At 49.4% G+C, this 273,908-nt stretch overlaps 5 protein-coding genes, 1 long non-coding RNA gene and 1 other non-coding gene across 29 annotated transcripts; 4 read left to right on the forward strand and 3 right to left on the reverse strand.

Annotated features, from left to right (window-relative positions):
* Nucleotides 1–3,082: 3,082 nt before the first annotated feature.
* Nucleotides 3,083–61,678, reverse strand: TMCO3 (transmembrane and coiled-coil domains 3). Of its 14 annotated transcripts, XM_063618555.1 has the most exons (14): nt 60,617–61,678; nt 58,570–58,669; nt 56,449–56,972; nt 53,386–53,565; nt 50,377–50,568; nt 48,648–48,776; nt 46,961–47,053; nt 40,794–40,980; nt 29,261–29,378; nt 17,521–17,716; nt 12,282–12,432; nt 5,833–5,912; nt 4,796–4,945; nt 3,083–3,881 (listed from the first exon to the last, which is right to left on the reverse strand). In XM_063618555.1, the coding sequence occupies exons 3-14, from the start codon at nt 56,890–56,892 to the stop codon at nt 3,768–3,770; spliced, it is 2,034 nt and encodes a 677-aa protein (XP_063474625.1). In that variant the 5' UTR covers nt 56,893–56,972; nt 58,570–58,669; nt 60,617–61,678; the 3' UTR covers nt 3,083–3,767. The 14 variants fall into 14 exon arrangements, with proteins under 14 accessions (XP_063474625.1, XP_055101072.1, XP_055101074.1 ...); XM_055245097.2 differs by lacking the exon at nt 58,570–58,669 and having other exon boundaries at nt 61,232–61,664; XM_055245099.2 differs by lacking the exon at nt 58,570–58,669 and having other exon boundaries at nt 60,617–61,631.
* Nucleotides 60,778–98,957, forward strand: DCUN1D2 (defective in cullin neddylation 1 domain containing 2). Of its 7 annotated transcripts, none has more exons than XM_063618590.1 (7): nt 60,778–60,796; nt 69,112–69,328; nt 72,459–72,627; nt 78,864–78,994; nt 92,999–93,081; nt 94,722–94,818; nt 96,019–98,957. In XM_063618590.1, exons 2-7 carry the CDS (start codon nt 69,154–69,156, stop codon nt 96,096–96,098), a joined length of 735 nt encoding a protein of 244 aa, XP_063474660.1. In that variant the 5' UTR covers nt 60,778–60,796; nt 69,112–69,153; the 3' UTR covers nt 96,099–98,957. The 7 variants fall into 7 exon arrangements, 4 of the variants coding, with proteins under 4 accessions (XP_063474660.1, XP_063474659.1, XP_055101090.1 ...); XM_063618589.1 differs by lacking the exon at nt 60,778–60,796 and adding an exon at nt 61,591–61,651; XM_055245115.2 differs by lacking the exon at nt 60,778–60,796 and adding an exon at nt 61,662–61,878 and having other exon boundaries at nt 68,972–69,328.
* LOC129464284 (U1 spliceosomal RNA) lies at nt 73,697–73,860 on the forward strand. The gene has a single exon (XR_008651523.1). It is a non-coding gene; the product is annotated as a U1 spliceosomal RNA (small nuclear RNA).
* Nucleotides 98,958–100,674: 1,717 nt separating the features above from the next.
* On the forward strand, nt 100,675–152,573 carry ADPRHL1 (ADP-ribosylhydrolase like 1). Of its 2 annotated transcripts, XM_063618531.1 has the most exons (8): nt 100,675–101,539; nt 108,586–108,750; nt 116,543–116,668; nt 121,282–121,422; nt 125,033–125,160; nt 126,322–126,454; nt 127,697–127,850; nt 144,153–152,573. In XM_063618531.1, exons 1-8 carry the CDS (start codon nt 101,326–101,328, stop codon nt 148,834–148,836), a joined length of 5,745 nt encoding a protein of 1,914 aa, XP_063474601.1. In that variant the 5' UTR covers nt 100,675–101,325; the 3' UTR covers nt 148,837–152,573. The 2 variants fall into 2 exon arrangements, with proteins under 2 accessions (XP_063474601.1, XP_063474602.1); XM_063618532.1 differs by lacking the exons at nt 100,675–101,539; nt 144,153–152,573 and adding an exon at nt 104,527–104,671 and having other exon boundaries at nt 127,697–128,745.
* Nucleotides 152,574–181,033: 28,460 nt separating this feature from the next.
* On the forward strand, nt 181,034–219,463 carry GRTP1 (growth hormone regulated TBC protein 1). 2 transcript variants are annotated; one of them, XM_055245110.2, is made up of 8 exons: nt 181,050–181,160; nt 181,270–181,418; nt 190,009–190,167; nt 194,381–194,505; nt 198,697–198,793; nt 217,540–217,712; nt 217,785–217,970; nt 219,078–219,463. In XM_055245110.2, exons 1-8 carry the CDS (start codon nt 181,129–181,131, stop codon nt 219,165–219,167), a joined length of 1,011 nt encoding a protein of 336 aa, XP_055101085.1. In that variant the 5' UTR covers nt 181,050–181,128; the 3' UTR covers nt 219,168–219,463. The 2 variants fall into 2 exon arrangements, with proteins under 2 accessions (XP_063474661.1, XP_055101085.1); XM_063618591.1 differs by lacking the exons at nt 217,540–217,712; nt 217,785–217,970 and having other exon boundaries at nt 181,034–181,160.
* Nucleotides 219,464–220,328: 865 nt separating this feature from the next.
* LAMP1 (lysosomal associated membrane protein 1) lies at nt 220,329–245,418 on the reverse strand. Of its 2 annotated transcripts, XM_055245109.2 has the most exons (10): nt 244,995–245,345; nt 235,619–235,740; nt 232,070–232,289; nt 231,070–231,228; nt 223,998–224,185; nt 223,183–223,308; nt 222,157–222,223; nt 221,904–222,074; nt 221,208–221,351; nt 220,329–220,841 (listed from the first exon to the last, which is right to left on the reverse strand). In XM_055245109.2, exons 1-9 carry the CDS (start codon nt 245,053–245,055, stop codon nt 221,212–221,214), a joined length of 1,254 nt encoding a protein of 417 aa, XP_055101084.1. In that variant the 5' UTR covers nt 245,056–245,345; the 3' UTR covers nt 220,329–220,841; nt 221,208–221,211. The 2 variants fall into 2 exon arrangements, with proteins under 2 accessions (XP_055101084.1, XP_063474651.1); XM_063618581.1 differs by lacking the exon at nt 231,070–231,228 and having other exon boundaries at nt 220,329–221,351; nt 244,995–245,418.
* Nucleotides 245,419–248,259: 2,841 nt separating this feature from the next.
* On the reverse strand, nt 248,260–252,344 carry LOC129463935 (uncharacterized). Its single transcript, XR_008651352.2, has 3 exons — nt 251,721–252,344; nt 249,777–250,511; nt 248,260–248,498 (listed from the first exon to the last, which is right to left on the reverse strand). It is a non-coding gene; the product is annotated as an uncharacterized lncRNA (long non-coding RNA).
* Nucleotides 252,345–273,908: the final 21,564 nt, after the last annotated feature.

Raw genomic sequence — 273,908 nt, forward strand, 5'->3', positions numbered from 1 at the left:
AAGGAGAAGCAGACACATCCTTATTCACAAGGCAGCAGGAGGGAGAAGCGAGAGCACTAGAACAAACTGCCCCTTTCAAAACTGTCAGACCTTGTGAGAACTCACTATCATGAGAACAGCCTGGGGGACATCTGCCCCCATGATCCAATCACCTCCTTCCATCAACCCCTGATGATTACAGTTCAAAATGAGATTTGGGTGGGGACACAGCCAAACCATATCATCAGGGAAATATGGGGCGGGGAAGCCAGGAGAGGAGAAGGCAGCAGGGAGGAACAGGGAGACGTATGTGGCCCACCAGGAACTCAGGGATGCGGCTCCAGGCCATGGCCATGTCCTTGCAGTGCACTGCAGGGCACCAAGGGTGGGCACTGCCCAGTCCTGTGGGGATGAGCACGTGGTTACAGGAATGGGCTGAACTGAAGGAATTATAAAGAAAACCAAAATGGATTTCAAAATTTTTTCTTTAAAATATCTCCATGCAGTTTTTATAAGTTCCCATGACATTAATAAAAGTATTGTAAATTTCATTCACTCAAAAAATACATAAGAACTGCCTATTATGTATTATGCACCAGTGTTAGGATTTTTTATCCAAATATTTTTCCCAGTTTTGTTTGGCTTTCAAATTTGTTGATGATGCTTTCTGATATGCTGAAATTTTATATTTTCATATGAAATAGAATTTTTAAATAGTACAATTTCTTTCATTGCTCAGTATCCCAAGAACTTTTAAGTATCCTGTTTATAAATATTCAATTGACCCATGTTTATGGTCTAGCCTCGTAGTCCTGCCGTGTGGGCCCGTGGGTCTCCCCGCAAGCTCTTACTTTCCCAGGGCCTGTCCGAGTTGAGCTGGGTGTTGGATGAGTTGAGCTGGGTGTTGTCCAAGTTGAGCTGGGTGTTGTTCGGTGATACAGGTCTGCATGGGCAGATGGGAGGCAGCTTTTGAGCATCGGGGAAAGGACACAGAAGCAGAAATATCAAAGAAGAAATAAAACTGGCCTTGCAGACACAGAGGCCTCGCTGGTTGAGAATGGCTGGTTTTGGGGGGAGTGCAAAGGCCGTGTAAGCTCATGGCTGGAGCTCGAGACAGGAGACTGGACCACCCAGGTCCGTGCTCCGGGGACACGTGGCCCAGGCACTCCCTATTGTCAGCTGTTGTTCAGGTTGTTATCGAGGCCGCCAACACCCCCTCCAGCCTCAAGCATCCAGGTTGGAAGCTCAGTTCCATAAGCCTGGTCTCAGATGTTGATCTGGTAGGATTTCACCCTAACCTGATGACAATTTTCAAATTTAAGATGAAGATGTCATGACCAGGCTGTTTAGCCTCCAGCAAACACGTCCCCACAAGACTCACCATGAGCCCGTCCTCCCACTTCTTTCTAGTGACATGCTACACACTGGGGAAATGCTGAGAGCAGGGTGGGGGCAATGTGGCTACTAGGTGCTTGTGTCGATCGGAGACCCCCGTCTGGATAACAGGGGCAGACATGATGGGGATAGGATGGGGAGGGTGCGGCTTTCTGGAAGGTCTGGATGAAAGAGGAGTCATGAGGTCAAGAGAGGATTCTGCTGGGTCAGCATGGGACAAACGGGCAGGTCACAGATGAGGAAGTCACTAGCAGAGAGGTGGGGGTGAAAACGGGAGTGACGGGTTCACAGAGCCAGGTCCTGTGGCTGGAGTGGGGCAGGTGGGCCCAGCTGGGGCTTTCAGGACACCATTCCTGGGCAGTTAGGGTCTTGCCTGAGTGCTCAGTTAGGCAGAGACCCTAGCATGCTTTCTCTTGTCATTCAGGGCACTTCTTATTTCATCTTGCAGACAGAGGCTAATTTCGTGTTTTGGGGGGAATTTGATGTTACTCTCTCATCAAGTAGGTTTCCTTCAGTTTAACAAAATTAAAAAGCCCCAGGTGGTCACAGGTGTTGGAGACAAAAAAAAAGTCACCCTGTTGCAGAGACTCCACCGTATCCTGAATGCCTGGATGGGGAGAAGGCGAGTACACGGGAAGATGGAGTGTCACAGGCGTGGCAAAGCGGCACAGGGACACAGCAATGGGCAAGTCAGCCTCAGGCAGACAGGCCACACCCAGGTGCTTCACATGCACCTGGCAACATCTCATATATCACAACGAGTGGAGGAGAAAACAGCACTAGACCATTTGGGATCATTTAGAAATGAAAAACCAATGCTATTTTCTAAAAATAAACATGTTTGTATTATTTCTCCGTTAATCTGCTTCAGACTAGATACAACTTACTTCAAAATGTTTTCATTTATACTACTGCAATCCATAATTTATGTGTGCAATACATAATTACACCTGCCATTTTTACCTTCTCTATCTCAAGTATTTTGGTCAAATTGTTAGGCTCTTAAAGCTGACACTTACAGGAAAACCCTGGCTTAAAGTACTTGCTATGTTGTACACAATAAATATGTTGAATTTTATCTGTCAATTAAAAAAATTCATGCAGCTGAAAAAGCCTAATATGGTACCTGCTACAGTTCAAATGCTTCTGTCCCCTCGATGCGCAGTGCAAGCGTTGGGAGGTGAGGCCTGCAGGGAAGTGTTTAGGTCAGGAGGAATCTGCCCTCGTGAATCAGTGCTGCCACACAAAGGGGCCTGGGGAGTGGTTGGCTCTCCTGCTCTTCCACCACGTCAGCACCCAGCCTTCCTCCCTCTGGAGGACCCAGCATTCCAGGCGCCATCCTGGAAGCAGAGAGCAGGACTGACCTGCCAGCACCTCCATCTTGTTGTCCCCAGCCTCCAGAATTTCGAGAGATAAGTTTGTGTTCTTTGTAAATGACCCAGTTTCAGGCATTCTATTATAGCAGCACAAAACAGATGAGCACAATGTCCCTTAGGGAAGTCCTTGTGAGGCTCAGATCCTCACCTGTGCAGTTTTCTAAAATGGGGCACATAATCACCAAATAGACGTTTAAATATCAAAAGTTAGAACTTATCAATTAACACTGCATTAATTTGCTGTCTTGGAGAATAGCATGCTAATATAGAAATCATCTTAGTAAAAAAAAATTGGCTGAAATTTTGTGTAAAGATAAACTCAATACAAAAAATTAATAAAAACAGATTTTAATAAATTTCAATTATACCCTGATCATAAATTATCTTTATTAAAGAATACATATTCTTGTGATCTAAAACCAAATATTTTAAGTGATATATCTAATAGAAATTGACATGAAATTATTTCATTTAAAAGTTACAATAAAAGGCAAATAGACATCCATATTTGCCTCACTTTAGAAAACATAGGCTTTAAGAATCAAAAGTAAGCTTCCAAGCTCATGGCCAGGATTACAACTTCATATTACAGAAATGTTTAATAACAAATATTTGACCAACAGATTATAATTCTGAAGTTGTACATTGTTAAAAGCCTTTTAATTTTGCTTCTTTACGAAAAAGACTATGAACTGATGAACTCACAATAGAAAATTAATAATAATTTCAGGGAAAAAAAAAAGGCACGTCCAGGCACCACATTCAAGGCAATTGGTAAAACGCAGTGTCCTGGGTCTACTGCACATAATCAATGGACTGCAAATAAACTACTCTGGAAAATTCTAAAATAGGACAAGAATATTCTGTAAAAGCCGGGATAACACGACTGCACTGACGCTTTGCTAGAGAGCTGTTCTGTTGCCAAGGTGCGAGCTTCCCAGAAGGAGCAGCTGCCGGCCATCTAAGCGCTCACTCCCCACAGACGCCTCCCTTCCACGGTCCATCACCTCCGTGCCGTCAGAGGCTGGACCGTCTCTCTGGTCTGGGCACACACCTCGTGATTGCAGCTCTCCACAGCACCGGGGCGAGCAAGAGGCTGAGTGTGGTCACACTCAGTATAAGGAGATACACCTGCAACAGCAAAGTGCAGAGCGAGTCACAGAGACTGTCAGGACTAGCACCTGCAACAGGAAAGCACAGGGCTGGTCTCACTGAGCTGGGAGGCACACAGCAAAGCTAGAGTCCTGAGGCTGAGCGCAGTCACGCCAAGTGCTGGGAGGGACACCTGCACATCATAAATTCACTACTATCTCTTTAAAGCACATCGAAGTACAGCCAGAAGTTGAGGACATTGGGATGTAGGAGGGACTGTGATTTCAAGATCAATGATGCATGGTTAGTCCTGATGGGCCACAGGGTAACAGCTTTAGCCTGTGTTTTCCTGAAGGCCAACCCCAGGCCACAACAGTAACAAGCCAGCCTGCCCCACAGCTTCCCTGACCCTGGGGATGCGGCCTTGGGTCAGGCCCCAGGTGGAGCTTCCTGTAAGCAATTCTACTTTTCAGCAATTACTTCCACTGCACTCAACACCTGGACTTCTACCCTCCTCACACTTACAAAATGCAAGGAGACAAGCCCGTGAGTCCAAATGCCCAGGGCCATCTCAGTGTCCACAGGAGCCTCCACCCAGCTCTCAGGGCACACCTGGCATTACTGGTATTGCATGTTTCTGGGGTGCTACTTATGTGCACACTGGCAGTTCAGCTTTAAAAAGTTAGTTTTCTTTCAGAAGAAATATCTGACATTTAATTAGAATTGTTGTAAAAGGTTAATGCAACAGTTCAAGCAGTACTAACTGCAACTTTCCTCTGAAAACGCCACGTGCTGGATGAGCAGAGAGCAGCCAGGCCTCTGCATGCCCACCTGGAGGAGGACCCTGCCCCCAGGCCTCGCTGTGCTGCCGAGCCGCCTTCGCCACACCCGACTCAAACCCAGAGTGCAGCCCGTGCTGCCCGAGAAGCGCTCCGTCGGGGGAAGCCACTCACCTCCCGAGAGATGACGCCCGCTCTTCGTGCCCGGCTCCCCAGGACAAAGGAAAACTCGCTGACCTGGGCAAGCCCGGCGGAGACAATCCACTTGATGTACTGGCTGCTCCTCGGCAGAATGAGAGACAGGACCAGCGCCGCCAGGAGAAACTGCAAGAGCGGTTCATCACGTCACTGCTGAAGATCGGACCCGCACAGAGTTAAACACACACGAAACAGAGAACCCAGACGAGCCACAGGGACACTGCGATGGTCCCTGAATAACATGTCAAGTAGGGAAACGCACAGAAGCACTCCAAATACCCGAAGGCACCAAATACACACAAAACCTCTTAAATAATCCACACAGAACAAAAAGGCAAAATTAAGCCTTTAGGTTCATTAGCAGAAAATAATAAGCCTTGCCCACACCCCCCGGCCCCCGCCCCAACCAAACTAGATTAATAGCATTAAGCATGGGGTACTCAAGGTGGAAATTTCTTTTTAATACAGGGAGATGCGTGTCTCTGGGCTGAGCAGCTAAGAGCTGGTGGAGTGGTCCAACGATCATCACAGCTTCTGGCTCCTTAAAATGGAAACGACCTCAGTCACTGTCTATGAGCCAGAAAGCCACTGGTTGCTGACTAGGTCATCACACCTTCAATTAAATGTGAACACAGGCAGCTCGATCACTGGCAGTCACGGGGGACAGACGGAAAGTGCCTACACCATTTTCCGGTCTTTAAAAAGCACGTCTGCATCTGTCAGAGGAGGATGGGCTGGACTGCGGCCAAGGCCCATCCTGAGGGTCCCAAAACGTTGTTCCTCCCTTTAAACACCCTCAATTCTGAAACAATTGATCACATGGACAAACCCAGACCACCCAGCCTAATCTACATCTGCCTCCCCGGGGTCCAGTGGCCCAGTGGGCCTCCTCCGAGATGAGGGGCAGGGCCGGCTCTGCAGGCCCAATGTGGGCCCCACTGGAAACCAGGGCCACAGGGAGGGCTGTGCTGAGCCTGCAAACTGTGAGGGGCGTGGACCCTTCCAGTCCATACCTTCATCACCACCACCGACAAGGTGAGGAACACCAGCACCGTGAGCTCGTACGCCACAAACGTGGGGAACACGTGGAGCCCTGTTGGGAACAGGACAGACATGTTACGACCACAGGACAGCCTCTCCCAGTGCACACCATTTCTCACAACTTCAGTGTGTCACTTGCTTCAATACAGGAATTAGAATCCTAAATCCTCCCAAGTGCACATGTGAAAGCAACAGCAAATGCTAAAAAGCCGTCCCTTTCCTGAGCGAACCGGGGAAAACCCTGCCCCAGGGTGACCTGTCTGATATGGTGGGATCCCAGCTCCACTCCCTGCAACGGGCCTCAACTGCAGAGAACACAGCAAAACACACAGAGGCGGCACTCGGCCTGGTGCTCCTTCAGGAAATATTCCAGCTAAGGTGCAGATGATCCCAGAGGCCACAGCCCCACAGTGCCCAGGAGTGCCCAGGAGTGCCAGGCTCACAGGACGCCTGTGGTCAATGTTCCTTTCCTTTTATTTGGCTCACACATTTTGAAAAACAACCGGAAACGTCGTATCTACATATTTCTTCTCTCTGTTCTCAGGGCTCTCGGAAACCATGTGTGGCTGCCCACTGGGCTGCTCAGTCCTGCTGTCCTGCCGAGTGACGCAGAGGGGCCGGTGGTGCTGGGGCTGGGGCTGGGCCTGAACTTGGGCTCAGCTCTCCAGCCACACCCTGGGGCCGCCCAGCGATGCATGTTGGCCCTTGGAGGAAGCCCGGCAGCCCAGAGGCCTCCTCTCGATCAGAAGGACCCAGACCCCAGGGTTAGGTGCACGGAACAGGCCCATGACCTTTCTGCCGTTCACAAAAACACAAATGTGAACACTGGCCTTTTTTCTCTTGCTGCCACCTGGGGTTCTCTTGCGCTTGAAGGCTGCCTTCTCCGGCCGCCCAGTCTTCTAGCCATGGCCCCTCCTCCTGGGTCTGGGTCTCAGAGCTGCCCCCTCCATGCCCACTCTCAGTGCTTCCCATGGCCCCTCTTACCCTGGCCACCAGCCTGGCCCCACTGTGTCCCCCTCATCAGCCCCAGCCCCACGGTGGCCTGGGGTCCACCTCCCTCTCTCCCCAGCTGTCAGCCGAGCCCCGGCCCCAGTCCTGCTTCCCCCCAGGATGTCTGTGCCTCTGCCCTGCTGCAACGCCCGGTCCAGGCTGCCTTTGGCCACATTGGTGTCTAGGAAGTCACTACCGTCACGGCCCTACGTCCACGCCGGCACAACTGAGACAAGCTCACAACAGTGTATGGCACAGGGGACGCTCCCACCCCTCCCCAAAGGGGGCCCCACTTCGCAGCCACACAGGTACCCAGGGCTCCCCACCTTGGGCGTACCGGGCTGCGTTTTCTCCCCGCTGCTGCCCGGTGGAAAGTCTCCCCTTCATCTCCAGCCCCACTGGCTTCCTTCCTGCTCAGGAATGTCCTGTTCCAGAGATTCCAGGCTTCCTTCCCACCTCCTACCTCTGGACTTTTCCACGAGCCTCTCTTCCTCCCCAGCATGCCCTGAGCCTCCACCTCTGCACCTGGTGCACCCCTCACCCCGGCCAGTCGCTGATGCCCCGGAGGCTCCTGTGCTCTCAGCTGAGCTGGGCAGCTGTGTCCCTGCATCTGCTCCCCACCCCACCCTGGGCTACAAGCTCCTTCAAGGCAGGGCTGCCCTGGGGACACGGCTCACTCCACCCCTGCCTGAGCTCAGAGCTCCTGGCCCGGGGGGCGGAGAGGGGTTGGGGGGAGTGAGCCAATAATTATGGAGCTGAATGCATTCCAGTCAGTCCCCAAAACAGCAATGAAAGTGAGAGACGGGAAACCTCCCTTCACTTTCTTTAATGAGCTATGCTGACTTTTCTATGTCGGGTCATTTATTCTCAAAACAAACATCAAATCTATACCTGGTGTAGCATTGAGAAACTGTGGGCTCTGGGCTCAAGTCTTGGGTTCCCGGAGCCCACCGGCCCTACAGCACCCAGGAGCACCACACTCACTAACTGTGGACCCAGGTCGATGTTTCAATCTCTGTGTGCCTCAGTTTCCTCATCTGTGAATGTGGATTTGGAGGCTGAGTAAATGAAATATGCCATGTGAGGTGTGTGCCCAGCCCACGGCTGTGCTAAGGACGCTGCCCGCACAGACACCAGGCCATGGCGTGAAGGTGAGCGAGGCTGGCGGGGGTGCACACCTGCGTCCATCAGGGAGGGACGCCCAATGGCAAGGCAGCTCCCGGCGCTGTCCCAGAGCCAGCGGTGCCTGCTTCTGAATGCGGGGAACATGAGGAGAAGAGGATGAAATCCTTGCTGAAAATTTCACAAGACACACCCAATGACTGACATTGTCGATAAAGCTGGAAGTGACTAGGAATTAGGGAGCTGGGCAGGCATCTTCCACAAAGGCCAAGATGGAAAACACTTTGTGCTTTATGGGCCACTGAGCCACAACCACCTGCTGTGGACTGAGCTGTGTCCTGTAAACTCCTACGTCAGGCTCCAGCCCCAGTGTGGCTGTATCTGGAGATACGGTCTGTGGGAGCTACTTAAGGCAAAATGAGGCCATAAGCGTGAGAACCTAATCTCTCCACGCAGGCCGTGGCAGCTGAGCCACGGATGACACAGCCAGGAGGCACCATCTGTGGAGCAGGCACGGCCCTCGCCAGACACCTGGATCTTGGGACTTCCAGCCCCCACAACTGTGAGAGATAATCATCTACTGTTTGAGTGCCCAGTCTGGAGGATTTTGTTGATGGCCCAAGCTAATAAGTAGCCCAATAGCGGCTGCTGATAAAGAGTAAATGAGCAAGCGTGGCTGTTTCCATAGAGCTGCATTTATAAAGGCAGGTGGTGAGCAGGCCTTGGGCCGCAGTTGGTTAACCCCTCGTCTAGTGGGAAGAGCACCTGCTCCAAAACCTGGGCCGGAGCCACACTGCCATGTGCCATCCACGAGACCCTGACCTTGCTCCATGGTGCCTTCTGGGCCATCCTTGGGCACAGCAGCCCTTCCTCGCTCGGGGCCTAAAGATTGCCCTGCCCCTTTCACACCCTTCAGATGCAGCCTCGACTCAGAAGCACAGCCTGGGCCTCACCCAGCGGGCATGAGCCTCGGGGCTGGAACCTGAGAGTGACGCCTGCCGGTCTGCAGGTGGCTGTGGCTGTGGCTGACCTGCAGTGGAGTCTCTGCAGCTGCACCAGGCAGGCAGCCCAGACACATCTGCTGGAGCTGGGAGCTCCACCCAGGTTTCTGCCACCCTGAAGTGGACATCGGGTCCCACGCACAGAGGCAAAGGTGCCGTCTGAAGCAGGCAGATGCCATCTATGTGCCGCCTGGACTCCAGAACAAAAATAAGGTCCTGGCTGAGTTAGTGAAAAAAGTGAGCTATAAACAAGTTCTCGGATGGCAGAAAAATTAACTTGAATTCCCTGATATACTTAGTACAAAAAACTAGAGCAAAAACATGCAGAATGATGTGAATAGAAAGGGTTCTCAACATAAAAGAACTCTAGTTTGAAGATAATTAAGGCAAGCATGTCTGTGTAAATAACATATTCATGAAATTTTAGATTTTTAACAAGAGCAGCTCTCAGGCACACACGTGCAACAAGACACCGGGTCACACGCCACGGCCAGGGCAGCCTGGGGCTGGAGCAACGTGGGAAAAATCAGGTTGGGCCTGATCCATTTTATTAGTCCTCGTCTAAAAGAAGTGAAAGGAAGATCAGGAAATCAGTTTATTTAGCTTGCTGAGGAGGCATCACCAGGAGCGAGGTTGAGGGCACAGGGGGAGGAAGTGGGGGTCATGAACAGAGGGAAGGCGGGGGGCAGGGGGAGGAGGTGGGGGTCACACACGGAGGGCAGGGGGCGCAGAGCAAGGGGATCAAATGGCAGCCGAGAGGCTCTCCTGGGACACACTGACTCGTGAGGCTGCACTGGGGTCAGGAGGTCACGGAGCCCCTGCTGAATGGTCCTATTTCACCTGAGACAAGGGGCGCAAGCCTCCCAACTCTGTGCTGCTTTCAGGACTGCCTCGGCTATTTATGGCCTTTGAAGTTCGACATAAAATTCAGAATCAGCTTTTGAATTTTCCGTTTTGTTGAGGTTGTGCTGAGTCTGTGGCCCCTGTAAAGGACAGGGCATCTCAGACCCCGTGCTGAGTGGACAGCTGCCAGGGATGTGTCCCGACACCACACCCCTTGTGATTCCACCCTTTCAAATCACTATTCCAGGCTGCTCCACAGACCCCGACAAAGGGAGATTTCCAGAATGGCCCATCTCACTACGCTCAATTTAAACTTTTCGTGTCAAAATTAGTGTTTCCTCCAAATGTGCCACTGATGTGTTAGTTTCTGTGGCTGACCCTGAGCTCCCACGACTTGCCCTGTGTGGGCACCGATGCCCGTGATGAGGAGGTGATGAGAATAACACGCGTTCTCCCCTGAAGGTGATCTGGCCGCTTTCAAAGCCCACTGACAGCACACATCTCGGCGGTAATAAAGCATGGCAGTGATCAGCAATCGTGTGCGTGGCACCCACACATCTCGGTGGCATCCACACATCTCAGAGGCAATAAAGCATGGCAGTGATCAGCAATCGTGTGCGTATCACCCACACATCTCGGCGGTAATAAAGCATGGCAGTGATCAGCAATCGTGTGCGTGGCACAATCTTCCTCCTGCAGAATAGCCCGAGCAGCCAAAGCAACTCCAAGAAAAGAAACAAAGCCGGAGGCACCGGAGTCCACCTGACTCCAAACTCTAGCACAGGCTACAGCAACCAGAACAGCATGGCACTGGCACAGAAACACGCAGGCCATTGGGACAGGTAGAGGACCCAGAAATCAGGCCGCACACCCACAGCCATCAGCTCTTCCACAAGGCCTACGATAACAAGCACCAGGGAAAGGATTCCCCACTCAGCAAACTGTGCTGGGATCACTGGCCAGCCACATGCAGAAAACTGAAACCGGATCCCCTCCTGACACCACATACAAAAATCAAGTCAAGGTGTAATAAAAACTTAAATGTAAAGCCGAACACTGTAAAATCCCTGTAAGAAAACCTCTGAACATCGGCCTTGGCAAAGGTTTCATGAAGACTGCAAACGCAATCGCAACAACAACAGACAAGTGAGACCAACTAAACCAAGGAGCTTCCGCCCAGCAAAGAAGCTCTCAGCAGGGCAGACAGCCTATGAATGCGAGAAAATACTTGCAAACTATGGATCTGACAAAGGTCTTATATCTATTATCTATCAGGAACTTAAACAAATCTGCAAGCAAAAAGCAGCCCCATTAGGAAATGGGGAAGGACAGGAACAGACCGTCTGAGAAGACATTCACACGGCCAACACGACACGTATATGGAAACAACGCCCAGCATCACTGGTCATTAGAGAAACGCAAATCAAAACCACAACGAGACACCATCTCACACCAGTCAGAATGGCGATTCTAAAAAGTCCACAGGCAACAGACGCTGGTGAGGTTGTGGCGAAACGGCAGCGCTTAGACACCATTGGTAGGACAGTAAATTAGTTTAGCCGCGATAGAAAGTCTGGAGATTTCTCAAATAACTGAAAACAGAATTACCACTGGACCCGGCAATCCCACTGCTGAGTCTGCACCCAAAGGAAGATACGTCCTTCTGCATAAAGACACATGTGCTCACACTCTGCATAAAGACACACGCGCTCACACATTCATCACACCATTCACAGCGAACACACGTCCTTCTGCATAAAGACACGCGCACTCACACATTCATCACCACGCCATTCACAGCAGCAAAGACACGGAATCAGCACAGACTGTGAATTCCAAGGATCCCACTGCCCATCAACTGTGGACCAGATAAAGAAAATGCGGCACATATACATCAGGGAATGTTACGCAACCATAACAGAATGAAATCACGTCCTTTGCAGCAACACGGATGCAGGTGGAGGCCGTTCTCCTCAGGGAATTAACACAAGAACAGAGCACCAGATACCGCATGTTCTCACAAGTGGGAGCTCAACACCAAATACACGTGGACACAAAGACGGGAGCAAGAGACACTGGGGCCTGTGCGAGGTGGAGGCTGGGAGGAGGAGGGTGAGGATTAAAACACGACCGAGGGTCCTATGCTCATTACCTGGGTGACAAAATCATCCGTACACCAAAGCCCTGTGACACTCACTACCCGTATCACAAACCCACACACATACCCCGAGCCTAAAGGAAAAGCTGGACAGAAGAAACAGTATAATAAAATAAGATTTCTCTGCCCTCTATAAAGCAGACAACAGTTTCTGGCTACTAGCAATCCAAATTGAAATATGCTGAATACACTTAATTTTTAAGATAACCATTTTTGCTATATAAAATATATATGCACATAAACATATTACAGAACCACTCTGCATGTGTTTAACCAACACAACGATAATGTAAAGAAGGAAGATTACCTATGGAGGTGAAGAAAACGATGGCCAGGAAGTCGCGGATGGGTTCGATGGAGGTGGCGATCTCCTCGGTGACCACGGGGCCCTGAGAGGAGACGAGCGCTCCGGCCAGGAAACAGCCCAGCTCCATGGAGACGTCCAGCAGCTCCGTGACCTGAGAGAGGCAGGATGGAGCTTTACATGAGACCCCAGAGTGCACCAGGGTCACTCCCATCCCAAGGCCGCCCCGAGACCCAGCAGAACCACCACGACAAAACACAGAAGCTGCGCAAACGGAGCGTGTGTGTGTCTGGTCCTGGGGCCTCTGCTGGGTCTGAGAGGTGACATGTGGAGGCTGCTATTAGTTGGATTAACCTTACTGGGAGAAAAAAATTATTTAAAAATATTTGAAACAAATATCCATATAGATTGTGCTGAAATTTTTGAATGAGAATATTTTCCAATTGTTTTAAATATTTGTGATACGTTTTCTTTACCTTGAATCAGAATAGCCTGGTAGTAGTGTTAGAAACGCATTCCCATTACTAGCCTCAAAGCAGAGAGAAAGCGACAGGACGACAAGCAACGGCCCCAGGAGGGCACGAAGCCAGAGAGAAGCATCGGCATGTCCGCAGAGGCTCCTCTGATAACCCAGATTCACGGCCACATCAGAGTGCCGGCTGGACAGCCACGACACAGGAGCCTCAGGGCAGCTCTGTGAAACGCAGGCTTACGGCAGCCTTCCAGATGAGGCACGGCTGACACCGGCCAACCTGAAAGATGATTTTTATCTTGAGAAAACAAAACTGTAGACGATAGCAGCATCAGATGAAAAGAAACTCGTAAAGAACTAAGATTGATAATGGCAACAAAAACATGACATCCTGAGGGTTCAACCCAAAAGAAGGCCTGCACCTGACACTGCAGGACACTGAGACCCACGAAAGACAAAAGACTGAGATGACAGTGCCAAAGGCTCAGCACAGCGCAGCGGCGGATGCTCCCTCCCCTGGCCCTACAGACGCACATGAACGCCAAGAGACGTGTGTGTGTGTGTGAAACTGACCAGCTGAATCTAAAAACTCGAGTGGAATTTGGAAAGAGCATGAATAGAGCCAAGACGACCTTAGCACAGAACAAAGCTGGGCCCAAACATGGAGATGAAGCTGCGGTGCAGCCGAGGGCAGGCGGGCAGAGTCAGAGGAGCATGTGCACACACACACATGCACATGTGCCACAGGTACACATACCACACACAAAGCAGACACACACGAACACATACCACATGCATGCCACACAAAGCACACACATATGCATGCACACATGCCACACATACACCACACACATAAAGTACACACGCACGTACACATGCCACACGAAAGCACACACATGAATGCACACACAAACGCATACACGCACATGTAACATGCCACACACAAGGCACACACACGCATGCACATGTACACACATCACATAAAGCGTACCACACACATGTACACATGCCACAAAGCACAGACACACGTACACCACAAAGCATACATGCACACACCACAAAGCACACACATGCACACACACAGGTACACATGCCATGCACAAAGCACACACACATGCACACACAGCTACTTGGTTTTTGACAGAGTGATGCTATAGAAGCGGGGAAGGAGGTCTTTTCAACACATGGCATTCAGAAACGCACGTGAATGAATGAATCCTCATCCACTCCCTCACTTCCAACACAACAGAAGCTCACCTCTGGGTGGACTGAAGATCTAACGAGAAAAGCACAGCAGAACGCTCACTGACAAGAGTAAAGGGCATCTTCACGACCCAGGGGCAGGCGGATCTTTCACACACAATAGAGAAGATAGCCACGAAGAAAACAACTCAGAAGTGGATGACGCTGAAATTAAGAACTTCTGTTCATCAAAAGACACTGTTAAGAGAGTGAACAGGCGAGTCACAAACTGCGAGACATTGGCAAAAACATATCTGACGTGCTGGCATGGAATGTTTTTCAGCCATAAAAAGGGGTGAAGTGCTGGTGCGCACGGTGACGCAGCCAGACCTGGAGGGCGTGACGCTAAGTGGAAGCCAGACACGGAAGCCGCCACGTGACATGGCAGGAAGCAGTGGCCCACGGGGCCAGGAAGTGGCTCCGTGGCCTCGAGGAGGTAGGGAGAGAACTGAGAGCTATGGGGATTCCTTTGGGGAGGTGGATATAATTGGATAGTGGTGATGGTGGCAAAACATGTTGAATGCTGACTTTCAGATGATTAAAACGGCGAATTTTATGTGAATTTCATCTCAGTAAATAAATTTTAAAAAAGGACAAAAAAATCTGCCGGCATATAAAAAATAATTCCTACAAATGAGAAGAGAACCCTCACCCTACAGAAGAATGACCTGGAGGCTTTAATAGGAACACCGCCAGGACAACACCCAGGTGCCACCGAGCTTCTGAAAGGGCTCAAGGGACCGGCCATCGGGAAGTGGACGCTGGAGCCCCCATCAGAGCCCTGAGATGCTCCACACCTGGAGCAAGTGCAAGGGGGCTGTGGAGCATGGCGCGCTCGTGGCATGGCAGCAAGACAGGCTGGCATGGCGATTTTGGGGAAACCCACGTCATGACTAAGGCTGAGCTCCTGTTTACTGTGATCCCTGCAACCCTACCTACACAGGTGCTGTACTAGGCTCATCAGCAGTGAAGCACCTTCCAGAAACATGAGAATGGGCAGCAGCTCTAAATGGAAACGAATCCCAAGACTGAATGGGGGAAAGAATACATTGTGGCATCGGGTGCAGATGTGCAGAAGGCCCAGCACCCCAAGCGGCTGGCAGCAGGTGCAAGGTGAGGGCTGCCCAGAGAGCGGGAAAACCTGAGAGCCAGGCAGAGTCACCGTAACGGAAGAAGCCACTGGGAGGGCGACACGGACGTTGTCCAGATAAGACAATTTCGCTGGAAGTTATTTTCAAAGACAAAAATACTCTGGAATGGATAAAGCAATGTAAGAATTCAAATAAGTCACACTCTTAAAATAGTTAAAATCACTACAACCAGAAGCAAATCATAATTTTCTCCCAAGTTTACAAAACACTAGCAGGCAATTAAATTATATATAAGAAATAATTTGTGTTAATTTACTTTTTTAAAATGGAAACTCTTTTTTTTTTGAGACGGAGTCTTGCTTTATCACCTCTGCCTCCACCTCCCTGGTTCAAGTGATTCTTTTGCCTCAGCCTCCCAAGTATCTGGGACTGCAGGCAGGCGCCACCATGCCCAGGTAATTTTTGTACTGTTGGTAGAGACGGGGTTTCACCATGTTGGCCAAGCTGGTCTCGAACTCCTGACCTCAGAAGATCTACCCACCTTGGCCTCCCAAAGTGCTGCGATTACAGGCGTGAGCCACCGCGCCCGGCCGGAAACTTTTTATTTTGAGATAATTATATATTAACCTGCAGTTTTAAGAAATAATACAAAGTCCTCATTACCCTTTAGTTTCCCCAATGGTAACATCTTGCCAAATTACAGCACAAGACCCCACTCAGGTGCCGATACGGACACAGTGAAGACAGCGAGTGCCATCCCCAGCCCCTCCCCAGACCCCCTCTCAGGTGCCGATACGGACACAGCGAAGACAGCGAGTGGCATCCCCAGCCCCTCCCCAGACCCCCTCTCAGGTGCCGATACGGACACAGCAAAGACAGCAAATGCCATCCCCAGCCCCTCCCCAGACTGCCCCTCCTCAACTCCTAGGAACCACGAGCCTTTCCTCAACTTCAGAATCTTCTCACCTCATAAATGTGACATAAAAGAACCACACAGTACGCAGCCTTTGGGGGCTGCCTGCCCACTCTGCGCAGTTCTCGGAGGTGTGTGCCAGTGGTTTTACTGCTGGGTGGCGTTCCGTGGTATGGACAAAGCTCGGTTTGTTGAACATTTATTTACCCACTGAAGTACCTTTGGACTGTTTATGGCTAATACGAATAAAGCTGCTATAAACACCTGTGTACAGGCTACTGTGTGAACATGGCTTCGTTTCTCTGGGAGAAACAGCAGGAAGAGCACCTGCCGGGCTGAACGGTAAGGGTGCACAGGTGCACTGTTGGGACAACGGTGACGGTGCCCAGGCGCGCTGTCAGGACAACTGAGACTCTCTATGGGGGTCCAGGAGCATTTCCCGCCACTTTCACGTAAAGACTGTCATCTCAGTAAGGAGAAGCCCACTTTCCAAAATGAACTTTATTTTTTTAACCTTTCACATGGCAGAAGTTATACAGTTAATTAGCACGTGAGCAACACAGAGTTAAAAACTGTTTTTCCAAACTTAATTTTGTATTTCAGGTGCAAAGCTATTTGAAAATTTAAGACAGAGTAGCATGGTTTGATATTAGTGTTTATGGCGCTTTTTATGATCACAGTTTTTTTTTTTTTTTTTGATTTGGGGTCTTGCTCTGTCGCCCAGGCTGGAGTGCAGTGGCACGATCTTGGCTCACTGCAAGCTCCGCCTCCCAGGTTCACGCCATTCTCCTGCCTCAGCCTTCTGAGTAGCTGGGACTACAGGCGCCTGCCACCACGCCCGGCTAATTTTTTTTGTACTTTTAGTAGAGACGGGGTTTCATCATGTTAGCCAGGATGGTCTCGATCTCCTGACCTTGTGATCCGCCTGCCTCAGCCTCCCCAAGTGCTGGGACGACGGGCGTGAGCCGCCGCACCAATATGGGGTCTTGCTCTGTCACCCCGGCTGGAGTGCAGTGGTGGGACCGCAGGTCCCTGCAGCCTTGACCTCCTTGGCTCAAGCCGCCCTCCCAGCTCAGTGTCTCCAGCAGCTGGTCTATACGTGAGCGCGACCACGCCCTGGCTAATTTTTCTGTTTTTTGTAGCAGAGGGGTTCTCACTCTGTTGTCCTGGCTATTCTCAAACTTCTGAGCTCAAGTGATTCTCCTGCCTCGGCTTCCCCAAATGCTAGGATTACAGGTGTGAGCCACTACACCCGACCCACAGATTTGTTTTTAATGAAATACTCACAAACAGTATTTTTGCAAAGTGCTTAGGAGTATGAGTCACACTAGTTAAACGGGTTTAGCTCACTGTATTATATATTGATGGGTAGTATAAGAAAGTGTGTATAAGATAAAAAACACTAGTAAATGTTTCAAATATTTTAACCATTATTAAAATGAAAAGGTAAAGAATGGATCACAAGAGTTCAGTGAAAGAGATTATATATCAGATTACATAAATAACACATAGTTTGAGAATTACCGTTAACATTAAGAAGATAAAGGCAGATATTCCCAAGATCAGGATTTCTTTGTTCCCCTTGCTTTCCATGTGAAGCTTCCGATAATACGGTCCAATGAGATACTTCTTTATAACAAGACATAAAAGAAAAACCGCCGCTAGCGAAAAAAGAATCTGACCAATCAAAACCAGGATTCGGAGAACTTCCATGACAATGCTAGGAAAGAAAAAAGAGACACGTGATTTCACTTCCAAAACACACTTCTCTAAAACTCAATAAAATAATCTTTCACTTTTTTCTTTAACATGCTACAAAATAAATTACCTGAATCATACACATCTTTATTTTCAAATACAAAAACACCTATGAATCATACTCATCTCAGAAATTAAGTTGTGTTGAGCCAAAGGTAGAAGCTGGATTGATTTGCAGTCAATACTTTGGGGTGAATGCGTATTCTAGGATGTGAAAATTCTCGACTGATGGCGTTCCTATCTCAGCTGATGCCTGATGATAAAATTCCTCGCCAGGCCTCAGCCGCACATCAAAGTGTCCGTCAGGCAGCGGTTGCTCTCCGTGCCCCACTGCAGTCACCTGATGGACGAACTCCAGCGACCATCAGCAAGGCACTCCCGAGGCAGCCAGCTCTGAAGTCTGTGTCTGTGATTCAGACACAGAGAAAGTGATTCTTTGCTATGTTCTGTTTAGAATATACTACCCAGATCTCAGAATAGATCACCATCTCAGTCAACAGACTTCCACTATCTGCGGTCTTTACAAATATACCTATATTTGACCTTAGCCTTCCACCACTCAGGCCACAATTCTGGTGAAAGTTTCCTTGGTGGAAGAAACCTATGATTTCCAAGGGCATCAGCCTCTGCAGTCTGGCTTAAAGCACAAGTGCTGGAAAAGCAAATCTCAAACTGCCACGATTCCTTGGGGGAATCAGAGCAGCGCTGGGCTTGAAGCAGAGAGGGATGGAATGAAGGGATCAACAGCGGCCACAGAAGCAAATGTGAGGGAGCATCATTCAGAACTCGCTGCAGGGCCCACATCTGCGACTTGGAGGAAGGCCCCTTTCTGCAGCCCTGGCAGGAACGGAGACAGACTCACAGCCAAGCAGGCCAAGCCTGCCGCACTCCTGACAGCTTTGCCACACTGCCAGGCCCACGTTTGGCCCTGGGCCCAGCACCGTGGTCCCTGCCTGGGCTGCCACCCCTTCCCCCACAGCTCCAGTGGCCTCCTCTTGATCCATCTGCTCTCCACACAGAGGCCCAGACAGCTCATCAGGACCCTCAATCAGCTCCCAGACGCTGGGATGGAACCCAGGCTTCTCTGCCCTGCCATGCCCTTCCACTGCCCCAGCCCACCCACACAGGCCACAGAGCCCTTTGCCTGGGAGGTCCCTACCCTAGACTCTTCTCCCAACAGGCTTAGCTGCGTTCCTCAAATTCCAGCCACATCTCCAAAGGTAGAGCCTGTGCCAGTCTGGGGGTTCACTACTGCTCACCAGCTCATCTCCCTGTTTGAATCATTCGCAGGGCGGTTCCCCGCTGCAGACGTCTGGTCTCATTTGTTCATCATTCATTCCTTCCCTCTCCAAAACACAACAGCAGCTCCCCACGTGGGGAATGTCCTCTGCTGAGCTCACCCTTGCATCCTGAGCCCCTAGAGCACTGTGTGCAGAGCACTGCGTGCCACCTATTACGGCAGCCCAGTAAGAACTGTACGATCCCCACTGCTACGTCACAGATGAGAACAGGGACAGAGACCAGGTGATCTGCTCCAGGCCACACACCCAGCGCAGAGAGCTGGGGACGACCCAGGTATCTGACTCCAGCGCCAAGCCCCTAACGGCTACACAAGCTCTCCACAGCCACCATCCCAGGGTTTGGATTTAGGTCTAATTCTCAGAAGACTCCCACAGTGTCCATCAAATGCACGGTGATGAGGGCTCAGAAAGTTGCCAATCAGAAGCCACAGTGCGCTCAACTCTGACCTCTTTGAAACATGATCACCGTCACAAGTTTCTCAGAATTCTGGCTCGCCGCCATGCCACCTGCAGGTCCATGTGTGTGCTGCTCTTGATCTGCACATATGGGGTGCACCATGTCCACAGCTGTTCTGGCTGTCTCAGCGTATTTGGACAAGCTTCCCATCAGCACATGTCTGACCCGCTGACAGGTGAGGAAGGGCTCCCTGGCGGGACGCACCATAATTTGCTCAGCCAGATGCAAGGGCTGTCCCGGTTCTCACACTGACTCCACGGTCATCCTGGTTCTTGGGCGCTGCGGTGACCAGGGAGCCTGTGAGTCTACTGATGGTGGCAGCGGGTACTCACTAAGGGAGCCAGGCGCCTCCCACTATGATAGGCACTGTCTGGTGGGCTGCCAGGAGGTTGCTCCAATTCCCATCCCAACAATGATGCCCAAGGCACCCCACTTCCCAACCCGGGCACCACCCAGCTTCTAACGGTGCCCAGTCTGATGGGCGGGCGGTGCCATCACCCTTCTTTGGTGTGAGGATGGGTGCTTCCTACTTTACTCAAGTCTAATAGCTGCTTTGCTGCTGACCTGTTTTCAAACTGAGTTATTCATATTTTTCTTATTAAGGTACAGGAGACCTTTATAAGATAAGAAACATAAGCCTCTGTCTTTAATATGGGCATAAACATCTGTTTTTCTTTATTACAGCCTTCTGTGTTCTGTTCTTTACCTGTGAAATATTTTGAGGGAAAGAGTTCTTTCCTCTAGGAATAATTAAGGTTAATTCTGAATAAAGCCTAATAAGAAAGCAGATCTATTATGTTGCAACTAATTTTATTTTTTTGATATTTTAAATATAAATTTTCCCTGGTTATTAAAATTGAAAGGGAGGTTTTCCTAAATTACAGAAAAGTATATATAGTAGAAAAAACTTACTACAAATCTACTAGTCTACTAGTAGAAAATCATTAACACCTTGTTATGTATATATATATATACTTCTAGTCTCTATTCATGTTCTTCTATGTCTAATTAAAATAATATCGTATATATTTTTAACAGCTATCATATATAATTCACTTACCATACAACTTACCCATTTAAAGTATATAATTCAATGGTTTCCAGCATATTCACAAAATTACACAACTATTACCACAATCCATGTTAGAATACTTTCATCACCCCAAAAAGAAACCCTGTACCCATTAGCACTTCCTCCCCATCTCCCCCAAACTCCCCAGGCCCTGGCAACCAGTAATTCATTCTGTCTGGACTGGCCTAGTCTGGACGTTGGTATGAATGGAATCACACAGCGTGTGGCCTTTTTGTCCGGTTCTTTCAGAAGCATCATGTTTCATCTGTGCTATAGGATGAATCATGTTCATTCTGTATTATGGCTGAATAATATTCCTTTGCTTGGATATAGTATGTTTTGTATACCTACCTGTTATCTAATTGACATTTGAGTTCTTAGTACTTTTTAACTGTACGAATAATGCTGCTTGAACATTCATGTACAAGTTTTTCATTGTGGTGAAATTCTCATACCATCAAATGTACCATGTTAACCATTTCTGAGTGTGTAACTCTGTGGTATCACTGGATTCGCACTGTTGTACTCCCATCATCACTGTGTATCAGTCTGTATGTGGAGGTGTGTTTTGTTTCTTGTGGGTGAGTACCGAGGAGTGAACAGCTGGGTCAGATGGGAGCTCTGTGTTAGCATCATGAGGAACGTGGTCTACAATTCTGATTCTGGTTCTGTTTCTTTTTTTTTTTTTTTTGAGATAGAGTCTTGCTCTGTCGCCCAAGCTGGAGTGCAGTGGTGCGATCTCAGTTCACTGCAACCTCTGCCTCCTGGGTTCAAGTGATTCTCCAGCCTCAGCCTCCCGAGTAGCTGGGAATACAGGCGTGTGCCACCACACCTGGCTAACTTTTCGTATTTTTAGTAGAGATGGGGTTTCACTGAGTTAGCCAGGGTGAATCTCAATCTCCCGACTTCATGATCCGCCCCCCTCGGCCTCCCAAAGTGCTGGGATTACAGGCATGAGCCACCGTGCCCGGCCTAATTCTGTTTCTTAAGTTTAACAGCATAACAGAGTATTTTTCCGAGTCATTAACTCTTTGTAAACATGAAGTGTCATGACTGAATTACAACAATCTCGGTGGGATCAATACCTGTACTGCATTAATTTTTTGAATTGGAAAAAGGAAAAAAAAAAAGCTTTAAAAGTGTTCTGATTAAGACAATGTCTTATGCCAAAATTTTAGACCTGCGTGTAACTGGAAAGAAAGTGGCAGTGAGATCAACGTGGTATTTGAGCTTTACAAATGCCCCGCAGTCTCTGCCAGGGCTCTGCCTGTTTAGCATGGAGAGTCCGCCCTCTGTTGAGAATAACTGGTTGTGCGTGGAAAACGCTCAGACCTCTTAACTAGAAGTCAAGTCATCTCCAGCTAGCATGACAACCCTTCCTTCTGTTGTCCAAATTATGCTGTTCAACTTACGTTGAACATTGTAGCCAGAAGGAATAAGAACTGATTCCGATTTGGGGGTTGGGACTAAAAGCGTTATTTTTCTGATATTTAAAGGCATCTGGATCAAAGGAAAATGGCAGTCATAAGGACCCTCTTAGCGAATGAACTCTAACCACTGCTTCCACCAGCGGCTGCACTAAGTGCCCTGCCTGGTTTCCTTTCAGTCTTCCCACGGTCCACCAGGTAGGCACCGTTCCCACGTTCTCCCCAATTCACAGCAAGCTGCCAGGGCTTGCACGGCCAGAGCATGGCCAAGCTGGGGCTCTAGCCTGGGCTGAACCTCTGGTAAACCCAGGTAAACAGCCGTTCATTCCTTCCATTTTCCTGCCTGCCTGGCTGAGCTACCGACAGCCGGGAAGACTTAACATAAGATCTGGCAAAAGGCAAATACTAAAAAATTCCTCCACTCCACCGTCTGCCATGAGGAAGCGCTTGTCAGCCGTTCGGGCGAGGCGGGGCTGGGGGCCTGGCAGGAAGCAGAACCCCCTGGCCAGGCCTCACACCACCCTTCCCAGGGAAGCCACTGGTTTAAAGCCTCCTAATAAACACACGAACCACCCAGGATACAACAGAAAGTCGCTCGTCATATTAAGAATCGGGAAAATCACAACTGGAAGGAGAAAAGACAAGCACCAGACTTCACATCCAGACGAATGGATACTGGAGTTATCTGATGAGGGCGCTAAAGCAGCCATGATTACAACGCTTCAAAAGGCCACAAACACTCTCTGTAAACAGATAAAAAACAGAAAATCTCAGCAAAGAAATAAAGGCTACATAAAAGAAGCAAGTGGAAATTATACAACTAAAAAAATACAGTCATAATAAAAATCTCTGGGGATGGGCTAAGTGGCAGAGTGGAGACGAGAGAGGGCAGAACCAGTGACCCCGAGGACAGACAGAATTCATCCGCCTGAACAGAGAGAAACAGACCGGGGACGGTCAAGGCCTCAGAGGCCCGCAGGACCCTAACGAAAGAGCAGATTTCTAGGTTGCTGCAATTGCAGAAGGAGAGAACAAGTGGACTGCAACAGGGTGTGAGGAAATAATGGCTGAAAACTTCCTGTTAGCCAAGAGACATAAACCCACAGACGCGAGAAGCCGAGTGAATTCAAACAGAACAAACCCAGAGAAGTCTGCTCCGGGATGCACGGTAATACAATTTCTGAAAACTAAAGACAGAGAAAAAACCTTGAAAGCTGCCAGAGAGAAACCCCTCATTCCTTCAAGAGAAGCACAAGTCTAAACGGCAGCAGGTTTCATAGCTGGAACACAGAAGCCGGGAGCAGGGACAGGCGCTTCCCAGGCACTGGATGAGGAGAGCTACCACCTGGAAATCCACATCCCGCGAGATGCCCTCAGAGTGACGTGGAGACAAAGGCCATTCCCGGATGAAGAAAAACATAGAGAATTTGTGGCCAGCAGATTAACTATGAAAGAATGACTGAAGAAAGTTCTCTACACAGAGAGGAAATGATTACAGAAGATAGATTGGAACATCAGAAGGAAAAGAAGACCACCAGAATGGGTAAAAACAGGTGGGAGGAGAATAGATTATCCTTTTCCTCCTGAGTTTTCAAAATCATTATTTGATGTCTGCAGTAAAAATTACAAAACCATCTGCTGTGGTATTCAATAAAAGTAGGGAAAAGACAACAATTACACAGTCATGTGTCACTTCACAATGGGGACACGTTCTGAGAAGCATCATGAGGCAATTTTCATCATGTGCAGACATCCCAGAGTGCACTTACACGAACCCAGACCCACCCAGGCTGCCTGGTCCAGCCTCCTGCTCCTGGACCACACACCTGCACAGCACGTGACTGTACTGAATACTGCAGCCAACTGTAACACAATGATAAGTATGTGCATATCTCAACACAGAAAATACACACTAAAAGTATAGCATCAAAGGTAAAAATGGCACACCCGTACAGGGCGCTTGCAGGACTGGAAGTTGCTCTGAGTGAGTCAGGGAGTGAGGGTGAGTGAATGTGAGAGCTTCGGACACTACTGAGCACCACTGCAGACGCCACAGACGCTGTACACTCAGGCTACACTGAACTGAGACACTGTCTCACTGTGTTGTCCAGGCTGGACAGACGCTGTACACTCAGGCTACACTGAACTGAGACAGTGTCTCACTGTGTTGTCCAGGCTGGACAGACGCTGTACACTCAGGCTACACTGAACTGAGACAGTGTCTCACTGTGTTGTCCAGGCTGGTGAGTGGCAGTATGATCACAGCTCACTGCAGCCTTTATCTCCCAGGCTCAAGCAATCCTACAGCCTTTGCCTCCAGAGTAGCTGGGACTACGGGTGTGTGCCACCACACCTGGCTAATTTTTTTTTTTTTTGGTAGAGACAAGGTCTTGCTATGTTGCCCAGGCTGGTCTTGAACTCCTAAGCTCAAGCGATCCTCCCACCTTGGCCTCCCAAAGGCTAGGATTACAGGTGTGAGCCACCACACCTGGCCAACTATGCTGAGTTTATTAAAAATGTTTTTCTTTCTTCAGTGTTAACCTTAACTTACTGTAACTTTTTAACTTTATACACTTTAAGGTTTTTAAAAACTTTTTGACTCTTTTGTAATGACACTTAGAAACTGTACAGCTGTACAAAAAATATTTTTTCTTTTTATTTATTCTATAAGTTTTTTCTATTTTAATTTTTTTTTAACTTTTTAAACTTTTTTGTTAAAAACTAAGACACAAACACACATTAGCCTAAACCCGCCACAGGGTCAGCACCATCAGTGTTGCTGTCTTCCACATCCACATCTTGTCCCACTGCGAGGTCTTCAGGTGGAAGGTGGAATAACAGCCACAGAGCTCTCGTCTCCTATGATAATGGCTTGTTCTAGAACAGCTCCTGAAGAACCTGCCTGAGGCTGTTTTCACAGTTAACTCTTTTCTTTATAAGTAGGAGTACACTCTAATGATAAAAAGTATAGTAAATACATAAACCAGTAACAGTGATTTATTATTGTTATCAAGTATTCTGTACCATACCTAATTGGGTGTGTGAGACTTTTATATGATTGGCAGTGCAGCAGGTTTGTTCGTGCCAGCATCACCACAAGCACGGGGGCATTACGCTGCCCTGCGATGTTACGATGGCTGCAACGTCACTAGGCAACAGGAATTGTTCAGGTCTATAGAATCCCACCTGACCACTGCTGTACAGGTGGCCCATCACTGGCTAAAATGTCATTATGCAGTGAGTGACTATTTAACATGTCGGCAGGGGGAGGGAGCTAAGTGGAAATAAGGCTTCTACGTTTCACATGAAGTGGTAAAACGTGGATTCCAGCAAACAGCAGTAAGTTACATGTGTCCACTGTAATACCCAGAGCAACCAAGAAAACCACACAGAGCAACACACTCAAAACATTATAAATGAGTCTAAACAGAATCCCTGAAAACATGCCACACAGAGCAACACACTGAAAACATTATAAATGAGCCTAAACGGAATCCCTGAAAACACGCGGGCAACCCAGAGAGATGTAAGAGAAAAAGAGTAACAAGACAAAAAAACAAATAAAATGCAGACTTAAGTTGCAACATATCAATATTTACCTGATATGTAAATGGTCTAAACACACCAATTAAAATACAGAGACTGGCTGAGTGGATTAAAAAAAATCATCCAACAATATGTTCTCTACAAGAAACGCATTTCAAATACAAGGGCATAAGTAAGTTGAAAGGAAAAGTGTGAAAAGGATACACCATTGCAGACACTGACCATGAAATATTAATATTATATTAATATCAGATAAAGTGAATTACAAGGCAAGGAAAATTACTAGAAACAAAATATGGCCAGGCACAGTGGCTCACGCCTGTAATCCCAGCACTTTGGGAGGCCGAGGCGGGAAGATCACTTGAGGCCAGGAGTTCGAGACTGGCCCGGCCAACATGGCGAAACCTGGTCTCTACTAAAAAATACAAAAATTAGCCAGGTGTGGTGGCACACGCCTGTAATCCCAGCTACTCAGGAGGCTGAGGCACGAGAATCACTAGAACCCAGGAGGCAGGAGCCGAGATCATGCCACTGCATTCCAGCCTGGGCAGCAGAGCAAGACTATGTCTTGAAAAACAACAAAAAAAGAAATATTACATAATGGTAACAAGATCAATTCACCAGGAAGACAAAATGATCCTAAATGTGTATGTACCAAACAAAAGAGCTCCAAAATACATACAGCAAAAGCTGATAGAACTCAAGGGAGAAACAGACAAATATCCAATTCTAAGGGGGGACTTTAACACCATCTCCCTCAACAACTAATATAACCACAGCAAGAACACGGAATAGTGCAATTAACTGACATATATAAAAAAACTCCACTCAACAATAACAGAATGCACTTTTTTTTCCTCCCAAGTGACTTTGGAGCATTTACCACAGACAGTATCACTGGCCATAAAACAAACCTCAACAAATGTAAAAGAATTGAAATCATACAAAATGTTCTCAGGCCACAGTGGACTCAAACTACAAATCAGTAACAGAAAGACATCAGGAAAAACTCCAGATGTTTGGAAATTAAGCAACACTTCTAAACAATCCATGAGTCAAAGAAGTATCAAAGGAAATTTTTAAAACTCATTAAACAAAATGATAATAAAAATACAACATATCAAAATATGAGATGTGGCTAAAATAGTGCTGAGAGGGAAATTTATAGCAGTAAATGCTTACAGTAGAAAAGATGAGAAGTTTAAAATCAACAATCTAAGTTAATACCATAAGAACCTAGAAAAAGAAAAGTAAAATAAACCTAAAGAGAGAAGGAAGGTGAGGGTAGAAACTAATGATATTGAAAACAACAACAAAATAAAGAAAATCAATAAAACAAGGAACGAATTCTTTGTAAAGATTAATACAATTGCCAAATCCCTAGACAAAGACAATGCAAGTTATCAATATAAGCAATGAAACAGGGGATATCACTACAGACCCTGTGGACATCAGAAGAATCATAAAGGAATACGACACAAAAACTCTGTATATATAAATCTGACAACTGAGACAGAATGGAACAATTCCTCAAAAAGCTAAGCTACCACAACTCAGCAACATGAAGTAGATATTCTGAATATCTATTGTGACTATTAGGCAAATTAAATTTGTAAGAAAACTCCCCAAAAGGAAATCTCATGACCCAGAGGGTTTTACTGCAGAATTCTACCAAATATTAAGGAAGAACTGACATCAATTTTATACAATGTTTTCCAGAAAATAAAAAGAAAGGAACACTTCCCAAAACATTTTGTGAACCTAGTATGACTCATTACCAAAACCCAGAGTATCAAAAAAAAAAAAGAGAGAGAGAACTACACATCAATATCTCTCATGAACTTAGACCCCCAAATCCTCAATAAATTAGCAAATTGAAGGCAGCAATGTATAAAAACAATTATATACCTAAACCAACAGGGAATTATCCCAGGTATGCAAGGCTGGTTCAACTTTCAAAAACCAATGTTATCCATCATGTCAACTAGCTAAAAAAGAAGGCCGGGCGCGGTGGCTCACGCCTGTAATCCCAGCACTTTGGGAGGCCGAGGCGGGCGGATCACAAGGTCAGGAGATCGAGACCATCTTGGCTAACACGGTGAAACCCTCGTCTCTACCAAAAATACAAAACATTGGCTGGGCGTGGCGGCAGGCACCTGTGGTCCCAGCTACTCCGGAGGCTGAGGCAGGAGAATGGCGTGAAGCCAGGAGGCGGAGCTTACAGTGAGCCGAGATCGTGCTGCTGCACTCCAGGCTGGGTGACAGAGCGAGACTCCGTCTCAAACAACAACAACAACAAAGAAAAATTAGATAATTGTATCAATTGGTTTAGGAAAAGCAATTGACAGAATCCACCACCCATTCATCATAAAAACTCTCAGCAAACTAGGAATAGATGGGAATTGCCTCAGCTTGACAGAGTGTCTACAATAAACCTATGGCTAACATCATACCTAACGGTGAGAGACTGAATGCTTCCCTCTGAGGTCAAGAGCAAGGCAAAGATGTCCTCTTACACAATCTTTTTCAACAAAGTACTGGACATTCCAGCCAGTGCAATAAGGCAAGAAGAAACCCAAAAGCATACAGGTTGGAAAGGAAGAAATAAAGCACATGAGACAGGTCCTAGCACCTCAATCTGGTTCCAAAAGAAGTTTCAAAAAGGTCCCCTAATTTTTGATCAGTTGTACTTATTGCTGTAAGAAGTGTAATAAAGGTAGCCTCTGGAGATTAGATCTAAAGCACAATATTTACACACATAAAGTATAGTATATTGGCTTAAAACAAACTCAAGCTTACAGTCCTATCCCACTTTAAGTTTCATAGGGCACCCTAGACTTTGCAACTGTCCTTATTTTCTGGCTGATATTCTTGGAATGTATTTGTACATGCGGCACAACCTACAACTTTCTGGATAAATTAATTCTTCCCATTTGGCTTCTCTCTCCATACGAACCCAAGCAGGTGCAGTTTACGTTTGGTAATACGATGTTGGGAGAATGAAAAGAAGGATCAGGGAAGTGGTAATGATGATGACAGTGACAATGACAACCACACAACGATCGCTCTCATACACGCACACACACCACACGTGCATGCAGATATACATGCAGACACACATGCATGCAGACACATGCAAACATACAGATATATCCCACATATGCACACGTGGATACCCCCCAGACATACCACAGAACACAGACACACACCACACATGCCCCCCCACCACAGGCACGCCACACATACATGTAGATACACATGAATACATGCACACACATACCACGTAAGCACACAGATGTACCCTACCTACACACACACACACACACACAGATACTCCCTCCCCATGCACACATACACATGCATACAGACACTCCCCTCCCTCCACATCACTATGTTCTGGGCATTGTTCTAAGTATGTTTCTATCTGAACTCATTCATTCCTCCTGACTACTCCATCGGTGGGTACTACCACCCCTACTTGATGGAAGACAGGACTGAGGAACCGTGAGGATCAGTCACCTCCCCGTGGTGAGGAGCTATGCACAGAGCCAGGGCGTGAGCAAGGCAGTACTCCTCCAGGGACTGTGCACGGACGCCTGAGCCATCTGAGCTCAGAACATCCTTTGGAAAAGGTATTAAGTAGTATTTTTATGCACAAGTGATTGTAAACTAGAAAAACAAATTGTGTACACAAAGCATTTACCTAGAAGATGCACTGGCGCCCGCCTGTATGAGAGTTGGCATGACGGCCATGAAGAGCCCGAGCTGCACGTCCTGCGTCACCAGCATGCCGAGGAGCACAGTGCTGTAGTCAATGTCGCCTGTGGGGGGAAAGGCATTGAAGACAGGTCTACAGCAACTCAAAAGTATCCAAAGTCAAAATATTGCCATTTTACACACTTCCAAAATAACTCAAATTATTTTGGCACTTTACTTTTTTTTTTTTTTTTTTGAGACGGAGTTTTGCTCTGTCGCTCGGGCTGAAGTGCAGTGGCACGATCTCAGCTCACTGCAACCTCCGCCTCCTGGGTTCAAGTGATTCTCCTGCCTCAGCCTCCTGAGTAGCTGGGATTATAGGCGCCTGTCATCATGCCTGGCTAATTTTTGTATCTTTAGTAGAGATGGGGTTTCACCATGTTGGTCAGGCTGGTCTCAAACTTCTGACCTCGTGATCCGCCGCCTGCCTTGGCCTCCCAAAGTGCTGGGATTACAGGCATGGGGCACTACTCCCGGCCGGCACTTTATATTTTTAAGAATAGACTTTAAAACCTCTTTGAGAACAAACACTGAAGCATTTTAAGATTAAAAATGTTGCAGAGTAAATCATCAGAACACCTTTACTTCTACTACTTACTTGTTATTTATGTAATTATTGAAAAACCTCATGACAAAAAAGATGACATGGCAAACAAGACGACAGGCTTGAATAATCACACCAATTTCACTGTGTCCCAGAAACACACAGAGAAGCCTTCGCTTCTCACCTTCACAGCTTCCCTGAGCTACTCCAGGTAGGCCTGACTCAGGCCCCTCTGGTCACGTGGTGTGTTCCACGTGTGCAGACCCATCCAAGCCACTGCACAGAATGAGCCTTCTCTGTGTGACCAACACAGACTTGGTGTCCAAATGGTGCAGACCCACCCAAGCCACCACACGGAATGAGCCTTCGCTGTGAGACCAAGGTGGCCCGGTAGACAAACACTGGCTCACGAGGGCAGGACAGTAGCAGCCATGACTAGCTGAAGAGACCAAGTAACAACTCTGGAAAGAAGAAAGGAAAACGAGACATTTTTCACGAATTCAGTAACTTGCACAAGCCTCCAAAGGTCTCCATTTTCAACGTACAGTTCCGGCTATGAACTCTGTAAATATGCTTCTAAAAATTACATTGTCATTCCCCCAACCCCACCCCAAACGAGATGTTTTTTCTTAAAAAAAAAAAAAAAAAAAAAAAGTGGCTGGGCACAGTGGCTCACACCTGTAATCCCAGCACTTTGGGAGGCTGAGGCGGGTGGATCACCTGAGGTCAGGAGTTCGAGACCAGCCTGACCAACATGGTGAAACCGCATCTGTTCTAAAAATACAAAAAATTAGCTGGGCATGGTGGCGGGCACCTGCAGCTACTTGGGAGGCTGAGGCAGGAGAATCGCTTGAACCTGGGAGGCAGAGGTTACAGTGAGCCGAGATCGCGCCACTGCACTCCAGCCTGGGGGACAAGAGCGAGACTCCGTCTCAAAAAAAAAAAAAAAAAAAAAAAGCTACTGCTATTAACAGATTTCAAAAGACCAATCTGATAGAAAAGGCTTATTTTAAAAAACCAGCAGAACCACACAAAATCCCTTGATGCCAGCAAAAATCTCTTTCTGGATAGAGCTTCAGGTAATCGTTTTAGAAGGCTTGATTTACTTATTGTACAAAATTAAATTTCTGGTGAACAAAATATCTTGGCTTAGAATTTTAAAACAGTCTGAACAGATGATGACGTTAAGCTGCTGTGGCTACAGCTTTGTGCCTTTTAGGGTTACACGATTCAGGAGATGATAAAAATTGCCTCCCAACTAATATTGTCCATGCGGAGGCTTCACAGATCAGCGATTTTCACCCTAAGGCTCGCATGGGCTTGTGGTCACCGCACCTCTCTTTATCTCGCAGCCTTCGCAGGACGGGAGGGAGGCTGCGAGATGAGTCTGTGGGATGCGATGGAGCCGGGGCCACCCCACATCTTCCGCAGATAACACGTTCACACCTGCGCCCCTTCTATTTAAAAGAAACAAAATCTCTCACTACATCTCACTTTTTAGAGACAGCCTTTGATGATATTACTGCCGGCATTTTGTAAATGTTTTAAATATTTTGTTCTCTTCCTTTGCACCAATCATAATGAACTGGCTGAAATCAACAGACACTCAACTGTCGCCCGCTAGACCATGGGCACCACAGACCAGAGACCAGGTCTTCACCAAGGTCCCTGGTGCAGGACCCCGAGTCCACACCCACAGGGCCTGCGCAGGAAACATCTGCTTGCGAGGGACTTCACGGGGCTGCAGGAGGAAGACAAGTGCTCGGAGTAGTGACGGACACAAAACTTCAGCAGTGCAACCAGACAAGATGAAAATATTACTACACTGAAATATGACAACTTCTCTAATTTCTCAACACTTTCACTATTGTCATCTTTCTGAAATTTGCACTACCTTCTTGTGCTTATCACTACTATAAGCATTTGGATTTCTTCCGTTTTCCATTCCTTTTATTAAACAGTGAAAATATACAGAGAACAAGGAGTATATCAAATGCCCACATACCCACTAAGGAATTTTGCTATATTTTAAACCTGTAACATATTTGCTTCAGATTTTTAAATAAATAAAGTCCTAAGGGTGCCGACAAGGAGGTCTGTAAACCCCTTGATACTGGGCCCCTCTTCCCTCCACCCACAGTTCCCACTTGACCTTATTCTGAAAGTTCATCATCCCCTTGAATGCATTTCTACTTAATGTAACACCTATAGATTTGGAAGCAACACTGAGTTTATTATTTTGTAATATTAAACTTCACAGAAACAACAATTCCGCGACTTGCTGTTTTTGACCACCACTATATCTAAAAATTATCCATGTTGATGCAAAAAGCTCTGATTCATTTTTAAAACTGTTGTAGAACAGACCACAATTTATCCATTCATCTCTTGGTGGACGTTCAGGAATTCCATTTATTCACTAGTACAAAAATGGCTGCATGAAATCCCAGCACTCTGGGAGGCCAAGGCGGGCGGATCATGAGGTCAGGAGATCGAGACCATCCTGGCTAACACGGTGAAACATCATCTCTACTAAAAATACAAAACAAAATTAGCTGGGCGTGGTGGCGGGTGCCTGTAGTCCCAGCTACCTGGGAGGCTGAGGCGGGAGAATGGTGTGAACCCAGGAGGTGGAACTTGCAGTGAGCCGAGATTGCACTGCTGCACTCCAGCCTGGGTGACAGAGCGAGACTCCGTCTCAACAACAACAACAACAACAACAAAGGCTGCACAAATATTCCAGCACATTGTCAGGGAAACCTCCTTTCCCCTCGCTTGCATTTTCACAAGAAGGGAAAATGTTTCCTCACCACTCCTGGCCTCTCGCCTGGTCCCACATACATTACTCCCAGAGAGACAAGGGCGCTCTTCCTGGGAACGGATAGAGCCCGTCTTCCTTTGTAAACCAGCCAGCCCACGGCACCTGGTCTCAAGGTTCTCCTGCAGACCTGAGTTTCACAGGGCAGGCCCTGCCCACAGAGGCCTCTGGAGGCCAACGCTGCATGTGGCTGGATGGTGAGTCTTGCTCCGAGGTTAAGAATGAAGCCTAAGAAGCTCATCACTGCCAGGCATGCAAACCACACCTTCTTCACAATCCAGCTGCCATTCTGACCTCCAGGTGCCTGCCTCCTCTGTTCCTCTTTCTATGGGTTTTCAGCACAGGCAAGGCAGAGTGGAGTTATACATTTACTGGACTCCTTTGAGGGTAGGGTCCCTACCTACCAAGATTTCAAGGGGCTAGAAATCTTGAAAAATAGAAAAGGAGCAGAATTTGGACCAAAATCCATGTAAGAAGAGTGACTGAGGCTGCTGGTGTGGCCAGAGTTGATACCTCTAAGCTCTGGTGAGACAGTCTTAAGTTTGGGCTATATACGAATTTCTTTTTCTTTTCTTTCTTTTTTTTTTTTTTTTTTTTTTTTTGAGATGGTGTCTCACTCTGTGGCACAAGCTGGAGTGCAGTGGTGTGAACTCGGCTCACTGGAAGCTCCACCTCCAGGGTTCAAGCAATTCTTGTGCCTCAGCCTCCGAGTAGCTGGGGATTATAGGCGTGTGCCACCATGCCCAGCTAATTTTTGTATTTTCAGTAGAGACGGGGTTTTGCCATGTTGGCTAGGATGGTCTTGAACTCCTGACCTCATGTGATCCACCTGCCTTGGCCTCCCAAAGTGCCGAGATTATAGGCATGAGCCATCATGCCTGGACATACACAGGAATTTCTAATAAAATTTCAAGCATATGCAAAAGTAGAAAGAAAAACACAGTGCATCTCAAGGAACAAATAATTCAGTTTCCATGATCAGGTAGACTAACCTTGTTTCAAACACTAACCTCCACTCTACCCTCCTGAGGGAAACCCCAGTCATCCTCTTAACCACACTTTTCAGTATGCATCTCTAAGACACAAGGCTGGTATCCAAATTGGAAAGGATGAATTTAATGATCCTGTAGGCAAATGAGATTATCTCACATGTAGAAAATCCTAAAGATTTCACACACAAAAATCTATTAGAATAAACCAGTTCACAAAGTTGCAGGGCACAAAATAAACACACACAAGTCAGCTGCATTTCTTTTTTTTTGGGGGGGGGCGGGGGACGGAGTCTTGCTCTGTCAACCAGGCTGGAGTGCAGTGGCTCGATCTCGGCTCACTGCAAACTCCGCCTCCCAGGTTCACGCCATTCTCCTGCCTCAGCCTTTTGAGTAGCTGGGACTACAGGCGCCCGCCACCATGCTCGGCTAATTTTTTGTATTTTTAGTAGAGAAGGGGTTTCACCGTGTTAGCCAGGATGGTCTTGATCTCCTGACCTCGTGATCCGCCCACCTCGGCCTCCCAAAGTGCTGGGATTACAGGCGTGAGCCACCGTGCCCAGCCGGCTGCATTTCTTATATACTAACAACGAACAATCTGAAAAGGAGATTAAGAAAACAATTCCATTTACAACAGATCAAAAAGAATCAAATACTTAGGACAAAGTGAACCAAGGAGGCAAAACACTTATACACTGAAAACTTAAAAGCATGGCTAAAAGAAATGAAAGACACACTTAAATAGAAAAATATCTTGTATTCATGGACTGGAAGACTTAATATTGTTCAGATGTCAACACTACCAAAATTACAACTACAAATCCAATGCAATTCCTATCAGAATCCCAACGATGTTTTCTGAAGAAATAGAAAACACTGTCCTAAAATGTATATGGAATTTCAGGTGACCCCAAACAGCCAAAATAATCTTGAACAAAGTTGAAGGATTCACACTTCCTGGTCTCAAAACTTACTAAAAACTACAGTAATAAAACAGCAGCATTTGGAAATTATAGACTGCATTTCCACTTTTTAGTGGTCACCTTTTTTTTTTTTTTGAGACGGAGTCTGGCTCTGTTGCCAGACCGGAGTGCAGTGGTGCGATCTCAGCTCACTGCAACCTCTGTCTCCCGGGTTCAAGTGATTCTCCTGCCTCAGCCTCCCAAGTAGTTGGGACTACAGGCACGTGCCACCACAGCCAGCTAATTTTTGTATTTTTAGTAGAGATGGGGTTTCACCATGTTGGCCAGGCTGGTCTCGATCTCTTGACCTTGTGATCCGCCTACCTTGGCCTCCCAAAGTGCTAGGATTACCAGCGTGAGTCACTGTGCCCAGCCAGTTACCTTGTTTTTAAAAACAATTATTATAAAATACTTTGGATCAAGAAAAAAGGTACAAAGCATGTCATGAACAACCAGAGCCATCACTCAGCTTCTGAAAGAAATGTCACAAGCAGCTGACTGCCCTGCGTCCCTCTCTGATGGCATGCCTTCCCCATCTCTGGCACAGTCACCCAGCCACATTTGTCATTCTCAAACACTTCTTCTTGCTTTTGGTGTAAAAGTTTGCATGTATGTAAAGTTCAGACTTTAAACACACAAACATGTTGTATTCCACATCTTTATCTTTCCCTCCATGCTATGGAAGTAATTCACATTTGCTTCTGCAGCATTCCAATGTATGAATACGTCTTAACTGTCCAGCATGTTTCTGAATATTCAGTTGATTAATTTTTTGCTATTAAAAAAATGCTGTTTTGAATTATAATAATTTGCAAGAATTTTCTAGGATATGTACGTAGAAATGGAATTTTCTGATTGCAAAATTGTTCTCCAAAGTGGCTGAACCAATTTACATTCCCATGGAGAATGCTTAGATCTTGCAACGGTAGATCCGGTTAAAAATGTCTGCCAGGGCCAGGGGTGGTGGCTCATGCCTGCAATCCCAGTGCTTTGGGAGGCCGAGGCAGGAGGATTGCTCGAGGCCAAGGTTCAAAACCAGCCTGGGTAACATAGCAAGACCCCCATCTCTACAAAAAAACTCAAAACTTAGCCAGGCATGGTGGCACACGCCTGTCATCCCAGCTACTCACAATGCTGAGACGGGAGGATTGCTGGAGCCAGGAGGTTGGGGCTGCAGTGAGCCAAGATCGAGCCACTGCACTCCAGCCTGGGTGACAGCAAGACTAGGTCTAAAACAAAGCTTGGCAGCAAGCTCGTGTGGATGGCGTCGATCTCAGTCCCATCAGCCTGCACCCCCGAATACTAGCGAGGCTCATGTCTTCCTGTTTGTTCATCATTTAGATTTCTTCTCCCGTAAGTTACTTGCTCAGATATTCTGTCTATTTTCCCATTAGGTTACTTTTTGGTTTGGATTTACAGACGTTCTTGATACATTCTGAATATTAATCCTTTGCTCTAAACAAACAAACAATAAATAACTATAGGAAATGTCTTCCTCGGCCGGGCGCAGTGGCTCACGCTTGTAATCCCAGCACTTTGGGAGGCCGAGGCGGGCGGATCACAAGGTCAGGAGATCGAGACCATCTTGGCTAACACGGTGAAACCCTCGTCTCTACTAAAAATACAAAAAATTGGCTGGGCGTGGTGGCAGGCACCTGTAGTCCCAGCTACTCAGAGAGGCTGAGGCAGGAGAATGGCGTGAACCTGGGAGGCGGAGCTTGAAGTGAGCCGAGATTGCGCCACTGCACTCCAGCCTGGGCGACAGAGCGAGACTCCGTCACAAAAAAAAAAAAAAAAAAAAAAGGAAATGTCTTCCTCTGGCCTGTGGCTTATTTAAAAAAAATGCCTTTCAATAAAAGTTACAGTTGTTCCCATAGTGAGGTTAGTATGAAAAAGAAAGTTACAAAGTCAAATGTGTCATATGTATCAGTATTTTCTCTTTTGAATTCTGCATTTTATATTTTAAGGAATTCTACCCTAAGGTTATAAGGATATTTTCTATTTCCTTCTCGCAGTTCTAAAGTCAAGCTAATTTCATTTTCTTCCGTTTGGATAGCTAATTCCCACTCCTGGTGACTCGATCTCCCCGGCTTCTCTGCAGTGTCTGGGCTGTGGGCCCCGCTCCCCAGCTCCATCTCAGCCTGCAGTGCTGCTATCCACTGTGACACCCTCAGTCCTGAGAGCTGGCGGGGGACTCCTCACCTCAAATTAATGTTGGCTATTCTTGGCCTTTTGGTACCCACTGAATTTTAGGATCAGTTTCTTCAGTTTCATGAAAAATCCTGCCAGATTTTTTTTATTGGAACAGCTATGAGTTTATAAATTTGGGGAGAAATGACATCTTTATGAATGGAGTCTTTTTATGAACTCCATGAGCCTAAATTCACTCCATTTGTGACTTTATCCTCAAAGGTCACAGCTCTCTTTTGATAAGTTTATTCCTGAAGCTTTTTCTTCAAATTACAATTTCTAACTGTGCTGTGGGTATGTTACCCATTTAACATGTCTCATTGTAAATGTCCTTTCAGTCTCCGAGTCCTTGAGTCTAACTACCTCGCAAACACGCAACCCTCCTATCTTCTTACTATCTACAAACTCAAACACCTCCTTTTCTAACAGTCATACTGACTAAATGTATCACCTTCTAGCCCCCTCTATCTCCCTGCCCTCCTTTTCTAACAGTCATAACTGACTAAATGTATCACCTTCTACCCCCTCTATCTCCCTGCCCTCCTTTTCTAACAGTCATAACTGACTAAATGTATCACCTTCTACCCCCTCTATCTCCCTGCCCTCCTTTTCTAACAGTCATAACTGACTAAATGTATCACCTTCTAGCCCCCTCTGTCTCCCTGCTGCTTCCACATCCAGCTCTGCCTCTGCAGGGCCTGGGTCCGAGCCCTGTGGGGACTGCGGGGTGGGCGGTGCTCTGGGGTCTTTGCACATCAGAAATGCCTGCATTTCACCCCCTACTCTTGGATGGTACTTTCACTGGGCACACATAACTTGTCTCCCCAGGGTGTGGGTTACCTATCCACTATCTTGCACCATCTGACGTTGCCGAGGAGACATGTCCTATCAGCCCATTTATTTGCTGTTCCTTTTTAAACCACCTGTCTTTTCTGCCAAGTGTTCAGATGTTCCCTTCTACTTCACACTCTGCTGCAGAACATGACATGCCTGGGTGGACTTATTTCCCCTTATCCCATCAGTGTTGGAGATGGGCTCCTGTCTTGAGTTCTGAAAACCTACCAGGTCCTCTTTCCAATCCCAGCACCTGGGGCTCCAAGTCTATATATACTGACCCTCTCCATCTACACTCCAGCCCCCTTCCAATCCCAGCACCTGGGGCTCCAAATCTATATATACTGACCCTCTCCATCTACACTCCGGCCCCCTTCCAGTCCCAGCACCTGGGGCTCCAAATCTATATATACTGACCCTCTCCATCTACACTCCGGCCCCCTTCCAGTCCCAGCACCTGGGGCTCCAAATCTATATATACTGACCCTCTCCATCTACACTCCGGCCCCCTTCCAATCCCAGCACCTGGGGCTCCAAATCTATATATACTGACCCTCTCCATCTACACTCCGGCCCCCTTCCAATCCCAGCACCTGGGGCTCCAAATCTATATATACTGACCCTCTCCATCTACACTCCGGCCCCCTTCCAATCCCAGCACCTGGGGCTCCAAATCTATATATACTGACCCTCTCCATCTACACTCCGGCCCCCTTCCAGTCCCAGCACCTGGGGCTCCAAATCTATATATACTGACCCTCTCCATCTACACTCCAGCCCCCTTCCAATCCCAGCACTTGGGGCTCCAAATCTATATATACTGACCCTCTCCATCTACACTCTGCCCCCCTTCCAATCCCAGCACCTGGGGCTCCAAATCTATATATACTGACCCTCTCCATCTACACTCCAGCCCCCTTCCAGTCCCAGCACCTGGGGCTCCAAATCTATATATACTGACCCTCTCCATCTACACTCCGGCCCCCTTCCAGTCCCAGCACCTGGGGCTCCAAATCTATATATACTGACCCTCTCCATCTACACTCCGGCCCCCTTCCAGTCCCAGCACCTGGGGCTCCAAATCTATATATACTGACCCTCTCCATCTACACTCCGGCCCCCTTCCAATCCCAGCACCTGGGGCTCCAAATCTATATATACTGACCCTCTCCATCTACACTCTGCCCCCCTTCCAATCCCAGCACCTGGGGCTCCAAATCTATATATACTGACCCTCTCCATCTACACTCCAGCCCCCTTCCAGTCCCAGCACCTGGGGCTCCAAATCTATATATACTGACCCTCTCCATCTACACTCCGGCCCCCTTCCAGTCCCAGCACCTGGGGCTCCAAATCTATATATACTGACCCTCTCCATCTACACTCCACCCCTCTCCATCTACACTCCACCCCTCTCCATCTACACTCTGGCTCCTGGGGCTCCAAATCTATATATACTGACCCTCTCCATCTACACTCCACCCCTCTCCATCTACACTCCACCCCTCTCCATCTACACTCTGGCTCCTGGGGCTCCAAATCTATATATACTGACCCTCTCCATCTACACTCCGGCCCCCTTCCAATCCCAGCACTTGGGGCTCCAAATCTATATATACTGACCCTCTCCATCTACACTCCACCCCTCTCCATCTACACTCTGGCTCCTGGGGCTCCGAGTCTATATATACTGACCCTCTCCATCTACACTCCGGCCCCCTTCCAATCCCAGCACTTGGGGCTCCAAATCTATATATACTGACCCTCTCCATCTACACTCCACCCCTCTCCATCTACACTCCACCCCTCTCCCTCTCCAGTCCCAGCCCCAGTGACTCCGAGTGTATATATACTGCGCACTGATTTTGAAGTCTTTGTTAAGCTTCTCTGTCCATAAGGGCAGTTCACACTGTGACTGTTGAGTCTGTCAGCTCTTTCCCAGCCACGGATTTCTTCACAGGTGTGGATGTTCCCGTGTGCGGGCCACTAAACCAGGAACTGTTTTCGTGCATCGTTCCTGGTCCCCACTTGGTCTTTTTTCATTTCACTCAGCCCCCGACCCTCCATCCCTGTCCGGTCTCACAATGGGGCTGACCCTAGGACCAGCCCACAGGGATGCTGGGACCAGCACGGAGGAGGCCCATGGCCGGGGCCACCCATCCAGCTTCTAGCAGGGAGGCTGCATCCGTGTCCTACTGGCACCTCAGGCCCAGCAGAAGGCCGCAGATTTTTTAAAAGTTTTCCTTGCCTCCTTTCACAGAGTGATGCTTCCCAACTGCCTGTCACACAGTGAGGGCACGTGTGGGTCCCACATGCTCCAGCACCCTGCTTGGCCGCCCATGGCCAGCTCTGCTCAGCCTCTCGGTTGCTGGCACAGAGCCTGTCGGTTTACAGGAGAGGTCAGACACACCTCTTTGGTTTTCTCTTTCCGTATTTTCTCTTCCATGCCTGTGTGTTCTGTGCAGGGTGAACGTCAGACTAAAGTGACTGACATTTTGACCCCGTATTTTACTTCTACAAAATAAGAGCAAAACAGTGACAGCTTACCCAGCGGGTAGGAAGGCTATCAGAAACAGCAACCTGCCAAGCCTCCCCGCGTAGGACACGGTCCTACCTAGGCTCTGAGCAAGTCAGCTTCCACTAAACAGTCACAGCGTAGAAGCGCCAATGTTTCATACATACGACGAAACTAAGGCCAAAGCCAAAGAGTCGGGAACACCTTCAGTTACCAAAGCACCTTGATTTCACGGAAGAAAGTATCAAAAGTGTATCAATTCCCAGTGCCTGCTAGAATTAAAGCAGCAAAACATACACAACTTCCTAAAATCCACCAATTCCACAGGTCATTTTCCAATGCTGACTGGTTTTTCAAAATCTTGGTCCAATTTCTCTCCGGCCCTCAATCGATCCTAACAGGCATTTTTCTTAATCAAGTGGAGAAGTGGAGGTTTGGAGGAGCTGAGTTCACAGGGACACCGTTTCCTTACGGAATGTAAGCCCTGGTATCCACCATAGTTAGGAAAGTCCTAAGAGGGGAAGTAAGACTTTGCAGTTTTTTCCTCACAGGCCCTCAGCTGTGAATCCAAAAGTCACCTACACGCGAGCATGAATTAGACACGCACTCAGAACATGCCGTCACCTACCTTCTTTGTCACCCCGAGCACTACCCATGAGGAACCTGGACACGAGGGGTGTGCTCGACAAGGACAGACACGTGGAAATGAAGACGCTCTGCGTGGGTTTGATCCGCAAGAGATGCCCCCACAGCAAGCCAAATGCAATCATTAACAGTGTCATGTAACAGGGCCCTTGTAAGGAAATCTTCCACACCTTAAAGAGAACACAGTGATTCACATGCTTTTTAGTGACAACAGGCAATGACCACACCACAGACTTCATGCATTTCTGCATCCAGGAAAGGAGGCAGAACTGAGCTTTTGTGAAGCAACGCTGGGGTCATCATCTGAACACGGTGAACACTCACACAAGGCTTCCTCTGTGCCAGGCACTGCCACAGGGCTGCACACACACAATACACACACACACTGTCTCCCCACGTGTGTAAATAAAACCGAATCCTCAGAACAACTTGAGCTCAAGATGACAATTTCCCCCACTTTTAGATGAAAACACCGAGGCACACACAGCTTAAGGGACTCGCCCAAGGTCACGTGGCCAGTAAATGTCGGAGCCAGGAAGTGAACCTAGGCAGTGTGGCTCGGCAATCAAGGCGGCTCTATAGGTGCCTCGGGGTGCACTCGGCACCGTGTTAAACCAGACGGGAAAGGGGAAGAAAGCACACTTCAATCCTAAAATAATAAAAACTACCAACTTATATAAACATAAATATGATACATCAACCAAAGAAATTAACCTGGAACTCCTCCTATTCCACTTGAAGTACTCATTCATATTTTTTTTCTCCTCACTGCATGGTCCCAATCAAAATAAGCATCAATTCCCTAATTCCAGGCCCTCTATGGAAAGCGAAAGTTGGGGTGGGGGGGCGCCTAGAAGGAAGGGATGCAGGGGCTGTGTGGCTAAACACAGGCGTCATGGAGCAGCCGGGCACATGCGGCTCCAGGGGGGCCCACCCGCCAAGCCCGCCAACCCCAATGTACACAGGCAGCTCCAGGGGGGCCCACCCGCCCCAACGTACACAGGCAGCTCCAGGGGCGCCCACCCGCCAAGCCCGCCAACCCCAACGTACACAGGCAGCTCCAGCGGGGCCCACCCGCCAAGCCCGCCAGCCCCAATGTACCTTGGGTGCTTCAGAGCATGTGAGCTTTTCCCTTCCCACCTAGTTCTTAGTGAAAAATAACACTTCTTGCAAAATTATAACTTTTTTTTGAGAATCAGGGAAATGAGCAGACATGCCCCAGCTTCCCACAGTTGTGACCAGCTGGCCTGCTTGTCCACCATGGAGCTTCCAGACCCCAAAGGGGAACCACGGTGCCTTCCAACCCCACGAGGCCCCGGGCTCACTTCGTCTGAACACTGAGAGGCCACTTGACAGGAGGCCGGCAGATGCCACCAGACAGCTCTGGGCCGCAGAGACTCAGGTAAGTCTCTATTCTGCTCGGCCCCCTCTCTCCTTCCACAAGGTGAGGAAGGGTCGGTCCCACAAAGGCTCTTCTGAATTTCTTTTCTCTACTTCCTATGCTTGGCAATCGTGATGGTTATCACAGAGTGCATCTCACACCCTTCCTCTTCTGAATATCACAGCCGAAGAGCAATGGAAGCACCCGTGCCGTCCACGCTGGCTGCAGCCTGAGGAGGCCACAGGCTTGGGGGTTACTCCTGCGAGCAGTGTTAGCCAGCTCTAATTCTGGGTCTTCCTAACCCTCAAGGGACACATGGAGTTGAGGCTGATGTGCCGCTAACTCGCTGTGCGCCCTGGGTGGGTAGCAATCTCTCTAGCTTTAGTTTCTATACAGAACAGGCGAGACTCTTGTTATCTCTGAGGTCATTACCAGGGTGAACCTTGTCTGACCTTATTATCTTGTGTTACCCCACATTCCAGCCAGGACGGCCCTGGGAGCAAGGTGTCGAGACACCACAGTGGGAAATGGCTCCAGGAAAGGCCACAGGGGCACAGGTGAGAGTAAGAAGCTTCCTGTTCAACATGGGACCTGTGCATGCATCAGAAACCCCACCTGCAGGCGCACCCAGGTCAGAATCAGTGGGATAGCAAGCCCACCAGATGGCCGCATGTGGGCTGGAGGTCAGGAGGCACTGACGGGCGGGCCCCTTGGCACCCCCGGCGCCAAGACATATTCTCCTAAAATCCCAAAATACAAGCCACAGGGTAGGGGCACATCTACGTTACACCTGCCTCACCCAGCAGCCCCTGAAGGGCCCAGAACGCCAGAAGTGCTCAACAGGTATTTGTAGTTAGAACAGAGAAGATACAAGACAGAAGCCAACAAAACTCCCAACCCCAATGACTCGAGAAACGATCTAGAGAGAGGCAGAAACTGACAGACTCTTAAGAGATCAAGTTTAAGGAACAGTTGGAGTCAGGCTAGAGGAGCGAGCAGCTACAAGGGCGAGAACAGAGCGGGCAGCTTTCCTCAGCACTACGCACGGCGCGGTTTCGGGGCTTCAGTCTTCTGAGTAGTTTCTAATCATATCTTTAGAAGTCCTAAGAGGGGCCCTTCCGGCAAGTATTAACATTTCAAAAACCCAAGGAAATTCTTTTCCCACCCGCAAGTGTGGTGTGCAAGCTAACCCACGTGGCAGGAGGCTCATCCGTTCAGGAAAGTGACTCCGGCTATCTCAGGCTATTCTAAAGCTTGGCCAGATACTTACACCTGAGTAATAAAAAGGGGAAAATAAACACATTGCTTAATAATGTCGTTTTCTGGGTGGATACAGATCTGCAATCTGAGTCCATGGACCTAGAAAAACAGTGGGATGCCGTCTCCATGAACCAGGGTGGGGCCAGACTCCAAGGGCTCCCGCCAGGGACAGCAGCACAGGCTCAGCAACAGGTGAGAGGAGTTGGGACTGGGAGACCCTCGTCAGCGCCAAGACACCCGCACATCCCAGACACAGAAGGAACCCTGCCCAGCCCCACTCAATCAGGTGTCAGCAAGGAGTTTCACAGACGTCTCCTGAGTCCCAATCCAGTGTCCTTCCATGCATCTGACTCTGTCACCACGCAGGGCAGCTGAGCACAGCTTACCAACAGAGAACGCCAGCCTCTTGCCGAGCCCCCGAGTCTACACCACCAAGCAGGCACTTCAGAACCAGGTGCAAACCCTCGGAAGCACGATTAGATGACAGCAGGCCTGGTGAAGCACGTGCTCACGCTGCTCACAATTATCTCAACGTTACGTTATACAACATTATTTTTTATTTAACTGTGAATACTATAGTGGAGAAAAATACAAACTATGAAAATGCAGAGCCAGAAGACACTGGAGTCTTCTAGATTCCTCACTGTATAGGAGAGGAAACACAGGTCCAGGCAGCTAAGTGCCTTGTTGAAGCTCTGCTGCACAGCCAGAACTTCATTCCCTCCCACCTCCCCTAGGGGTTTGCCCTAAATTGCCCTTTGCTGTAAACTTCTCTAAATTACACACACACATACACACACACACACGCCCATGCTGCACCATGGAATGGAGGCCTCGTGTTTTTACAGAGCCTCGTGGGACACTGGTGAGACAGGGCACTGGACAGCCACACCCCCTTACCCCCATGACAGGCTCCTCCACAGGCTTTGCAGCCACGCGGCTGATACCCCCTTACCCTCCCCACCCATAACAGGCTCCTCCACAGGGTTAACAGCAAGGATGACACCGCTTTTCCTTAGGACCCAGGAGAGTGGTGAATTCTCTTTAATCATTGAGCTTAGAAATTAACAATTTACAAGAAATAAAAAAAGATGCAAAGTACCTGGAGAACACCCTAAAGTTAATTCAGAACACCTTATGAGGATGCGTGTCTTCAGGAGTGTTCACAGGAAAGGGAGAGCAATGAGAAGATGGACAAATGGAGCTTTCAGTGGAAAAACAGGAGGGTAAAGAAAAAAAGTTCTAGGTAAGAGGATGAAATGAGGAAGCAAATGGGAAGAGTACAAAGAAAAACATGCCAGCGAGATCAGAGTTGACTTCTGAAAGTAAACACAAGCCTTTAAAAGAAAAGTATTTTTCCTTGTAATGACAAAGTACTGACTGTTTATTATAGAAAATTTGGAAAATATGGAGAAGAAACCAGAAGTCATCATGGTTACCCGGCACGTTTCTTTCCCGTTTTTCCCCCATGTATTGGTGCTTTTTTTACACTGCCGCGGTCATGTCACGTGCTCCTTTTCCCCCCAAGTTTAGCTTTCTAACCGATATTTTGCTTTGCTGCTGATGCTCCTGTAACTTTACAATGGCTACCTAACACTCCATCAGTAGTCACGCCACAGTTCAACTGACTGTTAGACACTCAGGACTGGTTCCACTGTTTCTTAAAAATTTACAAAGAGGAGGTGAAACCTTTTGTGGATAAATTTTTTAAAAAACGTATGTTTGATTCTTTCCTTTGGAGAGAGACCTAGAAGAACTACCGGGTCAAGGCATATGTACATTTTAAGGCTTTTAGGTCAAATTGCTAGACAGCTCTCCAAAAAGAGTGTACAAATCCAAAGAGCTGGAGAAAATCTCCACAATCTAGACATCCGACAAAGGACTAATATCCAGAGTCTACAAAGAACTCAAAAAAGTCAGCAAGAGAAAAACAAACGATCCCATCCAAAAGTGGGCTAAGGACATGAACAGACAATTCTCTAAAGAAGATATACAAATGGCCAACAAACATAAAAAAATGCTGAACATCACTAATGATCAGGGAAATGCAAATCAAAACCACCATGCGATACCACCTTACTCCTCCAAGAATGGCCATAACCAAAAAATGAAAAGAATAGATGTTGGCAGGGATGTGGGGAACAGAGAACACTTCTGCACTGCTGGTGGGAATGTAAACTAGTACAACCACTAAGGAAAACAGTGTGGACGTTCCTCAGAGAACTGAAAGTAGCTCTACCATTTGATCCAGCAGTTCCACTCTAGGGGAAAATAAGTCATTATACGAAAAAGATACTTGCATGCACATGTTTAGAGCAGCACGATTTTCAATTGCAAAAATACGGAACCAGCCCAAATGCCCATCAATAGAAAATGTGGTATTACATATACCATGGAATACTACTCAGCCATAAAAAGGAACAAAAAAGGGGTATTTTTAGCAACCTGGATGGAATTGGAGACCAGTATTCTAAGTGCAGTAACTCAGGAATGGAAAATCAAACATCGTATGATCTCACTCCTAAGCGGGAGCTGAGCTATGAGGATACAAACGCGTAAGAATGACACGCTGGACTTTGGGGACTTAGGGCAAAGGGTGGGGGGTGGCAAGGGATAAAAGACTACACATTGGGTACAGTGTACACTGCTCTGGTGACGGGTGCACCAAAATCTCACAAATCACCACTAAAGAACTTACTCATGTAACCAAACACCACCTGTCCCAAAAACCTATTGAAATAAAAAAATTTAAAATTAAAAAAAGAAAGAATACTACATGAGAGGGCTGAGTGATCAGGCAAACCAGACACTGTGAATTAAGTCACTTTCTTTAAAATGACCAAGTTTTTCGTGGAAAAAAAACCCAAAAATACAAAAAGGGTGTAGGGTTGTGATTCTCATGAATCTGGTTCAAGAATGCCTGTTACATCTGACAGTCACTTAAAAACTTTCGCTAAGTCGATACTAGTTTTCCAGCTAGCACTGCAGGCAAAGTGGTATCTGATCTTAATTCACAGGGTGTTTTTGTTACCAACAGTGTTCATTTTTTCTCTCCCCACCCTGGCTTTTAATCAGCTACTTTCCTCTTTTGTGCTGTGTCTAGAAAAACAGTGTCTTTTAATTAACTCACTTCCAATTCACAAGGTTTTTTCTAGGGTAACACACTGAATATGCAACCTCTATGACATCTGACCCTCTAACAGTTTTGCACCTTCTTGGAGGGAACCATCTGTTAAAGTTCACACACATTACTTTCCAGACCCTTCCTGAAGTTAGCCATGTGAAGGCTAATTCCAATTCTTCATTGAATTTCTACGCTTTCAAACCTGATGTTTTTTATCTTTCTGAATTTGTTCCAAAACCAACATCAAACCAAAATATCATATTCTATTCTAAAAACATTTAATTTGATAGTGAATTCATCAACAAGTGTTAAAAGTGTATGAACCAAAACCACACGATGTGAATGAAGTTCCTTAGAGGCAGTAATAGGTTGATGAGGTCCTTACCTTTCTTAGCTTTTCTGGAGAAAATTCTAAGCCAACAAGAAAAAGAGTAAAAAACACCCCAAATTCTCCTAATGTCTCCACTTGCACAATAGACTGAAAAACACACAAAAAAAAACCATATAATTTTACATGTTTAACATATTAAGTATACTTAACAATCATGCCCTAGTATGCCCAGTGGAAGTATCCAAAACACACACACACACACACACACACACATACACAGAGTAATCACACAGTATACTTCTATTAACCACTTCTCACTTTTGTCTAGTATGTGCTTTGATTTTTATCTTGGTCTATTTATAATTACATTATTTTCCATGGTTTAGCTGATTTATTAAGAATTACAATTTTTACAGCATCCAGTTGTATATGTTACTTTATTTCTTGGTTTAGGAGCACCTTTGCTATTAAGAAAAAGAAGGAAAGAAATTTGTATTTGCTTTTATTTGCAAAGGGCAAGAAGTGATTTTTCACCTCTGGTGTTTTATACTTGAATCACGTGAAAAAGACCTACTCCAAAAACTAAATTGAAACAGCCGTTCTTCCCAGAGGCCATTCTGCCAAGGCGAGCCCTGTCCTGGGAGCCCCCACACGTGGGCTTGCAGCTCCCCTGCCGGCCAGCTGCTCCCCAGGCCCAGGGTGCTGGGCACGCTCCTCTTCACCAGCTGGGGCTCGAGCTCCTCAGACCCCTCCTGCCACCCTGCGATCTGGAGAAAGCCCTGGGGCTCCTGGGCCTGGTCCCAGGCTCAACCAGCAGCAGAGGGAAAGAGGCTTGGAGGGAGCAGGCTGCACTCCTCCCCATCCCACCCCCTGGCACGCCTCCCTCCAGTGGGACTCATGGCACCCACTCTGGCACCTGCTCTCCACGCTGCTCGCACTGTGAGTGTTGTGGGGAGACAGGTGGAAGCTCGGGAACCTTTCCTCCCTGTGAGAAGTGCCATCAGTGTGACGGGGCCCAGCAAATAACCCCACTGCCCACTGCCTCGACTGGGGCTAATCAGCTTTTCCATGTGTTGCAAATGGGATGCTTAAAAACAATTAATGGGCCAGGCAGGGTGGCTCATGCCTGTAATCTCAGTACTTTGGGAGGCCGAGGCAGGCGGATTACGAGGTCAGGAGTTCAAGACCAGTCTGACTAACATAGTGAAACCCCGTCTCTACTAAAAATACAAAAAATTAGCCAGGTGTGGTGGTGTGCACCTATAATCCCAGCTGCTCAGGAGGCTGAGGCAGGAGAATCATGTGAACCCGGGAGGCAGAGGTTGCAGTGAGCCAAGATTGCACCATTGCACTCCAGCCTGGGTGACAGTGCGAGACTCTATCTCAAAAAAAAAAAAAACAAAAAAAAACAAAAAACAGTTAATGCAACACTTTGGTTGTATTCAGCACATGAAAGGCAGTCTGAATAACCTGGTCCAGCATGTTACTGGAAATGGAGTCATTAAAACTAATGGAAACAAGCAGGGGTGTTGTCTCCAGTAACATCACCCCTTCACTAACAGGCACAGCAACTTCCTGAGGGTTCAGAGACTTCCCATGACATCTGAAAGGACATCTTCTTTGAAATGGTTTATACGAAGCTGGTATCTTCATTAATCACATTCAATACTTTTTAGTCTTCATGAATTCTCTTTTTATATTCTGTTAAACAGATACCAAAACAATCAAATTTTGTTCTTACCTTAATACTATTTAGTCCTGAAGGTCCCAGAAGTACACCACAAATAATATAACCAAACATTGTAGGCAATCCTATGGCTGTACATAGCCAGCCACAAGGCAAGGACAGCATTCCTATGGTAACAATGTCCTGAGGAATAAAATAAGTAAGAAACAGAAGTGTAAGATAATAGTGGTAAGAAGAGGGCTGGCTGGCTGAGGCGAACAGGATGTAGTTCCCTGATTTCATTTGATGGGAATGAGGGGCAAAGACAAAACCACCGATTTTCCTCATGTTGAGGGTCCCAGAGAAGCTGAAAACATGAAGAGTGTATTCTGGGAATAGATGGAGTTAGTTTTTCATGGCCTAAAGATTACAGTCACCCCTCAGTATCCTTGGGGCAGTGGTTCCAGGATCCTCCCCTGCCCCCCGGACCAGAATCCTCGGATGCTCAAGTCTCTGATACAAAACGGGACGGTATGTGCATGTAACCTAGCACATCTTCCTGTATACTTTAAAGCACCTCTAGATTACTTATGATACCTACACAATGGAAATTGTTGTTATATTTTATTTGTATTTTTATTGTATTGTTATTCTTGGGTCTTTTTTCTGGATATTTTAATCCACAGTTGTTTGAATCTGAGGATGCAGAGCACGTGGACACAGAGGGCTGACTGTATAGCAAAATTTTTGTTTTGCTTAAGCCCCATTAGAGTGTTCTAAGAATTCTGAGTCCTAGAATTCCACTGAGTTTTCTAATCTGGGAAACTCTCAGTGCTGGTGTCCAAACTGTAATTCACATGGCTTCGCCGTAACGGGTGCAGGCAGGAATCTATAGTGGGTGCTGGCACTGCTGTGCTTGCAGCCCTGAAGGTCAGCGAGGAGCAGGATACTTACAGTCTCAAAATCTCTCCCTGGAAATTGCTTATTCATTACAAAGGGAGAAAGAATAGCTTTACAGAGACGTCCACCCCTTCTTGGACGGCACTGACAGTGTCATTCGGCAGCCCCAGTCCTCCCGGGACCCATTCCATCGTGACCACATCTCTCTCTGGCTGGGTCCTCTTCCTCTCGCCTGAGACAACCCCGTCTTTGAGCCTAGATTCTCTGGCTTGGTTTCTGCTCCTGTATAAACCTCCAGTCTCTGCTGGAGACCTGACAGTGTATCAGATCTTGCCAAGCTTCCCTGAGGGGCTGCACCTGTCACGGCCATGCCACTCCCTCCTGAGTGACCACCCGAACCATGATGCTCTCAGCTTCAAGTACCTCCCTGCATAGCCTTTGTCTAGACTGAGTTCCTGGGAGGAAACAGGTCTAAATCCAGTTCCATCTGGAACGCCAGGCACTGCTGGATGGGTTCTCGTGCTCTGCACCCCAGGGCTAAATGAAGTCATATATGACTCCTTAGCCAAGACCTCTCTGCCTTTTCAGGATTTTTAATTTTAGTGAAAACGGTTTTTAGATGACTAAAGCTTTAATCCCATCACCATAACTCCTAATTTCAAAGTCTTCCAAATTCTCCAAAACAAAATTAACTTTCATTTTAAATATTAAAGTATCTTATTCCTTTAGAAAAAAAGATTAGAAATTAAGGGAAGATGCCTCGAATCACAGAAAATGTATGGAATTCTAGTAAAATCTCTGTTAGAAGGAAGGCTGTGCCTTATTTGGAAGATAAAGCTCGGTCATACTGACACCATGAACCAGGAAATGGGGGAAGGCAGGCATCCCCACCACGACTCACTACCTTTATAAAGTGGTGATCTGCACGTGGGATGGTTGAGTCTCTGGGCTTTGTCAAAATATACTGGTTGTTCTGGGAGTCAATCAGCATGCTAAGGCCCAGGTCGTCCTCCACGTCTCGTTTTGTTATATTTTGCTTAGAATTGGCCTCCTCTTCCTCCACCCTCAGAACTGCCTCAAAATTGACCCCCTTGACCTGCAAGAATAATAATATTATGCAATTAAAATCCATTAAATGCTTTCAATTTTTAGAGAATGAATGCTAAACAGAAGAATGTTAAAAATGTATCAATCAATGTTCATTCGCAGTGAATCAGGACTTCTTTTTCAATTAAAGAATTTAAGAATGGATAGGTTTAGGGTTTCTGCTGCTTTCCAAGATCTACTTTACCATTCTTTCAAGAAATTCATAGCCCTTAAAATACGAGTTCTCCTTTAATTCCATAATTAGTAGATTTTAAAACACCTTGTTTCCTCTGCTCTATTTTTATTCTCTCTGCTTTCTTCTCTAATCTTATTCTGATTTGTTTTTATTACCCAACCTTTTCATGAGTCCTCATCAAGACCCACAGTCCATTTTCACCATCAGTCCCACTTTTTTTCTTAGAATCTTAAACACACTACAACAAATGAGCAGCCTGAATTCCTGCTTCAGAGATGAAGATCATTTTCTATAAGAAGTTCACTGTTCCCCTGTTACAGGTGTTCAAACCAGAGTGACTCCATCTTGAATATGAGCAGGGTAAAACGAGGATGAAACCTACTGGGCTGCATTTCCGGGAAAGGCATTCTTAGTCACAGTGAGAGGTGACAGCGTGCTGGCAGTCCTCACAGCCCTCGCTCGCTCTCGGCACCTCCTCTGCCTGGGCTCCCACTTAGGGGGCACTTGAGGAGCCCTTCAGCCACCACTGCACTGTGGGAGCCCCTTTCTGGGCTGGCCAAGGCGGGAGCCGCTCCCTCGGCTTGCGGGGAGGTGTGGAGGGAGAGGTGCCAGCGGAAACCGGGGCTGCGAGCGGTGCTTGGGGCTAGCTGGAGTTCCGGGTGGGTGTGGGCTTGGCGGGCCCTGCACTTGGAGCAGCCGACCGGCCCTGCTGGCCCTGGGCAATGAGGGACTTAGCACCCGGGCCAGAGGCTGCGGAGGGTGTACTGGGTCTCCCAGCAGTGCCCACCCACCGGCACTGTGCTCGATTTCTCACCGGGCCTTAGCTGCCTTCCCGCAGGGCAGGGCTCGGGACCTGCAGCCCGCCATGCCTGAGCCTCCCACCCCCTCCATGGGCTCCTGTGCGGCCCAAGCCTCCCCGACGAGCGCCGCCCCCTGCTCCACGGCACCCAGTCCCATCGACCACCCAAGGGCTGAGGAGTGCGAGCGCACGGCACGGGACGGCAGGCAGCTCCACCTGCAGCCCCGGTGTGGGATACACTGGGTGAAGCCAGCTGGGCTCCTGAGTCTGGTGGAGACGTGGAGAACCTTTATGTCTAGCTCAGGGATTGTAAACGCACCAATCAGCGCCCTGTGCCTAGCTCGAGGTTTGTGAGTGCACCAATCGACACTCTGTATCTAGCTGCTCTGGTGGGGCCTTGGAGGACCTTTGTGTGGACACTCTGTATCTAACTGATCTGATGGGGACATGGAGAACCTTTATGTCTAGCTCAGGGTTGGTAAACGCACCAATCAGCGCCCTGTCAGAACAGACCACTCGGCTCTACCAATCAGCAGGGCGTGGGTAGGGCCAGATAAGATAATAAAAGCAGGCTGCCCGAGCCAGCGGTGGCAACCCACTGGGGTCCCCTTCCACACTGTGGAAGCTTTGTTCTTTCGCTGTTTGCAATAAATCTTGCTACTGCTCACTCTTTGGGTCCACACTGCTTTTATGAGCTGTAACACTCACCGCGAAGGTCTGCAGCTTCACTCCTGAAGCCAGCGAGACCACGAGCCCACCGGGAGGAACGAACAACTCCAGACGTGCCGCCTTAAGAGCCGTAACACTCACTGCGAAGGTCTACAGCTTCACTCCTGAGCCAGCCAGACCACGAACTCATCAGAAGGAAGAAACTCCGAACACATCCGAACATCAGAAGGAACAAACTCCGGACACGCTGCCTTTAGAACTGTAACACTCACCACGAGGGTCCGTGGCTTCATTCTTGAAGTCAGTGAGACCAAGAACCCACCAATTCCGGACACAACACGATGAGACAGGAGGTTGGCAAGACTGGTATCACAAGATACAGGCCACAAAGACCCCACTGACAAAACAGGATGCAGTAAAGAAGCTGGCCAAAACCCACCAAAACCAAGATGGCAATGAGAGTGGCCTCTGGTTGTCCTCACTGCTCACTATATACTAATTATAATCCATTAGCATGTGAAATGACACTCCCACCAGCACCACGACAGCTTACAGCCATGGCAACATCTGGAAGTTACCGTGTGTGGTCTAAAATGGGAGGAACCCTCTGTTCTAGTAAACCGCCACCCCTTTCCCAGAAAATTCATGAGTAACCCACCCCTTGCTTAGCATGTCATCCAGAAATAATCATAAAAATAGCCCTCAGGGCTGCTCTGCCTATGGAGTTGCCATTGTTTTGTTTCTTTACTTTCTTAATAAACTTGCTTTCAATTCATGGACTCGCCCTGATCCAAGAACTCTCTCTTGGGGTCTGGATTGGGACCTGTCTCTGGTAACACCCCAGTAGATCAGCATTAAACCCAACTGTCCAGGCTGTCCTGAGACTAGAGTCCCAATGTCCCAATCCATCTGGCCTCTGGAAAATGCAGACAAGTTGCTGAGGAGGGGAACTGACTGTCGGTGTTCAAAATATAAAAGGAAAATAAAGGACAGTTAGCTTACTTCTACAAGACCAAATTATTTTCTCTATGACAGAGCAGCGTTTTAGTTTGTCTTCATTTTCAATCTACACTAAAAACATACACGTGAACAATTTCAACAACACGTCTTCCGATCAGTGAGCGGCTCAGGAGGTGAAGAAGCAGCTGTTCTGGAACGCTTACCGATTTATTGTCGTCAAAAGCATGTTCCTCTATCTCTTCCTCCAGACGATCCGCTGCCTTTCTTACATCTTCAAGAATCTCGTCGAGCATGGATAAACTTTGGTTTTGATGTTGCATATTTTTAAGGGCTTCAACTTGATGTTTTTCTGCTGCTAGAAGTTCCATATATTCTGTTTCTTCCTATTCATTTGTAAGAAAAGAAGAGTGAGATATATTAAGAAATAAGCTAAGACATGACTTTCTTAATCAATCCTCCTGCTTTCTTTGTCAAATGTCCCTGTTCATATGTCAATAACTTAATTCTGGTCAGCCAGGGAAGTCACGTGTCCTAGTTATTCAAACATAACTGAGTTTAGCCAAATGTTTAGGGAAAGTATTTTGTGTATGTACATCAACACATGTAAGAAACATTTGTTACACAAAAGTAAATGTAATATCTGTAGGTCATCCACTAACACAAAACTCATTTACTCAACAGTGACTGTGCTCCAGGCCTATCATGTATGTGCATGCAGCGGTACTTTAAAACCAGATGTGAGACCTGAATGTGGAGCTACTATCTAAATTCATGCACAGTCAAATTCAAGTTACAAGGGAAAGCTGTTCCAAAACACATGTAGAAACCAACCGCATTAATCATTTGAAGAACTGATGGGTGATGCTGGCAATATAATTTAGTAATGTATTTTACACAATTATATTTCACCAATAATCTTACTTTTAAACATTTATTCTTAGGTAAAGGGGTGGGACATAGGCCAGAGCAGAGAGAACCAGAGCCTAGAAGAACATCGTTGCCTCAATTACCAGGTAGTCACAAGACATCATCTGATGCCACTGACAAAGAGCTGCAGGTCTCACACACAGCTGAGGTCTCACACAGCTGAGGTCTCACACAGCTGCGGATCTCACACATAGCTGCAGGTCTCACACATAGCTGCAGGTCTCACACAGCTGCGGATCTCACACATAGCTGCAGGTCTCACACAGCTGCAGGTCTACCATACAGCTGCAGGTGTCCCACAGCTGCAAGTGTAACACACAGCTGCAGGTCTTGGACAGCTGAGGTCTCACACAGGCACAGGTCTCACACAGCTGCAGGTCTCACACAGCTGCAGGTCTCACACAGCTGCAGGTCTCGCACAGCTGCAGGTCTCGCACAGCTGCAGGTCTCGCACAGCTGCAGGTCTCACAGCTGCAGGTCTCACAGCTGCAGGTCTCACACAGCTGCAGGTCTACCACACAGCTGCAGGTCTCACACAGCTGCAGGTCTCACACAGCTGCAGGTCTCACACAGCTGCACATCCCACACAGCTGCAGGTCCCACACAGCTGTAGGTCTCACACAGCTGCAGGTCTCACACAGCTGTAGGTCTCACAGCTGCAGGCCCCACACAGCTGCAGGTCTCACACAGCTGCAGGTCTCACACAGCTGCAGGTCCCACACAGCTGCAGGTCTCACACAGCTGCAGGTCTCACACAGCTGCAGGTCTACCACACAGCTGCAGGTGTCCCACAGCTGCAAGTGTAACACACAGCTGCAGGTCTCGGACAGCTGAGATCTCACACAGGCATAGGTCTCACATAGCTGCAGGTCTCACACACAGCTGCAGGTCTCACACACAGCTGTAGGTCTCACATAGCTGCAGGTCTCACACAGCTGCAGGTCTCACACAGCTGCAGGTCTCACACAGCTGTAGGTCTCACACAGCTGCAGGTCTCACACAGCTGCAGGTCTCACACACAGCTGCAGGTCTCACAGCTGCAGGTCACACACAGCTGCAGGTCTCACACAGCTGCAGGTCTCGCACACAGCTGATCTCACATAGCTGCAGGTTTGATGCACAGCTGCAAGTCTAGCACACCAAAGCAGACCTGACACACAGCTACAGGTGTAGCACACAGCTGGGGCCTATCACAGAGCTGCAGGTTTGTCTGACACACAACTGCAGACTTGACACACAGCTGCAGGTCTATCACACAGCTGCAGGTCTGACACACAGCTGCAGGTCAAGCACGTGACTGGAGGGCTAGTATAGCTGCAGGTCACCGGCACCTGGCGTATCTCAGCATAGGAGATAATAACTAGCATATGTTAAAATACTGTTGATATGTTATGAAGTGTGCATACCAGGAGCCAATGTTACTCAAACTCCTATTTTTTCTCTATAATAAAACCACCACAAATCTGGACCCTACCAATATATCTTCACATCTCTACTGTACACAGGGTCACAGTAGTTCATGCACATATCACACAGGCAAGACAAATGAATCCGTGTTATTGAGAACCTTGATTGATACATTTGCCTGATGATCATATTTCTCTCCCCCAAAATATATTTTGGTAAAGAAAGTTTAATGTCTGTATTTTCTCTAACGTTTATGCTGTGTAATAATATCACAGGTTTTTCTATGAAGATGACATGATACTTTATATACTTAAAGGGCTTGGCATGATGCTTGGTATAGAAGAGGTACTCAAGAAATAGCTCTTAGATACTCAAGATAGCTTTAAAAAATGTAAATAGCTAATACAACAGCTGATACAGTAATTTCAGAAACTTCTCATCATTTTAAAAGCATACTTGGTCAAAGTCCTTAATTTAAATGTATATATTAGTTTAAAACTAATTTTAATATTTTTATTTTCGATATATGACACTGAAGAAAAGTCAAACTTCACACTAAAAGGAATTCCTGTCAGAAACTCAGCAAATATTGATTTAAGCTATATTTATCTTTGCATCAGTTTACTAGTACAACTTGAATAACTTTTTGAATTACCAGGGGATTTCTCTATAGAGAAAAGTATGAGACTGGCTCCTTCTAGAAGTAAGAACTACACTATTATGCAAAAGGAAATGATTCTCCCTCACATGAGAGATTTTTCTAGATGTGATTTCCTATGAAAGACAACACCTGAGCGACATCAGCAGCATTCACACCTTCCCTTCCTGTCTGCTCCCCAGCTCCCAGTGGGCTCTCTCTAGGATGAGGGTGTGGGCACACACTCTCCCTCTCTCTCTTCACCTCTCTCTCCCTCTCCCTCTCTAGCACTGACCTTTATTGCAGCCTCTCTCAGGGCCTCCAGGCGCTGCCGGCTGCTCTCCTTCATGTTCACGACATCTTTGTAATCCCCCTGCAGGGCTCTCTGCAGTCCGTAGACGGCTTGGAAAACGGAATTTTCACTTTCATTCAGCTCTTTCTGGAAAATTTCAAATGTGTGCACCTGAAACAGTTTCTCTTCATCCGACAGGCCCACGTCTTTCTCCACTGCTCCAATTGCATTTTTCAGTTTGTTCAGAACCGCATTCTTCTGGCGGAGAAGCCCTGAGAGCTTCCTGCAGCTGTCCCGGACCCAGTGCCGGCTCTGAGTGGCGGCCACCCCTCGCCCGCGGTGCAGTTTGATCACACGCTGCGCCACCTCCTCGTGCTCCACAGCCTGCACCGCCCAGGGAAGGACAGGAAACAGCACCCAGAAGAAGCTTCTTCCCAACACCTTCATGATCCGGGTTTGGAAGGCAGGGCACAGCAATCCACAGGTCTCTGCCCCACTGAGCTTGCATGTCAGATACACATTTTCAGCTGAAAAAGAGTTATTGTCACATGTAGTTAAACAATGATTCATTTACTATTGATCAGAGTATTAAATAATCAGATCCGGAAAACTGACACCTTTCTGAAGAAAATATCATTTTTCCTAGATAAATATCAACATCTAAACTATTTATTGCACTGAGATTAAAATCAAATACTGAATGTTGATGTACCTTGTATGGTGCCTTGTGAAGGGCTGAGATGATTAAAGGTCAGCTACATCTTTATAGAAAGGATTAAAGGTCATTTTTGGGGGAGAACACAGCCTCATATCTCTATCAACTCTACCATGTGCAAAAGACAGAAACCAAGTCTATTTAAGAGAGTCCATGTTGGTGGGGCACAGTGGCTCATGCCTATAATCCCAGCACTCTGGGAGGCCAAGGCAGGCAGATCACCTGAGGTCAGGAGTTCAAGACCAGCCTGGTTAACACGGTGAAACCCCGTTTCTACTAAAAATATGGGCCTGGTGGCGCACGCCTGTAATCCCAGCTACTCAGGAGGCTGAGGTAGGAGAATCGCTAGAACCCAGGAGGCAGACGTTGTAGTGAGCCCAGATCACACCATTGCACTCCAGCTTGTGCAAAAAGAGCAAAACTCCATCTCAAAAAAACAAAAAAACAGAAAGTCCATGTTATCAAAGCCCAGAAAATACCATCAACTTCCCCTCACAGGTCAGTGGGTTGCTTGGGGACACCACACTCAATGTCACTCTAGAAACAAAATCTTCTGAGCTACTGTTAGCTCTGTGGGCTTCTTAAGCTCATTTGAAATTTTGTCACATTTCCAAAGTCAGTCTACAGTCAAGTGCTACCAAGATGTCAAGAATTAAATATATATATATGTCACAATACCTAGATCTCTAGAACTTTTTGTTATCATCCTAATTCAGTCTCCTTCTCTTCCTTTCTTTAGGAAGACCTAAAACAATACATACTAATTTATCCTGGCAAGGTACAACACAGACAGGAACCTGCTTTCTGAACATTACTGCTGGGGGAATGAGAACGGTTTCAGTGCAGCTGTAGCCGTGGCGTCCAGGTGGTGACGAGCAGGGGCAGGGGAGGGCGCCCAGATGGGAGCACTGTTTAGAAAGCAGGTGGAGACAGTGGCCAGCAAAGGTCACTAAGGCAGAACAAGCTGAGAGGAGGGAAACCGAGACTGTGGAAGGAAGGAGTAATAAACGTAGAGTCAGTGGAATTTGGCCACTAGGAGATCACCAGTCACAAGTAGCTATCCTAAAAAAGGCAACAAAACCAACACCTACCACTTACGCAGATTTACAGTTTAAACGAAGCAACAACAAAATATTAACCTAACCATTCTTCATAGCAGCATCCAGTGGACTGTTACTCAGGAATTCCTACTCAACCGTCACATATTACAGATTCCCCGACCTGGAAACCTGGTTACTAAAAGATGTATCTATATAGCTATACGTTCATTTCACCGCTAACCCAAATTCTAATTGGTTTAATCCAGTTTCCCAGGCAAAGTAGGTTAGATGCAGCAAAAGTAAGGGTGGCATTTCTGGAGGCAGCATTCTGCCCAAACCATGAAATGGCAGCCACAGAAAGAGACAAACCTTATGCAAAACAAACAGGAGAACTCAAAAAGCCTGGAGGCCAGATGACTCAGTGAGGGCTCAGCGACTGTCTGCACTCCAGCAGGTCCTGAAGACAGTACTGTGTTAGACAACAGGCATCACTGATCAGCATCACAAGCAAAAGTCACCAAGAAAAGACTATATTCTGGTTAGAAAGTGTTCCATTTCAAAACACTCTTGGAGACTGACTCCTAAAAGGAGAAGCACACTCCACGGAGAATTCACTTACCTAGAACAGGTAACTTCCTAACAAGGTAGGATAAATGATAATGTGCTGTTCCAATCACTCAATTTTATGTTAGTTTCAATACGACTTTAAGTACACGTGTACAACTTTAAGTACACATTTACCACGTTAAAAACAAACAATGAGGCAATCATTTAGTCATGCCTAGCCATATAGCTGAGCTGTTATTTTAATGACTCACTCAATTGCTAAGCTTCTCTCAGTCGGTCCAATGGAGCTAAATAAATCAACAGCTACTTCAGAAGTGAACTTTCAGTATTTTCCAGAACCAAGACAGAAATTTGAGATGCTTTGCTTACACTTCCCAGTTCCCCCAAAAGATCCCAAAAAGTGATTCTTCGATGGATTTTATGCTTCAGAAAAATAAGTTTCAACACAGCTCATGTGTGAATGACACCTCTATGTTCATTTCTGGTTCCTTCCTCAATCCGGTTCCTAAAATTAGTTGTCCCTCTAAGGGAGGTATTAATTTTTATGGGAAATCTTTGAGGATGTTAGTTGTAGTTATACTAAAATTTCCCACTGAAACATACTCATAACATGAAACTGAAATTATTTATGGACCCTTAAAATACAAATCACCCTTTATTCAAACTCATTTCATTTTACCTTCAAACTTGCCTCCAAAATCCTATGGACTACTAAATTGTAGCGTGTTTTTTGAGCAAATTAGTAAACATCTTTAGCTGTTCTAATTATTAAAAAGACACTTTGGATTCCTGCAACGTGTTTTTTTTGTTGTTTGAGAGGAGTTTTGCTCTTGTCACCCAGGCTGGAGTGCAGTGTTGTGATCTCAGCTCACTGCAACCTTTGCCTCCCGGGTTCAAGCGATTCTCCTGCCTCAGCCTCCCAAGTAGCTCGAATTACAGGCACTCGCCACCACACCCAGCTAATTTTTGTATTTTTAGTAGAGACGGTGTTTCGCCATGTTGGCCAGGCTGGTCTCAAACTCCTGACCTCAGGTGATCCACCCGCCTCAGCCTCCCGAAGTGCTGGGATTACTTTTTTAATAATGAATTCTTAGAATTTCTGTATCTTGAGTTATTGAGACACATAACAATGCGGATGTATCTCAAGGCTGAGTGAAAAAAATCTCAATTTTATTAAGACACACAGGTGTAGATTCACACTCACTAGTGCATGTATAGTTGGTGCAATCTCAACAGGTCAGGGGATTTGATCACAGAAAACTTCCTGCATATACTGTGGTTTTGCAAGGTGCTACCATTGAAGAAAACAGGGCAAAGGCACTCTGTAGGATTTCTCTGTATTACTTCTTACAACTTCATGTGAATCTACAACCATCTCAAAATAAGAAGGTTTTCAAATTCTACCTAAGGCCAGGTGCGGTGGTTCATGCCACTGCTGTTACGACACAATTATCTGTGTTCCCAGCGCTCTGGGAGGCTGAGGTGGGCGAACTGCTTGAGGCCAGGAGTTGGAGATCAGCCTGGGCAACATAGCAAGACCCTGTCTCTATTAAAAATGAAATAATAAGCCGGGCGTGGTGCCCCCTGTGGCCCCAGCTCCTGGGGAGGCTGAGGCGGGAGAATCGCTTCAGCCTTGACCAGCCACTGCACTGCAGCCTGGGCGACAGCAAAACTCTGTCTCAACAACAACAAAAAATCTTTAGAATATTTAAGTCAAGCCTGTAGCAGAAAAAAAACCACAAATATTTCACATGTAATCCAATCATTAAGACACTCCTTCTGAAAAAGCCCGTAAATAAGATAAATTTGGAAGACAGAATAATCAGAAAAACAGGCAGTGAACAGTGACCCGATACGCAGCCGTCTTGCTTCCCCCGCGCGGGCGTCCACACCCTGGGTCATGGACACCGTGAGGAGCCGTTCGGAGCCACAGGAGGGGCGCCAGGGACAGGGCTGCATCTCCGCGGCCGGCCCTGGAGGCCCTGAGTCCACCCGGGCGGCCAGGGTGGGAACGCAGGTTCCATTCCAGGTTAGAACGTGGGCCTCAGCGAAGAGCACCTAGGCAAGGCCTGGAGGGGCAGGACCCCACCCGACCCCGGGAGACAACACCTGCAAGAGAAGGGGAGCCACGGGGAGAGAGAGAGGGGAGGGGAGCCCCAGGGAGGGAGAGAGAGGAGGGGAGCCCCAGGGAGAGAGAGAGAGGAGGGGAGCCCCAGGGAGGGAGAGAGGGGAGGGGAGCCCCAGGGAGGGAGAGAGGGGAGGGGAGCCCCAGGGAGGGAGAGGGGGGAGGGGAGCCCCAGGGAGGGGAGCCCCAGGGAGGGAGAGGGGGGAGGGGAGCCCCAGGGAGGGAGAGGGGGGAGGGGAGCCCCAGGGAGGGAGAGAGGGGAGGGGAGCCCCAGGGAGGGAGGGAAGGAAGGAAGGGGACCCCGGGAAAGAGCCCCGGATGGACAGGCCCGGCGCTCACCGGGACGCAGGGGGCCCGCCCGTCTGGCCCGAGCATCACCGTTCCGCGGCCTGGACCGGGCTCTGCGGCGCCAGGAGCCGAGGGGCGGAGGGGACGCCGTCTCCCGCCTCGGAGCGCAGCGCCCGAGGGCTTCCCTGCATCCCTTCCCAGGCGGGACCAGGACCGGGAGGCCGGGAGGGAGCGGCCGCCGCTCTGCCCAGCACCGCCCCCGCTCGGCGCCGCCGACCCGGACTCCCGTCCAGCCGCAGTCGCGGCCCCTTTAAGAGGCGGGGCATGGGCGGGTCCTGTCGGGCGTGGGCGGCGGAGAGCACGTCGGGAGGTGGAGTTCCGTGCACCGACCCGCCGCCCACCTCCTTCGAAGAGCACCTCCCGGCCGGCGTGGGGCCTGGGAGCTGCAGGCTGGCGTCGGACTCCGCAGGGGTGAGCCAAGGCCGTCGCAGAGGGCGGGACGCGCAGGGGCGGTGGGGCGCGATCTCCCGTGGGCCCCCGGGCGGCGCTGAGCATGCCGGGAGTGGGAGTCCCCGCGGCCGTCTCCCGCCAGTGCCCCGGAGCCCAGGGCCGCGGCCGTCCGAGGACGAGGGCGGAGCGGCCGCCGCGCCTGCGCAGAAGGCCGGGGCCGGCTAGACGCGGGCGGCGCGGGGGAGATGGTAGGTGGCCCGGCGTCGCCTCTGCCCGTCGGGGTCGGGGTCGGGCGCCAAGGTCGGCGCAGGCGGCGCCCTGGATGGGGGAGGCCGAGCCCAGCGAGCTGCGCGGGGCGTTCCGCGTGGATCCGAGGGAGGAGGCGCCGCGGGCCCGCGAGCCGGAGAGGTGGCGTCGGAGGCGCGGGACTGCGGGGAGCGCGGGTTTGACCCAGAGCCGCGAGGGACGACAGGGAGTGAGCGGAGGGCGGGGGCCGAGAGGAGCTGTAGGGGCCTTGGGGCAGGGGCCCGGGGCTTCCCAGGGCGGCTCCGAAACGGGCAGTCGAGGCAGGCGAGGGCTCGGCTGCTCCTGCGGGCGTCTGTGCAGATGCTGAGGCTGTTGACCAAAACAGCGCAAGGAAAGAATCCGCGAGAAGCTCAGATTCGCGGGGGAGGCCCTGCCGCCGGGAGGGGAAGGAGAGGCGCAGCGGGGCTGTAGCGTGGCTCTAGCTGTGCATCTGTGGAGCTGGCAGAGTTCTGCAGCCCAGGAGGGAGGCTGCTGGAGGTGCCCGTCAGTTACTTTGAAATGTGGTGGAAATGGTGATGGATGGGATTTATTCAGTCCACATCGGTTCAGAGGCCAGCAAGGTGCTGCTGGGTGTGACTGGTGCTGGGCCAGGCATGATTTTGGCGTTGAGGGAGTTGATGCCCCAGCAGGAGAGACAGGCACCAGATGCACAACTGTTTAATCACAGTTGGGACAAGGGCTAAGGCACGGGTTCCAGGAACCTGTAGGATGCGGGTGTGGGAGTGGTGTCAGATGCTGAGGGTGTGAGTTGAACTGTGGAGAATTTCTCTGGAAATTAGTCAGAGAAAAAGTGAGGTGCCGGGGCAGCCAGCCGTGTGCGGCTCCGCAGAAGAAACAGAATGCACAGACCCTTAGTGGCAGGCGATGGTGACGTATAGGAGCTGAAAGATTGTCCTGGCTAAGGCACAGAGAGCCACCGGAGAAGGGACACGGTAACGTGTAGAGGGGAGTGGAGGGTGAGGACAAGCTTCAGGATGGGAGAAGAGCCACAAAGGAGACTGAGAAGGGCCGGTAGCAGAAACCAGGAGACTAGAATGTGTCGAAACCAAGAGGGTGGAGTTTAAAGGAAGAGGGAGCCATCAGCAGTGCTGAACAAAAGAGCAGCTGAAAAGATCCCACTGACGGCAGCAGCCGAGCTTTTGTGACCCTTAGGGGACACTGCGGAGGCCGGGCTGGAGCGAGGTAGCCTGAGTTAGGATGCACACCTGGGCAGGTAGAGCTAGCTCGCTTCAGCTTTTAGGAGGACAGGGGCAGAGTGGACAGGAACTTAGTTTGGGGAAAACTTGAACATGTTCAGGATGCTGGAGAGGAGCGTTCCGCTGCTGCCGAGGTTGGAGATCCAAGAGCAGGGATGAATTTAATTCCCCCTCCCTGTAGCGTGCTGTATACCGAAACAGAGTCAAAGTGATCCATAAGCTTATGTAGTTTATTTGATCAACATGATTGTCCTGCCAGACCCGTGTAAGTTGACCCTAAGGACATTTTAAGAGTAATTTATTTCCATTTTACATATGGGTATCCTTGGTGCCAGATTATATGAGTCGTTTTTCGCAAGGTCACAATTAAAGTGTTTGAGACTTTTTTATAGTTTAGAGATTTTATTTGCTGTTTCCACTGGATTGTCCAGATTTTTATTTCAAGAATTATGTACATTTTAACAATAAAATAATGAAACCTAGAAAATGCCTCCCCCCTGCCCCACGTACACACTTTAAAAGCTGGCCTTAATAATTTAATTTGCATGACGTGGTAAACCTCAGTGAAGGCTGTGAGCTTGAAGGACGGCCCTAGTTCCAGTGTATCCACCTTGATTAGATTGACCTGGGTTCGTCCTGTCTGGGTGCACTCAAAGCTTCTTGCCAACGTCTGGGCCTTTGTTAATTTGACCTGGGTTCACTCCTGTCTGGCTGCACTCAAAGCTTCTTGCCAACGTCTGGGCCTTTGTTAATTTGACCTAGGTGTAGTCCTGCCTAGAGGGACTCGGGGCTTCTTTCTCTCCCCTGTAGTTTTTTAGTTGATGAGCCTTTTGTTTCCTAAGAAGTTTTATGCCAGTTCCCTTTTTCACAAGAGGTAACTTGGGTCTCTTAGTCACTTTTGGACATGAAGCACCTAGTCTTTAGACTTAGGTATCGATCATTGCTTTAATCACTGTTATTTTATGGAGAAACCTGTAAGGGGTGACATCAAATGACTGCAGCTTTGTTGACTGGCCAGAGGCCTGTTAATGGACTCAGCCTAGACTCCAGAACGTCTCTTGCTCATTCAGAACCAGTGCCTTGGCACCACCGTGTGGTTCAGGGTTTGCTGGAGTATCTTGTGACATCAGACAATTTGAGTAGATTGCAGGGGGATCTTTGTGTTTCTCGATACCAACTTCTGTCCACTCTGTAGCTAACAGTAGTGATTCAAAGCCACTTTGAATGGCCTGGATCCATGTGCTCCTGCATCTGTTCTTCTAGAGCTCCAAGAAATTAGGCTGCTGGTGTAACGGTGTTGTCACATATTAGGGGAGGCTTCAAGGGGTTATCAGCAGGAGCTCAAGATCAGACACCATCATATCTTCCAGATTTCCACATACCAGATTTCCTGGTGGTGGAGTCATCAGTTGTATAATGCTGGTTAAATAATTCAGTCGCTGAAGAGTACATTCTGCTGATTAGTCTTGGAAGGTCTGAGGGTACAATGTTGAATTTTTTTAGGTGAAATTCACATAACATAAAATTAACAATTTTAAAGTACAATTCAGTGGTGTTTAGTACGTTCACGAATTTGTGGAACCACCACCTCTATCTAGTCCTAAAACACTTTTGTCACCCCGAACTCTGTACCCATTAGCAGTCACTCCTAACTCCTCCCTTGCCCCAGCCCCTGGCTACCACTCACCTTTCTCTCTATATAGATGTGCCCATTCTGGATATTTCATATAAGTGGAATCGTACACTGTGTGGCTGGACTCGTGCACTGTGCGGCTGGACTCGTGCACTGTGGCTGGACTCGTGCACTGTGGCTGGAGTCGTACACTGTGGCTGGAGTCGTACGCTGTGTGGCTGGAGTCGTAGACTGTGGCTGGAGTCGTACGCTGTGGCTGGAGTGCGCTGTGTGGCTGGAAACGTACACTGTGGCTGGAAACGTACGCTGTGGCTGGAGTCGTGCGCTGTGTGGCTGGAGTCGTGCGCTGTGTGGCTGGAGTCATGCGGTGTGGCTGGAGTCGTGCGCTGTGGCTGGAGTCGTGCGCTGTGCGGGTGGACTCGTGCACTGCGGCTGGAGTCGTGCGCTGTGTGGCTGGAGTCGTGCGCTGTGTGGCTGGAGTCATACGGTGTGGCTGGAGTCGTGCGCTGTGGCTGGAGTCGTGCGCTGTGTGGCTGGAGTCGTGCGCTGTGCGGGTGGACTCGTGCGCTGTGGCTGGAGTCGTGCGCTGTGGGTGGAGTCGTGCGCTGTGGCTGGAGTCGTGCGCTGTGGCTGGAGTCGTGCGCTGTGGCTTGAGTCGTACGCTGTGTGGCTGGAGTCGTGCGCTGTGCGGGTGGACTCGTGCACTGCGGCTGGAGTCGTGCGCTGTGCGGGTGGACTCGTGCACTGTGGCTGGAGTCGTGCGCTGTGGGTGGAGTCGTGCGCTGTGGGTGGAGTCGTGCGCTGTGCGGGTGGACTCGCGCGCTGTGGCTGGAGTCGTGCGCTGTGGCTGGAGTCGTGCGCTGTGGGTGGAGTCGTGCGCTGTGAGGGTGGAGTCGTGCGCTGTGGGTGGAGTCGTGCGCTGTGGGTGGAGTCGTGCGCTGTGAGGGTGGACTCGTGCACTGTGTGGCTTCGTGTGCCTGGTTTCTTTTACTCAGTGTCAAAAGTTCCTCCATGTGGCATGTATCAATACTTCATTCCTTTTTATGGCCGAATTATGTTCCGTTATAGGGATATACTAAATGTTGTTGTGTAACCATGGCAGAATTTTTAAATCTAGCAATGATGACCACTTCCATAATAAGGGTGTCATGGCTGTTCCTAGTGGTGGACCATTTTGGGGGCTGCACTTCTGTCTTTATCCTAAGGTTTTTGAGGTAATTCTTGACTTTGCTCACCCTCCCTTGGGAAGCCTGTCAACTTCATAAAAAGACTCTAGCTGTATCTTTCGTCAGCTTACTGTCAGAGACTATGGGATCTGCCTTAATTTAGCTAAATTTGATCTTACCAGAGAATACAACCTTGAATTTTTTGTTTAGTTCTTTTCAAAAGCTCAGTTTCAGGAAATAATGTAGTGAATATGTATTCCATTTATTCCTCTAGAATCTAGATCCGGGTCGGTAAACTACAGCCCACAGGCTAGCTGTCTGTTTTTGTAAATTGGGTTTTATTGGAACACAGCCTACGGCTGTCTGCTTTTCCAACAGACCCACGGGCCTGAGATGGCAGAGATGGCTGCTGTCTGAAACTTTAAGAGAGAAAGTTGGCTGAGTGAAGGCTTCTGATCTTCTTCATCTGTTCTTAATCTGAGTTCTACCTTCCCCTTATGAGGACTTTGCAGATGGGCTTAAGCCATCTGTGAAACCCCTGAAATTTTATGCAAAGCTGCCTGCACATGTGAGGTCCATATATGTTTTCCTGGAGGGCGGACCTGTGACTCATCAGATTCCAAAAGGGATCTAAGACTCCCAAATGCTCAACACTCATTGTTCTGAGTAGCCAAAATGTTAATTGCCTAGCCTCACCTGAATTAGCAGTTCTCTAAGTGTTTAGTCTCAGGAGTTCGATGTGGTTTTTGGGTTTGTTTTTTGTTTTCTAACTTTTAGGTTCAGGGGTACATGTGCAGGTTTGTTATAAAGGTCAACTGTGTGTCACGGGAGTTGGTGTACAGATTATGTCATCAGCCAGCTACTAAGCACAACAGCCGGTGGGTAGTTTTGGGATCCTCTCCCTCCTGCCACCCTCGAGCAGGCCCTCGTGTCTGTTGTTCCTTCTTTGTGTCCACGCCTGCTCAGCGTCCAGCTCCCACTTACAAGTGAGAACATGTGGCATTTGGTTTTCTGTTCCTGCGCCAGTTCACTTAGGAAAGTGGTCTCCAGCTCTATCCATGTTGCTGCAAAGGACATAATCTCGGTCCTTTTTATGGCTATGTAGTATGCCATGGTATATATGTACCACATTTCCTATGTGTTTTTAAGAATGATTGGAACCCCAGTCATTCTTAAATGAGAGCTCTTGTTTATGTGGGTAATAGTCATCAATATTTACCATATTAGAAATTAAAATAGTATTAAAATATTTCTATATTTAATTAGCAATAATAAACCCATTACATTTTTGCAAATATCTTAATGTCTCAGATCTCAGATTCATTCCTGTGATACCACAAGTCTTGCAGCCCACGGATGCCTCTGCTGTGCACTCTGTGAGAATGAGATTGAGCAAGGCCAGTGACGGCTTAGGACGCTCGGGAAGGTAGTTCTGTGGAACTCCTGAAAGGCCTCAGGACCCAGGGTCCCAGATGCACACGGGAGAGTGTGTTTCTGGACGGCGTTATCTTAATGCCCCTGCAGAATCGTCCTCTGGTATTTTGGCATCAGCATGCTTTTTGATTGCCTGTCTCAAAAAAAAAAAAAAACTTCTGGAAGCTGGCTCTGCTGTACGTGGTTGGCATTTTGGTGAGGAATCGGTATGTGTGAGGGGACATTGAACTTTGTGAGGAGCCGCGGGAGATGTTTCCCTCAGGTTTTAGGCCAGAAGGGTCTGTACCACTTCTGAGCTGCTGGTAAGGTTTTAGATCTTATGAAAACAGATTTTCCTAACTAATCATGTTTTCTTTGCTGTGGCACGGGGGAAGCTTGGAGCCTGATTTCCAACTCTTACATGTGACAGGCACGTCCTTGTACTAATGGCACCCCTTCCTCATTCACACCTTGTTATCCTTCTATATACTTTTGTTAAGTTATATTATAATTCATTCCATGTGTTTTTATAAGTTGTCTCATCTTTATTTGAACAAGATTGAGTATAAATCCTTTTGAGTAAAAAATTTCCTGCTTATATTATTGTGTAAAGCATTTTTGTAAAACGTTAGCATCCAGTGGATTCCAGGGTCTGTTTGGATTTAGAGAAGTTGGTGAATCACTTTCTTTTCCAGTGTTGCTTTCATCAGGTTACTTTATTTATTTATTTATTTATTTATTTATTTCTTGAGATTGAGTCTCACCCTGTCGCCCAGGCTAGAGTGCAGTGGCACGATCTCAACTCACTGCAGTCTCCACCTCAGGTTCAAGTGATTCTCCTGCCTCAGCCTCCCAAGTAGCTGGGACTATAGGTGCGTGCCACCATGCCCAGCTAATTTTTGTATTTTTAGTAGAGATGGGGTTTCTCCGTGTTGGCCAGGATGGTCTTGAACTCCTGACCTCAAGTGATCCGTCTCAGCCTCCCAAAGTGCTGGGATTACATCATCAAGTTACTTTAGATAAGTGGAAACTCAGCCCTCCTATATCTGGAAGTGTCAAGATGTTACTTTGTTTCATTATATACTATATATAGTACAGCTACTTGGCAGTTTTGTTATTTATTGCCTGCCCGGAGCCTCTGTCCTATTTTTTCATTTTATTTCTGTCTAGTATACAGAGGCATTCTTGTTATTAGTATTACTGTTTCCATTTAATCATAACAGGCTTTTTTGTGCCTGCTTGTTAAACTTTCATAGATTACTTTTAACACTATTCTTAGTTATTTGTGTACATTTTCATCAATGTGATTCTGTGATTTAAACTGGGAAAAAAAATCTCCAAACCGCACAGCCTCTTTCCATTCATTAAAGCCTGAACTTTATTGAAACCAAAGAAGACTCTGCAGCTGCGGCCCCCGTGATACCATGAGGTCCTTGCCCTGTGTCCTCAGAGGCTACATGTGCATTACAGAGTTACTAAGAGTTTTAGAAAAATGATAGTCACACTTCATGCAGAGTGAACTGGGTAGAGATCAGAATGTATTTTGTATAAAATGTTAATTCTCATAATTTTTGAAGCTTAGACTGCCTGTTTATTACAGTATAGATGCTGTTGTTTCCATTTTCAGAAGACTGTGCGGTCTTTTTAACTGATGAAGAGCAAGGCTTTGTCTCTAATTCTGCCCAGTTAAAGTGCAGGCGTTAGGCTAGAGCTGGGACAAACCTGGAGCGGCTTCATTGGCTTTCCTACTTCTTTTGCATCCCAAAGCATAAGCTTAAATCGTCTCAGAAGGACAAGGTCCGCCAGTTTATGGCATGCACTCAGGCTGGCGAGAGAACTGCTATCTACTGCTTAACGCAGAATGAGTGGAGACTAGACGAGGCCACGGACAGCTTCTTCCAAAATCCAGACTCGTTCCACAGGGAGTCCATGCGGAACGCTGTGGACAAGAAGAAGCTGGAGCGGCTGTACGGCAGGTACAAAGGTAAGAGGAGACGGCAGCAAAACCGGACGGATGTCGGCCTCCGCGAGCGGCCTGCGCGCTGCACTTCCAGGGTTCTGGTGCCGGGGCAGGTCTCCGGGCTGGGGCTGCCGTTGCTTGTCCTCCCCACGCTCAGCGCTCAGCTGCAGAATCCACTTTCTTCTGTTTAAATGGGGTTGGGACTGTGATTGGTGGGGGTGGGGAGGGTGAGAAGAGGGGAGTCAGCGATGGAGCAGGGCCAGGCCTGTGCCCGCTTGTTCTGTGCGGTGAGTCTGACGCTGCACGGCCTGTCAGGGAAAAGCTGCTGCTGGGAGCCTTGGTGTCTTGGCGTGACTGTGTCTGTTAATACAGTATTTTTTTCAAGCACTTCTATTTAGGCTGAAATATTGATGATGAGAAGGTTAAGAACAACATCAAATCATGAAGATGATCCCGAAGGGAGGGGTAAACCTTAGTGTTTTCCTTGCCCGGGCAGTGGCGTGTCAGCCCTGAAATAGCTTCAGTGGTTAGAGAGGCTTTGGGAAAAGCTCTCAGCAAAGAAACTTTTTGTTGCAGATTGTGATTTTTATTGACATTAGTGCTTGGATCGGAGCTTCTTGTCAAAATGCTTCTTGTCAAAATGTGCCTTGAACTAACACTGCGGTGATGAGCATACGCAGATCCACACCCCTCTGCAGGCTTTAAATTTCATATCCAATGCAGAGGGAGAGGCAGCAGTCTAAGAGCTGACTTACTTTGCTTTTCCTTTCTAGCAGTTTTTAAGGCTAAGTTTTCTAAAACTTTAAAACAAAACCAAGTCCTGACTCATTTAAACAAGTGTTAGCCCAAATATACAATAATTTCCTGGGCTTTAAGTTATTGTTTGTTTATTTATTTATTTATTTATTTATTGGTGTCTGTGTGTGTGTGTGTGTGTTTGCATGACCGAGTCTCGCTCTGTCGCCAGGCTGGAGTGCAGTGGTATGATCTCGGCTCACTGCATCCTCTGCGTCCCACATTCAAGCGATTCTCCTGCTTCAGCCTCCCAAGTAGCTGGGACTACAGGGGCGCGCCACTACGCCCGGCTAATTTTTGTATTTCTAGTACAGACGGGTTTCACCGTGTTGGCCAGGATGGTCTCGATCTCTTGACCTCATGATCCACCCGCCTTGGCCTCCCAAAGTGCTGGGATTACAGGCATGAGGCACCGTACCCAGCCAACTTCTTATTTATTATTTTCATTTTTTACTTTTTAAAATACTGTGTGTGTGCTTTAGTCTTTCTTTTTAGATCTGAAAAGTGGGTTGAAAATTGCTTTTAAAAATCTTGACTCAGAAACATAGTCAGTGGTAAAACAAACCAGGTTTGTACTTATTGTAGTTCCCAAAGAATGAAAATTGTTTTTAGTTAAGCTTTAGTCTACTTTAAACATTTTTGGCTAAGTTAATTGTTGAGCTAATTTTGTAAGTCATATGCTGATTTTTGTGCAGATTTTTAAAAGTTATTTAAATATATACAGCTGCCTTTGAAAAAATACTTGTGTATAAGAGGAAAATTTTGTCTTTGGGTGTTGTTGAAGCTTCATCCCTTCATTATTATTTAACTTTATTCATGCAATTATAGTCAGTTAAAGTAGAAACATGGTACAATCACTTTAGGCTCTAAAAATAAACGTAGTTCTAAGACCGTTGACAAATATAACCTTGGTTATTACATTAACATATACAAACGAACGAGTACTTGCAAAATTACCTGAAATGTTGAACATGGTTGTAATGAAATTTACTGAGATGGTTTATTAGCTCAGAGCATTGTAGATCAATATTTCTATTCATGAAGTATAGTATTAGGAGATGGAATTGAATAAGGTGATAAGTGGGAATTTTTTTTACAGAACCTCTGTCCCATAAACTATGCTGAGGTTGTTTTCTGTCTGATATAAGAGAATAGAGTTAGAAGGATGTTTATGGTTTTTTTCATTTTTGTTACCAATTTTTCTTTTTTTTTTTTTTTTTTGAGACGGAGTCTCACTCTGTCGCCCAGGCTGGAGTGCAATGGCATGATCTTGGCTGACTGCAACCTCCGCCTCCTGGGTTCAAGCGATCCTCCTGCCTCAGCCCCCCTAGTAGCTGGGACTACAGGCGTGTGCCACCATGCCTGGCTAATTTTTGTATTTTTAGTAGAGACGGGGTTTCGCCATGTTGGCCAGGCTGGTCTTGAACTCCTGAGCTCAGGTGATCCACCCGCCTCAGCCTCCCAAAGTGCTGGGATTATAGGCGTGAGCCACCGTGCCCGGCTACCAGTTTTTCTTTGGTAACTATATATATGTGGTAGTATACTACTTAAATGACCAAAGTTAAATTTTGTGTGAAAGGGAAGAAAAGTTTATCATACCTAATCTTTCTTCGAGCAAAGAAGCTACAGGTTTTCTATTTTTACCTTCTAAACCAACAATTTACCTATGCATTATGATAATATGATATAATCTGTCTGAAATTACTAGCTTTAGTGAAGTCTTGCTGGGATGCCTTAAATATATTTTACTGTTTGATTTTCTGATAAACAAATGCTAAGTTCTTTAATTTTATTTCTAAACTAGAAATAGGGGGTGGGGAACCTGAATTTCTAAGCTATTAAATGTGGATACATAAGCTAAATGATTCTGAAAAATAGTTATTGTCCAGTACCATTAGAATTAGCAAATGAAATCCCTTAAGAAAAACATCAATCATTTACTTTGGCAGAGTTGTGATAAAAAGAAACTCAAGGTATTGTAAATACTTTATCAATACAGTATCTTTTATAGCAGTCTGCCTTTGGGTGAGCTAAATTTCTGTAAATTTGGATTTTTATTTCACTTTAGGGAAATTAAATTTTTCTTAGTGAACAGATCTTCTCGAAAAAAAATTCAGTGATTTTTTTTCCCTAAAATCCAGAAACCTAGATTTTAAAAATAGGACCGTTTTCTGGATAAATTCATAGTTGCTCACTATTTCTTTCATGTGTAGTAGAAAACTGCAGCCTATTGATTGATGTGTTGGAAACATGCTTGCTAGAACTATGTAGGATAATCGAATGCCAGGATTCAAACCTCCTATTTTAGAATTACTTTTCAAAATAGCATAACTTCCTTTTCCCATGATATTAACTACAGATCCACAAGATGAAAACAAAATTGGAATCGATGGGATCCAACAGTTTTGTGATGATCTGAGCCTGGATCCTGCCAGTATCAGTGTATTGGTCATAGCGTGGAAGTTCAGGGCAGCAACTCAGTGTGAATTTAGCAGAAAGGAATTTCTAGATGGCATGACAGAACTTGGGTAAGTCAATTATTCTTAGCTTAAATGTTTTCAGAAATGAAAATACTTTTAACATTGTTTTTCAGCGACCTGTACATACTAATTTCATATCTGCTTATTTTCTTTGTCGGTCAACAGTGGACCGCTTATACAACAGTGGTCCTGTAATGTTAGAATGGGGCTAAAAAATTCCTGCATCCCAGCCATCATAATGTCATAGCACAATACATTGCCTGTGTGTGGTGATGCTGGCACAGACAAACCTACTGTACTGCCAGTCGTATAAAAGCATAGCACATCCAGTTATGTGCAGTATATAATACTTGATAATATAAAGGATTATGTTACCAGTTTATGTATTTACTCTACTTTTTATTATTTTCAAGTGTACTCCTACTTGTTTGTTTGTTTTTTGAGATGGAGTCTTACTCTGTCATCCAGGCTGGAGTGCAGTGGCATGATCTTGGCTCACAGCAAGCTCCATCTCCTGGGTTCAAGCGATTCTCCTGCCTCATCCTCCTGAGTAGCTGGGATTACACGTGCCTGCCACCATGCCCGGCTAATTTTTGTATTTTTAGTAGAGACGGGGTTTCACCATGTTGGCCAGGCTGGTCTTTAACTCCTGACTTCAGGCGACCCACCTTGCCTCAGCCTCCCAAAGTGCTGGGATTACAGGCAGGAGCCACCGTGCCTGGCCCAGATGGATTTTTAAATATCACCTGTTCATATTGTTTAAAATAGATACAACTAAAACAGCTTTGAGGCATACAGGAACTCTACAGATAAGGAGGACCGTTTCATAATGATAAAGGGTTTATCTCACCAGGAAGGCAGTCGCACTTATGTTTTTATGTATTTATTGAAGAGTCCCAATGTATTTAAAGCAAAAATAAGCAACTACAAAGAGAAAGATACAAATCTGTGATCAAAGTGAGGAATTTTCACACACGTCGTAGTAACTGATGGAATGCATAGATGAAAACTCAGTGAGGAAATAGAAGATTTGGACAGCACAACAAATGGCCTAGGAGAACATTTAGAACGTTGCCTTCAATGTTGAAGAATACATATTCTTTTCAAAAGAAAACACAGAACAGCCTGGCAGAAGAGATACCATGATCATGAAGGTGATTTTCCCAGGGCTGGGCTTATCCATTGCATTCCAGATGTACTGACGCCTGTGATTTTCCCAAATGTGGGAAACTGGACTGCATAATTTGTGGTAGTGGGGGGCTATGTTTGTGTTCTCTCCTGGTGTTTAAAATTAAAAAAAAAAAAAACTTTATTAAAGGCACAGAACGTTAATAAAAATTGACAATAACCTGGGCTGTTAAGTAAATTGCAACAATTTTCAGAGGTTTGAAATGATACAGAGTATGTTTTCTGACCACAGTACAGTTAAACTAGGAATATAACAAAAAGATAACTAGGATATGTGTGGATATTGCATACCTCTGAGTAACCCTTGGGATGAGAAAGAAGTTACGATGGAAATTAGAAAATATCTTGAATAATGAAAATACAGTATATGTAAGCTTGTAGAATTCAGCTTATTAAATGCATATTTTAGAAGGAAGGAAAAGCTGAAAATCAGTGAGCAAAGCCTTCCATCTCAAGAAACAGAAAAAGAATATAGAAGGAAAGAATTAATATTTTTAAAGAAGCACTAATTTACAAGAATAATTAAATAGAAAAGAAGTTGTCATTAGGAAGGATCAGTAAAGCCAGAAGCTTCTTATTTGAAAAGATTTGTAAATGTGGTAAATCACAAGTAACGTACATGGATGAAAAGGGGGACAAGATGGTAGGTGCCAGAAGCATTAAAAAAAAAAAGTCTGTTATGAAGAGCTTTATGCCACTAAATTTGACAACGTATGTGAAAAATATAACTTACTAAAACTGACACATGAAGAAATAGAACATCTTAATAGTTCTGTAACTCTTAAGAATTTGAGCCTGTAATTTAAAATCTTCTTAAAGAGACAACCCCTGTTTGGGATGACTTAATTGGCACATCCTACCAAACTCCTAATGAAAAGGAAAATCCCCAATTTTAAACATCCTCTTCCAGAGAATAGTAAAGGAAGAAAGATTTCACAATTTGTTTTTAAGGCCAGCAAAAGCTACATGACAAAACCAAGGAAGAACATTTGAGAATGGAAAATTATAGGCCACTCTCAGCTGTAAGACTGAGAAGATGCATAAGATGATTATAAGATGCAAAAATCCTACACACAGTATCAGGAAACTGACCAGTCATTAGCAAAAAACCCAAGATGATAAGCCCAGGATGATACATCATGACAGAGCTGGTTCTATCCAGGAATGCAAGATCCGTTTAATGTTACAAAGTCAATCGGTGTAATTAATTTACCATGGTTAACAACAGAAAAAAAAGGGTCATCCCAGTGCATAAGATGGATTTGATCAAATTCAGTGTTTCTTCATTTAAAAAAATAAATAAATAAAACTCGTAGAAAACTAAGAATAAGAGGGGCAGTTCTTAATCTGGCCAAAAGGAAAAAATTCCTATGGCAAACATTATACTTACTGGAATCGTAAGCCACCTTCCCTTTGAGACAGAACAAAACCCGAATGACTGTTTCTATTCGGTATTAAACAGGAGATCATAGCTAGTCCAACCCATGGATAAAATATTCAAATCAATAGTGGCGTTAGCCAAACTACAGGATCCAAGGTCTGCAAATAAAACCCTGTTCTATTTCAGGGCACCAAGTGCAACAACCAGCAAAACAGTAACATTTAAAATCTATGTCATTTTTCAGTATCTTCAAAAATACAAAATACCTAGAATAAATCGGATTAAAGATGTGTGATACTCCCATAGAGAAAATAGTAACTCATCGAGAGACAGGAAAGAAGACCTGAATAAATGGAGAACTATACTTCATTCGTAGGTTGGAACACAGTGTTTTATCCTTAGCTTTTTATATTGAATGTGATCTCAATTTAAAAATCCCAATAGATAGTGGGTTTATATATGTGTAATTTGACAAGCTGATTTGAAATTTCTATGAAAATGCGCAGTCAAAAAGCAGTTCTTGAAGAAAAAGAACAAGATGGGAAGATTTGCTGTACCAGATAATTGGAACTTTTAAAGCTGCAGTAATGAAGACTACATGGCATCAAGTGCCAGATCAGATGAATAGGCCAGAGACCATGGAGCAGAATGGAGGGCTCAGAAAGAAGTCCGTGTATGTGGGGACTTGTGGTTTATGACAGAGCTAGACTTAAGTGGAGAAAGACATGTTTTCAATAAATGATACTGGGAGAATTAGCTAGTATTTTGGGGAAAAATAAATCCTGACCTCTACCGCATACCGTATGTAAAAATCAGTTTCAGATAGATTGTAGATCTCAGTATGAAAGGCAAAAGCAAAAAGTCTGTAGAAAATAATATAGGAAAATGTCTCTATGACTATGAAATAGGATAATTTTTAAAACATCAACAAAAACAATAAATCACCATAAAGAAAAATACCGATAGAGTGTATTATAGCAAAAATAAGAACTTCTGGTTAAGAAACATCAAGGTAGTAGAAAGGCAATCCATGTTCTGTGTGAAAGTTCTTTAAAAATTCCTGGCAAAGGCTTGTATCTTTAATATATAAAGAATTTCTACAAAACAATAAGAAAAAGACATTGAAAAACAACCAAAAGATTTGACAAGCACTTCACAAAAGATGCACAAGGGCCAGTTAAAGTATAAGATGCTTAATCTCATTCACTGGGGAAATGCAGGTGAAAACCACAGTGAAATAGAACCCCATAGCAAACCACCCTCTAGGGTGCTAAAAGAAGACACGATAGCAAATGTGAGTGCAAATGTGTGGAGCGGGACTCCAGCGTACTGTTTGATGTCAGTTACTAAATGGAAGGTGCACAGACGCTGTGACCCAGCCGTCCACTCTGGAATGTGCCTGATGTGGTACATTCACAGGTATGTTGTGATCTGTGCACAGAAGGGTTGACATCATGACTCCAAACCGGGAAACTAGAAACAGCCGGAATGTTCACCAACAGTAGCGTTTATGAATCATAAAATATGTATATAACAAGAATTCTATATGGCCGAGAAAATGAGCAGCTGGAGCAGTGCATACCCACAAGAACGAACCTCTCGGACATCACAAAGGCAGGAACAGCCAGACGTGAGGTGGTGCACACTGAGTTCCTGATTACATCCAGCTAGAGGCATGGTGAAGGACTGCTCCGGTAGGTGGTGGGGCACAGTGGGCCTGGCCCAGAAGTCTGATTGTCCATGCCTCCCTGGAGGGACGAGGAGGCTGAAATGGCAAAGAGCCCTCAGCTGCCACCCACTCCCTTTTTTAAGAGGGTCACACTGTTGTGCCAACTGGGGTACAGTGGGTTGCTGGGACTTCAGGCACATGCCACCACGCCTAGCTAGTTTTTATTTTTCGTGGAGACTGGGTGTCTCTATGTTGCCCAGACTGGTCTCAAACTCCTGGCCTCAAGCGATCCTCCGTCCTCCACCTCTGAAAGTGCTGGGATTACAGGAATGAGCCACTGCACCTGGCCCAGCCGCCACCCTTGATGTGGATGGTGCTTATGCTGACCTTCACCTGCAGTACAGTCATGCGTCACTTAGAGACAGGGACACGTTCTGAGAAGTGCATCGTTAGGAAATTTCATTGTGCAGATATCAGAGTGTACTTACACAAGCCAAGATGGTACAGCCCACTACACACCTAGTCTGTGGTATAGCTTGTTGCTCCTAGGCTATGAACCTGTTCAGCAGGTGACTGTACTCAGTTCTGTAGGCAGCTGTAACACAATGGTAAGTCTGTATATCTAAACACACCTAAAGGTGGAAATGATCATGCGTTGTGCTAGACGTTGCAGTGGCTCTGACGCCCCGAGGGGCAGGAATCTAGGTGCCATTATGATTTTATGGGACCACTGTCACATATGCCTTCTGCTGTTGACCAGAACTTCGTTGTGCGCACAGGACTGTGACTGCACACAGGACTGAGTCATATATTTGTGCTTTTCTGTGTATGTCTTCACGGACTTTTCTAGCTGCTCTAAAGCTTTCTCCGATGTTCTTTCCTTACGCCTACTCCACTTGAGTAAGTGTTGCTTTTATTCTGTGCTTTGCTGTGCAGTCGAAATTACAAAGATAGACTTTGTTTTGCTATTGTCGATTTCTGCCTTAGAGGCTGTTGACTGTTTTTAAAGGTTATTGGCTTTTTGATGGAAAAATTCAATTTTAAAACAATATAGAGCTGTGTTTTACAATACTTGGATATTTTAAATCTAACCTGCTATAATGAAGAGATCCCTAAAAAAGGTAGCTTAAGATTTATATGAGTGGCTGGGTGCGGTGGCTCACGCCTGTAATCCCAGCACTTTGAGAGGCCGAGGTGGGCAGATCACAAGGTCAGGAGATCGAGACCATCCTGGCTAACACGGTGAAACCCCATCTCTACTAAAAACACAAAAAATTAGCCGAGCGTGGTGGCGGGCGCCTGTAGTCCCAGCTACTTGGGAGGCTGAGGCAGGAGAATGGCGTGAACCCGGGAGGCGGAGCTTGCAGTGAGCCGAGATCGTGCCACTGCACTCCAGCCTGGGCGACAGTGCGAGACTGTCTAAAAAAAAAAAAAAAAAAAAAAAAAAAAGATTTGTATGAGTTTATTTTTCGCTTGTATGATGGGACAGAGGTAACAATGGCCCAGGCTGGCAGGGCGACTGCCATTCTGCAAGTCACTGAGAAATGGAGTATTTCCATATTTCCATTACCTCGTCTCTGCCATCTTGTCACCTCATGCCCTGTCACCGCAGGGCGGGGGCCTCTCTCCGTGGTCAAAGCTACCAAGTTAGACCACACCCTTGTTCCAGTTCTCAACAAGAGGGCAAAAGATGTTGGTTTTGGGTTTTACTTCTAGTAATTTTATTGAGATCTAATTCACATAGCATATTTTCTCTCATTTAAAGTCTACAGCTCAGTGGTTTTAGTGTATTCCCAGAGCTGGGCAGCCGCCACCAGTATCTGTCTTAGAGCATTTTGAATTCCTTTTAGCAAGGGAGACATTGCACCCCTTACCTTCTCTTACATCATCACTTAGAGCCTCAGGCCGCACCTGGGAAAGGAAGTTGGGAAATACTGTCTCCAGCTGGAGCTGCGTGCCTGGTCACAGTTCCTGCATAGGTCACGAGGGGACAGTCGACTAGGGAGGCGCGTCTGCCACAGGACAAACCACTCTCTGTCATCGCAGGTGTGACAGCATGGAGAAGCTAAAGGCTCTTCTGCCAAGACTGGAGCAGGAGCTGAAGGACACAGCCAAATTTAAAGATTTTTATCAGTTTACCTTCACCTTCGCTAAGAACCCAGGGCAGAAAGGTTTAGGTGAGTATGAAATCCAAGTACGTAAAATGCCAGATCCTAAGGAGGTTTTCAGTGGACGTGAGCAACATGATTTCTGTGCAGCCAACTGTAATGTTTTTGGGTTTTGGTTTGGTTTTTTTGAGATAGGGTCTTGCTCTGTCACCTAGGCTGGAGTGCAGTGGTGCAATCACAGCTCACTGCAGCCTCAATCTCCTGGGCTCAAGCAGTCCTCCCACCTCAGCCTCCCCAGTAGCTGGGACTACAGGCGTCCACCAGCGCATCTGGCTGTCTTCATTTTTGTTTTAGTTTTTACTAAAGACAAGGTCTCGCCTTGTTGCCTATGCTGGTCTTGAACTCCCGAGTGCAGGCATTCTTCCCACTTCAGAGCGTTGGGATGACAGGCATGAGCCACCGCGGCTGGCCCAGCTGTAACGTTACCACCCTCTTGGTTTCTTTTCTTCACACTTTGCTCTGTATGTAGGTAGATGAGTTTATAACACCATGTGCCTGAAAATCTCAGTTGATAGCGTCTCTCAACTTCCGGGTTTACATATTTAAATTTTAAAATGTAAACTAATTTGTAAATGTCCTGTATCAGTTCATAATTGTTCTCTCTGTGCCACATAGACCCAGCCCGCATACCAACAATTCAGCCCACTTTTGCGTTTTATTTTAAAATACTGTACTCCATTTGTATGGACCATTAATGTGGCCCCTTTGCGTGGACAATAATAAATATATTTTTTACTTGAGGAGTCTGCATTCGCTTTAACTGTCACTCCTAACCCTGCAGCAGGGATTCAGGGACTGCAGTGAAGGTGGAGGTGGAGCTGGGTTGGGCCCTGGGAGGTGTGCAGTGATCACCTGAGACGGCAGTTGCACAGAGGAACAAGCACAGGGTCAGAGGCACGGGGCAGAAGGACAGGGAACGCAGGCACAGAGGGGCAGAGACACGGGACAGAGGGATAGAGAGACGGGGGACAGAGGGACAGAGGCACGGGGACAGAAGGACAGGTACAGGAGCAGAGGAACGGGGGGGGACACGGGCAGAGGCATGGGGGACAGAGGGGCAGAGACACGGGACAGGGATAGAGAGATGGGGGACAGAGGGACAGAGGCACGGGGACAGAAGGACAGGTACAGGAGCAGAGGAACGGGGGGGACACGGGCAGAGGCATGGGGGACAGAGGGGCAGAGACACAGGACAGAGGGATAGAGAGATGGGGGACAGAGGGACAGAGGCACGGGGACAGAAGGACAGGTACAGGAGCAGAGGAACGGGGGGGACACGGGCAGAGGCATGGGGGACAGAGGGGCAGAGACACAGGACAGGGATAGAGAGACGAGGGACAGAGGGACAGAGGCACAGGAGACAGAGGCACGGGGGGACAGAAGGACAGAGGTATGGGAGCAGAGGCGCAGGGGGACACGGGCAGAGCCACAGGAGAGAGAGACACAGAGGGCTGGTGAGACATACCAGGTGCTGAGACGCGTCTTGGCCCCACACTGGTTACTGAATTACAGTGCCTGCTGTGCAAGGCGCTGGGGCCTGTTGGGCTCTCGCTTTGCCTCTTGGGTAACAGTAGCAGTGTGTGCTGCGTCTTGGCTCAGGAGCCTGCCGCGTGCGGCACCTGGGGACATCAGCAGTGCCAAGATCCCCAGCCTTGCTCAGGGCTGCAAACTGATGAGAACCTGTCCTGCCCTTTCTGTTTGTGAGCTGGGATGATCACAGAAGGAAGTCTTTCCGTCTCCTGGTGTTGGGTGCCAGAGGTGCAGGCTGCTCAGAAAGGGCTGATGACCTCGGGGCGAGTGTGTTCCCTGCTTCTGTGGACCGAGGGTCAGTTTATTGTCATGTCCCCGTGAACTCATGGAGTGCTGTTGGTGTGCTCTGGTGGTGGTGACCGCTCCCTTCCTGTCTGCACGGCAGGCTGCCCTGGGCTCGTCCAGTCGCCTTCTACTCCAGACCTGGACTTGCTTTTTCTCCAAAGAGCCCTGATTTCTTTTAATGGAAACTGGTTTCAGGCCGTGGCAGAGTTGCAGCTGGTGCTCATTCAGAGTCGTCATTTCTAGGCTTTTTATTTTTTAATTTTTTTATTTTTTATTCATTTGGATGCTTCTAAACCACAGTCAGAACTACAGATTATTTTTCCTCCTTGAGCTTGTCTGTATTGCAGCTGTGTTTCCCTTCTCCTGCTCTGGTTCTCAAGGGCGCAGGTGATGATAGCATTAGAATATCATGGTGACGTGTTAGCCCAATCCCACATGGCACACACCACAGGCTCAGAGTGACGAAACGAATGCTGTCTCCACCAGTAGAATTACTGTGAGTAGCGGAAAAGGGCGGGGGGGGCGGTAATACGCTCTCCCCCAACTTAAAACAGTAGTTGGGCTTTGCCTTTGTTTTCCACGTACACAGCTAGGCCTCCCCTGTCGTTGTGGGTGGTCCTCACTCTGTGTTCCCCAGCAGCCCCTGCTCATCACCAGGGCTTCCGTTGATGTCTCTCTGCTCACAGGTTTTGAAATTCATTCTCCAGTGGATCCCCAGGAAGTGCTTTTGGGGACAGTATTCCCTGAGTCCTTGCGCGCTGGGTATAAAATCCTAGCCTCCTTTTGTTCCTTTGAATGTCTTCAGTGTGTCGCTCCACTTTCTTCTGGCGTAGATCGTTATTGTCAAACAGAATGATGATAAGCCAATCTTCTTGGCCTTATAAGTTGCCTACTGTTTTGCCTAAATACCCAAACAAAGGCCATTTTTTCTTTTGCTTTGAAGCCCAGTAATTTTACTAAAATGTGTCTGGGTGTTGTGGGTCATCCACGGTCAGTGTTCTCATGTATGATGCTGAGTGCTTTCAGTAAGTACTTTCTAATCTCTTTTAATTTCAGGGAAAATGTTCTTGAATTATAGTTTTAAGCATTTGTTCTGTTCCTTGTATTTGGTTTTGGTCTCTATGGAAACTCCTGTTACCCATATAATTGGAGTTGGGTTCCCTGCGGAGTTGGGTCCCCTATGGAGTTGGGTCCTCTGTGGAGTTGGGTCCCCTGTGGAGTTGGGTCCCCTGTGGATTTGGGTCCTCCGTGGAGTTGAGTCCCCTGTGGAGTTGAGTCTTCTGTGGAGTTGAGTCTTCTGTGGAGTTGGGTCCTCTGTGGAGTTGAGTCCCCTGTGGAGTTGTGTCCCCTGTGGAGTTGTGTCCCCTGTGGAGTTGGGTCCCCTGTGGAGTTGAGTCTTCTGTGGAGTTGGGTCCCCTGTGGAGTTGAGTCCCCTGTGGAGTTGAGTCTTCTGTGGAGTTGGGTCCCCTGTGGAGTTGAGTCTTCTGTGGAGTTGGGTCCTCTGTGGAGTTGAGTCCCCTGTGGAGTTGGGTCCCCTGTGGAGTTGAGTCCCCTGTGGAGTTGGGTCCCCTGTGGAGTTGGATCCTCCGTGGAGTTGTGTCCCCTGTGGAGTTGGGTCTTCTGTGGAGTTGGGTCCTCTGTGGAGTTGGGTCCTCTGCGGAGTTGAGTGCCCTGTGGAGTTGAGTCTTCTGTGGAGTTGGGTCCTCTGTGGAGTTGAGTCCCCTGTGGAGTTGTGTCCCCTGTGGAGTTGGGTCCCCTGTGGAGTTGAGTCTTCTGTGGATTTGGGTCCTCTGTGGAGTTGAGTCCCCTGTGGAGTTGTGTCCCCTGTGGAGTTGGGTCTTCTGTGGAGTTGGGTCCTCTGCGGAGTTGAGTGCCCTGTGGAGTTGAGTCTTCTGTGGAGTTGGGTCCTCTGTGGAGTTGAGTCCCCTGTGGAGTTGTGTCCTCTGTGGAGTTGGGTCCCCTGTGGAGTTGAGTCTTCTGTGGATTTGGGTCCTCTGTGGAGTTGAGTCCCCTGTGGAGTTGGGTCCCCTGTGGAGTTGAGTCTTCTGTGGAGTTGGGTCCTCTGTGGAGTTGAGTCCCCTGTGGAGTTGTGTCCCCTGTGGAGTTGGGTCCCCTGTGGAGTTGAGTCTTCTGTGGAGTTGGGTCCCCTGTGGAGTTGGGTCCCCTGTGGAGTTGGGTCCTCTGTGGAGTTGAGTCCCCTGTGGAGTTGAGTCTTCTGTGGAGTTGGGTCCCCTGTGGAGTTGAGTCCCCTGTGGAGTTGAGTCTTCTGTGGAGTTGGGTCCCCTGTGGAGTTGGGTCCCCTGTGGAGTTGGGTCCTCTGTGGAGTTGAGTCCCCTGTGGAGTTGAGTCCTCTGTGGAGTTGGGTCCTCTGTGGAGTTGGGTTCCCTGTGGAGTTGGGTCCCCTGTGGAGCTGGGTCCTCTGTGGAGTTGAGTCTTCTGTGGAGTTAAGTCTTCGGCAGTGTGCGTTGCTTTCTCTCAGTCCTTTTTATCTGTACTTCATTTCTCTTTTATTTTAAAAATGATCTTCCTTTTTCACCATCTCCTCCTCTGAAGTCATCACCCATCTTGTGTCACATAATGGCAGTGATAGGTTGTGAGAAATGCATTGTTAGGCAGTCTCATCGTTGTGTGACATCACAGGGCGCGTGTTTGCAAACCTGAGTGGCATAGCCTATTGCACGCCTAGTAGTATGGCACAGCCCATGGCTTCTGGGATACAAACCTGGACAGCGTGTGACAACTGTAACACAGTGGTGAGGATTTGTGTATCCAAACACACTGAAGCATAGAAAAGGGGCAGTGAAAATGCACTTTTGCAATCCTGTGGGACTGCTGTCACTTATGCGGCCTATCGTTGGCTGAGACGTTGTGCCATGTGTGGCTGCCTTTGAGTTTATCTCCCTCATGTGCCTTCTAGTAAAGTAATTTCCGGAATGATTTTCCTTTGTTTCTAATTCTTGAGTGTGATTTCCTCATTACTAAGTTTTCCTAATTCTCATTTGTGGTGTTTCAGGTTTTGTTTCATTTCTTAATGTCCTTTAGCCTATTTTGAAGTCAATGGTCACACTTAAAAAACCTTTTTAATTTATTTTGAAACAGGGTCTTGCTCTCTTGCCCAGGCTGGAGTGGAGTGGCATGATCATAGCTCACCGCAGCCTCTAATTCTTGGGCTTAAGCGATCCTCCCACCTCAGCTTCCCAAAGTGCTGGGATTACAGACATGAGCCACCACACCTGGCTTAACATTTTGTTTTAGAGTTGAGGTCTCCCTCCGTTGCCCAAGTTTAAATGCAGAGGTGTGGTCATGACTGCAGCCTCAGGCTCCTGGGTTTCAGTGATCCTCCCACCTCAGCCTCCCAGCTAACTGGGACTGTAGGCACGCAGACTGTGCCTGGTTAATTTTTAAACCTAGGAGAGACGGAGTTTTACTGTGTTTCCCGGGCTGTTCTCAAACTGCTGGTCTCACGCCATCCTCCCACCTCAGGCTCCCAAAGTGCTGGGATTACAGGCGTGAGCCACGGTTTCAGCTGAAGGTCGCACTTTTGATCTGTTCTGTTGGTGTGTTTCCCAGCATGCATTCATTTTCTAGGGGTGACTTCTGTTTGTAGTATCTTTTTTCTTAGGATAGCATTGTACGGGATTTGATCTCAGGGCTGTTCTGTTGCTCATATTTATGTGAAATTAGTTTTCCTAGTGTTTCAGAAGGAGGATGGTTCGGGGCAGCTTTTCAACTTCATGGTGATCCCTCTTGGCTGTGTATGTGCAGGCGTGTAGCAGACAGAAATGTCGGCTTTGCTGTCTGAGATTGTCTGGCACTGCTCCTCTCCCCTCCTCCGCTTTTCTCTCTTTCCCGTCTCCATTGTCCCTTTCCCGCCCATCCTTTTCTGCTCCCAGGTGCTTCCCTGTTGGTGGCCTCTGCCTTCAGCCACAGCCTAACTCAGGGTCATCCTTACCTGGTCTTGGCGCGTAGGCACCTCCGAGGCCCTCCTGTTCTCACATCTGTCAGAGGCCCTGTGCGCCCCACGTCCCCGGCACGACGGCACCACACGGGTCCTATTGCTGGCAGTGGCTCATCCCCTAGCTTACAACTTGGGTTTGTGATGATACTTTCTCACCTAAATTTGTGGTAAATGTTGCCTCTGGGTGTTTGGCTTTGCTTTCTAATTGCTTCATCTGCTTTTATGCACAGATTCAGGAAGGTTAAACGCTGTGCTGCCTCCGCCCCGCCTGTCCAGGGCCCTCCCCCGCCCCCTTTTAGTGCTGCATCCTCGTAGGCCGCTTGTCTGAAGGAGAGGGTGATGGAGCGTGGGACGTCTCGCATTTAAACCCGTCAAGTCAGGAGTGCTTGGGGGTTTATTTCCCCCAGGACTGTTCTTTTGTCTTTTCTTTTAACCATTTTAACTATTTTTAAGTATACGGTTCAATAGCACTAAGTACATTCACAGTGTTGTGTAAACATCACCAGTATTTATTCCCATAACTTTCTCTTCTTCCCAAACTGAAACTCTGTCCCCATCAAACACTGACTCCCCACTCCCCTCTCCCCCGGCCACTGGCAGCCCCCATTCTACTTCTGGTCTGTGGAGTTGACTCCTCTTGGGGCCTCACGTAAGTGGAATCACACAGAATGTATCCTTTTGTGACTAGCTCATTTCGCTTGGTATAATGTTTTGTCGTAGTGTATGTCAGAATTTCCTTCCTTTTTTAAGGCTGAATAATACTCCCTGTATGCATAGACCACATTTTGTTTATCCATTCATCCCTGTATGCATAGACCACATTTTGTTTATCCCAGTGGACACTTGGGTTGCTTTTACCATTTGGCTATTGTGAATAACACTGCTATGAACATGGGCGTACACATATCTGTTTTAGACCCTGCTTTTAATTCTTTTTTTTTTTTTTTTTTTTTTTTGAGATGGAGTCTCGCTGTGTCGCCCAGGCTGGAGTGTGCAGTGGCGCGATCTTGGCTCACTGCAACCTCCGCCTCGCAAGTTCAAATGATTCTTCTGCCTCAGCCTCCCGAGTAGCTGGGATTACAGGCATGCATCACCACGCCCAGCTAATTTTTTGTATTTTTTTAGTAGAGACGGGGTTTCACCATGTTAGCCAGGATGGTCTTGATCTCCTGACCTCGTTATCTGCCCGCCTCGGCCTCCCAAAGTGCTGGGATCACAGGCATGAGCCACCGCTCCTGGCCCTGCTTTTAATTCTTTTGGGTATATACCCAGAAGTGGAATTACTGTAATGTATGGTAATTCTGTTTAATTTCTTGAGGAATGAGGAACCACCATATTTTTTTTTTTACATTCCCATCAGCAACGAAGCTGAGCATCCAACCTCTGCACATCCTGCCAACAATTGCTGTTTTCTGAATAGCGGCCATCCTGATGGATGTACCCAAGACTGCTCTTTATAAGCTGACATTTTACTTTGGGGACTAAAACTCTCCTTTTTTTTTTTTTTTTTGCAGTGGTGTCACAAATTTTAATGCAAAATAGGCACTCTGAAAACAATAGGTAAAAAATAAAAATAAAGTTCAACAAGCTATCTTTGAATTTACAACAGACTACACCGGTGATCACAGACCAGTTTCACAATTGCCTCCAATATGCACATTATAGCAGTTACATCCAAGTATTATATTTTTAAAATGCACATAGTAACATCATGTTTCTCAGATGCTGTCACATCCTCCAGATATTTCTACCCAGAGATACAGTAAACGGGCTCCTCTGCTGTGTACCACCAGCATTATTACTTGCGGTCTAAACTGGCTGGTCTCCATCACTGGTTCTGGTGCTTTAAGTTTTTTTATATTATGTGGGGGAAAAAACGAGGTTTAACATCCAAAGGACAGGCCGGGCACGGTGGCTCACACCTGTAATCCCAGCACTTTGGGAGGCCGAGGCAGGCGGATCACAAGGTCAGGAGATTGAGACCATCCTGGCTAACACCTTGAAACCCCGTCTCTACTAAAAAGAATACAAAAAATTAGCTGGGTGTGGTGGCAGGCGCCTGTAGTCCCAGCTACTCAGGAGGCTGAGGCAGGAGAATGGCGTGAACCCAGGAGGTGGAGCTTGCAGTGAGCCGAGATCGTGCCACTGCACTCCAGCCTGGGCAACAGAGCAGGACTCTGTCTCAAAAAAAAAAAAAAAAAAAAATCCAAAGGACAGTGACAGCAATGGGGATTCTTTAACAATATGCCATCCCGTCCACCTGGATTAAGCTTCCAGCCCTTAACCAGCTAGAGAAAAGCCCGTTTCACCACTAAACATAGCCTCCAGGAAATGTGGCCAAGGATTTACTGTACCAACCACGGAGACTTCGCTCTTGGTCTGCAGACTTACCCTGCCCCTGAAAACCTACGCTGAAATTTAAGTTAGTTTCCACACTCGGGGCAGTAAAGGTTTATTCTAAAGGCACTGAAGATTTATTATTTTTGCCTCTGAGTGGAGAAATGACTTAGCCTATCAAAAGAAGGAGAAAAGAAAATCTACACTGAAAAGTATTTCTGCATCTATAGAGTGACTCTGTTTGTAAAATAACTCTTGATTTATGAGCTGCATACCAGATGTCAGATTCTGTCTAGTTTTAACAAATGAAAACATTTGGTTTTCTACAATAAAACTCTTATTTTTTATCTTCACTATTCCACTCTCTTTCTAAAAGGCTGAGGCAAAATAGTCATTAAAGTTAAAGCTCATTTTAGTTTAGACCCTGATTACTCAGTAACTATCATCAGTATTCTCAAGAAACCATTACCACTCTTTTCTAGAAACTAACAAGCAGGCCGAGTGTGGTGGCTCATGCCTGTAATCCCAGCACTTCTGGGCAGATCACTTGAGGTCAGGAGTTCGAGACCAGCCTGGGCAACATGGCAAAACCCCATCTCTACTAAAAATACAAAAAATTAGCTGGGTCTGGTGGCACACACCTGTAGTCCCAGCTACTCAGGAGGCTGAGGCATGAGAATCGCTTGAACTCAGGAGGTGGAGGTTGCAGTGAGCTGATATCACATCACTGCACTCCAACCTGGGTGATAGAGCGAGACTCCTTCTCAAAAAAAAAAAAAAAAAAAAAATATATATATATATATATATACACACACACACACATACATACATACATACAAGAATTATCTGGGTGTTGTGGTGTGCACCTGTAGTCCCTGCTACTCAGGAGGCTGAGGCAGGAGGATTACTTGAGCCTGGGAGGTGGAGGCTGCAGTGAGCTGAGATTGCACCACTGCACTCCAGCCTGGGCGACAGAGCCAGACCATATTTAAAAAAAAAAAAAAAGACAAGAGAATAATAGTGCGGAAGAAGACTTGGGATGAGCTCCTTCAGCGTTCTTGGGCTCAGTCACTTGGTAAGGACTGGGCCACCTGTGCTCCTGACAGGTGCTGGTTTCTGCTGTGGCTGTTCTTCCATCTCATGCAGGTTTTTTGTTTTTGTTTTTTTTTACACTTCTCTCTGTTTCCTGATTCCCCTCACCCCGATTTTCTCTGGCAATAGTCACCCAGACAAGAAATGCTGCTTCTCACACTTTTCTAAAATTCGGCCATTTCAGGTCTGAGTGTAACGATCATGATTTTTCAGGGAAAGTCTGGGTCATGCTTTACTTTTGAGCAGTTTAATTCTCAGAGGTCTATCCAGCTTCCTTTGCAAATTGAGGATTAGTCTGATCCAAATTTTAAAATAATAGCAATTACTTTTTATTGTTAAATGTTTATCAGGAAGGACACTGAAATTTCAGTGAATGATAAAACTTTTTTTCTGACTATTTTGAACTGTTACTTTAATGTCTCAGCATAATCTTAGGATAATTCAGCTTCTATCAGAGATAATCATTTATATTTATTGATACTCTGCAATGCAGGGGATACTTCCTTTAAATGTTGACGTGGAAAAATGTTTTTTTTTTTTTTTTTTTTGAGACGGAGTCTCGCTCTGTCGCCCAGGCTGGAGTGCAGTGGCTCGATCTCGGCTCACTGCAAGCTCTGCCTCCCGGGTTCATGCCACTCTCCTGCCTCAGCCTCCTGAGTAGCTGGGACTACAGGCGCCCGCCACCACGCCCGGCTAATTTTTTGTGTTTTTAGTAGAGACGGGGTTTCACCGTGGTCTCGATCTCCTGACCTCGTGATCCGCCCGCCTCGGCCTCCCAAAGTGCTGGGATTACAAGCGTGAGCCACCGTGCCCGGCCGACATGGAAAAATGTTAAAAAGATTAGCATTTTATCTGGCTGTCATATGTAGGTATTATCTTTAAGAATTTTTATCTTATAATGCCATGTTAACTTGACACATACAGAGAAGTATTACGGAGCTTTTCTAGGCCCTTGGCAAAGCCAAGATTGGCTTCACTGCAGAACTTGTTGGAAACACAGGCCCTGGGGCTTCAGCCAGGCCGGCCGCCTGGGTTAGTAATGACTGCACAGCAAACACCTCAAAACACAGTGGCTTCACATGACAGTCATTTTGGTAGCTCATGATCCATTGGGTCAGGAACTTGGGCAGATTCCACTGAGCGGCCCTTCTCTTCCATCCGTGCTGCTGTCTGCCGTGGCCTCCCACCTGCCCCCAGCCACCCCGCTTGGGCCTCCTCACAGTGCAGTGGCTCAGGCAGAAGCACTGGGCCTGCAGAGGCTGCCACGTCCCCCACAGCGAAGTCCAGCTGCCCCATCCTGGAAACGCACAGCGTCCCTTCCACTCGGTGCCACCACTTCATTCCATGGTAATTTCCAGGAAGTTATAAATTAGAGTCTAAATTAATTGCCCAGTTCAAAGTTGCAAAATTTTCTTTGTACACGAATGTTTCAAGGAAGGTCAGTATATGGGTAGAGAGTGTTTTGAACCATTTTCAAGATTCAGGACTTACCATGTTCAGCCTGCATTTTATAAATTCCCTTAAGCGTCAGAACTTTCAGTGGCAGAATAGGCCGTTGAAAGCTGCAACAGATTTATAGTTTATCTTTGAATTCCTCACTGAGAACAAGGACTTGTTTATTCCTGTAGATACTTAAATGAAATGTTTGTCAGAATCATTCACTATAGGATGGGAAGCATTACAGGTTTTGTTTCTTTGCTTCATGACAGTAGCTGAGAGAATGTGAAATTTTATTAAAGAAAACAATAGCCTCCTCGGGAAAATGATTAGATTGTGTGAACACTTCAAATAGATTATACACTATTTTTAGAAAAGTTTTTTGAGGGCTTTTTAAAAACAGAAATCAAGCAAGAAGAGTAATTTTATGACTATAACCCAGAAATAGAGCCGTCAGTTTACGATTTCCAAAGATTACATGGTCTGTCTTGTGAGGAATTAAGTATAAATTGAACAGATTGAGACAAGTGTCCAACTGTTCCTAGAAAAGTCATGGACTGCCGTGGGAACGTGGAGCCAAAAGACACAGATTTACCCTTTATTTCCTTTGTGTGTGTGTCTGTGTGTGTGTTTGTGTCTGTTTCTATGTGTCTGTGTGTCTGTGTCTGTATCTGTGTGTGTCTGTGTCTCTGTGTGTGTCTGTGTCTCTGTGCATCTGTGTCTATGTATCTGTGTCTCCGTGTGGGTATCTGTGTGTGTGTATGTGTATCTGTGTGTGTGTGTGTGTGTGTGTGTGTGTGTGTGATTGTACTGTATTGTTTTTATGTAAGATGATGCTTTACTCTTAACTAATGGTTAACCTAACAGAGAGGATAAAGTTACTTGGCTCTGTTTTAATGTAAGAAACAACATAGTTACATACTGGCTAGAGTCTTGAATCAGTTGGCTTTGGGAATCTTTTGTAGTTTTGTTTTTGTTTTTTAAGAGGTGAGGGTCTTGCTCTGTTGCCCAGGCTGGTCTCAAACTCTTGACTTCAAGTGATCCTCCTGCCTCGGCCTCCTAAAGTGCTATGATTACAGGTGTGAGCCACTGTGCCCGGCCAGCTTTGAGAATCTTAATGTTTGAGGAAGTGAAGTTTCATGAGAGCTAATTTTTATGTCTGCCCTAAGGTACTTTTTTGATAGAGGACACATCTTCATTATCTAATCCTAAGTGGAGCATCACAAGCATGAATTTTAAATAGTAATGCCTTCTTCTAACATGTTTTCACTTAGGAGATGAGACTTTTTAGACGTTCTGGGAAAGAAAATAGCTGCTATAAAGATGTAGCCACCAGAGTAGCTGTTGGCCTTGATTTCCACTCTCAAGTTCTGCCGTTCTGAGTTGTTGTTTTTGTTGTTGTTGTTGTTGTTACTGTTTTGCAAATGGCTAAGTCCATTAGGACAATATTAAACATTTTTATATAAATAATAATAAATATTGAAAAAGCATGTATTTACTTTTGATAATGTGATTGACAAACATACAAATCAGGTCCTTTGTAGGAAAAGTTTTTAGGACCAAAACTAACCCGAAGTAACTAGATTAAATGTATGCCATAAAACTCTATTTTTTTTTCCTCCCCAGGTTCACCTCCATTTCTCAATGTGAGAGCTTTACATCATTAAGATGAGTTGAATATAGATTTCAATTAATGTTCTTCCTAAGTGATAAGGATGTAGACTTATAAGCAGGACAAGACTAATCATCTTCTTAGCATTTTACTGCGGGTCCCATCGGTAAGGTCTAGAGAGCTGTTCCATATCTCAGTTACTTGGCACTTTCTGACTTTCTCTTTCTTTCTAATTCAGACTCCAGGGTATTCAAAACTGATAAAGTTGGTCATGAAGCCTTTGCACATGGGGAATTTAGAGGCGTTTTATTTAAAGTGGGTTTTGCTACCCATACGCCTCTTGCTTATCCCATTTTAATAATGATCGACCCTGGAAATCTTGCTAGAGCTCCAACTTTAATAACTTCTGTTTAAGTGGGATTAAACCAGATTTAGAAAAAAATCTTTTGAAAAGTGTTTAGTTATGTACTTTGCATTTAAACTAATATATTACCTAACATTTATTAATCTGCTTTTCACATTAATCTTACATAAATATAACTCTTCTTTTATTGCCTAAAAGTGGTGAACACTATTCAACATGATTAAAGAAGGTCACTTTATTTTTATTTTATTTATTTGTTTAATTTTTTTTTTTTTTGCGTTATAGTTTCGCTTTTGTTGCCCAGGCTGGAGTGCAATGGCGCGATCTCGGCTCACCGCAACCTCCGCCTCCCGGGTTCAAGTGATTCTCCTGCCTCAGCCTCCTCCCCAGTAGCTGGGATTACAGGCATGAGCCACCACGCTCAGCTAATTTTGTATTTTTAGTAGAGACGGGGTTTCTCCATGTTGGTCAGGCTGGTCTCAAACTCCTGACCTCAGGTGATCCACCCGCCTCGGCCTCCCAAAGTGCTGGAGTTACAGGCGTGAGAAACCGCGCCCAGCCGGTCACTTTGAAAAAATAGAATTCTGAACCCCTTTATATACTTGCTGTGTCAAGCATATAAAAAGAAATCGTTATCAAGCTTCTGGTGAGCAGAGAATAAATCAGTGTTTCACAAACTATGGATTGGAGACAGCCCTGAAACTCAGCATTCATATTCTATTAGACATCTTTAGTAGCAGAGATTTGTATAGAAGTCGTGAAATAATCACCACCTTCTCGTGTGGGAAAAGTGAGGGGTTGGCTTTGATGGATACGCAGTGTCGATGTGTAGATGCGTCAGTGAGAACGCTTTCCCTGCCAGGTGCCGATTTGATTGATGCTTTAGGGACAAATCAGAGCCCTCCTAAGGCCTCTGTAATACTTGTGAAACGGGTTCTGTCTTAGCTTATGTAGTAACAAGGCAGGTCTATTTGAAAGTGAACAGTGTGTCCCTTCCTTTCTAAACTGGTCCTTTGATTTGCAGTTTGACACTCAGGCCAGTGCCCTATTTTTAAAAACAAATGATATGCATTAATAGTATCCAGATCAGGTCAGGTTTAAAGAACACCCAATATGTATGGAAATGCAAGTCTCCAAAACTGATTAATTAGGGGAGAATTGTGTGCATATCCAAATAACTTAATATACAAATCCTTTTTAAAGGAGTTTCCCCAGATTTATAAAATTAGACTACATACAGTTCTCAGAAGCATTTCCGTAGAGATTAAGCCTCATGACTCTTGGGTGAGATTGCCACATTTTATTAAGTAAATATCGATGTGCTAAGAAGTGGTCGTTTTTTGTGCAGTAGAAAAAGAGCGTGAGATTTACTAACTGCTCTTTCTCTCTTTTTGCCAGACTTAGAAATGGCTGTTGCATATTGGAAATTAGTGTTATCTGGAAGGTTTAAATTTTTAGATCTCTGGAACACATTCTTACTGGTAAGTGTCCTCCTGCATCTTGCTCTGTGCCCACTGTGGAGGGAGGTCGGTAGGTATGAGGCTGCATGTAATCATCCACTTCAGGTCTCACACGTGGAGGTTTTCAGCAGATGAACGTCGCACACAAAGATCCGCAGGTCCAGACAGGTTGCCACTTGGCTCTGTCACCTTGCCGGAGACCGCAGGGCTGAGCTGGGGCCGCTCCGGGGCCTCCTCAGAACGTGGCTCCTTGGCAGTCACGGGAAGTTCCTCTCAGGCTGGGGTTCCTGGAGACTGCAACCCCAGCAGACCCTGTGTTGTCTCCTCCAAGGACCTAGACAGCAATTCTGTCTTTCCACTGAGAACTCCAAATCCTCGACACGGTGCCAGCACCATACTTCTGTAGACTGGTCTGGGCTCCAGAACTGCAGATTGTATCTGGCGGTACCCAGCCACTGCGTGTGTCTATGGTCTGAGGCCATTTCTAAGTGTGTCTTACCATGCTCAGGAGGAAAAGAGGCCTTTGTGGGCCCTCTGGAGAGACACTTTGCTGGTGTGGGGCAGGGCTGCATCATGCCAGCCCGTCTTGCTGGCAGCAGCTGCAGCTGTGGGTTGTTGGAAGTGAGTGGCCACAAGCCTGGTGATGGCAGAGATGCCCAGACCTCTGGCTGTTCTGTCTACGAAAGTGAAAGAAGTGGTCTTCCACCGCCCAACCCACGGCCGTGCCAGGACCCGCACTGCCTCCATTCACCTGACACCGGGTGACACAGACTTTGCCACTTACGAGTCCTGTGGCCTTGGGCATGTCACTTTCACATGCCTCTACTTCCTCGTCTGAGAATGGCACCCAGAGAGCATGGCAGGTGGAAGGTGATGTCACTCAGTCCTGTGGGTTTGCCATGGAGAGACGTCTTTGCAGCTATGTGTTTCATTCCATCATGTGCCGTATTACTTCTCTCGAAATATCCAGAGGTCAGTAATGCTGTGCCCACAGCCCCCTTACGCCTTACCTGGGGTCAAACCTAAGTCACAGATGTTTCCCAGAGAACTTCACGCTCTTGTGTGCGGAGATGGGGATGAAGGCGCTCCCAGTGTCATTGTAACGGCAGAACACTGGAAAAGCCAGTGACCATCCACAGGAGAATGGACTAAAAAATCAGAGTATTGGTGCGATGGAGCACAGCTTTGGAGCCACGCAAACGAACGCACATTCACACACGTCAGCCCGCGTACATTCCAGACATTATGCTGAGTGGGAAAAAAACAAATTGCAGAAAACTACATGCAATTTGATAACAGTTAATGTTCTAAAATGTAAGAGAAGCTTATGAGCTGTTCGTGAATATATATATATATACGTGCAGCTAATGGGCAGGTAACGAGATTAAAATGCTGCCCTTCTATGTGACAAAACAGGGGTTTATAATTGTAATATTTAAAATGTTTTGTTTTTAAATAAGTCTGCTTTCTATATTTGGACCTTGGCATTGTTGTAGCACTTAACATTTATACAGAACACTATGACTTTTAACAATTTTATTGTACTTGTTCCTAATCAAATTAATGAACATTAATTGAAGATCGCTGGGCCACTAGAATATATGAGAGTTAAGCTCTGTATTTTAAATCTGGTGGGTTTATTTTTTTCTCTTATATATTAGGAACATCACAAAAGATCAATTCCAAGGGACACATGGAACCTCCTGCTGGACTTTGGAAACATGATTGCGGATGATATGTCTAACTACGATGAAGAAGGTACCGGAAGTTGTGCTTCAGATGATTGACCGAAATGTTCACACCTGAGAACGTTAACTTTTCCTGCTTCTAGAGTGGTGACCCTGTCACTGAGATGGGCGTGGTGATAATACTACCCTCTTCCTTATTATTTTCTGTAAATCATACAAAAGAAAAATGGAGCTTTATATTTAGTGTAAATCAAGAAGACAGTCCTCTAAGCCAAAGCATTTCAGAATTGGATGTGCAGAGTAAGAGACCCCCATGGTGGAGCCATGGAGTTAGGTGTTGGGAAACAACCACTCCCAGATTCTCAGTCCTGCATGATGCCTTAGGTTAGTTCCACACTGCGCTCTTTAGGCTGACTCGGAGATTCCAGCTCCTGTCTTCTTGCATAAATATATCTCTACATATGTGTCTCCCCCTGTGTTTAGGACGCTGTGTTGGAGGGCGTTTGGAGCCTGCTGTGTGCTGGGCACGCTGCCACCTTAGAGAGGGATGGTCTCTGGGTGGAAGGCCTCCCCTCTAGGCTCCCACCCGCTTTGCTTCCTCCCTGCCCTTTTTGGCGGGCAGTGATCTGTTCTGGGCACTGGCGCTGGGCCTTTAACGGGTGGTTTACGTGTCTGTCTGCCTGTTTTAGCTTCTGTTTCTCTTTGTGTCCTCCACGCTTTGCACCGTCCCTAGATCAGAGGCACCCAGTAAATGCTTGTCAGATGAAAGAAGGGATCATTGAATTTCATTGACAGAAGCGCAGCTTCCGGGATTGAGGCAGCAGTGCAGGAGCTCAGAGGGCACTCAGGGCTGCCGGGGGTGGGGAAGGAGCAATGGGGTGGTCCCACTTGGGAAGAGCCGCAGGAGGGAGCACCCCCTGCTGGCAAGAATGCCAATGACCTGAGGAACATGCCTCCTGCTCCGCGGGGGTCCATTTAGCTCCCTTCCTGAGCAGCTGGTGTGACTGGGGCACTCACCGAGCATGCGGGGCCACTGTGAGCCCACAGCCCCCTAGACACACCAGCACGCACACACTAGGGCTCCCGACCTGGCCGTGCTAGGGCGAAAGAACTGGGTAACTTGGGTTGGTTCATTCTGTGAAACACACATGGTGTGGACCTCAAATCATTTGGGTTCTTGAAATGTAAATGTTGGATTGACATGTGACACAGTGCTTTGGAGATAAAAATGGTGCTCTAACGGGTTTTCTGTTTGCTTGCTTTCCTTTAGGAGCTTGGCCGGTTCTTATAGATGATTTTGTAGAATATGCACGGCCAGTAGTCACAGGTGGAAAACACAGCCTTTTCTAGGCAGCAAGTTAAGCAGGAGTAAGATTATGAAATGATTTGTATCCTGCAAGGAGATTTTGGTCAGTTCCTGGGTGCATTGTCGCTGATTCCAGAAGTCATTCTTGACCAGCCATGAAACCAGAGGAGCCATCCCATTCTGCCGGAGGACAGCAGCGGCTGCTTTGTGGACACCGCAGGAAGTTCCTCGGGACACGGCTGCTTTGGGATGTTTGGAGATTTGTCATCATAGCTATTGTGTTAGGAAATTTCTGCATGATTTTTTAATATTTACAAAACACTAAGGTAGAGCCATAGCGTCGCCTGTGGGACCGCAGAGCATGCTGCATAGCTCGCGCCGCCAGGAGAACCAGCATCCAGCAGAGCGCTGCCAAATGACGTTGCAGTCGCACTGGAAACACAGCATGTGTCCTCTGCAGGATGCTGCGTTTTTATACAAGTCAAAGCTGTTCAGAATGTGCCCTAAAGGAGATGATCTTGTCGTAGAGTCTAATGTTTTTTAAAATTGGTGCCAGGAATTCAAGATTTATATTTTTTGAATTATCGAATATCTAGATTTACCAGCTCTATTTTTGTTTTCATTTTCTCTAGACATTCATCTGAAAATCATTTTATGGTTCTCAATCCCCATGTAGCTTTGCACAGCAACGGCACACGTGGCACGATTCCAGCAGTTTATCTCACACCATTTATACATCAGTGGGCCTCTCTTACTTAAATATTATTTGACCTGCCTAAGAAGCTTCATAAAGTATGTTTTTTAAAATATATTTTAATTACATTTAAAAAGACATTTTTCCATGAAAAACATTTCTTTTAAGAGTGATGAAATTATAGATTTTAAAATCAAGGCTGGGCACCATGGCTTACGCCTGTAATCCCAGCACTTTGGGAGGCCGAGGCAGGCGGATCACGAGGTCAGGAGATTGAGACCATCCTGGCTAACACGTGAAACCCTGTCTCTACTAAAAAATACAAAAAAATTAGCCGGGCATGGTGGCGGGCACCTGTAGTTCCAGCTACTTGGGAGGCTGAGGCAGGAGAATGGCGTGAAGCTGGGAGGCGGAGCTTGCAGTGAGCTGAGATCGCGCCACTGCACTCCAGCCTGGGCGACAGAGCAAGACTCTGTCTCAAAAAAAAAAAAAAAATGAAATAAAATAAAATTGGTGCCAGGAATTCAAGATTTATATTTTTTGAATTATCGAATATCTAGATTTACCAGCTCTATTTTTGTTTTCATTTTCTCTAGACATTCATCTGAAAATCATTTCATGGTTCTCAATCCCCATGTAGCTTTGCACAGCAATGGCACATGTGGCACGATTCCAGCAGAGTTTATCTCACACCGTTTGTACATCAGTGGGCCTCTCTTACTTAAATGTTATTTGACCTGCCTGAGAAGCTTCATAAAGTATGTTTTTTTAAAATATGTTTTAATTACATTTAAAAAGATATTTTTCCATGAAAAACATTTCTTTTATGAGTGATGAATTATAGATTTTAAAATCAAGGCTGGGCACGGTGGCTCACGCCTGTAATCCCAGGATTTTGGGAGGCCGAGGCAGGTGGATCACCTGAGGTCAGGAGTTTGAGACCAGCCTGGCCAACGTGGTGAAACCCTGTCTCTACTAAAAATACAAAAATTAGCCAGGTGTGGTGGCACATGCCTGTAATCCCAGCTACTCAGGAGGCTGAGGCAGGAGACTCGCTTGAACTCAGGAGACAGAGGTTACAGTGAGTCGAGATCGTTAACACTGCATTCCAGCCTGGACGACAGAGTGAGATTCTGTCTCAAAATAAATACATACAATAAAATCGAATGAGTTGGTTCTTTCCACCCTCCTGTGGTGCCCATAGTGCCCAGCATGCAGACCTCTGTGCCCCTGTGCACATTTGGAAGCTAAAATGTACATTGTTGTCCGAAAAAACCCAACCCCAAAACCTTCATCTGATTGGTGAGCTGAAGTCTGTCCTTGTGCCATGTTATCATCTGTTTCTCGTGTCCTCCTGGTCGAGGAGGACCCAGGAGTGCTGCCCAGGCGTGGAGGGCTGGTATCGAGTTGTGGACATCACTGTGGACCCTACCTCATATGCCGAGACTCTCATGTCACAAGCGTGCCTTGCTGCCCCCCTGCAGCACCGTGCAGGATGTGGACCAGCTGGAGCTGCTCCCCAGCAGAGAGGAGAGTCGCCGCAAACGACCTAGCTGTGGTGTGAGGGAGCATGGCCCAGACATGCAGCTGGGTTGGCTTCTGAGAACAGGACACCCTGGGCTTCAGGAACATCTGATGACTGAGGTTCGTGTGCTTGGCGGCTGCAGGACGAACTGTCGATGCTTCTCAGCAGAGATGGTCACAGAGGGCAGCAGGGACAGGACTGGAAGGGACCTGCAGCCTGCAGACCCCGCCTGGCCCCCGCTGGCTTCTGGCTGGTCCAGTGATGGGCAAGTCACAGACCTTCCCCAGGCTCTGCTTCCAGAACTCTAACGGGAAACCGGGCCTGTCTACCTTTAGAAGTCTTTGATTCTCAGAGAGCATTTGTCTAATACAACAAAAACTGGCTTTAATAAAAACCTCAAAAATGTGAGTGCATCTTCTAGGCTTCATGGATTCTTGACATGTAATTGTTTTGTTCAGAAAAGTTTATAGAATTCAGATAATTCTGTATAAATTATGGAGATCCACAGTACTTTTTTGTTTTTGAGATTTAAAGTTCTAAGGGATTGTCAATAGATATCAAAATATTAATCATTGGACAAAGGCTTTTCCAAAAATTGTGGGTTTTTTTCTTCTGTTGTATCCATTTGAGTCCTGCATGCTGTGAAATGCTGATAACAGAAGCATTAAATTGGTTTTTCTTGGGTGTGGTTTCCTTTCAATTCTCCTCGGCTACAGGGATGCCTGCCTACAGGTGTCTGCATCTGCGTCCTTGTCCCAGGATGAGAGAACAGCCCCCAGCTAGCAACCAGCGGGCAAGACCCTGCCCCCGTGTGTGGCCCGCCAGCCCTGGCCAGGTAACCAGGTCCTCAGGCAGCTTCTGTCGTTGCGTTCCCTCTCAGCGGTGCACTGTGTGCCTGATGTTGTGGTTCAAATGAGGAATTAGAGATCTCACAATCGGCAGGATTTACGGGGGTGTGTGGGGGCAGGGGGCACGTGTGCCAGCACACACTGCTGGAAGCCATCCTTTATCGGAGGCAAACGGCCAAGCACGGGGGTCTAAGGATCATGTGCAACCTGCCGATTCACGGTGCACCTGCCAGCGTTCCAGAATCAACATCGCCAGCTCCTCTCAGTGACATTGTACATGTCATTGTGTTATTTTAGCTTTAAGTTTATATCCATTTTAGACCTCAGGCTTCATGGGGCCAAGAATAAACTTTTTTCTGATACTTGTTGCTGTGTCTACAGTTTCAGGTACAAAGTAGGGGCTCTGTAAATATTTACTGGATAAACGAGCTAACCTTATCCCGTCCTGTTTGCTGAGAGAGCCAGATAGTGCTCTTGGCAAAGGTTTCCACCGCCTGAGAACTGAAGCGCTCAGCGAGTGGGCTGTGTAAATCCCCTCAACAGCACACGCTTCGGCCCCACAGTGCAGTTCTGCCTAAAACAGGTGGGAGTTTGAACGAAGGGCCACCCCTTCTGTCTGTCTTGTTTGGATAGGGAACCTGCGTGCATGCTGTTTTTTGTTTTGGAGTTGTTTGTTTGTTTCTGAGACAGAGTTTCGCTCTTGTTGCCCAGGCTGGAGAGCGATGGCGTGATCTCGGCCCACTGCAACCTCCGCCTCCTAGGTTCAAGTGATCCTCCTATCTCAGCCTCCCAAGTAGCTGGGATTACAGGTGCCCACCACCATGCCCGGCTAATTTTTGTATTTTTAGTAGAGACGGGTTTCATCATATTGGTCAGGCTGGTCTCAAAATCCTGACCTCAGGTAATCTGCCCGCCTCGGCCTCCCAAAGTGCTGGGATTACGGGCATGAGCCACCGTGCCTGGCCTGCATGCTGGTTTTGAAGGACCGTTTGTTTCTGAATCTCAGGATCATGCTAGCTGACTTGACTGTGCTGATGGCCGGCTCCACCAGCAGACAGTGGAGGGTGAGGTGAGCTCACTGCTTGAGAACCTCTGTTTTAACAAGTGCTGGTATAACGCCAGGCGGTTAAATGCTTCCTACTGTCTCGCTGTACACTGCAAGAGTTTTGTTTTTATCAGACGCATTTCTTCAGTCCAGGTGTAACTCTTTGCTTCCCCTGGGTCTGAGGGAAACCAGGCCCCGAGGAGGGAGACCGGAGAGACACAGCCCCGCTGGGTGCCCGGCCTCTGCAGAGAACTGTCCTGGGGTGGGGTCGGGAGATGGACTGTTTTCCTAATTTGTTTCAAACCAGGAACCCTGGCTGTATGCCTTCTGCCTCACCCCCCGTCTCCGTATTTTTTAATATTCTTTTCATGAGCTAGCAGGGATGATGTAAATACGCTGAGCTGACCGAGGGCCGGACGGAGGTTCCAGCGAAGCCTGCGGTTTGCTGACGACTTTCCTCTCAGCAGTCCAGTTACTTGAGAGCCGTTAAACACCGCATGCTGAGAAGACACCGTCATTTTTCACACAGGAGCTAGATAGACTTTGTTCCCTCTGCACTGTATTTTTAAAATTTTTTCTATCAAAAACATTTCATAATCGAAAAGTTTTCTAAAGGATAAAACCGCATGTCACAGATTAATCCCAACATTATGTGAAGGAAGCCAGACACCAAAGGCCACACATTGTATTTGAAATGTCCAGGAAAGGCAGGACTGTAGAGACAGCAGATGGGTTGTTGCCCGAGGGGTGAGGGCATGCCCCGCAGCGGGCCGCAGTGGCAAGCACGCCTGCACACCTGTGCTCCCGCATCACCCCGCACCACACACGGGGAAGTGTGCACACTCCTTCCAGGGACAGCGAGAGGAGCCCCTGCTCTGTCAACGCTCCGAAGGTGCTCCGGGTGCTGGCAGAAGCCAGCAGACTCCTTTGCTGAGGAGCTGGTGCCTGTCCAGACGCGGAAGAAAACTGACACCTCCCACGTGGGGGACAGAAGGGTCCTCTCATTGGTGCCACCTGCAGAGATAGACGAGGAGCGCCTGGCCGTCAGAGGACGCCCCTGACAGTGACACAATGACCACTATAAAAGTCAGGCGGGCTGAGGAGGAGACAAAGGCCAGGACGCTCGGCAGCTGTGGGGTAAGAGAAGCCGCCTCCTGCGATGGAGAAATTTAAGGCTGCGATGTTGCTGGGGAGCGTCGGCGATGCTCTTGGCTACAGAAATGTCTGCAAGGAGAACAGCACTGTAGGCATGAAGATCCAGGAGGAGCTGCAACGTTCCGGGGGCCTGGACCACCTCGTACTCTCGCCAGCAGAATGGCCCGTGAGTGACAACACCATCATGCACATCGCAACCGCCGAGGCCCTCACCACAGGTAGGCTGGCCCCACCGTGCTCCGGGGTGCGGGCTGGAGGGAGCTCCGGGGTGCGGGCTGAGGGAGCTCCGGGGTGCGGGCTGAGGGAGCTCCGGGGTGCGGGCTGGAGGGAGCTCCGGGGTGCGGGCTGGAGGGAGCTCCGGGGTGCGGGCTGAGGGAGCTCCGGGGTGCGGGCTGGAGGGAGCTCCGGGGTGCGGGCTGAGGGAACACTGTGGCTGCTGAGTTCTCCCAGTAAGCCTCCCAGAGCTTTGAAGGCAGTGCGGTCCTTCAGCCGATGCTGTTACCTGATGCCGCTGCTAAAAGTGGCAATTTAATTTGAGTGTCCCTCCAATTTGATATGCGGCAGATCGTGTTTCTCCTGTGGTTTCTCTGAGGGTGACAGTATTACTTTACTTTGCAGATTATTAAGATTCAATTTTTAAACGTGACTTTTCACTTGTATTTGTAAAGCGTTAACTAAGCCTAGCACCTTCTGTTTCTAATAGAGTGAAAGCCAGTTAAGCCTCTCTCGGCTGTGCTGGTGGGAGTAGGGTGAGGGCTCACTTCTCGCTGCAGAGATTAAGCCTTCTTCTTCTGAATTCATTACAAAGGGATGTAAAATAAGCCAGTTTGAAATGTGAACCTATTAATACTGTTTGGGGATTAGTTCTAAATTCCAATGAATTACGGTTAGAATACCATCTCCCAAAATGGTTCAGCTTGGGGAGTTGCCCATACACAAATGTGTTCTAAGAAAATGACGTAAACTTGATTGGACGAGATTGGAGACAAAGCTTCTTAAAATACCTCTAAGTAGCAAATTGATTTTAGGATCAAGCTTTTGCATGAATTTCAGGGAAACGGTAGGTGCACAGACATGCAGTCCAGCTTTCCTGCAAGGCATTTGCTCTTCAAAACCCCGTGGGTGCTGTTTATCATGGCAGAATTAAAATCTGAGGGCTGCGGCTAAGTCAATGAAATCTCACTTATGCGTTCACTCCACCATTCTGTTCGTCTGCCATGGACGCGCCCAGTTTAGTTCTGTGCTCACAGCTGAGGAATGCCATCCAGCCTGTAGCCGGTCCCTAAATAACGGGAGAGCTGAAGCGCCGGTGATAAGATAAGGCTCCTGGCTTGCTGGAGATGGGGTGGCGTCCGACTATTCACAGCCTTGGCGTCCAGGAGCTCCTGCTTCTGGTTTTCCAGGCGGCCTCTCATGTGCCCTTAGGAGCAGCAGCCCTACGCTTGTGCCCCGCAGCCCAGAACAGGTGCACCCCACACACAGACACCTGTGGGACAAAGCTCTGGCTTGTTTTCACCGTAGACGGCTGGAGCTCACTCTTGAGTCTGGCTTCCTCTGGGCGTCTGATGCCGTGTGTGCACTCACACCAGCTCTGCATGTCCCATTTCTGGTGGCACTTGGTGGGCGTTTTGTGAATGGCAGCGTCCATGGCTGTGGGTCTGGTCCTGCCAGGCCTTCAGGGAGGGCAGCAGCACAGGACACTCCAAAAGTGCACCAACGGAGATTGGCCCAACAGGACACGAAATTCACACAGTTAAAAGGGTTACAGACGTTTGGGGTGCTGTTTTTTGTTTGTTTTTTGAGACAGAGTCTTTCTCCATCGCCCAAGCTGGAGTGCAGTGGCCTGATCTCAGCTCACTGCAACCTCCACCTCCCGGGTTCAAGCGATTCTCCTGCCTTAGCCTCCTGAGTAGCTGGGGCTACAGGTGCCCACCACCATGCCCGGCTGATTTTTGTATTTTTAGTACAGACGGGGTTTCACCATGTTGCCCAGGCTGGTCTCGAACTCCTGACCTCAAGTGATCTACCCGCCTCAGCCTCCCAAAGTGCTGGGATGACAGGCATGAGCCACCGTGGGGCGCTATTCTTAAGGAGGAAGTAAGTTTGCTCTAAGCTCTCGCGGTCCTCAGCTATGGACTGGAAGGGAGGGTTCACTGTGCTGCTGCAGCGTCTAGTTTATGGGTCATGAGAAAATACGCATACGAGATCACCCCTGGAATTGCTTACCCCTCTAGAAACCAAAGCAAGCAGATTTTTTTCAACTCACTAAAAATCAGAGTTGAAATTTCACTTAAGTTTAGCTTTGTTCTTTAAATAACAAATTGTGGCCTATGGAAGGGGGTCTTTAAGTTGTGTTAACAATGGTGAGGGCTGGGCACAGTGGCTCACGTCTGCAATCCCAGCATTGTGGGAGACCACGGTGGGCAGATTGCCTGAGCCTAGGAGTTCTAGATCAGCCTAGGAAACTTAGCAAGACTCCATCTCTACAAAATGACAATGGTGAGTGCTGACTCCACGGCACGTCTGTACCAGGCATTGTTCCAGCTGCTTCATGCGTGTTATCCTCCACACATGCTCCTCACATCACCGCGGAGGCTGATTTTATCACAATCTTACAGGAGAAAGGACTGACATACAGAGAGGTTCAGGCACTTGCCCAGTGCCACACAGCCCAGTGAGTGGCAGAGCTTGGATGGGAACCACACAATCTGGCCTCCGTGCTTGTAAGCACCCTCCCTGACTGCTAAGATCACGGTGGCCTGCAGGTATCCTAACAATTGCAGTGTGCAGAGGCTCTTCAGCATGCTTTCCAAAGACAGGCAGACTTTTACAAATGGAACTACGTTTGGCATCTTTAAGTAAGCTGCACTGAAAAGTCCTTCACCCAGCGAGCCACGGGGCTGTGTGGTCTGGCAAACCCTGGCTCTGCTGCTAGAGTGAGCACAGATCTGAGGGTCGGGGCAGCCTGTGTGGCTCCCTCCTTCCGGGTGAGCCTCTCTGAACAGGGCTCCCTCCTTCCGGGTGAGCCTCTCTGAACAGGGCTCCCTCCTTCCGGGTGAGCCTCTCTGAACAGGGCTCCCTGCTTCCGGGTGAGCCTCTCTGAACAGGGCTCCCTGCTTCCGGGTGAGCCTCTCTGAACAGGGCTCCCTGCTTCCGGGTGAGCCTCTCTGAACAGGGCTCCCTGCTTCCGGGTGAGCCTCTGAACAGGGCACGAGAGCAGACTCTGAACCAGGAAGTAGCCGTGTCTAGTGCTCTACAAGACACGTAGGAGAGGTGGCATCCATGGCCCTGAGCGACAAGCCCATGTTGCCAGCGCATTATCACCGAGTCACTTGGCAAGCGTTTAGCAGGTGTGTGTGTGTGCCAGGCCTGGGGAGGGGCGGCCTTGCACAGAGAGCTCAGCCATCGCCCGGGTATGCAGCCGGCCATTCCCAGCTCCCCACCCCCACTCCCTGGGAAAACTGGGGAAGTGGCTTCCCTCCCAGGGCCTTCCTCCCTCACAAGGTCACAAAGGATTAAACAGAGCGACCAGCAAAGTGTGAGGAAGCACTTAGGCCAGTATGGGAAGTTGGTGCAGGCCCGTGTGGCCGAAGGCACATCTGACATGTCTCTGCCCTGAGGCTCACTCAGCCAACTTCAGGGCCCAGCAGGATGGCGGGAGGTGTCACCTGGCCACGGCCTCCAGGGCACAGGGCCAGCATCTTCTCAGCCTCTCCCGGGGCCCTGATAACTGAGAGTGGCACTTTGGCTCATGTCAGAAAACGTTTGGAAACAGTTGACATTTTGCTACAAGCTCACTGGATGTTAGTATTTTGCCTTTTCTTTATTGAGACATGAGTTGGGAGACTCAGGCACCATTTTTGTTTGTTTGTTTGTTTGTTTGTTTGTTTGAGACATAGTCTCACTCTTTTGCCCGGGCTGGAGAGCAGTGGCGCGATCTCGGCTCACTACAACCTCCACCTTCCGAGTTCAAGCAATTCTCCCACCTCAGCCTCCTGAGTGGCTGGGCTAACTTTTTGTATTTTTAGTGGAGACGGGGGTTTCACTATGTTGGCCAGGCTGGTCTCGAACTCCTGACCTTGTGATCTGCCCGTCCTGGCCTCCCAAAGTGCTGGGATTACAGGTGTGAGCCACTGCGCCTGGCCCCTCAGGCAGCTTTAGAAACTGATTTGTCTTTCAGGAGACCAGACAGGGAAGACGGGAGACAGGAGTTGAGTGTCCCAAAGGAAAGAGACCCAGGGAGAAGCCCAAGGGTAGCAGCTTCGAAAATCTGTTTCTTGCTTAAATTCTAACCTGAAACGACAATGCTATTTGTGCCATTTTGTTTTATGGCTTCTTTTTGCTTAGAAAAAGCTAAATTTCAGTTAAATACAGACATTTCATGTCTAATTCCAGAATAAAATGAATCCTTTTAGGGGACTCAGGAAGGGCTAGGCTTGTTAACCCAGGACTGAGTTGAGAAAGGCTGTTTGTGGACCTGCTGTGCCGGTGACTGTGAGTGGCACATGCTGGGTTTAGACACAGCCTGAACAAAGCCACACAGCTCTACCCCCACCCAGGGGTTTCGGGTGCAAGTGAAGGTGACCTTAATTCCTGCAGGAATGCAGCCCTCACACCTCTCCCATGAGACTGCAGGACTCGTGTCTCCCAAACCATGGTCTTGCCACATTCTCTCTCCTCCCTGACTCAGAACTGGGGTGATGAACATGGCGTCATGTGAAACAATACTGGGCATGCACACAACACGATGTGTGCAGACGTGTGTAGACAGCATGCACACAACACCATGTGTGCAGACAACATGCGTGTAGGCACCATACACAACCTGCATGTAGACATCATGCACACATAACACCATGTGTGTAGGCAACACCATACATACAACACCATGTGTGTAGGCAACGCCATACATACAACACCATGTGTGTAGGCAACGCCATACATACAACACCATGTGTGCAGACAACATGCGTGTAGGCACCATACACAACCTGCATGTAGACATCATGCACACATAACACCATGTGTGTAGGCAACACCATACATACAACACCATGTGTGTAGGCAACGCCATACATACAACACCATGTGTGTAGGCAACGCCATACATACAACACCATGTGTGTAGGCAACGCCATACATACAACACCATGTGTGTAGGCAACGCCATACATACAACACCATGCATATAGACAAAGCCATGCCTGTATGACAACACGGTGCATGTATGTGTTTACACAGCGCAATGCTATGCATTTATGACAACGTCATACATGCAGGACAGACAATACCATGTGTGTAGACAACACTGTGCACATACAACACTGTGCATGTAGACACCAGGCGTGTTGGCAACACTGTGCATGTGGATAACACCGTGCCCATATGACAACACTGTGCGTGTAGACAACACCGTGAGTGTAGACAACGCTGTGAGTGTAGACAACGCCGTGCGTGTAGACAACACCGTGAGTGTAGACAACGCTGTGAGTGTAGACAACACCGTGCATGTAGACAACACCGTGCACAGGCCAGCCGGCCACGCCTCCCAGGACTGCCGCTCTCTTCAGAGGCCTCTGCTGGGCCAGGTCAGGGAACTGGTATTAGGAGGACACAACATGCCGTCCTTGTCCTGAGCACTTCTCCAGGGGTTTGCAGCGACGGGAGCCCTCTCTCTCTGGGGGGTTCACAGCCAAGGGGCCCTGCTTGCTTTCTCTGGGGGGTTTGCAGCTGCGGGCCCTGCGTGCTCTCTGGGGGGGTGGGAGGGAGGTTTGTAGCTGTGGGGCCCTGTGCACTCTCTCTGTGGTGGGAAGTGAGGAGATTTGCAGCCGCCGGGCCCTGCACGCTCTCTCTGTGGGGTTTTCAGCCGCTGGGCCCCAAGCACTCTCTCCGGGGGGTGTGCAGCCTCAGGATCCTGTGCGCTCTCTCCAGGGGTTTTCAGCCATGGTCCCTACACATGTGTGCTCTCTCCAGTGGTTTGCAGCCACAGGGGCCCTGCATGCTCTCTCCGGGGGTTTGCAGCTGCAGAGATTTCATGTCCTGGAGGAGGGAGTGACTTTGCCAAGTGCCCTTCCTAATCTCACCAACCCATCCATGCTAGGACATCGGGCTCTGATGCGGCTGAAGAAGGCCCCAGCCACCAGCAGGAAGGTCTTTTGCTTCCAAGTGCCATTTCTGCCCCATGGAGGGTGGGCCAAGCCTCCATCTTCGCCTCCCTCTCCCCATTCATTCCCACCCTTCCTCTCCCCAAAGGTGGGGGACTCATCACCAAGGAAAAGGGAGCAGTGGCGTCTCCCGGGGCTGACCCGCAAGCCCAGAGTGCAGTTTTAGTACAGAATGAAAACAAGTTGCTGGGTGTTAAAGTAGCCATCAGGAGGGGCCCCCTCGCCGGCCTCACCTGGTGGGCATCCACCTGCCACAGCCTGTCCTAGCATGGCCAGGCACCCGGGCTCTGATTTTAGAGGCTGTGTGGGCTCCATCCACACACTGCGGGTTACTTAATCACAGAAATGCTCGGGCTTTGCAGGCAAACACCTTTGCCAGCTCTGGCTTTGGGCAAGACACATAACCTCACTGAGCCTTATCAGAGAAAATGGCAAATAAGAACTAGCCTTTGCTGTGGGAGGACGTCTGGGCCTCCCGGGTGCTGGGCATAGGGCGGGTGTCTGCTGTGTCCGGCTCCTTCGCCCTTGTGCTCCAGGGTCTTTCAGGGCCTCGAGCCCACCCTTGTTTCCAGAACACTGACGTGGGGCTGGGGAGCTGCTTGGTGGCAGCTGTCCCTGTAGCACCTGGGTTTCCGGCAAGAGAAGAAGGAGCCGGAGCTGGGCACATCAGCCTCCACCGTCTGCATCACAAGCCCATGGAGTAGGCTGGTTTCGGTTCTGTTTGTGGCCACATAGATAGAACCATTAGAAAAGGAGCATGGTGGGGCTGGGCGTGGTGGCTCATGACTGTAATCTCAGCACTTTGGGAGGCTGAGGCGGGCGGATCACGAGGTCAGGAAATGGAGACCATACTGGCTAACATGGTGAAACCCCGTTTCTACTAAAAATACAAAAAAAAATTAGCCGGGCGTGGTGGCGGGCTCCTGTAGTCCCAGTTACTCAGGAGGCTGAGGCAGGAGAATGGCCTGAACCCGGGAGGTGGAGCTTGCAGTGTCTGCCCTCCCTTTCTTCCCCAGACTACTGGTGCCCGACCCCACGGGAGGGAGGCCACAGCTCACACCACAGCTGGCTCTGACGTCTGCCCTCCCTTTCTTCCGCAGACTACTGGTGCCTGGATGATCTGTATCGGGAGATGGTGAGGTGCTATGTGGAAATTGTTGAGAAGCTTCCAGAACGCCGGCCAGACCCAGCTACCATTGAAGGCTGTGCTCAGCTGAAGCCCAATAACTACCTCCTCGCCTGGCACACGCCATTCAACGAAAAAGGTCAGGGAAATCCTCTCCTCTCCCCCTAAAGCCACCCTGCTGGGGGCCCTGCGGTCCTAACCATCTGTCTTCCACTAACCCCAGCATCTCCAGGTGGCTTCAGTGAGGCCGGATCTACCTAGAGTGCCTTTGTCGGCCGGGAGCCCCTCCCGGTCAGCCCAGCCAGCGTGGGCGTCTGTTTAAGGAATACGGGCGGGGGCCCCTCCTTTGTCAGCTCTATATATTATAAATATTTTCTCCCATTGCATGCCTTGCCTTTTTGTTTTCTTAATGGTATCTATTGAAAAGCATGCTTTAAATTTTTTTTTTTTTTTGAGATGGAGTCTTGCTCTGTCATCTAGGCTGGAGTGCAGTGGCGTGATCTCGGCTCACTGCAACCTCCACCTCCTGGGTTCAGGATATTCTCCTGTCTCAGCCTCCCGAGTAGCTGGGATTACAGATGCCCACCACCATGCCCTGCTAATTTTGTATTTTAGTAAGGATGGGGTTTCACCATGTTGCTCAGGCTGGTCTGGAACTCCTGACCTTAGGTGATCTACCTGCCTTGGCCTCCCAAAGTGGTGGGATTACAGGCGTGAGCCAACATGCCCAGCGAAGCTTTAAATTTTTTTTTAATCATTTATTTTTATTTTTTTGTAGACAGGGTCTCACTCCATCACCCAGGCTGCAGAGCAGTGGCGCAGTCATGGCTCACTGCAGCCTTGACCTCCCAGACTCAAGCAATCCTCCCACCTTAGCCTCCTGAGTGGCTGGGATCACAGGTGCATTCCACTACACCCAGTTAATGTTTTGGTTGTTTTTTTTGTTTGTTTTTTTGTTTTTTTTTTGTAGAGAAGGGATTTCACCATGTTGCCCAGGCTGGTCTTGAACTCCTGAGCTCAAGCGATCTGCCCACCTCAGTCTCCAAGTGCTGAGATTACAGGCAGGAGCCACCACACCCAGCCAAGACTTAAATCCTAAAAGCAAAACCCAGAAAGATCAAACTATTTTCAAGTAAATTTAACTGTATCCCAAGACAAAGGTCAAGAATAGTTATAGGAATATAAAAATATCCAGGACTCAATAGCATATGAGGCATGCAAAGAATCAGGAGAATCCAGTTCCTCACAAGGAAAATCAATAAATCCAAACTGACAAGGCCTGACACAGGTGTCAGAATTCTCAGACAAGGACAGAAAATGCCAGATACTCCATGTGTTCCAAAAGTTAAGTAGAGACATGAAAGACATTTTTGAAAAGATCCAAATCACATTTCTAGAAATAAAAACTATAATGTCTCAGTTTTAAAATACATTGGCTGAGACTAACAGCAGGTTAGACATTTCCAAGAAAAGGTTAACGAACTTGCAGGCAAAGCAGCAGAAACTATCCAAAGTGAGACATACAAAGAGAAAGAATCCAAGGATGAAGGGAGCACCAGCAACCCGCAGACGGCCTGATGCATGTGTCTGTGTCCTCAGCACAGAGAACAAAAGCAACACAAATACTTGGAGAAATAATCGTCAAAATTGTTCCAAATTTAACGAAAACTATAAACTCACAGATACAAGAAAATCAATTCCAAGCACAAGAAACATGAAGAAAACGACACCAAGGCACACAGTAGTTAGATTGCTCTAAAATAATACTAAAGAAAAATCTTGAAGGCCGGAGAAGAAAGACACACATCACACACAGAGAAGCAACAGTAGCAATGACAGCAGGTGCCTTGTCAGAGCGATGCGAGTTAGAAGACGGTAGAGCCACATCATTAAGCTACTGAAAAAAAAAACACTTCAACCTAGCATTCTTTTTGGGGGTGGTGCAGGGCCTTGCTCTGTCACCCAGGCTGGAGCGCAGTGGCACAATCATGGCTCACTGCAGCCTCAGCCTCCTGGGCTCAAGCAATCCACCTGCCTCAGCCTCCCACATAGATGGGACAACAGATGTGTGCCAACACACTTGCCTATTTTTCTTATTTTTTTGTAGAGAGAGGATCTCGCTTTGTTGCCCTGACTGGTCTTGAACTCCTGGGCCTCAACAATCCTTCTGCCTTAGCCTCCCAAAATGCTGAGATTACAGGTGTGAGCCACCATGCCTGGCCTGTTAGAAATCTATACCTGAAAAAAATATCTTTCAGAAATGAAGGCAAAATAGCCTTTCTCAGACAAACAAAAGCTGAAAGAATTCATCACGCACAGAGTCACGCAGCAAGAAATGCTAATGGAAGTCATTCAGACAAAAGGAAAACCGCAATGGATGCAAACAGAGACCCGCGCGGCGGGACACAGCGTGATAGAGACATGGACCTGCGTGGTGGGACACAGCGGGATAGAGACACGGACCTGCGTGGTGGGACACAGCGTGATAGAGACACGGACCCGCGCGGTGGAATAAAGCGTGATAGAGACACAGACTCACGCTCAGGGTGGGGACAGAGCATGATAGAGACACGGACCCACGCGATGGGACACAGCGTGATAGAGACACGGACCGCGGGGCAGGACACAGCCTGATAGAGACGCGGACCCACGCAGCGGGATAGAGTGTTACAGAAATGGTAACTGTATGGGGAAATGTGTAAGTTTTTAAAACATGTTATTTAAATATCTTTAAAAGATACTTGACTTAAAAATAATAGTGAGCGGTATGGTTATAAAATATAAGTAGAATGTACAACAACAATAGCACGAAGGCTGGCAGGGGAGAGATGGAAGCGGGTGACGGTGAGGCTCCCACACGTGTATGCCGTGGCGTCATCCCACAGCCTATAACAAGCCACAGACGGACACCATGAACCCAAAAGCCACCGCTGAAATCACAGAAGAGTTAGCGATAGTAAGCTAGCAAAAGAGATAAAACTGAATCCTTTCAGAAACATTCAACCCAAAAAAGGCAGAAAAGGGGGAAGGAGGGACAAATACTAGACAGTACAAGTAGAAAACAAAGAAGATAATAATACTGACGTCAAATGCAAATGGTATGAAGACCCCCAATAACAGTCAGAAGTTGTCACATTAGATAAAGAAGCAGGTCCTAGCCCCCAACTATGTGCTGCTTATAAGAAATAACTTTTAAATTTTGAGATGGAGTCTTGCTCTGTCGCCCAGGCTGGAGTGCAGTGGTGCAATTTTGGCTCACTGCAACCTCCACCTCCCGAGTTCAGCTGAGTCTCCTGCCTCCATCTCCCAAGTAGCTGGGACTATAGGCGCCCACGACCACACCTGGCTAATTTTTGTTTTTTAGTAGTGACAAGGTTTTGCCATGTTGGCCAGGCTGGTCTCAAACTCCTGGCCTCAAGTGATCTGCCCATCTTGGCCTCCCAAAATGCTGGGATTACAGGCATGAGCCACTGTGTCCAGCCAAGGAATACACTAAAAACAAACAAACAAACAAAAAACCTCCTGTTGCACTTCAGTAACACTTTAAATATAAAGACGTAAATAGACTAAAGGTTCTAAAAAAGATGGAAAAATAGACCAGGTGCAGTGGCTCACACCTGTGATCCCAGCACTTTAGGAGGCCGAGGCGGGCAGATCACTTGAGGTCAGGAGTTTGAGACCAGCCTGGCCAACATAGTGAAAGCCTGTCTCTACTAAAAATACAAAACTTAGCTGGGCGTGGTGGTGTGCCCCTGTAATCCCAGCTACTTGGGAGGCTGAGGCAGGAGAATTGCCTGAACCCAGGAGGCGGAGGTTGCAGTGAGCTGAGATCGTGCCACTGAACTCCAGCCTAGGCCACAGAGTGAGACTCCATCTCAGAAAAAACAAAAGATGGAAAAATATACCACACTAACACTAATCAAAAGAAAGCTGGAGTTACTACATTAGTAACACATACAGTAAATTTTGGAGCAAAGAATATTCCCAAGAATAAAGAAGGTAATTTCATCCTAGTAAATGCATCAGTTCATCAGGGGGACATAACAAACCTAGATGTCTCTGTACCTAATAACAGATCTTCAGAATATATGAAGCAAAAACTGACAATGCTGCAAAGAGAACTAGAGAAACCCACAGTTATAGGCAGTGATTTCAACATGAAGGTCTCCAACCATTGGCTTCCATTTTCATGTTTCAAAACCAGAAAACTCATAGCAAACTAAATCAAAAGAAAGCAGAAGAAAGAAATTAGTGAAGATCAGCATGAAAATCAATGATTGAAAACAGAAAAAGAGTAGAGCAAATTAATAAAACCAAAAGCTGGTTCTTTCAGGAGATCAAAACGATTGATAATCCTCTAGCTAGACTGATGTGGAAGAAAGAGAAAGACAAATAGTATGAACAATGAGAGGAATAAAATCACCAGAGTCTGTGGAAATTAAGAGGAAAATAAGGGAATATTATTCACAATTTTATGCCAATACATTTAACAACTTAGATTAAAAGGACAAATTTTTTTGAAAGACATAAACTACCAAAGGTCACTCAAGAGGAGAAAGGTCATCTAAATAGTATTACATCTTATAGAAGAAGTTACAAGGCCAGGCATGGTGGCTCACACCTGTAATCCCAGCACTTTAGGAGGCCAAGGTGGGTAGATCACCTGAGGTCAGGTGTTCGAGACCAGCCTGGCCAACATGGTGAAACCCTGTCTCTACTAAAAATACAAAAATTAGCCAGGCATGGTGGCAGGCACCTGTAATCCAAGCTACTCAGGAGGCCGAGGCAGGAGAATTGCTTGAATCCAGGAGGCAGATGTTGCAGTGAGCCGAGATCACATCACTGCACTCCAGCCTGGTGACAGAGCAAGACTCTGTCTCAGGAAAAAAAAAAAAAAAAAAAAAAAAAAAAAAAAAAACACACAAAGGAAACTGCAGGCTCAGTCTGGGCACAGTGGCTCACACCTGTAATCCCAGCACTTTGGGAGGCCGAGGCGGGCGGATCACCTGAGGTCAGGAGTTTGAGACCAGCCTGGCCAAAATGGTAAAACCTCTCCTCTACTAAAAATACAAAAATTAGCCGGGCGTGGGGGCACGCACCTGTAGTCTCAGCTATTCAGGAGGCTGAGGCACAAGAATCACTTGAATCTGGGAGGCAGAGGTTGCAGTGAGCTGAGATCGTGCCATTGCACTCCAGCCTAGGCAACAGAGTCAGAGTGAGACGCATAAAGAACTCTTCCAACTTAATAAGAAGAAAGCAAGCAACCCCATATAAAATGGGCAAGAGGGCCAGGTGTGGTGGCTCACACCTGTAATCCCAGCACTTTGGAAGACCAAGCCAGGAGGATCACTTGGACCCAGGAGTTCCAGCCTGAGCAACATAGTGAGACGCCATCTCTGTTATAAAAAAGAAATTTTTTTTTTTTGAGGTGGAGTCTCGCTTTGTCACCCAGTGGTGCAATCTCGGCTCACTGCAACCTCTACCTCCGGGGTTCAAGCGATTCTCCTCCCTCAGCCTCCTGAATAGCTGGGACTACAGGCATGTGCCACCACGCCCAGCTAATTTTTGTATTTTTAGTAGAGACAGGGTTTCACTATGTTGGCCAGGCTAGTCTCGAACTCCTGACCTCAGGTGATCCACCTGCCTTGGCCACCCAAAGTGCTGGGATTACAGGCGTGAGCCACCGTGCCCAGCCTATAAAAAATTTTTTACAAGAATAAAACATGGACAAAACTTCTCCAAAGAAGATATATGGGTGGCCAATAAGCACAAAATCATGCTCAACATCTTCCGTCATTAGAAAAATGTAAATAAAACCACAATGAGATACCATTACATACCTAACAGAATGGCTAAAATTTAAAAAAAAATGTAGCGAGTGCTGTCAGGGCTGTGGAAGATCTGCTGGAGGGACATCAATGGGTCTACCACTCTGACTCTGGAAACCCATTTGGCAGTTTCTTTAAAAGTTAAACATTCTGCCAGGCGTGGTGGCTCATGCCTATAATCCTAGCACTTTGGGAGGCCAAGGCAGGCTGATCACCTGAGGTCAGCAGTTCAAGACCAGCCTGGCCAACAAGGTGAAACCTCATCTCTGCTAAAAATACAAAAACTAGCCAGGCATGGTGGCGCGTGCCTGTAATCCCAGCTACTCGGAGGCTGAGGCAGGAGAACTGCTTGAACCTGGCAGGTGGAAGTGCAGTGAGCTAAGATTAGGCCACTGCACTCCAGCCAGGGCCACAGAGCGAGACTCCATCTCAAACAAACAAAAAAGTTAAACATTCATCACCACGTGATCTGGAGGCTCTGCCCCAGCATTCGCCCAAGAGAAGAGAGCCTCTGTCCACACCAGGATGTGGTGCCTCACGCTCAGAGCCCCAGACTGGACACAGCCCGAACTGCAGGTCAGCAGATAGAGCAGTGATGGCAGATCAATGCAAGGGGGAGCTATTCAGCCATAAAAAGGAATCACTATTGATCTCCAACAATGTGGGTGCTTCTCAGAGCAGTTATAAGGAGTGACAGAAGCCAGGCGAAAAGCACGGCACTTTCTGTGTAATTCCGTTTACACAGGGCCTGGAACACACCGAGTAACACGCACGGTCGCAGCAGTGGGGCTTGGGAGAGGCAGGAGGACGGATTGCAGAGGGCACCGGCAGCTTCAGGGCAACAGCGGCATTCACTCTGCACCCGGGTGCTGGGTCACGGGGTACACCTATGTTCACTCTGCGCCTGGGTGCTGGGTCCTGGGGTACATCTATGTTCACTCTACGCATGGGTGCTGAGTCATGGGGTACACCTATGTTCACTCTGCACCTGGGTGCTGGGTCCTGGGGTACACCTATGTTCACTCTACACGTGGGTGCTGGGTCATGGGGTACACCTATGTTCACTCTACGTGTGGGTGCTGGGTCCTGGGGTACACCTATGTTCACTCTACACGTGGGTGCTGGGTCCTGGGGTACACCTATGTTCACTCTACACGTGGGTGCTGGGTCATGGGGTACACCTATGTTCACTCTACATGTGGGTGCTGGGTCCTGGGGTACACCTATGTTCACTCTACACGTGGGTGCTGGGTCCTGGGGTACACCTATGTTCACTCTACACGTGGGTGCTGGGTCATGGGGTACACCTATGTTCACCCTACGCATGGGTGCTGGGTCATGGGGTACACCTATGTTCACCCTATGCGTGGGTGCTGGGTCACGGGGTACACCTATGTTCACCCTACGTGTGGGTGCTGGGTCACAGGGTACACCTATGTTCACGTTACGCATGGGTGCTGGGTCCCAGGGTACACCTATGTTCACTCTACGCATGGGTGCTGGGTCCCAGGGTACACCTATGTTCACTCTACACGTGGATGCTGGGTCATGGGGTACACCTATGTTCACTCTATGTGTGGATGCTGGGTCATGGGGTACACCTATGTTCACCCTATGCATGGGTGCTGGGTCCCAGGGTACACCTATGTTCACTCTACGTATGGGTGCTGGGTCCCGGGGTATACCTGTATTCACCCTGCACCTGGGTGCTGGGTCCCGGGGTATACTGATGTAAAAATCTTAGGGTCATGCACGTTTCATTATGCCTAGTTTGTTGTATGTAGTTATAACTCAATGAAGCTGTTTTTACAGGGAAAACATCTCGTTGAAAGCATGCTGCATATCACGAGCATATCTCCAGGCCATCAAACATTCTGTTTTTAGTGACTAACACCCGACACTTGGATGCAACCAAATTCGCCCCATCTCCTTTCTGCTGCAGGCACTTGAGTGGCCTGCCCATAGCTCACTCATTTAAACCACACTCTGATAACGTGTTATTACATAAATTTTTATACTTTTAAAATTACTCATGAAAGCTAGATTGTCAGGGGTGGAATTATTGGAGCAGAGGTCTAAACCAGCACTTCCTTCTCCACGCAGGCTCAGGGTTTGGAGCAGCCACCAAGGCCATGTGCATCGGCCTGCGGTACTGGAAGCCTGAGCGGCTGGAGACCCTCATCGAGGTCAGCGTGGAGTGCGGCCGGATGACCCACAACCATCCCACAGGTAAGTGTGGGGCGGGGGGCAGGGGCCTGGAGCTGCCGCCATCTGCACGTCTGCTTAAAGGAGACAGAAGCTGACCCTGCATCTGCTGGCTGCCTGCTGTGAGGGTGCCCTGCCCAGGACACTGGGCTGGAAATCTTGTGGGATCACATCGATTTTTTGATTTGTTGGGAGAGTTGGCTTATTTTTTAATCTGCTTTGCTTAAGGCCTGTTTTCAGCCCAAAAGCAGGATTAGCGATAAGTGTGGTGATGTTGAAGAAACTGTACGAGGGAAAGAATTCAGTGGTTTTGGTATCATTTGTGTCAGAACAAAAGACAAAGAAAGGCACCAATGCCTGGGTGCAGGTGGGATCGGGGTGACGCCGGGAACCAGGGTTTGTACAATATTTCCTGCATTTGCCTGCTGTGCCAGGTGGGGGTTGGCCCCACCACCTGCCGGCCAAGGGAGCGAAGGGGACCACGGGAACCACGGCAGTGGCTCCACCCCCCAGGCCACAGTTTTCTCACCTGTAACAGGGCAACTGCCGCATGTGAATCACATCTGCAAATTGGGCTGTGTGAGGGTGAAGCAGGTTGGATCATGTCGCCCCCTTAACATGGCACTTCCTTCCTTGTGGTCTGTGCCAGGTGGCCAGCTGCTCACTGGGGTTTGTCCCCGTCCCCAACCCATCCTGTGGAGGACAGGCCTCTGAGAGGCCAGGCTGGGGTGGCTGCAGTAGCGTCTGACTCTAGGCCTGACTTTGAAAGGTAATGAGGAGGCGGCTCGGTTGGCTTCCATTTAAAAAAAGCAAAAATGACTCAAAACTCCTGACCTGCAATTGGCCCTTAATCCTGGCACCGCCCAGTCCCACGCACATCCAACAGCCATGCTAGCCTCGTTCAGGATTACCTTTTGGTATCTGCTGTGATCGGTGTCCCAACGAGGAGGGCAGAGCTGCCCACCCCTCCCTGAGAACAGCAGTGAGCAACTGGCCTTTGATCAACACATAGCTCTGCTGGCCTGGCCGTCCCACCCCCACCGAGTCTGCAGCCAACAGCTGCGTGCCTTTACTACCCTGGGGACAGATGGCCTAAGCAGTGGACTCACAGGCAACTTGGCAAACTCATTAAAATGTAAGAGGGAAGGCACGTGACCCACCTGGTGGGCCAGAGTCAGATGCCGAGAAGGGAGCAGTGCTGGACTCCTGCTAGCTGAGTGGTGCAACCGGACGCAAATTAAAAATTAAAACCTTCAGACGCGAAAATGTTGGGCATTTGCCAGATGCAGGTACAGTGGCTCACACCTGTGATCCCAGCACTTTGGGAGGCAGAGGCAGGAGGATCGCTTGAGCACAGGAGTACGAGACCAGCCTGGGGAACACGGGGAGACTCCGTCTCTACAAAAAAATGAAAAATTAGCCAGGCATGATGGCATGCACCTGTGGTTCCAGCTACTGCTGGAGGAGGATCGCCTGAGCCCAGGATGCTGGGGCTGCAGTGAGCTGTGTTTGCACCATTGCACTCCAGCCTGGGCAACAGGGCGAGGCCCTATCTCAAAAACAAAAAAAAAAGTTGGACATTTGAAAACAATGTAATGAGCACAAGAATCTGTGTTAATAATTTAAATTTCTAAAATATTTGCTAATGTATTTCCTACTCATATTTTAAAAATTATTTCACTGCCAGGCGCGATGGCTCATGCCTGTAATCCCAGCACTTTGGGAGGCCAAGGCAGGAGGATCACCTGAGGTCAGGAGTTCGAGACCAGCCTGGCCACCATGGTGAAACCTTGTCTCTACTAAAAAATACAAAAATTAGCTGGGCATGGTGGTGCATGCCTGTAATCCCAACTACTCAGGAGACTGAGGCAGGAGAATCACTTGAACCTGGGAGGCAGAGGTTGCAGTGAGCCAAGATCACACCACTGGACTCCAGCCTGGGCGACAGAATCAGACTCCATCTCAAAAAAAAAAATTATTTCACATGTTTAATAGATGAATAATTTATATATTTCTATGATAATGACCAAAAATGTTTTAAGGGTTTGATTTATGAAATTGACACTTCAAAGTGCTTTTTAACTCTACTCCCTTTTCCATTTTCAAACCACCTCTGGCAGCAAGAACCACAGTTTGTGTTACAGCGTGCATTGCGTGCTCCCATGAGCCCAGAGCTGCAGCGACCCTGCGCGGAGGCAGAGCCATAGGCGGGGTCAGGACCGGCCCAGAGCCCTGGGCCTGAGAACGATTCATAGACTCTTGCCGCTGCTGCAGCCCTCCCGCCAGGCCAAGGGAGGCCCTGATTAGTGCCTTCAAGAGTGGCCTGACAGCTGCTGGAAAGCGTCTCTGCAGCCTGTCTCTGCGGCCCATCTCTGCATGGTGTGTCATGGGCAACCATGCTCCATGTAGTGGCCATGTTGAGTGGCCGTTCACCGTGGGCCCAGCCTGGGCTTAGGGTCATCTTTTCCCCACGACAGCCCCGGCAGGACGGTGTCACAGCCCCGGCGTACAGAGAAGTGGGATGTCAGAACGCACACGGCACCCACCCCAGAGCCTGCCTCTGGCCAGCAGCGCCATGACAGCAGACTCGCCCCTTTCATAGGTGGGTGTGGGCCTCACACACACCCACAGGGTCCGCAGCAGAACCGACCCTTCTGAAGCTAACATGGCTCCAAAACAGCAACACAACCTCTCAGCCCCACACGCCTCATCCACAAGAGGGGTGATTGCCAAGCCCTTCACAGGCTCTCGTGAGGTCTGAGTGGCAGATGACACCCTGGGAGCAGTGCCCAATGGGGAGAGGGCTCGGCAACAGGGGTCACTGCTCCCCTGCACGGCCACTCGCACTATAACTACTGCCACCGCCATGGCTGCTCCCATCAGCAGCACCACACCATCCCTACTGCTGCTGTCACTAGCAACACTGCCACCGCCACCACCAGTGCCACTGCCACCCCCGCCACTAGTGCCACTGCCACCCCCGCCACTAGTGCCACTGCCACCCCCACCACTAGTGCCACCCCCGCCTTTCAACACCGTTCCGCTTTTATCACCAGTACAGCCATCACCACTATGGCTGCTGCTACTGGTGCTGTCACCACTGATATCACCAGTTCCTCCACATGATACCATCACTACTACGACAACCACTGCTGCAGTCACTGGCACCACACTGTTCCCACTGCGACCGTCACGAGTACCACCACCATCGTTGCTGCTGCTACTGGTACTGTCACCACGGCTGTCACTGGTCCTCCCACACGACTGCGTCTCTGAAACTACGTCACGAGTACCATGGCCGTCACTTCGCCTCCTGCCACTACTGACCCGCAGCAGCTGTGGTCCCCACAATGGCTGGCAGTGAGAGGAGAGAGCTCATGACTTTGGAAGAGGCGGCCTCTCCAGGGCTGTCTCCACCCGGACGGTGACCACGGGATTTCCAGGACTGTCCTGCCAGCCCTGGGCATTGTTAGCCTCACTATGGCCAGGATCATTGTAATTCAGATCAGTCTCTTCCGAGCTCCCGTCTGATGGCTTCCACAGTAGCGGGATGAGGCCAGTGCAACGGTGGATGGGAGCCTGGCAGGGCCAGACGTGGCCATGTTCCCTGAGAGCTGCGGACCCAGTGCCACCTGCTCCGTGAGGTGCAGGGCTGGCTGTGTGGACTGCGGGGTGAGCTCAGTACCCCAGAAGCCGCTGGCCCCATCTTTCCCCACAGCCCTGCAAGATGGACCAGGACAGGCCTCCCAGACTTAACTTCTTCCTTAACCGTGTTTTATTAAATACATATATACTCACATGCATTTCTTTTTCAGTAAACAGTTGTAAAATTTGACATACCAAAGAAAATAAGGGAGACGGTGCCTATAAGATGAGCTCTGAGCTTGTCTGTGCCGATGAGCTTTCCGGCTGCTAATGCACGCCCACAGGTCAGGCAAGAAAAGCCCCAAAGCACCAGCCGGGCGCACGAGTCGGCCCCGCACAGGAAACGCCCGAGTGTGCGCAACGGCCCCAGAGCTCTGGGGGTCGCTCTCGAGTCAGGAGAGCCCCCACCTCAGCCTTCCTCCTGCACAGGCTCGTTAACTGATAATCCCCGGACACGGATGCTAAGGGTCTACGTGACGCGGTGTTCCCAATAGCCAAAGGCGGAGGCAGCTCGTGCATCCACACACAGATGACGGGCAATCAAAATGCGTTCGTCCACGCACGGAATGCGATTCAGCCACGGAGAGGAAGGGAAGCCGTGGCGAGCCACGCGGGTGGACCTGAGGGTGCGTCCTGAGTGGAGCACGCCCGCCACAAAGGGACAAATCGCGTGTGGTTCCACGAGGAGCAGGCACCCAGAGCGGTCACATCCGGAGACAGAAAAGTCGACTGGGGGCGGCCAGGGCCTGGGGAGGGCCGTGGGGTGAGTGGAGTGGGGACAGAGCTACAGTTTGGGAAGATGGGGAGTCGCAGAGAGGATGGAGAATGTCCACAGTGTGAACGTGGTTAATGCCGCCGAACTGTGCACCTGAACATGGGAAAGACGGAAAACGAGCAAACCCTTCCTCGGGGGTCCCACGCAGCGTGGCGCGCGGCCCCAGGCCCTCCCAAGCGGTCCCGGTGACGGTGCCCCCCTCTTCCCCGCCCTCCAGGCTTCCTGGGCTCCCTGTGCACGGCCCTGTTTGTGTCGTTCGCTGCACAAGGAAGGCCGCTGGTCCAGTGGGGGAGAGACATGCTGCGGGCGGTGCCGCTGGCAGAAGAATACTGCAGAAAGACCATCCGGCACACGGCAGGTGAGCGCTCCCCGGCCCCAGTCCGCCCTCAGAGCAGATCTGGACAGATTCAGCCCCTCCATCGGCCCCCAAATACTTCAAGGCACTTTCGCTCTTAGATGGAACCGGGAGGGCCCTGTCCGGGCCATGTGAGCAGAGCTGGCCTCGCAAGGCAGGCCCCATGCTGCTCCTGACCAGTCTGCCTCTGCCCTGACCTAGGAGGCTTTGCCTCCCCACCCAGAGCCTCAGAGAGACCTGAGCCTGCCGGGGACATTTGCCTCCAGCGGGTCCACCCGTCCCCCGTCCACCCCAGCCCGTGGCACCAAGCGACTGGCAGCCTTTGGGGTGCTGAGTGGGACCCGTGGTGCGCTGGGGAAATCTCCGCTTCTGCCCGGTTTAGGCGAGCTCAGGGCTGGGCCCTTCCCTCAGGAGTCCCATGAGGCCGGCCAGAGGCAGGGACAGCAGGTATGGGACTAGGAAATCCGTGACGGTTCCGGAAGATTCTTCCACCCCACGGGAGGTGCCGTCTAAGAGGGGAGGGGGCGGCAGGGGGAGCACAGGCAGCTTCATGCAGCGTTTGGCGTCCTTGCACTGTTGAGGAAATTGGAAATAAGGTATCCAGTGTATCCCGGAGAAGGAGAAGGAGGATTTGAATGTAGGATCAGGTTTGCTTATTTTTCAAAACAGCCTCAGGCTGAAGTCTTCTTAATTTTTTTTTTTTTTGACATGGAATCTGGCTCCGTTGCCGAAGCAGAGTGCAATGATGCAATCTCAGCTCACCGCAACCTCCACCTCCCAGGTTCAAGCAATTCTCCTGCCTCAGCTCCCGAGTAGCTGAGATTACAGGAGCCCGCCACCACACCTGGCTAATTTTTTGTATTTTTAGTAGAGATGGGGTTTCGCCAGGTCGCCCTGGCTTCAAGTGATCTGCCCGCGTTAGCCTCCCAAAGTACTGGGATTACAGGCGTGAGCCACCTCGCCTGGTCTGAAGTCTTCTAGAAACAGAAAAACCAGTGAATCCCTTTTTTCCCCTGCAAGGTGCAGGCGCATGTTCTGAAATGCCTTGTGGGGGACTGGTGCACAGCTTTCCACGGGGGTGCAGGCATGGATACCTGCCTGGACGTGGCTCAGGGGCTGCTCAGCCACCAAGCCTGTGCTGACGGGAGCAAGAAAGTCAGCGTCCACACACAGTCAGTACCTCCTTGAGTTGCTGCTCTGTGCTCCCCGTGGCCTGGCCCTCCTCAGGAAGCGTGACTGCTGAGCACGCCTGGCAGGCCACAGCACACTTTATTTCCGGTGGTTTCATCTCTCTTACTGCTTGGCGTGGGAGCGGTGGGAGATGGCTAAGCCGGTGGCACCGGGTTCTTTCCAGCTGAGGTTGTTGTCTGCAGCCACGGGCTAAGTCATCTCCCTAACCCCAGGAGAGTCATCCTGACCCACCTTAGAAACAGGCGAGCAGTCAGGCATGGGGCCACGCCATTACCGAATTCACAGTATATTAACAAATGTTCTCCCAGAACTCTGGTATTCAAAACGGTTTTCCTCAAAGCATTTTTCTGAAAAACAGTTGGAAGTATCTGACTAGCAAAACCTCCTCCCCTTCGGGTTCATGGAATGTTTCCGACTATTCTTCAGAAAGCTTTACTCTTTCTCTTAGGGATTTGAAATGCACAGATACCAGTTTAAATCTCTGAGAAGCAATCCTCCAAATAAATCTATTTAATTTCAAATTTCTTTAACCCAGAGTTTTATGAATTCCCTTGACACCGAAACCTTTTTAACAGAGCATCTAAAATCATCCAGAGAACGTTAAGTCCCGTAGGACACCCTCCGGAAACACTGCTCTGGGCTTCTGACCGGCCCACCTGACACGGCCCCTCCGCAGTGAGGACAGTTCACAAATTGGCTCCCTGCTTTTGTGTTTGGACGTCCGTTTCCGAATTGGCCAACCCCCGCTGACTCGGGTGAGAGGCAGTGTTTTGAGTCTGCGCCCAGGTCCACGTTGACGCTCCACCCGGAGTTCCAGGCCCTGTGGGTTCATGGGATGCGCCTGTGGCTGCTGCCCTCTTACTTTTGCGTCTTTCACTTCCAATTTCATGTCGCTGAACAAGACCCTAAGGGGGCTGGACTTTTCCTTGTGTGAAACCAAATTGGCCCAGAGTTTCGGAGGGCACGTGAGTCTCGGGTGCCTGTGAGCCTCGTCCAGGGCCTGGTCCAGGGCCCGCCTGGCCTCCCTGTGGCCTGGAGCTCTGTGGCAGGAGTGTAGCCTCCCCTTGCAGCCCTCCAGCTCTGCTCTCCAGCGCCCTGAGCTCTCCAACCACAGCCAGGCAGGCAGGATCTGTGCTCTGTCACCGCATGTGATCGGCACACGTGTCCCTTGGGCCTGACAACCACCAGTGGCCTGCACAGCTCCCGCCCTCTGTGGCTCCCACGGTGCCAGGGAGCAGGAGGTGGGGTGTGTCGGGCAGGGGTGCTCACCGTAAGGCAGGCAGGAGGGCCGGGGGACTGGGTCTGGGCAGCTGCATGCCTCCTGGCTCCATGGCGGGAAGGCGCTTCCCTGTGGTCTGTAGGGTGTGTAGCTGCAGGTTCAGACTCCCTTCTGAGTCAGCGTCCTCTTGGCCAGTTGACCTCCAAGAAGTCCCTAGAGCATGCAGGGGCCTGGATTTCAGTTAGGAGTAATGAAACATGCCATGCCCTGCTCTGCAGGTGCAGGGCTAATGCAACAATGTAATGAGAATGCTTTTGCCCCATCTCCAACTTGCTTGCTGTCCTTTCAAAGCAGCTAAAGGCTGGGCATGGTGGCTCACGCCTGTAATCCCAGCACTTTGGGAAGCCGAGGTGGGAGGATCACTTGAGGTCAGGAATTCGAGACCAGTCCGGCCAATATGGTGAAACCCCATCTCTACTAAAAATACAAAAATTAGCCGGGCGTGGTGGCGGGTGACTGTAGTCCCAGCTATTCAGGAGGCTGAGGCAGGAGAATTGCTTGAACCTGGGAAGCAGAGGTTGCAGTGTGCCAAGATGGTGCCACTGCACTCTAGCCTGGGCAACAGAGCGAGACTCTGTCTCAAAAAAAAAAAAAAGAAAAGAAAAGAAAGAAAAAAGAGGCCAGGCGCGGTGGCTCACGCCTGTCATCCCAGCACTTTAGGAGGCTGAGGCAGGTGGATCACCTGAGGTCAGGAGTTCGAGATCAGCCTGACCAACATGGTGAAACCCCGTCTCTACTAAAAATACAAAAATTAGCCAGGCGTGGTGGCAGGCGCCTGTAATCCCAGCTACTTGGGAGGCTGAGGCAGGAGAATCGCTTGAACCTGGGAGGCAGAGTTTGCAATGAGCCGAGATCGCGCCACTGCACTCCAGCCTGGGGGACAAAAGCAAGACTTCATCTCAAAAAAAAGAAAGCAGCTACAAACGTCAACATGTTGGTAATTCTGGACAGTCGCTCAGTTGTTTACTCCAGGACAGGTGCTCGGCTTCTCCACATGCCTGCAGCTCGGTGGAGGGGGCTTCGCCACTTCCCCACACCCCCATCCCCCCACCCCCCCTCCCCACTCCCTGCACCCGCCCCAGGGCCCTCCGCCCCACTCCATGGATGCCATTGTGTTCAGCTCACCCTGTTCTTTATGTTTAGAATACCAGGAGCACTGGTTTTACTTTGAAGCTAAATGGCAATTTTATTTGGAGGAGAGGAAAATCAGTAAAGACTCAGAAAGCAAAGCCATCTTCCCCGACAATTATGACGCAGAAGAGAGGGAAAAGGTAAGCCTTGTCCTGGCACTGGGGCAGTGTCTGGCACACCAGTGGTGCTCAATAAGCGCATAGCAAGTGGGTGGATAGGTGGGTGGGTAGGTGGATGGATGGATGGATAGATGGACGGATAGATGGATGGGTGGGTGGGTGGAAGGGCGGGTGGGTGGAAGGGTGCGTGAATGGATGGGTAGGTAAATGGGTGGCTGAATGGATGAATAGATGGGTGGATGGATGGGTGGACAGGTGAATGGATGGGTGCGTGGGTGGGTGGGTGGGTATATGGATGGGTGGTTGGGTAGGTGGATGGAAGGGCAGGTAGGTAGAAGGGTGGGTGAATGGATGGGTAGGTAAATGTGTGGGTAAATGGATGAATGGATAGGTGGATGGATGAGTGGATGGGTGGGTGGATAGGTGAATGGATGAGTGGATGGGTGAATGGGTGAGATGGCTGGGTGGGTAGGTGGACGGATGAGTGGGTGGGTGAATGGGTGGGTGGGTATATGGATGGGTGGGTGGGTGGTGGAAGGGTAGGTGAATTAATGGGTAGGTAAATGGGAGGGTGAATGGATGAATGGATGGGTGGATGGATGAATGGGTGGGTGAATGGATGAATGGGTGGGTGGATGGATAAGTGGATGGGTGAATTGATGGGTGGGTGGGTATATGGATGGGTGGGTGGGTGGTGGAAGGATGGGTGAATGGATGGGTTGATAAATGGGTGGGTGAATGGATGGGTGGATAGATGACTGGATGCTGAATGGATGGGTGGGTGGATGGGTGGATAGATGAATGGATGGGTGAATGGATGGGTGGGTGGGTGACTAACCCCATCTCTACTAAAAATACAAAAAATTAGCCAGGTGTGCTGGCATGCGCCTGTAATCCCAACTACTCAGGAGGCTGAGGCAGGAGAATCGCTTGAACCAGGGAGGCGGAGGTTGCAGTGAGCTGAGATTGCATCATTGCACTCCAGCCTGGGGGACAGAGCCAGATTCCATCTCGAAAAGAAAAGGGTGGATGGATGGAATGGCAGTTCACTAGGAGGGGCCCAGAAAGCGTTAATGGATGGAATGGCAGTTCACTAGGAGGGGCCCAGAAAGTTTGTGCTATAATGTACCCAGAAGTGGCTCCACTTGGGCACATGCCCCTGACCCATGGCTCTCTTGTCAGACCTACAGGAAATGGAGCTCAGAAGGTCGAGGGGGAAGACGAGGCCATGACGCCCCCATGATAGCCTATGACGCCCTCCTTGCAGCAGGAAACAGCTGGACTGAGCTGTGTCACCGGGCCATGTTTCATGGAGGTGAGATGTTCCTTAATGGCCATGGCTTCCTGGAGGGTAGCGCCCTTCTCCTGAAGCACCCCCCTCGGAGTGTCCTAGGACCTCAGGCATTCAGGGGCCACCTCCTGAGCCTCAGCATGTGCGTCCGTCTCTTCCTTTCTGGAACCCGCTTTGGGAAGGCACAGGCTCCAGGGTACACTGGCTGACCTGAGCATGCTCATGTGAGGACATTACAGGATACAAGTGCGGCTGCAGGTGCCTGCTGTGAGCTCCAGCAGACCAAGAGTCTCTCACCTGGTCCACGAGCCTGGAGGGCAGTGCAGCCTTGGAGTAGGTGGGGTGTGGGGGTGTGGACGCTCCTGCCCTTGCCACTGCTGCCTCAGGCTGGCCACCTTCACAGGGTTCTGTTCCAAGGTCACCGTCATCTTGTCCTTTGCTCTGCAGCCTCTGTGCAAAGTCGCAGACTGCGGCCTGGAGTTAGGTCCTGGGCTCCCATCCTGCTCCATCCGTGCTGGCTCTGTGACGCCCTGGCCGTCTCTGGCCATGGAGGGAGAGGTGGAAGCCCAGCAGAGTGGCTGTGGCAGCTCCAGGCAGCTCCTACCCGTAAGGTCAACCCTGTGCCTTGTGGGAGCAGCTGTTATGGTTCTGTGAGACTGGCTGAAATTGCCTCTCTTCAGTGAGGCTTGGAGCTGAGCTTGACCACAGACATGAGCTGGGAAAACATACATGTGGCCCCGTTTGGTCAGGAAGCCTCTGCACAGATCCAGCTCAGCCCCTGGAGAGGTTTCCTCCGTGACCTCGGCTCAAGGGTGGGACCGTGCGGCCTCAGGCTCCCCTCCCTCTGCCTTCCTTCTGCAGCATCCTGTGGCCTCACTGACTCTTAGTGCTGAAACACCACTTCACGCAGATGCCTGCCCCAGGGAGGGAGAAGGGAAGCGCCTGTCTCCCTCCCGTTTGTTTTTGGGCTTTTTTTTTTTTTTTTTTTTGAGACAGGATCTCACTCTGTCACTCGGGCTGGAGTGCAGACAGGCAATCTCGGCTCACTGCCACCTCTGCCTCCCGGGTTCAAGAGATTCTCCCGTCTCAGCCTCCTGTGTAGCTGGGATGACGGGCGTGAGCCACCACGCCGGCCTGCCTGTCCCTTTTATCAGCTGCCCCCAGCAGAATTGGGGTTTGGCCCACCTTAGGGGCGGCCAGCCCCAGGGGTCTTGCGGAGGCCCTGGTCAGGTGGAGCCCACTGCGACTGCTGCCTTTGCATTTCAGGGGAGAGCGCGGCCACAGGCACCATTGCAGGCTGCCTGTTCGGGTTGCTGTATGGCCTGGACCTCGTTCCCAAAGGCTTGTACCAGGACCTGGAGGACAAGGAGAAGCTGGAGGACCTGGGCGCGGCTCTCTACCGCCTGTCCACAGAGGAGAAGTAAAGCCGTTTCTGCCACTTTCCCCCTAGAGAGCCGATTCCACCCCCGGGGCCCATAGCATCCTCTCGCAGCCCCCTGGGTGAGGGTGTCTCTGTGAGGCTCCACTGCAGTCTGTGCCTGACTGGCCACATCTAACTCTATTTCCAATTTCAGAATCCTAACTGCTGCATAAAATACATTGTTTGTCTTGCGAGAATATTTTCCGTCCTCCACCATCAACACTGACACTGCGTGGATTTGCTGCACTTGGACCTCCATGTGTGGCACTCACCCGCAGTCTCCTGGACAGGCAGTGTATTTTATTCTGTCGCAGAGCTAATGCTGTTTACTCACTCCCTTCAACAACACTAACTGCGGTGGTGGCCTCCAGCAGGCCCCCCGCTACACACCCTCCGTACTGCCTCTGCCTCCAGGCGTGCGTTTCCCCGTGAGGGCCAATGCACCGCCTCCCCCCACCCCCCACCCTCCCACGTCCACAGTGGGTCGTGTGTTCCTGGACAGAGAAACAGTCCACAGTGGGGCCTGCGGGACACACATAGCAGCATTGCTCTTAACTCCACCCACCTTTTTAATCACACTAGATTTTAAGATCAGTCTCTTTTTGAAACAACTCACGGAGAAAACCAGAACCTAAATGGCCTCCTGCCAGCTCTGGTGTGTCTCTGTGGTCTGCCTTAGTGGGCCAGGTCCAAATGCAGAGAAGGCCTTTCCCTTCCGCGCCTGCCCCGCCGGGCTCGCTGACGAGGAAGCGCTGTCCCTGCGATGAGGTTCTCTCTCAGAGAGTCTTGGAAAAGAGATCACTTGCTTTTGTTTAAAATAAATTTGGACGTGATTTTTCCATGCAGCATCTGGTGTGAATAAAACAGCAGTTGACTGATGTTTACCGCTGTGCTTGGCCGCTTGGCTAGGGCCTTTTTGTTGTGATTTCATTAAAGGGCTCCCCTCTGGGCAGAGTTGGAATCCCAGGGGAAGCCCCAGCCTCAGGGAGAGGAGGCGGTGGGGCAGAAAGCCTGGTTGGTTAGAATCTCTGCGGGCATCCAAAATACAAGCCCTACCCCCACGGGCTTTGTTGTCTTCTTCTGTGGGATGATTTGAAAGGGGAAAGTGGTGATGTCTTTATGCTCCCACATAGGATTCCTGTGTGAGTAGACTGGCAAGAGAGGCTGGTGGACTTCACAGGTGGGGGCCACAGACTCCCAACTCCCAGGCGCGTTGGGTCCAGGCTTCCCGGACCAGCCCTGCCAGCCACTTCCAGGCGCCTCACTCCCCGGCTGCCTCCTCTTGATGGAAATGACCCCTGCATTCATTCAGTGCAAGGAGCAGGCGTGTCCCGGGGGTGGGCGTGTCCTGGGAGTAGGCTTGTCCCGGGGGTAGGGTTGTCTGGGGGTAGGTGTGTCCCGGGTGTAGGCGTTTCCCCGGGTTAGTGGTGTCCGGGAGGTAGGCGTGTCCCGGGGGTGGGCCTATCCTGGGGATAGGAGTGTCCGGGGGGCTAGGAGTGTCGGGGGGAGGTAGGCATGTCCTGGGGGTAGGAATATCAGGGTGGGGTAGGGGTGTCCCAGGGGTAGGTGTGTCCCGGGGGTAGGCGTGTCCTGGGGGTAGGCGTGTCCTGGGGGTAGGCATGTCTGGGGGGTAGGCGTGCCTGGGGGTAGGCATGTCCTGGGGGTAGGCGTGTCCTGGGAGTAGGCATGTCTGGGGGTAGGGGTGTCCTGGGGGTAGGGGTGTCCCCGGGGTAGGGGCGTCAGGGCGGGGGTAGGGGTGTCCCGGGGTGGGCGTGTCCCGGGGGTGGGTGGGTCCCAGGGGTAGAGGTGTCCCAGGGGTAGGGGTGTCCCGGGGATAGGGATACGCTTTGCTTTTTCCATAGAGATGCCCCGTTCGTTTTGTGGGAAGTGTAGTCCATGCTGATGGAGGAATCCGTGGCCTTCTATGCTGCAGCAATGTGGCTCCGTGCTGAGCTTCCGAATAACTGGACTAACCATGCTGCTACTGGTGCTTTAAGTCAGAAGAACCAGAGAGACAGGCACACTGGGGCAAAGGGCCTCACGTCACACACGTCCATGCAGCGTGGTCCCAGGACCCGTGGGTGTGGGGAAATTAACCGAGAATTACCTTTCAGGAAAAGAAACCCAGTTAAGGTAAGTCGGAACTGTTGCTAGCATAAGTAACACAGTCGTAGTACCCGTTAGCATAAGTAACACAGTCGTAGTACCCGTTAGCATAAGTAACACAGTCGTAGTACCCGTTAGCATAAGTAACACAGTCGTAGTACCCGTTTTGCCCGCTTACCGGGAAGTGGCCCTCCCTGTCCACCCTGCTGTATGGAAGAGAAGGCCAGCTCGCGTGAGCAGGGTGCAGCTGGATTCAAGTGGCCCTCCCTGTCCACCCTGCTGTATGGAAGAGAAGGCCAGCTCGCGTGAGCAGGGTGCAGCTGGATTCAAGTGGCCCTCCCTGTCCACCCTGCTGTATGGAAGAGAAGGCCAGCTCGCGTGAGCAGGGTGCAGCTGGATTCAAGTGGCCCTCCCTGTCCACCCTGCTGTATGGAAGAGAAGGCCAGCTCGCGTGAGCAGGGTGCAGCTGGATTCAAGTGGGCCTCCCTGTCCACCCTGCTGTATGGAAGAGAAGGCCAGCTCGCGTGAGCAGGGTGCAGCTGGATTCAAACAGGGTAGACTCGATCTCCATCCGCAAATGAAACCCTTCCGTGAGAATCAGAAAGTGAGTCTATTTACAAACTGATTATAGATTAAAACACACAAACACAAAATCCACAAGCATTGTAAACAAAAGCCGGCAGTGCCTTGCTTCACTTTCCTGTTACAGAGAGACCCAAAAGTTGAAAAGAAAAAGCCATAGAAAGCACTGAGGGGACACTGAGCCAACTCTGCTCTTTAAAACGGCACCAGCAGGTTTCATTTTTGCTATAAAAGTGACGTGTGCACAGCTTCATGAATCCAAACACTGTTAAAGGCGGCGTGTGGGGAAAGCTGCTTCCAACCACCCAGATAACACAGCCACGGTCGCCTAAGCCTCCTCCCAGGAGCCTCCTCCGCACACACACCCCGGGCTGTGGGCCTGTGTGAAACACACCTGCACATGTGAGATAATAAGGCCATGCTCTCCTCCCAGGAGCCTCCTCCACACACACACCCTGGCTGTGCACCTGTACGTGAGACACACCTGCACATGTGAGATAACAAGGCCATGCTCTCCTCCCAGGAGCCTCCTCCACACACACACCCCGGGCTGTGCGCCTGTGTGAAACACACCTGCACATGTGAGATAACAAGGCCATGCTCTCCTCCCAGGAGCCTCCTCCGCACACACACCCCAGGCTGTGCGCCTGTGTGAAACACACCTGCACATGTGAGATAACAAGGCCATGCTCTCCTCCCAGGAGCCTCCTCCGCACACACACCCCAGGCTGTGCGCCTGTGTGAAACACACCTGCACATGTGAGATAACAAGGCCATGCTCTCCTCCCAGGAGCCTCCTCCACACACACACCCCGGGCTGTGGGCCTGTGTGAAACACACCTGCACATGTGAGATAACAAGGCCATGCTCTCCTCCCAGGAGCCTCCTCCACACACACACCCTGGCTGTGCACCTGTACGTGAGACACACCTGCACGTGCATGCTATGCCACACACACGATTTCTTTCCCCAAACAGGAAGCATGGTATATGTCATGGTTTGCTTTTGGCTGTTTTCATTAAACTAGGTTTTAAAATATTATTCTGTATCATCATACATAGACCAATCTCCACCTTTTTAACTGCTGCCTAGTATTCCATTGTACTCCTGTGCCATAATTCAAATACCCTGTGGATGTGGCTCTCAGTGGTTTCCATCATGTGAGTGGCATTTGCAAACACCTGCTCTTATGGCAACTTCCACTGTTGCTCCCCAGCTCTTTTGAAAAGGACCTAGTCTCTCCCTACAGTGCGGCGATGCCATATTTCATTCTAGGATGCATTTATGTATTTAATTTTTCTGAAATTGTGGTGCATCTTATATTTTATGGTGTCCATAGTTTAAGTGATGGAGTTTTTATTTTTCTTTCTCCAAGACATTCTTATGAAATAAGATGTGGCCAGGTGCAGTGGCTCAGGCCTGTAATCCCAGCACTTTGGGAGGCCGAGGCGGGAGGATCACTTGAACTCAGGAATTTGAGACTAGCCTGGGCAACATGGCAAAACCCCATCTCTACAAAAAAAAAAAAAATACAAAAATTAGCTGGGTGTGGTGTTGGCGCCTGTAGTCCCAGCTCTTTGGGAGACTGAGGTGGGAGGATTGCCAGAGCCTGAGAGGTTGAGGTTGCCGTGAGTCGAGATTACATCACTGCACTCCAGACTGGGTAACACATTAAGACCCTGAAAAAAAAAAAAGAAAGAAAGAAAAAAGAAAGGGAGGGAGGGAGGGAAGAAGGAAAGAAGAAGGGAGGGAAGGAAGGAAAAGAAGGAAAGGAAGGGAAGGAAGGGGAAGGGGAAGAAAGGAAGAAAGGAAGGAAAGAAGGGAGGGAAGGAAGGGAGGAAAAGAGGGCACATTTGACAACCTCTTAGGCACAGCAAGGTGTAGCTCCCCAGGGGTTCTTCTCTGGGATAATCAGCATTGCACATCCCTGTGGATCCACATCTCTTGCAAGACATCAGGCACCAGGAAGGGGCAGGCAGGAGGATGAGCACCTCTCACTCCCAGATGGCAGACAAGGATGCTTCAGAGGCAGGTGGGGTCCAGAATATGCCCATTCTCAGCCTGAAGCTATTGGCAGACACCTTTCTCTCAGGCCCACAGATGTGAGGTCTGAAGCCAGGACTTGGGATGGAGAGTTCCAATCATGGCTGAGAAAGGACATGTGTGTCCTCACAAACACACCACACAGAAGTCACATGCTAGGAACATGTGCCATGTGGGAATATGAGCATGTCAGTAACACACACATGTTTAGACTTCAGGCTGATTTAGATGAATCCAGTTTCCCAAACTCTTTGATTAGAGATTTTGCATTTATATTCAAAATTATTGCGTCCAGTGTTTTCATATCTGAAAGCCATGGCAGAGCTGTCCTTCCTTTCCCATGTTGGAGGAAGTGGATCCAGGGAGGCTCCATGACTTGAGTGGGCAGGGCAGCTGCTCAGGGTGCCCAGCCGAGGAAGTGGCGAGGCCCAGCCCCCGTCAGACTGAGAACGATGCTGCTGCAGGCTCCCAACGGCCAGTCCTGCGGCAGGTGGCATTTGAATGTTATTTCCCCTATCTATTCCATGGTCCCCTAGAAGCCAGACCCTTTTTACTACCCCCATTTTGTAGACAAGGAAACTAAGATTCAGGGGGTTTGAGTATTTCTCCCAGAGCCGCAGTTCGTGAGCACAGAGTAGCTTTTAAACCCGACGCATCCGAAAACCACACTCAAGTCTTCTCCCCTTCCCCTAATTCTGGGAGACCTCACCACCACCACAGCCCTCAGCAAACCCTGGTGATTGCATAACCTCAGGCCCAAGCTTCCAGAAGCCAATGCCACCTGTTTTGGCTGTGGGTATAAAAATTAATAAAATATCAGCTGATAAAATTGGTAATACCCAAATTGATGTTCCATCCAAACATCTGTGCTTTAAAAACTCCATCATTGAAATTCATTCCAAAGGTCCCATTAGGTTGGAAATAACTCTAGAGTCTCAGTGCAGGCACTGCCGTTCCCCTGGGTAAAATCCCCGGTGTGTAAATGCATTTCCAGTTAACACACAGCAGCTCCCCTGGGTAAAATCCCCGGTGTGTAAATGCATTTCCAGTTAACACACTGCAGCTCTCCTGGGTAAAATCCCCGGTGTGTAAATGCATTTCCAGTTAACACACTGCAGCTCACCTGGGTAAAATCCCCGGTGTGTAAATGCATTTCCAGTTAACACACAGAAGCTCCCCTGGGTAAAATCCCCGGTGTGTAAATGCATTTCCAGTTAACACACAGAAGCTCCCCTGGGTAAAATCCCCGGTATGTAAATGCATTTCCAGTTAACACACTGCAGCTCTCCTGGGTAAAATCCCCGGTGTGTAAATGCATTTCCAGTTAACACACAGAAGCTCCCCTGGGTAAAATCCCCGGTGTGTAAATGCATTTCCAGTTAACACACAGAAGCTCCCCTGGGTAAAATCCCTCGTGTGTAAATGCATTTCCAGTTAACACACAGCAGCTCCCCTGGGTAAAATCCCCGGTGTGTAAATGCATTTCCAGTTAACACACAGAAGCTCCCCTGGGTAAAATCCCTCGTGTGTAAATGCATTTCCAGTTAACACACTGCAGCTCTCCTGGGTAAAATCCCCGGTGTGTAAATGCATTTCCAGTTAACACACTGCAGCTCACCTGGGTAAAATCCCCGGTGTGTAAATGCATTTCCAGTTAACACACAGAAGCTCCCCTGGGTAAAATCCCCGGTGTGTAAATGCATTTCCAGTTAACACACAGAAGCTCCCCTGGGTAAAATCCCCGGTATGTAAATGCATTTCCAGTTAACACACTGCAGCTCTCCTGGGTAAAATCCCCGGTGTGTAAATGCATTTCCAGTTAACACACAGAAGCTCCCCTGGGTAAAATCCCCGGTGTGTAAATGCATTTCCAGTTAACACACAGAAGCTCCCCTGGGTAAAATCCCTCGTGTGTAAATGCATTTCCAGTTAACACACAGCAGCTCCCCTGGGTAAAATCCCCGGTGTGTAAATGCATTTCCAGTTAACACACAGAAGCTCCCCTGGGTAAAATCCCTCGTGTGTAAATGCATTTCCAGTTAACACACTGCAGCTCTCCTGGGTAAAATCCCCGGTGTGTAAATGCATTTCCAGTTAACACACAGAAGCTCCCCTGGGTAAAATCCCTCGTGTGTAAATGCATTTCCAGTTAACACACTGCAGCTCTCCTGGGTAAAATCCCCGGTGTGTAAATGCATTTCCAGTTAACACACAGAAGCTCCCCTGGGTAAAATCCCTCGTGTGTAAATGCATTTCCAGTTAACACACTGCAGCTCTCCTGGGTAAAATCCCCAGTGTGTAAATGCATTTCCAGTTAACACACAGCAGCTCCCCTGGGTAAAATCCCTCGTGTGTAAACGCATTTCCAGTTAACACACAGAAGCTCCCCTGGTTAAAATCTCTGGTGTGTAAATGCATTTCCAGTTAACACACAGAAACTCCCCTGGTTAAAATCCCTGGTGTGTAAATGCATTTCCAGTTAACACACAGAAATAAGTTATCAGCTCACTTAGCCGGTTGCGGGAAAAGCATTCACATGAGGTCTCAAAGAACAGCCTGAGACCGTCTCGGGATTCGTGTGCCACACCCCGAGCAGCGGCTGCTGGTCAGCAAACAGGGGCTTAGACAGACAAAGGCAGGGACCGCGCCTGATCTGGGGCACTCTGTGTCTGGCACCACACACATCGAGAACGTTCGGTCTGGTGGCCACAGGGGCAGTTCCCAGGGTCTGAACCATCGTGTGGCCCTGTGGGCAGCATCTCCCTGCCTTCCCCACCCTCCTTGTACCCTGAGAAGGGCGATCGCCCAGGACCCCCCACTCTGGCTCTCCCTCGGGCAAGAGAGGCTGCACGACCTGGGGCCCTGGTGGTGCCAGCGGGGACCATGACCAGCCTGCAGATTGGGGGGACAGCCTTGTCTTGTCCCACACACCAGGAAACCGGAGAGCACAGAGTCCCCAGGGCCCTGCCAGTGGGGTGCTGGTGCATCCCAGGGTTCCGCAAAGCATCGCCTCTCCCAGCACCCATCTGTGCTGTCAGGGTCCTTGAACGACACCTGTCATGACGCGGCTTTGCTGTCTCCCTCTCCTATCTTAACGGTTCGTTTTTAAGTTTGTTTCAAACAAAACTGGCTCGGACAACTCCCACGCCCCTTTGCCCAGCATCAGCAGCCGTTAATATTTTCCCTCATCTCTCACTGCACACACACATGCATTCGCACGCACACACAATTGTTTCTGAACCATTTGAGAATAACCTGCCGACCCTGTATCCTCTCACCATAAATATTTCAGATGAAATTCCTCAGAAAAGACAGGCTCTTCTGTAACCACTGTTTGCTTATTCAAAATCGGAATTTAACCTTCAATAATGCTATTATCCAACATAACAGCATCCTGTTGCAATATAAGATACTATATTGTGTTTTTATTATGTGTTAGAAATTGTGCCTACTGTTTCATCAGTTTCCTTTATAATCTATATATTTGTAGCACAAATTCGTGACAGAAGCTCACTAACCCGATACCCTGCATGTCCCACAGGTACTGAGGGGCCCAAGGCAGTTGCCGTAATTAGGCGGCAGGCAAGCGTCCCTGGAACCCTCTGCTGACTTACTCGTGTCTCAGGCCTGGAAGAGCATCCAGCGCTTATGGCCTCAGTCAGCCTGGGATGGACAGTGACCCCATTATCAGTCACAGCCGGCCAGCTAGACACTCCTTCATTGATCACTACCAGTTTACTAGACGCCCCTTTGTGGGTCCCAGCTAAGTCAGTCACATAAAAGATCTTACGTAGGTCACAAAAAGATGTTCAGGTCAAGGCCTTGGGGTATCCTAGCCCAAAAGGCCACATCGATCATTAGCCAGATTTATTTCCAGGAAATACAGATACTCAGGTTCTCCAGCTGATTCATTAGTACAGTCTGAACTATTCCCCACCTAGTTACAAAAAATCAACAGGGAGCAGTTAACAAACACTTGTTCTCGGCTTTACTAGATGGACAGTGACCGTTGCAATGATGCTCAGAAGCTGCTGGGGAGGGGATTGGCCAGATCAGCTCCGCCGCCGCCTGAGGGCCGCTCTCGGCCACCCCACAGGATCCCAGCCGGGCCCCTGGCCTTCCAGGGTTTTTAGAAAGTACTCATCCCTTGGGGTTAGATTTTCTTTTTCATAAATCTAATATTAGATTCTTTAGTAATCTCTTCTCAGCCTTTTGGCTAAGATCAAGTATAGATTTATTTGTAAAATGTTAGGAGCCTCAACTTAAAGGGATCTGTGTTATTTAAAACCAATTTAAAAAAAACTACTAAGAAGGCGAGCTTGCTTCTCTCTCTTTTTTTTTTTGAGATGGAGTTGCACTCTGTCACCCAGGCTGGAGTGAAGTGGCACAATCTCAGCTCACTGCAACCTCTACTTCCCGGTTTCAAGTGATTCTCCTGCCTTAGCCTCCTGAGTAGCTGGGACTACAGGTGCACACCACTGCGCCCAGCTAATTTTTGTTACTTTTAGTAGAGACACGGTTTCACCATGTTGGCCAGACTGGCCTCAAACTCCTGACCTCGTGATCTGCCTGCCTCGGCCTCCCAAAGTACTGAGATTACAGGCGTGAGCCACCGCACCCAGCCCTTCTCTTTTTATAACACTAATTCAGTGGACCCTGCCTGGTCGCCTGGAGCCGGCCACTGAGCCCACGCCTGGCTGGCCTCTGCGCAGAACGCTTCCCGTCATCAGTAGAGCAGTTGGGCCATGGAGGCCACTTATTCGAGGCCTTTGGTTAGACCCTTTCCAGGTCCACACTCTGCTTGGGGACCACATTGCAGGCAGGCGTCTCTCACCCTGCCCGGCCCGGACACTGGCAGGTCCGCGTCTCCAGAAGGGCTCTCGTCCCTCTAGGCTGACCAGCGAGAACCCCAGGAGCCCAAAGGTGCAGCCCCAGTGTCTCTGTCCATGAGCTGTGGAAGGGGCTCTGCCACCGCAGCTGCTAAACAGCCCCTCCCCTCTCCTCGCCTGCCCCAGGGGGTTGCTGGGCACTGGCTACCTAGGGAGGTGTCGCCCTCCCTGACCTTCATGGCTTCAGGGTAAAAGGGGCACAGAACAAGCAGCCATAAAAACAGAAGAGGCTGAGCTGGGCATGGTGGCTCATGCCTGTAATCCCAGCACTTTGGAAGGCTGAGGGGCATGGATCACGAGGTCAGGAGTTCGAAACCAGCCTGGCCAACATGGTGAAACCTCATCTCTAAACAAATACAAAAATTAGCTGGGCGTGGTGGTGGGCCCCTGTAATCCCAGCTACTTGGGAGGCTGTGGCAGAAGAATGGCTTGAACCCGGGAGGCAGAGCTTGCAGTGAGCCAAGATCACGCCACTGCACTCCAGCCTGGGTGACAGAGAGAGACTCCATCTAAAAAAAAACAACAACAACAACAAAAAAGAAGACCCCGCTCAGCGCACTCATGGAGATGTGCAGAGGCACGTGGCCCTGCCCCTGGGAGAGGAACATTGGCACCACAGCAACATGAGCAATTCCACAGGCACGGATGGAGCCACAGCCAGGTTGTGTCCCCCCAGACAGGCCCATAGTGCCCTGAGAGCATATCGGGGAGGCCGGGACTGAGCTGCAGAGGGGAGAGAAGCCGGGGACTGAGCCGCAGAGGGCAGGGAGGCCAGGAGCGAGTCACAGAGGGCAGGGAGGCCGGGGGCAGAGGGCAGGGAGGGTGGGGGCCAAGCTGCCAAGGGGAGGAAGGGTGGGCGGCCCCAGGCTCATCTGAAACGGGGCAGGAAATGGCAGTGCAGGCCTCTGGTGTTGATGGAGGCCCAGGACATGTTTTCTAAGTGCTGTTGGCCAAGGCATCCAAGTGTCCCCGTCAGAAGCATGTGGGGGCTGGTGCAGGGATGTGTGTGACATGGCTGAGGCTGGTCCGTGTTCTGAGCAGGCTCCTGGAACAGCCAGACAGTTGCAGGCCGAGCTGCCACATGAAACCAGCCCTGCCCTTCTCTGAGAGGAGGAAACCGAGGCTGAAGGTGTTCCCTGACCGAGGGCTCTCAGAGCAGGGCCAGGCTCAGGTGAGCCCAGCACAGCCACTGACCAGGCAGAACAGTGACCTCCAGGCCCTGCTGGCCAGAAGGTCCCCAGCAAAGAACCTGCCAACGGACGCTGCTGTCCATGTCAAGGTGGGCCCGGGTGTGTCTCCTGCGCTATGATGGCCTCTAGTCTCACTGTATTTTCAAACGACCTCTCTGGCTGGCCAGAGCCACCAACAACTAAATTAGGAAAGCCGGGCACCCTGCTGTTTATATTGGCCCCTGGGAGGAAGACATTCCATTCCCTGTGGGTTCTGCAGCTCGTCCAAGTGCTGAGGGGACGCCAAGGGAGGCCTGGTCTCGCCCCGCACTGCTGGGTGGGCAGCAGTCACACAGGGCAGCCCAGACTTGGCCAGCACAGCTCTGACCAGGGGCCTTTGCAGGAGGCTTTGAGGGGCGGGGCTGACGGCCCAAGGGGCAGTGCTGGCTCCGGTGCATGAGGACGCATTCACTCAGCAGCAAGGTGTGCAGCAGGGGTGGGAAAGGGCAGGGGGCCCACCTTCGCAGCAAGTGAAGCCCCCGATCACAGCGCGCCTCGGGAGACACACAGAGCCCCGCTCGGGAGTCGCTGAAAGTCCTGGGCCCCCCTCTCAGTCCATGCTGTTCCCCTTTGTGGGGACGCAGAGGTCTGTGCAGGTCACTGTGGGGCTCACAGAGCTAGGCCTCTGGGAAAGGCTCCCTGAGGTGGGGGCATCTGAGCCGGGTTGTGAAGGATGAATAGGAGCTCGTCAGGGAGGCAGCGAGGCTGTTCCAGGCTGAAGGGCACAGCGAGGTTGGACATGGAGTGGGAAAGCAGGGTGGGGGCTGGAGCTGGCAGAAAAGTGGGTGGCGAGGAGAGAAACAGGGCTGTGCAGTGGGTGAACCGAGCCTCCGGGGGGCGCTGCTGGCCGTGGGTGAACCGAGCTCTGCGGGGCACTGTTGGTGGTGGGTGAACTGAGCCTCTGCGGGGCGCTGTTGGCAGTGGGTGAACCGAGTCTCCACGGGAGCTGTTCACCACCCACGGGTCTGCTGCCAGCCTGCCCGGCTGTGCCCAGCGCTGCTCTGGACTCGGGAAAGTAGAGATCAGAACCAACACGGGTCCCGCCCACGGAGGGGCTCTGCTCTAGTGGGGAGCTGGGCAAAAACAGAGGTGACTTGTTTAAAAGTGCACTCGGATCTTAGAAAATTATAGTGCTGTGGACCGGGCGCGGTGGCCCACGCCTGTAATCCCAGCACTTTGGGAGGCCGAGGCGGGCGGATCACGAGGTCAGGAGATCGAGACCATCCTGGCTAACACGTGAAACCGCATCTCTACTAAAAAATACAAAAAATTAGCTGGGCGTGGTGGCGGGCATCTGTAGTCCCAGCTACTTGGGAGGCTGAGGCAGGAGAATGGCGGGAACCTGGGAGGCGGAGCTTGCAGTGAGCCAAGATCGTGCCACTGTACTCCAGCCTGGGAGACAGAGCGAGACTCCATCCCAGGAAAAAAGAAAAAAGAAAATTATAATGCTGTGACAGTAGTCACTCCGGACGTGCCAGCAGCAGCAGCACACACTGAGCCGGGGGCTCCCAGAATCCCCCAACCAGTGAAGCCCAGAGCACAGAACACGCTGAGCCGGGAGTAGACCCCGGAAGAAGGAACCACCCACAGGTTCAAGGAACCCAAAGACAGCAGCACCTCTGGGGCTACCACGAGGGGCGGCAACCAGAGAGGGTGAGCGCAATAGTGGGCGGTGGGCACAGGACCTTGTGATGAGAAGGGGCAGCCCAGAGGGACGGCAGGACAGCAAGGAGCAGGGGAGTGGCCAGGCCAGATCCAGGGAGGAACTTGGTTAATGATGATTGCAAAACACAAAGGCTCTGTGAAGGGGGCTGTGGAATCCCCTCTCGCTCCCGCCCAAGGGTGTCATCCTGAACCGCGGACGCCTCCGACAGCCACAGGTCCATGGCTGAGGCCACCTCAGCAAGGCGGGGCTCACCCCAAAGAAGACTTGCTAGCTCTGGCCGAATCCCCTAATCCTCAGCCGATAAACCCAGAAGAGTATCCTGATCTCTGTGAGTAAAAATGTGTCTCAGATGATCACGCTGCAGGGTGAAAGCCGGCTGTGACAGCTGAAGAGCTGGACCGGGTGGCCAAGTACGTCCTCCACGCTCACCTCTGGTTGCTGGCCAGGTCTTGATGGCACCCTGACCTCATAACTGGTTACAGACTTAGATGTGCCGTGGAAGAGCTAAACTGGATTTTGAGCTACTATGACTCATAAGGAGGACATGCAGCAAGTCCAGCCTATGAGGATCCACTGACACGGCCCCACGACCCGGAACAGGCACTCAGCCTTGACACGGGGCTCCGAGTGTGGGGAGTGGTCCCGTCACCAAGCTGCCCACCACCTGAGGCCACGGCAATGGGAATTTAGAAATCAGCGTGGAGCTCCATCACTCTCTTCATCCAAACTCGCCTCCTAACAAGCAAGGAGGATGAGCTGGTTTAATTCCAGCTCTGTTTTCATCTTTCTATTTGGACGGTGGGGCTCAGAAGCCATCAGCGAGGGATGTGGGAAGGGGTGGATTGACGTCACACGTGGCTGAGCCTGGTGGCCTTTATTCAGATGATCAGAATGTCCCCACAGCAAACAGTCAGCATGGCTGGTTCAGTCATCTGAATGACTCACCTGCAAAGTCATTAAGACGACTGAAACGCCCAGAGAGCGGGGACAAAACCTGTGACAGGCTCTGTGGACAACGGCCTGAGAAGTTCAGCCTCCTCGGGTGAAGGGAGCGCAGCTGTCCACGGGTGGCCGAGTCATAGCAGAGGGAACGTGCCCAGAGACGCCCGGCGGAAGGCAGGTAGGGCCGCTGACCCTGTGATGGCTGGGAGTGCAGCCTTCAGAGGGAGCACGATGCCCCCAGGCTGGTCCCCCAACCCCGAGGTCAGCCTGCTTCTCTGCCCTCCCCATCTCCATGGCGCAGTTGAGGATGTGCCTATCCACTCTGGGTTCAGGGGCGTGTGGCCGGCCTCTGGCTGGGGCAGTTCTGGGGCCGCCCAGGATCACTTTACCAGCCATGGGGACACAGCAGCTCCTTCCTGGGTGGGCTCCGATGACTCAGAACAAGGGCGTGCCTGGCAGCAGGACGCACAGCTGCTCCTTGGATTAGTTTATTTTTACAGTCGTCCTAGCTCGCAGCACACTATGGCCTTGCAGCAGGTTCCGAGTTTAGTTTTCGTGTAAATGTCTCATCCTCAGCAGGTTTGGAAGGAGCGCCGTCTGCCTCAGTGGTTCCGAGTGGGGTCCCCGGACCAACGGCCTCGGAATCACCAGGGACTCGTTAAAATGCAGATTCCCAGGCCCCTCCCCAGACTGTGGATCAGAGGCGTTGGTGGTGTGGCCCCAAAATCCGGATCTCAGCAAGGCCTCTTGATCCACTGATGCCCACCGGGATTTGGGGGCGAACATCACACTCTGCATAAACTCACTGAACCGGGCGAGGGAAGCGTCTCGGGGAGGTGGGAGAAGCGGAGTCCTGTGTTCCATCTGCCACCCTGCCACTCCTCCGTGTGGGGTCCGTTCTGGCCCTGGGTCATTGCGTGCCCACGGCAACATGGCCACGTGGTCATATGGTCAGCCGCTGTCACCTCCTCCATCAGGGCTGCTTGGCAACAGCTTTTAACAAGGAAATCCGTCCATGGCTTCAAAAACAGAGCTCTGTCTTTTGGAAAAATGCAGACAAACACAAAAAGAGAAGTATGTTCACGCATTTCCTTCTGGTCTGTTTTCAGCCTGTCCTGTTCAGCTTCTTTTTTTTTTTTTTTTTTTTTGAGACGGAGTCTCGCTCTGTCGCCCAGGCTGGAGTGCAGTGGTGCAATCTCGGCTCACTGCAAGCTCCGTCTCCAGGGTTCGCGCCATTCTCCTGCCTCAGCCTCCCAAGTAGCTGGGACTACAGGCACCGGCCACCACGCCCGGCTAATTTTTTTTTGTATTTTTAGTAGAGACGGGGTTTCACCATGTTAGCCAGGATGGTCTTGATCTCCTGACCTTGTGATCTGCCAGCCTCGGCCTCCCAAATCACGCTGGGATTACAGGCGTGAGCCACCGTGCCCAGCCTCAGCTTCTTAAAATCAATCGGGTTAGAGTGAGCTTTTCACTTGGCGCCACATCACCAGCCGCGTCCAGCTGCCGACTCTTCTCCCACAAACGTGGACATGCCGTTGTGCGGCCGCCCTGGAGTTCGACATCGAGGATGCTCTAGATTTTTCAGCATGAAAAACAGCACTGTGAAGGCAACTTTTCCTGTAATACTCGAGTCTTTGTTCCTCATCCCTGATGATTTCCTTAGAATGAATGACTAACAGGTGTGACAGCTAAGATTCTGGGTGCGTCTACACAAAATCACCATCTGGGGAGGTCAGAGATGGCTCCACCCCCTGCCACAGATGGGGAGACCTTCCAGCTTTGCTCCTGTGGTCACAGCTGCTCAGAAGCAGAACATCGGACCCAGGCTCAGAAAACACCACCAAATCACAAAGACCCTGTCTCTCCAGCCAGGACCCATTTTGTCCCACCTCTTTGAAAGCTGGGCTGGTGGGAAGGAATCCCTGGTGGACCTGCAGAAAAACATCTCACTGGGAAAGGGCAGCAGCCCCCAGCCTCAGTGGCTCCTCTGAGCCATTTTGAAAGGGGTTCCAGAGACCCAGCCAAGTGATCCCAGCCCTCCTCCCTCCTCTCTGCAGCCCCCTCTTTCCTTCCTCTCTGCAACCCCCTCCTCCCCTCTTTTCAGTAGCCCCGTCTTTCCCTCCTCTCTGCAGCCCCCTCCTCCCTTCCGCTCTGCAGCTCCCTCCTCCCTTCCTCTCTGCAGCCCCCTCCTCCCCTCCTCTCTGCAGCCCCCTCCTCCCCTGCTCCTGGGGGGCGCTGCCCACTGCAGTGCTGGTTCCTGCCCAGGAGCTTGTGAGGAAACTCTTTCCACCTTCTCTGCCCACCCCAAGCCTGAGCGGTTTACTGAATCTTCAGAATCTCTGCTGTAGGGACCCAGGTCCCCGGGATCATGGCAGAATTTAACTATGCTATTAATTTTATCTTTCATACTTCAAGGTAGAGACATACACAGGCCAAACAGAGAATAGACACTTCTTTATACATGCTTTTTTACCTACTGTACAAGCAAAGTATGTTCGTTAAAAATTTTTTTTAATATGTTGCATATGCAAAGCGGTTTTCCAAACGCTTTCACAAAACTGTTCAACGTCAACTCCTCAATGCCCTTAGGAGGAGCATGTGTCAGAAGTTCCTGCCATTTAACAGGAAACAGTGACCCAGAAAAGCTTTCGCATCCCTGACAACCCCGAATTAACAGCAGGGACAGCCCAGAAACCACAGCTCCTGGCTCCTAATCTCTTTTTCTCCCTACCAGACTTTTGGGGCCCCTGAAAAGGTGGGATTGCCCCGTGACAAATGTTCTATAGAGTCATCTTGGAAAAAAATGATGATGAAGTAAGTGATGATTCCTTTTTTTCTGCAGCTGGAAGAGCAGCAAGACCTGCAGTGACGTCATGTCTGTGGACGCCCAAACCCTAAAGAAGAAGATGGGCAAGCTGGCCTGTGACCCGGCCGCCCACTCCATCCTCAGCAGCCTGCTGCTCTATGTCACGGGCTACGCAGACCGGCCCCTGGGGACAGAGGCCGGGGAGAGCAGGCCCAGCCACCAGCCCCAGACCCAGGAGGCCACCCAGCGGCCCACGCGCTTCCAGCTCCTGCAGGCCAAGTTCCTGGGCACTGGCCGGGAGCGCTACCTCAAGAGGACCCGGGAGGTGGGCCGGCTGATCTCCAAGGACAAGCAGGGGCTGGGTGGGGGCCTCGTGGGTGCCACCATCAACAAGCTCCTGGAGAAGACCAAGGAGCCGGCCCCAAAGCCCTGCCTCAGCGAGAAGCCCCGCTGGGGCCACCCGGCTGGGAAGAGCACCGTGAAAAACGTCCTGAAGATATTCTTGGCCGCCGAGGAGAAGGAGGCGAAGGAGAAAGAAGTGCGCGAGAAGCCCCCTGCAGAGCGGCCCAAAGCCGCCAGGGGCCTCTTGCCGAAGATCATGGGCAAGAGCTCGGTGCTGTCCAAGCTGCGGGAGAAGTTCGAGCAGAACAGCTGCCTGTGCTCCGAGGCCAGTGCGCTGAGGCTGCACACGCAGGAGAGGAAGAAGAGGAACCTGCAGAGGAAGAGGATGCACCGGCCAGAGGTACGCGTGCTGCACACGGCCACCATGGCCAGCACCTGCGTCAGGATGCCCCCTGTCCGCTTTCTAGCCTGCACGGCTGAGCCCCTACCGGCCCTCAGCATCGCCACCATCGTCTGTGGCCCCAGGAGCTGGCTGTCCCACTGCACCAAAATCAGCCACTTGGAGGCAAGGCGTCCACCCAGAGGAGAAGCCAGCGTGTGCCCTAGTGCCAGGGAGATGGGGCCCAGTGGGAACAAAGCAGTGGGAAAGGGGCCTTTGGAGGAGGAGCCCCAAAGACAGCCAAGGCCCTCGAAGCCCGTGACACCCCAGGTGATGGCTCAGAGGGACGGCCATGCTGTCCCCTCGCTGGCCCCCTCTTGTGCTCCCTGCACAGGTGGAGTCCTTCCTGGCCTTGTGCCTGCATCATCCCCACTGGGACCGGCCAGCCCGTGGGGCACCAGATCAGCCAGAGGTGACGGAACGGCAGACCCCACCGCAGAGAGCACCGCAGGAGGTGTCCAGGAGGTGAGGGGAGCCAGACTCACGTGGTCTCCTGGGCCCCCAGGCGAGAGTGCAGGGGACGGCCCTGAAATCACCATGACTGTTTGCAGTTCAGAGGATGAAAGGGAAGATGTAGGCTTCCCAGACCCAGGGAGAGACCCCCTCTTTGCCACCCAGAAGTATTTCGCAGAACAGAAAGTGCCGGAGCACATCCCACCCCTGAACGCTCAATCGGTCCAGGCTGCTCGGAGAACACAGCCTGCCACGGAGCCTCCACAGATAACTGTCCAAATCCCAGTTGTCCATGAAATGCCAGCCCCTCCCACCAGGCTGCAAAATACGTCAAGTGGTGAAAACAAACCTTCTTGTATTTTCGGAGGAGAGAATGTGGTTGAAAATGCACACACGGAATTTCCCACTGTGACTGAGAACAGAAGGGGTCACCGAGCCCCAGTGGAACTGAGCAAGCTTTCAGGGATGCAGGCAGGACTCGGGGCCTCTTCACCGCAGGGGCCACGAGCAGCTCCGCATCCTGCAGCAGCAAGAGGGGCTGTGGGTGCTGACCACAGTGTCCCAGAGACACTTCTGACACAGAGACTCCAGACAGATCCTGCTGGCAGGAAGGAAAACAAAGGCAGCTTTGAGAATTCACACGGTCCCAGGAATCCTGACGATATTTCAGGAGAGAGGAACTCTGAGTTCAGAGATGAGAAGCATCCGTTGCCGGAATCTAATGAAATATCAACGCAGAACAAGGGCTCTGCAACAAATTATCCTGCAGCCTCACAAAACCTTCTGAGGGGAAACACCAGCCATGCCTCCAGCAGCCAGCAGGTGCCGTCCCCCACCGGGAGAAAGCCAACAGGAGCCCCCACGTCGCTGGCGGCATCATCCAAGGGGCGTACGGGGCCTGAGGGTGTCACCCCGATGGGCACGACTGTGCCCGGCACGCTGGAGGAATGCAGAAGGCCGCCGCTGATAGAGTCTTCTCAGCCCCTGAAGGCTGCCAACGAAATCACCAGCCATGATGTTCGCAAGAACCCACTGTCCTCATTAAATGAACAACCCAAACCAGGTATGAAAGCCTGTGGGGCGATGGCAGCTGCAGGGAGCGTTGCGAGCCGCACCACACCTGCACCAGCGCCAGGCAGCACCCAGAGCCCTGGAGACCGCACAGCGGGAGAGCCAGAGACGCGGGGCCAGGGGGGAAGCAGAGCCGTGTCCGAAAGCCATCCCAGAGGCGAGGCTCTCCCTCAAGACCCTCATAGCCACGGCCTCCTGGCCCCCCGGGGATCCTCAGAGCCCAAGAGTGGAGCAGCAGGGAGTAGCCTCCTGAGAGGCGTGGCCCTTGTCCAGCACCCAGAGGACATTGCGGCCCTCGCCCGGCACCCAGAGGGCATTGCGGCCCTCGCCCGGCACCCAGAGGGCATTGCGGCCCTCGCCCGGCACCCAGAGGACATTGCGGCCCTCGCCCGGCACCCAGAGGCGCCCCAATTACACATTTCAAACACGTTGGCAGCCAGCAGACATACGGCAGCTGTGGGAGGCAGAAAAGATGTGGCTGTGGAAGGAAACCTTTTGGGTTTCAGCACAAAGTCTGGCATTCCTGCTTCTGATCATTCTACGCCACAGGCAAGGAGCGTAGCAGAGTCCCCCAGCTATGGCCCTGGACTCCCGCCGTCGCCTCCTGAGAACCCACAGGCAAAGGGCAGGGAGGGCATCAGGTCTCCCTGTGGGGCGGAGCCTGACCATCTGCTTCCCGCGGTGCCTCCCGCGGAGGTGGACATGGGGTGGGTAGGTGGCACCCACCAGCGGGGCCCTCCCCATCTACAGGCACACCTGCCCCCTACTGCTGGTGACACACAGGCAAAGCTCCGGGCTAGTGTCCCCGAGCCTAGGACACAGGCAGGTGAATCCCAGGAGCGTCCCCTGACACAGGCGGACCTGGGGAGGCAACAGAGTCACCAGGCACAGGAGGAGACCCCCCAGCCCGGGGGTGTGGGGAAGAGGGTGGCGCCGTTGGGCCCGAAGGTTGTGCTGAACCCAGCAAAAGAGCCTCAGACACGGTGGGCACAGGATCTGGCCGGGGACAAAGGGATGGCCATTGGGGTTGGGGGTGCCTGCCAGTGCAGTGACCAAGGTCAGCAGCATCTGCAGGGACCCTGGGAGGAGCAGGGGAGGAGCACGGCGTGGGGAGAGGGCACCAGGGCTGCCAAGAACCCAGCTGTGCCTCCAGGGGACCCTAAGGGGCTGGGAAGCCCGGCGGCCCAGGGACAGGCCCCGAAACAGTTTCAGAAATGGGCCCAGGGACAGGTTCAGGGACACGTTGAAGAACAGGCCCAGTGGCAGGCCCAGATAGAGGCCCAGGGGCAGGCACAGGAGCAGGCTCAGGGCGGGACCCAGGGACAGGTTCAGAGACAGGCCCCGAAACAGGTTCAGAAATGGGCCCAGGGACAGGTTCAGGGACACGCTCAAGAACAGGCCCAGTGGCAGGCCCAGATAGAGGCCCAGGGGCAGGCACAGGAACAGGCTCAGGGCGGGACCCAGGGACAGGTTCAGGGACAGGCCCAGAAATGGGCTCAGGGGCAGATTCAGGGACACGCCCAGAAACAAGGACAGGTTCAGAAATGGGCCCAGGAAGAGGCTCAGGGACAGGCCCAGTGGCAGACCCAGTGGCAGACCCAGATAAAGGCCCAGAAACGGGCTCAGGAACAGACCCAGAAAGGGGCTCAGGAACGGGCTCAGGGTCAGGCCCAGATAGAGGCCCAGGGTCAGGCCCAGATAGAGGCCCAGGGTCAGGCCCAGACAGAGGCTCAGGGTCAGGCCCAGACAGAGGCTCAGGGTCAGGCCCAGATAGAGGCTCAGGGTCAGGCCCAGATAGAGGCTCAGGGTCAGGTTCAGATAGAGGCTCAGGGTCAGGCCCAGATAGAGGCTCAGGGTCAGGCCCAGATAGAGGCTCAGGGTCAGGCCCAGAAAGGAGCTCAGGAACGGGCTTGGGATCAGGGTCGGGAACAGGCGTTGACAAGTGGGATGGCGCCTCGGGCCTGGGAGCAGCCCATTAGTGGCACAGCTGAGGGAGTGGATGCTGCTGGCAGGAGTGGGGGGTCCAGAAGCCCAGCCCCCAGGGATGGTGGACAGTCGGGGGGCAGTGGCCTGGGGGAGCCCAGCGCCGGGCACCCACCGCCAGGAAGCCGCCCCTTCAGGGGCAAGAGTGTTGCCACCTCTCCCCTGGGGCTGGGAAAGAGCCCAGCTGAACCCACGCCCGAGTCTGGGGGCTGCGGGACTCCCCAGGCCCCAGCCCAGGAGGGGCCCCCAGACCACCCTGGGGCTGAGAGGGCCCCGCAGGACAGGATGGAGGCATCGGAGCCTGAGTGTCGTGGGAGGTCCAGGCGCCTGGCCAAGTACAAAGCCCAGAGCTTCCGTGACCAGAGGGCCTTCGATTTGTCCTTCAGACCAATGAGTGTCAGGGCCAGCGACACGTCTGAGCTCCCAAAGTGAGGCCCTGAGTCCACACCGTGGCTCGCCCAGCACTGTGACATTCGCCCATCGAGGGACTTCAGGCATTTTCCTGCCTCCAAATGCGTCTTGGAGCATCCCCTACAGAGACGCCTGTTTCCATAATTTTCTTTCCCTTCTTCACAAGCTGACCTTGGGAGGATTGAGCTACATGTGGATCAGGTCCCTGTCACCCCACAGAGCCAAGAGGCCATGGGGGTGGGAGGTGCGGGCCTGTGGCCTCACCAGCCCCTCGGGATTCTTTGTGTCTTCACTCGAGGGCGCCGGCTCACCTCTCTCTCACACAGCCTGCAGCGTGGAGCTCACACCTCCCACATGGCACGGTGTGTGTGTCTCCTTGGATCTGCAGGATGCTGGCACTTTGGGACGCCTCCCCAGCTCTCATAGGGCCACCTCCCACTGCTCCCTGCCCGCACCCCGCCATGCCCTGTTCTGACGTGGCTGCATGGCACCCACCATCCATGGGCCCAAAGTGATGCACATCGCCCCACCCCCATGTCTCGAAAGAAAGGGCAGAGCTTCCTCCAGCCTCAGACGCCCAGGCGGGTGCCGGGTGCTGTGTGGCTGCTGGGCCATGTGGTGGTCACCAGAGGGTGTGGGGGCGCTGGGATCCCAGGCCAGAACCAGCTCATCCGGAGGAAGAGGCCTCAGGAAATGCTCACGTTAAGTTCTGAGAAAGGGACAGTGCGGAGCCCTGGGAAGCCAGGATCCCAAGGAAGCTTCGTCTGGAAACTGGGTGCTGGGAGAATGAATGGGAGCCCGCCCGCCCTTCCCTGCAGTCCCTGTGGGTGGCGCCACTGGTGCCGGTGACCTGAGAGCCTCGCTCTCTGTCCTCCATCCTCCTGAACAGCATAGAAGGGTTTCCTGTCCTGGCCTGAGGCGGCCCACGACTCCGGCCTTGTTCAGGTACTGAGGTAGTGCATTTTCAGGCTGGAGTATTTGAATGCTGTCTAGAGGCACAAGAAGGAAATCAAAGCCACCTGTGGTCACATTGCCTCGAGATGGTTTTTGTTGCTACTCTGGACTATTTTTTAGGCTCTTCCTCCATGCATCTATTTTAAAGCACATTCTTCCCCATGATGGAGCCATGCACCTCCGTGTCGCGATCCATCATCCCAGGCCACTCGGTGGCCTCTGAAACCCTGACCCGTGAGGCCACATGGCTGCCTGAGTGGCCCCGGAGCAGCTGGATTTTTAGCGTGAACTGATGCAGCCTGTCGCTCTACGGCCCTGCACCCTCGTTTTTGGTGGTGCCCTCCCTGTGGAAAGTTAATTCCTGCTTTTTGAAGGTGTCTTGGCATCTTCTGCCTTTGCTACTGAGCAGTTTCCTGAAACAGCCCTACGCGTTCGCAAAGGCGCTTTGGTGTCTGCTGCGAGCACCTCTGTTTTCTGACTCGATGTTCCTTTAGAGGAAGGCGTTTTCCAGTGTCGGGTCTGAGAGGGCATTTAGCAGGCGCGTCCTACCCGTGGCAAGGCTGGGGTCTCCCCTACTAGGGAAGGCCCACCCCGGCAGACACCAGTGGCTTTGGCTCTGCAGCGCCAAGGAGGCGGCATGACGTCATGCTCCAGGGAGCATACAGGTTTCCTTCCAGTTGAACAATTAACTTCAGATCCAGCAGGTTTGACCCACCCTCACCTGCTAGGACATGCGAGTGCTGCTGTCTGGAAGCAGGGCCGGGCTGTGCTGAGCTCTGAGGGGCCGGTCCCCACAGCTCCCCTCACAGGGCACCCGGAGCCTCCTCTATAAATCAGGGGTCCATGCTCCCAGCCCACTTTGAGGGGTTTCTGCTTGGTGCGTGGGTTCTACGTGTGAGTTGCTGTGTGTGGAGGCTCCTGAGTGCCGGGTGCCCCTGCGTGTGTGGGTCCCAGGGCAGCCCAGCTGCACACAGGACGGTCCGGGGGTCTGGGTGGGGGCAGAGTTGAGCATGGCATGTACTTGGCCACAGAAGTCTTGCTGTGGTGCCGCTGGACCCCTGCTAGGAGGACAGGGTCCCCTCTCTCATGAAGCACATGGACCTCCAGAGTCCCTGCCCCTGCAGTCTTGGGAGCCTGCAGTTGGGGCTGAAGTTGGCCTCTCGGAGCCACCCAACCGGAGAGGCCCATGAGAGAGGAGCTCAGGGGTCCAGCAGAGGCTGACAGAGTGGCCTCTTTGTCCTGCTGGCGGCCCCTGCTCATGCCTGGGGCGTCCTCCCTGGAGCTGGGGGAGCTCAGGGACCCCCAGGTTTGTGTGGCTACCCTTGCCACTCCAGGCACAGTGGTGCAGCCCTCACTCTTTACCTATTTGGAATTTGAGGCAATGAGTGGCAAGAACGTGATGACGGACACAGGAGGTAAAAATATGTTCACTGGCTGTTCCCTTTAGAAATAAGAAGTGGTGGGACTTGCGTTGCTATTTTTAAATAGACCAGAGAGTGCACTGGAGAAGGCATTGAGTGGTTTTATTTTAAGTGGTGGAAAAAAAATGATGAGAATCTCCTCCAGATGACAGCTCTGGAAGTGTCGTGCCTGAACCCCTCTCAAGTCTGGCGGGCACAGAGTCTGTGAGCGGCCAGGAGGCCACCTGCTCAACTGTCCTGTCCTCTCAGTGTGCCAGATGCAGCCCAGCGTGACACTGCCCTCAGCTCAAAATCACCACAGCTACTCTGTGTGCAGGAAAAAACTGCCAGTGACTTCATGAGGATTTGAGAGCGGTCCGTACATTCACACTAAGCTGAGACAGGGCAGGTTAGAAGATAGCGCGGGGAAATACTCACACTGCAGATACGACCATCACTTCCACATGGCTAAGGCCCACACCCTCCCGGGGTGAAATTACTATAGCAGAAGAATGGTGTGCTAACCACCCCCGCGGGCATTTTAAATAAAACCCAAAGTTTTTGTTTTTTTGTTTTTTTGTTTTTTAAAAAAAAAAAAGAAAAGAAAGAAGCTGGGCGCGGTGGCTCACGCCTGTAATCCCAGCATTTTGGGAGGCCGAGGCAGGCGGATCACGAGGTCAGGAGATCAAGACCATCCTGGCTAACACAGTGAAACCCCGTCTCTACTAAAAATACAAAAATTAGCCAGGCGTGGTGGTGTGCACCTGTAGTCCCAGCTACTCGGGAGCCTGAGGCAGGAGAATGGCGTGAACCCAGGAGGTGGAGCTTGCAGTGAGCCGAGATTGCGCCACACTACAGCCTGGGTGACAGAGCGAGACTCTGTCAAAAAAAAAAAAAAAAAAGAAAACAGGATATTTATTTTAGCTTCTTAGTTAACATCACTAATTTTGTGTATTTGAGCGACTCGTTGACTGCCTCCTCCCTGCAGTTTTTTACGGTTCCTCCGGCTGTTGACAGGCCCGCTGTGAGCCGCAGGTCTGTGGGTGCAAGTGACAACAGCCGGCCGGGAGGCGGTGCGCTCAGGCGGCGGGAAGGTCCCGAGACGGCTACGAGAATGTTCAGGACACTCGCTCAGGGAGGGTCGTTGTCTAGGATTTTACAAGCTCAGCACCACCTCCTTATTCTGTTCTCAGGGTATCTCTGCTGTTGAAGTTACGGTCTTTCGGTTATGTATTAGGCTACAGCTATTTATTAAATTTTTTCTTGTTCGTATTCTTCTTTGTATATAAACAACCCTAAAATGGGTTAGTCAGAAAAAACTACTAAATGTCATTTGTTGTATTCTCTCTGTATTTTTACTAACATCATTCAGCTGGAAATAATTTCAAAAAGAAATAAAATACCTTTCCCATTACAAATCTCTTCCTTGCATTGTTGAAGCAGCTGCATAAATGAGGTAGGACTCAGGCCTGGGGCGAGGGGCAGACCCCCCATCGGGTAAACGTGGCCAGCCTGGGGCAGTGATCCTGGGCAGGAGGGAGGGTCTGGGGCAAGGCCCCAAGTGGGAGGAGAACCCCTTAGGGTATGCTTAGAGAAACACGGCCATGCGCTCCCCAGACCCTCTCTCGGTCCAGTCAAGACTGTGCCGGCCTCGGAGCAAGACCCAGGGAGTTGGACTTCGGCCACTGCACCTGGGCCGCGGGGGCCAAAGAGCTGGGGTGTCCTCTGGGCCACGGAGGGAGACTGGACAGAAGGGAGGAAGGGAGTATGGGTGCAACAGGCCCAGCAGGCCTGTGAGACACCCTCTTCCCTCCAGCAGCTCCACAACTCTGTGTGCAGGAGAACTTTGTGAGTGACTTTTCATGAGGATTTAACAGCGAGTGGTTTAAGCTCACACCAGACCTAGCTGGGAATGCCTGCATTCTGAACCACTGCTGTGCCCGTGGGTGGCATGGGTTCTTGGCATCTGGTGAGGAGAAAAGCTTGTTCCACTGAAACAAGCTGATGCCTCGTGTACTGGCCCAGCAGCCAAGGCTTTGGGATGGTGCAGGCACCTCTTGTCCTGAAAGAAAACCCCTGTCAATTAAGCTATGATGCAGGCTTTCATTAGAACTTTTATTTTATTTTATTTTATTTTATTTATTTATTTTGCGATGGAGTCTCGCTCTGTCACCGAGGCTGGAGTGCAGTGGCCTAATCTCTGCTCACTGCAAGCTCTGCCTCCCGGGTTCATGCCACTCTCCTGCCTCAGCCTCCTGAGTAGCTGGGACTACAGGCGCCCGCCACCACGCCTGGCTAATTTTTTGTATTTTTAGTAGAGACGGAATTTCAGCGTGTTAGCCAGGATGGTCTCGATCTCCTGACCTCGTGATCCACCCGCCTCGGCCTCCCAAAGTGCTGGGATTACAGGTGTGTGCCTCCGCGCCCAGCTAGAACTTTTATTTTCAAAGCACTTATTGAAGGCATCTGTGAGACTGGTGTACATAGAAGTCTGATCAAACCCTATTCTTGGGATATTGTTATAAGCTTGGGATAGACAAAGGTATCCCTAAACAGGAGAAAAAGCCCCAGCCACAAAAGGAAGTACCTGTACATTTGTCTGTTTGAGCTTCGGTGCATTTGCTGAATCTTTATGGCCGCCACGGATTTTTGACAGGAATGGATGTCACATAGCCCGGGAAGCCGAGGACTGAGCAGCTGAGCAGTGCACGTCGTTTCTCTGACAGTGGGAGGACTGGCCTGGCTCAGGTCCACAGCTCCAGGTGGTGCCTGGGAAGCCACTGGAAGGCACAGGAGCCTATTAGAAGACCCATTTGTGCACCCCCAAACTCCTGAAAGTGCTAAGGCATCTTCTCCTAGAAGAACAAAGGAGGCCAAGTGGGGAGTGAAGGAAACAGTGTCTACAGTGGTCCGTTTCCAAGACAAAGTGCCTTGAATCGGCTTAGGTCAGCAAACTACAGAAGAAACAGGATGTCCTAGGCCCCCGCCTGGATCACCAGTGCCTGCTTGTCGGCTTCCCCTTCTCCCTCCCTTGCCCCTGACCCTTAGGTGCTCTCACCCGAACTAAAAAGTTTAGTCTAAGATAAAAGTTTACTAGCCCGCAAAATAGCTGTCTTTGTCTGTTCTTATCAGCCTGCCCAGCTACTTAGGTCATAAGTCAAATACTTGAAGAGCCCCTGGGCTGACTGGGATTGCAATGCATTGTGGGCTGCAACAAAATGCAGCAGGACACCCCTAAAAAAAACACCTACAGCCCCTGCCCAACAACCAATAGGTGATGTCCCAGAAGACAGTGACCCCAGAGTACTCAGCCTGTGAGGAACCGGGGGAGGGACCTGTGCACTAGGGGATAAATTATTTGTTGAAACTGTACTGGGTGTGGCTGCCCATCAGACACCCGATCTTGCAAGACCATCATTAAAAGTCTCACTTTCAGCAGGGCATGGTGGCTCATGCCTGTAATCCCAGCACTTTGGGAGGCTGAGGCAGGTGGATCACAAGGTCAGGAGTTCAAGACCAGCCTGACCAACATGGAGAAACCCCGTCTCTACTAAAAATACAAAAATTAACTGAGCGTGGTGGTGCGCGCCTGTAATCCCAGCTACTCAGGAGGCTGAGGCAGGAGAACTGCTTGAACCCGGGAGGCGGAGGTTGCAGTGAGCTGAGATTACCCCACTCCACTCCAGCCTGGGCGACAGAGCGAGACTCTGTCTCGAAAAAAAAAAAAAGTCTCCCTTTCCTCTCCTCCAGGTCTCCAAGTCCTTTCTTTGGGTTTGGACAGATGAGTTTGTTTCTCACCACTTGAGACCAGGAGTTCCAGACCAGCCTGAGCAACATAGTGAGACCCCATCTCTATTTAAAAATGAAAATAAAATAAAAAATAAAAGAACAAAAGACCACAGGTCATGTTGTATTGAAGAGTGGAGAAAGAGCTGTTGAATTCTCTGGATGGCTGTTTCCTTGCGTCCTATACCACTGGAAGTCATGTCTTAATCCCAAACTGGAAGAAGACGGTCAACCCACCAGCAAATCTGCACGTAGGGAAGAATTTTCCAAATCTTGAAGAAATAAGAACCCAAAAAAAGCACCAAATGAGTTACAGATTTCCATTGCTCAATCAATAATGATGATGATAAAATAATATATATATGCTGGGTGCAGTGGCAGCACCTGTGGTCCCAGCTACTCAGGAGGCTGAGGTGGGGGGATCACGTAAGCCCCGGAGTTTGAGGCCAGCCTAGAAACATAGTAAGATCTTGTATCTTAAAAAAAAAAAATGAATAAAATTTTAAAAAATAAAACAAAATAAGATAACGAACTTATGAAATTCTTGGACTTTGATAACAGCAGGAAGCCACACACATACTGGAAGAACAGTCCAGAAAGAGCTGACGGTGGACACCCAAGAGAAGAGGCGGCTTCTGTGAGCTCTGTGTCGTTAGGAAGGGAACTCAGCTTCATTTCAAATTCCAAACGGGCTCAAATATATTAATAAGACACCAGTCTTTCGTGGGAGCCCCAAAAGCGTCACTGTTTTTCTACGTTTTGACAGCTTCCCACAATGTGAATCCTGTCTTCTCTCCGCACAGAAGTCTCACATCCCACACCCCCAGCCTTTCTTGCTGCTGGGATGCATGCAGCTCTGCCAGGGAGACGCAACCTCCCCAGGCCGGCAGGGCACAGCCGGTTCTGGACCCACGATGAGGACGAGCTGGTGATATGGGGTCTCCTGGGTGTGCAGAGAAAGATGTTTCCAGGGAAGCTGAGAGAAGGAAGCTCATTTAGCCAGCGCAGAGCTGGGCTTGGAGGCCTTTCCTCCAGTCCTGCAAGAAGCCGGGCACCATGCCCCTTTCTGCTCAAATTCCCCAGGATGGATTCTGCCTCCTGCACTCGAGAACACACAGGGGCGCCCCCATCAAAACCCACAGCAGACGTGCTGTATTGGACCAAATACTAGAGTACACGGGGCTGTCCCCATCAAAATCCACGGTGGACGTACCGTATCGGACCACATACTGCGTGCGTGATAGTCAAAGACATGAAATTGAACTCTCATGGGTCTATCAAGTTGACAACCAAAACCCCCAATTTTAAAAAGGAATCGGTAACACTCACTCCCTCTGAGGATGTGCCGAAACAGTCATTCCTGATGGGACCAAACATTGGACCTTCCTTTTTATAAAGCAATTTGGCAATAATGTCAAGAACCTTTAGAAGGCGTGGCTCCTCAGCCCAGCAATTCCAGCTTTGAGAAACTGTATTTAGCAAAAGCAGTCTGTTCAGCGTGGTACTACTCAAGACACAGCCATAAGTGACACAAATGTCCACCAATTAAGAGATTAGTTGGCCAGGCGCGGTGGCTCACACCTGTAATCCCAGCACTTTGGGAGGCCGAGGCGGGCGGATCACGAAGTCAGGAGTTCGAGACCAGCCTGGCCAACACAGTGAAACCCCGTCTCTACTAAAAATACAAAAAATTAGCCAGGCGTGGTGGCGGGCACCTGTAATCCCAGCTGCTAGGGAGGCTGAGGCAGGAGAATCGCTTGAACCCGGGAGGCAGAGGTTGCAGTGAGCCAAGATCACACCATTGCACTCCAGCCGGGGTAACACTGCAAGACTCCATCTCAAAAAAAAAAAAAAAGGGATTAGTTAAGTAAAGTATGGTGTCTTATTCAGTGAAATAAGCAGTCATTTAAAATTAGCTGAGGAAGAACTTAGTGAAATGGAAAATATTGTACCATTTAATGTTTAAAATCCAATATGAGGCCGGGCGCAGTGGCTCATGCCTGTAATCCCAGCACTTTGGGAGGCCAAGGAGGGCGGATCACCTGAGGTCAGGAGTTCGAGACCAGCCTGGCCAGCACAGGGAAACCCCATCTCTACTAAAAATACAGAAATTAGCTGGACATGGTGGCGGTGGCGCCTGTAATCCCGGCTACTCGGGAGGTTGAGGCAGGAGAATCGCTTGAACCCAGGAGGCAGAGGTTACGGTGAGCCGAGATGGCGCCATTGCACTCCAGCCTAGGCAACAAGAGTGAAACTCCACCTCCAAAAGAAAAAAAAATCCAATATAAAATAGTAGGTTCGAATATGTAAATACGTGTGAAGGGGGCAAAGGAGGAGAAACGCGAAAAAGGTGAGCAGTGGTTATCCACGCACCCGATGTGTGGGTATGTTTTCCCGTCGTTATCTGTCACTGCTTTCTGCATTAATTTAAATGCATTTGCATCACTTTCAGGATCAGAAAATAAAGGCCTATGTGTGACCCTGGGGCGCTGGCGGGGGCTGGACGGAGGCCCAGTGCCCCTGTTGCCCGTGTCTCCAGGCTTCTCCAGGGCTCGGCTTCCCGCCTCTCCGTTGGGGACCGCACAAGTCATCGGGGGAGGCTCCGCGGGCAGCAGGTCTCTGGGAGGGGTTGCCACCCCTTCGGTGCGCAAGGGAGCGACAGGTCCCCCCTGCACCTGCAGGGACAGGCCTCGAGCTGCACCGTCCCGCGCCTGCCTACCCGGCGCCCGCCTCGCCGGGCGCCTCCTGCCTGGGTCCGCCAGGGGGCGCTGCCGGCCTCCGGGGCGGCGACTGCTGCGAGAGGAAGCCCCGGCCCGCGAGCTGCTGCCACATCCGGACGCCGCCGGGAGCCACCGGGGTGGGCGGGAGTCGGGGCGGCGCGCAGGCTCCCGGCCCCCTAAGGGACGGCTGCCTTCCCCAGAGCCGGGGACACAGGCGTACGTGCGGGGACCTCGGCGCTGGCCTCCGGGCTTCTCGAGCCCCTCCCTGGTGTGGAGCGGGGGTCGTGACCTCCTCGTGGATTCAGGGAGGGGCAGCCTTGGCATCAGGACCTGGAAGCCGGAGACCCTGCGGCCTTGCCACCGGAGGTCACGTGGTGCTTCCACATTTCCTTAGTGTGTGCACGTGTGGGTCCCTGTGTTGTGTAGGGCCGTGTCAGCTTGGTGTGTGTGCACACGCGTGTGTGCATGAGTGTGCATGTGTGGGTCCCTGTGTTGTGGAGGGTTGTGTCTGGGTGGTGCGTGTGTGCATGAGTGAGTGTGTGTATGTGTGGGTCCCTGTGTTGTGGAGGGCTGTGTCTGGGCAGGCTGTGTACACACCCATGTGCATATGTGATGTGCACTGGGGCACTTGTCTGGGTAGTAGAGGTGGAGGCCTGTGTGGCCATGTGTGCACCTGTGTGTGCGGGTGCGTGTACCACAGTCTTCCGTAAAATAGTAATACTGGGACCTACCTCGTGGGGCTGTTGTGACTGCGTGTGGCACTCCATGTGGGGTGGCACAGCAGTCCCTGTGTCGCTGTCACAGGGTGGCCCAGCCAGGCGCTGATCCGGCCACTTTGCCAGCCGGGCTGACTGCATGTCCTCTCCGTAGCGGCGAGAAGCCTCCTGGGATCTGGCCTGGGCTCCTGAGGCCCTGAGCCAACCGGCTGATGGTCCCTGGGAGACAGCCCCCGCCCTGCTCCTGCCCCCACACCTGTAAGGCTCGTGTGGGTTTGCTCTGCTCCACAGGGATGTAAACTGCCCCCCCTTTTCCCTGTTCTGTCTGTGAGAAGGTCATGGTCCCAGGGATACTTTTTTTTTTTTTTTTGAGACCGAGCTTCACTCTTATTGCCCAGGCTGGAGTGCAATGGCACGATCTCGGCTCACCGCAACCTCCACCTCCTGGGTTCAACTGATGCTCCTGCCTCAGCCTCCCGAGTAGCTGGTATAGGCATGTGCCACCACGCCTGGCTAATTTTTGTTTTGGTTTTTTTTTAGTAGAGACGGGGGTTTCTCCATGTTGGTCGGGCTGGTCTCCAACTCCTGACCTCAGGTGATCCGCCGGCCTCAGCCTCCCAAAGTTCTGGGATTGCAGGTGTGAGCCACTGCACCTGGCCCATTTAAGAGTCGGGGTTTCACTTTATCGCCCAGACTGGAGTGCAGTGGTGCAATCACGGCTCACTGCAGCCTTAACCTCCTGGGCTCAAGCAATTCTCCCACCTCAGCCTCCTGAGTAGCTGGGACCACAGGTATGCACTAATTTTTGTATTTTTTGTAGAGAGAGGGTCTTGCTTTGTTGTCCAGGCTGGTCTTGAACTCCTGGGCTCAAGCAATCCTCCTACCTTAGCCTCCCAAAGTGCTGAGATTATAGGCGTGACCCGCGGCCCCCAGCCAGGGATACTCATGGAGGTCCCTGGGCAGTTCAGGTAAAGAGGATCCCACTGCCAGGCACGGAGGCTCATGCCTGTAATCCCAGCACTTTGGGAGGCTAAGGCAGGAGGATGAGTTGCGCCCAGGGAGTTAGGGCTGCAGTGAGCCAAGATTGCACCACTGCACTCCAGTCTGGGCAACAGAGCAAGGCCCTGTCTTAAAAAAAGAAAAAAAAAAGGCTGGGCACGGTGGCTCACACCTGTAATCCCAGCACTTTGGGAGGCTGAGGCGGGTGGATTGCTTGAGCTCAAAAGTTCAAGACCAGCCTGGCCAACATGGCAAAACCCCATCTCTACAAAAGATTAGCTGGGTGTGGTGGCAGGCACTTGTGGTCCCAGCTATTTGGGAGGCTGAGACAGGAGAATCGCTTGAACCCAGAAGGCAAAGCTGGCAGTGAGCTGAGATCATGCCACTGCACACCAGCCTAGGCAATAGAGTGAGTGAGACTTCAACAGGATTAATGAGAAGAGTCTGTTTTTAAAGCACACCTTCCTCTTCTAGGGCTTTGATGGAAGGAGGTTAAAGTGCTCTGTTTCTGTGTCCTCTCAGAGGGTGGTTGCTCCCGGGGCATACAGCCCTCACCATTTCCCCCTTTGATGCGCAGAGATGAGTTTCTTCTTAGCAGACCTTGGCCCACCAAGCCAGAAACGTGTCCAAGAAAGCTCAAAGAGGAAAGAGAGTCAACCAAATTCATTTTTGGAGCACCTCCCACAGTAGAGAGGTTACGCGGGCTACAAAATTGTATGAAAACCTCCCTACCCTGGAACTTGGGTGAATCTTGAGGACGCCATGCTGAGTGAAATTAGCCAGACACAAAAGGACAAATTCTGTAGGATTCCCACTTACGTAAGGGTGACAAGAAGGAAGAGGCCGAGGTGCAAATTATGATTTAAAGAGTTGACTTGAGCCAAGGTGAGGACTGCTGCCTGGAAGACTCAGACCCAAGTGGCCTTGGATATGAGCCCCATTAGGCCTTTATTACAATCAGGATTTTAAAGGCAAAAAGGGGAACAGGGAGTGGCTGATACAAAGTCGTTTTTCAGGAATTCTTGTTGGTTTACAGAAATAACATTGATTAGTGATGGGCTGTGCACCCTTGAGCTGCAGGGTGTGGGTTGCAGTGTGGGGGATGGCATTGTTAGGTTAATTCACAGCTAGCAAGTTCCAAGACATCAACACACAGCTCAATGTGTTGGAGGGAGATGACTGCAGTTGTTACCAGACAGGGGTCCCGACCCAGACCCCCAGGGGCATTCTTGTTTCTCACACAAGAAAGAATTCAGAGCAAGTCCATAGAGTCAAGTGAAACCAAGTTTATTAAGAAAATAAAGAAATAAAAAATTGCTACTCCATAGGCGGAGCAGCTGAGGGCTGCTGGTTGCCCATTTTTATGGTGATTTCTTGATGATATGCTAAACAAGGGGTGGATTATTCATGCCTCCCCTTTTTAGACCATATAGGGTAACTTCCTGAGGTTGCCATGGCATCTGTAAACTGTCATGGCGCTGGTGGGAGTGTACCAGTGCGTAGGGTAACTTCCTGAGGTTGCCATGGCATCTGTAAACTGTCATGGAGCTAGTGGGAGTGTAGCAGTGAGGATGACCAGAGGTCACTCTTGTGGCCATTTTGGCTTTGGTGGGTGTGGCCAGCTTCTTTCCTGCAAACTGTCGTATCAGCAAGGTCTTTATGATCTATATCTTGTGCCAACCTCCTATCTCGTCCTGTGACTTAGAATGTCTAACCTTCTGGGAATGCCGTCCAATAGGTCTCAGCCTCATTTGACCCAGCTCCCACTCAAGATGGAGTTGCTGTGGTTCAAACACGCCTGACATTTCCTCCTTCCCTTTTATAAGAGAACCCTTAATCCTAAGAGTTGCAGAGGGATGAAGATCCATCTTCTGTAACTTCTTCAGGCTGAATAGGGGCAATGACATTCCTGCCTAACTATTAGGGTCTCTTGTGTTCAGGGTAGAGAGGAGCAGTCAGAAGGCATCAGTGTGGTGAGGGCCTTTCATAACTCTTGAGTTCCAACAAAAGGTGATATCTGGGCAGTTAATAAGTGTTCGGTTTAAGAAAACATTGAGCAAGTTTATTTTGCATAACTACACAGAGTACAACAGCAACATATTCCACAACTGTAAAGCAAAATAAGTAAAATTATTCCAAGTAAACAAAATTAGAAGGTTTTCTATGAACTGGGCAACTATTGGAACCAAGATGATATGAGGTTGCTAGCCAATTCCAGTGTGCCCAGAATTAGAATATTGATTCAGATTGTTACATTACCCATCCCTCGTATTTCTTCTGAGCAGCAGTCAGAGTTCACTGGTTGGTTCACAGGAATAAGCAAGGTTAGCCTAAATTGCAGAAACAAATCTAAAAACAACTGATGAAACTAGAATTTAAAAACAACGTACCATAATTCCTGAAACATAGTATTTCTCTCTCCAGTTTCCCATTTTTACTAAAGGCAAATCATGGTAAGACTGATTTACTGTATTATACTTGGCCTGATTATTTGTGTAAAGTGCAGCAAGAATATTTTTCACATAGGCACTTTTTCAATTGGCTTTGATGGAACTCTGTTCCATAGAAGGAATCTTAGATAAGACTCTTAGAACCGAGCCCTGACACGGGTTTGTGCCCTCAAATACCTATGAGTTGAGTACATTTCTCCCCTCTTGAGTTTCCAAGATAACTTGGGGCTCCTGGGCCTGTGAGAAAGTGACATCCTTCTTTTTTTTTTTTTTTTTTTTTTGAGAGTGAGTGTAGCTCTGTTGCCCAGGCTGGCGTGCAGTGGTGCGATCTCTGCTCACTGCAAGCTCTGCCTCCCGGGTTCACACCATTCTCCTGCCTCAGCCTCCCAAGTAGCTGGGACTACAGGTGCCCGCCACCACACCTGGCTAGTTTTTTGTATTTTTAGTAGAGACAGGGTTTCACCATCTTAGCCAGGATGGTCTCGATCTCCTGACCTCATGATCCACCCGCCTCAGCTCCCAAAGTGCTGGGATTACACGCGTGAGCCACTGCGCCTGGCGGAAAGTGACATTCTTTACTTACCACAGGTCAGGAACCCTGTATAGGGGCTGTGGAGAGAAGGTATCAGGTCAGTTTTCCCAAGGGGCTTTATCAGCTCTGTAAGTCACATTTAATTTCTTAAAGGAAAACCCATCATTCCAGTCAAAGCCTTGGTAAAATAAGCAGTTTCTCCAATTGTGTCCTGTTGCAAAAGAAAACAGATTCTTGGCCAGGCCCAGTGGCTCACGCCTGTAATCCCAGCGCTTTGGGAGGCCGAGGCAGGCAGATCACCTGAGGTCAAGAGTTCGAGACCAGCCTGGCCAACATGGTGAAACCTCATCTCTACTACAAATACAAAAATTAGCCAGGTGTGGTGGCACACACCTGTAATCCCAGCTACTTGGGAGGCAGAGGCAGGAGAATTGCTTGAACCTGGGAGGCAGAGGTTGCAGTGAGCCGAGATCACACCATTGCACTCCAGCCTGGGCAACAGAGCAAGACTCTGTCTCAAAAAAAAAAAGGAAAACAGATTCTTATTGCACTTATGCAAATAGCTACATTGCCATAAATTAAGAATACTCACAACTAGTTTCCAAATTTTGGAGAAATTAGGTAGAGAGAAACAAATATGCTCCATTTTGTTCATGCAAGTATACTTTACTCAATTGTTAAAAGCTGTAACTAGCTCAAAGGTTTCCTTGATTCTGAAAAAAAAAAAAAACAAAAAAAAACAAAGGATCAGCAATATTTTAAGCAAAAAGTTAAAAAGATTACTTCTGGTTTCTATTAGTTTAGTCCATGTACTTAACTTCTGTTTGATATTCATGGACATTTCAGCTCTCCATAAGAATTCTGAAAGTTTTTTCCTCTATTCTGATGTCACCATCACCAAAGTTATCAGAAACCTGCACTCAAGAACATCTGTCAAAGTCCTTTAGCTGATTATAAACCACCTTCTAAAAAGGACCAAAACAAGACAACCATTGTTTGTGGATGACAAAACATCTTCGGACAGCCATCATTAAAGCCACGATTGATAAGAAAATTTGATTACTTCTGTGGCATACAAAATTTTACATAAAAATTATATCTATTAATAACATACACTAAGTCATGTGAGAATTATAGGAGTTTTAAAAGTAATTTTGGAACACATACCAATAACACATTTATATATACAAATACAGCCCAAAGAAAACCAGACACCATTTTATATTTGACAATGCTTCCTGTAAGATTCTTGTACCAAGCCAGGTGCAGCGGCTCATGCCTGTAATCCCAGCACTTTGGGAGGCTGAGGTGGGTGGAGGCTGCCTGAGGTCAGGAGTTCAAGACTAGCCTGACCAACATGGTGAAACCCTGTCTCTACTAAAAATACAAAATTAGCCAGGCGTGGTGGCATGAGCCTGTAGTCCCAGCTACTCAGGAGACTGAGGCAGGAGAATTGCTTGAACCCGGGAGGCAGAGGTTGCAGTGAGCCAAGATTGTGCCACTGCACTCCAGCCTGGGTGACAGAGCAACACTCCATCTCAAAAAAAAAAAAAAGATTCTTGTACCAAATAAGCCAAATGTCATTGTTGTTGCATTAGTGCCCCTAGCCTAATCTAGAATCTAATGCTCCAAAGTAGGTAAATTGAACAATTTTCAAAAGTCAAAGAAGCAGTTTATGACCTTAAAAGCATTTAGCAAGCTTAATATCTGACCTGCATGATTTAGACCAAATGTTTACATTTTTGAAGATATTTTTATTTTACCAATAATCTTTACAACTGCCTTTATTTCCCAAAGATTACTTAAGTCACATGAACTAAAAGGCATTATATTTTTAAATTTTCTGATAAAATATCTGATTTAAGCTCTTACTGTTATTAAACCAATTAAAGTTCTTTCATATATGAACATCACACTCATAACACATATAAATACAGACAGAAGATAAAGGACTCATTCCCTAAGCCAGGAATTGGACCCTGAACCCAGGCCACCACTGTGAAAAGAGAAGGCACAACCACATGGTTACAAGGTCAAGCTCCCAAGGACATACGAGACAGGAAGGAAATCTCATCCAGTTTTTTTCAGGGACCTACAGCATAGTTTATAACTGACCAGTTTGCTGGGCCATCTCAAACAAACCTAAGAATAATTGGTGTTCCTGAGGAATAAGAGAAATCTAAAAGTTTGGAAAACATATTTGGTGGGATAATCAAGGAAAACTCCCCAGCCTTGCTAGAGACCTAGACATCCAAACACAAGAAGCTCAAAGAACACCTGAGAAATTCATTGCAAAAAGGTCATTGCCTAGGCACATTATTATCAGGTTATCTAAAGTTAAGATGAAGAAAAGAATCTTAAGAGCTGTGAGACAAAAGCACCAGGTAACCTATAAAGGAAAACCTATCAGCTTAACAGCAGATTTCTCAGCAGAAACCCTAAAAGCAAGAAGGGATTGGGGGCCCATCTTCAGCTTCCTCAAACAAAACAATTATCAGCAAAAGAATTTTATACTCAGTGAAACTAAGCTTCCTAAATAAAGGAAAGACACAGCCTTTTTCAGACAAACAAATGCTGGGAGAATTTGTCACTACCACACCACCACTACAAGAACTACTAAAAGGAGCTCTCCACATCCTCTCCAGCACCTGTTGTTTCCTGACTTTTTAATGATCACCACTCTAACTGGTGTGAGATGGTATCTCATTGTGGTTTTGATTTGCATTTCTCTGATGGCCAGTGATGATGAGCATTTTTTCATGTGTTTTTTGGCTGCATAAATGTCTTCTTTTGAGAATTGTCTGTTCATATCCTTTGCCCACTTTTTGATGGGGTTGTTTTTTTCTTGTAAATTTGTTTGAGTTCATTGTAGATTCTGTATATTAGCCCTTTGTCAGATGAGTAGGTTGCGAAAATTTTCTCCCAATTTGTAGGTTGCCTGTTCACTCTGATGGTAGTTTCTTTTGGTGTGCAGAAGCTCTTTAGTTTAATTAGATCCCATTTGTCAATTTTGGTTTTTGTTGCCATTGCTTTTGGTGTTTTAGACATGAAGTCTTTGCCCATGCCTATGTCCTGAATGGTATTGCCTAGGTTTTCTTCTAGTGTTTTTATGGTTTTAGGTCTAACATGTAAGTCTTTAATCCATCTTGAATTAATTTTTGTATAAGGTGTAAGGAAGGGATCCAGTTTCAGCTTTCTACATATGGCTAGCCAGTTTTCCCAGCACTTTTACACTGTTGGTGGGACTGTAAATTAGTTCAACCATTGTGGAAGTCAGTGTGATGATTCCTCAGGGATCTAGAACTAGAAATACCATTTGACCCAGCCATCCCATTCCTGGGTATGTACCCAAAGGATTATAAATCATGCTGCTATAAAGACACATGCACATGTATGTTTATTGTGGCACTATTCACAATAGCAAAGACTTGGAACCAACCCAAATGTCCAACAATGATAGACTGGATTAAGAAAATGTGGCACATATACACCATGGAATACTATGCAGCCATAAAAAATGATGAGTTCATGTCCTTTGTAGGGACATGGATGAAACTGGAAACCATCATTCTCAGCAAACTATTGCAAAGACTAAAAACAAAACATTGCATGTTCTCACTCATAGGTGGGAATTGAACAAAGAGAACACATGGGCACAGGAAGGGGAACATCACACTCTGGGTACTGTTGTGGGGTGGGGGGAGGGGAAGGTGGGGGGAGGGGAGAGGGATAGCATTAGGAGATAAACCTAATGCTAAATGACCGGTTAATGGGTGTAGCACACCAACATGGCACATGTATACATAGGTAACAAACCTGCACATTGTGCACATGTACCCTAAAACTTAAAGTATAATAATAATAAAATTTAAAAAAAAGAGAGAGAGAAGAAAAAAAGGAGCTCTAAGTCTTGAGACAGATCCTGGAAACACATCAAAACAGAACCTCTTTAAAGCATAAATCTCACAGCACTTATAAAACAGAAATACCAGAAAAAAAAAAACCCAAGGTATACAGGCAACAAATAGCATGATGAATGGAATGGTAACTCACATCTCAATACTAACATTAAATGTAAATGGCCTAAATGCTCCACTTAAAAGATACAGAATTGCAGAATGGATAAGAACTCACCAACCAACTATCTGCTGCCTCAAGAGACTCACCTAGCATGTAAGGACTCACATAAACTTAAGGTAAAGAGGTGGAAAAAGACATTCCATGTAGATGGACACCAATAGCAAGCAGGAGTAGCTATTCCTATATGAGACAAAACAAACTTTAAAGCAACAGCAGTTAAAAAACAGAAAGAGGGAAATTATATAATGATAAAAGAACTTGTCCAACAGGAAAATATCACAGTCCTAAATATATATGCACTTAACACTGGAGCTCCCAAGTTCATAAAACCATGACTAATAGACCAAAGAAATGAGATACACAGCAACACAATAATAGTGGGGGACCTCAATACTGCACTGACAGCACTAGACAGGTCATCAAGACAGAAAGTCAACAAAGAAACAATTTAACACATTTAAACTATACCCTGGAGCAAGTGGACTTAACAGATATATACAGAACATTCTGCCCACCAACCACAGAATATACATTCTATTCAACAGCACATGGAACTTTCTTCGAGACAGACCACATGATAGACCACAAAATGAGCCTCAATAAATATAAGAAAATTGAAATTATATCAAGCACTCTCTCAGACCACAGTGGAATAAAACTGGAAATCAATTCCAAAAGGAACCTTCAAAACCATGCAAATACATGGAAATTAAATAACCTGCTCCTGAATGATCACTGAGTCAAAAAAGGAATCAAGATGGAAATCAAAACATTCTCTGGCCGGGCGCGGTGGCTCCTGCCTGTAATCCCAGCACTTTAGGAGGCCAAGGTGGGTAGATCATTAGGTCAGGAGTTTGAGACCAGCCCGACCAACATGGTGAAACTCTGTCTCTACTAAAAATAAAAAAATTAGCGGGGTGTGGTGGTGGGTGCCTGTAATCCCAGCTACTCAGGAGGCTGAGGCAGGAGAATCGCTTGAACCCAGGAGGCGGAGGTTGCCGAGATCACGTCATTGCATGCCAGCCTGGGCAACAAGGCAAGACCCCGTCTCAAGAAAAAAAAAAAATTCTCTGAACTGAACGACAATAGTGACACAACCTATCAAAACCTCTGGGATACAGCAAAGGTGGTGCTAAGAGGAAAGTTAATAGCCCTAACCGCCTACATCAAAAAGTATGAAAGAGCACAAACAGACAATCTAAGGTCACACCTCAAGGAACTAGAGAAACAAGAACAAACCAAACCCAAACCCAGCAGAAGAAAGGAAATAACTGAGATCATAGCAGAACTAAATGAAATTGAAACCATAAAAAAAAATAGAAAAGATAAATAAAAAAGCTGGTTCTTTGAAAAGATAGAATTGATAGACAATTAGCAAGATTAACCAAGAAAAGAAAAGAGAAAATCCAAATAAGATCAATTAGAAACAAAACGAGAGATATTACAACTGACACCACAGAGATACAAAAGATCATTCAAGGCTACCATGAACACCTTTATGCACATAAACTAGAAAACCTAGAGAAGATGGATAAATTCCCAGAAAAATACAACTCTCCTAGCTTAAATCAGGAAGAACTAGATACCATGAACAGACCAGTAACAAGCAGCGAGATTGAAATGGTAATTTAAAAATTACCAACAACAAAAAAAAGTCCAGGACCAGGTGGATTCACAGCAGAATTCTACCTTTCAAAGAATTGGTACCAATCCTATTGACACTATTCCACAAGATAGAGAAAGAGGGAACCCTCCCTAAATCATTCTATGAAGCCAGTATCACCATACTACCAAAATCAGGAAAGGACATAACCAAAAAAGAAAACTACAGACCAATATCCCTGATGAACATAGATGCTAAAATCCTTAACAAAACACTAGCTAAGCAAATCCAACAACATATCGAAAAGTTAATCCATCATGATCAAGTGGGTTTCATACCAGGGATGCAGGGATGGTTTAACATATGCAGGTTGCTGAGCGCGGTGGCTCACGACTGTAATACCAGCGCTTTGGGAGGCCGAGGTGGGTGGATCATGAGGTCAGGAGTTCGAAACCAGCCTGACCAAGATGGTGAAACCCTGTCTCTACTAAAAAAAAAAAAATACAAAAATTAGCTGGGCATTGTGGCGCACGCCTGTAGTCCCAGCTACTTGGGAGGCTGAGGCAGGAGAATCACTTGAACCCAGGAGGCGGAGGTTGTAGTGAGCCAAGATCGTGCCATTGCACTCCAGCCGGGGCGACAAGAGCAAAACTCCATCTAAAACAAACAAAGAAAAAAACATACGCAGGTCAATAAATGTGATAAAACAAATTTTTATTAGAATTAAACAGAATTAAAAACAAAAATTACATGATCATCTCAATAGATGCAGAAAAACATTCAACAAAATTCAGCATCACTTTATGATTAAAACTCTCAGCAAAATCAGCATACAAGGGACATACCTCAATGTAATAAAAGCCATCTATGACACATCCACAGCCAACATAATACTGAATGGGGAAAAGTTGAAAGCATTCCCTCTGAGAACTGGGACAAGACAAGGATGTCCACTCTCACCACTCCTCTTCAACATAGTACTGGAAGTCCTAGCCAGAGCAATCAGATAAGAGAAAGAAAGAAAGGGCATCCAAATCAGTAAAGAGGAAGTCAAACTGTCACTGTTTGCTGATGATATGATTGTTACCTAGAAAACCCTGAAGACTCCTCTAGAGAGCTCCTAGAACTGATAAAAGAATTCAGCAAAGTTTCCAGATACAAAATTGATGTACACAAATCAGTAGCTCTTCTATACACCAACAGTGACCAAGCAGAGAATCAAATCAAGAACTCAACCTCTTTTACAATAGCTGCAAAAAAAAAAAAACTTAGGAATATACCTAACCAAGAAGGTGAAAAACCTCTACATTGAAAACTACAAAACACTACTGAAAGAAATCATAGATAACACAAACAAATGGAAACACATCCCATGCTCATTGTTGGCTAGAATCAATGTTGTTAAAATGACTATAGTGCCGAAAGCAGTCTACAAATTCAAAGCAATTCCCATCAAAATAGCACCATCATTCTTCAAAGAATTAGAATAACAATCCTAAAATTCATGTGGAACCAAAAAAGGGCCCTCATAGCCAAAACAAGACTAAGCAAAAAGAACAAATCTGGAGGTTTCACATTACCTGATTTCAAACTATACTATGAGGCCATAGTCACCAAAACAGCACAGCACTGGTATAAAAATAAGCACATAGACCAATGGAACAGAATAGAGAACCCAGAAATAAAACCGAATACTTACAGCCAACTGATCTTCAACAAAGCAAACAAAAACATACAGTGAAGAAAGGACACCCTATTCAACAAATGGTGCTGGGATAATTGGCAAACCACAAGGAGGAGAATGAAACTGGATCCTCATCTCTCACTTTATACAAAAATCAACTCCAGATGGATCAAGGACTTAAATCTAAGACCCGAAACTGTAAAAAGTCAGAAAGATAACATGGGAAAACCCCTTCTAAACATTGGCTTAGGCAAGGATTTCATGACCAAGAACCTAAAAGCAAATGCAATAAAAGCAATGATGAATAGCTGGGAGTTAATTAAACTAAAGAGCTTTTGAACTGCAAAAGGAACAGTCAGAGGGCCAGGCATGGTGGCTCACACCTGTAATCCCAGCACTTTGGGAGGCTGAGGCGGGCAGATCACCTGAGGTCGGGAGTTTGAGACCAGCCTGACCAACATGGAGAAACCCCATCTCTAATTAAAAAAAAAATACAAAATTAGCAGGGCGTGGTGGTGCGTGCCTGTAATCTCAGGTACTTGGAAGGCTGAGGCAGGAGAATTGCTTGAACCTGGGAGGTGGAGGTTGCGGTGAGCTGAGATTGTGCCATTGCACAACAGCCTGGGCAACAAGAACAAAACTCTGTCTCAAAAAAAAAAAAAAAAGGAACAGTTAGCAGAGTAAACAAACAACTGACAGAGTGGGAGAAAATCTTCACAATCTATACATCTGACTAATATCCAGAATCTACAACAAACTCAAACAAATTAGCAAGAAAAACAAACAATTCCATCAAAAAGTGGGCTAAGGACATGAATAGACACGTCTCAAAAGAAGATATACAAATGGCCAACAAACATATGGAAAAATGCTCAACATCACTAATGATCAGGGGAATGCAAATCAAAACCACAATGCAATACCACCTTACTCCTGCAAGAATGGCCATAATCAAAACATCAAAAAGTGATAGAAGTTGGCATGGATGCGGTGAACAGGGAACACTTCTACACTGCTGGTGGGAATCTAAACTAGCACAACCACTATGGAAAACTGTGGAGATGCCTTAAAGAACTAAAAGTAGAAAAACTGTTTGGTCCAGCAGTCCCACTACTGGGTATCTACCCAGAGGAAAAGAAGTCATTATACAAAAAAGATATTTGTACGTGCATGTTTAGAGCAGCACAATGTGCAATTGCAAAAATGTGGAACCAGCCCAAATGTGTCCATCAACCAATGAGTGGATAAAGAAACTGTGATATGATGGAATACTACTCAGCCATAAAAAGAAGTGGATTGGCCGGGCATGGTGGCTCACACCTGTAATCCCAGCACTTTGGGAGGCCAAGGCAGGCGGATCATGAGGTCAGGAGATCCAGACCATCCTGGCCAACATGGTGAAACCCCGTCACAACTAAACATACAAAAATTAGCTGGGAATGGTGGTGCATGCCTGTAATCCCAGCTACTTGGGAGGCTGAGGCAGGAGAATCACTTGAACCCGGGAGGTGGAGGTTGCAGTGAGCCGAGATCACACCACTGCACTCCAGCCTGGCAACAAAGTGAGACTCTGTCTCAAAAAAAAAAAAAAAAAAATGAATTAATGGCATTCACAGCAACCTGGATGAGATTGGAGACTATTATTCTAAGTGAAGTAACTCAGGAATGGAAAACCAAACATGATATGTTCTCACTCATAAGTGGGAGCTCAGCTATGAGGATGCAAAGGCATAAGAATGACACAAAGGGGCGGGCGTGGTGGCTCATGCCTGTAATCCCAGCACTTTCGGAGGCTGAAGTGGGTGGATCACAAGGTCAGGAGTTTGAGACCAGCCTGGCTAATATGGTGAAACCCCATCTGTACTGAAAATACAAAAATTAGCTGGGCGTGGTGGTGGGTGCCTGTAGTCCCAGCTACTTGGGAGGCTGAGGCAGGAGAATCACTTCAACCTGGGAGGCGGAGGTTGCAGTGAGTTGAGATAGCACCACTGCACTCTTGTCTGGGTGACAGAGTAAGACCCTGTCTCAAACAAAAAACAGAAAAAAAGTAAAGAAATAAAGAATGGCTACTCCATAGCAGAGCAGCTGAGGGCTGCTGGTTGACCATTTTTATGGTGATTTCTTGATGATATGCTAAACAAGGGGTGGATTATTCATGCTCCCCTTCTAGACCATATAGGGTAACTTCCTGACGTTGCCATGGCATCTGTAAACTGTCATGGCGCTGGTGGGAATTAACAGTGCAGACCACCAGAGGTCAGGTTTGTGGTCAGCAGAGGTCAGGTTTGTGGTCACCAGGGGTCACTCTTGTCGCCAGTTTGGTTTTGGTGGGTTTGGCCAGCTTCTTTTTTTTTTTTTTTGAGACGGAGTCTCACTCTGTCACCCAGGCTGAAGTGTAGTAGCACGATCTCGGCTCACTGCAAGCTCCGCCTCCTGGGTTCAAGCAATTCAGGCGCCCACCACCACGCCTGGCTAATTTTTTGTATTTTTAGTAGAGACAGGGTTTCACCGTGTTGGCCAGGTTGGTCTCGATCTCCTGACCTCGTGATCCGCCCACCTCAGCCTCCCAAAGTGCTGGGATTACAGGTGTGAGCCACCTCGCCTGGCCAGGGTTTAGCCGGCTTCTTTCCTGCAACCTGTTTTATCAGCAAGGTCTTTATGACCTGTATCTTGTGCTGACCTGCTGTCTCATCCTGTGACTTAGAATGTCTGACCTCCTGGGAATGCCGTCCAGAAGGTCTCAGCCTTCTACCCTGCTGCTATTCAGGATGGTGTTGCTCTGGTTCAAAGGCCTCTAACCCAGTCCCATTTTAATGTTTCTCTGGGTCTGATCATTGGACAGGATTTGCCTTCCTCAGATAAAAGTTCTTTTCTTTCCTTAGCACAGTCCTTAGAGGAGTGAAATCCACTGGGACATTAAGGAAAATAATGTGGCACCTGATGGGTGCCAGGTGCTGGGGGAGGGAGTGGGGAGTGTGTGATCAGTGGGTCCAGAGTTCACTTCGGGAGGATGGAAAGTTCTGGAGAGGACGGTGGTGATGGCTGCACTTCATGCTGCTGAACTGCAAGCTTCAAATGGTTAAGATGGTCAATTTTATGTTATATATATATTGCCAAATGTTAAAAGGGGACGGGGACAGCATGCAGGCCTACCTCTGATGGACAGGGAGGAGACACGTGCTGAGTGAAGGGGAACCCCTGCAGGAGGCAGGGAGGGGTCAGCCAGCATCCCCTCCCTCCACAGCTGAAGGCCGCAGCTCCAGGCAGTGAGGTGTGGCTCCTGCCTGCAGGGAGCTGGTTGTTGATAAATGTCAACAGCCTCTAAAAATAAACACCCTACTCCTGGACTTCCGCCTCTCCAGGCCGCTTGTTTAATTATTCTTTCCTGAGTGGCTCCTGCAAACAAATCTGTGGCTATGAGCATAGTTTTTCATACTTATTTTATTAAAATTTATTTTTAATGTACAAATAATAATTGCATATTTTTAATTGATTTGGCTCCTTGGCGTCACTTTAAACAATTTGTTTTGGCCCCACGTGAAGGACCTGGGAATGTGCGTGCCACTAGCTTTACACACTGTTGCACCACAAACTTCAGTTTTTGCTGATCCCCTGCCACCGAGGGATTCGATAAAATCTTAGGAGGCTTGTAGATTATTCCAAAACAAACAATCAAGCTATCAAGCTTCTCACCTTGTTTGGTGGAACTTTTTATGACAGATTTGTCCCAAAGATTGTACAGAAGAAGCTATTTTGCTTCCTTTTTTTTTTTTTTTTTTTTTTTTGAAATGGAGTTCTGCTCTTGTCACCCAGGCTGGGGTGCAGTGGCACAATCTCGGCTCACTGAAACCTCTGCCTCCCAGGTTCAAGCGATTCTCTGGCCTCAGCCTCCTGAGTAGCTGGAATTATAGGCATCCACCACCACGCTTGGCTAATGTTTGTATTTTTAGTAGAGACGGGGTTTCACCATGTTGGCCAGGCTGGTCTTGAACTCCTGACCTCAGGTGATCCACCCACCTCGGCCTCCCAAAGTGCTGGGATTACAGGCGTGAGCCACCGCGACTGGCCTAAAACTGTTTTGCTTCCTAAGAAAAAGCCAAATGGAAGAGAGAAAATGCCCCCGACGGCCAAAGAAGCTGAAATTCTCAGAAGCCCAGAGTCGGCTGCTGGAGGCCAGAGCCAGAACCGCTCCAACTTCTTCCTGGAAGCACACGTGGGGTCCCCTGAGACGTCCACTGGCCTGCACGTCGCCACAGAATTGCAGGGTTGGGACATTTTCATGGTGAGAAACGCTGAGGAACTCTTGACATAAAAACTCCAGTGGAAGATAGAAACTGTATGATGACAGAAATGGAGCTGACCAGCCAGGCCCTGCCTGTGCCGTGCTTGGAACATTGATTGACAGAAATGGCGCTGACCAGCCAGGCCCTGCCTGTGCTGTGCTTGGAACATTGATTGACAGAAATGGCGCTGACCAGCCAGGCCCTGCCTGTGCCCTGCTTGGAACATTGATCATGTGTTTGACCTTGACATCAGCTTTCCGACACAAACCCTGACAGGCACACACAAACACGCCCAGGTAGGAGCAAAACGCCATCATTCTGTTTGGGGTGGTCCCTGATGAAATAGCACAAGTTTGCTGGGCACGGTGGCTCATGCCTGTAATCCCAGCACTTTGGGAGGCCGAGGTGGGCGGATCACAAGGTCAGGAGATTGAGATCATCTTGGCTAACATGGCGAAACCTCGTCTCTACTAAAAATACAAAAAATTAGCCAGGCGTGGTGGCGGGCGCCTGTAGTCCCAGCTACTCGGGAGGCTGAGGCAGGAGAATGACGTGAACTCGGGAGGCGGAGCTAGCAGTGAGCAGAGTTCGCGCCACTGCCCTCCAGCCTTAGTGACAGAGCGAGACTCCGTCTCAAAAAAAAAAGAAAAGGGTAGGGAAAAAGAGTCATTCCCGCCGTTGCCTGGCTCAGTGAATCTGTATTTTTACATAAGATCACACAGACAAAATGGGGCAGGGGAACAATCGGGTATGCATTTGTGTCTGATGGGCCATGGGTGACTGCACCTGTAAAGATGAGGAATCAGTTTACATTGCCATGCTGAAATCAGACCAGACCCTGTCATCCCCATCAGACCCCATCAGTCCCCATCAGTCACCACCAGACCCCATCACACCCCATTAGTCCCCGTCAGTCCCCATCAGACTCCATCAGTCCCCGTCAGTCACCACCAGACCCCATCACACCCCATTAGTCCCCGTCAGTCCCCATCAGACTCCATCAGTCCCCAGCACACCCCATGAGTCCCCATCAGACCCCATCAGTCCCCATCAGTCACCACCAGACCCCATCACACCCCATTAGTCCCTGTCAGTCCCCATCAGACTCCATCAGTCCCCAGCACACCCCATGAGTCCCCATCAGACCCCTGCCCATCCCCCTCAACCTGCTTTCCTTCTTGAGGCCTTCTCGGACAGAACCCCCACAAGAGAGGCCCTGAGGTGACCATCCTTAAGGTGGGCCTCCCACACTGGCAACCTCCCAGAGGCTGATAGCAGTGGTCCCTGAGCTTGGGAGGGTCCTGAATAGGGGCTGGGTCAAGGCTGCTGCCCTTTGACGGCCATAATACCACCAGGGTTATAGGCCGGGCGCGGTGGCTCACGCATGTAATCCCAGCACTTTGAGAGGCTGAGGAAGGTGGATCATGAGGTCAGGTGATCAAGACCATCCTGGCTAACATGGTGAAACCTCGTCTCTACTAAAAATACAAAAATTAGCCGGGCGTGGTGGTGGGCGCCTGTAGTCCCAGCTACTTGGGAGGCTGAGGCAGGAGAATGGCGTGAACCCGGGAGGCGGAGCTTGCAGTGAGTCGAGATCGTGCCACTGCACTCCAGCCTGGGCGACAGAGCGAGACTTCGTCTCAAAAAAAATAAAAAAATAAAAAACCACCAGGATTGCTGAGCACGGCTTAGTGGGGACAGCCAGGAGTCACGTGTCCTCCGTCACTCCCACGGACAGAGGGGCGCCTAGCGACTGAGATAGTCCGTGCGGCTGAGCTCGGGGCCGACTCTGCCCGGGCCCACTCGGTGTCTGGGCCTTCCCCACACGGCGTGGCCACAGCCTGCTTCTTCTGGACAGCCGCTCATCACCCTTGTCCCAGCAAGATCGGGTCCGCACGCTCTGGCTCAGGCCTCCAGCACAGGGCAAACAGAAGGCCGGAGGCGCAAAGGGACGGCCCAGACCCTGCCTGCGCCGCTGGATCTGCAGATCAGGCGCTTGTCTCCCCACCCGATCATCTCCCCCTCCCCGCATGCGCCCCTGCTTGCTTTCAGGCAGGAGGTCTGTGGGTTGAGGGGGAGTCAGGTGATGCTACGCACACGAAGTCCTGCAGCCCCAGCTCCAGAGGGTGGCGGCGTCTGGCCCAGAAGCTAGGACTCACCATGGCCTGGGCTTGTCGACGCTGCCGTGATCAAGGCAGCAGGGCAGGCCCCGAAAGAAGGGGGCATCTCTCCTCACCGTTTAAAGCAAATTATCAAACAGACAGAAAAATCTCCTCAGTCAGTCGTCTTCAAAGAGTTCATCACGTTGCTTTTTTTGTTTTTAATCTACCCTCTCCTTTTTTTTTTTCTTTGCTGGAGGTTTGTTTTTTTGTTTTTTTTTTTGAGACAGAGTCTCACTGTTGCTCAGGCTGGAGTGCAGTGGTGTGAGCTGGATTCACTGCAACCTCCACCTCCGAACGATCCTCCTGCCTCAGCCTCTCGAGTAGCTGGGATTACAGGCACCCACCACCACGCCCGGCTAATTTTTGTGTTTACAGTAGAGAAGGGGTTTCACCATGTTGGCCAGGCTGGTCTCAAACTCCTGACCTCAAGTGATCCATCCACCTCAGCTTCCCAAAGTGCTGGGATTACAGGCGTGAGCCACTGTGCCCGGCGTGCTGGAGTATTTTTAAAGCCAACTCCAGACTTCATATCATTTTACCCATAAGTACTCCTCTTTTGTCAAATAAAAAACAAATCAGGACCAGGCACAGTGGTAACCCCAGTGCTTCAGGAGGCTGGGGCGGGAGGATTGCTTGAGCCCAGGAATTTGACACCACCTAGGCAACATAGCAAGACCCCCATCTCTACAAAAACTAAAAAATTAGCCAGGTGTGGTGGCACATACCTGTGGTCCTAGCTACTCAGGAGGCTGAGGTAGAAGGATCACTTGAGCCCGGAAGTTCCAGGCTGCAGTGAGCCAAGATCACACCACTGCACTCCAGCCTGGGTGACAGAATGAGACCATGTCGCAAACCCCCTCACCAGAAAAAAAAAAAAAAAAAAAAAAGCAAATCTCCAATGCATAGAAGCAGAAAGTAGAAGAGTGGTTGCCGGGAGCAATAAATAAATAATAAATAAATCGAGAGCGTTTTAAAAAATCTACACTTGGTACTGTTTCTGAAAGGATGATTGCAAGCGTGTCAGACCTGTGAGGTCTCAAGAGTTGGGCAAAACGCGGTTTTCTTGTGTGCAGTGGAGCAGCCCGGTGTGGGGAGGGGGGTGGGGGGCCTGTTGACCAGGCAGCGATGCGAGAAAGCTGCATCTGAACCCCTGCCCAGGCTGAGGCTGGGCACACAGTCAAGGCCCTGGAAGAGACTTAACCAGGACTGGTCACCAGTGCATTTGGTTCCAATGAGAACAACAGTTCAGTTACATATTTATGAGGCAAAAGACAGGACTTTGGAGGGTGTGTCCGGCCTTGTCACAGGTAAATAAGGGACATCATGAATCTCATCTTTGTCACCTGGGGACGGGGTTCTGAGCTGTTTCCAGAACATAAAGGGGGGACTTCCAAACCTCCCAGGATCATAGGGCTCAGGTAAAGCTTATCACTGTCAATTTTCCTTAAAAATAATCATTACTGTTATATATTATTATGTATGCATATATACACACACACCTCAGATTAGGGCTTGACTCTCCCTGAAATACTAACACACCGTTTCCACCTATAACATTGCCCCCCTGATTTCTGTCTCCAGCCCTCTGCTGAAAATCAGGCCACGGGTTCCACAGCCTGGCTGCTCAATGCAGTCCATGGGCCAGAGCAGGGCCTCCTGCTAGTGGGTTGGAAATGCAGCGTCCCAGTCCCCAGACAGCTCTGCAGCACCAGGACCCGCAGGTCTCCCCTCAGGGCTAGAGTCGCACTGCACTGGAATTTCCTGCAGTGAGATTTGGGTGACCCTCCCCACTCCCAGTTGCCCGTCTCTTGTAACCAGGCAGCATGCGGTCGATTGACTGGCTTCAGCCTCCAGGACAGCCTGGAGCTCCGTGGGGTTTGGCACATGCTGTGGCTCCATGAAGATGCCCACATCGTGGTTCGTCACTGCTCGGTGGGTTCTGCTGCCGTTATCTTTGTCCTCTGTACTAACATCCCATTTTCTTAGGTCCTCCCAGCCTTGACGATGCTAGACTTTCCTTCCGTCTTGATGGGCACCCCAGAACTGAAGTACTCCTGAAGCCCTTCTAACTTCCAAAGGGCAGCCGCTTCTACAAAAAAGCAACTAGGGCCAGGCACAGTGGCTCGCACCTGTAATCCCAGCACTTTGGGACTCCAAGGTGGGCGGATCACCTGAGGTCGGGAGTTCGAGACCAGCCTGGCCAACATGGAGAAGCCCCCGTCTCTACTAAAAATACAAAATTAGCCAGGCATAGTGGCGCATGCCTGTAATCCCAGCTAGTTGGGAGGCTGAGGCAGGAGAATCGCTTGAACCCAGGAGAATCGCTTGAACTACACTGCGCAGGTTGCAGTGAGCCGAGATTGAGCCATTGCACTCCAGCCTGGGCAACAAGAGCAAAACTCTGTCTCAAAAAAAAAAAAAAAAAGCAACAAGACGGCTGAATTCCTGAAGGAAGGAGGGGCATCATGGGTGGTGACCCCACAGAGGCCCCCTGGCATGGCCCCTGAGGCCCCTCAGACTGAAGCGAGCCTCCTGCAAGGGAGCTGGGTCCCCCAGGGGAGGGTTAATTCTGAGTCCCTGAACTGCAGGGCGAGCTGACCCAGAGCTCCAGCACTGCAAAGCCTCCCAGAGAAAGGGTTGTCTGGAACAGCTGTGGCCAGCACGGTCACTCCTGGGGTGGGTGTGCACCTGGCTTTTGCATCATGGCTGACCGTGCTGGTGGCTTCGCAGAAAGGGAGTTTGTGTGAGGATGCTCGGGTGCCTGTTGGGTGCTGCGCACTGGGGTGGGGGGGCGGTGAATGGAGGCACCTGAGGGACACGGTCCCAGGTGGGAGCTGTCCCAGGTGGGAGCTGCTGTCTCCCAGTCAGGTCCCAGGTTGGGGCTTGGCCAGGCCTGGGCTGGAGTCGGAGACCGTTCTAGCTGCCTCGGTCTGGCTGCCCACCCTGCACAGATCCTGGGGCTCCGGCCTCTCTGTATCTCTCCTCTCCACTCTTCCTGGAGGGCACCGCTCTTATCTGACCTGCTCCCACAGTCTCCCTACATCTGGCCCAAAAATACACTTGGTGGCAGTCCTGCCATCACACTCAGGCTCGGGCCGGCACCCCTGGTCTGGGCTGCCTGCCACGCTGCTTTCCACGGCAGTGGTCAGGAAGGGAGGTTAGAACCCCATCTCCATGGCCAGAAGGCAGGAATTAGGGAAAAGGGGAGCCGTGAGGCTTCCAGGCCTGGGGTTGGAACAGAAGCTGGGCGGTGTGGGGCGATTTGGGCGCAGGACCCTGGGTGCTGGGAAGTGGGGAGCAGGACTGTGTCTCTTGCTCCAGAAAGCGCGAGAGAGGCGATATAGGAAATTCGGGCATCAGTTAGAGCCCGAGAGGGGTTCAGGGCGTCACTGACTTAGGCAGAGAGGAGCCCGGACGGAGTTCGAAGACCCTGGGGACGGACGCCCACCTGTCAGTCCTGGATTGTGGGGCACCCGTAGGCCGAGGGGCAGGAGGCTATGTCCCTGTCTCCTGTTTGGGTCTAAACGTCCCAAGGAGGTCAGACCGTGGAGTAGGGGCTGTGCGACCTTTCAAACGAGGGACGCTGCCTGTTACCAAAGGCCAGTGCTGAGGAGCTGGGCTGAAAGCTTGGGGAGTTCCCAGAACCAGCAGACTAGGAACGGGAGGAACCGTGTCGGGGGCTCCGCTCCGCTGAGCACTGAACCCCCCAGTCTTGCAAGGGCTGGAGAAGGGTGAAAGGCAGAGGCGGCAGTGCGCACTTAGGGACCGGTCCGTTCCACACGCTGCTGTCCAGGCTTCTGGGTGGCACTCACATGGAACATTCCGGAAACACCCATGGGAAGGTCCCAAGTTGGTTCCCAAAGGCCCTAACGGATGCGCAGGGGACGCTGAGCCTGTGATCCTCGCCTCACCCAGACGAGGCCGGGCTGCTTCTCACAGGAAAGTGCGTCTGGAGTCCGGCAATGGCCTCCGCCTGGGGCCTGTCCAGGACGCCCTGGGCCTAAATCACAGGCGGGGAGAGGGCTGTCGGAGGAGCCCCCGCTCCAGACCCCTGGGGGACCCAGGGCGAGGTCGCCCCAGCACCCTACGTCTGGGGTCTCCCCTTTGCCACGTCGCCAGAGCAAAATTCAAAATCCGCAGTTCTGGCAAATTTCCGGGGCCTCCCGGACACGAAAAGCAGCTGAAATCTCAGGACAATGTCATGGGATGCGGACCGAGAAGAAGCCGCTCAGAACCAGAGCTGCCCTGGATTCTCCCAGGCCTGGCTCGCCGGTGGGGGGACCCCGGTCCCTGGTTTGGGGGGGCAGGAATGGGCGGGCGCCCCTGGGGGCTTCTCATTTGTATGTTGGTCTCGGCCTTGAAATGCAGCAGAGAAAATAAAAAATAAAATACAAATAGGAGTCAGGTGTCAGAGTCGGGTCGGCCAGGCACTGAGGTTTGAAGGAATCGCAGAAGAAGCTCCTCTCACCCGGGTCCAGGCCGCGGGGGGTCTGCGGGAGGCGCCCCCGATTCTGCCCGCGGGACGCCGAGGCCTCCGAAGCCCCAGGAGCAGGCCCTGCCCCGCCCCCACCCTCCCCTCTCCCCCCCCCTCCCCTCTCCCCCCCCTCCCCCCTCCCCCGCCCCTCCCATCTCCCCCCTCCCCCGCCCCTCCTGTCTCCCCAAGTCCTCCCCGCCCCCAGCCCCGCCCCTCCCCCGCCTTGGGTGCTCCCCTGCCCCTCCCTCGGTCCTCCCCTGCCCCTCACCGGCTCCTGCCCCTCCTCTGTCCCCAAGTCCTCCCCACCCCCTCCCTGTCCCTCCCCCGCCCCCGCCCCTCCCCGCCCCCAGCCCCACCCCCAGCCCCGCCCCCCCACGCCCGCGGTCCCGCCGGAAGGACTTGAGCGCCCTGGAGCCGGGAGGCGAACTTGGGACCCGCTGGCCTCGCTCGGTGCGCGCCTCCCTCCCCGCATGGAGCCCGCCGAGGGCTCGCGGGTCCCTAGGTGGGTGGCGCGGGGTGCGGGCCTCCCCGGCGGCTGCGGTCCCCGCGCGGGCCCCCGACCCCCCAGAGGAAACTTCGGGGACGCCGGCCTCCTTCTCTCGGTGTTGCAGGATCGACCCGTACGGATTCGAGCGGCCTGAGGACTTCGACGACGCCGCCTACGAGAAGTTTTTCTCCAGCTACCTGGTCACGCTCACCCGCAGGGCGATCAAGTGGTCCCGGCTGCTGCAGGGCGGGGGCATCCCCAGGAGCCGGACAGGTGGGTCCCGGGGGCGCAGGTGGGTCGGACTGGGACGGGCCGGGCAAAGTCCGGGCTCCGGGAGCGGAGGGAGGGGGAGGAACCTTTCCGGGCAGGTCGGGACCAGGCTGCGGGCTCCGAGCTAGGGCAGCCGCAGGGACCGGTTTTCCCGCTTTGAGATGGGCGGGCTGGTCGGACGCGAAGGAGACCTGTCCCTCCCAGCAGGGAGCCAGATCGGGATGGATCAAAACTCGATACATGCCGGGCGCAGTAGCTCACGCCTGTAATCCCAGCAGTTTGGGAGGCCGAGGTAGGCGGATCAGCTGAGGTCAGTAGTTTGAGACCAGCCTGACCAACATGGTGAAACCCCGTCTCTACTAAAAATACAAAATTAGCCGGGCGTGGTGGCACATTCCTGTAATCCCAGCTACTCTGGAGGCTGAGGCAGGAGAATCACTTGAACCTGGTAGGCGGAGGTTGCCGTGAGCCGAGATTGCGCCATTGCACTCCAGCCTGGGCGACAGAGTGAGACTCCGTCCTTGTGACGGGACCCACAGGGTCCTGCTCGACCTGCCGCTCGTCCGCGACCCCAGGCCTCCTCCTGCTGCGGTGAGCACCGGCCTGGCCGCCCGCCCGCCTCGGGGTTGGCTGCAGGGCCCCCTCCTCCGGGGCTCCCCAGGCTTCCCTATGCGGAGGGCACCCCCTCATTTCTGCCTTTCCCAGCACAGCCCCTGCGGGAGTCAAAAACCCTTCCTCCCTGCAACAGATTTTTCATTCACTGCTCAGTCCTCAGAACCTGGGGCAGTGCCGGGCGACTTCCCTGTGTGTTCAGTGAATGAGTGAAGTGTCTGCCTGGGGTGAGGGCTTGGTGGGAGTGTGCCCTGGCGCTAGCAACTCAGAGAAGTGGGGTCAAAGGGGAGTCCTGGGGGCTTCCTGAGAAGGGGGATGTGAATGGCAGCTGAGCTTCGAGGGACCGAGCAGTAGGGACCTGGTGGGGAAGGACAGAGATGAAGCCAGGGGCCCTGCACCTGGGCGGAGGGTCGGAGGTGTGTAGTGACCACGGCCAGGCACAGAGAAGCAACTGTTAAAGGCTTTCCAGGCAGGAGGTGACAAGATCAACTTTTGCTTTTATTTATTTATTTGAGACAGGATATCCCTCTGAGTGCAGTGGCACAGTCACCACTCACTGTAGCCTTGACCTCCTGGGCTCCAGCCATCCTCGCCTCTCAGCCTCCCGCATAGCTGGGACCACTGGCGCGGCCACTACTGACTAATTTTTAAATTTTTTATAGAGATGGAAGCTAATATCCTATATGCTTCCCACGAATGCATCATGTCCCATCCCTGTGGCCTCTGCATGTTCACATGTTTCCAGTGGAACGTGTGTCTTTATTTTTCCTTTTGATTTATTCTTTTTGATTTATTTATTTTTAAGACAGAGTCTCACTCTGTCGCCCAGGCTGGAGTGCAGTGGTGTGATCTCGGCTCACTGCAACCTCCACCTCCTGGGTTCAAGTGATTCTCCTGCCTCAGCCTCCTGAGTAGCTGGGATTACAGGTGCGCACCACTACACCTGGCTAATTTATTTTTATTTATTTTTTATTTTTTATTTTTTTTTAATTTTGAGACAGAGTTTCTCACTCTGTCGCCCAGGCTAGAGTGCAGTGGCATGATTTCAGCTTATTGCAACCTCTGCCTCCTGGGTTCAAGCGATTTTCCTGCTTCAGCCTCCCAAGTAGCTGGGATTACAGGCACCTACCACCACGCCAGGCTAATTTTTCTATTTTTAGTAGAGACCGATTTCACCATATTGGCCAGGCTGGTCTCAAACTCCTGACCTCAAGGGATCTGCCCACCTCGGCCTCCCAAAATGCTGGGATTACAGGCATGAGCCACTGCGCCTGATTTATTCTTAAAAATTAACTCTTTTAATTTTAAAAAGTAACATAAAAGTATATAAGACATGTGAACTTAAAAAGCATAATTTATGTACATGGTAAACACTTCAATCATGCTGAGGGCTACAAAGTGCCACAGGGAGTTTCTCTCCCACCCATGGCCCCCATCTCCTATAGAGATGACCACAGGGGACTGTCCTTCCGTCCCCCCAGGAGCAGAAGTCCACGCTTGGTTCTGCAGTTTGCTTTAAGAGCAGGGGAAGTCCGTGGGAAGTCCTGTGGGTGTGACCTGGAGGTTGGTTACAGCAGAGAATCTGAAAGATGTATGGTTGTGCATAAACTTTTTGTTTTTACAGAAAACACAACTGCACAATCATTCTCCTGTCTTTGCCTTTGTCGTTTGGGTCTGTCCTGTCACTCTCCTTTTCTTTGACTAGGGGCTGCTAACTTGGGTTCCGTATTTTCCTTTTTAGGAAACCCCTCAGCGCATTGCCCCCACCTTCCAATACGGACTTGGGAGGGGGTTCTGGGAAGAGCAGGGAAAAGGAAAAAAGCAATCCAGATGCAAAATCCTCCAGATTTTTATTCTTTTCCCCAATCCTTCGCAATTATTTTACACCTAATTCAACAGTTTTGTTTTCACTTTTTTTTTTTTTTTTTTTTTTTTGAGACAAAGTCTAGCTCTGTCAGCCTGGCTGGAGGGTAGCGGCGCAATCTCGGCTCACTGCAATCTCTGCCTCCCAGGTTCAAGCAATTCTCCTGCCTCAGCCTCCTGAGTAACTGGGATTACAGGCACCCGCCACCATGCCCGGCTAATTTTTGTGTTTTTAGTAGAGATGGGTTTTGCCTTGTTGGCCAGGCTGGTCTCGAACTCCTGAGCTCCAGTGATCCGCCCACCTCAGCCTCCCAAAGTGCTGGGATGACAGGCATGAGCCACCACACTGGGCTGATTTATGTAATGTTAATTGGACTGTGTAATTATGGTAGCAAGCATCACCGGCATAAATGGGTCTGTGAGCAAATATATCTCTTTGATCCCATATGAGCCTCAGCCTGAGGGGTGGGAGCCACAGGGCTGTGGGCCTGTTCTGCAGGGAGTAGGGATGCTGGTGACTCCGGTGGGAGGCACATGGAGTCAGTGATCGCGTATGTCTCTACTGGCCTGGGGCCTGGGTTCCAGTGTGACCATCAGGGTGCCCATGAGCACTGGCAGAGCCCCAAGAGTGGAGGGTCAGGCATAAAACTGGAGTGGACGAGTTATTCCAAAAACAGGAATACAACTTCTTCCTGCCAGGTATTCTAGGCTGACAGCGATAGAGTTCTTTCTTCTGTTTTTGGAGGATTTTCTTCTGCGCTCCCCATGTTAAAGTCTCCAGAAACGCAATCATCTACCAATCTCAGCATTCCACATGTCTTAAAGGACAGTTATTACGTATTCTGCCTGATCACACTCTTGGTGGGCACAATAAATATTGTATTTTCCTTTTTCCGTAGCAAATGTCCACCAGGAGCCCTTAGGAAGACAGCTTCCCCTTCCTCCCTGGAAAGACTAAATTCAACAAACTTAGTCCTGTTGAATTCCTATTTCATTCTCCATCTCGAGAAGAGACGTCTGCAGGGAAGCAGCTTCAGGGCCGTTGGCTTCTTGGAGACCTCCTTCCTGGTGGCTTAGAATATTAACACCACCTAAGTTAAATCGAGAAAACATATTTTCTTTTTTTTTTTTTTTTTTTTTTTTTTTTTTTTTTTTTTTTGAGACAGAGTCTCGCTCTGTCGCCCGGGCTGGAGTGCAGTGGCGCAATCTCGGCTCACTGCAAGCTCCGCCTCCCGGGTTCACGCCATTCTCCTGCCTCAGCCTCCGAGTAGCTGGGACTACAGGCGCCCGCCACCGCGCCCGGCTAATTTTTTGTATTTTTTAGTAGAGACGGGGTTTCACCGTGGTCTCGATCTCCTGACCTCGTGATCCGCCCCCCTCGGCCTCCCAAAGTGCTGGGATTACAAGCGTGAGCCACCGCGTGAGAAAACATATTTTCAAAGATACACTGAAAAACTGGGGATTTGCCTAACTTTGTCAGGGTAGACAGATGGACGTCAGTTCTCTGGATGTAGCTTCTTTTTAAAAATTTCCCAACTGTTTTGACTTGATATTTTATACTTCTCCAAACGTTAGTGATGCTCTGTGGGTTAGCCCTGCCCTTGGGAAAGTGTCAGTCTGTGAGGACAAGTAAACCATTTTCTTTCTTCTAGAAAGAAACAGTGTAAATCCAGATAACAAACTTATCAAAAAGTCGCAGAATTCTTTGTTCTGTGAAGCTTCCGGGTGTTGCTCCAACTGCCAGAGCTGCTAGGGGGCCTCGGGTGCAGGCTTGGTGCCTTGTGTTCACTTCACGATGAGGAAACCGAGGCACGCTCAGGGTCTAGAGCCTGCAAGTCATAGCGGAGCAGAGTGTCTGACTTCAGAGCTGGTGCGTTTAGCCATTTTGACCTTTCCCTTAAAAACAACTTTGATATTATTGTTATTATCGAGACAGAGTCTTGCTCTGTCACCCAGGCAGGAGGACAGTGGGACGATCATAGCTCACTGCAGCCTAGAGGAGCAATCCTCCCACCTCAGCCTCCAGAGTAGCTGGGACTACAGGTGTGCACCACCATGCCCAGCTAATTTTTAAGAGTTTTTTGTAGAGATGGGGTCTCCTGGGATTACAGGCATGAGCCACTGCACCTGGCCTGTCAAATAATTTTAACAATTTACAGTGAAATTCACTCTTAACAGTATATGGTTCTGTGAATTTGGACAAACACGCGGCTAGGCAATCATCACCACAGTCAAGATTCTGTCGCCTTCAACAATCCTGTCCTTTGAAGTCAGCCCACTGCCCACATCACTGAGCTCTTCCCCATTCCTGTAGTTCAGCCATTTCTGTGGTGTCATTAGTGGAATCATACAGATTGTAGCCTTTGAGTCTGGTTTCTTTCACCTAATGGGTTGGAGATCCATCCAGGACCTCGTATGTGTCAATAGTTCCTTCCTTTTTATTGCTGAGGTACTTCATTTATGGATGTACTACAATTTTTAAAAATCCATTCATCAGCAGAAGACATTTGGAATGTGTAAAGCCAACATTATAAACATTTGCCTACAGGCTTTTGTGTGAACTTAGTCTTCATTTATCTTGACTAAACACTTTGCATGGGATTGCTGGGTCATATGATAAGTGTATGTTTAACTAACTAGTAAGAAATTACAAACCATCTTTCCAATGTGGCTGTAAATTTTGCATTCCCACCACAAATGTATGAGTGTTCTCATTGCTCCACATTCTCGCCAGCGCTTCATATTGTTGGTGTTTTTTTATTTTAGTCATTCTTTTGTAGATGGACTATTCTGTCTGCATTAAATTTCCTTTGCACCTTTATCAAAAAGCAATTGGTTCTGTTTGTGTGGGTCTCTTTCTGGATTCCTTATTATATCCCATTATTCCATTTGTCTAACTTTTTTCCAGTACCACATTGTCTGTCTTACTGTAGTTTTATAGTAAAGCATAAAATCAGATAATACGTCTCCTCCAACTTCATTTTCAAAATTGTTTTGGTTCTTTTCACTTTGCATATAAAGTTTAGAATCAGCTTGTCATTGTCTACAAAGTATTTTTTCCTGGAACAGTGATAAGGAGGTGTATATAGGAATTTGTAGATCAACTTTGGAAGAACTGACGTCTTAAGAGTCAGCCTTGCAATCCGTAAACATGTTGTATCTATTAGTTTATTTCAGTCTTATTTGATTTCTTTTGCAGCATTCAGCATTTGGATCCTGCAAATACTTCATTAGATTTTTACCTAAGTATTTCTCCTTTTATTTCTTGTTGCTATTGTAAATGATGCCAATTTTATTTTTTTATTTTTATGTATTTATTTGTTGAGATGGAGTCTCTCTGTGTCTCCCAGGCTGGAGTGCAGTGGTGCAATCTCAGCTCACTGCAACCTCCACCTCCCAGGTTCAAGCGATTCTCCTGCCTCAGCCTCCCAAGTAGCTGGGATTACAGGCACCTGCCACCACGCCCGGCTAATTTTTGTATTTTTTTAGTAGAGACGGGGTTTTGCCATGTTGGTCAGGCTGATCTTGAACTCCTGACCTCAGGTGATCCACCCACCTCAGCCTCCCAAAGTGCTGGGATTACAGGCATGAACCACCACGCCAGGCCCCAGTTTTAAATATGTGATTTCCAGTCATTCATTATTAGTTTGTAGAAGTACCACTGGTTTTTGCATGGCCTCTCCTGTCTGCTTCTGTCCCTCTCAGTTAGAACAGTCCCTGCCTGTGCTGGGACTCACCGTCTCCTACTGTTGTTTAGCACAGAATGACTAAGAACTCATTCAGAGCATTCCTGGTCAAGCTGCCCTCGGAGGGTCATGAGACCTACAGCAAACCTCAGTATGAATCGTACTAACTTGGAGGAAAAGTCAGGCTGAATTATTGGTGTCTTTGGTAGAATTTTAAAAATAAAGCAAAACTTGTTTTTCATGTTCCCGTAATCAGTGTGAATAAACCATAAACCAAGTGTGCTGAGATGTTGTTACCTGAGATGTGATCCTCAAATATGTTTCTACACCAGCAAAGAGGGTTTCTTAAGAGGCATTCTTTTTTTTTTTTTTTTTGAGACAGAGTGTCACTCTGTTGCCAGGCTGAAGTGCAGTGGCGTGATCTTGGCTCACTGCAACCTCTACCTGCCAGGTTCAGACTGTTCTGCTGCCTCAGCCTCCCGAGTAGCTGGGACTACAGATACAAGCCATCACACCCAGCTAATTTTTGTATTTTGAGTAGAGATGGGGTTTCACCATGGTGGCCAGGCTGGTCTCGATCTCTTGACCTCGTGATCCACCCGCCTTGGCCTCCCAAAGTGCTGGGACTACAGATGCAAGCCACCGTGCCTGGCTAATTTTTGTATTTTTAGTAGAGACGGGGTTTCACCATGTTGACCAGGATGGTCTCGATCTCTTGACCTCGTGATCCACCCACCTCGGCCTCCCAAAGTGCTGGATTCCAGGCGTGAGCCACTGCGCCCGGCCTTAAGAGGGATTCTTTGGCTTTCAGTGGATGACATTAGTGTCTGTTTTCTTTCTCTGGGTCTTCTCTCGTTGTCCTTGTATCATTTGTCACGTATTTAGTGAGCAATTACTGCCTCCCAGGTTCCCTTCCGGGAGTGGGAGGCCCAGTGGACAGACAAGGGCCTGTCCTCCCACAGCCTGATTTTCTCAGTGATCACATAGCACAGGGTCATCTGCTCGTTACTGCCTCCCAGTTTCCCTTCCGGGAGTGGGAGGCCCAGTGGACAGACAAGGGCCTGTCCTCCCACAGCCTGATTTTCTCAGTAATCACATAGCACAGGGTCATCTGCTCGTGTCCAGATGATCATACATTATGGGTCACCTTGGAATTTGAGCTCATAAAGTTTTACCCTATAGTGCTTTTCTTGACTGTAGCCTATAGAGTTATGAGTTTTTATCTGCTAAATACAGCTGGTGCCTCAGTTTTTTTTTTTTATGGCAGCTTATAGAATTTTACAAATTGCATATGCCTTTTCTTTTGTAAAGTATGGTTTCTTTTAAAATATTGGTTTCTTTTCAAATATGTGCAGGGCCAGGCAGAGTGGCTCACGCCTGTAATCCCAGCACTTTGGGAGGCCAAGGTGGGCGGATCATGAGGTCAAGAGTTCAAGACCATCCTGGCCAACATGGTGAAATCCTGTCTCTACTAAGAATACAAAAATTAGCCAGGCATGGTGGCAGCTGCCTGTAATCCCAGCTACTCAGGAGGCTGAGGCAGGAGAATTGCTTGAACCTGGGAGGCGGAGGTTGCAGTGAGCTGAGATTGTGCCATTGCCCTCCAGCCTGGGCGACAGAACAAGACTCCGTCTCGAAAAAAATAAAATAAAATAAAATAAAATAAAATATGTATAGTGTAGTATCAAAGGAAAACAGCAAAACTTTAGATATTTGCTTTGAAAATTAACTGTTTTGTAGGTTAAGAGCACAGTGTCGCAGCTTTAGACTTAACACAATTACTTCAGATGTTAGCCATACGTATCTTTTCCATCTACCTAAGAAATTAGTATTGACTAATGAGGATAGCTCATGGCTTTTGGCTTCTGTCCCTATATGTTTCTGTGGCCATTAAAATTACTAATTACTTTTTCACATTTTTATTGTCAATTAAAATATCCCTACAAAATGGAGTAGCTTTCACTATATAGAGATTAACTGCACAAGTTGGACAGTGACGTCTGCCACTAAAACTGTGTTCTCCCAGCTGTGGCGTCCCACCTGAGGTGCTCACAGCTGAACCCAGCTGGCCTCCTTGTTCTCAGCTGGGCCTCTCACTGCTTTGCCCCTTTGCTGCTCCTCTGCACAGCTCCCAGGAAGCTTTGCAGAGCAGCCATCTGACCGCGGCTCTGTTTCCTGACCACCTGCATTGAATGGTGAAGTGGGCGTGGGGGTGGTTCTGTAGCCAGTCTGATTTGTGCTCTGTTGAGAGGGAGAGGAGAGCAGAATTTTTAAAGGCGTATATGTACCAGTTTTGGTGGAGATGGACGAAGTTCTGGGTCTCTTTAATATTTGATTTAAGAAGAGAACTGGTGAGAGTGGAAAGTGTGGCAGGAACGCGTGGGCCCCGCAGGCCCCTGGTCCAGCTCACACGCTGTCCTCTCGGCCATCAGTGAAGCGCTATGTCCGGAAAGGGGTCCCGCTGGAGCACCGTGCCCGCGTCTGGATGGCGCTGAGTGGGGCCCAGGCTCAGATGGACCAGAATCCCGGCTACTACCACCGGCTTCTCCAGGGAGAGAGAAACCCCAGGCTGGAGGACGCCATCAGGACAGGTGAGACGGTGGGGGTCGGGCTCTGGTGCAGGGCTCGGGGGCCGGAAGGAACCGGTTTCCACCCAGTGTCTAGTCTCAGCGTCCAGGAGTGAGCGGTGCACCTGCTGGTTTTAACTTGAAATTACGTCTTCCTCCATGAAAGAATCAAAACTGAAGGCTTTGAAAAGGGAGAACAATGATCGTAATTCACTCAGCAAATATTCACGTGCTTCACTGGCTAATAAGGAAATGGTCACAAAGGAGCAGATACGCTCCATGAAGACTCGCAGGACAGTGAGAGGCAGCCTCTGTTGCCGGCGCACTTCACACCGGGCACTGATGGCGTGGCCTTCAGACGCAGCTGCACTCATGAGGCCGCACACCAGGGCTTCCTTTTTTGTGTCTAGTTATCATAATTGCTGGACTCCCTGCTCCTCTGATTTTTCTCAGTAATCACATAGCCATAGGGTCCCTGGCTCTCAGAAGTTCAGAGTGCTAACAAAATTAACCTAAGGCCAGGCTTGGTGGCTCACACCTGTAATCCCAGCACTTTGAGAGGCTGAGGAGGGCGGATCACCTGAGGTCAGGAGTCCGAGACCAGCCTGCCCAACATGGTGAAACCCCGCCTCTACTAAAAATACAAAATTAGCTGGGCGTGGTGGCGCATGCCTATAATCCCAGCTACTTGGGAGGCTGAGGCAGGAGAATCGCTTGAACCTGGGAGGTGGAGGTTGCGGTGAGTTGGGATTGCACCATTACACTCCAGCCTGGGCAACAAGAGTGAAACTCCATCTCAAAAAAAAAAAAAAAAAAAAAAAAATTGGTTAACCTAAATTGAAGAGATTTTTAGAAAGTACATCTGCCCTTCTGATTTTAACAGTTTTTGAGAAATACACATTTAAACACAATATACTTAATTTTAAAAAACCCAGTGGCTTTAAAGTGCTGAGAGGTTAGAAAGACTTGGGACGGGGAGGACATGGTGCATCCTGCTGCCCTTCCTGGGGGTCTCCTGGCCACAGGACTGAGCCAGTGGGGAGGGGGCTCCCCAGGCTGGGGGCTGGGGCTGCCAGGGGAGAGGCTGCATCCTGACCACAGAGTGATTGCCGCCAAAGGTCTCCAAACAGATACACAGCCTGGCGGCCAGAAACGCTGATTCAGGTTGGGAAGAGGGGAGAGCTTGGGTGCAGTGGGGGTGGGGGTGCATATTAAAACAGAGCACTGCTGTCTGAAAAATGAATTTAAAGGCTCTGTTGTGTGGTTTTTTTGGATGAATTTTTTTTTTTGAGACAGGTGTCAGTCTGTTACCCAGACTGGAGTGTAGTGGTGCAGTCACAGTGACAGCTCACTGCAGCCATGACCTACCAGGCTCAAGCAATCCTCCTGCCTCAGCCTCCTGCGTAGCTGGAAGTGGTCGGAACCACAGGTGTGCGCCACCACCCCGGCTCATTTTTAAATTTTTATTTTTTTTGCAGAGATGGGGTTTTGGTCTTGAACTCCTGGGCTCTGAGGATTCTCCCTCCTTCACCTCCGAAAGTGCTGGGGTTACAGGAGTGAGCCACCCACCTGGCCGAATTTTTTTTTAAATTATGGTAAAATATGCCTAATATAAAATTTACCGTTTCATTTTCCCAAGCTGAAGCTCTTGGGAGCTTCCCCATTGTTAAGCACTGAACCCCGTGTCCTCGCCCAGCCCCTGGCAGTCCCGCTGTGTGCTTGTCTCCGTGCTTTGGCAACTCCAGGGTTACATAGGAGGAGTCCAGTGGGCTGCGTCCTGAGCAGCTGGGGCCCTTTCTCTCGCCTCAGTCCTCAGGGATCCTCTGTGCTGCATCTCATGTGACAATTTCCTCCTTCTTTAAGGGTGAATAATATTCCACGCATGGGCAGACCACATTTTGTTCATTTATCCATCTGTCAGTGGACCCCTGGGCTCTCCTGCCGCACGGCTGTTATGGGTGGCACGGCCGTGAGCCTGGGTATGTGGATTCTGCTGGGTCCCTGCTTTCAGCTGTGGGCTCCTACCCAGAGTGTGGTGCTGGGTCCCTGCTTTCAGCTGTGAGTTCCTACCCAGAGTGTGGGTTCTGCTGGGTCCCTGCTTTCAGCTGTGGGTTCCTACCCGGAGTGTGGTGCTGGGTCCCTGCTTTCAGCTGTGGGTTCCTACCCAGAGTGTGGTGCTGGGTCCCTGATTTCAGCTGTGGGTTCCTACCCGGAGTGTGGTGCTGGGTCCCTGATTTCAGCTGTGGGTTCCTACCCGGAGTGTGGATTCTGCTGGGTCCCTGCTTTCAGCTGTGGGTTCCTACCCAGAGTGTGGGTTCTGCTGGGTCCCTGCTTTCAGCTGTGGGTTCCTACCCGGAGTGTGGTGCTGGGTCCCTGCTTTCAGCTGTGGGTTCCTACCCGGAGTGTGGGGCTGGGTCCCTGCTTTCAGCTGTGGGTTCTGCTGGGTCCCTGCTTTCAGCTGTGGGCTCCTACCTAGAGTGTGGGGCTGCTGGATCCATGGCAGTTCTGTGCTTAGTAATTGGAGCCACCTGGTCAGTTATCTTTCAGGAGCCACACAGTGGATGGTCCAGTCCCACAGAGCCAATGCCAGGCCACGCAGTGCAGACAGAAAGCTCCCATGCTTTTCCGTCTCCACAGTGGAAATGGGGCCATCTCCTTTCCCACAGGATGTTATCAAAACATATCAAGAAACTTAGCGCTGTGGCTCACGCCTGTAATCCCAGCACTTCGGGAGGCTGAGGCAGGCGGATTAGTTGAGCTCAGGAGTTCAAGACCAGCGTGGCCACCATGGCAAAACTCTGTCTTTACAAAACAATATGTAAATTAGCCCAGGCATGGTGGTGTGTGCCTGTAGTCTCAGCTACTCAGGAAGCTGAGGTGGGAGGATCGCTTGAGCCCTGGAGGTCGAGGATGCAGTGAGCCATGATTGCACCTCTGCACTCCAGCCTGGGTGACAGAGTGAGACCCTGTGTCAAATATATATATATATATATATATATTTCCATATATATATATATGGAAAAACTCAATAAAAATATTACATAGAAATGAACACAGCTGTTCACTCTAGTCTGAAATAGCAAAAATACTAACTTCCCCTTGACTGATTCCATTTTTTGGAATGTTTAGAATTCCAGAAAAAAAAAGGCTCTTTGGTAAGAAAACACACAATGAGAAATAATGTGCTCTGAGGCATTGAACTGATGTTCGCCCAAATCTAGTGTTTTGTAAGCGAAGATAAGGCCTGGGGCCAGAGGTCGGAAACAGACTCACAGTATTTTACAGCCGTTATGGAGAGACCACAGGCGGTTGGTTTCCTCCAGAGCTGGGTGTACACCCATCTCAGCGTCACAGCTGGCGGGGACTGCTGTGAGTCCATCTTGGAACCTGTGCAGAAAGCGGCTGTCTGCTGGTGACCACATGGGGTGCCTGGCGAACACCTCTAATGGAGGTAGGGCCAGTGGGAACAGAAACCAGTGGAGTTGTCAAGCCGGCGTTATCCTTCCTGCTCGGCTTGCATCCAGAGTTAATGTGGAGGTCAGCTTCGGTGAGGCCTGACACTGGGTCAGCATGAGGCTTGGTTAGTCTCAGGGACCCATGTGGCATCCGGGTCCCCCAGCACGTCCTGCCAAGAGATGCCTGGGTGGGACAGTGGGAGGGGTTGGTGCCAAGGAAGGAAGAGGCCAGCAGGGATGCCTCCTGCACACACAAGCTGACAATGCGAGGTTTATTCAGCTCTCAGCCCTCAGCCATGTCCTTTATCTCTGAGGAGTCGCAGTTTATTCTCTCTCCTTCTGTTTTGGATCTTTGAAATTAGGAAAACACCCCAAAGTTTTGTGTGCATTTCTCTCCACCTGTCACCCTGGGTCCTCGAGGCAGAGTTGCCTCCGCTACGCGCGAGGTCCGAGGTGCAGGAGGCCTGTGCTGGGGGCCGGGAGGAGATGGGCATCAAGGAGGGAGTGCCGTGGCCCGGCCACCAGCTCTGGGGTTGCTCTGCCGTCCCTGACTGTGCGGGAAGGACGGTTGGGGCCCCTCTCCACCCCGAGTTCAGGATCACCCCTCCTTCCTGGCCCAGTGAGCCTGTCGCTCTGGCTGTGTTGAGTCTGCTGTGCGGCCAGGGTGAGAACCAGTCCATAAGTCTCAGATGGAACCCAGGTGGCCACCCTCAGGGCAGCTGGAGGGGTGGGAGGCTTGCGGAGCAGAAACCCGTGGGTGATTCCTTCTGAATTTCCCGCAGACCTGAACCGGACCTTCCCCGACAACGTGAAGTTCCGGAAGACCACGGACCCCTGCTTACAGAAGACGCTGTACAATGTGCTGCTGGCATATGGGCACCATAACCAGGGAGTGGGTTACTGCCAGGTGAGCCTCGGGACCCTTTAACGCCATGAGGTGGCTGTGAGGACAGGTCCGTCCACAGCTGCAGGCTCGGCAGTGACGGCCTCACGTCTCTGTCAACCCTGTTCATGAATTCCACGTCCTGATGCCCCACTGAGGCTCGGACGCCATTTCCCAGCAGGGAGGACAGGGAACAGCAGCTGACGACCTCGTTCCGGCCTCAGGTGGCGGGAGGAGAATCAGCACAGGACACTGAGGGCGAGTGCCGTGGGGCGCATGTGTGCTGTGTTGTGGGGTGCGTGTGCTGTGGGGTGTGTGTTGTGGGGTGCATGTATTGTGGGGTGCGTGTGCTGTGGGGTGCGTGTTGTGGGGTGCATGTGCTGTGGGGTGCGTGTGCCCTGGGGCGTGTGTGCTGTGGGATATGTGTGCTGTGGGGTATGTGTGTTGTGGGGTATGTGTGCTGGAAGGTGGGTGCGCTATGGGGCGTGTATGTATGGGATACGTGTGCTGTGGGATGTGTGCGCTGTGGGGTGCATGTGCTGTGGGGTGTGTGTGCTGGAAGGCGTGTGTACTATGGGGCGTGTGTGTATGGGATATGTGTGATGTGGGGTGTGTGTGCTGTGCCATGGGGCGTGTATGCTGTGGGGTATGTGTGCTGTGGGATATGTGTGCTATGGGGTGTGTATGCTGGAAGGCGTGTGTACTATGGGGCGTGTGTGTATGGGATACGTGTGCTGTGGGGTGTGTGCGCTGTGGGGTGCGTGTGCTATGGGGTACATGTGCTGTGAGGTGTGTGTCATCCTCTGAGGCCATTCCCAGAGTGTCTGCTGTCTACACTGTCATCCCCTGGCTGGCTCCGTGGTGTGAACCAGCAGCTGCAGTCGGGAGAGTCTGCGCCTCCCGGAGGCCACCTAGCTGGGCGCATATTAAGGGCATTGCTGTTGGTAACTGGTGGAACGAACAGGCCGGAATGCAGGGCAGCCAGGAGCCGTGCAGTCTCCCAGCCTGTGTGTGTCCTGCCTGGGCCTTTCGCCGGAGGTGCTGTTCCAGTCTCTCTGAGCTTGCCGAGGGCAGGGCAGGCATCTGAGCAGGGCTGGCTGCCACGAGGGTTTCCAGGTGCGCGCACAGCCTGTGACTGCCTGTGAGTCCCCGTGGCTGGGAGCCTGGAGCCCATGGCTGCCACCGGGATTGGAGAGTGCTTTCCTGGCGTTTCAGGCCACGTGCTTCATAGGCTCCTAGGGGTTGTGGCTGGCTTAAACGTTTCTAGGAGGACGGGGAAGGACATCGTCGCGATGGGTGGTTTGAACCTAGCAGTCCCAGTGATGCCCCCAGAGACTTCCCGTAGGAGCCGGGAGCCAGGCGTGCACCAACCAGAAAGTGCAGTTTGAGTGAACGTTTGCGGGAGGGTGGAGCCCCTGCCTGGACAGCCCTGGGCCTGGCACCTGGCTGAGTGAATGCTCCTGAGGAGAAAGGGCAGGTGTGTGCATGAGCAACGCCCTGTGAAAGGCCAGCAGCAGAGCCATGGGACCGCGCCGTCCTCACCAGCTGTTCCACGTGCCGTGCGTGTGCGGCTCTGTCGCTGGCAGGCAGTGCCGTGTCGGCTGAAGCTGGGAGAGTCCCTCCTTTGCAGACAGAATTCCTGCCATTCCTCACTTTTATGACATCCAGGAGCAAGAACCTGGCCTTCTGGAGTTGAAGTAGAATGGGCAAGAAACCCTCTACATCATTCTATTTACTGCTCCTTCGCGTTTTAAAAACAGCTTTATTAAAATGCAAACACCAGCCTGGGCAAGGTGGCAAGACCCCATCTCTACAAAATATTTTTAAAAATTAGTGGGGTGTGGTGGCACACGCCTGTGGTCCCAGCTGCTCGAGGGGCTGAGGTGAGAGGGTCGTTTGGGTCTGGGAGGTCAAGCCTGCAGTGAGCCATGATGGCACCACTACACTCCAGCCTGGGCAACAGAGCAAGACCCTGTCTCAAAAAAACCGAGAAAGAAAAAAACACACACCACCCACCTTTGGGAGGTCAAGGCAGGAGGATTGTTTGCTTGAGGCCAAGAGTTCAAGACCAGCCTGGGCGATACAGCAAGACCCCATCTCTATTCTTAAAAAACAAAGCACAAACACAATGTTACATACTAACAGAATGCCAGAGCACAGCTGGCTTTTGGAACCTACAGGCACATACATACATGTGTGTGCAGAGATGTGCACCTGTTAGCTGGCTGTGGGCCCCTAAGGAAATGCCACAGCCTGGTAAACAGTGGAAACAAATTCTCTCTCAGCTCTGGAAGCTGTGTATTAGAGGTCGCGGCATCTGCGGGGCGGGTTCTTTCTGAGGCTGTGACGGATGGACTGTCCCAGGCCTTGCTCTGGCTCTTCTGGTTCCTGGCAGACCTGGGTGCCCCTTGGCGGGTGGCAATACTACTCCAGTCTCTGCCTCCATCTCCACGTGCGTTCTCCTGTGCGTGCCTGTGTTCTAAAGCTCCGCCTGAGACAAGGACACCAGGCTTGGATAGGGCCCACCAACTCCTCCATGACCCCATCCGTAATGACATCTGCAGCAGTCTTTTTCCCAAACAAGGTCCCAATCTGAGGTACTAGGGGTTAGGACTTCAACAGATGGATTTTGGGGCGGAGGACACAGTTCAATGCGTGGCATACGTGTAGAGTTACACGGCGCACACGGTCTCGCTCTGTCACCCAGGCTGGAGTGCAGTGGTGTGATCTTGGCTCACTGCAGTCTCAACTTCCTGTGCTCAAGTGATTCTCCCACCTTGGCCTCCTGAGTAGCTGGGACCACAGGTGTGCCACCACGCTCGAGTAATTTTTGTATGTTTTGTAGAGATCGGGGTCTCGCCACATTGCCCAGGCTGGTCTCGAACTCCTGAGCTCAGGCGATCCTCCTGCCTCCACCTCTCACAGTGCTGGGATCCCCCACTGTGCCCGGCCATGTTCTGCTTTTTCTCCACGATGATCACCCACCTGCATTTCCATGTGTCCACACTGTCCACATGGTCGCCCTCTCCCAGGTCCAGTAGCACCGTCCACTCAAAGGGGTCCGTTCTCAGCCACAGAGATCCTCCCGGGTCCGTTCTCAGCCACAGAGGTCCTCCCGGGTCCGTTCTCAGCCACAGAGGTCCTCCCGGGTCCGCTCTCAGCCACAAAAATCCTCCTGGGTCTGCTTTTGGCCGCAGAGGTCTTCCCGGGTCTGCCTTTGGCCGCAGAGGTCTTCCCAGCATTTCCGTCATCAGCTCGAAGCAGTCGGTTCTTCCCAGAGCTTCCATCGTCATCTTCTGGAACGTGATCTCTGCACTGGTTACTTTTGCTTTTTGAGTCAAACTCTTAGGGTCTGTTCTTAAGGGGAGGTCCAGGTCAAGGGACGTGTAGGGCTGCGTGCCTGTCCGCCAGTGCTTTGGCTCCGGGTGAACAGTGCCACATCCCTGTGAGACTGAAGCCGCCGTGTTGCTGCCAGCATCGTTCTCTGCAGCTGCCCCTCCACACTTCCGATCACATGAATTGATCTTGTGAGTTGGCAGAAGCTGGATTCTTTTCCCTTATTACTAGAGAAATACTTACTTTAGAAATTACAAATGAGTGACAAAGGAGATAATTTCAGTCATGTAAAACGCAGTCCCCTGGAAATGGCGCTGACTCACGGCTGCAAAGACCCCAGGGTCTGGGGCTGCCCTTGATGGAGAGGGTCACATACGTGATGTTTGAGGCAGCACCCGCCCTTTGGCAGACGTGCACATGGATTTCCCTAAAGGGTCTCCACCACGAAATTCTCCCAACACCCGCATGTCAGAACATGTTCCTTATGGTTTTTATAAAATGTGGTCATCGGTATAGTTTTCTCTCTGTTAGAGAGTTTCATGCTGTTGATATATAGTAATTTCTTTAGAAAGCAATGGTAAGTTATGTTATCACAAGGCTACCATTAGTGGAAGTGTCTTTGATTTTAGTATTCAGGATTTCTTTAAACTGTTTCCTTTTGCTTTTACTTTTCTTCACGTAAGTTTGACTAAACACGTTACTAGACGGTAGGTATTTAGTGACTCTAGAGTTCTACTAAAGGATCATTCTGGAATTATGCAGGTTTTAGGGAGAAGCAAGAGAAATGGAAACTGGGTAGTTCGTGGCCAAATGATTGCAGAATCGAATGGGGGCTTAAAACTCAATGTGAATTTCTGTTTCTCATTTTTCTAATTTCAGGGAATGAATTTTGTAGCAGGATATCTGATTCTTATAACAAATAGTGAAGAAGAATCTTTTTGGCTGTTAGACGCTCTTGTTGGAAGAATAGTGCCAGGTATGTTGAAAATCCCTGTGGTATGCCTGAACTGTCCTGTTTCTGGTGCTGCCAAAATGATTCCGCTGAGAAATCAAAATTGAATTAAAACATGGTTGAATTGTTTGGGAGATGAGGTTAAAAGGTTAAAAATCTTTTTTTTTGAGACGGAGTCTCGCTCTGATGCCCAGGCTGGAGTGCAGTGGTGTGATCTCGGCTGACTGGAAACTCTGTCTCCAGAGTTCAAGTGATCTCCTGCCTCAGCCTCCCAAGCAGCTGGGATTACAGGTGTGTGCTACCATGCCCGGCTTATTTTGTATTTTTAGTAGAGATGGAATTTCACCATGTTGGTCAGGCTGGTCCCAAACTCCTGACCTCAGGTAATCCACCCGCCTCAGCTCCCAAAGTGCTGGGATTACAGGCATGAGCCACCATGCCTGGCCAAAAATCTTTTTGCAGTAAAAAAATTGCTTTGACATTGAGTTGAAAAGGAGAAACCCATGTGAGTGGCCAGGTTCCAGCCACTGTAGCAGCTGCTTGCTCCTGGGCCGGCAGAGGCCTTTTGCCATCTCTTGGCCCTTGCGGGCAGCTGGGGCTGTGTGGTTGGCTCACCCCTTCCTCAGTTGGTAACTTCTGTGTCCATTGAGGGCCATGGTGTAGTTTGTATTGATCACAGAATCTCTGAGAGGCTATCTTGGTTTTATGCATGTATTTGTTACTGAGTTTGTGAATACTAGTAAGAGCATAATAATTGCGCTATATATATCCATAGTTACTTTTTAAGTAATTACTTACTTTTTAAGGTGAAACCCATTCTTTTCAAACCTTTCCACTTTTCTATGTATTAATGTTTAATTATTTAATAATTAAAATGTATTTATTAGTGAATAAGTTATCCACGGGTTATGGTGAAGGCCAGTGCAGACGATGAGCTGCCGGCTCTGGTCACTTGGGAAGAGAAGTTGAGGAGCAGTCGGGCGGGCAGGGCCTGGGGCTGAGACCACTCTGCCCTTCCCCAGCCTGACTGTGGTGCTGGGTCAAGGGGGCTGCGTGCTCATCCTGCAGGGCAGCGGAGACGTGAGGGGCAGCCGGGCCAGCCCTCAGTGTTTGGAGCCTGGGGGGGTGTGGCTCCAGCTCCTGCCTGGTGAGCACACGGCATGTGCCAGTTTCCTGCTGAGGTGCGCTCGTCCTCATGACAGCCACACCACACGGACATAGTCACCCACCCCATTTCTGGGGTGAGGACACCGAAGGCTGGGAGAATTTGCGTGCTGGCCTGGCCACCGCTGTACGTGGCAGAGCCTGGTTCAGATCCCGGCTGTGTGACTCACAGACCATTGTGTGTGTCCTCATGGACAGGGCAAAGCTCAAGTGCATCGTTAAGGGCAGGGAGGAATCGGTGCCACCTCAACCCAAGGGCGCAGAAATGGGGATGCCAGAGACCAGCCTGATGGAGCCGCCCCAGAGGAAGGGAGCCCCACGGAGCTCCCAGGAGTGGGAAGAGCTGTTGACCCGGCTGGAGGCCAGGGACCCAGTGCAGCAGCAGCAGCAGGCAGGGCCTCGCAGGGTGGAAAGGATGCCGGCTGTCTCAGCTCAGTTTGGTGAACACCTGCACCAGGTGGAATGGTGAAATTAGAGGCAGATGGAGTTAGGAGACATCCAAATGTGGGACTGGCAGGACGTGGAAACGGGCTCACGGCCTGCTTCAGTTATGTCCGAGTGCAAATCACAGTGAATCTTCACAGCTGTGGGCCATGCAGTTCTTTGCAGCCCACATTGTTGAAAACCTGTCATGTTCTGGGTGCCGTTCAGGGGTGTGGGCAACATCGGTGAGCACACACGAGTTCCTGTCTTTGCGGAGGGCAGACCTCAAGCAGCAGCAGGTGAGAGCTCAGGTCAGAGGGCTCAGCACCAACCTAGAGCAGGAGCAGGCCCCGCCGTGCTGGTGTGATGGACAGACGCGTTTTCAGTCCCTAAGACGTCATTTCCGATATTCATTATGAGATTAAGTTGAAAGAAACTGCAGTACAAATAGGTCTGGATTCAAAAAGAAAAGAAAGTATAAAAACTAAACTTTTAGGATCATGGGAGGAAAAGGGGTTATTCCGGTCCTGGCAGAGCTCTCCCAGTGGCAGAGAAAAGAGGCAAATATATGTCTTTCTCTAAGTTATAGTTACCCAAACTAGGTCATTTCAGTGCCACTGTTATCCTGCTCTTAATTGCTGCTTTTAAGTTATACAAGAAATACACAGATATATTCTCATTTCAGAAGTTCAAAAACTACAGTACTTTTTATAGAATAAAAAGTGACAGCCAGGAGCCGTGGCTCACGCCTGTAATCCTAGCACTTTGCGAGACCAAGGCAGGCAGTTAGGAGTTCAAGACCAGCCTGGCCAACATGGCAAAACCCCATCTCCACTAAAAATACAAAAATTAGCCAGGTGTGGTAGCGGGCGCCTGTCATCCCAGCTACTCAGGAGGCTGAGGCACAAGAATCAGCTTGAACCCGGGAGGCTGAGGTTGCAGTGAGCTAGATCACACCACTACACTCCAGCGTGGGAGACGGAGCGAGACTCCATCTCAAAAAAAAAAAAAAAACAGGGCCGGGCAGAGTAGCTGACATATAATCCCAGCATCTGGGAGGCCACAAGGTGAGAGGATCACTTGAGCCTAGAAGTTTGAGACCAGCCTGGGCAACAAAGTGAGACCCCTCCCATCTCTAAAAATAAAAATTTATTTATTTATTTATTTATTTTATTATTTTTTTTTTTTGAGACAGAGTCTTGCTGTTGCCCAGGCTGGAGTGCAGTGGCGCAATCTCGGCTCACTGCAGGCTCCGCCCCCCGGGGTTCACGCCATTCTCCTGCCTCAGCCTCCCGAGTAGCTGGGACTACAGGCGCCCGCCACCTCGCCCGGCTAATATTTTGTATTTTTAGTAGAGACAGGGTTTCACTGTGTTAGCCAGGATGGTCTCGATCTCCTGACCTCGTGATCCGCCCGCCTCGGCCTCTCAAAGTGCTGGGATTACAGGTGTGAGCCACCGCGCCCGGCCAAAATAAAAATTTAAATAAAAGTGACGACCCGCCTTCACTGGCACATTCCCATTTATCTCCTACTCAGAGGTAGCTGTTATCATCAGTCTGATGTATGTATTTCCAGAGTTTTTATAGACCAATATAAACATACACATGAAAGACTGTAAATTAGTGACAGAGAAACAGAGAAACAAAAGAAAAGATAAACTGAGACAAAAATCTGGTTCTTTGGGAAAACTGATAAATAGACAAACCTCTGGCAAGACTGATAAGAAAAAAATGTAGCCAGGTGCGGTGGCTCACGCCTGTAATCCCAACACTTTGGGAGGCTGAGGCAGGAGGATCACTTGACATCAGGAGTTCGAGACCAGCCCGACCAACATGGTGAAACCCCATCCCTACTAAAAATACAAAAATTAGCCTGGCGTGGTGGCGGGTGCCTGTAGGCCCAGCTACTTGGGAGGCTGAAGCAGGAGAATTGCCTGAACCCGGGAGACAGAGGTTGCAGAAAGCCGAGATCACACCACTGCACTTAGGCCTGGGCAGCAGGGCAAGCAAGACCCTGTCTCAAGTATATACGAACATACATACATACACACATACATAAAAGCACAGACACTGAAGAGAAATCTTTGTTGAGGTATAATCCACATATCCCACAGTTCCCCCATTTCAAGCCTATGGTGCAGTGGTGAATGGTGCGTTCATGGGTTTAGAGCAGGTTGTAGTGAGCCAAGATCATGCCATTGCACTCCAGCCTGAGCGACAGAGTGAGACTCTTATCTCAGAAAAAAAAAAAAATGGATAAGATATAGTGGAAATGAAAAGGTGCTGTAGTTTGAAGATTTGTAGAGATTTTTAAGAATCAAAAGAAGAAAATGAAGAGACAGAAATGGATAATTCTGAGAAAAAAAAAAGCCTAACGAAGTTGACTTGAGAGAGAAAATAGAACATCTGATGGGTGTGTGCGTGGGCACACTGGGTTACAGGTAACTCCTGCTTTTTAATGTTTTTATTTTATTGTTTTATTTATTTATTTTTTTCAAGACGGAGTCTCGCTCTGTCGCCCGGTCTGGAGTGCAGTGGCACAATCTCAGCTCACTGCAAGCTCTGCCTCCCGGGTTCATGCCATTCTCCTGTCTCAGCCTCCCGAGTAAGCTGGGACTACAGGCGCCTGCCACCACGCCTGGCTAATTTTTGTATTTGTAGTAAGAGACGGGGTTTCACCATGTTGGCCAGGCTGGTCTCAAACTCCTGACCTCAGGTGATCCGCCCACCTTGGCCTCCCAAAGTGCTGGGATTACAGGTGTGAGCCACTGCACCTGGCCATTTTATTGTATTTTTTAGAGACAGGGTCTCAGTCTGTCACCCAGGCTGGAGTGCAGTGGTGTGATCATGGCTCACTGCAGCCTCGAACTCGTTAGCTCAAGTGATCCTTCCACCTCAGTCTTCTGAGTAGCTGGGACCACAGGTGGGCACCACCATGCCTAGTTGATTTTTTTTTTTATTTGTAGAGACAGAGTCTTGCTATGTTGCCCAGGCTGGCCTTGAACACCTGGCCTCAAGTAGTCCTCCCAACTTGGCCTCCCAAAGCGCTGTGATTAATTCCTGTTTTTTAAAAATAAACCTTGTGGCTCATACCTGTAATCCTAGCACGTTGGGTGGTGCATGCCTGTGGTCCCAGCTACCCGGGAGGCTGAGGTGGGAGGATCACTTGAGCTAAAGAGGTCGAGGCTGCAGTGAGCTGTGGTAGTGCCACTGCACTCCAGCCTGGGTGACAGAGCAAGACCCTGTCTAAATAACTGATTAATTAATCAATCTTGCAGAAAATAAAAAAAAGAAACTGCTCATCACTTCATGTTATGAAGCTAGTATAGTCTTCACACCATACAGGCTAATCTCACTGATGAATAGAAGTATGTAATTGTTAATTATTAATATTAGCAACTTGAATCTATAGATGATTATGAATAGATGTTTATGAAGTATTTTTTTAGTTTGGAGATAGTTTTTTCCAGAAATCCAAGGATGGCTTAATCATATGGAATAATCAAGGGCAAAGCCAAGCCGAGAAGGCTTGAAAGAAGAACACTGGGGATATATTATAATGCTCTAATAATTAAAATGGTGTGGTATTAGGTTATGAATGGATAAACAGACCAATGAAACAGAATTGCGAAGCCAGATAGAAATCAACCAGTCTGTGGATCTATTAATTTATGGGGATGTCTTTTGTGAGATGCATCAATTAATGAGAAAAAGACTGTTTAAAACATAATTCAGTGACAGTTGACTGTATGGAAGAAAACAAAATTAAACCCTTATTTCATTTCCAGATGGATTTAAGACTCATGTAAAAAAGTAAAACTTTGAAACTCAGAGAAAAAAATACAGAACAGTCGTGTCATGTGGGAGTAGAGGAGAAGTTCTTGAACATAATTCAAAAAGCATAAAAGGCATCGATAATTTTAATTACATGAAAATTTAAAAACTAATTTTGGTAAGAGACATCATAAGCAAAGTAAAAAGATAAGCTGCTGGTTTGAGAAAGTATCTTTGATCCATATAATTAACAAAGGGTTAGCATCTGGACTGTGTGAATTTCTAAAAATCTAAGCAGAAAGCCAGGGCATGGTGGCTCATGCCTGTAGTCCCAGCACTTTGGGAGGCTGAGGTGGGTGGATCACCTAAGGTCAGGAGTTCGAGACCAGCCTGGTCAACATGGTGAAACCCTGTCTCTACTAAAAATACAAAAATTAGCTGGGCGTGGTGCCGTGCACCTGTAATCCCAGCTACTTGGGAGTCTGAGGCAGGAGAATCACTTAAACCTGGGAGGCAGAGGTTGCAGTGAGCCGAGACTGCACCATTGTACTCCAGCCTGGGCAACAAGAGTGAAGCTCTGTCTCCAAAAAAAAAAAAAAAAAAAAAAAAAAATCCAAGCAGAAAAAGAAACAGCTCAGCAGAACATCAGGTGAAGAATGTGCCTAACAGGCAATTTACAAAATAGAGCCGGGAATGGCCAGCAGACCTGTGAACCCATGGCTGAGTTCCCTGGTGAGCATGAAGGTGGAAATGGAAAGACTGGGGTTGGCGTGGAGCCTTCTGCAGCCACCGAGGCCTCCAGGCCCGTGACACAAAATGAAAGCTCCCTGCTGTGGGGCAGTGACCACGGGGTGCGAGTCCGTCTGGGCATTGAAAATGTCGTGCACATTGTCGTCTTTTTCCTTGGAGGAGGCCGAGACTGGTGGGGATTAAGTAGCTTGTACACAGTCCGCCGCAAGTCTGAGATCCCATCCCAGGCCTCCCTGCCCAAAGCCTGCACTCCACATCTGCCTCCCCGGTTTCCCCCACCACTTTTGTTGAGGAAGGCAGGAGACTGGTCCATTGCTCATGAGTCACTTAGAGGGGGTCCAGTTAAGGGAGTTACTTTTACCAGCAAATGCCTCTAATTCCAATTCAGTTAGGAAGTGACCTGAGGACACGCTCCCCGTGGCCTGTGACCATCCACATGCAGACGCCCCACACTCCGAGTTCTCAGCCCGTAACACCTGCCACACCGCGGCCTCTTGTAGAGCCCATGAAGATGACGGCCATCAATCACCATCCCAACAAGGCATGGAAAGGACGCAGGAAGAAGGAGGTTGACCGGGCCCTGCCGCGTGACTGAGGGTGGAGGGGGCCGCGTCTCGGGAGACTGCGTCAGTCATGAGTCAGTGCAGCCCTGAATTAGCACTCTACATCCTGAAAGATGGGTTTGACCTGGTTTCCTCTGAAAAATAGGGAAACAGGTCAGGTTTTAATAACTCGACATAGAAATACCTCAGCTCTGGCTGGAAGGACTGGCCGAGATGTGGACTGACAAGGCACATTCTGTGGGGACCATGGCTCAGCCCCGTGAGCAGAGGTGGGTGGAGGGAGGCTCTTAGGGCCGCACTTGCCACGTCGGAGGTGCGTTTCCTGCGTCCTCCCGAGTGGGGTTCCCTGAGGTCACCCGTCCTGAGGGTGGTGCTCACGTGGCCTGGGCCACGCCCCCATTGGGCTGGCTTTGTCACAGGAGGCTCGTCTCTGGGGTCAGGAGCAGCTGTTTTGGGATCAGATTGCACTGAGTCACCAGGCGGCCGGGCTCACCAGACCTGTGGGCCTCGGGCCTTGCACCTTAATTGTGAGCTTATTCCATGAGAGGGTTGCACAGAAGGCACCTTGTACAGTCCGAGGCCTCTTGATACCAGCTTTCGCCATAAGCTACTTTTTTTTAAAAGAACTCTATATATTAGAGAAAAAAGTCATTGCTGCTTTTCCATTCAGGGTCTCCTAGTTATAGCAGATAAAGTTTAATTGAGTTGTACGCTAACAAATTGCTGAATTCAAGATGGTTGATCTAATTTAGTGGGATCTTGAAATTTAAGTAATTGCTCAGTTTTCTACCAAGTATTTAACCAGAGATCTTAGCTACTTCTGAAGTTTATTTATTTGTTTATTGGATACAGGATGTCACTGTTGCCAGGCTAGAGTACAGTGGCACGATCACAGCTCACTGCAGTCTTTGAGCTGGGTTCAAGTGATCCTCCCATCTCAGCCTCCCAACTAGCAGGGACTACAGGTGTGTACCACCACGCCCAGCTAATTTTTTTATTTTGAGTACAGACAGGGTCTTCTTGAATTGCCCAGGCTGGTCTCGAACTGTTGGGCTCAAGTGATCTTCCCGCCTCAGCCTTCCAAAGTGCTGGGATTACAGGCTTGAGCCACCACGCCTGGCCTCAGCTTATTTAGTTGACATGTAACGGGTCTGTTAGCTTTTTTTTTTTTTTTTGGAGATGGAGTCTCGCTCTGTCACCCAGGCTGGAGTGCAGTGGTGCAGTCTCGGCTCACTGCAAGCTCCGCCTCCCGGGTTCACGCCATTCTCCTGTCTCAGCCTCTCCGAGTAGCTGGGACTACAGGCGCCCGCCACCACGCCCGGCTAATTTTTTTGTATTTTTAGTAGAGACGGGGTTTCACCGTGGTCTCGATCTCCTGACCTTGTGATCCGCCCGCCTCGGCCTCCCAAAGTGCTGGGATTACAAGCGTGAGCCACCGCGCCCGGCCTGTTAGCTTTTTACCTGTGAAATGTAACAGTGTAAGCACATCAGAAACATTATTTCCTGGTAGCTTCTCTGCACCTTTTCTGGAATCTGGAAATTTGTACAGGGCACTTGGGAAGTGTGGTGGGTTTTCCCAGAGCCCTCTCACTCTCACGCATCTGCTGTGTGGAGGGATGGTTGGTACAGTTCTAGGGCTGAGCGCCAGGCGGGCACTCGGCCTGTGTGTGTCCACTGTCTGGAGGGTTGGTTGGTGCAGTTCTAGGGTTGTTTGTGCGTCCGCTGTCTGGAGGGACGGTTGGTGCAGTTCTAGGGCTGTTCGTGCGTCTGCTGTGTGGAGGGACGGTTGGTGCAGTTCTAGGGCTGAGTGCCAGGCGGGCACTTGGCCTGTGTGCGTCCGCTGTCTGGAGGGTTGGTTGGTACAGTTCTAGGGCTGTTCGTGCGTCCGCTGTCTGGAGGGACGGTTGGTGCAGTTCTAGGGCTATTCGTACGTCCGCTGTCTGGAGGGACGGTTGGTGCAGTTCTAGGGCTGTTTAAGCGTCCACTGTCTGGAGGGATGGTTGGTGCAGTTCTAGGGCTGTTCGTGTGTCCGCTGTGTTCAGGGCTTCAGGACATCAGGTGGGGCTCGTGTTCCCAGTGCAGAGGTAGGGCCCAGGGCAAGGGGCTGGTGTCCTGCACAGCTAGTGTGGATGTAAGCAGGGCCACCCCAGCGGGTGGCTCCGAAGCCAGCCCCCCTCACCTCGCCCCCAACCACGGCCAGAGCCCCCCTGGTCTCGATCTCCCAGCGATGGTGTTTGCAGGCAGCAGTGGAGGATCCTGGCCTGGTGCTGGGTCCAAGTTGGCCCTTCCTAGTGCTCGGCACATGGAGGGCACTTTCCCTTCAGAGGAGGACTTGGGACTGAATCTTACACCTAGAGGCTGAGGAACCCTTTGCACGTTTGTTTGTTTTTAATTAAATTGTACAGTACCTATTTTGCCTTAAAAAAAAAACAAAAAAAAACTACCTTATTCCCACTGCTGGGCGTGTTTCCAAAAGAAAGGAAGTTACTCTGTTGAAGGGCGTCTGTCCTCCAGCGTTCACCATGGCACTGCTCCCTCAGCCAGGATGCAATCGACCCAAGTGTCTGACCGCAGATGGATGGATAAGGAAAGTGGGGTGCACACACTCAATGGAGTACTGTTCAGCCTTAGAAAGAATGAGATCCTGGCCAGGTGCGGTGGCTCTCACCTGTAATCCCAGCACTTTGTGAGGCTGAGGCGGGTGGGTCACCCGAGGTCAGGAGTTTCAGACCAGCCTAGTCAACATGGTGAAACCCTTTCTCTACTAAAATACAAAAATTAGCCAGGCGTGGTGGTGGGCACCTATAATTCCAGCTACTCAGGAGGCTAAGGCAGGGGAATCGCTTGAACCTAGGAGGTTGAGGCTGCAGTGAGCTGAGTTTGTACCACTACACTCCAGCCTGGGCGACAACAGCAAGACTCCATCTCAAAAAGAAAAAAAAAATCCTGTCATTTGCAGCAGCATGGAGGGAACCGGAGGACACTGTGTTAAGTGAAATAAGTCAGGCGCAGAGATAGATATCACATGTTCCCACCCACATGTGGGCGCTAAATAAAAATGAAACTCATGGAGGCAGAGAGTAGAAGGGCGGTTACCAGAGGCCAGGAAGGGAGGGGGATAGAGAGGCTCGTTAATGGTTACAGACCTACAGTTAGAAGAAGTGAGACCGAGTGTTGGTAGGTGAGACCCACTATAGGTAACAGTAACATATATTTCAAAATAGCTAGAAGAGAAGATTTGGAATGTTCCAACACAAAGAAATGGTAAATGTGGGTGGATCCCTGTTACCCAGGTTTTTGTTTTTTGTCTTTCGTGAGACGGAGTCCCGCTCTGTCTCCCAGGCTGGAGTACAATGGCACGATCTCGGCTCACTGCAACCTCCGCCTCCTGGGTTCAAGTGATTCTCCTGCCTCAGCCTCCCGAGTAGCTGGGATTACAGGCATGCGCCACCACGGCCAGCCTCCAGTGACCCAGATTTGATCATGACACATTGAATGCCTGTATCAAAATATCACATGGACCCCATTAATATGTACACCTATTAGGTATCCATAAATATTAAAAATAAAAAACTTTTTAGCATTATAAAACTGATAGGTTTAAGAATTAGCCAAATTTGGCCAGGCGTGGTGGCTCATGCCTGTAGTCCCAGCACTTTGGGAGGCCAAGGCAGGTGGATCACGAGGTCAGGAGATCAAGACCATCCTGGCTAACACGGTGAAACCCCATGTCTACTAAAAATACAAAAAATTAGCCGGGTGTGGTGGTGGGCGCCTGTAGTCCCAGCTACTGGGGAGGCTGAGGCAGGAGAATGGCGTGAACCCGGGGGGCGTAGCTTGCAGTGAGCGGAGATCGCGCCACCGCACTCCAGCCTGGGCGACAGAGTGAGAGTCCGTCTCAAAACAAAACAAAACAAAACAAAAAAAGAATTAGCCAAGCCAAACTTCAAACTTACAGAAGTTAAAGAGGAAAAGGCCATCAGTCCTCCACCGCCGGGCTGTGGTGCTCATGTTTGCAGCTGTCTGATGAGCCCACTGTTGCTGCTCACGGCTCTCCCTGGTGAACCCGAGGCCAGAGGGGCCCTCCCTGCTCTGCCCACCCCAGTTAGAAAGTCTTTCCTTTGCCTGAAGGATTACGTGGTTTTTTTTTTTTCTGTTTAAAGATTTGTTCTGTCTAGCAAATTGAAGATTTCCGCCAGTTTCTCATTCTAACCCTAAGACGACTTTATTGCTTATTTATAATCTCAAATTGAGAATCCACAAGAGTGGTTCAGTTCAGGATGAAACTGTTTCCGTGCATGACTGATTTATCACTCTGAACTGAGTTAATACCTAGGTAAGCATTTGCTGTTCTTATTTTCTGTTTTTCTCGATTGCTTTATCTTTGCAGCTGACTTTAATTTTATTAACTAGTCAGCTTCTAGGTGCAAAAGTCACAGGCTAGCGGGAGGCGGTTGTAGCAGTGCAGGGTGGACGGGAGGTGGTCGCAGCAGTGCAGGGTGGGGACGGAGAGGAAGCAGGTCCCTCCCTCTCGGTCCTCCGGACCCTACAGAGAGTTTCTCATGTTATCTGTCCCAAGATGTCCCCTGTGTGTGAGACACTTTACATGTTTCTAAAAGCACATGCATGGGCCAGGCGCGGCGGCTCACCCCTGTCATCCCAGCACTTTGGAAGGCTGAGGTGGGCAGATCACCTGGGGTCAGGAATTCGGGACCAGCTTGGCCAGTATGGCGAAACCTCATCCCTACTAAAACTACAAAAATTAGTCAGGCATGGTGGCGCACACCTATAATCCCAGCTACTCAGGAAGCTGAGGCAGGAGAGTCGCTTGAACCTGGAAGGTGGAGGCTGCAGTGAACCAAGATCTCGCCACTGTACTCCAGCCTGGGACACACACACACACGCACACACACACACACACACACACACACACACACACATAAATAAATAAATAAATATAAAAGTGCAGGCACTGAGACAGGCGTGGTGGCTCTCGCCTGTAATCCCAGCATAAAATAAAAAAATAAATATAAAAGTGCAGGCACTGAGACGGGCGTGGTGGTTCTCGGCACTGAGACGGGCGTGGTGGCCCTCGCCTGTCATCCTAGCATAAAATAAATAAATAAATATGAAAGTGCAGGCACTGAGGCGGGCGTGGTGGCCCTCGCTGGTAATCCCAGCATTTTGGGAGTCTTAGGCGGGCGGATTGCTCAAGACCAGCCTGGCCAACATGGCAAAACCCCATCTCTACTAAAAATACAAAAACTAGCTGGGCGTGGTGGCACACACCTGTAATCCCAGCTGCTTGGAAGGCTGAGGCAGGAGAATTATCTGAGCCTGGGAGGTGGAGGTTGCAGTGAGCCGAGATCACGCCACTGCACTCCAGCCTGGGTGACAGACCAAGACCCTATCTCAAAAAAAAAATAAATAAAACAATAAAAGCACAGGCATTGAAGAGAAATCTTTGTTGAGGTGAAATCCACTTATCCCACAGTCCCTCCATTTCAAGCGTACGGTGCAGTGGTGACGGGTGCATTCGTGAGTTTGGCAAAGGTTGTGACTGGATCCCATCTCCCTATGAACACACTGTTCTGTGCTGTTCTCTGCAGTTTGCCATGCGTATGGGCACTTGGGCTGTGTGTCTTAGCATTGCCCCGCGTTACACGTGAGGAACCCTTGGGCCCCTTCAGTCTGTGCATGGGAATCTGCACCTCTTTCTCTTCCTGTCCAAGCACTTGGGGAAGCCAACCCGCTGAGCTCGGCGCCTCAAGCTTTCCTGATGGGGATACCCCGGTGCCCTCCAGCTGGGCCCTTCTCCTCGAAATTTCCTGCAGACTGGTGTCTGAATCAAGACCTGATGTCATGAGTCCATTAGAAGAGGCGGGATAAATGCTGAATCCCTTGACTATGTCACCGCCCTCAAGATAATAAATTGGCGTCTGGTCACTGGAAGGGGGTCGGTCAGTGCTGTGTGTCCGTGTAACTGTGGACTCCTGGGCTGCACACACTGGAGGGTTTTTATCCTTCTTGAAGCTCAGGTTGCCCCATCTGTGGCCAGCGGGAGCCTCTTCTGGTTGGCCCCTGAGTCCTGTGGATGTGACTATGGTGCCGACGGCTTCCTCGAGTCTGCAGGATGGGCTACCCTGGGCTCATCCCATGGGGCCCCAGACCTGGACCCGCCTGTTTCTCCAGGAAACTCTGGTGTGATGTGTGTCACTGGGCCTTTGTCAGTGTGGCTCCTGAAGCTTGTTCTTGGGTGGATTCCTCGGGATGTGTTTGTGGGAACTGTACTCACGGAGTGCTTGAAGACCTTGGGTGGGATCTGGGAACTGGGAGGTGGTGTCGGTGTTGACTCGTTTTGAAGTGGCCATACTGTTGTTTGGGGAAGCACACCCTGGAGTATTTGGTGTGATGGGGCAGTGGGTGTGCAGCTCTGCCTCACACAGTCCAGGGGATGGAGGCAGGTGTGCGTGTGCACGTGTGTGCCCGTGTGGTGTGTGTGTGCACGCGTGTACCTGTGTGTGGTATGCGTGTGCACGTGTGCGTCCGTGTGGTGTGCATGTGCACGTGTACCTGTGTGTGCACGTGTGTGTCTGTGTGGTGTGCGTGTGCACGTGTGTACTTGTGTGTGGTGTGTGCGCACGTGTGTGTCCGTGTGGTGTGTGCATGTGTGTACCTATGTGTGGTGCGCGTGCAGATGGGGAGGTGATGGGGGAGCAAATGTGCTGAAATGTTCACAGTCGGGGAATCTGATGGGGATGTGGGGGTTCTTTGTGCAGTTCTTATTGTTGCTATTTCATGGCTAGGTATTTTAAAATTTATTTTTTATTTTGTTGTCCAAGCTGGTCTGGAACTCCTGGGCTCAAGCAATCCTCCCACCTCGGCCTCCCAAAGTGCTGGGATTACAGGCATAAGACATGGCACCCGGCCCAAAATACATTTTTTAAAATGTAAACAAAAGGCTAGGCATGGTGGGTCACGCCTGTAATCTCAGCACTTTGGGAGGCTGAGGTGGGTGGATCGCCTGAGGTCAGGAATTTGAGACCAGCCTGGCCAACATGATGAAACCCCGTCTCTACTAAAAATACAAAAAATTAGCCAGGCCTGGTGGCGGATGCCTGTGATCCCAGCTATTCAGGAGGCTGAGGCAGGAGAATCGCTTTAACCTGGGAGGCGGAGGTTGCAGTGAGCTGAGATTGTGCCACTGCCCTCCAGCCTGGGCGACAGAGTGAGACTCCGTCTAAAAAAAAAAGTAAACCAAACAGCAAAACCAGCCTTGCAGCTTCCTTGCTGTGACCTGAGCTGTGTCTGAGAAGGCTCATGCCCCGTAAGGGCTGTGCCACGCTGAAGTCTCCTCAGGAAAAGAGATGCAGAGAGGCTGGCTTGGGCGGTGGGGGTGTGCAGCTGCTGGGTGGGCACCCGGGTGGCTCCTGCACTGGCTCTCCTTGCTGTGCCTTCTTGGCATCTCCTCCTGGGCCGCCTCCCATGCTTCAGCCCGTGCCTCCTGGTACCCCAGCCCTGCAGCTGTGGTCACTCACAGAGGCAAGGCCATCCTGGTAGCAGCCGTCCCTGTGCCCCCAACCCCCAGGTCATGCACCTGGTCTCTGCCACAGTCAGTTCTGTGGCTCAGGTGAGGAGCAAAGACCCTGTCTGTTGGGAAGAGGTGGATTCCTCCTATCTGGATGGAAGCCGGGGCTGGGCAGGTGCTTCTTCACAGGAGAGCTGCGACCGGTTTCCATACACACACCTGGGTTTCCATGCACACACCCGGGTTCCCGTGCACACACCCGGGTTCCCGTGCACACACCCGGGTTTCCGTGCACACACCCGGGTTCCCGTGCACACACCCGGGTTCCCGTGTACACACCCGGGTTCCCGTGCACACACCCGGGTTCCCGTGCACACACCCGGGTTTCCGTGCACACACCCGGGTTCCCGTGCACACACCCGGGTTTCCGTGCACACACCCGGGTTCCCGTGCACACACCCGGGTTTCCGTGCACACACCCGGGTTTCCGTGCACACACCTGGTTTCTGTGCACACATTTGCATCAGTTACATCCCCCACCCACCAGGGCGCCCAGCTCCCTCCTTGGCATTGACATTATCTCATTCGTGTAACCATTTTCTGATTATCTTTTATGAGTCGCTCCCATTGTGTTAATACTGAAGAAGAGGGAGAAGTCTAGATAAAGATCGGAACCGCCCACTACCCCTATCAGTGGGGGTGAGCTCCACAGATGGTATTTTCAGTGCAAGCCTGGGTCGTCTTTCTGTGCACACGGGGCGGCTATTTTAGAAACACTTGGAGTGCTTTGTACGTAGTCCCGCATCCCATCTTTTTCATTTGACATCACGTGGTGGGAATTTCCACACATCTTGCAGTAATTTATTTTTATTTTTATTTTTTTTTTGAGATGGGGTTTCACTCTGTCGCCCAGGCCGGAGTGCAGTGGCACGATCTCGGCTCACTGCAACCTTCATCTCCTGGGTCAAGCAATTCTCCCGCTCAGCCTCCTGAGTAGCTGAGTAGCTGGGATTACAGGTGCTGGCCACCATGCTGGGCTAATTTTTGTATTTTTAGTAGAGATAGGGTTTCACCATGTTGGCCAGGCTAGTCTCAAACTTCTGACCTCAGGTGATCTACCCGTCTTGGCCTCCTAAAGTGCTGCGATGACAGGTGTGAGCCACTGCACCCGGTCAATGCAGTAATTTTTAAGCTCTCTCCCAATGTCTCCATGGCACTGCAGAGTGTGTTATGCGTGGATTATACCTTCCTTAACTGTCGGTGGTCAGGGAGGAAGAAAGGTCTTCCCCTGTACACCTTAGGTCCCCCAGCTGGGCTCTGTACATGGGACTGGCGGAAGATTGAATAATGAGTGAGAAAAAGACGCTTATCAACACGTGTGTCATGCACACCCTGGAGAGCACCCAGATCGGGGGACACAAAGCGTGGCTGGAGCCTGGGTGCCTTCACCGTCCTGGGCAGCCTGCTACCTTCAGGCTTCTGGGCAGGGAAGGGAACCAGGAAAATTTAGTCCACAGGCTGCTTTGTAAGGTTTAAGACGCATCAGGCTTCTGGGCGGGGAAGGGAATCAGGAAAATTTAGTCCACAGGTTGCTTTGTAAGGTTTAAGATGCACCAGGCTTCTGGGAGGGGAAGGGAATCAGGAAAATTTAGTCCACAGGCTGCTTTATAAGGTTTAAGACGCATCAGGCTTCTGGACGGGGAAGGGAACCAGGAAAATTTAGTCCACAGGCTGCTTTGTAAGGCTTAAGATGCATCAGGCTTCTGGGCGGGGAAGGGAATCAGGAAAATTTAGTCCACAAGGCTGCTTTGTAAGGTTTCAGATGCGGATTTCAGGGGTGTCTTTCCTGGTAGGGAAAGGGAGAGGGAGACGCCCCTGGGAATGGAAACTCCCTTCATAGAAGGCTGCACAAACCATTTAATGTTTTGGCCGCTCAGGAATTCCAGACCAGCCTCGGCGACATGGTGAAACCTTCTCTCTACAAAAAAATATTTAAAAATTAGCTGGGTGTGGTGGCACACACCTGTGGTCCCAGCTACGCAGGAGGCTGAGGCAGGGGGATCACTTGAACCCAGGAGGTTGAGGCTGCAGTGAGCTGTGATAGCACCACTGCACTCCAGCTTGGGTGACAGATTGAGACCCTGTCTCAAAAAAAAATTGAGTCTTCAACTCACACCTTTTGTTTTCTAATTGAAAGCACCAGGGTGGAGAACTGGCCTGTGAGTGCGTGTGAGAGAGTGGTCTTGGGACTCACACCTGCTCTCGGAGGAAGATCTGCAGAGTGGAAATGAAGTAGAGAGGAGGAAGCCACAGCCATGTGCAGATGCCTGTGGCCACCGTCTTTGGCCCCTGCCCGCGTCTGATCGCAGACCCTGAGGGGTGTGCAGGGGAGTGTCAGAGCTGTGCCCCCTGTCCTGGCCCGGCAGGTGCCATCCAGGAGCCTCGGTGATGAATGCACAGTGTTGGGTGGTTTGCAGAGGCATGATGTCCCCAGAAGGACAGGGACAAGGAGCCTTGGGGGATAGTGGCATGAGACCAGATGAGATGGTCACCTGGGAACATCAGTGCCTGTGCCTCAGCCTGAGGGATGAGCCCCTTCTTCAGGGAGCAGCCGCTGCGCCGGCTGGGCCCGGGAGTAACCGCCTTACCCTCGATGTTCAAGGAAGGGAAAGAAGCTGCAGCTTTAATTTAATCCTCCCCTTGGTGGCCCGCTCAGCCTGGTGGAGTTTAGGGAATGAGTTCAGCGCCTCTATTTTTGGAAGCTGCTCTAAGCTTCTCTGTGTCTGGGGCCAAGGTCAGGCTGTGCGTCTCTGCAGACCCCCTGCTGCCCAGCACTCAAGCCCCCCTGCCACACCACCTGTGGGGTCGGGGCCACCTGCAGAACCAGGGTGGGCACTGATTGATGGTTCCTCACCCCTCTCTCCCCAGCTGGAATGATATGTGCTCAGCTAAGAAGGTGAAAGATGAGCAAAGCACTCAGAACCCCAGCGGCAGGTGCAGAACAAGGATATGGAAGGGAGGTGTTTTTAATCCCTGGCGCTTGCTCACTGAATTAGCTCTGGCTAAATCACCTTCAGAGGCATTAGTATTTACTATTAAACCGACTTCACTGTGTGCTTACTCTGAAAAGCAGTGACGGACTGTGATGTTGCATCAGTGTTTGTGATGGTTCTATTTTAACCAAGATATTGAATTAACAAGAACAGGCTGGGCGCAGTGGCTCACGCCTGTAATCCCAGCACTTTTGGAGGCTGAGGCGGGCAGATCATGAGGTCAGGAGTTCGAGACCAGCCTGGCCAATATGGTGAAACTTTGTCTCTACTGAAAATACAAAAATTAGCTGGGTGTGGTGGTGAGCACCTGTAGTCCCAGCTACTCAGGAGGCTAAGGCAGGAGAACCCGGGAAGCAGAGAGGTTCCAGTGAGCTAAGATTATGCCACTACACTCCAGCCTGGGTGACAGCGTGAGACTCCGTCTCAAAAAATAAATAAATAAAATTTACTATAACTCATTACATGAACAAGTTAAAAAATTACGTAGGTAAACACAAAAGTGCTTTGGTAAGACAAATGTCCATTCAAAAGAAGGGCAAGCTGTTGGAAGTATTTATCTGAGTACGTTTTATTTCTATTGTGGTAAAATACACAGAACATAGAATGTACCATCTTACCCATGTCTTTCCCCTGTGCAGTTCAGTGGCACGAGGGCCGCTCACCTGGCTGTGTAACCATTGCCGCCGCCCTCTCCAGAGCTGTTTCATCTTCCGAGACTGAATCTCGGTCCCGTCACTCCCTCCCTCTCGCTGCTGTGGCCTGACTCCCTCCCTTTCTAAGGCTGAATAATATTCCATCGTGTGGACATTCACGTTGCTTATCCACTTGTCTGCCGACGGACACGTGGGTCGCCTCCGTCTCTTGGCTGTTGTAAATGGTTCTGCTGGAACACCGGGGTGCCTGCAGCTCCTTGGGACTCTGTTTTCCACCTGCAGATTTTTGTTTGTTTCTTTGAGACAGAGTCTCGCTCTGTGGCCCAGGCTGGAATGCAGTGGTGCAATCTCGGCCCACTGCAACCTCCACCTCCTGAGTTCAAGCGATTCTCCTGCCTCAGCCTCCCGAATAGCTGGGGTTACAGGTGCCTGCCACCACCACACCCGGCTAATTTTTGTATTTTTAGTAGAGACGGGGTTTCAGCCCTGTTAGCCAGGCTGGTCTTGAACTCCTGACTTTAGGTGATCCACCCGCCTCGGCCTTCCAAAGTGCTGGGATTACAGGCATGAGCCACCCCCCCCCGGCCCTCCACCTGCAGATTTTAACTGATGCCCAGCCAGGCGGCATCCAGCCTATCCCTCCAGCCTCAGGGACGTCCTGAAAGGCCTGGCTGTGGGCGCCGCTCCCCACAAGCCCTATGTCTGCAGGCCTCAGCCCGACTCTTCCTCTCCAACTTTGTCCCTCCCTCTTGGGAGGGGTCCTCCTGGGGGTGGCCCTGTTGTCTTTGTCTGGCTCCAAGGGGAACGGGGCTTGTGGAGGTGACGGGAGTGTCTTGGGGTCTTTTCTCCCCCCTGCCTGGCAGATTACTACAGCCCGGCCATGCTGGGCCTGAAGACCGACCAGGAGGTCCTCGGGGAGCTGGTGCGGGCGAAGCTGCCGGCTGTGGGGGCCCTGATGGAGCGTCTCGGTGTGCTGTGGACGCTGCTGGTGTCCCGCTGGTTCATCTGCCTGTTTGTGGACATCCTGCCCGTGGAGGTGAGCGCCTCACTTGGGCCCCGGGGCAGGTGGGCCGCCAGGAAGTGATGCCGGGTTCCCGTGTCTCTGCAGACAGTGCTTCGGATCTGGGACTGTTTGTTTAACGAAGGCTCGAAGATTATCTTCCGGGTGGCCCTGACCTTAATTAAGCAGCACCAGGAGTTGATTTTGGAAGCCACCAGCGTTCCAGACATTTGCGATAAGTTTAAGCAGATAACCAAAGGGAGTTTCGTGATGGAGTGTCACACGTTTATGCAGGTGAGTGTGTAGGGCTGCACGTGGCTCCGTCCCCTCTCCCACGGGGCCCCACCTCACCTGCAGCCTCGGGGGCTGCTCTGACCACCCGGAGGGTGCACAGGACGGGCACCAGTGAGCACAGGGCACAGGATGAGCCTCCGGCTCTGTCCTGTATCTGCCCCCTGTGCCTGGCCTCCGAGGGCTTTCCCGTCTATGGTGGCCCTGTCTTCTTGGCTCTGGCACTGCAGATGCTGCTCCTGGTCCTAATGGCTGTACTCACCTGCTGTGTGTGGTGCCAGAAGTGTGGCTGCCTGAGGCCTGGTCTCCCCACTGGGTCCTGGGCCTGGCGCAGGCTGTATAGACTCAGGCCCTGATGAGGGCGTTGTGGGAGCTGCACCCGACAGGCCTTCTGAGGAAGCCAAGACGCCAGGAGAGGCTCAGGCCCGGGAGTCAGTGGTTTCCTAAGAGGGAGTGGAGGCTCAGGGCCACTCTGGGTGCAGCATGGCAAACGTGGGCGAGATTTCAGCAGCCGGGGCTTCATCAAAGAGAAGACCATGTTGGCTGGGCACGGTGGCTCACGCCTGCAGTCCCAGCACTTTGGGAGGCCAAGGCATGTGGATCACCTGAGGTCAGGAGTTCAAGACCAGCCTGGCCAACACGGTGAAACCCCGTCTCTACTAAAAAATACAAAAATTAGCCAGGTGTGGTGGCTCACGCTTATGTAGTCCCAGTTGCTCGGGAGGCTGAGGCACGAGAATCACTTGAACCTGGGAGGCGGAGGTTGCAGTGAGCCCAGTGAGCCAAGATTGCTTCACTGCACTCCAGCCTGGGCAACAGAGTAAGACTGTCTCAAAAAAAAAAAAAAAAAAAAAAAAAGTCCAAAGGAAGCAGATGGTCTTTCCTTCAACTGTTTGACTCATCTAACATTTATGAGCAGCAGAGCTGCAGTCCTAGGCCCCAGGGCAGGAGTGAGATGGTGACAATCTGTGGGTCACCCCAGAACCCCTTGGATGTGGACTGTTCCTCCCTCACCTCACATGAGGCCCGTCTGTCTGTCTGCCAGTCTGGGAGAGCTAAGGTAGAAATGTGTTGTTGGGTTTGTTTTTAAACTAATTGTTTGCCTTCCAGAAAATATTTTCAGAACCTGGAAGCTTATCCATGACCACCATCGCCAAGCTCCGCGAGAGCTGCAGGGCCCGGCTGCTGGCACAGGGGTGAGCATTGCCTGTCCCCTGCATTGCTCGTCTCTGCACTGATGACCATTCCCCTTTCCAGAGTTGACACTGGACCAACTTTCACTGCTTTCCTTTTTAGTGTTGTAAATACCTGACATCACTACACTTTAGTTGTGAATTTTTTAAAAGAACAGTTTAAAATCAGGTCATTCTACCAGCTTTTGATGATTACCTATGAAGTCATACTTTTTAAAGAAAACTTATTTTTACCCGAGATAGCAATAATATATAAAATATGAGTGTGGGTTTGTATCTAATAAAGTATGCCAACACCTGTGAGTTTGTGATCAGTTTCTCAGTTGACTGGAAATTAACATAGTGGTCACTGAGGTCTTCCCAACGGCAGTGTAAATATTCCATTCCTTTCTGTGGCAGAGCGTGCAGTTTATGTGAGGCTTCTGCACATAGTAGGTGCAGAAAGGTCTCTCTTTAGAAAGGTAATTTTTTCCCTTCAACTTTTAAGTTCTGGGTACAGGTGGAGGGTGTGCAGGTCTGTTGCACAGGTGAATGTGTGCCATGGTGATTTGCTGCACAGACCATCCTGTCACCTAGGTATGAAGCCAGCATCCCTTAGCTATTCTTCTTGATGCTCTCCCTGCCCCTGACCCAACGGGCCCCAGTGTGTGGTGTTCCCCTTCTTGTGTCCATGTGTTCTCATCAGAAGCTCCCACTTACAAGTGAGAACAAGTGGTGGTTGGTTTTCTGTTCCTGTGTTAGTTTGCTGAGGATAATGGCTTCCAGCTCTATCCATGTCCCTGCAGGGGACAAGATCTCATACCTTTTTATGGCTGCATAGTATTCCATGGTATCTATGTATGAAAGGTAATTTTTTTAATGATTTAAAAATTATCATGTTACATGAATGAACCAGACAACCGTGCCAGGCACTCGGGCCACTCCAACACCATTCCCTACGTCTGGCACCAAGACCACCCTCACCCGTTTCCCTGACACCCTTCTCTCTGCACCGAGACCACCCTCAACCCCATTTCCCTGACGACGTCTGGCACCAAGACCACCCTCACCCCCCGTTTCCCTGACAGACACCCTTCTCTCTGCACCGAGACCACCCTCAACCCCATTTCCCTGACGTCCTTCTCTCACGAGCTCCCATTTTAGCTGACAAAAGGACAAGGCCCGCACAAAAAAGAAAGAGGCTTTTTATTACATTGTTACAGGCAATGCATTACGTGAGCTGGTCCTGTGTACAATCCCCAAGCCACGGCGAAACATCAGGAGAACGCACCTATCTCACATTGTACACAGCGCAGAACAGGATCACCCCGAATGTCAACAGAAGACCAAAAATCACTTTACAAAAAAAAAATAAAAACACCCATTTTTATATTTAAAAAAGTGCCAGCCCTTGAGCTGCAGAGCATTAGAGACGCCCAAGGACGTGCCGCCGCTGGAACGAGGCCGCCAGCCGCAAGTGGCCAAGCCCGTCCTGGCCTTTAAAGCTGAACTGAAGCACTCCAGACACTCATCTCTGGAGTTCCTGTCTTAGGATTTTCCCTCTCTACTGTTGTAATGTGTGAGCACGTCAGCCTCACAACGAGTGACCTTCATGCGTCCTACGTGTGACGGCCGGAGGCTTTCCCTTTGTAAGGCTTAAATCTGAGTGCAGTGAAGAATGAAGAAACCAAACACCAGAACCCTAAAGTCAAATGATAGTGGAGCCAATTTAAAGCGGCACCCCCACCCCCCTCAGAGAGAGCGCCCCCACCCCCTCAGAGAGAGCAGCACCCCCACCCCCCTCAGAGAGAGCGGCACCCCCACCCTCAAAATTCTACTTTGGTAAATATTAATGTTTAACCAGTTAGCAAAATATTTAACCCAGTTAGCAAAATTAACACCGTCATTTCAATAGTTACTCTGTTGTGCATAGTAAATGCTGCAAGATGAACTTCACATTGGATGAAGATTTGAGAAACGTTTGCCAGAAAGTGTGCCTCCCCCTCGACAGGACCCTAAGCCCAGGGAAAGGAACAGAGGCCCCTGCAGCTGCTGTGCCTGCACGCACCAGGCTAGATCGTCTGGTAGCCGGCGTGACTCCTCTTCCTGCCGACGAGGTAGGCTATGAGGACGATGAGGACCAGCCCCGCCAGGGCACCACCCACAGCGATGGGGATCAGCATGTTGTTCTCGTCCAGCACACACTCCTCCACTGCCAAGACAGACGGATGGCGTCAGGGCTCCCCTCACACAGGGGCCTGCAAACAGGCCTCTCTTCCCACCACTCTCCCACATCAGCCAAAAGGCAAAGAGGAACCCTGGTGGAAGGTTCCAGGTCTAGCTGGAATTGTCACTTGGGGAAGCCACTGCAGAGACTGGTGCTCTCTGCACGGCGAGGAAACCACACGTTTCTCCCCCATCTGGAATCAGGGGCTGTGGCCGGACAGCTGTGCTGCGTCCAGGGCCTCTGGGCACATCAGATGACAGTGTTGTATTCAACTTTCACGGGTAGAAGCGCCACCATGGTTTCTTAAAATGATTCCCTTACTCTCAAATGGTACCGGGGTTCCTAGCTGAGAGACATGCTGGGCCTCTCTAAAGCAGGGGGAGTTTCCTCTAGAATCTCAGACCGGGAAGAAGAAACAGCTCCTTGCAGAGGAACAGGGGCATCACCCCAGCCCACACTGAAGCGACTAAATGTCCACAGGCAGAGTCTGAACCGCGTCCTCCACACCCCACAACAGCTGCCCTCGGTGACACTCACCAGAGCCAAACTGGCCACCTTCCACCTTGAAAGCCTGGACCCACACTTTGAAGATATTGACTGAAAACGCCTTTGTGACGCGGACGTGCTCCTCGGCGTTGCACTTGTAGGAATTGCCGACAGTGGCCTGCAGCACTCTCAGGGAGCCGTTGGCAGCTTTAAAGGCAGGGTCTGCAACACACAGAGAAGTCTAATGACTCCAGAATACCCTGGGGGGCGGGGGCAGGGGCTCGCAGAGATTGTGGGTTCTCACCTCTGGCGTCAGGAAGAATTGTATTCAACTGGATTCCTTGTAGGAAAAACTGGCTAGAACTTGCATTCTTAAAAAGAAAAATGATCTTTAATCACTGAGCAGATTCATAAAAGATGATCTTTAACCACTTAGTAGAGTCACACATTTATCATCAAACTTGGTCATTTGGTAATAAACCTGACTTCCTACATTTCTAGTATTAGAACAAACTGCAAAATATTTTGTCTATAAAAGGCGTTGTGTATCTCTGGGAAATGAAAATTTTAGTTAGTTCCTTCCAGACCCTTTTCTGAGAGTCTTGCTCTGCTACCCAGGTTGGAGTGGAGTGCAGTGGAGTGATCACAGCTCATTGCAACCTGAACTCCTGGGCTCAAGCCATCCTCCCACCTCAGCCTCCCAAGTAGCTGGGACCACAGGTGTGCGCCACTGCGCCCAGCTAACTCGTTTTATTATTTGCAGAAACGGAGCCTCCCTGTGCTGCCCAGGCTGGTCCTTCCAGACCTCCTGAGAGAGTCAGAGTCTCTGGAAAACAGGGACTGCGGGAGCTATCACGGCACAGGAAAGCAAGATTTGGAAAGCTAAAATTATAAGAAACGGAACTGTTAATTCATTTGCACAGCGATTTAAAAAGATTGACAAGTGACAATTATATGCTTCAAGTCTTATGTTGCCAACTGCACAGGAGTCCTCCCAGGCAGAAATGCCACCACGGAGCCGCAGGGCAGCAGCATCTGAGGCCAGAAGGCCGCGCGGCCTCGCAGCAGCAGACCCTCAACCTGCATCCCCTCCCCTGCAGCCACTCCAGCTGTGGGCACAGCACCCCTGCCCACATCATCTGCTGCATCTATGAATGGAATGGAAAAAGGGGAGGGAACCAAGGAACTAAAAAGCCCACGATAAAGGGAAGGCAGAAAAATGTGAGGCCGCCTCCTTCCTAACGCTGCCTCCCAGAAGCAGACCCAGGGCACAAAAAGACGTGGTGGAGACACAATGGGCGCCCCCAGAGAGGTGCCACCCCAGCCTCACCATCCCGAACTGGAAGAGCAGGACGGTGGTGCCCTCACTGTGCAGCTCCAGAGTCACCAGGTGGGCGCCGCAGCTCCCGCTGGCCGAGGTCTTGTTGGGGTTGATGTTGAGAAGCCTTGTCACCATCTGCATAAGACAAGCAAGCAAGTCACCACCCTAACTCGGGTCCTCCACACTCTCGAAAAGACAAAAACAGTCCTGAAACTGTGAATTCAAGGCCACATTTGTCTTAACCAAAACCAGGAGGAAAACACTGAAAGACCACACTAGTGCAGATTTCAGGATCCCAAGATGACTCTCCCTGCCCCCGTGACAGCTGCTCTTGGAGTGCAGCATCCCCGCGTGGAGGGCACCCAGCGGCACCACCTCCCCCTGCAGCAGTCAGCCCTGCAAACTCACCCCACGGCACGCAAGTCGACCCCCACAACCCCACAGCCTGTCACTATTAGGGGAGAAAAACTATTTCAAAAGAAAACTATAAAAATGTAACACTTAAATATTTCCATGATAAATATGTAAAGAAACCTTAGGTTCTATCAGGGCCCAAGTTTTAGGCTCCGTGGGCCACACTGCTCAATAGGCCACGCTGGGACACCAGCCTTGGATGATGAAACCAGCAGGACAGCTGTGATCCTACAAAACGGACTCACTGACACAGACGCCAGCTCTTGTCCTATAGAGTCACGTCCTGCAAGCTGAACTCCCATCCCAACTTACAGCATGACAAGCAGAGACATATGTTCTCAGTGCACAGGGAGCAGAGGCCCCAGCCCTACCGTGCCATCCCCCTCTCCCAGGTGAGGCCCCGGCCCTACCGTGTTGTCCTTCCTCTCGTAGGTGAGGTTCAGCTGCAACCCCATGCTGGCCAGCAGGCAGGTCCCGTTGGTGCCACTCACATTGTACTTGTCCACAGAGGGGCTCTCGGGCACGGGTGAGGGCGAGGGGCTGGGTGGCACAGGGGGCGCTGTGGTTGGGGAAGGCCTGTCTTGTTCACAGCGTGTCTCTGCAGGTGTAGTGGAGGGAGATTCAGGTCTGGGTTTCTCATAACCATCAGCAGTTACAGTAAGATCCAAACTCAGAAACAAAGCTACATCTGTGGACTCTGGCGTCCTTGGTGACTATTTTCTCGGTCTCCCAAGGTGGCTCTCACTAATGCCTTTCTAGACGCGCAGGACAGAGCTGGGTCCTGCAGATGGCAGATGGCTCAGGGCGATAGGCACCGCCCACCTCCCATTACCCAGAACGGTTCTGCCTGGGAGGCAGGCACCGCCCACCACACCCCAAGCCCCGTGGCTGGACAGGGTCCACTGTGCCACCCTCTTCCTAAAGTGAGGGTGAGAAGGCCTTGAACGCTGTCACGAAGGAGTGGACGCAGGAGGCTGTGCTGCGTGGCCGGCCACCTCACCCCATGGGAAATGGTGACGACTCAGAAACTGCTCCCTGAGCTGTCGGGTGAGTGCCAAGATCGTGCTGCAAACACTACCCAGAGGAAAACAGAGGGTCTGCAGCACACACAGACCGGCCAGGTGGGACACAGAGCAGCTAAGGAGGCCCTCTGGCAGGACAGGGGTCAGGCAGCTTCTGTGAGGACCCCACGTGTGAGCAGAGACTCAAAGGCGGGCGAGGCGAGCCCGCTGTGTGGGGTTTTCATTTGGGGAGGGGCTGTGGGGGATGGGCAAGCATCCTCACGAGGGAGAAGACAGTGAGTGTGGGTGCGTCTGAAATCCCCAGACGAGAGGGCACAGTTCAGGGAATCTGTGGGGGTCGGGGGACACATGGCACCCCTGGGGAACTCCCAGCAGTCTGAATGTGACTCTGTCCCTCAGCAATTCACTCACCAAGATGCTCACAACACAAATGTATATTCAAAGTCAAGGCAGACTGAACCCTAGGTAGAGCTCCACCGAGTCTTCTGTGGCCAACACTCTCACCAACACACCATCAACCTCGAAATCAGGTTCTTTCTTTTACTACCTTGTTTCTGTGGATGCTCAAGAATAACACTGACATAATTTCTACCCAACTGGATCCTTTCCACATCTCTGCTAGGCTGAGTCACCACACGTGAGCCCCACACATCCAGCGGGGCAGCCCTGCAGGGAATCTGCCACTCGTAACTCCATCAGTCACTTGTTGCTTCCGCTTCCATCTGTTGAGTCAGTGGCCAGTTCCCACCTTCACATCCCATCTACTCAGGGGAGGAAAGAGACAGGAAACATCGCCTATGTCAGCACCCCAACAGGTTCTGAGACACACACAGGAGTCCCCCCGCACCCTGGTGTAAAAGCCCCTTCTGGACAGAGCACAAGATGGCAGAGAGGTGCTGCAGTAACCACACCAAGCTCTGAAGTGAGAGGCACTGACAGCCACTGGGAGCCGTCCCAACCGGGGATGTGCTCAGAGACCCTCGCTCACTGCCCTTGGCTAAGCTGCAGGTTGACCAGCCCTTTCCAAAACAGCTTCACTTGCTGGGCACAGTGGCTCATGCCTATAATTCCAGGGCTTTGAGAGGCCAAGGAAGGAGGACTGCTTGAGCCCAGGAGTTCAAGGCCAGCCTGGGCAACACAGGGAGACCCTATCTCCACAAAGTTTTTTAAAAAATAAGCCAGGCATGGTGGCATGCGCCTTAGTCCTAGCTACTCAGAAGGCTGACTCAGGAGGGTCACTGGAGCCTGGGAGGCTGAGGCTGCAGTGAGCAGTCTCAAAAAAAAAAAAAAAAAAAAAAGCAGCTTCACGGATCCTTTATAAAATGTTACAGAACACGGTTAAACAGGCAAAGTTAAATGTGCAAAACCCAATCAAAACCGGCCAGTCTTGTCCAAATTCTAGTCTACATGGCCACACGACGCACAGAAAAAGTGTAACCTACACTGCTTTGACAATTATTTTTCACCTGTGATCCACGTGGCACATTCATTTCCCACCTTGTTTCTGTAGAGTGGTCACAAGAAGTGGGAAACACAAATAAAACATCATTAGGTCTAACCACCAGTTTAAAAAACTGCAACTTGAGAAATAAGTGTGGATAAAACGCTCTCTTCCTTCTACCTGAATTACAAATGCAAACCCACACTCTCCTTCCCTGAACGTGCACTAAATACCAAAGTCCTTCCTGCTGAGGGCGGAGGACACTGACGGAGAGCTCATCACGGAACGCACTGGAGAGTGCCCTGCGCTGCCTGGGGGGAGATGGTGGCACAGGAGCCTCTGGGGAGACCTGAGGGTCCACTGTCACACCTCCAGCCCCTCCGGAGAGCAGCACGCGGCCGGGCCTTTCCAAAGCTCATGTGCTCTGAAGGCCCCTCCTCCTCTCCCAGCAACAGAGATACTCACATCAACCCGTAGGCTGCAATTCAGACCCTCAAGGGTGTCTGTGAGAATGAGATTGGTTTGCACCCAGGTTCCGGGCTCACAGTTCCCACAGCCTCTCTTACAGTCTTTTGTGACAATGTTGGGTGTGTCAGGCCTCTGACCTCCTGCCCCTTCCACCTGTCCTGAGGGACTCTCATCCTCTCCGCCTTTCTGATGGTAGGTCTTTTTTTTTCTTTTTTCTTTTTTTTTTTTGAGACAGAGTCTCACTTGCTCTGCCACCCAGGGTGGAGTGCAGTGGCGCCATCTCAGCTCACTGCAACCTCCACATCCAATGTTTTACCATCGATTTCTTCCATTTAAGCTAGGAGTCAGACTCTGTTCCTAGGAATAATAAAAAAATGCTGCGGCTGGGCGCGGTGGCTCACGCCTGTAATCCCAGCACTCTGGGAGGCTGAGGTGGGTGGATCATAAGATCAGGAGATCAAGACCATCCTGGCTAACACGGTGAAACCCCGTCTCTACTAAAAATACAAAAAATTAGCCGGGCGTGGTGGCGGGCGCCTGTAGTCCCACCTACTCGGGAGGCTGAGGCAGAAGAATGGCGTGAACCTGGGAGGCGGAGCTTGCAGTGAGCCGAGATCACGCCACTGCACTCCAGCCTGGGTGACAGAGCGAGACTCTGTCTCAAAAAAAAAAAAAAAAAAAAAAAAAAATGCTGCCAAATTGGGTGGGAGATGAGACATGGTGACCTCCATTTCCAACTCTTAACAGGAGTCAGGCAGTCCTCTGATTCATTCAACAAGCGTGCACCTATCAGACCCTAAGGATAAAGGGCGAAGACACCCCACTCCTCCAGGTGAACTCATACACCCAAAAGCCTGGCTGAGCCTCACCGTAGATCTGCTAACCCCATGAGGGCCTGGGCTGGAAATCCAGTTCGGATGGATACCTGGCTGACTCCAGCCTCAGGCAGAGCTGCACTCAGACCCTCTGGAGTGATAGTCATCTACCCTACTTTGTTTTTTTCGTTTTTTTTGAGATGGAATCTCGCTCTGTCACCCAGGCTGGAGTGCAGTGGCATGATCTCGGCTCACTGCAACCTCCACCTCTCAGGTTCAAGTGATTCTCCTGCCTCAGCCTCCTGAGTAGGTGGGACTACAGGCACCTGCCACCACGCCCAGCTAATTTTTATATTTTTAGTAGAGACGGGTTTTTGCCATGTTGGCCAGGCTGGTCTTGAATTCCTGACCTGAGGTGATCCACCCACCTCGACTTCCCAAAGTGCTGGGATTACAGGACTGAGCCACTGCACCCAGCCACATGTGCCCTACTTTGAAGATGCTCAGGAAGGAAGGTACAAAACCAACAGGAAAGTCCATTCAAAGTTGGCTTGTCCTTCATTTCCTTTTAAAATAAAATCTATGAGGTCCCCGAGCTTTTTTAGATAAGATGATGTATTGAAAGGCAAGATGGGCTGGGCATGGTGGCTCACACCTATAATCCCAGCACTTTGGGAGGTCAGGAGCTCAAGACCAGCCTGGCCAACATGGTGAAACCCCCTCCCCTACTAAAAATACAAAAATTAACCAGATGTGGTGATGTGCACTTGTAATCCCAGCTACTCAGGAAGCTGAGGCAGGAGAATCGCTTGAACCCGGGAGGCAGAGGTTGCAGTGAGCCGAGATGGCGCCATTGCACTCCAGCCTGGGCAACAGAGCAAGACTCTGTCTCAAAAAAAAAAAAAAAAAAAGACAAGATACAAGAGGCTTTGTGGTGAAGCACCACCCAGGCAGGAAGCCCAGCCTCCAGGAGGCCCCGCCCCAGGCACACCGGCATCTCCACACCGGTTCCCTCCAGGAGGCCCCGCCCCAGGCACACGGGCATCTCCACACTGGCTCCCTCCAGGAGGGGCAAGTGGCCAGGGCTGGGCTGTCGGGCCTTGGAATCACATGCATGTTCTCCATTAAAAAAGGAACCAGTGTCCGGGACCTGGACACGGAGGGAGGCATGCGCAGCGGCAGAGAATACACGGAAACCTAAGACTGCTCTAAAAAATAGTCTATCTTAAAAGTAATTATTACCCTGAAGAAACAGGTTTCTCAAAAGAACCTAGCAAGCTTCTCCGGACCTGTGAAGCCTTATTTTTCGTCTAGAGAATCCTGCCACCCGTCTCAGGGCGCTCAACATCCTTGCTGACCTCCACCTAGCAGCCCCTCACTTCCAGGCAGAAGTGAGTGAGCCGTCATGCCACGCGCACCCCCCTCGGTCACGGAGCCACATGGGGACAAGACACGTTCTGCAACCGTGTCCAGGCCTGGCCAGTAGGGAGTCCCCAGCCAAGGTCAGCATCCAATTCTCTCTCACTTCCCAAGCTCTGACAGACAGTGCGTGCCTTTCCTTTTCCTCTTCAAGCCACACTGATGCAGCCCAGAGGTAGCCAGCTAGGTGTGGAGCCCAGATAATTTGGAAATTGATAACCGTGAACACTAAGTACCCCCATGTGTTACTCTAACTCCCACGCAGTAGAGAGTGCTGCCCCTAGCTGAAGTCATCTTTAGCTCTGGCTGAGGTGTGACTGAGAGTATGAACACACCTAGACAGGCTGCCAGGTGGCCATCCTCAGACACACACGGCCCATGACCTGGACAGGCTGCCAGACGGCCGTCCTCAGACACATGTGGCCCACGTGAGAGGACTCTAGCCTGCTCTTTCTGATGAAGCAGACACGACTCCAGGCTCTGTGTGAACAGAGGCTGCACCAGGAAAGGGGCTGTCACCATGGCCCCTGGGGCCTTGTGTTGAGGATTAAAGGCAGCAGCACCTACAGAGGACCCAGCTCCTGAGTGTGTTTCCTTCCAAGCCTCCCCTATAGGAGCCCACATGGCCCTATCAAGTCCCAGTCACACCCGGGGTTTCCAAGTTGGGCTCCTTCTCACCCACTCATCAGGGGAGGCAAAGTCTGCTGCAAAGCTACGGACAGTAAATATTTTAGACTTTGTGGGCTGTGGCTCTCTGTCAAGACAACACAGCCCTGCCACTGTTAATACGAAAGTAGCCACAGATAATGTGTAAATAAATGACTGTGGCTGTGTTCCCAGAAAATTTAATTAATTTATGGACACTGAATTTTACATAATCTTTATGTGTCAAGAAATACTCGTTTTCTGATTTTTGGTATGTTACATTTATAAATCAAAAAGCCATTCTTAGCTCATGGGCTGAATGGAAATTGGAGGGGCAAGAGCGGCCCAGCACCATGGGGTGCCGACCTGCAAGAGTACCTGCTCCTCGAGACGGACGATCCTCCCGTGGAGCCCAGCAGTCACTCCTCAGCCTTTAAGCAAGACTGCTGAGGAATGTTGCAAACCAAAGGTCTCCACAGTAGCTCTCAAGATTAGAGAAGGCTGTGATGTCTCCATATATTTCTAGCAGCCAGGAAAGCCCACCCTAAGGGATGTCTCCATACATATTTCTATCAGCCGGGAAAGCTCACCCTAGGGCAAATCACAGGCCCTCATGCTTCAGCAAAATGACAACAACCTATGACCTGGACTGTGAGGCTGGGGACGGAAGCTCCTCAACAGTAACAGGATTTACCAGGTGCTTGCTACTTAACTCTGTGCCAGATGCTGAGATACACATTTTGCATACATTTCTCTTTTAATTACAACAACCTTTGAAGACAGGCTTTTAATCTCATGCCACATGCAAAGAAAATGAGAGGTAAACTACCCTGATCAAGATCACACGGCTAGGAGGTGGCCTGGACCCTGCCTGACCCCAGAGCCCGATGGCTGGGCTAGCAGTGCATCGTCGCAGCCCTGACCTCCTCAGAGAGGCAGTGTTGGTCTTTCTGCACCTGTCCCTAAGCTGGCCGGCCAGAGCTGGATGGAGATAAGACGAGGTCTCTGTGTGAAGGCAACTGGCTCAAACTGCAAGAGATCTGTGACCCTGGTCCCATCTTCTCTGCCCCAGTAGAAGCACAAAGGTTTCAACTGCTTTGCCCTTCTGACATTTTCAAGTAATAATTGTATATATTTACCATGTGTCAGGATGTTTTGAAATACATCTACATGTGTGACAGCTAAAATCAAACACGTACTTTTTTTATGGTGAGAAGAGTTAAAATCTCCTTAGCAATATTCAAGCCAGAATACATTATTAACTGTAGTCACATGCTGTACAAGAGATCTCTCCAACTAATTCCTCCCATCTTCCTGAAACATTCTATCTTCTGATCAACCTCACCCCCAGCCCCTGGTGACCACCATTCTCTCTACCCCGCCGAGTCCCACTTCTTTAGCTCCCATGGGAGTGAGACCACACAACATCTGTCTCTGTCCCGGGATATTTCACTTCTATCTTCCACCCTTTTTAATCAACGTGTCTACCCTCATCTACAAGTCACCTGCCCTAGGAAGAAGGATGAGAACGTTCTGCAGAGACGTCGCTGGCTGTGTGCACACGCCTTTCAAGCACAGCCCAGCGCGAGGACACAGGAGTGAGGTCACCCGCAGCCACTGCAGCCCAACTACCCAACCACTAGCACCAGAGGGCCAAGGGTCAGCGTCCTACCTCCCCTGCTGAAGCTGCTGTTGGAAAGGTACGCCTGGATGGTGGCATCGTGGAGCGTTATGGTCACGTTGTTCATGTGGACCTGGGTGCCACTAACACATCTGTATTTTTTATCTATATCTGCCCTGATGTCAGTTATAGATTCCACAGTCTTGATTTCTAGATTAAAAAAAAAAAATCACAATTGCAAACTACCTGTAGTACTTAGTTTATGTGTTTTTTATTTCAGCCCTGATATCAGTTATAGATTCCAGTCTTGATTTCTAGATTTAAAAAAAAAAAATCACAACTGCAAACTACTTGTAGTACTTAGTTTATTTTATGTGTTTTTTTTTTTGAGACAGAGACTTGCCCTGTCGCCCAGGCTGGAGCACAGTGGCGTGATCTCGGCTCACTGCAACCTTCGCCTTCTGGGTTCAGGCGATTGTCTTGCCTCAGCCTCCTGAGTAGCTGGGATTACAGGCGCACGCCACCACGCCCAGCTAATTTTTGTATTTTTAGTAGAGAGGGGGTTTCACCATGTTGGTCAGGCTGGTCTCGAACTCCTGACCTCATGATCTGCCCGCCTTGGCCTCCCAAAGTGCTGGGATTACAGGCATGAGCCACCACGCCTGGCTGTGTGTTTTTTATTTTTTAGAGACAGTCTCACTCGGTCGCCTAGGCTGGAGTGCAGTGGCACCATCTCGGCTCACTGCAACCTCTGCCTCCTGGGTTCAAGTGATTCTCATGCCTCAGCCTCTCGAGTAGCTGGGATTACAGGTGCCCGCCACCACACCTGGCTAATTTTAGTATTTTTAGTAGAGACAGTGTTTCGCAATGTTGGCCAGGCTGGTCTCAAACTCCTGACCTCAAGTGATGCGTCTGCCTTAGCCTCCCAAAGTGCTAGGATTACAGGTGTGAGCCACCACACCCAGCCTGCAATTCTTAGGTAAAAGTAACTTTAGACAATCCTCCAACCCAATTTTCTATCACTTCACAATCGGCCCATTTTGGTTCTTACCTTTGGAGCTTGCATTGGGGAAAAGGTGTGTGTCTGACAAGTTATAAACAAAACTCATGAGCTGGACGCTGTAACCTGTTGCATTTCTTGTGAAATTGAGAGTGAGTGTATGTCCTCTTCCAAAAGCAATCACGAGACTGGGGTTGGAAGTGTTCTCTTTTCCACAGGAGCTGCTGTTGAGCACTACTGTGGCATCTGATGGCAGGTCAAAGGTCATGTTCTAGAATAAACACAATTAAATGTAACCCAATTGGGATGCAGGTTATTAAAAGTTCAAAGAAAGAGATTTTCTGTAAGTCTGATAGAAACTTATACTTCATTTCCAACTGAGATATCACTACTGAGGTACTCATTTTTTTTTTTTTTTTTTTTTTTGAGACGGAGTCTCGCTCTGTCGCCCAGGCTGGAGTGCAGTGGCACGATCTCGGCTCACTGCAAGCTCCGCCTCCCGGGTTCACGCCATTCTCCTGCCTCAGCCTCCCGAGTAGCTGGGATCACAGGCACCTGCCAACACGCCCGGCTAATTTTTTTGTATTTTTAGTAGAGACGGGGTTTCACCGTGTTAGCCAGGACAGAATCAATCTCCTGACCTCGTGATCCGCCCACCTCGGCCTCCCAAAGTGCTGGGATTACAGGCGTGAGCCACCGCACCTGGCTGAGGTACTCATTTTTAATATAAACCAAAAAAAGGTTAGTATTACATGTCAGTAACAGACTGAAAAGTATTTCAGGTATAAGAAAAAGTTGGCTTAATAATTCATATAATCAAAAATTTGCAGCTGGGCATGGTGGCTCACACCTGTAATCCCAACTCTCTGGGAGGCTGAGGTGGGGGGATTGCTTGAGCCCAGGAGTTCAAGACCAGCCTGGGCAACATAGCAAGACCCTATCTCTACAAAAACAAAATAATCAGACGTGGTGGCATCCGCCTGTAGTCCCGGCTACTCAGGAGGCTGAGGCAGGAGGATTGCTTGAGCCTAGGTTTGAGGCTGCGGTGAACTACGATCGCACCACTGCACTCCAGCCTGGGCAACAGAGCAAGACTCTGTCTCCAAACAAAACAAAACAACCCCATAAATTCATTTTCTGTTAATATAATTTATAATAGAATTTAAAGCGTCTTGAAATTGAAACAATTCATACCGGTTTCAGGGTGAGATATATATTTGAGAAAAGCTATCACTACTTTTTTTACTATAGAAATGTTCTTTTAAATAATGTTTCTTTAAACAAAGAAGGTGTTTATAGCAGAAATGTTTAAATTTACTACTATAAGCAAAACGAGCAACTGGAAAACCACCTAATGTTCATCAAAGTAAACTAGATAGGTCAAATGAACTACAGTGAAGCAGTATACTAATGTGGGCCAAAAAAACAACACGAAACTACACAAGGTGATAAAGACATGTTTTGTGAAATAACAAAGTGCATAACAGCATATAGGTGACCTCACTTGTGAAACATAATTTATAACAGAATATTTTAAAAATCCAACCACCAAAACCAAACATTAAAAAAGTGATGTAGAAATTAAATAAAAAGTGCTTGGAGACCAGGTACGCTGGGGCACGCCTGTAATCCCAGCACTTGCGGAGGCCGAGGTGGGCAGATCACCTGAGGCCAGGAGTTTGAGACCAGCCTGACCAACGTGGAGAATCCCTGTCTCTACTAAAAATACAAAAATTAGCTGGGCGCATGCCTGTAATCCCAGCTACTCGGGAGGCTGAGGCAGGAGAATTGCTTGGACCCAGGAGGCAGAGGTTGCGGTGAGCCAAGATCACGCCATTGTACTCTAGCCTGGGTGACAAGAGCAAAACTCTGTCTCAAAAAAAAAAAAAGTGCTTGGAGGCCAGGTACGGTAGCTCACGCCTGTAATCCCAGCACTTTGGGAGGCCAAGGTGGGCAGATCACTTGAGGCCAGTAGTTTAAGACCAGCCTGGCCAACATAGCAAAACCCCGTCTCTACTAAAAATACAAATAATTAGCTGGCCATGGTGGCACACACCTGATGTCTCAGCTACTGAGGAGGCTGAGGCACGAGACTCACTCACACCTGGGGGGTGGAGGACACAGTGAGCCGAGATCTTGGCACTGTACTCCAGCCACCTGGGGGACAGAGTGCCAATCTCAGAAAAAAGAAAAAAGGCTTTGACAAGTATTTATAATTTGAGACTGGATTATTTTGTTTTGGAGATGGTCTCGCTCTGTCACCCAGGCTGCAGTGCAGTGGCAAGATCACAGCTCACTGCAGCCTCGACCTCACAGGCTCAAGCGATCCTCCCACCTCAGCCTCCCAGGTAGCTGGGACCACAGGCACACTCCACCATGTCTGGCTTTTTTTTTTTTTTTTAAAGAGATAAGATCTTGCTATGTCTTGGATTTTTAAAATATTTTGTTATTACAAAAGGCTTTAGTCGTCCCAAAGAAACACAAAGCCATTTCAACAAAACTACTAAGGAACATTTTAATCAAACTAGTACAGTGTTTGTAGCACTGCATGTCAAACAACCATTTATATACATTTCTTGCAGTATAATAATTTCTCTAAATCAAAAAAGCCACATTCACAAAGCATGAAAAAGATTCAAGACAACTTACCAATTACTAATAGAGGAATGTGTAACAAATTATGGTGAACTAACATAATAAAGTATTACATTATGATTATAAAAGACAATCACGAAGAAAACTAGAGCCAGGAGCGGTGGCTCACTCCTGTAATTCCAACACTTTGGGAGGCCGAGGCAGGCAGATCACTTGAGGTCAGCAGTTTGAGACCAGCCTGCCCAACATGGTGAAACCTCGTCTCTATCAAAAATACAAAAATCAGCCAGGCATGGTGGTGGGCACCTGCAGTCCCAGCTACTCAGGAGGCTAAGGCAGGAGAACTGCTTGAACCCAGGAGACAGAGGTTGTGGTGAGCTCAGATCGTACCACTGCACTCCAGCCTGGGTGACAAAGCAAGATTCCGTCTCAAAAAAAAAAAAAAAAAAGAAAACTAGAAAAATGTTCATCATAGGCTGGGCGCGGTGGCTCACATCTGTAATCCCAGCACTTTGGGAGGCCGAGGCGGGTGGATCACGAGGTCAGGAGACTGAGACCATCCTGGCTAACATGGTGAAACCCCGTCTCTACTAAAAATACAAAAAATTAGCCGGGTGTGGTGGCAGGCGCCTGTGGTCCCAGCTACTGGGGAGGCTGAGGCAGGAGAATGGCATGAACCCGGGAGGCGGAGCTTGCAGTGAGCCCAGAGAGCGCCACTGCACTCCAGCCTGGGCAACAGAGCGAGACTCAGTCTCAAAAAAAAAAAAAAAAAAGAAAGAAAAATGTTCATGATAAACAGTGAGGTGCAGCACATATAGAGGCTTGTTATTGTGCCTGTGGCTACGGCACATGACAGCACAGGTTACTGACAACACCAGAAGGAGATACGCAGATAGGAAAAGCACCATGTTCAGATGGGGCCATTTTTCAAAGACTTGGTTGAAATGTTAAAAATCATCTTTCCACACACACAAGGGAAGCATGAAGTGCCCTGGTGTTTCCTACCTTAGGGCCACTCTTGGTGTCGTAGTTCACTGAGAAGGCAGCAGAGAAGTTGGCCATTATGCACGCGGTCCCGTTGCCATTTTTCACCATAAACATTGCTGCTGACGCACAATGCACGAGGCCTGTCAATTCCAGGGAAGACGGAGACCATCAAAAACTGTCCAAAAAACACGACCAAGTACTCCCATTTTCCACAGCTGTAGCAGTGATGGGTTTTGTTACAAGATTCCACTGTTTCTCCTTTTTTTTTTTTTTTTTTTGAGAGGGAATCTCACTCTGTCGCCAGGCTGGAGTGCAGTGGTGTGATCTCAGCTCACTGCAACCTCCACCTTCCGGGTTCAAGCAATTCTCCTGCCTCAGCCTCCCGAGTAGCTGGAACTGCAGGCATGTGCCACCAAACCCAGCTAATTTCTGTTTTTAGTAGCAATGGGGTTTTGCCACGTTGGCCAGGCTGGTCTTGAACTCCTCACCTCAGGTGATTCACCCACCTTGGCCTCCCAAAGTGCTGGGATTATAGGCATGAGCCACTGCACTCAGCCTCCACTGTGTTTCTTAAATCCAGTGAACAACCACGCACATAGATTACGCGGCCAGTTCACCTGGTGCCCTGTCCCTTGCGGATACTATTCTGGAATTGTTATCTCTAAGCCCATCTGATTGAGTTTGCCAACCTGGTCTACTGCTATTTAGTGCTTTATTTCAGAACACTTATGAGGAAGGCACATGTCAATTTCTGCATCATCCTAGGCATACGCTGCTCCACCTTTCTCAGAGGATCCCTGTAAGACGTGGTGCCTTGAAGGCACCGCTCAGCCATCTGCAGAAATCCATGGGAGAGTCTGCAGGATCTTTCACCGTGGTCCTCACCTGCTACTTAACATCTGGTCAGTTTTATTTCTCATGGACTCAAAGTGCTGAGCTCTTTGCCCAATTTCAGAAAGGTCCTCACAGCACCACACATCGGTGGAGTGGCTTCCCTTCCCCATCCTGAAGCAAAGGGACAGAAGGAAGCTCTATAGGTCTTTCCAGCTTGACAGTGGTCACTGCTAAATATTTCTTCTCTGGCTTATTCACACTCCACTTCCCTGATCAAGATGTTTGGCAACAAATGTAATCTGATCACTATGGTAGAGACACTGGTAATTGTACAAATTGCACGTTATTACACAGTTCTTTCATTACAGATTGGAAAACAGGTGTTTTTGCCTGTTCTAACGCCAAACATCTATCTGCCACCACTGGGAACCGTGCAGAAATGACACGCTTTCACTTGTCTCTGCCGCTACAAGCTCGTGCATGCCAGTCCAGTGAGCACGCACCACCTGGGGGCTGATCTCGCACTGCGTGAGCACAGCCTTCCAACCACACACACACCCAGGTCTCACTTGTCACTCCAAGCGTAAATGCAACTCAGGCACACTGTGAGGGCAGATATTGAAAGAGAGGATGCTCAGCTTTTCATTTAAAATCCTATTCCCTAGAAAAGTAATGGATTCCAATGAATCCAACTCATTTCAACCTTGGGTCTTTCACTAAAAATCTTCAGAGCAACTATTCTTCAAGCCTAAAGCAAAGCATATAACCAGAAGTCCCACCTATCTTCCCTTTGGTAAAGGAAATACCAAAATCTATGTCCATAAAGAAAAGGTGCTGCCGGGCACAGTGGCTCACGCCTGTAATCCCAGCACTTTGGTGGGAGGCTGAAGCAGGTGGATCACAAAGTCAGGAGTTCAAGACCAGCCTGCCCAACATGGTGAAACCCCGTCTCTACTAAAAATACAAAAATTAGCTGGGCATGGTGGCAGGCGCCTGTAAGCCCAGCTACTCGGGAGGCTGAGGCAGGAGAATCACTTGAACCAGGGAGGCCGAGGTTGCAGTGAGTCGAGATCGTGCAACGGCACTCCAGCCTGGGTGTCAAGAGCAAAACTCTGTCTCAAAAGAAAAAGAAAAAGAAAAGGTGCTACATGACAATGAAACGAAGTAGAGCGTGCAAGGAAACCGCCAATCTACTGTCTGCTTTGCTTGGTTTTTCAAGCCACACTCTGCAACACTCAGGCAAGATCATACTAACAGCATTTCCAATGAATCTAGAGAATCTAGAGAAGATTCTACCACTTATTTTTGACATAGTAAAGGTTTCTAAAAACAGACAAAATATTCTCACTCTTGTGAGAGATCAGATGAGTGTACAGAAGCTACAGCACACGCCAGCAAGGCAGAAGCAGCGGACAGGCAGACACAGCAGATGCCAGAGACTTAACACTGACTGGAGCTCAGCGTGGACAAGGCCACTGCCCACCCCACCCCCAGCTGAGGAGTCACAGGGCTCACAGCCACCACTGACAACCTGGATGCCCGCATGGGAGCACCCATAGGCTGGCTTTTATTAAGCTGCCCTTTTATAAGTTTCCTCAAACACTTCTTACTGACCCGAAGCACTTCATTAGGAAATATTTCAAACTAAGTTGCTTTTCAATTATACAATTTTTTTTTCACTTAGTAAATATGCTGAGGGTTTCAGCTTTTTTATTTTTTAGAGACTGAGTCTCACTCTTGCCCAGGCTGGAGTGCAGTAGCCCTCCACCTCCCAGATTCAAGCGATTCTCGTGCCTCAGCCTCCTGAGTAGGTGGGACTATAGGTTTTTACCACCATGTCTGGCTACTTTTTGTATTTTTAGTAGAGACGGGGTAGGCAGGGTTTTGCCATGTTGGCCAGGCTGGTCTCCAACTCCTCGCCTCAAGTGATCCACCTGCCTCGGCCTCACAAAGTGCTGGGATTATGGGTGTAAGCCACCATGCCCGGCCAGGTCTCAGCTTTCAGAGGAAAACAAAGAAATATCATTTAAATAAATTTAAAGTAAGCTTTGGCAGCACAAGATGCCTGTATTACTCTGGAGAGACCCAGGAATTTTGAGTTATTAAAATAAACTTACCCTCAGAAGGTAATTTTGGTAAAGAGGAAAATAAGAGCATTAGCACACAAAGCTTGAAGAGAAAATGTATGTATACTAATGGTCAGAAGTTTTTAAAAAAACTTCCACAACAGTGGCAACTGGTTAGCAAAAAAAAAAAAAAGACAAAAAACCTCAAATAAGTTACAATGTTTCCAGTAACCTGGCAGGTGTCACAGCCCAACAGGACAGCTGTTGGCAGCATCTCCAAGGTGGGCACCCTGGCCTACTGGTGACTGCTATCTCTGGCAGTCCTGTACTCAGACACGAACAGGACCACTTCTCCAGGGATCACATAAAGGAGTAACTGTGGCTTCAAAATACTCTCACTTGGGAGAAATTCTACTCTCTGAAACAAGTGCCGCTGTGGGAAGCATGCGTGCTTCTGAGTCACAGCCCTCAGTTCTTACAGGTTCTTCCAGCACTTACTAGCTGTGCAACCATGGCCAGTAGCAGAGCCCAATCCCCAGTCTCTGCACCCACGAGCAGGAGGAGAGTGCCAAGGCCTCGGGGGTGTCGGAGCAGCTAAGCATTTGGTGCCCGGCACTGATGCCAGCTTTGATGTCAGCTGTTATTAAACATCTGCACAGGTACAGAGGGTTCCTATCAAGTTCATCATTCAATCCTCAGTATCTGACACAAAACATCACAAACTATCTCATTTAACAAGCACTTGGAATGCACTTAGTTTGTGCCAGGTGCTGCTCTAAGCACATCCCAATTTTCATGACAACTCTTCATAGGGAGATTAAGGCATAGAGAGGTCAACTAACCCACCCAGGTCACAACAGCTAGTGATTGGTGCAGACCTAGATCTAGAAGGGGGTCTTCTGACTCACAGGATGTGCCACTTCTGAACCACACTGCCTCTCCAGCACTTGATGACTGAGGGTATGGGCTTCCAATGAGGAAACACTGGCTGGATGCAGTGGCTCATGCCTGTAATCTCAGCACTTTGGGAGGCTGAGGAAGCGGAGGACTGCTTGAGGTTAGGAGTTACAGACCAGGCTGGTCAACACAGCAAGACCTTGTCTCTTAAAAAAAAAAGTTCTGGCCGGGCATGGTGGCTCACGCTTGTAATCCCAGCACTTTGGGAGGCCGAGGCGGGCGGATCATGAGGTCAGGAGATCGAGACCACGGTGAAACCCCGTCTCTACTAAAAATACAAAAAATTAGCCGGGCGTGGTGGCGGGCGCCTGTAGTCCCAGCTACTCGGAGAGGCTGAGGCAGGAGAATGGCGTGAACCCGGGAGGCGGAGCTTGCAGTGAGCCGAGACTGTGCCACTGCACTCCAGCCTGGGCGACAGAGCAAGACTCCGTCTCAAAAAATAAAAACAAATAAAAATAAAAATAAAAAATAAAAAAAAATTTAAAAGAAAAGTTTAATTTTTTTTGAATTTAAAAAATAAAAATTAAGAAATACTTGCTTTTGACATTAAAGATTACCATCTGAAGAAATGAGTAAAAAACTTCATTTTAAAAAATTAGGCCAGGCGCAGCGGCTCATGCCTATAATCCCAGCACTTTGGGAGGCTGAGGTGGGTGGATCACCTGAGGTCAGGAGTTTGAGACTAGCCTAGCTAGCATGGTGAAACCCCGTCTTTACTAAAAAAAAAAAAATACAAAAATTAGCTGGGCATGGTGGCGCGCGCCTGTAGTCTCAGCTACTCAGGAGGCTGAGGCAGAAGAATCACTTGAACCCGGGAGGTGGAGGTTGCAGTGAGCTGAGATCGTGCCACTGCACTCCAGACTGGACGACATAAAGAGACTGTCTCAAAAAAACAAGAAAAAAAAATTTATTAAGAAATCACATCTTAGCCTGGGCGCGTGGCTCACGCCTGTAATCCCCACACTTTGGGAGGCCGAGGCGGGCAAATCACCTGAGGTTGGGAGTTTTGAGACCAGCCTGACCAAACATGGAGAAACCTTGTCGCCACTAAAAATACAAAATTAGCTGGGCATGGTGGCGCATGCCTGTAATCCCTGGTACTCGGGAGGCTGAGGCAGGAGAATCACTTGAACCCGGGAGGCGGAAGTTGCAGTGACCCAAGATTGCGCCATTGCACTCCAGCCTGGGCAGTAAGAGTGAAACTACAACTCAAAAAAAAAAAAAAATCACGTCTTAGTTTTTCTTGGCTTGATTCTTTTAAATATGGTATTTTTATTCTACTTAACCAATGATGCACAATCATTTATGAAGAATTAAAGGAAAAAAATACCATCCCAGGCACTGAATCACAACCTCTAGAGGCAGGGTATAAGAGTGTGTGTGTATAAATATATATATATAATTTTTTTTTTTTTTTTAAATGGAAACAGAGGCTCGCTCTGTCACCCAGGCTGGAGTCCAGTAGTGTGATCTTTGCTCACTGCAACCTCCGCCCCCCGGGCTCAAGCAATTCTCCTACCTCAGCCTCCCAAGTAGCTAAGACTACAGGGGCACGCCACCATGCCCAGCTAATTTTTTTTATATTTTAGTAGAGACAGGATTTCACCAAGTTGCCCAGGCTGGTCTCGAACTCCTGAGCTCAGGCAATCCGCCCACCTCGGCCTCCCAAAGTGCTAGGATTACACGTGACAGCCACCGTGCCCGGCCGTATATTTCTTTTTAATTTTTTTTGTAGAGACACTGGTCTCGCCATGTTGCCTAGGCTGATCTCAAACAATCCTCCTGCCTTAGCCTCCCAAAGCACTGAGATGACAGGCATGAGCCACTGTGCCTCATTGTGGTATGTATATTTCTAAAAAGCTGATCCTGTGGATTTGTGCATATGTTTGCTTAAGAGCCACTGCTATAAAATTGATCCTTTCTTCATATATGTACTCAGCACTTACTACCTGTCAGTTAAGGAAGGCAGATACACAGGCAAAAATAATCCCAGTGCAGCTGAACAGATGTTACCATGTAGAAGTACATGCAATAAAAGTCTTGGGTACAGAGAAGAAAGGGTAACGTTGTCTGGGATGGGGCTAATGTAATACAAATTCAAAATTACAGGGCTACAAAGACATTCTGACCTCAAATCTACTGACAAATTCTTTCTTTCCACCGCATAACTGACAATCTGCACAATCAAAGGTAACATCAGTTACTACAAAAAAATTTTTTTTTCTTTCTTTTTTTGAGATGGAGTCTCGCTCTGTCGCCCTGAAGTGCAGTGGCATGATCTCGGCTCACAGCAACCTCCACCTCCTGGGTTCAAGCAGTTCTCCTGCCTCAGCCTCCTGAGTAACTGGGACTACAGGCCTGTGCCACCATGCCTGGCTAACTTTCTAAAAATATTTTTAGTAGAGACGGCGTCACCATGTTGGTCAGGATGGTCTCGATCTCTTGACCTAGTGATCCACCTGCCTCAGCCTCCCAAAGTGCTGGGATTACAGGCATGAGCCACCGCACCCAGCTTTTCTTTCTTCTTCTTTTTTTTTTTTCTTTTTTTGACACTGAGTTTCGATTTTGTTGCCCAGGCTGGAGTTCAATGGCACGATCTCAGCTCTCTGCAACCCCTGCCTCCTGGGTTCAAGCAATTCTCTTGCCTCAGCCTCCCGCGTAGCTGGGATTACAGGCACCTGCCACCACGCCACGCCTCGCTATTTTTTCTATTTTTAGTAGAGACGGGGTTTCACCACATTGGCCAGGCTGGTCTCAAACCCCTGACTTCAGCTGATCCGCTCACCTGGGCCTCCCAAAGTGCTGAGATTACAGGCGTGAACCACTGCACCCAGCCGAGTATAAAATTTTTCAAACCTCCTAAGTGATAGTCGTTCAAGTGGAAAGGGTAAGGCGGTCATCCTGCTGACATCAGTGGTTTAAAGGGTCACATTATGCAATCACAGCTAATCCTCTCTCTCAAGACAAGTTTCAGTTCATGCTTGTCTGAGCTTTCTAAGTATTCAAACACAGTAGCTTTAAACAACGCCTAATTATTAATATAGTGGAAATTAGTAATTGAGCAGTTTTTTTTTTTTAAGAAAAAATGGTTTTTGGTGAAATCGCACATTAAAATAAACATTTTAAATATCTTTAAATTCAAGTTGTTAAAAGGCCTTTTTTTAAATTTGGATTTTGGCCAGGCACAGTGGCTCATGGCTGTAATCCCAGCACTTTGGGAGTCTGAGGCAGGTGGATCACGAGGTCAGGAGTTCGAGACCAGCCTGGCCAGCATGGTGAAACCCCATCTTTACTAAAACTACAAAAATTAGCCAGGCATGGTGGCGCGCACCTGTAGTCCCAGCTACTAGGGAGGCTGAGGCAGGAGAACTGCTTGAACACAAGAGGTGGAGGCTGCAGTGAACGGAGATCACGCCACTGCATTCCAGCCTGGGTGACAGAGCAAGACTCAGTCTCAAAAAAAAAAGTTGGGCCAGGTACGGTGGCTCAAACCTGTACTCCCAGCACTTTGGGAGGCAGAGGGAGGCGGATCACGAGGTCAGGAGATCGAGACCAGCCTAACATAGTGAAACCTTGTCTCTACCAAAAATACATAAACTAGCCCAGCATAGTGGCAGATGACTGTAATCCCAGCTACTCAGGAAGCTGAGGCAGAAGAATTGCTCGAACCCAGGAGGCAGAGGTTGTAGCGAGCCGAGGTTGTGCCACTGCACTCCAGCCTGGGCACAGAGCAACTCCGCCTCAAAAATAAAAAGTTAAGATTGTAAACATAAAAGATATAATGGAACAGATCTTAGAAGGCTGATTACACAAGCAATATTCCAATCACAATATTAGGGAGTTATGGATTTTTTCTCTTCATTTTTAAAGTGAATTTTTTTTTTTTTTTTTTTTTTGAGACGGAGTCTCCCTCTGTTGCCCAGGCTGGAGTGCAGTGGCTTGATCTCAGCTCACTGCAACCTCTGCTTCCCGGGTTCAAGCAATTCTTCTGCCTCAGCCTCCCAAGTAGCTGGGATTACAGGCGTGCGCCACCATGCCCAGCTAATTTTTGTATTTTTGTAGAGACCGGGTTTTGCCATATTGGCCAGGCTGGTCTCGAACTCCTGACCTCATGATCCATCCGCCTCGGCCTCCCAAAGTGTTGGGATTACAGGCGTGAGCCACTGCGCCCGGCCTAAAGTGAGTTTTTAAAACATGAAACAAAACATCAAAGTCATGAGGCTTGTGTGCATCTGTAACAAAGAACAATGCAGTTGCTGTGACATGACAAAACTTGTTTCTGCAACTCCTTTCATTAACTACACCTGACCCTGACGCAGGAGCTGAGCAAGGCTTCAGGCTTACTATTGGAGTAAGTTCGTCTCTGTGGCTATTCAGGCAGTTCAAATAATTCCTTTTACACAACAGGCAAAACAAAAAAGGGAAGCCAAAATCCATTCACTCACAGTAACAGTTTTACAGCTGGATGGGATTGAGGGATTTAAAGAAGTCAAGGCAGATGTGTACAGGAGTGTATTTCTATATCTACTTAACTCACACACACTCCCCCAGCTTGATTCTACATCACCTTTCAGATCCTGACACTTAAGATAATCTTCCCATATTACTAGAAGGGGGGTCGGGGAGAGGAGGTGAGAGAATAGTTGGGGGGGCAATCCGGACTGTCTTAAAGAGACAGCACACATCCTCTTATTAAAACAGAATAAATGAGAACGAAATTCGCCAGTCAATACAATATTGGGCACCTACTGCCCATCTGAGCTCTATAAACTGACAGAAGAGAAGGGTGCTTCCCCACGTGTTCCCGGGTCCCGCATTTCGGCCTACAGGAACGGCGCTCTTTAAACTGCTTACTAGACATGAACATTGCCACCGTGAGTCTGACGCCAGCTTTCCCTCATCTTGTCTACTACGGAATCTTGTGAAATCCCAAAGATAACTTTAAAAATTATTTTAACATACATGTGAATTCACAATAACATAAATACACTCGCATCTCCTCCACACCGCTGAAAGAGGAGAAAGGTTCAAGTACAAAGGTGGGCAATGTTCGCGCCGGCTTCTCCCTGTCCTGGGTGAAATCCATGTTGAGAAGAGCTTGATCTAGGTCACCCGCCTGGAAGCTGAGACCACAGACGTCCCTGCCACCTTCGGCGGCGCAGCCTCGTCTAGATCTCACCGCCTCAATTTGCCAGGAAACTTAACGACCTGAAAGCACCAGACCGCTGAGCAAGCCATCGGAAGCTCCCTTTCGCACTCAACACCACAGAAAAACTGAGTTCAGTGAGACAGACCTTAGAGGAGCCAGGTCCTGGGATGAGACCTCCTGGTCCCCCAAGCACCTCCCATTGAGCTCTGCTCCGACACTACGACCCCGAGAGAAACACCCGCCCGCGGGCAGAGCCGGCCGGGACTAGGAGCAGTGGGTGCGGGGCGACCCGCGGGACAAGGACTCGGCAGCCCCCCGCCCTCAAGACCCAGGGGCCTCGGCTCCGCCCGGTCCCGCCGCTCCCAGGCCCCGCCTCGACCCCCCTCACCGAGCAGCAGCAACAGCAGCAGCAGCAGCAGGGGCCGCCGGGCGCTGCCGGGGGCCGCCATGGCGCGAAGCGGCCGGGTACAGTGCGGGGAGCGGGGGCGAGGGCGGCGGTTGGGCCGCGGACTGCCGGGAGCTGGGGCGGCGGCGGGGCGCGGGAGCGGGCGCCAAGGGCTGGCGTGAGAGACGGCGGCGTTACCAGACGCAAGAGGCCCGGCCACTGCGACGCCGGCACGAAGAAGACCCCGCGGCCGGCAGCGCCTGTCACGTGAGCTGCGCCGCGCCCGGGCGTCACGTGACCCCGCGGGTCTCGCGAGAGCGCGCGCGTCGAGCGCCGGCGGCTCGGTTTCCCGCAGGTGCGGCAGCTTCCAGCACCGCGCGTCCCCTCACGCGTGATGCAGGCCGGCACGTGACCCGCAGCGGCACGTGACCCTGGACGCACGTGACCCGGCCTGGTCTGGGGGCCTGGGGCCGAGCCGAGGTCCTGAAACGGGAAGTGGGCTGGGTTCGCGGAAAAGGAAGAGGAAGAGTCCTGGCGGGAGAAAGTGAGGAAAGAGGAAGCCCGTGAGAGGAGAAAGGGCAGACGGAGCGCGGACGCCCAGGCCTCCCGTCAGCCTGCGAGGCATCCCAAACGCGGGCTCTTTATGGACCGGAGGGTGGTCGGGGTGGCAGCGCGGGTGACCAGCCGGGTGCGCGGCCAGGGATGGGCGAAGGGTTTGTCTTTTGGTGAGTGGGAAGCAAGTTCCTCACACAGGGAGGCCACTGTGCCCAAACTCTTGCGTGGTTTTAGGAAGGAAATAAGGGATCTGAAATAGGTCAGTGCAGCCTTCCGCTCGTTAATCGCAGTCTGAGGGAAGACGGCACCGGGCTGCCCAGGGTGAAGGTGAAGGTGAAGGTGCGATGGCGATACCCTTCGGCTTACAGAAAGTTCCTGTCGAGCACTTTTTTTTTTTTGAGACGGAGTCTCGCTCTGTCGCCCAGGCTGGAGTGCAGTGGCACGATCTCGGCTCGCTGTAACCTCCGCCTCCCGGGTTCAAGCGATTCTCCTGCCTCAGCCTCCCAAGTAGCTGGGATTACAGGCATGCGCCACCACGCCAGGATGATTTTGTGTATTTAGTAGAGACGGGGTTTCACCAGTTGGCCAGGCTGGTCTCGAACTCCTGACCTCAAGCAATCCACCCGCCTCGGCCACCCAAAGTGCTGAGATTACAGGCCTGAGCCACGGCGCCCGGCCCCTGCATTTTAGAAGTCTGAAGATGCTCTGTTTTTTTGGCTTGTCACCATATAGGATTTATGGCTTTTTGTTAAAATACTATTTAATTAAGGCCCCTACGCTACTGCTTTGTATAAAGCACCCGTCGCATAAGTAACTACATCTTAGAAAAAGATTTAATCTTACATTTCAAAAGGCATCATACCAACAGACACTGGATGTCCATCTAGTTAATAGAGACAGCACTCAGCCAGATAAAGACATGACCAGGCACACTCTTACTATCAGTCCTCACCAGAGGACTGTGACCTTAAAAAAGGTGGGATTTGACCAATTCAACACGGCATTTTGATAGACCCCACCTTGCTGTCACTTGTGCTTAGCACCCTGCATCTGCTGCCTAAGGATCTGCTCACATCAAAGACTTCTTGGAAGACAATGACTTCTGTCTGGATCAGGCCGGAATACACTCCTTGTTCCCGTTATTGCTTTCCTTGGATTGATCCATTAACCCCTTTTCCTATCCCCTTTCTCTTGATGGCCAATGTTACTTTGATGGGGAATGTTTAATCCGTAACGTTTGTATTTTAAGTACACTGTGATGTATAGTTTGCAGTATTGACTGAATCTTGGAATGGCTTGAGCCTCTGCCCATGGCTCTACCAAGTTAACAAGTAGTACTGAAGGGAATTGTCTCGAGGCAACTCCTCGTAGCTCGTGGCTTTTATAATTGAAATAGCATCAATATATTTCCACCTTGTGGAAAGACAAACGTGTGTGGACCCGGTTATGTCTGACCTTGTGCTGTTCACAACATGCCTTGAGAAATACTTTTGAACTGAGGCCTCTCACACGATGGGTACAGCAAGTGCTAATGAACTTCTGCTTGTTTCTCCTGTTACTCTGAATTTTGTTTTCAGGAGAATGTCTCAACTAATAGAGAAAGAAGAGAAGTTATATTTTCTCCCCTGCAGTGGAATGAGATAATTACGTGAAACTCTGGAGGTTTAAATTTGGGGACTCCTCTCATCCACTGCTTAAGGAGGCTAGAAGTAGGGTTTAGAAAGTAGGAGAGGTGTTTGAACAAGCATACTGAATATTACAGTTTTATGGTGCAAAACAAAAACTTGCTTAATGCAAAAATAGAATTTAATGCTGGACAAAATCTTGGTTGAAGGAGGTTCAGAGATGACATGATTCCCACACTGTGTCCTAAAGTGTGTATCAGAACGGAGGGAGGGCATTTATCAAAAAAAGGCTCAGAAACACTCATCTAGTCCAAACCATATGTATCTGTTCTTTCCTTTCCTGCTGCTGCCCCATACTCTGGCCATACTCATCTATTTACTTTACCTGCCTCCACTTTTTTGTCGTTACAATTATTTAGACAAAGTGATGCCCTACTCCCTCCCTTCCTTCTTTTCTTTTTTTCTTCTTTTTCTCATTCTTTCCTTTTTATCTTCCCCTTTTTCTTTCTTTTTTGTTTTGTTTTGTGACAGTATTTCTCTCTGTCTCCCAGGCTGGAGTGCAGTGTTAGAATCAAGGCTCACTGCAGCCTCAAGCGGCCTTCCCACCTCAGCATCCTAAGTAGATGGGACTACCGGTGCACACCATCACACCTGGCCAATTTTTAAAAAATTAGCTGGGATCACAGGCATGCACCACCATGCCCAGCTAATTCTTGTGTTTTTAGTAGAGACAGGGTTTCACTATGTTGTCCAGGCTGTTCTTGAACTCCTGACCTCAAGTGATCCACCCTCCTTGGCTTCCCAAAGTGCCGGGAATACAGGCATGAGCCACTGTGCCTGACCTTTTTTTTTTTCACTTTTTTATAGCTTTTCTTTGTTTTTTAAGTTAGGAATTCAGCGTGGAATATATTTCCCTGAAGACATTGTCAACCTAAAATAATCACGAGTCAGAATCTGCTTTAAAGAGATTATTCAATCGCAGAGTTTGAGGACAGGCCGCCCAGGAAGCACAGATTCCAAAGAATGGAAGTCAGTGTTCTGAAATGTAGCAGTTTGGGATCATTTCTATAGATGAAGTTTAGGGAAACTTAACACAATTCCAGCATCTTTCTCTCTGAGGGTGAGTGCACACTTACTGTGCTCTGATTAGCCAAGGTGCTCTTTTCCTATTGGGAAAGGTATGTTTGGCGTTCCACACGGAGTATGTCACGGGGTCGTCGTGCCATCTAGTCTGAGTTAGGACAGATGCACAGGACAATGAAGGAGGCGGCTGGTCCACAGCAAAGATCAGTAATGGGAAGCAGGGAAGTCTGGTCTCTGGTCTCTCCTAGTCATTTACAAAACAAGAACAAGAGGCTGTGTGGTCACCTGTCAGCCTAACCAGTCCAAGAAGCTGAAGTTGCAAACGTACTTCATGACTCAGGCCACAGGGCCTAGCTTCCCCCTTGGCACAAGAAACAGAGGCTCCTGAAATTTTCTTCTACAATTTCTGCCACAAGAATTGAGGTTTGGTAGCTGATACATGGGCTCAGTATTTGAAACAAAGTAGTGGTTGATAGGTAAAAATTGAGATAAGTAGTCTTTTTATAACAATTCTAAAGGATATTTTAAATAAAAGTAGAATAATATAATGATCCCCGCCTTGCCTACCACTATTACCCAGCTTTCAGTTACTACTTAAAAAACTTTTTTTAGAGGTAGGGTCTCACTGTGTTGCCCAGGGCTGGGTCGCCCAACACTGCAGCCTCATCCTTCTGGGTGCAAGGGACCCTTCCACCTCAGCCTCCCAAGCAGCTCCGACTACGGGCATGCACTGTCACACCTGGCTAATGTATTTTTACTTTTGTATAAAAGACAGGTTTGCTATGTTGCTCAGGCTGGTTGTGAACTCCTGGGCTCAAGTGACCATCCCGCCTCGGCCTCCCAAAATGCTGGGATTACAGATGGGAGCCACTGTGTCCAGGCCAGTTACCAACATTATGGCTAAACTCACCTTGGGCATTTCTAGGTCACAGATGGAATTCATGATTTCATCAAGAAGCCCTGGTTTGGGCCGGGCGCAGGAGCTCACACCTGTAATCCCAGCACTTAGGGAGGCTGAGGTGGGAGGATCCCGTGAAGACAGGAGTTTGAGACCAGTCTGGCCAACATGATGAAACCCTGTCTCTACTAAAAATACAACAATTAGCGGGCTGTGTTGGCCTACGCCTGTAGTCCCAGCAACTCCAGAGGCTGAGACAGGAGAATCACTTGAAACCTGGGAGGCAGAGGTTGCAGTGAGCCGAGATCATGCAATTGCACGCCAGCCTGGGCAACAGAGTGAGACTCTGTCTAAAAAAAAAAGCCCTGGTTTATTTTGATGAAAAATGGTCTTGAGATGTCAGAGTCAAAATAAAAATGTAGAGATGACTCTCCAAATTTAACGTTTTATTTGGGAAGAAAGCATTGCAATTCAGGTGTCAACCGCAAATAATGAGATTCAGAAAATCTGATTACCTATAGTGTGTATTTCAGCGCAGAGCTTGAGGATGGCCACCTGGGAAGTCACTGACTGCAGACAAATGGGGTCAGCGTTTCCAAGTGGAGAAGCTCAGGTTTCACTTACCAGGCAGAGACAGAAGCTCCAGCAGGATCACCACAGTTCTCATATGAGACCAGGGGCACACGCCGCAGTGGTTCCATTGGTTAGGGATCTCTGTATTTGAAGGAAGATTGCGTTATGACTCCATGAGGAGGGTTAGTGATCTGAGGGGGTCTTATCTCCGGTGCCATTTGGTCTTTATTGTTTACAGGGAAAAAGGCAGAAGTTGCAGCCGCGTGTGGCATGACCTAGGCTGCATAGCCACATTCCCTTCAAGGCTCAGGATAATTCACAATTTCAAAGGCTTAATGTTTGATTCATTCAGTTTCACAGGGGCATACACACAAACTGCGTGTCTTTGAACAAAGAGAAGATTTGGGGTTTGATAAGAAGGAGGAAGGTCTTGAAGAAAGTTCCCTGCTGTTGGTAAAGCTCTGGGGCGCTGGCAGGGTCCGCGGCGTTTGCGGCAGCAGAGGCGGCAGTGGGGGCGGGGAAGTTTGTCCTCTGGGGCTGTCGGGTGTCTCTCAGCAGCCATGGATGGGACTGGATTCAGGTTACAGCAGCAGTTTTCGCTGCCAGGCTTGAAGAGAATTACATTTTGGAGCAACATTTTGTGTCCTGAGTACTTTCTTCCCGGGCTCTGACTGTTTTAGTTGGGTGTGGCAAGAATGACCCCATTTCTCTGATCGACTTTATTGAGATCACCATCTGTTTTAGCAACTGGTTTGTCAAGCTTCTAGGTCTTTTCCGGACACAGACCTAAGAAAGACAGAACATTTAAGAGAAAATCAGGACTTTATACTGGAATTTTCTATTCAAATGAAAATTAGGGAGTTTTAACATCTTTTTTTTTTTTGAGATGGAGTTTCACTCTTGTTGCCCAGGCTGGAGTGCAATGGCGCGATCTCAGCTGACCACAACCTCCGCCTCCCAGGTTCAAGTGATTCTCCTGCCTCAGCCTCCCGAGTAGCTGGGATTATAGGCGCCCGCCACCACGCCTGGCTAATTTTTTGTATTTTTAGTAGAGACAGGGTTTCACTGTGTTGGCCAGACTGGTCTCGAACTCCTAACCTCGTTATCTGCCCACCTCAGCCTCCCAAAGTGCTGGGATTACAGGCGTGAGCCCTGCCTTATTTTATTTTTTAATTGACATATAATAATTGCACATGTTTATGGAGTATATAGTGATGTTTGGATCCATGTAATGTGTAGTGATCAGATCGAGGTAATTAACACTTCTGTCAAATCCAACATCATTTGTTGGTATTGGGGTCATTCCTCATCCTCCCTCTAGCTATTTGAAACTGTAGTCCCCCTCCAGTGCTGTAGAACACTGGAACTTGTTCCTTCTGTAATTTTGTATCCTTTAGCAAATCTCTCCCTATCTGTGATTGTTTTCTTTTCCCAAGAATCAGCAAATCGTCTCATATTGGAAGAGACTACTGTTGTGGTGATCAGAATTTCTAGCATTGGACCTAGCAGGAGGACAGGTTGCCAGGGGTCTTCCTCCCTCGAGCCTTCCATTCTCCCTGGGGTTGCATCAGAGCTGAGCTCTGTTGAGGCTACTCAGAATGTGGGCTTTGGCACCAGGCGGACCTGAGCTTGAAGCTCCTGTCGCTTGTCACTGGGGTCCTTGATTTTCACTTCTTTTTTTTTTTTTTTGAGACAGAGTCTCGCTCTGTCGCCCAGGCTGGAGTGCAGTGGTGCAATCTCGGCTCACTGCAAGCTCCGCCTCCCGGGTTCACGCCATTCTCCTGCCTCAGCCTCTCCGAGTAGCTGGGACTACAGGTGCCCGCCACCACGCCCGGCTAATTTTTTGTATTTTTTAGTAGAGACGGGGTTTCACCATGGCCTCGATCTCCTGACCTCGTGATCCGCCCGCCTCAGCCTCCCAAAGTGCTGGGATTACAAGCGTGAGCCACCGCGCCAGGCGATTTTCACTTCTTTACCGTGCTTGTGCACACTTACCTCAGCAGCATTTCCTGTTGGTCCATTAATGACATGAGAGGCAACTGATCATGCTGATGAGTGTACGGTTAGGGTTAACCAATGAGAGGCAACGATGGTGCTGGTGAGTGTACGGTTAGGGTTAACCAGTGAGAGGCAACGATGGTGCTGATGAGTGTACGGTTAGGGTTAACCAGTGAGAGGCAACGATCGTGCTGATGAGTGTACGGTTAGGGTTAACCTGTGAGAGGTAACGATCGTGCTGATGAGTGTACGGTTAGGGTTAACCAAGGAGAGGCAAGGATCGTGCTGATGAGTGTACGGTTAGGGTTAACCTGTGAGAGGTAACGATCGTGCTGATGAGTGTACGGTTAGGGTTAACCAAGGAGAGGCAAGGATCGTGCTGATAAGTGTACGGTTAGGGTTAACCAGGGAGAGGCAACGATCGTGCTGATGAGTGTACGGTTAGGGTTAACCAAGGAGAGGCAAGGATCGTGCTGATGAGTGTACGGTTAGGGTTAACCAAGGAGAGGCAACGATCGTGCTGATGAGTGTACGGTTAGGGTTAACCCGTGAGAGGCAACGATCGTGCTGATGAGTGTACGGTTAGGGTTAACCAAGGAGAGGCAATGATCTTGCTGGTCAGTGTATGGCTAGGGTTAATGAATGAGAGGGCGACTGATCATGCTGATCAGTGTACAATTAGAGTTAACAAATGACATGTCAGAAAAATGTAAAACAGGAAGTGTTAAAGTAAAATATATGCTAATAAGCAGAAAAAAGAAGCAAAACTCCCATGATGTGATAATTTTTTAAATGAGCCTCTTCTACGGGAATTTAGATTACTTTTTTTCTGTTTAAAATAATGCCTTTGTGGCCAGGCACAGTAGCTCATGCCTATAATCCCCGCACTTTGGGAGGCTAAGGTGGGAGGATTGCTCGATTCCAGGAGTTTGAGATTAGCCTGGGCAACATAGGGAGACCCCATCTCTACAAAAAATACAAAAATTAGCTGAGTGTGATGGTGCACACCTGTGGTCTCAGCTACTTGGGAAATTGAGGTGGGAGGATTGCTTGAACCAGGGAGGTCAAGGCTGCAGTGAGCTGTGATTGTACAACTGAACTCCAGCCTGGGCAACAGAGCAAGACCTTGTCTCAAAAGTAATAAAATGGACTGGGCATCGTGGCTCACACTTGTTATCCCAGCACTTTGGGAGGTCGAGGTGGGCAGATTACAAGGTCAGGAGTTCGAGACCAGCCTAGCCAATATATGGTGAAATCCTGTCTCTACTAAAAATACAAAAATTAGCCGGGCGTGGTGGTGGGCAACTGTAGTCCCACCTACTTGGGAGGCTGAGGCAGGAGAATTGCTTGAATCTGGGAGGCGGAGGTTGCAGTGAGCCAAGATGGTGCCACTGCACTCCAGTCTGGGTAACAGAGTGAGACTCCATCTCAAAAAAAATAATAATAATAAAGAAATTAAAAAAAAATAATGCCTTTGGGAGCATCTTTTATACCTATGTGTTGGCTCATCTTGGATAGTTTCCTTTTGAGAGACTCCTTGGAGAATGGCTGGGTCAGAGGGTGTCAGCCTTTCAGCTTCTGTGTCTGAGTTGCTTTCCAGGAGCTGCTCATGAGAAGGCCTTAATACTGTCTGAGTGTTAGGTGCTGTGACTTAAGCCTCTTAAAACGGGCAAGGCTTACCAATTTCCTTGAAGTACTTACACCATGGTAGTCTTGTTTTTAGAAGGTTATGAAACAGGAATCCTCTCACAAAAAAGAACCAAAACTTTTACCTTCTTCGAAAGTGGGTTTAAAAAAAAAATAGTTCAAAGTCATTTGCAGCAAGAGAAATTCGGTAACTGCAATAATGCTCATGTTCCCATTACAGACTCACTGGAATGCTGTCTCCTGAGAGCCCTGGGATCCAAGGTGTGCTTAATTAGAGCCTGTTTTTATTTAAGAGTGAAATCCTGCTAACCAGAGCCTATTCCTAATAATGGAAAACACAGAATGGGAACTGAAATCCACATGAAGCCACTCCTCCATCTGAACTCATGACTAACCTCAAAGGGGGATTTAAAAATGGCTCTGTGAGGCCGGGCGCGGTTTCTCATGCCTGTAATCCCAGCACTTTGGGAGGCCGAGGCAGGTGGATCACGAGGTCAGAAGATTGAGACCAGCCTGGCCAACATGGTGAAACCCCGTCTCTACTAAAAATGCAAAAATTAGCTGGGTGTGGTGGTGGGCACCTGTAATCCCAGCTACTAGGGAGGCTGAGGCAGGAGAATCACTTGAACACAGGAGGTGGAGGTTACAGTGAGCTGAGATCGCACCGCTGCACTCCAGCCTAGCGACAGAGCGAGACTGTCTCAAGAAAAAAAAAAGGCTCTGTGTTACTGTTGCCATACAGCAGAACTGAGCATCACGGAACAGACATGTCAGAACCGTGTTCACATCATGCCTGAGGAGATGGTGATGAGAGGAAGGGTGTGACGAAAGGCCTGCAGACACATGTCCATCTGTGGTCTCCAGGTGGTATCTGTTAGGAAGGCTACCTGGAGGCATCAGTCATCAGTTAATCTGGCCATTGTCTGTTTCCGTTTCGTAAGAAGAAAGCTTTAGGATCCAGACAAGAGCATTAAGAAAGATCACGATGACCATGGCACTGACTTTGGAAAAGATCCTCAATGAGGAACTATTAGTTTATCTAGGTAGAGCTAGGTCAAAATGCCTCGTTCATTTTCCATTTTTTCTTTTAATTTTTATTTTATTTTGAGAGAGTCTTGCTCTGTTGCCCAGGCTACAGTGTAGTGGCGTGATCTTGGCTCACTGCAACCTCCGCCTTCCAGGTTCAAGTGATTCTTCTGCCTCAGCCTCCCAAGTAGCTGGGATTACAGGCATGTGCCACCATGCTGGGCTAATTTTGTATTTTTAGTAGAGATGAGGTTTCGCCATGTTGGCCCGGCTGGTCTTGAACTCCTGGCTTCAAGTGGTCCGCCTGCCTCTGCCTCCCAAAGTGCCGAGATTACAGGCGTGAGCCACTGCACCTGGCCTCTTTTAACTTTTAAAATCAACTTCATTGAGGTTAGTTTACATAAAATAAAGAAACCCATTTTAGGTGCTCAGTTTGAAGAATTTTGACAAGTGTATATACCCATGAAACCACCACCCCAATCAAGATAGGAAACATATTCTTCAATGCAGAAGGCTCCCGCATGCCCTCTGTGGTTCACCCAACCCCTAAACCCACACAGCCACGGGTCTGCTTTGTCACGAGAGATGAGTTTTGTATCACAGCATTTCACTTGGTTGGAATCACAGAGTGTGTACTTCGTTGTGTCTGGGTTCTTTCTCTTTGGGTGATGTTTTTGAGGCTTGCCCATGTTGCTGTACACAGCACGCCTTCACCCTTTTTAGTGCGAAGGCACATCCCGTTGTTTGGAGGCACATCCCGTTGTTTGGAGGCACATCCCGTTGTTTGGAGGTGCATCCCGTTGTTTGGAGGCACATCCCGTTGTTTGGAGGCACATCCCGTTGTTTGCAGGCACATCCCGTTGTTTGGAGGCACATCCCGTTGTTTGCAGGCACATCCCGTTGTTTGCAGGCACATCCCGTTGTTTGGAGGCACATCCCGTTGTTTGTTTGGAGGCACATCCCGTTGTTTGGAGGCACATCCCGTTGTTTGGAGGCACATCCCGTTGTTTGGAGGCACATCCCGTTGTTTGGAGGCACATCCCGTTGTTTGTTTGGAGGCACATCCCGTTGTTTGTTTGGAGGCACATCCCGTTGTTGGGAGGCACATCCCGTTGTTGGGAGGCACATCCCGTTGTTTGGAGGCACATCCCGTTGTTTGGAGGCACATCCCGTTGTTTGCAGGCACATCCCGTTGTTTGGAGGCACATCCCGTTGTTTGGAGGCACATCCCGTTGTTTGGAGGCACATCCCGTTATTTGGAGGCACATCCCGTTGTCTGGCTCTACCATAATCGTTTGCTCGTTCACCTGTTGAAGGACATTTGGGTGGTTGTTTCCATTTTTTTGGTTGTTACAAATAAAGCTGCTGTGAATGTTTGTGTACAGGTCTTTTATGGACCCGTGCTTTCCCTTCAGTAAATAACCTGGGAGTGGAATGGCTAGGGTGTGTGGTAGGTGGGTGTTTAGCTTCCAGAGAAACTGCTACCTGTTTCTCCAAAGTGGCTGCACCATTGCACATTCCCCCAAACAGCGTCTCCACATCTCTGCCAAAACTTGGTATTGTCAGTCTTTTTCTTTTCTAATTTTTTCTTTTTCTTTTTTGTCTTTTGCAACAGAGTCTTGCTGTATTGCCCAGGTTGCTCTCAAGTCCTGGCCTCAAGCGATCCTCCCACCTCAGCCTCTCAAATAGCTGGGATTACAGGTGTGCACCACCATTCCCAGTTTGTCTTTTTAATTAAAAAAATTATAATAGCTTTGTAATAGTATCTCACTGTGATTGTCATTTGCATTTTACTGACAACTAATGGAATGGAGGGTCCTTTCATGTGTCTAATATACATTTGTATCTTTTTCAGTGAAGTGTCTATTTAAACTTTGGCATATTTTTAAGAATGGCTTCTTTTCTTATTGTTGAATTCTGAGTGTTCTTTACATATTTTGGACACAGATCCTTTGTCAGCGCTATGTATTGTAAATATTTTCTCCCATTCTATGCCTTGCCCTTTTTTTTTTTGAGACAGAGTCTCGCTCTGTCACCCAGGCTGGAATGCAGTGGCACGATCCCAGCTCACTGCAAGCTCCACCTCCTGGGCTCACGCCATTCTCCTGCCTCAGCCTCCCGAGTAGCTGGTACCACAGGTGCCTGCCACCACGCCTGGCTAATTTTTTTTTTTTGTATATTTAGTGGAGACAGGGTTTCACTGTGTTAGCCAGGATGGTCTTGATCTCCTGACCTCGTGATCTGCCCGTCTCGGCCCCACAAAGTGCTGGAATTACAGGCGTGAGCCACTGCACCTGGCCCCCTTTTTGTTTTCTTAATGTTATCTATCAAAGAGCAAGCTTTCAGTTTTTTAAATGTATTTTATTTTATTTTGAGACAGGGTCTTGCTCTGTCACCCAGGCCAGAGGGCAGTGGCACAATCAGGGCTCACTGTGGCCTTGACCTCCCAGGCTCAAGTGATCCTCCTCCCTCAACCTCCTGAGTAGCTGGGACTGCAGGAATGTGCCACCATGCCCAGCAAAGTTTCTGAGTTTTTTTGTAGAGACAAGATCCACTGTGTTGCCCAGGCTGGTCTCAAACTCCTGGGCTCAAATGAATCCACCCGCCTTGGCCTCCCAAAGTGTTGGGATTCCAGGCATGAGCCACCGCATCCAGCCCAACACCCCCTTATCCTATCTCAAGCATTTCTTTCTACTGACTTCAAATCTTTAATTCTTTCAACCAGTTGCCAATCAGAAAATCTTTGACTCCATCCATGACCTGTAAGCCCCTTCCAACCTTTGCTTCAAGATGCTCTTCCTTTCCAGGCCAAAACGAAGTATACTAACCTGCATCCGTTTACACCTTTGCCCGCAACTTCTGCCTCCCTAAAATGTGTAAAACCAAACTAGAACCCAGACACCTCACGCGCATTCTCAGGACCTGCTGAAACTGTTCCCTGGGCCATGGTCACTTGTATTGGCTCAGAATAAACCTTTCTTCTTTCTTTTCTTTCTTTCTTTTTTTTCTTTTCTTTTCTTTTCTTTCTTTCCTTTCTTTCCTTTCTTTTTCTTTCTTTCTCTTTCTTTCTTTCTTTCTTTCTTTCTTTCTTTCTTTCTTTCTTTCTTTCTTTCTTTCTTTCTTTCTTTTCTTTTCTTTCCTTACTTCCCTCCTTCCTTTCTTTCTTTTCTCTATTTTATTTTTTTTGGTCTTGCTGTGTCTCCCAGGCTGGAGTGCAGTGGCGCAATCATAGGCTCATGCAGCCTCAAACTCCTGGGCTCAAGGGTAAACCTCTTTCAATATTTTACAAGTTTGGCTTTTTCATCAAAATTGTCTCGGCATCTTTATTTTTTTGTTTATTTGGTTTTTGCTTTTTTGAGACAGGATCTCACTCTCATGACTCAGGCTGGAGTGCAGTGGTGCCATCACCACTCACTGCAGCCTCGACTTCCCGGGGTGGGTGATTCTCCCACCTCAGCCTCCCGAGTAGCTGGGACTATGGGTGCGTGCCACCACACTCAGATAATATTTGTATTTTTAGTAGAGATGGGGTTTCACCATGTTGCCCAGGCTGGTCTTGAATTCCTGAGCTCAAGTGATCCACCTGCCTCGGCCTCCCGAAGTGCTGGTATTACAGGGGTGAGCTGCTGTACCCGGCCTGGCTTCGTTGTTGAAAATAAGTTGACCTGATATAAGTGGATGAAGTTTTATTCTCTCTGTGTAACTCAGTTGATCTCTGTGTCTACCCTTTTGCTAATATCACAATGTCTTGATTTATAGTAAGTCTTTGGTATTAGGTAGAGTAAGTCTTCCAGCTTTGTTCTTTTAAAATTTGTTTTGACTATTTGCACTTCCATATACATTTTAGAATCAGCTGGTCATTTTTCTATAAAGAAAGCCAGAAGTTTGCTGGGCTCTGGATTGAATCTATATTTGGAGAAGACTGACATCTTAATATTGGGTTTGACAATAATGTGGTATATGTCTCCATTTATTTTAGTCTTCATCGTTTGTTTCAACCATGTTTTGTAGTTTTCAATTGTGTTAGATCATTTGGGGTGCTATAACACAATACTGTAAATTGGGTGACTCATAAACAATGGAAATTTATTTCCTACAGTTTTGGAGGCTGGGAAGTCCAAGACTGAGGCGCTGGCAGACTCATTGTTTGGTGAGGGCTGCTTCCTGGATCTTTGATGGTGCCTTCTTGCTGTGTCCTCACATGGTGGAAGGGACTGGCTAGTTCTCTGGGCTCTTACAAGGGCACTAATCCCATTCACAGATTCCACCTGCACGACCTCATCACGTCCCAAAGGCCCTACCTCCTGATACCATCACCTTGGGGGTAAGGATTTCAACACACAAGTTTTGGGGGTACACACTAGTCTACAGCATCATATAACCATCTGAATCCATAAATGTCTCTCTAAACATGCTCTAGTGCATCTGACAAATTTTTGGTCAATTATTTTCATACTCATCAAATTCAAAACATTTTCTAATGTTCTTTGTGATTTTTCTTTGACTCGTGGATTATTGATTTACAAGTGTGTTATTTAGAATTATCTCTTTATATTAGAATTATTTATTCAAAATATATTGCTTAATTTCTTTCTTTTTTTTTTTTTTTTTTTGAGATGGAGTCTCGCTCTGTCACCCAGGCTGCAGTGCAGTGGCGCGATCTTGGCTCACTGCAACCTTCGCCTCCCGGGTTCAAGCGATTCTTCTGCCTCAGCCTCCTGAGTAGCTGGGATTACAGGCACCCATTACCATGCCTGGCTAATTTTTTGTATTTTTATTAGAGATAGGGTTTCACCATCTTGGCTAGGGTGGTCTTGAACTCCTGACTTTGTGATCCACCTGCCTTGGCTTCCCAAAGTGCTAGGATTACAGGCGTGAGCCACTGCGCCCAGCCTATGCTTAATTTCTAACCATTTAGTGATTTACAGTTATCTTGATGTTAGATATCTAACCTCATTGTGGTCAGAGGATGCATTCTGTATATTTTAATCCTTTAAATATATTAACCCTTGTTTCATGAGCCACCCGTGCTCGTCCTGGTGTGTGCGGCCGTTGTTGGGTGTAATGCTACATGACTGTCGTTGTTGGGTATAATTCTACGTGACTGTCGTTGTTGAGTATAATGCTACGTGACTGTCATTGTTGGGTGTAATGCTGCGTGACTGTCGTTGGGTGTAATGCTAAGTGACTGTTGTTGGGTGTAATTCTATGTGACTGTTGTTGGGTGTAATTCTATGTGACTGTTGTTGGGTGTAATTCTATGTGACTGTTGTTGGGTGTATGCTATGTGACTGTCATTGTTGGGTGTAATGCTACCTGCCGTCGTTGGGTGTAATGCTACCTGTCATTGTTGGGTGTAATGCTACGTGACTGTCGTCATTGGGTGTAATGCTATGTGACTGCTGTTGTTGGGTGTAATGCTAAGTGACTGTCATAGGGTGTAATTCTACGTGACTGTTGTTGGGTGTATGCTATGTGACTGTCGTTGTTGGGTGTAATGCTACCTGACTGTCGTCGTTGGGTGTAATGCTACCTGACTGTCGTTGTTGGGTGTAATGCTATGTGACTGTCATCATTGGGTGTAATGCTACGTGACTGCCGTTGCTGGGTGTAATGATAAGTGACTGTCGTTGGGTGTAATTCTATGTGACTGTCATTGTTGGGTGTATGCTATGTGACTGTCGTTGGGTGTATGCTATGTGACTGTCGTTGGGTGTAATGCTAAGTGACTGTCGTTGGGTGTAATGCTACATGACTGTCATTGGGTGTAATGCTACATGACTGTCGTTGGGTGTAATTCTACGTGACTGTCGTTGGGTGTAATGCTACGTGACTGTTGTTGGGTGTAATTCTACGTGACTGTCATTGGGTGTAATGCTATGTGACTGTTGTTGGGTGTAATGCTACGTGACTGTTGTTGGGTGTAATTCTACATGACTGTCGTTGGGTGTAATGCTACGTGACTGTTGTTGGGTGTAATGCTATGTGATGTTGGGTGTAATGCTAGGTGATTGTCATTGTTGGGTGTAATGCTATGTGACTGTCATTGGGTGTAATGCTACGTGACTGTCGTTGTTGGGTGTAATGCTACATGACTGTCGTTGGGTGTAATGCTATGTGACTGTCATTGTTGGGTGTTATGCTACGTGACTGTCGTCGTTGGGTGTAATGCTACATGACTGTCGTCGTTGGGTGTAATGCTAGTGACTGTTGTTGGGTGTAATGCTACGTGAGTGTCGTCATTGGGTGTAATGCTACGTGACTGTCGTTGGGTATAATGCTACCTGTCATTGTTGGGTGTAATTCTACGTGACTGTCATTGTTGGGTGTGATTCTACGTGACTGTCATTGTTGGGTGTTATGCTACGTGACTGTCATTGGGTGTAATGCTACGTGACTGTCATTGGGTGTAATGCTATGTGACTGTCGTTGGGTGTAATGCTACATGACTGTCGCTGGGTGTAATGCTACATGAATGTCGTTGGGTGTAATTCTACGTGACTGTCATTGTTGAGTGTAATGATACATGACTGTCAACTGGCTCCAATTAGCGAATAGTGTTTTTCAAGTCTTTTCTGTCCCTCTTGATTTTCTGCTATCTCCTCTCAGTTACTGAAAGAAGAGGGTCAGCACTTCTGCTGTACCCATGGGTTGGCCTGTTTCCTGTTGCTCTTGTCTGCCCATCAGCTTTTGCTTTACATATTTTGAGGTCTGTGAATAGAGGCCTGCCCAGTTAGGATTAAGTCTTGGGATGAACGTCTGTGTTTTACCGTTATGAAAGGTACCTCTTATCTCTGGTGAGATTCCTTGTCCTGAAGTCTACTTTGATCTTAATGTAGCCACTCTATCTTTCTCATTCGTCTTCATTGTATGTCTTTCTTCATCTTCTTTCTTCTTTAGACAAGGTCTCAGCCGAGTGTCATGGCTCACGCCTGTAATCCCAGCATTTTGGGAGGCTGAGGCGGGTGGATCACTTCAGGTCAGGAGTTCGAGACCAGCCTGCCCAAATCCCATCTCTACTAAAAATACAAAGATTAGCCAGGTGTGGTGGGTGGCAGGCACTTGTAATCCCAGCTACTTCAGAGGCTGAGGCAGGAGAATTGCTTGAACCTGGGAGGCGGGGGCTGCAGTGAGCCAAGATCGCACCACTGCACTACAGCCTGGGCAACAGAGCAAGATTCCATCTCAAAAAAAAAAAAAAAGACTCTATCTTACCCAGGCTGGAGTGCAGTGGCGTGATCTTCGCTCACAGCAATCTCTGCCTCCAGGCTCAAGCCATCCTCCTACCTCAGCCTCCCAGGTAGCTGGGACTATAGGCATGCACCACCATGCCCAGCTAATTCTTGTATTTTTTTGTAGACATGGGGTCTTGCCATGTTGTCCAGGCTTGTCTCATACTCATGAGCTCAAGCAATCTGCCCACCTCAGCCTCCCAAAGTGCTGGGACTACAGGTGTGAGCCACTGCGCCCAGCCTTCTCTTCTTTTTGTAAGAAGCACGCTACCATGGTTCATTTGGTTCATTGTATTTGTTCAAGGACTCGATTGCAAGCATGAAATCAAGCATGGGCTTTGATTCTGTGAGCCCAGATTCACATACTGAAGAAGATAAAAGCCAACGGTGATGCATGTATAAGGATGAACACTAAAGGCTCAGGGTTCCTCTCACTGTGGTTTTAAATTTCTACAGCTTAGGAGTCACAGGTCTTTGAGGTCCTTCTGGATGTCCCATGGGGTATCTGCACTTTTCTTGAGCAGAACAACCTCATTATCCCCTAGCTGTGGTTGATGACACTGGTTAATCCCCGAGCACTGAGGGTACATGGGAGGCTCCAGAGGGCTTCATTCTTGGTGCCCTGCATCCCCTTCACCATTGTTGATACTGGGTGAGCCCTGGACAGATTTTTCAACATGGATTCAACAAGATCAGCTACACTTCACCCAGGAGCCCAGTCGGTATATCCTTTTAGCTTGATGACCACAGGCACTTTCAACCACTATCTTATACACTTCCTTCCAAGTTTCCTGATCATCATTAGTTCCCATTTCTGGATTCAATTCCTGGAGAGAAACACCTGCCATGTTCACACTACTCCACACAGCCACACTTGAGTCACTGTGTCCTCCCCAAATCCATCTGTGGCAGAATCCAGATCACACCAACTTCCAATCACAGTGCCTGGATAATCCAACATACGTAAGAATGTTCACTGTATTGGAAACCTCAATTATGATGCAACCAGGCTCTCTCTCTGCACCAGGTTGAGACGACTGTCTCACTCTTTTGTTTTTAGACAGAGTCTCGCTCTGTTGCCCAGGCTGGAGTGCAGCGGTGTGATCTCGGCTCACTGCAACCTCCGCCTCCTGGGTTCACGCCATTCTTCTGCCTCAGCCTCCCGAGTAGCTGGGACTACAGGCACCCGCCACCATGCCTGGCTAATTTTTTTATATTTTTAGTAGAGATGAGTTTCAACATATTGGCCAGGCTGGTCTCGAACTCCTGACCTTGTGATCCTCCCGCTTCGGCCTCCCAAAGTGCTGGGATTACAAGCATCAGCCCAGTGGTCACAGAGTCATCTTTATCTGCCAGTTTTAGGTGTCTGAAGAAATAAGCTGCCATCTGCAGATCCACCATGCCACCTTTACACTGATCGTCCGTAGCACGCACAAGAGCAAGCTCATCAGAGACCTTCCCAGAGGCAGACAGCACGCCCCTCACCAGCTTGTCCAACACGCCCACAGTGATCTGCTTGTTTGGGACATGTTGCCTCTTCTGCAGCTGGTGCAAGGAGTCTTTCCTTAAGAAATGCCCTTGTGCCCAGGAGAGAGAAGGCTCTGGAAACTGCTGTTAGCAGTTGTACAGAGAAGACAATGCCAGCTGCGTGCGTCTCGTGGTCTTTCCTCATCCTTTAACTCATCTGTGTCTTTATTAAAATGACTCATTGGGCTGGGCACGGTGACGCACGCCTGTCGTCCCAGCAGTTCTGGAGGCTGAGGCAGAGGATCCACTTGAGCCCAGGAATTTGAGACCAGGCTGGGCAACACAGTGAGATGTCATCTCTACAAAATAGAAACAATTGGCCAGTTGTGGTGGCACACACTTGCTACTCAGGAGGCTGGGTTGGGAGGATTGCTGCAGCCCGGCAGATTGAAGCTGCAGTGAGCTGTGATTGTGCCACCGTACTCCAGCCTGGGTGACACAGTTAGATCCTCTCTCTTGAAATAACAGTGCCTTTCTAGTAGACAGCATATACTTTGGTCTTAATTTTCTATACAGTTTGAAAATCTTTGGCATTTAATTGGAGTGTTGTTTATGTCATTGTTACTAATAAATTAATGAGATGGTCAGGTTCAAGTCCACCCTCTTTCCATTTCCATTTGTCTTATCTGTTCTTTATTCCCTTTTAAAAGTAAATTTCCAGGCCAGGTGCGGTGGCTCACGCCTGTAATCCCAGCACTTTGGGAGGCCGAGGCAGGCAGATCACAAGGTCAAGAGTTCGAGACAAGCCTGGCCAACATGGTGAAATGCTGTCTCTACTAAAAATACAAAAATTAGCTGGGTGTGGTGGCGGGTACCTGTAGCCCCAGCTACTCGGGATGCTGAGGCAGGAGAATCGCTTGAACCCAGGAGTCAGAGGCTGCAGTGAGCCAAGCTCACGCGACTGCACTCCAGCCTGGTGGCAGAGGAAGACTCCATCTGAAAAAAAAAAATGAATTTCCTGTCTGACTTTTGTAAAACAAAAATAAAATTCAAAGCCCCCTCAGACCATCTGAACGGCCCCTCTATCAGGGAGGGCATTTCCAAGGCTAACCTGATGGGCTGGCTCCGGCCATGATGGGGGCAGGGGTCAGACATGCCTCATGATACCCCCTCCCTTTTGGAATTATTGATATAACAGACTCTTTAAGCCTCATGAGAATCTGTTCCCTCTGAAGCCTGCCACCTGGAAGCTGCATCTGCATGGTGAAAGTTTGGTCTCCACAGCCCCTTATTATAACCCAGACATTCCTTTCTGTTGATTCCAGGTCTTTAGATAATAACTCTTTCAACCAATTGTCAATCAGAAACATTTTAGATCTACCTATAATCTGGAAGCCTCCCGCAGCCCCCTTTCCAGACCAAACTCATGTACATCTTACATGTATTTGATTGATGTCTCATGACTCCTTAAAAATAAATTAGTCTGTGTCCTGACCACCCTGGGCACATGTTCTCAGGACCTCCTGAGGCTGCGTCGTGAGCCATTGGTCACTCATACTTGGCTCAGAATAAATCTCTTCAAATATTTCACAGTGTGACTCTTTGTCAACACTTTGGATTGAGTGTTCTTTCGAATTATACTTTGTCTCCTCTGTTGGCTAGTGCTTTCTCCCTTTGCCTGTCTCTCTGGTATTGTTAGTGGCTGCCCCAGGGTTACCACATGCATCTCTGGCTCATCACACTCACTAGACCATCTCCCCTTTCCCCCAGGGCTGTCACACGCATCTCTGGGTCATCACACTCACTAGACCATCTCCCCTTTCCCCCAGGGCTGTCACACGCATCTCTAGCTCATCACACTAGACCATCTCCCCTTTCCCCCAGGGCTGTCACATGCATCTCTGGGTCATCACACTCACTAGACCATCTCCCCTTTCTCTCTAGGGCTGCCACACACATCTCTAGCTCATCACCCTCACTAGACCATCTCCCCTTTCCCCCAGGGCTGCCACACGCATCTCTGGGCTCATCACACTCACTAGACCATCTCCCCTTTCCCCCCAGGGCTGCCACACGCATCTCTGGGCTCATCACACTCACTAGACCATCTGCCCTTTCCCCCAGGGCTGCTACACGCATCTCTAGCTCATCACACTCACTAGACCATCTCCTCTTTCCCCCAGGGCTGCCACACGCATCTCTGGGCTCATCACACTCACTAGACCATCTGCCCTTTCCCCCAGGGCTGCTACACGCATCTCTAGCTCATCACACTCACTAGACCATCTCCCCTTTCCCCCAGGGCTGCCACACGCATCTCTGGGCTCATCACACTCACTAGACCATCTGCCCTTTCCCCCAGGGCTGCTACACGCATCTCTAGCTCATCACACTCACTAGACCATCTCCTCTTTCCCCCAGGGCTGCTACACGCATCTCTAGCTCATCACCCTCACTAGACCATCTCCCCTTTCCCCCCAGGGTTGCCACATGCATCCCTGGCTCATCACACTCCCAGACAATCTCTTTCCCTATTCTTTGCATTGTGTCAGACGTTTTACTTCTACATACGGTATTAAGGCCAACATATATTATTTTTGCTTTAAACAGTTGTTTTTAAAGAAAATAATAAGATTGTGAAGCTAATTTGTGTGTGTGTCTACCCAAATGCTTGCGACTGTGGGCGCTCCCCAGGCCTTTGGCAGACCCTGGCTTCTATCTGGCTTTGCTTTCCAGCAGCTGAAGCTCCTTCCTCCTGCACTTCTCCTACCAGAGGTCTCCATCTGAAAAGGCATTACTTTGCCTTCATTCAGGAATGCATTTTCACTGAATACAGACTTCCCAGCTGACAGTGTTTGCTTCAGCTCTTCATTAATGTTTCTGAAGATAAGCCATTTAGATTTGTATGGAACTGGGTTTTCCTGATGAAGAGGCACTGTGCTTGTGCATGACTGTTGACTCGTTCCTCTTTGCTGGTGTGTAGTACGTGTCCTAAGCAGCTTTGTGTGTGTTCACTTGGAACCACCCCATGAGGTAAGTAGGATTATTATCTCCACTTATAAGAAAACCAAGGTTTAAAGAATTGCAGGAATTTGCTCAGGGGCACCTGGACAGTGACAGAGGGAGGACCTGGCAAGTGTTAAAGCTTCTCTGCTGATCCCAGTGCCTTGAAGGTGCTGTTCATTCTGTGAACAGGCGTCCACTTCTCAGTGCAATGCTGCCTCAACCTACACTGCAGTTGGCCTTGGTCCCTCCATCACTGACCACAGAAGGCCTTACCTCTGCTTGGCTGTCTGCCCCTCGGCTTCCCTAGCGACCTCCGCTGGGGGGAGCACACTGCGCGGGGATTTGGTTTCCCCTGTTCTGTTCCCTGGGAAACCTGCCCGCAGTTATTTCTCCTTTCCGTATGCTCAGATTCTCCCCTTTTCTCTCTTGCTTGCTCAATTCTCATTACCCGAGAGCAGCTCTCCCTGGCCTCCAGCTACCACTTGCCGCACCCAGCCCCCGTCGGGCCCAGGACACAAACTGAATGGCCTGAGTTGCCACCGTGATGGTCCATTTCTGATTCTCACCACATTTAAAACTCCCTTCTTTGGTTCTGTCACACCCGTACTTCTCCCCATTCTTATCTCGCTGGTCTTTGTTCCTTCCACTGGCCCTGCTTCATTCACTCCTCAGCATTTACTGAGCACTGTGCACCAGATGCTATAGACTTGGGGACAGGCTTGTGCCTAAAAACACGACTTGGCCGGGGGCGGTGGCTCACGCCTGTAATCCCAGCACTTTGGGAGGCCGAGGCGGGTGGATCACCAGGTCAGGAGTTCAAGACCAGCCTGGCCAACATGGTGAAACCTGTTTCTACTAACGATACAAAAATTAGCCGGGCGCGCTGGCAGGCACCTGTAATCCCAGCTACTCGGGAGGCTGAGGCAGAAGAAACGCTTGAACCCAGGAGGCGGAGGTTGCAGTGAGCCAAGATCGTGCCACTGCACTCCAGCCTGGGCAACAGAGCAAGACTCCATCTCAGAAAAAAACAAACAAACAAACAAAAAAAAACACGACTTCAGAAGCCTGACGAATGGGGGCCCAGATCACAACACATGTGCTTGAGCTTGAGACCCGTCTCAAAGGAAAAAACATTTACAACTCTCTGAGGCACTAGTTCAATTTGTTTCTTTTTCTTGACGGGATCTAGCTCTGTTGCCCAGGCTGGAGTGCAGTGGTGCCATCACGGCTGACTGCAGCCTGGACTTCCTGGGCTCAAGCAATCCTCCCATCTCAGCCTTCTGAGAAGCCGGGAGTACAGGCATGTGCCACCACGCCTGGCTAATTTTTGTATTTTTTTGTAGAGATGGGTTTTCACCATGTTGCCCAGGCTGGTCTTGAGCTCCTAGGCTCAATCTGCCCACCTGGGCCTCCCAAAGGGCTGGGATTGTAGGTTTGAGCCACTGCGCCCCACTTGTGTGTAATTTAATCCTAACATAATTTGCCTGATGTGCAGGAAGTCAGTACACTGAGATACTGGGGATTGCAGCAGAGACGGAGCTTAACACCCAGAGGGGAACTTAACAAGAGACAGAGAAAGCCTTGAACCCGCCTCTCAGAGGAGTTTGGGGCTGGGGATTTTAAGGGTTTCGGAGTGGCCGAGGTGTGGGAGTTGCTGATGGGTTGAAGAGTGCAGGCTAAAATCATGGGATGGGGGCATGAAGAAACTGCATTCTCATGCCGCCTCAGCGCCCTGTGGGAGCCTTTGACTGGTTGATGTCAGCTGTTCTGCTGGAATTGAGGATCTGAAAAACATATTAAGCAATGTTTAAAGCCTTATGGTTCTAACGTCAGTGGTCCTATCTGTGAGAACAATGGGGGTGCAAATGATCAGTATCTAGGGCTACAAGACTTTCAGTTACAAGGAAGTGGGCCAAAATGCAGCCTGATTCATGCTTAGTTATGACTGCATTTCTGCCGAGAACCCCGAGTGCAATTCCTGCTAACCCTGTGAGGACAGTTTGAGTTTCAAGAAGATATTCTAGAAATAAAATAAAAACCATTTTTTATTAAAAAGAAAAATAAATATAAAAACATAAAACAATCTTTTATTAAAAAGAAAACCAAGAAATAATAATCTGATAATAGAGGCCACCAAGAGAAAAGCTAACCAGAAGCAAAGACGGAACAGTGAAACTATGAGTGGGGAGGGGTGAGGCCAGGCCTTCTTCTCATTAGACCTTCCAGTTGGTTTACTTAGAAAGATTAGTGCTAAGGAAAGTGACAGCAAAGAAGTTGAAGGGGAAGAGGCAATGTAGAATGTCAAAAGAGAACACTTCCTGGAACAGAAGTCCTGAGTCTTCCAGTCTGAAGGTTCAGTGGGTGGCTGGCAGAGGCCAAATGAAAGTGGACACACACCGAGACACTCTTGTGAGATACCAAAACTCCAGGAATAGAAGATTCCAAAAGTGACGTGAAAGAACTACAGGTTAGTTAACAAAATGGCATCAGACTTTAGAGCTAGAAAATAGAAGACTATGACAGTGTAATCCCTTCAAAGTTCTGAGAGAAAGTGATTTTGAGCCTAGAGTTTTTATGTAGCCAGACACAAGTGTAAAATAAGAACAGTCCAGCCAGGATTCAGAAAATTTGTCTCCCATGCATTCTTTCTGAGAAGATCATTTAAGAATCTACCTAATGAGGCCCGGCACGGTGGCTCACACCTGTAATCAGCACTTTGCGAGGCCGAGGCGGGCAGATCACCGGAGGTCAGAAGTTTGAGACCAGCCTGGCTTTTTCTCTACTGAAAATACAAAAATTAGCTGGGCGTGGTGGCGTGTGCCTGTAATCCCAGCTACTCAGGAGGCTGAGGCAGGTTAGGAGTTTGAGATCAGCCTGGCTAAATGGCAACACCCCATCTCTACTGAAAATACAAAAATTAGCTGGGCGTGGTGGTGTGCCTGTAATCCCAGTTACTCAGGAAGCTGAAGCAGGAGAATCGCCTGAACTGAAGAAGCAGAGGTTGTAGTGACCTGAGATCGTGCCACTGCACTCTCTTGCCTGGGCAACAGAGTGAGACTCTGTCTCAAAAAAAAAGGAATCTGCCTAATAAAACCAGAAGACAAGAAAAAGACAAGACTGAGATCCAAGGAGTGGACCTAAACAGGAATGCAGAGAACATGGGTTCCAGGATCACAGCTATGCAGGGGCTCAAAAGCAAATGATGCAGCCAGAAGTGGGGGTGCACTCGAATCATGTCTGGGAATGGCCAGAGCACTCTACTGTGGCCTGGGAAACACAGTGAGACCTCGTCTCTTAAAAAAAAGAGGCAAATGATTCATTTGTATTATTATTATTATTATTATATTTTTAGTAGAGACGGGGTTTAACTATGTTAGCCAGGATGGTCTCGATCTCCTGACCTCGTGATCCGCCCGCCTCAGCCTCCCAAAGTGCTGGGATTACAGGCATGAGCCACTGTGCCCAGCTGATTCATTGTATTATTTATATTATTTTTATTTATTAATTTATTTTTTGAGACAGGGTCTCACTCTGTCACCCAGGCTGGAGTGCAGTGGTGTGATCATAGCTCACTGCAGCCTCAACTTCACAGGCTCAAGTGATCCTCCCACCTCAGCCTCCTGAGAAGCTGGTACTACAGGCAAGCACCAGCAAGCCTGGCTAATTGTTAAATTTTTTCGTAGAGCTGAGGTCTGTTATCCAGGCTGGTCTCAAACTCCTGGCCTTCGGCAATCCTTCCACCTCAGCCTCCCAAAGTACTGGGATTATAGGTGTGAGCCACCATGCCCGGCCCATAGTTCAATTTAAAACACTATTAGGCCAGGCGCGGTGGTTCACGCCTGTAATCCCAGCACTTTTGGAGGCCACGGCAGGTGGATCACAAGGTCAGGAGTTTGAAACCAGCCTGGCCAATATGGTGAAACTCCATCTCTACTAAAAATACAAAAAAAAATTAGCCAGGTTTGGTGGCACACACCTGTAATCCCAGCTACTCGAGAGGCTGAGGCAGGAGAATTGCTTGAACCCAGGAGGCTGAGGTTGCAGTGAGCCGAGGTTGCAGTGAGCCGAGGTTGTGCCACTGCACTCCAGCCTGGGCGACAGAGTGAGACTCTGTCTCAAAACCAAAACCAAAACCAAAACCAAACTACTTATCAGAGGACCAGGTGCTGTGGCCCACAGCTGTAATCCTGTCACTTTGGGACGCTGTGTGCAGATCACTTGAGGTCAGGAGTTTGAGACCAGCCTGGCCAACACAGTTAAACCCTGTCTCTACTAAAAATACAAAAATTAGCCAGGTGTGGTTGCACACACCTGTAATCCCAGCTACTCCAGTGGCTGAGGCAGGAGAATCACTTGAACCCGGGAAGTGGAGGTTGCAGTGAGCTGACATCGCACCACTGTACCCGAGCTTGAATGACAGAGTGAGACTCCATAAAAAAAAAAAAAAACACAAAAACCCCAGAACAACAAGAAAACCACTATTAGAGGATTCTGATAAATGATTTTTTTTTTTTTTTGAGACAGTCTCGCTCTGTCGCCCAGGCTGGAGTGCAATGGTGCAATCTTAGCTCACTGCAACCTCAGCCTCCCGGGTTCAAGCGATTCTCCTGCCTCAGCCTCCCAAGTAGCTGGGACTACAGGCGCGAGACACCACGCCCGGCTGACTTTTGTATTTTTAGTAGAGATGGGATTTCACCATGTTGGACAGGCTGGTCTGGAATTCCTGACCTCATGATCCACCTGCCTCGGCCTCCTAGTGTTGGGATTACAGGCGTGAGCCACCGCGACCAGCCCCGAAATGTGTGTTTTAAGAAAAAAATTGGGTTTATGCAAACTGTGATAAGGAAATTATCTTAGTGATAAGACAAAAGGCACCTTTTTATTTTATTTTTTTTGGTCATCAATAGCAATTAAAAACTCCAGGAAAAAAAAAGCTGAACAAAAATGCCATAGTGCAAATATAAAGCAAGTTAAAATATGACATACATTTTCGGCTTTAATGGCGTGTGGAAATAAATAGCTTGTCTTTGATGCTTAGAATATTCTTTGTGCTGCACAAATACAGGATTACATTTCTCTCTTTTTTTTTTTTTTGAGACACAGTCTCGTTCTGTCGCCCAGGTTGGAGTGCAGTGGTGCGATCTCCGCTCACTGCAAGCTCGGCCCCCCCGGGTTCAAGCGATTTTCCTGCCTCAGCCTTCCGAGTAGCTGGGACTACAGGAGTGTGCCACCACACCTGGCTAATTTTTTGTATTTTAGTAGAGACGGGGTTTCACCGTGTTAGTCAGGATGGTCTCGATCTTCTGACCTCGTGATCCGCTGCCTCAGCCTCCCAAAGTGCTGGGATTACACGTATGAGCCACTGTGTCCGGCCTGCCAATACAGGAGTCATTTATGAGAAACTGAGTACATTCATGGATCGAGAGAATAGGGTTTCATTATGTCCATTACAATTACAAAGGTAACCCATAAAATAACTAATGACAACAGTGGATTAGGTTGGGAGGAGAGCGGGCAGGGAAGTGAAATTACTTTGGGTTGGCTGATTCCTTGTGTTTTATGGTAAAGAAACAACACAGTGGGGGCCATTTTGTTCTCTTAATAATTTGTCATTACTTTTAAACATTCTTTTGACACAAAATTAAAAAAATACAAAATGGTACACGCGTAGAAAACATTCTTGCGTACCTGCTCCCAGCCTTCCAGAAGTCCATTCTGGAGTCGAGCTGTTGTTACTCACATGTACACGGGCCGCACACACAGTGGGGCAGGGCAGCACTGCTCTATCTTTTCTCACGTCGTATCTCTTGACACTCACTCCAAATGGACATCTAGATCTTGGTTCAAGCTGCACGGTCAGAATATCACACATGCATGGACTTAGCACATGGTCTGTTTCCTTATTGAAGGACATTTAAGGTATCTTCATGTATGTGAGAATAGTACTAGAAATCATTCTACGTGAGTGAAAGGAACTTACTGGGTCAAAGGTGCGGGCATTTTCAAATTTAATATACCCTCACAAATTTACCTAAGAGACCATCATTTCACAATGTCTCAGATCCCTCGAGCTGACCTTCCTCACCAGAGCCCACCAGCCTGTCCCCCATCACTGCTGGGCCTCTCACTCTCACATGGCCCAACTGTCACCTCTCTCCCCTCCAGCCCTTTCTACGGAACTTCCTGAATTCAGTCGATAAAACCTCCATCTCCTCAACATTCTTGCTAGGTGGTCCTGACACCTGCTCTCCTCTTCCCCTGAACTTCCTGGGCTGCTGCACAAGGCCTGGGCCTGGCCACTGCCTGGTTTCTCCTTCCAAACCCACCACAGGGTGCCCATGCCTCCCTGGAGGGGGCAGAGGCCCACTGCTCACTTCGTGACCCTCCCCCTGGGGCTGCATCTGGGGCGAGGCCCTCCCTTCTGCCCATTGCCGCTTCCAGGCCATGCTCCTTCCATGCTGCTGGACACCCCGGGTGGCGTGCACCCTTCTCACTGGCTGGCCCACCTCCAGGCCCCAGGGCTGTCCGGCACTCAGGGCCTCCATCACTGGCTCCTGTCACTGTCCCTGACTGCTGGACGACCATCAGGTCTTGTCCCCCACACTCTGGCCCCACTTCCCCGTCTGTCCTCACCCAGACCATCATTGCCAACAGCTGCACCCTCCAAGCTCACCTCCTAAATCTTCATGTTACATGACCCCCCACCCTTCAGCCTAGGGCATGGTCACTGTCACAACCAATGTCTCCCTCGGCACCACACCTACAGCCAGCCCTCACCTGCCCCCACTCCCTGTGCCCTCGATCCCACCCTCTCCTGGGATATTAGGGCCTTGCTGCAGGACGATGCCCAGTCACCTGCCATTGAAATGCAGCTCTGCTCCTGCGACCTCTTGGAGTCATCCTCATCCGCTGTTCATCTGCTCTTGAAAGCAGGTCTGCCCTCACGGTACCCGTCTGCTCTGCTCCCACTCTGTTAAAGCTAATGATGAACTCACTTATCCAAAGGCTTGTTGCTGGTCTTCTTACTGACTTCTGGTTCTGTTAACATTAAACTCATCAGTACTTCGTCGTACATTTTATCCAAGATGGTTCCAGTTTTTTTTTTTTTTTTGAGACGGAGTTTTGCTGTCATCCAGGCTGGAGTGCAGTGGCGCAATCTCAGCTCACTGTAAGCTCCGCCTCCTGGGTTCACGCCATTCTCCTGCCTCAGCCTCCCCAGCAGCTGGGACTACAGACGCCTGCTGCCATGCCCGGCTCATTTTTTTGTATTTTCAGTAGAGATGGGGTTTCACTGTGTTAGCCAGGATGATCTCGATCTCCTGACCTCGTGATCCGCCCACCTCAGCCTCCCAAAGTGCTGGGATTACAGGCATGAGTCACCACGCCCGGCCAGGGTTCCAGTTTTTTTAACCTTGTTTTTCCCCATGTTGACTTTAAAAGATGTCATTTAATGTCAATCCTTTTTTAAAAAAAATCGATGTTAATTCACTAGATCACTTAGTGGAAAAACACAAAGGGGCAACGGGTACAAAAATCTTAGAAAGGAGGAATATATTTTTCTTTTTCTGAGTTCTATTGCACAGCATGGTGAATATAGTCAAAAATAGAGTATTGTACATTTCAAAATTGGTAACAGTAAATTTCAGATGTTCTCACCACAAAAATGTTAAGTACTTGAGGTGATGGATGTAACTAGCTTGACTAGTCCACATTGTATGCATAATTTGTAAGATCACTTTGTACTCTATAAATTTATACAATAACAAAGTCAATTTACAATAAAAATTTATCTTATGATTATGGTTTC

This window comes from Symphalangus syndactylus, chromosome 15, assembly GCF_028878055.3.
Source record: "Symphalangus syndactylus isolate Jambi chromosome 15, NHGRI_mSymSyn1-v2.1_pri, whole genome shotgun sequence".
Taxonomy (NCBI): Eukaryota; Metazoa; Chordata; class Mammalia; order Primates; family Hylobatidae; genus Symphalangus; species Symphalangus syndactylus.

Bases quoted from the DNA above. Each gene is read 5' to 3' on its own strand.
- TMCO3 (XM_063618555.1), bottom strand. From the start codon at position 56,892: ATGAAGGTGTTGGGAAGAAGCTTCTTCTGGGTGCTGTTTCCTGTCCTT. The intron at 48,777-50,376 runs GTAGTGAGTCGT...TTTATTCCTCAG, and splicing joins CAGATCACCACTTTATAAAG to GACATTGTTACCATAGGAAT. The intron at 40,981-46,960 runs GTAAGGACCTCA...GTTCTCTTTAAG, and splicing joins CTCCAGAAAAGCTAAGAAAG to GTGTGGAAGATTTCCTTACA.
- DCUN1D2 (XM_055245113.2), top strand. The intron at 69,329-72,458 runs GTAAGAGGAGAC...TATTAACTACAG, and splicing joins GCTGTACGGCAGGTACAAAG to ATCCACAAGATGAAAACAAA. The intron at 94,819-96,018 runs GTACCGGAAGTT...GCTTTCCTTTAG, and splicing joins GTCTAACTACGATGAAGAAG to GAGCTTGGCCGGTTCTTATA.
- ADPRHL1 (XM_063618531.1), top strand. From the start codon at position 101,326: ATGGAGAAATTTAAGGCTGCGATGTTGCTGGGGAGCGTCGGCGATGCT. The intron at 116,669-121,281 runs GTAAGTGTGGGG...CCCGCCCTCCAG, and splicing joins GACCCACAACCATCCCACAG to GCTTCCTGGGCTCCCTGTGC. The intron at 127,851-144,152 runs GTAAAGCCGTTT...TTTTTTCTGCAG, and splicing joins CGCCTGTCCACAGAGGAGAA to CTGGAAGAGCAGCAAGACCT.
- GRTP1 (XM_055245110.2), top strand. From the start codon at position 181,129: ATGGAGCCCGCCGAGGGCTCGCGGGTCCCTAG. The intron at 181,161-181,269 runs GTGGGTGGCGCG...TCGGTGTTGCAG, and splicing joins GAGGGCTCGCGGGTCCCTAG to GATCGACCCGTACGGATTCG. The intron at 190,168-194,380 runs GTGAGACGGTGG...AATTTCCCGCAG, and splicing joins GGAGGACGCCATCAGGACAG to ACCTGAACCGGACCTTCCCC.
- LAMP1 (XM_055245109.2), bottom strand. From the start codon at position 245,055: ATGGCGGCCCCCGGCAGCGCCCGGCGGCCCCTGCTGCTGCTGCTGCTG. The intron at 231,229-232,069 runs GTAAGAACCAAA...TTTTTAATCTAG, and splicing joins CCCCAATGCAAGCTCCAAAG to AAATCAAGACTGTGGAATCT. The intron at 223,309-223,997 runs GTAGGGCCGGGG...TGTCTTATGCAG, and splicing joins ACGAGAGGAAGGACAACACG to ATGGTGACAAGGCTTCTCAA.